Below are 288,358 nucleotides of genomic sequence, written 5' to 3'. Positions count from 1 at the left end.
AGAGGACGATGATCCTACATTCACCAATGACCACCAGGACCGCAGAGGACGAGGATCCTACATTCACCGCTGACCACCAGGACCGCAGAGGACGATGATCCTACATTCACCGCTGACCACCAGGACCGCAGAGGACGATGATCCTACATTCACCACTGACCACCAGGACCGCAGAGGACGATGATCCTACATTCACCACTGACCACCAGGACCGCAGAGGACGAGGATCCTACATTCATCACTGACCACCAGGACCGCAGAGGACGAGGATCCTACATTCACCGCTGACCACCAGGACCGCAGAGGACGATGATCCTACATTCACCGCTGACCACCAGGACCGCAGAGGACGATGATCCTACATTCACCGCTGACCACCAGGACCGCAGAGGACGATGATCCTACATTCACCGCTGACCACCAGGACCGCAGAGGACGATGATCCTACATTCACCACTGACCACCAGGACCGCAGAGGACGATGATCCTACATTCACCACTGACCACCAGGACCGCAGAGGACGATGATCCTACATTCACCACTGACCACCAGGACCGCAGAGGACGATGATCCTACATTCATCACTGACCACCAGGACCGCAGAGGACGAGGATCCTACATTCACCGCTGACCACCAGGACCGCAGAGGACGATGATCCTACATTCACCGCTGACCACCAGGACCGCAGAGGACGAGGATCCTACATTCACCGCTGACCACCAGGACCGCAGAGGACGATGATCCTACATTCACCGCTGACCACCAGGACCGCAGAGGACGATGATCCTACATTCACCGCTGACCACCAGGACCGCAGAGGACGAGGATCCTACATTCATCACTGACCACCAGGACCGCAGAGGACGAGGATCCTACATTCACCGCTGACCACCAGGACCGCAGAGGACGAGGATCCTACATTCACCGCTGACCACCAGGACCGCAGAGGACGATGATCCTACATTCACCACTGACCACCAGGACCGCAGAGGATGAGGATCCTACATTCATCACTGACCACCAGGACCGCAGAGGACGAGGATCCTACATTCACCGCTGACCACCAGGACCGCAGAGGACGATGATCCTACATTCACCGCTGACCACCAGGACCGCAGAGGACGATGATCCTACATTCACCACTGACCACCAGGACCACAGAGGACGAGGATCCTACATTCACCACTGACCACCAGGACCGCAGAGGACGATGATCCTACATTCACCGCTGACCACCAGGACCGCAGAGGACGATGATCCTACATTCACCACTGACCACCAGGACCATGATCCTACATTCACCACTGACCACCAGGACCGCAGAGGACGATGATCCTACATTCACCACTGACCACCAGGACCGCAGAGGACGAGGATCCTACATTCATCACTGACCACGAGGACCCCAGAGGACGAGGATCCTACATTCACCGCTGACCACCAGGACCGCAGAGGAGGATGATCCTACATTCACCGCTGACCACCAGGACCGCAGAGGACGATGATCCTACATTCACCGCTGACCACCAGGACCGCAGAGGACGATGATCCTACATTCACCACTGACCACCAGGACCGCAGAGGACAATGATCCTACATTCACCACTGACCACCAGGACCACAGAGGACGATGATCCTACATTCACCACTGACCACCAGGACCACAGAGGACGATGATCCTACATTCACCACTGACCACCAGGACCGCAGAGGACGATGATCCTACATTCATCACTGACCACCAGGACCGCAGAGGACGATGATCCTACATTCACCACTGACCACCAGGACCGCAGAGGACGATGATCCTACATTAACCGCTGACCACCAGGACCGCAGAGGACGATGATCCTACATTCACCGCTGACCACCAGGACCGCAGAGAACGATGATCCTACATTCACCGCTGACCACCAGGACCGCAGAGGACGATGATCCTACATTCACCGCTGACCACCAGGACCGCAGAGGACGAGGATCCTACATTCACCACTGACCACCAGGACCGCAGAGGACGATGATCCTACATTCACCACTGACCACCAGGACCGCAGAGGACAATGATCCTACATTCTCCACTGACCACCAGGACCGCAGAGGACGATGATCCTACATTCACCGCTGACCACCAGGACTGCAGAGGACGATGATCCTACATTCACCACTGACCACCAGGACCGCAGAGGACGATGATCCTACATTCACCGCTGACCACCAGGACCGCAGAGGACGATGATCCTACATTCACCGCTGACCACCAGGACCGCAGAGGACGATGATCCTACATTCACCGCTGACCACCAGGACCGCAGAGGACGATGATCCTACATTCACCACTGACACCAGGACCGCAGAGGACGAGGATCCTACATTCACCGCTGACCACCAGGACCGCAGAGGACGATGATCCTACATTCACCGCTGACCACCAGGACCGCAGAGGACGATGATCCTACATTCACCGCTGACCACCAGGACCGCAGAGGACGATGATCCTACATTCACCGCTGACCACCAGGACCGCAGAGGACGATGATCCTACATTCACCACTGACACCAGGACAGCAGAGGATGAGGATCCTACATTCACCGCTGACCACCAGGACCGCAGAGGACGATGATCCTACATTCACCGCTGACCACCAGGACCGCAGAGGACGATGATCCTACATTCACCGCTGACCACCAGGACCGCAGAGGACGATGATCCTACATTCACCGCTGACCACCAGGACCGCAGAGGACGATGATCCTACATTCACCACTGACACCAGGACCGCAGAGGACGAGGATCCTACATTCACCGCTGACCACCAGGACCGCAGAGGACGATGATCCTACATTCACCGCTGACCACCAGGACCGCAGAGGACGATGATCCTACATTCACCGCTGACCACCAGGACCGCAGAGGACGATGATCCTACATTCACCACTGACCACCAGGACCGCAGAGGACGATGATCCTACATTCACCACTGACCACCAGGACCGCAGAGGACGAGGATCCTACATTCATCACTGACCACCAGGACCGCAGAGGACGAGGATCCTACATTCACCGCTGACCACCAGGACCGCAGAGGACGATGATCCTACATTCACCGCTGACCACCAGGACCGCAGAGGACGATGATCCTACATTCACCGCTGACCACCAGGACCGCAGAGGACGATGATCCTACATTCACCGCTGACCACCAGGACCGCAGAGGACGATGATCCTACATTCACCGCTGACCACCAGGACCGCAGAGGACGATGATCCTACATTCACCACTGACCACCAGGACCGCAGAGGACGATGATCCTACATTCACCACTGACCACCAGGACCGCAGAGGACGATGATCCTACATTCACCACTGACCACCAGGACCGCAGAGGACGATGATCCTACATTCATCACTGACCACCAGGACCGCAGAGGACGAGGATCCTACATTCACCGCTGACCACCAGGACCGCAGAGGACGATGATCCTACATTCACCGCTGACCACCAGGACCGCAGAGGACGATGATCCTACATTCATCACTGACCACCAGGACCGCAGAGGACGAGGATCCTACATTCACCGCTGACCACCAGGACCGCAGAGGACGAGGATCCTACATTCACCGCTGACCACCAGGACCGCAGAGGACGATGATCCTACATTCACCGCTGACCACCAGGACCGCAGAGGACGATGATCCTACATTCATCACTGACCACCAGGACCGCAGAGGACGAGGATCCTACATTCACCGCTGACCACCAGGACCGCAGAGGACGATGATCCTACATTCACCGCTGACCACCAGGACCGCAGAGGACGATGATCCTACATTCATCACTGACCACCAGGACCGCAGAGGACGAGGATCCTACATTCACCGCTGACCACCAGGACCGCAGAGGACGATGATCCTACATTCACCACTGACACCAGGACCGCAGAGGACGAGGATCCTACATTCACCGCTGACCACCAGGACCGCAGAGGACGATGATCCTACATTCACCGCTGACCACCAGGACCGCAGAGGACGATGATCCTACATTCATCACTGACCACCAGGACCGCAGAGGACGAGGATCCTACATTCACCGCTGACCACCAGGACCGCAGAGGACGATGATCCTACATTCACCACTGACACCAGGACCGCAGAGGACGAGGATCCTACATTCACCGCTGACCACCAGGACCGCAGAGGACGATGATCCTACATTCACCGCTGACCACCAGGACCGCAGAGGACGATGATCCTACATTCACCGCTGACCACCAGGACCGCAGAGGACGATGATCCTACATTCACCGCTGACCACCAGGACCGCAGAGGACGATGATCCTACATTCACCACTGACACCAGGACCGCAGAGGACGAGGATCCTACATTCACCGCTGACCACCAGGACCGCAGAGGACGATGATCCTACATTCACCGCTGACCACCAGGACCGCAGAGGACGATGATCCTACATTCACCGCTGACCACCAGGACCGCAGAGGACGATGATCCTACATTCACCACTGACCACCAGGACCGCAGAGGACGATGATCCTACATTCACCACTGACCACCAGGACCGCAGAGGACGAGGATCCTACATTCATCACTGACCACCAGGACCGCAGAGGACGAGGATCCTACATTCACCGCTGACCACCAGGACCGCAGAGGACGATGATCCTACATTCACCGCTGACCACCAGGACCGCAGAGGACGATGATCCTACATTCACCGCTGACCACCAGGACCGCAGAGGACGATGATCCTACATTCACCGCTGACCACCAGGACCGCAGAGGACGATGATCCTACATTCACCGCTGACCACCAGGACCGCAGAGGACGATGATCCTACATTCACCACTGACCACCAGGACCACAGAGGACGATGATCCTACATTCACCACTGACCACCAGGACCGCAGAGGACGATGATCCTACATTCACCACTGACCACCAGGACCGCAGAGGACGATGATCCTACATTCATCACTGACCACCAGGACCGCAGAGGACGAGGATCCTACATTCACCGCTGACCACCAGGACCGCAGAGGACGATGATCCTACATTCACCGCTGACCACCAGGACCGCAGAGGACGAGGATCCTACATTCACCGCTGACCACCAGGACCGCAGAGGACGATGATCCTACATTCACCGCTGACCACCAGGACCGCAGAGGACGATGATCCTACATTCACCGCTGACCACCAGGACCGCAGAGGACGAGGATCCTACATTCATCACTGACCACCAGGACCGCAGAGGACGAGGATCCTACATTCACCGCTGACCACCAGGACCGCAGAGGACGATGATCCTATATTCACCGCTGACCACCAGGACCGCAGAGGACGATGATCCTACATTCACCACTGACCACCAGGACCGCAGAGGATGAGGATCCTACATTCATCACTGACCACCAGGACCGCAGAGGACGAGGATCCTACATTCACCGCTGACCACCAGGACCGCAGAGGACGATGATCCTACATTCACCGCTGACCACCAGGACCACAGAGGACGAGGATCCTACATTCACCACTGACCACCAGGACCGCAGAGGACGATGATCCTACATTCACCGCTGACCACCAGGACCGCAGAGGACGATGATCCTACATTCACCACTGACCACCAGGACCATGATCCTACATTCACCACTGACCACCAGGACCGCAGAGGACGATGATCCTACATTCACCACTGACCACCAGGACCGCAGAGGACGAGGATCCTACATTCATCACTGACCACGAGGACCCCAGAGGACGAGGATCCTACATTCACCGCTGACCACCAGGACCGCAGAGGAGGATGATCCTACATTCACCGCTGACCACCAGGACCGCAGAGGACGATGATCCTACATTCACCACTGACCACCAGGACCGCAGAGGACGATGATCCTACATTCACCGCTGACCACCAGGACCGCAGAGGACGATGATCCTACATTCACCACTGACCACCAGGACCGCAGAGGACAATGATCCTACATTCACCACTGACCACCAGGACCACAGAGGACGATGATCCTACATTCACCACTGACCACCAGGACCACAGAGGACGATGATCCTACATTCACCACTGACCACCAGGACCGCAGAGGACGATGATCCTACATTCATCACTGACCACCAGGACCGCAGAGGACGATGATCCTACATTCACCACTGACCACCAGGACCGCAGAGGACGATGATCCTACATTCACCGCTGACCACCAGGACCGCAGAGGACGATGATCCTATATTCACCGCTGACCACCAGGACCGCAGAGAACGATGATCCTACATTCACCGCTGACCACCAGGACCGCAGAGGACGATGATCCTACATTCACCGCTGACCACCAGGACCGCAGAGGACGAGGATCCTACATTCACCACTGACCACCAGGACCGCAGAGGACGATGATCCTACATTCACCACTGACCACCAGGACCGCAGAGGACAATGATCCTACATTCTCCACTGACCACCAGGACCGCAGAGGACGATGATCCTACATTCACCGCTGACCACCAGGACTGCAGAGGACGATGATCCTACATTCACCACTGACCACCAGGACCGCAGAGGACGATGATCCTACATTCACCGCTGACCACCAGGACCGCAGAGGACGATGATCCTACATTCACCGCTGACCACCAGGACCGCAGAGGACGATGATCCTACATTCACCGCTGACCACCAGGACCGCAGAGGACGATGATCCTACATTCACCACTGACACCAGGACCGCAGAGGACGAGGATCCTACATTCACCGCTGACCACCAGGACCGCAGAGGACGATGATCCTACATTCACCGCTGACCACCAGGACCGCAGAGGACGATGATCCTACATTCACCGCTGACCACCAGGACCGCAGAGGACGATGATCCTACATTCACCACTGACCACCAGGACTGCAGATCACGATGATCCTATGATGCTAAATGAACTGTGTTGTGTTCAAGTTTTCATCACCTTCCAGTGGTTTCCTATCACCGGCAAAGCTACAATGAAAGCTGGAGAACATTGAAAGGTAATTGTCGGGAAGCGGCCAGCCTGACATATGTCCTGTACATTAAAGACTGAGTACTGGTTATGGTGCTATATAAAGCAGGGAAGTGTCACGTTAACCCCTGCTTTGCTGGCCAAAGACGTCACATCTGTTCCAGAAGTGACACGAGACCAGTGCGGATGACACGGAGGATTCCAGAATCATCCAAAGACAACGTAAGTCCAGGTGACACTGCACAGATATTAAAGCTACATTTCATCTATGGACTTTGTTTTGTTATTAACATTTAATGTATGGACTCTGATTGACACATGATCTTCTAATAAAGAGAACAGTTTATGGACTGAACAATAATGAATACAATTACGAACTGTACAATATCTATACACTATCATTTATTTCAGAGGAGTTTTCATCTAAAGACTGTGTTATAAAAGAACCAAGAAAATGATGGGATGAAGAGCAGATGACAAAAATGATGACGCCTGGACCAGTGATTGCGTTAATTTAGATTCAGGGAAGTATAATTATACATTTTATATGAATATTAGTCACGGCTTACCATAACATGAATCCACATCATTATGCTATTGAATTATTATAACAATAATCCGATATTGATAATATTATTACTATTATTATTATTATGGACATTAAATTATATTGCCAAAGAAGAAGAAAATAAAAAAGATCCTGTTATCCTAATGATGAACCTATCTACTTTGAGGATTCCAATTGATGTCTGTCTCCCTCAAAAGGGGGAATTGTTAAATAGTAATTATATAGTTTAGAATGAATTCTATATACGTATTCATTTTATACTTTTGATTCTATAGATTGCATCAGCCTCGCGGTAGGGTTTAACTGACACGACGTGCTATTCTTATACTTAGCTCAGGGTAAATGGTTAATGCCATATATAGATAACAGATGCTATGAGGGGCCTCTATAACCCATATATAACCCATGTGAGACACAGGCAGGGGGCGCTCTCGTTTGTTACTTCACACTACATCAGACGGAGGATCTACGTGTTGAGGAAACCAGCTGACGATGTAGGCCCAGACGCAGGTCCATCCGGACATGTGCTTGACAAAGACACGAAATACCATTCAGGATCCAGGGAAAGATCGACACTCATGAATCAATCACTTTGTAATTATTTCACCTATTTTATGTACAGTTATATGAAAAAGTTTGGGCACCCCTATTAATCTTAAGCTTATTGTTTTATAAAAATTGGTGTTTTTACAACAGCTATTTCAGTTTGATATATGTAATAACTGTTGGACACAGTAATGTTTCTGCCTTGAAATGAGGTTTATTGTACTAACAGAAAATGTGCAATCTGCATTCAAACAAAATTTGACAGGTGCATAAGTATGGGCACCTAACCAGAAAAGTGACATTAATATTTAGTAGATCCTCCTTTTGCAAAAATAACAGCCTCTAGTCGCTTCCTGTAGCTTTTAATGATTTCCTGGATCCTGGATGAAGGTATTTTTGACCATTCCTCTTTACAAAACAATTCCAGTTCAGTTAAGTTTGATGGTTGCCGAGCATGGACAGCCCTCTTCAAATGATCCCACAGATGTTCAATGATAGTCAGGTCTGGGGACTGGGATGGCCATTCCAGAACATTGTAATTGTTCCTCTGCATGAATGCCTGAGTAGATTTGGAGCGGTGTTTTGGATCATTGTCTTGCTGAAAGATCCATCCCCTGCGTAACTTCAACTTTGTCACTGATTCTTGAACATTATTGTCAAGAATCTGCTGATACTGAGTGGAATCCATGCGTCCCTCAACCTTAACAAGATTCCCGGTGCCGGCATTGGCCACACAGCCCCAAAGCATGATGGATCCTCCACCAAATTTTACTGTGGGTAGCAAGTGTTTTTCTTGGAATGCTGTGTTTTTTTGCCGCCATGCATAACGCCTTTTTGTATGACCAAACAACTCAATCTTGGTTTCATCAGTCCACAGGACCTTCTTCCAAAAAGAAATTGGCTTCTCCAAATGTGCTTTTGCATACCTCAGCCGACTCTGTTTGTGGCGTGCTTGCAGAAACGGCTTCTTTCGCATCACTCTCCCATACAGCTTCTCCTTGTGCAAAGTGCGTTGTATAGTTGACCAATGCACAGTGACACCATCTGCAGCAAGTTGATGCTGCAGCTCTCTGGAGGTGGTCTGAGGATTGTCCTTGACTGATCTCACCATTCTTCTTCTCTGCCTTTCTGATGTTTTTCTTGGCCTGCCACTTCTGGCCTTAACAACAACTGTCCCTGTGTTCTTCCATTTCCTTACTATGTTCCTCACAGTGGAAACTGACAGGTTAAATCTCTGAGACAGCTTTTTGCATCCTTCCCCTGAACAACTATGTTGAATAATCTTTGTTTTCAGATCATTTGACAGTTGTTTTGAGGAGCCCATGATGCCACTCTTCAGAGGAGATTCAAACAGGAGAACAACTTGCAAGTGGCCACTTTAAGTAGCTTTTCTCATGATTGCATACACCTGGCTATGAAGTTCAAAGCTCAATGAGGTTACAAAACCAAAAATAGTGCTTTAGTAAGTCAGTAAAAAGTAGGTAGGAGTATTTAAAACAAGAAAATGATAAGGGTGCCCATACTTATGCACCTGTCAAATTTTGTTTGAATGCAGATTGCACATTTTCTGTTAGTACAATAAACCTCATTTCAAGGCAGAAACATTACTGTGTCCAACAGTTATTACATATATCAAACTGAAATAGCTGTTGCAAAAACACCAATTTTTATAAAACATTAAGCTTAAGATTAATAGGGGTGCCCAAACTTTTTCATATAACTGTAACTGCTGCAATTATTCTTTTTAATGGACAATCCAAGAATAAACCGCTACTTTTTTTTATTAGAATATCGTGATATATTCTTTGAACAGTCGCATCTGGTAAACAGTCCTATATATATAAATATACAAAATAAATATATTTAACATCACGTAACTGAGAAGAGGAGAAGAACAGCGCTGTATACAGGAGAAGACGGCAGTAATGTAGTATATAAACACACTGACACTACAGCTTTATTCCCTGCACCCAGTTTGTTTACCTGCGCCTCTATCAAACTTGATAGCTCCCTGTGCTGTGTTATCTAACCTCACAGCCAGAGCTGGCCTCAGTGTCTAGCACCGCCCTCTGCACACTCATTGGCTGTCAGTATCTGCCCCAGCACCGCCCTCTGCACACTCATTGACTGTCAGTATCTGCCCCAGCACTGCCCTCTGCACACTCATTGGCTGTCAGTATCTGCCCCAGCACTGCCCTCTGCACACTCATTGGCTGTCAGTATCTGCCCCAGCACCGCCCTCTGCACACTCATTGGCTGTCAGTATCTGCCCCAGCACTGCCCTCTGCACACTCATTGGCTGTCAGTATCTGCCCCAGCACCGCCCTCTGCACACTCATTGGCTGTCAGTATCTGCCCCAGCACCGCCCTCTGCACACTCATTGGCTGTCAGTATCTGCCCCAGCACCGCCCTCTGCACACTCATTGGCTGTCAGTATCTGCCCCAGCACCGCCCTCTGCACACTCATTGGCTGTCAGTATCTGCCCCAGCACCGCCCTCTGCACACTCATTGGCTGTCAGTATCTGCCCCAGCACCGCCCTCTGCACACTCATTGGCTGTCAGTATCTGCCCCAGCACCGCCCTCTGCACACTCATTGGCTGTCAGTATCTGCCCCAGCACCGCCCTCTGCACACTCATTGGCTGTCAGTATCTGCCCCAGCACCGCCCTCTGCACACTCATTGGCTGTCAGTATCTGACCCAGCACCGCCCTCTGCACACTCATTGGCTGTCAGTATCTGCCCCAGCACCGCCCTCTGCACACTCATTGGCTGTCAGTATCTGCCCCAGCACCGCCCTCTGCACACTCATTGGCTGTCAGTATCTGCCCCAGCACCGCCCTCTGCACACTCATTGGCTGTCAGTATCTGCCCCAGCACCACCCTCTGCACACTCATTGGCTGTCAGTATCTGCCCCTGCCCCGCCCTCTGTCATTCATCTCAGCATTGGGAATAACAGAGCAATGTCCGGTCATCTGAGGAAAGCAGCACAATCACTGCCCTCCACATCTACAGCGGTGACAGAGCCCCCCGTCTGCACATCACCCCCGACATAGGAATACTGGAGGGGAAAAGCCTATAGGGATGTGTAACGCCATAAACCATTCTCTCTCATTATTCTGGCATTTGGCAAATATTACAAATTATGGTAATTATGGTAATCCTAAGTGACCTAAAACGGAAAGGTTTATTCTGATTTCATGTCAGATATTGAGAAAGACATGCAGATGTGTCTTTTATATAGTGTATGGAAACTTCTGGTTTCTACTGTAGGTGATATCCAGACGTCTACTGATCCTATTCTGAACATTATTGGAGAGTTTGGTGAATGGTCAGGACTGTCCATTAATTGGGATAAGTCGGTTATTCTACCATTTGATGATATCCCTAATTCCAGCATATTAGAACATACACGAACACAAACGGTTGAGAAATTCTAATACCTTGGTATAAATATAACAAAAAGATCTCAGGATTACATTGTACTGATTCTATATCTTCTTCTGGAAAAGTATAAAAACAAAATCGATGCGTGGTGGAGATTACCATTATCAGCGGTAGGAAGAGGGAACTTATTAAAAATTATATTGATGCCCCAACATTCTACATAATGCCCCTATTTGGATCAATAATTCCCATTTTTCAGAAAATTCATAGCAAGTTTCGTTCTCTTATATGAAAAAGAAATCGTCTAGGATAAAATGTGAATATCTACAAAGTGACAAGGAATCTGGTGGATTGCCGATTCCTAATGCACTAATATATTATATTGCAACATTTGGGTGGGTGGCATAGAGCTGCAAACCCAAATAGTATTAAGGGGTTAATTACTTCATGACACCGTGGAATATTCCTATTCATATAGTGGAACTGAATGACCTCGCACACAAGAAATCACTATACCCTACACTTGCTCTACTCTACAAGGTCTGGGATAGGGGTAAAGATATAATGGAAATAGGAGACTGCAATGAATCTACACCTATATGGTTTAATAATAAATATGCAGAGGGCTATAAATTAGAGGGATTCCGGAGTTGGGTGGATAAAGGAATATATACGATATAAAACACATTGTGTGAAGGGAAACTTAAGTCCTTTGATCAATTAAAGGGGGATTTGGGGTGACAAATAAACAATTGTATAAATATCTACAGTTTCGGCATTCATTTAATGCACAATCAAGATGGACGCCCTTTTGGGTAGAAAATAATACTTTTGTTAAGTTGGTATTAGAGAAGGGAAATCCTAAGGGTCGTATTTCTGATATTTACTTCTTGATAATTATTTAAAAATATTTTCTTCTCCAACTAGACAAAAATGGATGGAGATATAGGTCCAATTTCTGAGGATCATTGGAGAGAGGTATTAGAACTGGTACCCCAATTACCTTTATATGAGGCTCAGAGATTTTCCCAGATCATATTAATACATAGGAAATATAAGACGCCTAGATTCCTATGTAACATAGGATACCGGACTGCTGCTGAATGTCCAGGATGTAACATGGATGCTGCGGGCCTATTACATCCGCTATGGGAATGCCGGGAGTTAGGTAAATACTGGAAAGGAGTTCTGTCTATTATAAAGAGGGTATATAAAATAGATATTCAACCAGACCCCAAAAAATGCCTATTAGGTATATTAGAGGCTGATATGGAATTTGACCCAATTTCAATAGGGATTTCACGTATTTTATTTCAAGCTAGGAAACATATTGCATCCAAATGGATTAACCCCTCACCTCCAGAAATGAGTGAACTCAAAAATAGGATAAATAATATTATCAGATTAGAAAAAGGGGTATATAAAAAACTAAACTCAATGAATAAATTTGAGAAATATTGGGCTCATGGTTGGATACACCTGGAATGCCATCAAGGGGGTTATTGCTGGAGAGACAATGACTGGCGAGGTCTAATGTTTCATTGTAATGTATATTGGAATTCCTTAACATGTGGTATGGGTAATATAGCACACCTATATGTGTATAGGATTATAATGTTTATTACAATATTATGGTTATATAAGAGATTTCAAGAATGTTAATTGTAAGATATAGTAACTGCAAGTTATCAGACGGTAATGGGCAAGCTGAAAGGATATATAGGAGAGATGCATGTATGTCATCACTATGGTATGTTATTTTATTATTGTATGTACTGGTTTCTTATTTTGTAAAAAAAAACTAATGAAAAAATCTCAATAAAAATTTATTGGATTTAAAAAAAAAGAATAGTAAAAAGGTTTCTCCTCTGTGTGGGTTCTCTGGTCCTTAACTGGTCCTTAACCAAAGCTGATTTCTAGATAAAACATTTCCTACATTCTGAACATGAAAAAAAATAGGAAAAAGGTTTCTCCCTTGTGTGAGTTGTCTTCTTTTTTGTCCCCCCCCCCCAAAAAAAAATGAAAAAATCTCAAAAATGTATTGGATTAATAAAAAAAAAAAGATTAGGAGAAAGGCTTCTCTCCTGTGTGAGTTCTCTGGTGCTTAACCATAGATTATTTATCGTTAAAACATTTCCCACATTCTGAACATGAAAAAGGCTTCTCCCCTGTGATTTCTCTGGTGCTTAACCATAGATGATTTAAGGTAAAAACATTTCCCGCATTCTGGACATGAAAAAGGCTTCTCCCCTGTGTGGGTTCTCTGATGCCTAATCAAAACTGATTTTTGGTTAAAACATTTCCCACATTCTGAACAGGAAAAAGGCTTCTCCCCTGTGTGGGTTCTCTTGTGGCTATCAAGAATCATTTTACGATTAAAACATTTCCCACATTCTGAACATGAAAAAGGCTTCTCCCCTGTGTCAGTTCTTTGGTGTATAACAAGATCTGATTTCTGGTTAAAACATTTCCCACATTCTGAACAGGAAAAAGGCTTCTCCCCTGTGTGGGTTCTCTGGTGTTTATTAAGATGTACTTTCTGGTTAAAACATTTCTCACATTCTGAACATGAAAAAGGCTTCTCCCCTGTGTGAGTTCTCTGGTGATTAACAAAAACTGATTTCTGGTTAAAACATTTTCCACATTTGGAACAAAAAAATCTATTATCCGCTGTGTGTATTTTTTGATGTTTAAGAATAGACTTTTTGAGGGTAAAACTATTTCCATTTTCTGAACGTGAAAATGGCTTCTTTGCTTTATGTGCAGTTTGTTTTTTAATGCTTATTTTATTTTGATTTTCCTTAGTAGTCGGTAATGAATCAGAAGATAGGACCTGTTTCATAGAATTAGATGATAGATCTTTGCTTTGAAGGGATGATGGTATGTTTGGAGTAATGGTATTCACTTCAATTGTATCCTGTGGGATCTCAAGATCATTCGATTTAAAAATCTCTTGTCCATCTGATCTCCTGGTACAGTCATCTGCCAAGAAAAAAAAACAATTATTAATTTTGAATAAAATATCCTTGAAATTTATATTTTTGAACATTTCTACTTAAAATTTCTAAACAAACACATCCCTGGGCTACATGCTAATCCAGGAAAATGAAGAGATGTATGCTCAAGTTTAAAAATCAATTTTATTAGACACAAATCTAAAAAATAGAGGATTTAAAATATTTTAATAATAATAATCTTTTTATTTATATAGTGCCAACATATTCCGCGGTGCTTTACAATTCAGACAATTTACAGACATTACTGGCACTGTCACCACTGGGGATCACAATCTAGATTCCCTATCAGTATGTCTTTGGAGTGTGGGAGGAAACCGGAGAACCCGGAGGAAACCCACGCAAACACGGGGAGGACATACAAACTCCTTGCAGATGTTGTCCTTGGTCGGATTTGAACCCAGGACCCCGGTGCTGCAAGGCTGCAGTGTTAACCGCTGAGCCACCGTGCTGCCCATATTTTAAATATTCCTCTTTTTTTTAGATTTGTGTCTCATAAAATAGATTTTTAAACTTGAGCATATATCTCTTCATTTTCCTGGACTAGCATGTAGCCCAGGGATGTGTTTGTTTAGATTGATTTAGAAGTGGTATGCAATCTTTATTTATTTTTCTATGGGATTCTTGTGATAATTGTACTTAAAATGTCTGTAGAAATGGCAAGTTATTGACAGAATGAAAGTTCACAGTCTAATAGAAAACCTCATAGGATGAACCAGTGGAGCGTGGTGTCCAACTGTTTGTTCATTCTGCCTCCAAAATATGGAATAAGAAGCCACCAAACAATGTTATGTAGGCAAAAATGATACCAATAAGAACTTCTACTCATCCCACAAAAAAACAAGCCCCCACTCAAGTCAAACAAAGGATTCCACATTATTAGATTCTCAAAGGCTCTTAAGAATCAACATGGCTTCCATAAACCAATTCGAGCAAAATCCGCTTTTCCGAAGTTAAATCTCCCCCCCTCTTCTGAGCCTTGCAGTGTGCCCAAACCACATTTATCATCCATGTATTTGGCATTACTATAGTGAGAAGAACCCACTTAATTTACGGTGTGGGTCTCCTGGAGCAAAATCTGGGCACTATGTGTTGGGTAAAAAAGCGACCAATGTGCAATTTTTACTCTCCAACATCCATTGTGTGATAATTTTCAAAAAGTGCCTGTGGAGTCAAAATAATCACTGCTATGGATTAATTCACTGAGGGTTATAATTTCCAAAATGGAGTCACTTTATGGTGATTTCTACTGCTCTGGTTTTCTGACATTTTGTCATATTAGGGCTTCTCCAAATAGTGGGTCCCATCTCCTCTGGGATCTGCTCCTGCGACGTCTGCTTCTCTCACCAGAAGCCGCCTTATTCATCCTGCAGGTGGCGCTGGTGATGGAGGAGACGTCAGAACCAGAAGCTCTGGGCGGTGCAGGCTCTGTCCAGCCACTAAGATTAGGGTGCCTGGGACCAGTAGTACCATCCAGTCTGGCAGTATGGTGGGTGTGTTGTCCAGCTGAACTAATCTGCTCCCTACTTCAGCCAATTGGAAAGCACCGCACCCTACTAAAGCTGGAAGCATATTGCCGGAAGCTGCCAGATACAGCCTTGTTCGCCTCTGGTTCAGTCCTCTGTACTCAGCTCCCGGCTTGTGTATTTGTTTCCTGTTGTGACCTCGGCCCGTTTACTGACTACTCTTGTGTCTTCTGATTTTGTATTTTCTCTGCCCTCCTGGTTCTGACCCGGCTACCTGACTATTCTTCTTCTCATGTCACACCACAGAACAGCAGGTAACACCATGGCCCAAGCCTAGGGGTCTCTGTGTAAGTCCAGATCCATGTAGAGGTGTTAAATAAGTGATGAGCAAGGCAAACCCTGGGATCTGGAAAATGGAGTAGATAGCGCCAAACCTGTTTGCGGTAGCCATCTTTTGAGCTGCCAGGTGACCATGAACAGTGCTCCCAATACATGGTGTCTGCAAACTATTCCAGCAAATTCTGCATTCTTAATAGCTAAATGGCGCTCCTTCCCTTCTTAACCTGTCATGTGGCCAGACAGTAGTGTACAACCGTATATAGGGGATTGTCAGATTCAAAAGAAGTTGGAAAACAATTTGTAAGGTGTATTTGTTTCCTATTATCCTTTGTGAAGAATTCCAAAGTTATCACCACATAAAGTGACACGTTAGATTAGAAAAATGGGGCCTGATTAGGAACACAAAACTGGCAGCAGGAAGGGGTTAAATCAGAGTATTTTGGGCACTAACTACTGTACTCAAAAACTGTGAGTATAGAGAATAACATCTACTGAAATGATCAAACTCAACAGTCTTTTTCAGTAAAAAATGAGTAACTAGTGGTGAAACCTCTCTGGGGTAATTGGAGTATGGGGCTCGGTGGCTCTTGACAATCTAAACTATCATAAGGGACAATATTTTCTGTCAGATGAGTTTCAAGAAGAAATATTAGACATTTAAAAATAACTTTTTATAGTAGTGCAGAGCTGAGGTGTATTACATTTAGATCTCTGGCATTTGGAAAAAGCAATGGAGACCTATTTTCAAAGACTATCAGGGAGTTAAGAGTCTCACAAAAGTGAGGCAGGCCGATCCCACCACAGCCTGTCAAAAAAAATATTTTTTTATTCTAGGTTAGATCCCCAACAACAACGTATGTTTGGGGGGAGACCTCCAACACTAAACTGGAGTTTAGAGAAAGTATTAGCGCCCCCATTTCAGGAGAGATTGTGCGGTAATCTGAATTCCTTAGGACTGAAAACATAATGGAATTTATGACGTGGAGTGAATCCATGAAACCAGGGCTCGAGCCAACACATCTCCTGCAGGAAGCCAACAGCATCATTACCCTCCGCTTTCTCTTACAGGCCCATCATAATATTTTTCTTCAAGTGATTTTCTAATTTGTCAGCACATTCTATATACGCTGTCATTTGGCTTTGTAGTATACAGACCTGGGTAGGTAATGGTCAGCATCATCTAATCCCAGGGGGTAGGTGGATCCTCCAGGTTGTACATTCTATAGAAAAGGGCTTTCACAATTTACAAAGTCACTTGAACATTTTCAGATGGAGGCGAATGTTATACTCCAGTGGCAAAATGGTGATCACACGATTGTGATACGGCCGGACTACACCACCGATAAAGCAGCCACAGCCGGTGACTCAGAAGAATCTGTGACTTCTCTACATTTAGTGGTTACTACTCACCTGGGTAGTCATATGTAGGAATCTCCTCTTTACACCGCTCATCACCCCTCACATACAGTGCCTACAAGTAGTATTCAACCCCCTGCAGATTTAGCTGGTTTGATAAGATGCAAATAAGTTAGAGCCTTCAAACTGCAAACGAGAGTAGGTTTTATGAACAGAAGCATAAATCTTACAAACCAAAAAGTTATGTTGCTCAGTTGAATTTTATTAAATTTTAAACATAAAAGTGTGGGTCAATTATTATACAACCCCTATGTTTAATATTTTGTGGAATAACCCTTGTTTGCAATTACAGCTAATAATCGTCTTTTATAAGACCTGATCAGGCCGGCGCAGGTCTGTGGAGTTATCTTGGCCCACTCCTCCATGCAGATCTTCTCCAAGTTATCTAGGTTCTTTGGGTGTCTCATGTGGACTTTATTCTTGAGCTCCTTCCACAAGTTTTCAATTGGGTTAAGGTCAGGAGACTGACTAGGCCACTCCAACACCTTGACTTTTTCCCTCTTGAACCAGGCCTTGGTTTTCTTGGCTGTGTGCTTTGGGTCGTTGTCTTGTTGGAAGATGAAATTACGACCCATCTTAAGATCCTTGATGGAGGAGCGGAGGTTCTTGGCCAAAATCTCCAGGTAGGCCGTGCTATCCATCTTCCCATGGATGCGGACCAGATGGCCAGGCCCCTTGGCTGAGAAACAGCCCTACAGCATGATGCTGCCACCACCATGCTTGACTGTAGGGATGGTATTCTTGGGGTCGTATGCAGTGCCATCCAGTCTCCAAACGTCACGTGTGTGGTTGGCACCAAAGATCTCGATCTTGGTCTCATCAGACCATAGAACCTTGAACCAGTCTGTCTCAGAGTCCTCCAAGTGATCATGAGCAAACTGTAGACGAGCCTTGACATGACGCTTTGAAAGTAAAGGTACCTTACGGGCTCGTCTGGAACGGAGACCATTGCGGTGGAGTACGTTACTTATGGTATTGACTGAAACCAATGTCCCCACTGCCATGAGATCTTCCCGGAGCTCCTTCCTTGTTGTCCTTGGGTTAGCCTTGACTCTTCGGACAAGCCTGGCCTCGGCACAGGAGGACACTTGCAAAGGCTGTCCAGACCGTGGAAGGCTAACAGTAGTTCCATAAGCCTTCCACTTACGGATGATGCTCCCTACAGTGGAGACAGGTAGGCCCAACTCCTTGGAAAGGGTTTTGTACCCCTTGCCAGCCTTGTGACCCTCCATGATCTTGTCTCTGATGGCCTTGGAATGCTCCTTTGTCTTTCCCATGTTGACCATGTCTGAGTGCTGTTCACAAGTTTGGGGAGGGTCTTAAATAGTCAGAAAAGGCTGGCAAAAGAGATCTTTAATCCACACATGTGAAGCTCATTATTCTTGGTGCCTGAACTACTTCTTAATACTTTAGGGGGACCAAACAGAATTCTTGTGGTTTGAGGGGTTGAATAATAAATGACACTCTGAATTAACTTTTAACGTTTTAAAAAAACAAACAAACAAACAAAAAAAACAATATTTGCTGCAGTGCATTTCCCACTTTCAGTCTGATCTACAGTACAAATGTCACAATGCCAAGTTAATTCCGCATGTGTCAACCAGCTAAATCTGCAGGGGGTTGAATACTACTTGTAGGCACTGTATGTCTCTGTAGTATTAATATGGGTCAGATCTTCACCCTGAAACAAATATTGTAAAAGTCACAGACAGATGGAGGAGTCACATCTACAACCCCTGGCAAAAATTATGGAATCACCGAGCTCGGAGGATGTTCATTCAGTTGTTTAATGTTGTTGAAAAAAAGCAGATCACAGACATGGCACAAAACTAAAGTTATTTCAAATGGCAACTTTAGGGCTTTAAGAAACACTAAAAGAAATCAAGATTAAAAATGTGGTGCTCAGTAAGGGTAATTTGTTTCAGACCAAGCAGAGGGAAAAAATTATGGAATCACTCAATTCTGAGAAAAATTATGGAATCATGAAAAACAAATACACAAAAGAACACTCCCATACATCACTAGTATTTTGTTGCACCACTTCTGGCTTTAATAACAGCTTACAGTCTCTGAGGCATGAACTTAATGAGTGACAAACAGTACTCTTCATCAATCTGACTTCAACTTTCTCTGATTGCTGTTGCCAGATCAGCTTTGCAGGTTGGAGCCTTGTCATGGACCATTTTCTTCAACTTCCACCAAAGATTTTCAATTGGATTGAGATCCGGACTATTTGCAGGCCATGACATTGACCTTATGTGTTTTATTTCATGGAATGTTTTCACAGTTTTTGCTCTATGGCAGGATGCATTATCATCTTGAAAAATGATGTCATCATCCCCAAACATCCTTTCAAATGATGGGATGAGAAAACTGTCCAAAATATCAATGTAAACTTGGGCATTTATTGAAGATGTAATGACAGCCATCTCCCCAGTGCCTTTACATGACATGCAGCCCCATATCATCAATAACTGTGGAAATTTGAATGTTCTCTTCATGCAGTCATCTTTATAAATCTCATTGGAACGGCACAAAACAAAAGTTCCAGTATCATCACCTTGCCCAATGCAGATTCGCGATTCATCACTGAATATGACTTTCATCCAGTCATCCACAGTCCATGATTGCTTTTCCTTAGCCCATTGTAACCTTGTTTTTTTCTGTTTAGGTGTTAATGATGGCTTTTGTTTAGCTTTTCTGTATGTAAATCCCATTACCTTTAGGCGGTTTCTTACAGTTCGGTCACAGACATTGACTCCAGTTTCCTCCCATTCATTCCTCATTTGTTTTGTTGTGCATTTCCTGTTTTGAAGACATATTGCTTTAAGTTTCCGGTCTTGACGCTTTGATGTCTTCCTTGGTCTACCAGTATGTTTGCTTTTAACAACCTTCCCATGTTATCTGGACCAAATACAAACTTTAGATACAGCTGACTGTGAACAACCAACATCTTTTGCAACATTGCGCGATGATTTACCTCCTTTTAAGAGTTTGATAATCTTCTCCTTTGTTTCAATTGACATCTCTCGTGTTGGAGCCATGATTCATGTCAGTCCACTTGGTTCAACAGCTCTCCAAGGTGTGATCACTCCTTTTTAGATGCAGACTAACGAGCAGATCTAATTTGATGCAGGTGTTAGTTTGGGAAATTAAAATTGACAGGGTGATTCCATAATTTTTTCCTCCGAATTGAGTGATTCCATAATTTTTTCCCTCTGCTTGGTCTAAAAAAAAATGACCCTTACTGAGTACCACATTTTTAATCTTGATTTCCTTTAGTGTTTCTTAAAGCCCTAAAGTTGCCATTTGAAATGACTTTAGTTTTGTGCCATGTCTGTGATCTGCTTTTTTTCAACAACATTAAACAACTGAGTGAACATCCTCTGAGCCCGGTGATTCCATAATTTTTTCCAGGGGTTGTATGATCAGCTCTAATCCTGCCATATCAACCGTTCTCATTACACAAATATAAAACATATAATACTGGTTGATAAAACAAGACTGAACACAAGACCTTCAAAGCCGTCTACACATCATAGGGGAGATCTCATGACACCTTCTCTCCATCTACCTGATGAGCCTGAGGAAAATTGGGATCTTCTTGTTTACAGTCATGTGGAAGATGACGGGGACATCTCTCTGGTGCTGTCCTCTTACTGGATAGATCTGGTGGAAACACATACAGGACTGAATTCATTCTTTACATACAGATAATTATAGGCCATGTGTATTTAGTCCTGTCTATTACCTGGTGATGTGAGGGGCTGGGGAACCTCCATCATGACGTCCTTGTACAGATCTTTGTGTCCTTCTAAATATACCCACTCTTCCATGGAGAAATAGACAGTGAAGTCCTGACACCTTATAGGAACCTGACACATACAATGATACCGTCATCCCCCCGATCCCTTCATAGCATTACTGTATAAGGTCCCAGCATTCCCAGCAGTGTCACCTCTCCAGTCAGCAGCTCAATCATCTTGTAGGTGAGTTCTAGAATCTTCTGGTCATTGATGTCCTCATGTATCAGGGGGTGAGGTGGAGGACCCATGATTGAGCTCAAGGGTCTTCCCCATCCCTCAGACACAGGGGCCTGACAGCGCTCACTAGAGGTCTTCTTCACTACTTTGTAATCCTGGTTATGGAGAGACACATTAATAAATTTCACTACAGACATTTCCAGAGTCCTCACCTCTCCAGTTCTGTCCATCCGTTATTCCCATAGATAATGAGGTAATGTGACGTCATCAGAATCTCGTACCTCTCCAGTAAGCCGGAAGAGGATCTCTAGGGTGAGGTGTAATATCCTCTCCGCCATCTTGTCCCTGTCCATATCAATCCTTGATTGGTAAATGTGGAAAACTCTTTTCTATAGTAGATCTTCACTGAGAGGATCCGATATTGTAGAGACCTTAATGAGAAGAAGATGAGCCTATGTAACATCATAAAAATCCTGTGTAATAATACAATTACTGGAGAAAATAAAGGAAACATATGAGGAGATTTATTATTTTAAAGAATTTAGCTTTCTTCTTTATATATGCTAATAAAACCTATATATTTTAGGCCACAGACAACAAGCAGTTTCTTCCTTGGAGTCTGTAGCTGAATACCTTTCTCATAGACTCATCTTCCGTATTGCCAATTCTCATCTCATTTACCAACACTGGAATCGGCATTAGCAATACTGCAGGAGATATTCATTACACGTGACATGAGAAATAACTACTTCATGATGAGGACGAAATCTTCATCTTCTACTACGGCTCTAGAAACATATTCGGCCAGAGTCCGTCACTGACTACATCTCCACTGGCCGTCTATATGAACGTTTCCCGTCTTCCCCGGACTGTAATCTTATATCATGTTACATCTCATTTCTGATTTACACACAGAAGTTTGAGGATTTTATAAAAGATTTTTTATTTGCACAAACAGGGCAGACAGAAATGATTTGATGCCAAAGTCTCCATGTACAGTGTTTTATGGGGTTTATTTCTGGCCTTATGTTACAAGAAAAACACCAGAAAAAAAAGATCTTAAAATGTTTCAAAAGAAAATTGGCACCATCAGTTCATGTAAAAATAAAAAAAAACATGCAAAACGCATAAGATACATTTTGTTATTTTTTAATACGTTAAACATTTGTTTTTTAAAAAAATAACTCTTTTGAGCATCAGGACATAGATGTACGTTGCAGGGATCGCACAGGTGTGGCTGCACAAAACCCTGGCAGCTTACCCACTTGCTGCTGTCAAAAGCAAACATGGCATCTAAGAGGGTTTGGTAGAATTCAGCTCAATGCCCCTCCCCCCAAGTACTCGATAGCAGGGGGCTGCCTAGCTACTACGATACTTAAATGCCTAATAATGGTGTCTGGGCCTGTAATGTACGAATGTCTATTAGGCCAGGCCAGAGGCAGCGTCCAATAAGTTACCTTTTAATGCCCCCAGACACATTAGCCTAAAGTTGATGAAAGCACTAATTTCGGTGGTTTGTTCAACAATATAATGTATTTGGGGGCCTCCCGACAGATGAGGTCAGGGCAGAGAAGGATTTGGCATACTGAATTTCAGATGCTAATCCGTTTGTTCTTCCTGTAGATAATTCTCCACTAGAGGGGTCTGGAGGCTACCCTCATACAGTTCACAGGAAAGCTGGAATATTTGTGTGTATGGGGGAGTCAGGAGAGATACCTGTCTGCCAAATGACCGCTCAGCCAACACTTATCTCATGTGTATGGGGCCGTTAGTATTACATGACAAGCAGTGATAGTACACAGCACTACAGTAGTACAGTGCATCACCTGACCAATCAGAGGCTTGTATGCTGTATGATCGCACTAAGCAGAGTTGTTTAAAAAAGTAAAAAAAAAAGGTTTAATGTGAAAAAAATAAATAAATCAGTTTTGGCATTTTGGAGTCATATTTCCTGACTCTGCAGACCGCATGCTACCGATGTACTTGACAGGCCAGGTCCAGATGGTATTACTCACTGCACAATGTTAGTTAAGTCACGTCCATAACAACTTCATAATACACTATTATCCTTTACACATCTTGTACACAGTGGTGTAGATAGAAATCACAGGTCCCACAGCAATAGCTGTAATTGGGCCCCTCAACCCCAAAAGGAAAAAAATATATATATGTATTTGGCATATCTCTTGACTCTGCAGATCGCATGCTGTCATTGTACTTGGCAGGCCAGGACCAGATGGTATGGAGATGAATGAGGGAGACCAAAGTCCAAAAATAAAAAAACTTTTCTTTACTTAACAAGAACTTGATGAGAAGCATATACATCAGATAGCAGGCACAACACTTTATGAATGCTTCTTCTACACTATGCAGAGTCAAGATTTTCCGGTTACATGTGGTGGCACATAAGTTTTGTTACAAGCTACAACAGTCCAGAAAATCATTATGGGAAGGCTGTGGGGACTATATAGGGCGAGACGTGTCGCTATGGCCCCTCATAGTTAGGATATGTGCACACGATCAGGAGCCGCTGCGGGTTTGACGCTGCATACTAATGCAGCGTCAAACAAGCAGCGGAGAGATGTTATAGCATAGTGGATGGGATTTGTAGAAATCCCATGTCCACTATGAGTCTCCGTGCACCTGCGGATCACCCGCGGACATGGACATGCGGCGCATCTTTCCAGACCGCAGCATATCAATTTCTCATGTGGAGTCGCTAGTCTCCACATGAGAAATTAGATCACTACAATGTATTGAATGCAGTGAATACACATGGTTCAATGAACACATGCGGATTCACCTGCGTTCATATAACGCAGTGCTTTGGATGCATCATAAAGTTTGCTGCGTCCAAAGTGCTGCCTGTCCGGATCGTGTGCACATTCCTTTACTGTTAGCTCCCTGTTTATTTGTGAGGACCTCACTGGCTGAGGTGCATTGGTACAACTCCTCACTAATACTCTCAAAGTTCATCTGATGAGGGCCACACACTTCTTGTTGAAGCATTGCATCTTCAGCTCTCCGTAGGAGAACTGGTGTCCCAGTTTGGCAACACTGTAGCTTCCTGTCTACTATAGACAATTGTTTCCATAAATTCTATTTGTCTAAGATAAGGAATCCTTCCTTAACTTAATCCCTTTTAATTAGGTCTTCTGCTTCCTCAGTGCAAAGTTCTGTACCGTTTAAGTAGGCCTCCTGGCCTGAGAGAAGGACCTCATCCTGCTGCTCACCTTAGTGAAGTTTTATTCCCTTAATTAGGCCTATTGGTCTTCTGTTCCCACTCGGCAGAGTTCCGAACCGTTTAAGTAGGCCTCCTGGCCAGAGCTATGCCCCCTGCATGTAATTTGGATTCCCACTGCCAATCTTTGCTTTCCTTCAGAAAGTACTATCTGATGTCTTCCTCCTGGCACACAATATGATATCAATTAAAAAAAAAAGACAGAAACAATACACAAATACCCTGAAATAAATAAATAAACCGCAATAGTGCATAAAAGTAATAAAGGGTACTTAGTTAACATAATTTTGATCAAAATAATGCGAAAGCCATCCCGTCTCATCACGGCGACCCTTATGAGACAGTCCTAACTCTAATATTAAAAACCTTACCATTTGTTAAGTGACATACATGTGGATAAGGGCTGAGAGACTGAACCACTAATGGACACAGAGACATGGGAAGCAAGATGAAATAGACTTTCCAGCTCAGGCAAAGGGTGACCACACACTTATATGCACTTGTGCACATTAGACTGAAAAAACCTGAAGGACTGAACTGGAATGTAAATTGGTGTGTATGCAGCATGTAAGAGGATGTTCACACATGGCCACCAAACAGACAAAAACAAAGACAGAAACATGTAAAAGAATGAGAAGTCCTAATATTCTGAACAGCCATGTTAAACCTAGCAGCCATCTTGTTCAGAAGTTTGAGCTAATGAGATGCATTTCCTGTGCGTCCCAGTCACAAGGGAATCATAAAATGATGTCAGTGCCATTAGCAGGTATGGTTAGTATACACAAAGGTTAATAGCAACAGCTGCAGGTCAATGTAAGAGTAAATAAGTGGTGTTATAGGGTAGTAAATAATGTCCTTGTAATTGTGGTATGGAAATTAGGACAATACAGTTGGCAATATGTCGAGAATTATTAGGAAACTGTCATTACTTAAGTAACGACATGAGAATTTATAGATTCTAATGGAGTTTGGTAAAAATACTCATAAATATTGTCATGTTGCATTATCACATTGCTGTTCTAAAATGCACGTCCTCCCTGCAGTATGATGTTATCATGTATAAGCCTTTTGCCGCAATATGTAGTTCCTTTGTTTAAGCTATGCATAAAAAGGCTCTGATACTGTTGCTCAGGGCCATTCTATCGCCAGTCTACAGGCAGTCCATGAAAGTCCATCGCCAAGGCAGTCCACCGCCAAGGCCACACCATCGCCAGACCGAAGCCACACCATGGCCAGACCATCGCCAGATATCCTAATGCTGTGTCGCTCGTCTAGACACCTGCGCGTGTCAAGTATATTCTCCCTGCCTGCTTTCTGAACTGTTCTGCCACGTACCTCTGAATAAACTTCATTCTCTGCTTTGAAGAAATTGTCTACACTGTTTTCTCGGCTCTTCCAGCTCTCAGTAAGGATTTTCTTACAAAACACAAATACCCTGAAATAAATAAATAAACAAACAAACCGCAATAGTGCATGAAAATAATAAAGGGTACTGAGTTAACATAATTTTTGACCAAAATAATGTGAAAGCCATCCCGCCTCGTCGTAGCGACCCTTATGGTACAGTCCTTACTCTAATATTAAAAACCTTACCATTTGTCAAGTGACATACATGTAGATAAGGGCTGAGAGACTGAACCAAAACAGTGGACACAGAGACATGGGAAGCAAGGTGAAATAGACTTTCCAGCTCAGGCAAAGAGTGGCCACACCCTTATATGCACTTGTGCACATTACACATAAGGCTTTCGCATTATTTTGATCAAAATTATGTTAACTAAGTACCCTTTATTATTTTCATGCACTATTGTGGTTTATTTATTTATTTCAGGGTATTTGTGTATTGTGTTTCTGTCTTTTTTTCTGGTTAGTGGCCATGTGTGAACATGCTCTTACATACTGCATGCACACCAATTTACATTCCAGTTCAGTCCTTCAGGTTTTTTCAGTCTAATGTGCACAAGTGCATATAAGGTTGTGGCCACCCTTTGCTTGAGCTGGAAAGTCTATTTCATCTTGCTTCCCATGTCTCTGTGTCCATTAGTGGTTCAGTCTCTCAGCCCTTATCCACATGTATAGCACTTTACTTGGGCTACATCTAGAAAAAGGTCTTAATCACTTTCTGAGTGACTTACCATACTCTGCATCTGGTCCTCTTTTTAATATTTGTGTGAGTCTATTTGTTCTTTGTTGAAATTAATAAAGGTTTACACATTTTATTCTATTGGGCATTGGCGTCCCTGTTTGTAGGTTTTTCCTTCAGAGAGACCAAAGGTCTGTATTTCTCACCTACTTACCCCTATCTGACTCATCACAAGGGAATTGTTCTCCTGTGTGCCCATCTAGCTCAGTATGATGGTCTCACACAGTATGATACTATTATTAGTATCAGACTTGGATACTAATAATAAAAATAATAAACAGTATATTATTATTCTATAGGTGAGTATTGCTGTACTTTATTGGGGCACTTTATTAGCTCCTTCCCAGAGCATAGGTAGTCAGAGATCGTTCCAACTTGTACATTCATCTTCATGGCACATGGAAACATTCCGCATGTATAAATCCCACAGACAATCATCCCTTATTTTTGCACTTTGACCTCAATTCCAGCCCTGAACAACTAGCAATCAGCGAGCGTCAGTCACTATTCATGTGGATGACGAGTTCTTGTTGATCTATTGCTTCTTGCCCCTTCAATACATTTTATTATAAATGTCTATTACCTACAGAGGCTCAAGAATCCCCACAGAAGGGTTAACTCCTAATCTAGCAATTCCTCACACGGCTGATACGTTGTGCTGCTCTCCTTGTAGCTCCCGGTATATTGTCTCTTTGTTACTCAGCCGCTAAGCTGCATCCGCCAATCACAGATACTGAGATGCAGATATCTCCTGCTGAGCTCCAGGTGAGCACTGTGTCCCCCCATATTGTACTACAGTATTCACATTGGGGTATCCGGGGTCTATGTTACTGAGATACAGATATCTCCTGCTGAGCTCCAGGTGAGCACTGTGTCCCCCCATATTGTACTACATTATTCACATTGAGGTATCCGGGGGTCTATGTTACTGAGATGTAGATATCCCCTGCTGAGCTCCAGGTGAGCACTGTGTCCCCCCCATATTGTACTACATTATTCACATTGAGGTATCCGGGGGTCTATGTTACTGAGATGCAGATATCTCCTGCTGAGCTCCAGGTGAGCACTGTGTCCCCCCATATTGTACTACAGTATTCACATTGGGGTATCCGGGGTCTATGTTACTGAGATGCAGATATCTCCTGCTGAGCTCCAGGTGAGCACTGTGTCCCCCCATATTGTACTACAGTATTCACATTGAGGTATCCGGGGGTCTTTATTACTGAGATGCAGATATCTCCTGCTGAGCTCCAGGTGAGCACTGTGTCCCCCCATATTGTACTACATTATTCACATTGAGGTATCCTGGGGTCTATGTTACTGAGATGCAGATATCTCCTGCTGAGCTCCAGGTGATCACTGTGTCCCCCCATATTGTACTACAGTATTCACATGGAGGTATCCAGGGTCTATGTTACTGAGATGCAGATATCTCCTGCTGAGCTCCAGGTGATCACTGTGTCCCCCCATATTGTACTACAGTATTCACATTGGGGTATCCGGGGTCTATGTTACTGAGATGCAGATATCTCCTGCTGAGCTCCAGGTGAGCAGTGTCCCCCCATATTGTACTACAGTATTCACATTGAGGTATCCGGGGGTCTTTATTACTGAGATGCAGATATCTCCTGCTGAGCTCCAGGTGAGCACTGTGTCCCCCCATATTGTACTACATTATTCACATTGAGGTATCCGGGGGTCTATGTTACTGAGATGCAGATATCTCCTGCTGAGCTCCAGGTGATCACTGTGTCCCCCCATATTGTACTACAGTATTCACATGGAGGTATCCAGGGTCTATGTTACTGAGATGCAGATATCTCCTGCTGAGCTCCAGGTGATCACTGTGTCCCCCATATTGTACTACAGTATTCAGATTGAGGTATCTGGGGGTCTATGTTACTGAGATGCAGATATCTCCTGCTGAGCTCCAGGCGATCACTGTGTCCCCCCATATTGTACTACAGTATTCACATTGGGGTATCCGGGGTCTATGTTACTGAGATGCAGATATCTCCTGCTGAGCTCCAGGTGATCACTGTGTCCCCCATATTGTACTACAGTATTCAGATTGAGGTATCTGGGGGTCTATGTTACTGAGATGCAGATATCTCCTGCTGAGCTCCAGGTGATCACTGTGTCCCCCCATATTGTACTACAGTATTCACATTGAGGTATCCGGGGGTCTATGTTACTGAGATGCAGATATCTCCTGCTGAGCTCCAGGTGATCACTGTGTCCCCCATATTGTACTACAGTATTCACATGGAGGTATCCAGGGTCTATGTTACTGAGATGCAGATATCTCCTGCTGAGCTCCAGGTGATCACTGTGACCCCCCATATTGTACTACAGTATTCACATTGAGGTGTCCGGGGGTTTTTATTACTGAGCTCGCTGACCTGTGCTCAGTCTCCTCAGCGTGTTTCACCCATTGTCACATCAGGAGGTTTTTGTTATTACTCAGAAGTCAATAATCTGCTATAACATTATTCATTCAGCACCGAACTCTGACCCCCGGCTACGATGTGAGGGGCGCGGGGGGCACTGACGCCGGACATTTATAGAGAGACCCCCCGCCTCATCTCTGTGAGGAGCATTCACTCCGGCCTCAGGTAACTGCCCTACATCTCCATGGTTTATAGGCTGCGGATTACGGATTCTCCACTGTCCTCTCATCCTGCAGCCATCTGACTGGATCTAATGTGAACGGGAACCAGCTAAGCCGCATTCTGTCCACAGCTGTTACCTCACTGTTCACACCACACAGAGACCCCAAAAGAGTCTCCGTGCTGAAGGGGTTAATGCCCCCTGCGGCCAGTAATGGGGTCTCCACATACCTCCACCTGCAGAGCCGCCACCACATATATGGCTGCTCTGTGCGCACAGGAGCTGTGATGAGGTCACAGGAGGGGAGGAGTCACATGATCAGGGGCCTCAGTGGATGCAGGACTCTGCTGTGCTGGTTGTCATGGTGCTGGATGAGCTGAAGTTTATGTGTGGGGTCAGGAGGGGTTTACAGTGTGGATGTGACGCGCCCCCTGGGACATATTCCTTTTTGAGGGGAATACCCGGCACCGGATCAGATGGGGGGTTGTAGTCTCCGAGCGGCTGTGACCCGGCCCCGTGCCCAGGGCGTCAAGCTCAGTGTTATGTGGCAGTCCTACAAATGTTATTAAGAGTTCTTTTGTGTCGACTACGCCACCCGTTGTGATGCGGTCACTGGGGCCGCCGCTGCAGCAGGTTCCGCTGAGGCTGATGGTGGATGCGCAGCTTGGTGGGATAACCCCCAACGGGAGGGGTATAGCCTCAGAGGGGACAGGCGCAGAGGATGGGGGTTGTGGTGGTGTAGTGCAGACGGCAGTGAAGACAGAGTCGGGTTGTGCAGTTAAGGGTGTTTACTTACTGCAGATGTTGTACTGGTCACTCCAGCTGCTAGTGACCACCCGAGCCGTGCTGCGTCCACCAGGTCCTGGATCCAGCCAACCCCCAAACAAGTCCGGAGCGTGGCCCTGAGCTCTCTTTCTGTCCCGTTCTCTGGCCGTCCCCACCAGTAATCCACCTAGGTCCAGCTCCCTCGGGCCTTCTGTTGGGACACCCTTGGCCCTGGGTTCCCTGACCCTTCATGTGGTGTGCCTTCGGGGTGGATGTGATGGGTGACCGTGGCAGACACTGCCCACGGTCTCCGGTCTCTGGCTGGGGAATGTTTTTACCCCCACCAGCTTGGGTTCCGGTACCCTGATGCCGACTCTTCACCCGGTGCTTTTAGTTGGGATCTCAGAGTCCTTCTTTTCTGTGCTCTGGGTCTCTCTCTTTTCTCCTCTCTCACTCTGGGTCTTTGTCTTTCTTCTCTCCTCTGCTCCTGACTTGTTCTCTGCAGCTGACTGACTCTCTGCATCTGATCCTCTGCATCTGACCCTGATCTTAGTTGGTGCCCACCTTATATACACCCTCTATGTGTGAGCTCAGGTGACCAGCACCCAATGAGCTCCTAACTTTACCCAGGCTGCTCCCCCTATCTGCCCCTACACTACTTGGGATGTACCACCCCCCTCCCACTCCAGCCAGGAACAGACTCGGTCGTACCTGCACATTTCTAAGTGGGAGTACCGTCGGTCTGCTCCTCGGAAATGGGATGTGTGTAGTGCATGCAGCCTACCGAGCTCAGTTCCACACTCCATCCTTGCCCGGGAGTGGAATATCACACCTCTGGGTTGAGGTGCAATACTCCTGTAGCAGCCGAATCCTCAGGGTGCTACATTCCCCCCTGGTAAATCACAGCACGCCCTCGGGCTGTAAGACATAAAACATCACCAAAACATACAAATTTTTTTTTCATATAAACATAATAAAACATATAAAACATTATATATATAAAACTTTTCATATAAACATTCTCGTCGTCTCTTGTTTCAGGTTCCTCCTCCGGACACTGTGCAACGTGTGTCCGGGAAAAGTGCGACAGTCTCTTAGAAAAACTGGTTTTCTATAAAACCGGTAGGGGGCGCTTTAGGACGCGCAACTATATACAAGGGAAGTTGGCCGCTCTCAGTCCTCGGCCAGGTAGAGGGAAGGGAATGGCTGCTCACAGTCCTCAGCCTGTGGGATTAAGGGGTTAACGGGTAAACAGTTCACTCAGCTGGTCCCAACGGGGACTATATATAAGTATCAACAGTTTCTTTGGTACCCGGTCGGGTAACTATTTACATCACTTCTCTGCCGCACTCAACGGCGTCTTCCTCCTGCTCTTTGCTTACAGCTGGTTGTTACCTTTGGCTTCAGACCCGTTCGGGCACGTATGCTGGGCAAACAGGTCCTCTCCCAGATGCGGCACTCTTGGTCTTATGGGCGCGGTGGTGTTAGCGCCCGGGTTGCCCAGGCCTTGCGGCCAGGCCTGGGGCACCTGGAAGGTGAAGGGCACCGTTAATACGGCGGCGCCCTGGGCTACCTGGCCTTGCGACCAGGCCGGAGGCTCCGCAGAGGTAGGGGGCGCTGTTGGTGTTGCGGCGCCCGGGAATTCTAGGCCCTGCGACCAGGCTGGTGGTACTTCCTGCTTGGTCACGCTCGGGGTCGAGGCGTGTGACGTCACAGGGGTCGCGGCGGCGGCTTCCGGTTGGGGCCTAGTCTGCGTCGGTGACATGGCGTTTTCGGGCACAGCAGGGGGACTTTCGGGCTCTGCGACGGGGAGCTGGGGCAGGTAAGCGGTGTCACGGCTTGGGGTATAGGCGTCCCCTTTACCTGCCTCCATGCGTTCGGCTCCCTCCTCGGCGCCGTCTCCGGCCTTGGGTCCTCCCGCGCCATCCTCAGAGGCGGTCTCCTTCCTCATCTCGGCTGGCGTGCTCCGGGTCTTGGTTTCAGCTTGCGTCTTGGTTTCAGCTTGCTGGGCCATCTCCCGGCTCCATTCCGCCAATATCTCGCGCTGTACCCGGGCCATCCTCCGTGCGAGGCCCTCCAGGGCAGTCTGCGCACACTCCCGGTCTCGGGGGAGCTGTGCAAGGACCTCCACTAGGCCTAGTGGGGTCGTGGTGTCCAGCAGGCTCCTGACCAACGGGTCGGTGCTGCTCTGCTCTTCTTCCAGCAGGCTCCTGGCCAGCGGGCCGGTGCTGCTCTGCTCTCTGGACATCTCCGGGTGAGCTCCTCCGATATTCTTCTCCAGGCTACTTGCCTCCGGGTGCACTCGCTCCAGACTGCTCCAGGCGGCACCCATCTTCGCTCTTTTCTTTCGTCTCCTCCCACTTCGAGGGCGGTCCCGGGGCAACTCGGTGACTGTCAGCTCCAGGGGTAGTTCTTTCACGCTGACAGACACCTCCAGCATCACAGTCTCTATTGGTGGGGGCGGTTTCCACTTTTGGCGCCATTTTCTGTCCTGGCCCACGATGGGAGGCGGCCTCTCGCCCTCCTTTGGCACGCCCATAATGGCGTCCGCTGCTCTTCCAAGGCGGGAAATCTGCGGTTTTGGCGGGAAGCGTCGCCCAGTGGCGGGAAACTCTGCAGACGGCGGGAACAAGTTGGAAATGGCGGACAATCGGCGGGAAACGACTGGTGATGGAGTCCGATGGCGTGGACCCTCCGGAACCGGCGGGAGACTTCTTTCTGAGGTAAACTTGCACCTTTCTTCAGGCACGCAGTACCCGGGTGTTGCGGGCACGTAATCCTGCCGACTACGCCAAAGTTGACGCGCCCCCTGGGACATATTCCTTTTTGAGGGGAATATCCGGCACCGGATCAGATGGGGGGTTGTAGTCTCCGAGCGGCTGTGACCCGGCCCCGTGCCCAGGGCGTCAAGCTCAGTGTTATGTGGCAGTCCTACAGATGTTATTAAGAGTTCTTTTGTGTCGACTACGCCACCCGTTGTGATGCGGTCACTGGGGCCGCCGCTGCAGCAGGTTCCGCTGAGGCTGATGGTGGATGCGCAGCTTGGTGGGATAACCCCCAACGGGAGGGGTATAGCCTCAGAGGGGACAGGCGCAGAGGATGGGGGTTGTGGTGGTGTAGTGCAGACGGCAGTGAAGACAGAGTCGGGTTGTGCAGTTAAGGGTGTTTACTTACTGCAGATGTTGTACTGGTCACTCCAGCTGCTAGTGACCACCCGAGCCGTGCTGCGTCCACCAGGTCCTGGATCCAGCCAACCCCCAAACAAGTCCGGAGCGTGGCCCTGAGCTCTCTTTCTGTCCCGTTCTCTGGCCGTCCCCACCAGTAATCCACCTAGGTCCAGCTCCCTCGGGCCTTCTGTTGGGACACCCTTGGCCCTGGGTTCCCTGACCCTTCATGTGGTGTGCCTTCGGGGTGGATGTGATGGGTGACCGTGGCAGACACTGCCCACGGTCTCCGGTCTCTGGCTGGGGAATGTTTTTACCCCCACCAGCTTGGGTTCCGGTACCCTGATGCCGACTCTTCACCCGGTGCTTTTAGTTGGGATCTCAGAGTCCTTCTCTTCTGTGCTCTGGGTCTCTCTCTTTTCTCCTCTCTCACTCTGGGTCTTTGTCTTTCTTCTCTCCTCTGCTCCTGACTTGTTCTCTGCAGCTGACTGACTCTCTGCATCTGATCCTCTGCATCTGACCCTGATCTTAGTTGGTGCCCACCTTATATACACCCTCTATGTGTGAGCTCAGGTGACCAGCACCCAATGAGCTCCTAACTTTACCCAGGCTGCTCCCCCTATCTGCCCCTACACTACTTGGGATGTACCACCCCCCTCCCACTCCAGCCAGGAACAGACTCGGTCGTACCTGCACATTTCTAAGTGGGAGTACCGTCGGTCTGCTCCTCGGAAATGGGATGTGTGTAGTGCATGCAGCCTACCGAGCTCAGTTCCACACTCCATCCTTGCCCGGGAGTGGAATATCACACCTCTGGGTTGAGGTGCAATACTCCTGTAGCAGCCGAATCCTCAGGGTGCTACAGATGTAGCAGAGCCGCGTGTGTACGAGGTGTACGGAGCGGAGCCGTGTGTGTACGAGGTGTACGGAGCAGAGCCGCGTGTGTACGAGGTGTACGGAGCAGAGCCGCGTGTGTACGAGGTGTACGGAGCAGAGCCGCGTGTGTACGAGGTGTACGGAGCAGAGCCGCGCGTGTACGAGGTGTATGGAGCGGAGCTGTGTGTGTACGAGGTGTACGGAGCAGAGCCGCGCGTGTACGAGGTGTAAGGAGCGGAGCCGCGTGTGTACGAGGTGTACGGAGCGGAGCCGTGTGTGTACGAGGTGTACGGAGCAGAGCCGCGTGTGTACGAGGTGTACGGAGCAGAGCCGCGTGTGTACGAGGCGTACGGAGCGGAGCCGCGCGTGTACGAGGCGTACGGAGCGGAGCCGCGCGTGTACGAGGCGTACGGAGCGGAGCCGCGCGTGTACGAGGCGTACGGAGCGGAGCCGCGCGTGTAGGAGGCGTACGGAGCGGAGCCGCGCGTGTAGGAGGCGTACGGAGCGGAGCCGCGCGTGTAGGAGGCGTACGGAGCGGAGCCGCGCGTGTAGGAGGCGTACGGAGCGGAGCCGCGCGTGTAGGAGGCGTACGGAGCGGAGCCGCGCGTGTAGGAGGCGTACGGAGCGGAGCCGCGCGTGTAGGAGACGTACGGAGCGGAGCCGCGCGTGTAGGAGGCGTACGGAGCGGAGCCGCGCGTGTAGGAGGCGTACGGAGCGGAGCCGCGCGTGTAGGAGGCGTACGGAGCGGAGCCGCGCGTGTAGGAGACGTACGGAGCGGAGCCGCGCGTGTAGGAGGCGTACGGAGCGGAGCCGCGCGTGTAGGAGGCGTACGGAGCGGAGCCGCGTGTGGACGGAGCCGCGTGTGGACGAGGCGTACGGAGCGCAGCCGTGTGTACGGAGTGGAGCCAGGCGTGTACGAGGTGTACGGAGCGTAGCCACATGTGTACGGAGCGGAATCGCGTGCGTTTGTACAAGGTGTACGGCGTTCAGCTGTGTGTACAGAGCGGAGTCGGGTGTACGAAGCAGAGCCGTGTGTGTACGAGGTGTACGGAGCGGAGCCGTGTGTGTGTACGAGGTGTACGGAGCGGAGCCGCGTGTGTACAAGGTGTACGGAGCGGAGCCGCGCGTGTACGGAGCAGAGCCGCGCGTGTACGAGGTGTACGGAGTGGAGCCGCGCGTGTACGAGGTGTACGGAGCGGAGCCGCACGTGCACGAGGTGTACGGAGCGAAGCCGCGCGTGTACGAGGTGTACGGAGCGAAGCCGCGCGTGTACGAGGTGTACGGAGCGAAGCCGCGCGTGTACGAAGTGTACGGAGCGGAGCCGTGTGTGTACGAGGTGTACGGAGTTCAGCCGTGTATACAGGGCAGAGCCGTGTGTTCAAGGTGTACCGAGTGCAGCCGTGTGTACAGAGCGGAGTCGGGTGTACGGAGCAGAGCCGTGTGTGTACGAGGTGTACGGAGTGGAGCCGTGTGTGTGTGTACGAGGTGTACGGAGCGGAGCCGCATGTGTGTACGGAGCAGAGCCGTGTGTGTGTACGAGGTGTACGGAGCGGAGACGCGTATGTGCGAGGCGTGCGGAGCGGAGCCGCGCGTGTATGAAGCGTGCGGAGCCGTGTGTGTATACCTCCCAACTTTTGAAGAATAGAAAGAAGGACGGATGTTGAGGCAAATTTTAGCCATGCCATTTACCATTTCTTTCTCCCCTGGCAGGAGGAGTTGTCATAGGGGCGCTGGTAGTGAGGGACATTCAGCAGAGGAGCCGGGTAGAATGACTCGCTGTTCCGGAGCTGCGCTCATTGAGTGGCAGGACACCGCTCCTGAGCGCAGCTCCGTGGCCCGTTGGAGTGGCTCATTCTCCTCGGCTCCTCAGCGTCAGCGGTCAGACGATTACAGCGGGGGACATCTCTGGACAGGTGACTATATGAATTTTATTATTTTAATTTTATTTTTACACTGGTGGACACTGGGGGAGCAGACCCTACTACCCTCATCATTGTCCCTGCTGGTGCTGATCCCAGTGTCGGCAGGAACTATGATGAGGGCAGTGTTCAGCACCCGGCGCTTGGGAACAGCACAAACTGTAGAGTTGATTCCCAGGCGCCGATACGTGTTACACTGATAACACACAGATGTCATCCATGTGGGACGTTTTGCGGACCGTGCATGTGCAAAAAATGGACATGTCAGCTTGTGGAGCACACATCCCATGAAAACACACTGACATGTGCGCAGACCCATAGATTTGAATGGGTCTACGTGTGGAAACTGTCACCACACGTACTAGAAACACGGAAGTGTGAAAGAGGCCTTAGATAGCAAAAAATCCCAAACCAGAAAGAGTACAAATATCAAATGCAAATGCATACAGTATAGACCTGACAGGGATAATGCTAAGTGATTAGGATCAGTGTCCGTGTAGTGAACAAGTGAGGCATAGATGCAACATTGGTATGGGAGCCTAGGGATATGAATGGCAAATGCCTATAGGTATAATCAGAGGGTAATCTAGAGGTGACACTTGTATGTAAGGCTGAGCGTAGTAATCCTGGATGGTGGAACTAGTCACCAGCTGCATCCCCTCACCCCGACGCGCGTTTTACCGCCAGCTTCTTCCGGGGGCGTGTCAGAGTGAGGGATGACTCAAATATTTAAATTCAAAGGTGGCCAATGGGAGTCCCAGAGTGCCCGACTCATGTGAGACTTAATGGATGCATGACGCTGTTGTGCCAGCTTCTCCGAATGGGAATCTTCCTTTCGGCGCCCAATGACCGCAAGCGTGGAACACAAGCGGGTCATGTGATGAGCATCATCAGAAGTCCTGGAGGCATCGAAAGCGGCCCATGCACACTGTCTCTGTGATGCAGATTGATGCGGATTGAAATCAATGGATTACTAAGGGTCGTGTAGATGAAATGATGCAATAATACAAAAAGGAGAACTCAATAGGAAACGATGTAGGTGTATGATGAATTATAGATTATGAAATGATGAGTTATGAATATATTAGAATAATTTAAGGGGGGCCATGTTGCAGGGAAAATGATGCACAATGATACACTGAGGGGATTATATCTAATGAAAAACGTGATGATGTGTAATAAATCACTGTGTAAATATGAAAAATAAAGAATAAATAAAGCTGCCTAGCCTCTCACTGGTGGAAAGTGAATACACTGATGAGTGTGGTGAAAGTGAAGATGCTAATTAAAGTTATATGAATGGGCAGGCACCAGTGCCGGTGGCAGGAAAGAGTAGGAAAGGATAAGAATGAAATTATGAAAATGCCCTTTAAAGTTACAGTTATATGAAAAAGTTTGGGCACCCCTATTAATCTTAAGCTTAATGTTTTATAAAAATTGGTGTTTTTGCAACAGCTATTTCAGTTTGATATATGTAATAACTGTTGGACACAGTAATGTTTCTGCCTTGAAATGAGGTTTATTGTACTAACATTCAAACAAAATTTACAAGATAAAGTGACATGTGCTGGGGAACAGCGTATCAATATAAAATAATCAATATAGGGCAAGTGAGCACATAATTGCGGGTATATATGTATCTAATGGACATCATGATTAAAAATATATAAAAAATCATAGTAAGAGATCTAAGATAAACTAATGTTTACATGTCTAAGTCAGTAATATGTAAAAATTAATCATGCCCCAAAAGGGGCAAGAAGGCCTGATATATTAGGCCTAAGATGTTAACAAGACATAATAAAATCATGATGATTGTAGGACAGAAGGTAGCTACCCGCCTAAAAGCTACCTATAAAATGCCCGTCTAGGTGAATTAATTAAGACAATAAGGAAACAATGAGATCAAATGATATACATAAAGTGGGGCCCAACTTCTGGTTTCAACTGTATCTGTGTGAATAAAGTTCTATGTACAGTTGAAACCAGAAGTTTCTATACACTATATAAAAAGACACATATGATGTTTTTCTCAATATCTGACACGAAATCAGAATAAACCTTTCCCATTTTAAGTCAATTAGGATTACCATAATTTATAATATTTGTCAAATGGCAGAAAAATTAGGAAGCGAGAATGTTTTATCGCATTTTTATTACTGCAAAGTTAATTAGAGACACACTTGTGGATGTATTTTAATGCCCACCTGAAACACACTGCTTCTTTGTGTAGCATCATGGGAAAGTCTAAAGAAATAAGCAAAGATATCAGGAAGGGAATTGTGGACTTGCACAAGTCTGGCTCATCCATGGGTACAATTTCAAGATACCTGAAGGTGCTTCGTTCATCTGTACAAACAATTATACACAAGTACAAACAAGATGGGAATGTCCAGCCATCATACCGCTCAGAAAGGAGATGGGTTCTGTGTCCCAGAGATGAATGTGCTTTGGTCCGACATGTACATATCAACCCAAGGACCAAAGCAAAAGACCTTGTGAAGATGATGGCGGAAGCTGGTAAGATTGTGTCAATATCCAGAGTGAAATGAGTACTGTATCAACATAGGCTGAAAAGCCACTCTGCCACTCTGCCATGTATCAACATGGCCAGGAAGAAGCCATTACTGCAAAAGAAACATAAAAAAGCCAGATTAATGTTTGCAAATCTGCACAGTAACAAAGACCTTAAAGAAGATGTCCAGTACTTTTTACTATGGCCCAAATGTCCCCCAATGTATTTACCCTGTTCAGATAAAAGTTTTTGTAAATACCTTTCTTTGTCCTTCTGGCCGCTCACGTGACGCCCGGCTGCAGCCAGCTCTGACATCCACTGATGTCACGTCAAATTCTGGCTGCAGCCGGGCGTGACTCAGTGCTGCGTTCCACAGTGAGTGATGGGCTGTGGGCGGGGTTACCCCGTGCGTCACACCCAGCATCCACCGCTCTCTTTCCCTCTCCTCATTGGGAAAGCACGCAGTGGATGCTGGGTGTGACCCGCGGGGTAACCCTGCCCATAGGCCCGGCATCCAAAGCGGGGACCGTGTCACTGATGTCTCGCCTCACTTGACGTGACATCAGTAGAAGGAAGAGCTGGCTGAAGTTGGGGGTCACGCGATGCTTGTGAGCGGCCAGCGATAGCGCCGCTCACAGGCCAGAAGGACAACGAAAGGTATTTACAAAAACCCTTATCTTAACAGGGTAAATACATTTGTGCCATAGTAAAAAGTACTGGACAACTCCTTTAATTTTTGGAAACATGTCCTGTGGTCTGAAGAAACTAAAATAGAACTTTTTGGGCTTAATGACCATCGTTACGTTTGGAGGAAAAAGAGAGAAGCTTGGAAGCATAAGAACACCATCCCAACTGTAAAACGGGGGTGGCAGCATCATGTTGTAGATTTTTTTTGCTGCAGGAGGGACTGGTGAACTTCACAAAATAGATGATATCATGAGAAAAGAAGATTATGTGGCAATACTTGTTACGGATCCGGGTGGTGGAACCTCTGTGCCGCGGTGCAAGGAGGGGCGTAACTAAGTATCAACTCAGACCGACCCTGGTCGTACGGCGGCTAACGACTCCGTGACCAGGGAGGGACCGAGCAGAGGGACCAGGTACTACTCTGGGGATGACCTTGTAAGAGAGCAGGTGGCTCCCACGGGTCAGAAGACTGGGGCTGACCGGTATAGCGGATGGACACAACAAGCAGGCAGAAGTCTCTGGATAGTTGACAGGTGGTCACGGCACGTGACGGCAGAGCAGGTTAAAGTCTCTAGGTTAACAGACAGGTAGTCACGGCAAGTGACAGCAGGAGCCTCCAGGTAGGCTACGGCAAGTGACGGCCAAGCAGTCTGAAGTCTCTAGGTTAGCAGGCGGGTGGTCACGGCAAGTGATGGCAGAGCCTCCAGGTAGGCTAGCAGGTAACAGGCCGGTAACAGGCGAGTGCTCCCAGGTAAGCGGGCTAGAAGGCACGGCAGGCAGGTAACTGGCAGGTGCTTCCTGGTAAGCAGGCGTACTTGCCCATAGACAGACTGGCGGGTAGAACGGAAGGCATTGTAAGGATCTGAGTCATGTGTCTGTTCTGTCCGGTTTCTGCCCTTGTCCAAGATGGAGCTGTATGTACCTGTTCTATTTGGTTCTGCCCTTGTCCAAAATGGAATTGACAGCCTCGGGGTCCATCTTGTTTCCTGTCTGATATCTCCTGCTTCCTGTGTGCTATATATATATAAAGAGACTCCGGCCAACTATACTTTGCTTGTGTATCTTGTATCTTACCTGCTGCCAAGCTTGAAGGACTTGCATCTTGCCTGTTGCTTCTCTACACTGGGATTCCCCACCTGTTACCTGCCTGCCGTTTATCTGGACTTTCATCTGTGTGCAAAGACCCGCTCTGCATCCACCTGCAGTTCAGCCTGCTCCCTGCAAGGAGCCTTATCCGGGCTCAGGATCCTGTGGACTGTGCACCTGGGACATCTAACGGTTTGTACTGACATCACAACCGTTTTCCATAGACTGTTTAACTGATCTCCCACCTGTTACCTGCCTGCCGTTTATCTGGACTTTCATCTGTGTGCAAAGACCCACTCTGCATCCACCTGCAGTTCAGCCTGCTCCCTGCAAGGAGCCTGGTCCGGGCACTGGATCCTGTGGACTGTGCACCTGGGACATCTATCGGTTTGTACTGATATTACAACCGTTTTCCATAGACTGGTTACTGATTGCTTATTGCCTATTCCTGCCTGCTATAACATATGCTTGCCTGCTGCAATATACCCTGTTAATACAAAAATATCGTGTTTGTCTTCATTCCGACCCACGCTATCGATCTCCACAAGTATATAGTTGACAGGCAGACTGTCGGGCTGGAGAGTAGTCAGACTGGCGGACTGGAACAGTAGTCAGGCTGGCAACTGGACCTGAGGGCTGAAGCAGAAGTAAGTATGCTGTGCATCAACTTTTGCCCGGGCACCTCCATTTTGGAGGAGGAGCCTTATATATGGGAGGACCCTCGGCTATTGGCCGGGGACTCTTTAGGACGGCGCGCGTGGCCCCTTTAAGAGAGAGGGAGCGCGTGTTTGTCTTCATTCCGACCCACGCTATCGATCTCCACAAGTATTAAGTATATAGTTGACAGAATACACAAGCCTCAAAAGAATGGAGTTCGCTGGGTCAGATACTGTGGACGTGCGTCTAAAGAAAATATGCTCATATATCACAGGACTTCATGGGGACCTGCAGGCTACTAAAACAAAACTTGCAGCAATAGAGACTCAAATAACTCATAATGCTAATGTGGCCGACTCGTCCATCCACGCATTAGCAAATCGCCTGTCAACTCATGAGACTGCAGCTCCGGTTCCAGTAGCAATGCCAACTCCGGCTCCGGCTTTCCCTAAACTCCCGCCATTCAGGTTTGGTGGAGAAAAATTCCGTGGGTTTTTAAATCAGTGTCAACTGTATTTTTCTTCACAGGCAGCTCACTTCCCAACTGAACGAGCGAAAGTATTAACCATGATAATGCTGTTAACTAACAAAGCTCTTGCCTGGGCAAATCCTCTGATTGAAACTGATGATATGTGTTTAAATTCACTGGAAGACTTTATTTCTGCAATGGGTCAAATGTTTGGTGACCCCAATTGGAGTGCCACAGCAGAAGCCGCATTATTGACACTCCAACAGGGAAAGCGCTCTGTCGTAGAATATGCAATGGAGTTTCGGAGGTGGGTGCTGGACACTACGTGGTGCGATTCGGCAAGACATGCAGTGCTTAGGAGGGGTTTATCCGCTGCAATTAAGGATGAGCTGGCATGGGGGGAGTCACCTGTTGCCCTGGGAGACTTTATCAATCATTGCATTCGGATAGATGTTCGTCTCACAGAACGTCGGCAAGAGAGATGGGCGGATGCTAATCGGAAGAACTTACTATCTTTTTCTCCTCCCTCCAGAGAAACTCAGAATAAGTCCTCTCTTCAGGTGGAGTCGGAACCTATGCAGGTGGATGCAATTCAAAGAACTCGTCCTGACGCACGCAAGGAACATCGTTTCAGAGAAAATTTATGCTTCTATTGCGGAAAATCTGGTCACTTTATTTCAAATTGTCCCAGTAAAATTCGCAGGACTACAGCTGCAGTAATCGAATACGATGTCTCAGACGATGCCTCAGTAATTTCTCATCAAAGTCCTCCTCGGGATAAAGAAACCGACCAGGATTACGATTTCTCCGACTGTGCTTCTGAAACCTCTTCACCCGTGAATGCAGCCGTTCTTTCAGTAGGCTCCACTACTTCGGCCTCGGAGAGCTCTAAGAAAAATTCACACTGTTACATTCCTCTCAAGATAAAGATTCAGTCCGGCTGGGTTACTAGTTCTGCTATGGTTGACTCTGGAGCCAGTGGTAATTTCATGGACATCGCATTCGCTAAAAAACACGGTATACGTTCACAGAGGAGAATCGCACCGGTATTAATGGAGACCGTGGATGGGTCCCCGTTAGCATCTGGGCCTGTTGACCATGAAACAGCAGCATTGAAGGTTCGTATGGGGACGGACCATGCGGAAAGACTGTCGTTTTTGCTGATCTCTTCTCCCCACTTTCCTGTAATCTTAGGCTTACCGTGGCTACAATTACAAAACCCTACTATCAACTGGGCAACAAAGGAATTGCAGTTTCCAGAACGGCAGATGTCTTCCAGGAAATCAGCTTTAATTGGGTCAGCATGTGTAAGTGATCTAAAACTACCTATGGAATATCAAGATTTTACAGATGTATGTGATAAAAAAAAAACGCGGACAAGCTGCCACCACACCGGCAGTATGATTGCCCCATAGAACTCTTACCTGGCGCCGCGATTCCGTTCGGTAGCATTTATCCTCTGGCCGGACCTGAACTAAAAGCTCTCAAAGAGTATATCGATGAGAATTTAACTAAGGGGTTTATACGACCATCTTCCTCTCCAGCTGGTGCCCCAATCTTCTTCGTGAAATAGAAGGATGGCTCACTTCGACCATGTATCGATTATCGTGAGCTCAACAAAATTACGGTCAGAAATTCTTAACCACTTCCACTAATTCCTGAATTACTTGAGAGGATACGACATGCCAAAATCTTCACAAAATTAGACCTTCGTGGAGCATACAATATAGTACGGATTCGCCCTGGTGACGAATGGAAAACAGCTTTCCAGTCACGTTACGGACATTTTGAGTACCTTGTTATGCCTTTCGGACTTCGTAATGCACCGGCTACCTTTCAACACTTGGCAAATGATATATTTAGAGACATACTCGATATTTTTGTTGTGGTTTATTTGGATGACATTTTAATTTTTTCCAGCAACTTTGAGGATCATCAGCGGCATGTGAGAATGGTGTTGGATCGTCTACGGCAAAATCAGTTGTGCATCAAGTTGGAGAAATGTGAGTTTCACAAGTCGGAAATTCAATTTTTGGGGTATGTTATTTCTCCTCAGGGTCTCAGCATGGATTCAAGCAAGACTCAAGCCATTCAGGAGTGGCCAATTCCCAATACACTAAAGGAGGTGCAACGATTTATTGGATTCGCCAATTTCTACAGACGGTTCATTAAAATTTTTTCGGAGATTGTCTCACCCATTACCCAACTGACACGGAAAAAGACGCTGTTGGTCTGGTCGCCACAAGCGCAGACAGCATTTGACAGGTTGAAGTCTAAATTCACATCAGCTCCCATTCTCATACATCCGGACCCGGATCGAGCCTTCATAGTGGAAGTAGATGCCTCGGACTGTGCTATAGGGGCTGTACTTTCACAGAGAACAGGTGAGAAAGATCTTTTGCATCCATGTGCTTTTCTTTCACAGAAGTTATCACCTGCAGAGAGAAACTACGACGTTGGAAACAAAGAATTGTTGGCCATTATAACGGCATTTAAAGAATGGAGACATTTGCTACAAGGGGCATCCCAACAAATTGTCGTACTTACGGACCATCGTAACCTTGAATTCATGAGGTCGGCAAGGTGTCTAAAACCCAGACAGGCTCGGTGGAATCTTTTTCTTAATCAGTTTGATTTTATTATTTCCTATAGGCCGGGTTCTCGTAATGGGAAAGCAGATGTATTATCCAGAATTCATTCAGTTGATATAAACCCGGCTGCACCTCCAAGAACCATACTCTCGAAAGACAACTTCATAGGTCTGTTACACAATCAAGATCTATTAACAGCTATCAGGGAGGCGTACGCTGCAGACCCGTTCCTGATTCAACCGTCCAGCCAGGTAAATCTAACCTTGAAAAATAGACTTTGGTTCCAGGGACAACGCCTGTATATTCCGGAAACGGTTACATTAAGGGTGCTAAAATTAATGCATGACTCTAAGATTGCTGGTCATAGAGGAGTTCAGAAGACTCAAGAATTCTTATCTCGCTTCTTCTGGTGGCCAACTTATCGGAAAGACGTTCAGCATTACGTCTCATCTTGCGAGGTATGTGCAAGATCAAAGGTTCCTCGCTCCTCACCTACCGGACTGTTGCAACCCCTTTCTATTCCATCCCGTCCCTGGGGGTCTATTTCAATGGATTTTATTGTTGAGTTGCCTATGTCAAAAGGAAAGAACACTATCCTAGTAGTAGTTGACCGCTTAACCAAGGCTGCTCATTTCATTCCCTGTACCGGCTTATCAACAGCGAAACAGACAGCGGATCTTATTTTGCAAGAGGTTTTTCGCCTACATGGAGTTCCTGATGAAGTGATATCAGATCGAGGAGTCCAATTTACTTCAAGATTTTGGCGAAGCTTTTGTGCAGCTCTGGACATTAAGGTAAATCTGTCATCTGCTTTTCATCCGCAGTCTAACGGTCAAACGGAACGGACAAACCAGACATTGGAGCAGTATCTGCGTTGTTACGTGTGTCATCTGCAGGATGATTGGGTAAACTTACTTCCGATGGCCGAATTCACGTATAATAATTCACAGAGTGCGTCCACCAAACAGTCTCTGTTTTTTGCTAACAAGGGGTATCATCCCAGCATTCTTCCACGGTTTCCAACAGATACAGCCGTACCCGCAGTAGCCGATCGGATTACTCTTCTTCGGCAAAATCTAGAGGTCTTAAAAGAAACGCTGGCTACAGCTCAAGAAAGATATAAGAAGGCAGCAGATAAGTTCCGCAAGTCAGCACCAACATACAAGGTAGGAGACATGGTTTGGCTTTCAACAAAGAACTTAAAACTAAGAACTCCAACGTCTAAATTGGGGCAGAAGTATGTTGGGCCATACAAAATCGGTAAATTGGTAAGCCCTGTAGCCTGTCTACTCAAGTTGCCAAAATCTTTGAAAGTACACCCTGTTTTTCATGTCTCTCTGCTCAAACCGGTAGTACCAAATCCTTTTTCCGGACGCATACCTGTTCCACCCGATCCAGTTGTTATTGACGGACAAGAGGAATTCATCGTGGAGGGGATCATCGATTCTCGCATTTATAGAGGACGGCTCCAGTACCTAGTGAAATGGCAAGGCTATCCATCGGAGGAGAATTCTTGGGAACCTCGGGAGAACATCCACGCTACTCGTTTGATTAAACTGTTCCACAGCAGATATCCCAACAAACCGGCTCCAAGGTTGTCCGGAGGACACCCTTTAAGGGGGGTGTAATGTAAGGATCTGAGTCATGTGTCTGTTCTGTCCGGTTTCTGCCCTTGTCCAAGATGGAGCTGTATGTACATGTTCTGTTTGGTTCTGCCCTTGTCCAAAATGGAATTGACAGCCTCGGGGGCCATCTTGTTTCCTGTCTGATATCTCCTGCTTCCTGTGTGCTATATATATAAAGAGACTCCGGCCAATTATACTTTGCTTGTGTATCTTGTATCTTACCTGCTGCCAAGCTTGAAGGACTTGCATCTTGCCTGTTGCTTCTCTACACTGGGATTCCCCACCTGTTACCTGCCTGCCGTTTATCTGGACTTTCATCTGTGTGCAAAGACCCGCTCTGCATCCACCTGCAGTTCAGCCTGCTCCCTGCAAGGAGCCTGGTCCGGGCTCAGGATCCTGTGGACTGTGCACCTGGGACATCTAACGATTTGTACTGACATCACAACCGTTTTCCATAGACTGTTTAACTGATCTCCCACCTGTTACCTGCCTGCCGTTTATCTGGACTTTCATCTGTGTGCAAAGACCCGCTCTGCATCCACCTGCAGTTCAGCCTGCTCCCTGCAAGGAGCCTGGTCCGGGCACTGGATCCTGTGGACTGTGCACCTGGGACATCTATCGGTTTGTACTGATATTACAACCGTTTTCCATAGACTGGTTACTGATTGCTTATTGCCTATTCCTGCCTGCTATAACATATGCTTGTCTGCTGCAATATACCCTGTTAATACAAAAATATCGTGTTTGTCTTCATTCCGACCCACGCTATCGATCTCCACAAGTATATAGTTGACAGGCAGACTGTCGGGCTGGAGAGTAGTCAGACTGGCGGACTGGAACAGTAGTCAGGCTGGCAACTGGACCTGAGGGCTGAAGCAGAGGTAAGTATGCTGTGCATCAACTTTTGCCTGGGCACCTCCATTTTGGAGGAGGAGCCTTATATATGGGAGGACCCTCGGCTATTGGCCGGGGACTCTTTAGGACGGCGCGCGTGGCCCCTTTAAGAGAGAGGGAGCGCGCGCGCACCCTAAGCACAGTGCCCGGGAAGCTGTGCGCGCCGGCAGCAGCAGGAAGAGGAGCGCAGGAGGATGCCGCGCAGTGAGCGGGGAGGTGAGAGGGACGGCGTCTCTGCCTGGCAGGAGGCTGAGACGCCAATGCTACAATACTGAAGCAACATCTTAAGACATCAGCCAGGAAGTTAAAGCTTGGGCGGAAATGGGTCTTCCAAATGGACAATGACCCGAAGCATACTGCCAGAGAGTGGCTTAAGAATAACAAAGTCAATGTTTTGGAGTGGCCATCACAAAGTCCTGATCTAAATCCTATTGAAAATTTATGGGGAAAGCTGAAAAGGCTGCGAGCAAGGCGACCTACAAACCTGGATCAGTTACACCAGTTATGTCAGGAGGAATGGGCCCAAATTCCAACCAACTATTGAGAGAAGCTTGTGGAAGGATATCCCAAACGCTTGACCCAAGTCATTCAGTTTAAGAGCAATGGTACCAAATACTAATGAAATGTATGGAAACTTTTCACTTTGCAGTAAGTAATAAAAATTCCTTAAAACATTCTCTCTCTCTCTCATTATTCTGGCATTTGGCAAATATTAAAATTTATGGTAATCCTAATTGACCTAAAACCGGAAACTTCTGGTTTCAACTGTACTTGAACTTTATGTCCATATCTATATATAGATATATATGTGTGTGTGTGTGTGTGTATATATATATATATATATATATATATTTATATATATATATATATATATATACTACAGACCAAAAGTTTGGACACACCTTCTCATTTAAAGATTTTTCTTTACTTTCATGACTATGAAAATTGTATATTCGCACTGAAGGCATCAAAACTATGAATTAACACATGTGGAATTATATACTTAACAAAAAAGTGTGAAACAACTGAAAATATGTCTTATATTCTAGGTTCTTCAAAGTAGCCACCTTTTGCTTTGATGACTGCTTTGCACACTCTTGGCATTCTCTTGATGAGCTTCAAGAGGTAGTCACCGGAAATGGTTTTCACTTCACAGGTGTGCCCTGTCAGGTTTAATAAGTGGGATTTCTTGCCTTATAAATGGGGTTGGGACCATCAGTTGTGTTGTGCAGAAGTCTGGTGGATACACAGCTGATAATCCTACTGAATAGACTGTTAGAATTTGTATTATGGCAAGAAAAAAGCAGCTAAGTAAAGAAAAACGAGTGGCCATCATTACTTTAAGAAATGAAGGTCAGTCAGTGCGAAAAATTGGGAAAACTTTGAAAGTGTCCCCAAGTGCAGTTGCAAAAACCATCAAGTGCTACAAAGAAACTGGCTCACATGAGGACCGCCCCAAGAAAGGAAGACCAAGAGTCACCTCTGCTTCTTAAGATGTTTATCCGAGTCACCAGCCTCAGAAATGGCAGGTTAACAGCAGCTCAGATTAGAGACCAGGTCAATGCCACACAGAGTTCTAGCAGCAGACACATCTCTTCAACAACTGTTAAGAGGAGACTTTGTGCAGCAGGCCTTCATGGTAAAATAGCTGCTAGGAAACCACTGCTAAGGACAGGCAACAAGCAGAAGAGACTTGTTTGGGCTAAAGAACACAAGGAATGGACATTAGACCAGTGGAAATCTGTGCTTTGGTCTGATGAGTCCAAATTTGAGATCTTTGGTTCCAACCACCGTGTCTTTGTGCGACGCAGAAAAGGTGAACGGATGGACTCTACATGCCTGGTTCCCACCGTGAAGCATGGAGGAGGAGGTGTGATGGTGTGGGGGTGCTTTGCTGGTGACACTTTTGGAGATTTATTCAAAATTGAAGGCATACTGAACCAGCATGCAAGTATATAATTCCACATGTGTTAATTCATAGTTTTGATGCCTTCAGTGTGAATGTACAATTTTCATAGTCATGAAAATAGAGAAAAATCTTTAAATGAGAAGGTGTGTCCAAACTTTTGGTCTGTACTGTATATAGTTGAATATTTATATATATATATATCTATGTGAGGACACAGCATTTCTTCTTAATTCTGCCAAATGCAGTTAGTAGTGGGCACAGGGACAGGAGCTATTGTCGCTGACTCTAGTTGTAGATGTAAATAATTGTTGGAATCTTGAATGGCTGCTGTGTACAGATTATAGCGCCCCCTACAGCTTATTGTCCTGCTGTCCTCGTGGAACAAAGGCACAGGATAACTGACAGATTGATCATTGTTAGTTTTGCTGTCTACCTGTTGTATTAGTGAGTTCAAGGTTGTTCTGCAAATATTGAAGGTCAAACTATGAACACTTCGACAATGAGAGATGACTTTCTCCCAATCCTGTAGAAAAAAATGCCTGAATACGAGGTGTGACCTAGAAAAGTAGGATCTGCCTCTTTTCCCACACACTCTACAGCAAGCCACCGACCAGCTGGAGGAACACAGATCTGCTCCACTGACCATCACTGAACCCTCAAAGACGCTGGAGAATCCAGGTTGGGACAATCAGGTCACCTGGCCACGTACCTCACTGCACTCACTCAGCTTCCTAAGCTTGCCACTACCTCGTCTCTGGTTGCCGGCCAATAGATGGGGTAGTCAGCCCTGGATGCTCCAAAGTCACAGCCCTGGATGCTCAGAGCCAGTGGAAAGGTGAGACTATGTCATGTGCACCATCTTTTGTACTTGCTGGGGCTGTACTGTATGTGACTGGCTGGTGTTGGTGCAATAAATTATTGCCGCACTGTGTTACCCTCACTCTGTCTGGTCTGAGTAGTGTCTGGCCCACGGGAAAGGAGATCGGGCGTTCAATGGGATGAGCCCTGGTCCATATGATTTTCTAAAGATGAGACCACCCACTGACCCTCGTGTCTCCACTCTATCTATCTATTAGATTTCAAAATGTTTATGAATTTCTCTAGAAAAATATTTAGATTTGAGAGTCCTCAGTGGTTGATACCTTTTAATGGCTAACTGAAAAGATGGTAACAAATTGCAAGCTTTCAAGACTACTCAGCTCTCTTCATCAGGCTAGTATACCACAAAATCTGAAGAGTCACATATTTATACACAATAAGGGTATGTGCACACGATGCAGAAATGAAGCAGAAAATTTCTGCATCATTTCTGCATCTCCCTGGCAGAAAAAACGCATGCGGATTGTACATGTGTTTTTCCTGCGTAATACATGCGGATTCACATGCGTTTCCGCATGCGGATTGACAAGCGCTTTCCAGGCGATTTTAGCATCACTTGGAAAGTGCTTGACAACTTGGTCACACTATATAAATCCATGCAACCGGCATGGATTTATATAGTGTGACCGTATAAGAATGTTTAAAAATAAAAAAATAAAGGTACACTTATCTTCTGATGCCCCGACGTGTGCTGCCTCATTCGTTCCTGGCTTGTTCCTGGCTGCCGGGATATCGCGAGACACTGCACTGAAGGGCCTGCGGTCACATGACTGTGACGTCACCGAAGGTCCTTCAGTCTTGCACGCGAGCAGAGGGAAGGAGACCGGGGGCCGTCAGAAGGTGAATATATCTTTATTTTTTATTTTATTCTTGTTTTTACAGTTTCTATGGTACCTGGGTGTGGAGGAGGGTCTCCTGTCCTCCACACCCGGGTACCATCCGCACATTAGAACGCGCCAATAACGCAAGTACAAATGCAGTCTTGCGGAATTGGCGCGTTATAATGCAAGTCAATGGCGGCAAAAACGCCGCGTTTCCGCAAAATTAATGGACATGCTGCAGATATTTGAGCGCAGCATAAACGCTGCGGAAAAATCCGCAGCATGGGCACAGCACATGCGGATTATCATTGGGGAACATTGTTGCCCTTCTACCATGCGTTTTTAATGCATTTCCGCAGCCGCAGAAACGCTGTGGAAACGCATAAAAAACGCATCGTGTGCACACAGCCTAAGACACACAAATTATGCAATAGGTAAGACAGGTGATGAAAAGCAGAGTTATTATGAAAGAGATAAACAGTTCTGGCTATAAATATTTTTGTAGATAAGGAGTGTGAAGGTTTTATTGTCCTGTGTCCAGTGTTGTGATGACCTCACAGGTCTGAGTCTGAGGAACACATTCCTTAGTTGATGTAGAATGACATAAATCCATGCGACACATTCATTCCTGTTCTGAAAGTGTTAAAGGTCACCATCAGTTTATATTCTGAGATTCTTCTTTTTCTTTGAGATTTGAAGTTACCTTTTAATACCAGTAATTTCATGGCTTTTGTGCTGTGATCAGGGGAACAAAAATGCTTGGCTACAGGCAGATCTATTCTTTTTTCTTTTATTGTGTGGCGATGATGATTTTTGCCCTGTCTCCCCTACATACAGACCCCCAGCTGGACATTTGGTACATATAATTAAGTACACTACATTAGATGTGATACAGCTGAACGTACCTGGGATCTTATAGTCCTGATGTGAATTGGGGATCTTCATCTTGTCTGTGGTCGTTATAAAAGGACAGGTTTTGCATTTTTTCTGGTTGCAAGGAAAGGTTCCTGTAGCTGGTGGAGATGACAGGGAGCTTCTGACATTGTCAGGAAAACTTGGTCAGACCTTGCAGCCCTCTGGCGCCCCCTTATCCTGCTGGTTAAACACAGTATTGACCGAGGATAAGCAACAGGGCGCAGCTGCTCTCATTTATGTCGACTATTGTGGCACGTGATGTGACTGGACGTATATATACCACCAGTTCCTTGAATTTCTCTATAAAATGATCTATGACAATGATTATATAATGTACATTGTGGACCATTCAGCCTCAGATGCAGAGTGTGAACATTGCCAAAAATCTATATTGTACATTTAACTGAAATAAATGATACAATTCATCAGAAATGTTAACCATTTAGACGCTTTTCCAAACTTCCGGATAAATATGAACAAAATGTAAATGTTCATTGATAAGCCGTGAATTCAGCGGGTCAGTCCTGAGGGAATTTACATCCCATGTAGGAATTCAGAGGATCTGGGAAGGGATTTTGCGACAAATGACCAACACCGGATGGAATGGGCCCAGATAACCCGGCACCCAGGCTGGAATAGATCCATAAGCTGGTTTTCTTCGATGCCGATATGAAAGAAATAAAAACAAATATTTTCTAACACTTTTCTATTTTTTTTATAATTATTTGATATTAACCCCTTTACTACCTTGGGTCAGGCCCCTGTGACGTGCCGGGGAGGAGGGGGGATATGGAAATGAAGCTAATAGGCGGGGATTTCTTCGCGTTCCCCAGACGTGAAGCTTGCCAAAACTAATTTAATAAAAAGCTATTACACAGCAAGTAGACCTCTAATATGGGACATACAGGTGAGTATAGATTCACACTTCTATCACCTGTATCCCCATATTAGAGGTCAGATAGGTCCCAGGGGGTGACAGATTCCCTGTAACATGTTAACTGCCATGGGTGGACTCCACCTGTGGCTGTTAGGGGCACATGACAGCTGTACTGATCAGCTGTCATGTCCCTGGAAAGGTGCGGTGTCATCACCGAAGTCCACACACTTCGCACACGCGCAGTTCCACATGCGTCGTACACACGCGGCTCCTCTCCGTGCACCTCGTACACGCTTCTCCGTACACCTCGTACACACGCGGCTCCGCTCCCTACACCTCGTACACACGCGGCTCCGCTCCGTACACCTCGTACACACGCGGCTCCGCTCCCTACACCTCGTACACACGCGGCTCCGCTCCGTACACCTCGTACACACGCGGCTCCGCTCCCTACACCTCGTACACACGCGGCTCCGCTCCCTACACCTCGTACACACGCGGCTCTGCTCCGTACACCTCGTACACACGCGGCTCCGCTCCGTACACCTCGTACACACGCGGCTCCACTCCGTACACACGCGGCTCTGCTCCGTACACCTCGTACACACGCGGCTCCGCTCCGTACACCTCGTACACGCACGGCTCCGCTCCGTACACCTCGTACACACGCGGCTCCGCTCCGTACACCTCGTACACGCACGGCTCCGCTCCGTACACCTCGTACACGCACGGCTCCACTCCGTACACACGCTGCTCTGCTCCGTACACCTCGTACACACGCGGCTCCGCTCCGTACACCTCGTACACGCACGGCTCCGCTCCGTACACCTCGTACACACGCGGCTCCGCTCCGTACACCTCGTACACGCACGGCTCCGCTCCGTACACCTCGTACACACGCGGCTCTGCTCCGTACACCTCGTACACACGCGGCTCCGCTCCGTACACCTCGTACACGCACGGCTCCGCTCCGTACACCTCGTACACACGCGGCTCCGCTCCGTACGCCTCGTACACGCGCGGCTCTGCTACATCCACACTGTAAACCCCTCCTGACCCCACACATAAACTTCAGCTCATCCAGCACCATGACAACCAGCACAGCAGAGTCCTGCATCCACTGAGGCCCCTGATCATGTGACCCCTGACTCCTCCCCTCCTGTGACCTCATCACAGCTCCTGTGCGCACAGAGCAGCCATATATGTGGTGGCGGCTCTGCAGGTGGAGGTATGTGGAGACCCCCATTACTGGGCGCAGGGGGCATTAACCCCTTCTGCACGGAGACTCTTTTGGGGTCTTGTGTTGCCCCTTTATAAGAATCATAAGGTTTTTGTTCTGTCTCCTGTAATAGATACATACGACCCAACTATGGAGACAGGAAGGGAGGAAACGTATTGTTCTCATAGTACAGGACCCCTTTACTGGCCCCACAGTGTAATGCCCCCAATATGCCCCTTATGCAGGATGTATGATGCCCCCACACAGTGTAATGCCCCCATTATGCCCCTTATGCAGGATGTATGATGCCCCCACACAGTGTAATGCCCCCATTATGCCCCTTGTGCAGGATGTATGATGCCCCCACACAGTGTAATGCCCCTATTATGCCCCTTGTGCAAGATGTATGATGCCCCCACACAGTGTAATGCCCCCATTATGCCCCTTATGCTGGATGTATGATGCCCCCCACAGTGTAATGCCCCCATTTTGCCCCTTATGCAGGATGTATGATGCCCCCACACAGTGTAATGCCCCCATTATGCCCCTTATGCAGGATGTATGATGCCTCCACACAGTGTAATGCCCCCATTATGCCCCCTATGCAGGATGTATGATGCCCCCCCACAGTGTAATGCCCCCATTATGCCCCTTATGCAGGATGCTTTGAGCAGGGGGTTGGACCAGATGACCCAGGAGGTCCCTTCCAACTCTACCATTCTATGATTCTATGATTCTATGTATGATGCCCCCCCACAGTGTAATGCCCCCATTTTGCCCCTTATGCAGGATGTATGATGCCCCCACACAGTGTAATGCCCCCATTATGACTCTTATGCAGTATGGATGATGCCCCCACAGTATAATGTTCCCACAGTACCACCTGAGATCCTGCAGTTGGAATAAGTCCTGAGGTTTTACTGTTGGAATAAAACCTCTGGAACATGGTTTTCCCTTTTTCTGCTCCCCTACATAAATACTCTTGATATCGAGGCTTTGTACAGTAATATACCGCATGAGGATGGTATCAGAGGAGTAAGACATTTCTTGAAATGGAGATCAGTAGAGTGTAGCAGACATAATGACTTCATGGAGGATCTTATAAAATTCACTCTTACACATAACTTCTTTCTTTTTGATAGGAAGTACTTCCCCCGAGCTCAGCGGTACTGTGATGGGGAGCCTCTGTGCCCCCTTGTATGCTAACCTTTTTCCTGGGCTGGTGGGAGGAAACCACAATATGCAGAGATGATCATAAGTGGTGACATCCATATATTGGGGTGTGGTATAGATATATTGACAAAATTTTTATCATCTGATCAGGGACGAGTGAACAGTTTCTTGAATTTGTCAGGAAACTCAACATCAATAGAGTGGGCCTGAGATTTACAACGGAGTTTAGTTATAACCCCTTGCCTTTCCTGGATGTACTAATCAAGAAAGAACTGGATGTGACCCTAGGGACATTCATCTACCATAAACCTACAAGCACTAATAAACTATTGAAGTGGGATAGCCACCACCCCATCTCCCTGAAAAAAAGAATACTCAAGGGCAAATTTTTATGGTCGAGAAGGACGTGTTCAAATGTCACATTTTAATATACAGACAATAGACATGAACACAAGATTAATGCAAAAGGTTACCCACAGTACATTTTGGATTTCGCACGATTGTGTACAGAAAAACGGGAGAGACAGACTCTTCTCCATACCTAACCAAGAGACCAAGAAAAAGATGGGATAACACGAGTAATAGGAACTGAGTAACCAAATCTTTAATATCTTAACAAAACACTAGGATGTACTTGTGGCCGACCTGGACCTGAAGGGAGCTGTGGGACCTATTCCCACAATAACTTCCAGAAAGAGTCGGTCAATTAGGGACCATTTAGTGCATAGTGTCTATAAAAAACCTGCACGCAAGGGGACTTGGCTGGATAGAAGAATCTGTAGTTTTTTTTAGATGTGGAGAATGTTGTACATGTAATTGGATGAGTGCATGTAAATCTTTCTCGAGTTCCTCCGCCGGTAAAACCTTTTTCCAGAGGGATTAATCCAACTGTAAAACCTCAGGATGGGTATATATGGCCATATGCACCTGCTCCCTAGATAATGTAGGCAACAAGACCAAGACGGGATCTATGAAGAGGGTGGGGGAGCATTTGACCAATATACGCCATGGTCGGGACACCCCATTATCGAGACACATGAACAGTGTACATGTTACATAGTTACATAGTTTATAAGGCCGAAAAAAGACAAGCGTCCATCCAGTTCAGCCTATTTCTTGTGCACTGCAGCTATTCCGCAGCGTTGATCCAGGGGAAGGCAAAAAAAACCCATGCAGTATAGGCCAATTTACATCATTGAGGAAAAATTCACTTCCCGACTCCAATCTGGCAGTCAGATTAAATCCCTGGATTAATTAACTATCACTAAGCATAAGATGTAATTTTATTGTTCTCAAGAAAGGCGTCCAGGCCTCTCTTGAACTCATTAAGTGAGTTGGACATCACCACTTCCTCTCCCAGAGAGTTCCAGAGTCTCACGGCTCTGACCGTAAAGAATCCCCTTCTATGCTGGTGCAGGAACCTCCTTTCCTCCAGACGCATAGTGTGCCCCCTCGTCTTTGTCACCATCCTTGGTATAAACAGATCATGGGAGAGATCTCTGTACTGCCCCCTGATGTATTTATACATGTTTATGAGGTCTCCCCTAAGCCTTCTCTTTTCCAACGTAAATAGGTCTAATTTTGACAACCTCTCTGGGTATTCTAGTCCCTCCATTCCCTTTATTACCTTAGTCGCCCTCCTTTGTACCCTCTCTAGCTCCAATATGTCTTTCCTGAGCACCGGAGCCAGTGTACAGTGAAACCGAAGACATCTCCAATTGCATCATTGAGGTGGTTAAACCCAATGTAAGAGGAGTTGGTCACAATAGATGTATCCTCAAAAAGGAAAGTGAGTGGGTCTCCTGACTGTATTCACTAGTCCCGAAGGGACTCAATGAGCAAATTTCATATGCCTGTTTTGTGTGAATACAGCCCCATCCTGGATTACATTTTTGGATTTTATACTCTACCCATTGCTACTCAGTTCCCTGTGAATGGGGTTCACATTTTGTTGTACTTTATCGAGATATATTCTACATTTACTATATAGTAATTAACAAGTATGATGATCCTTGTGTATCTCTAATTATGCAATAGGGTTCAAATTTGACCATTTAGGAATATACTGTGGGCCATCATCCAATATTTTTTGTAGTGATGAAGTAGATCTAAAAGCCTATTGCATGATGTGAGGCTGTGCAATATGTGACGCTGAGTCACTTTTCACGGCCAGGCCATGAGAAGGAATAGTCAAGGAGTCCGAAGTCAAAAGCCAGGAGGGTACGTCATAAACCGAGGGAAGAGGCAAAGGCATAGTCAGGTAACAGTCCATTGGTCAGAATACCAGAAGGATAGCGGATCAGAGCAGAAGGGGTCAGGCATCAGAAGATCAATACACAGAACACTAAGGCACAGAGCCACAAACCTCACACTACGTGAATGTACGTCTGGCAGAAAAAGCCCAGTTAAGTAGCCTGGCAGTCACCTGGAATAATGAACACCTGAAGATAGCCGGTGCCTCCCAGTCTCAGATTGGACAGCCGAGCTGTCCATAAACACACTGACTGCTTCAGCACGCCCCTGTACCTGACTGGATGACCGAGCTGTCAATCAAAGTACCGACAGCTTCAGCATGCCCCTGTACATGATTGGACGGCTGAGCTGTCAGTAACTGCATCCCGGACACAGTGAGGGGTGGAACCGTGACCCAATACTTGTTTTTAATCTCCCATGATGCTGATCTCAGAGACAGGACTTTTCTATATTGGTGGAATGCAATACAAATTCATTATGCACTTCGGCGTAGAACATATACTTCTGGACATGGGCAGTCACAGATAGGAGACTGGGATGCTCTTCAGAGTGGAACGCACACATCCAGGCATACGTAATCTCCGACAATGTTCCTAGATACGCTCTGGTGTGTAACACATAACTACGGACATGCGCAGTCACGGATATGAGTGGAGCGGCAGCAATCAGTTTATCTGGCGTTTCAGTGTAAAGCACGTCACTTCCGGACATGTACACTAGGGGATGGACATTATCGAACCTCTAGCGCATGAGAATTAACGCAGGCGCAGTACATTATTGTAGACAGACTCCATTCTATATACACTATGTCAATTCACCTCTAGGAATGGGAATGAGCCTCCTAGTCTGGGGAGGGGTTTTGGATGAAGTTGAATATTTAAACATGGACACCTGGCTATTAGGCACACTCCTGAAGATGATGTGTGTTCAGATGTTTTAGCTGCCTTTGATTCAGCCTGTCTCATCTGTTTCCCTTCAAGCCAGGACTTGCGTTTTTTATTTGTCTCAGCTATCTAATAATTGAATCTACACATATAAAGCATACAGTGTATCACTTCCTCACAGTAAGACTCTTCTAGTTGTCCATAGCAACCAATCAGTGCTCAGCTTTCATTTTACCTCAGCAGCTTCATTGTTGAAAGCTACAATCTGGTTGCTATAGCCAACCAAAAAGATCTTACTGTGAGGCAATTCTCAAAAATGAGGCCCCAGTTACCTCTGCAACAGCCGTTGCTATAATTACAGACTTTAGACCAACTTATCAGGTTTCCCCCCCTTGCGACTATATGGTTGCTGCACCTTTAAGAGTGACTCCTTGGATGCAGTCTCTAACTCTTTGAGACCCTTTGGGCAAAAACTGTGGTTTGGCATTTGTGGCACCCCAGTGGTCCAGTTGCCACTGTGGCCTTGCCTCCCTCACAGGGGGTAATGCCATGCCTGGTTTACCAGCATACAACACTTTCCTGGCTCCAAACCAGAAAGGGGAGCTCCTCCCCTTCAAATTGGAATCTGGAGGCGGGGTTAGAAAGAGTTAGTGGAGAGGAGTTGGAGACAGGAGAGCGACGAGGAAGGACCTGGGGAAGGGAGCTGTGTACAAGCTCGCCCCAGAAGAGAGAAGCGCAAAGGAACCGGACACCGGAGTCCGTGGTTGTGGGGCACTGAAGGCCCAGCAGCCGAATCCGGAGGGCAGGAGACTGCAGGTCTCCTGGCCCCACCAGACGCCCGGCGGCACAGCAGCACCATAGGGCACAGCACCGCCACGTGGGAGCGACACTTAAGGAAGGCCCGAGCTGTCTGCCATACGGGTAAGGAAGAGACGTTTTACTCAGGGACAAGGGCCGCAGCATAGCTTCAAGTAGCAGGGCCAAAGAGAATAGCGCAGAGGGAAGGCCTACAACTCTACATGGCGAGGTGGATCCCCAACTTGCTTCCAGGCCGCCTGGACCTCTACTACCAGCTAGTACCCGTGCCCCGGTCTGCCTAACTACCGCAAGTAAAGATAAAAGGAAACCGCCATTAAGCTGTGGACTGGTCATTATCTGCGGTATCACCTGCATTACACCGTATCAACAACATCCACCTCCACAATTCTACATATACTGCCCTGGAGCTTAGCTCTGCCTGTGGAGAGCTGAACCAACTCTGCTGTGTGACCATCAGCTCCAGAGGATCTGCACCGCAGCGGCGGCCCCATATAGCCGCATACCACAGGTGGCGTCACGAACATTATCTCTAAAAACTTTATTTCCCCTTTTACTTTCCCTTTAATTGACCGCCCTGGGTCACGGACCAGGTCACTGCCACCGTGACATCCCCAGCACCAACCGGCCCGGCTACTGAGTACCCCACGGCCCAGGGGGTGCATCACATTAAACACACAGACACCCATTTTTTTCTTTATTTCTATAGAGCCTAAATTCTGGGGACAAATCTTGTCAAGGTGAACAATTTTTAGGTTTCATGTTTGCAGTATTTTTAGTCTGATGTTAAAGACGGCAGCGCAAAATTTCACTCAAACCAGATGAAAAATGTTTTGTATTCTATGGGCTCCACACACAGATTTACTGCTTTATATATGTAGATATAAAGAAGAAAGCTAAATAGTGTAAAATAATAAATCTCATATGTTTCCCTTATTACCTCCAATAATTGTATTATTACACAGGATTTTTATGATGTTACATCTGCTCATCTTCGTCTCATTAAGGTCTTTACAATATTGGATCCTCTCAGCGAAGATCTCCTATATAAGAGAATTTTCCTTTTTGATCCATCAAAGATGGATATGGACAGAGACAAGATGGCGGAGAGGATATTACACCTCACCCTGGAGATCCTCTTCCGGCTTACTGGAGAGGTGAGAGATTCTGATGACGTCACATTACATCATTCTTATCTATGGGAATAACAGATGGACAGAACTGGAGAGGTGAGGACTCTGGAAATGTCTGGAGGGAGATTTATGAATGTGTCTCTCCATAACCAGGATTACACAGTAGTGAAGAAGACCTCTAGTGAGCGCTGTCAGGACCCTGTGTCTGAGGGATGGAGAAGACCCCTGAGCCCAATCACGAGACCTCCACCTCACCCCCTGATACATGAGGACATCAATGACCAGATGTTCCTAGAACTCACCTACAAGATGATTGAGCTGCTGACTGGAGAGGTGACACTGCTGGGAATGCTGGGACATTATACAGTAACACTATGAAGTGATCGGGGGGTGACGGTATCATTTTATATGTCAGGTTCCAATAAGGTGTCAGGATGTCGCTGTCTATTTCTCCATGGAGGAGTGGGAGTATTTAGAAGGACCCAAAGATCTGTACAAGGATGTCATGGAGGTTCCCCAGCCCCTCACATCATCAGGTAATAGACAGGACAAAATACACACGGCCTATAATTATTTGTATGGAAAGAATGAATTCAGTCCCTGTATGTGTTTCCTCCAGATCTATCCAGTAAGAGGACAACACCAGAGAGATGTCCCCGTTCTCTTCTTCCACAGGACTGTAAACAAGAAGATTCCAATGTTCCTCAGGATCATCAGGTAGATGGAGAGAAGGTGTCATGAGATCTTCCCTATGATGTGTAGACGGCTGTGAAAGTCTTGTTTTATCCACCAGTATTACAGTTATATGAAAAAGTTTGGGCACCCCTATTAATCTTAAGCTTAATGTTTTATAAAAATTAGTGTTTTTGCAACAGCTATTTCAGTTTGATATATGTAATAACTGTTGGACACAGTAATGTTTCTGCCTTGAAATGAGGTTTATTGTACTAACAGAAAATGTGCAATCTGCATTCAAACAAAATTTGACAGGTGCATAAGTATGGGCACCTCACCAGAAAAGTGACATTAATATTTAGTAGATCCTCCTTTTGCAAAAATGACAGCCTCTAGTCGCTTCCTGTAGCTTTTAGTGAGTTCCTGGATCCTGGATAAAGGTATTTTTGAGCATTCCTCTTTACAAAACAATTCCAGTTCAGTTAAGTTTGATGGTCGCCGAGCATGGACAGCCCTCTTCAAATGATCCCACAGATGTTCAATGATATTCAGGTCTGGGGACTGGGATGGCCATTCCAGAACATTGTAATTGTTCCTCTGCATGAATGCCTGAGTAGATTTGGAGCGGTGTTTTGGATCATTGTCTTGCTGAAAGATCCATCCCCTGCATAACTTCAACTTTATCACTGATTCTTGAACATTATTGTCAAGAATCTGCTGATACTGAGTGGAATCCATGCGTCCCTCAACTTTAACAAGATTCCCGGTGCCGGCATTGGCCACACAGCCCCAAAGCATGATGGAACCTCCGCCAAATTTTACTGTGGGTAGCAAGTGTTTTTCTTGGAATGCTGTGTTTTTTTGCCACCATGCATAACGCCTTTTTGTATGACCAAACAACTCAATCTTGGTTTCATCAGTCCACAGGACCTTCTTCCAAAAAGAAATTGGCTTCTCCAAATGTGCTTTTGCATACCTCAGCCGACTCTGTTTGTGGCGTGCTTGCAGAAACGGCTTCTTTCGCATCACTCTCCCATACAGCTTCTCCTTGTGCAAAGTGCGTTGTATAGTTGACCGATGCACAGTGACACCATCTGCAGCAAGTTGATGCTGCAGCTCTCTGGAGGTGGTCTGAGGATTGTCCTTGACTGATCTTACCATTCTTCTTCTCTGCCTTTCTAATGTTTTTCTTGGCCTGCCACTTCTGGCCTTAACAAGAACTGTCCCTGTGTTCTTCCATTTCCTTACTATGTTCCTCACAGTGGAAACTGACAGGTTAAATCTCTGATACAGCTTTTTGTATCCTTCCCCTGAACAACTATGTTGAATAATCTTTGTTTTCAGATCATTTGACAGTTGTTTTGAGGAGCCCATGATGCCACTCTTCAGAGGAGATTCAAACAGGAGAACAGCTTGCAAGTGGCCACTTTAAGTAGCTTTTCTCATGATTGCATACACCTGGCTATGAAGTTCAAAGCTCAATGAGGTTACAAAACCAAAAAAAGTGCTTTAGTAAGTCAGTAAAAAGTAGGTAGGAGTATTTAAAACAAGAAAATGATAAGGGTGCCCATACTTATGCACCTGTCAAATTTTGTTTGAATGCAGATTGCACATTTTCTGTTAGTACAATAAACCTCATTTCAAGGCAGAAACATTACTGTGTCCAACAGTTATTACATATATCAAACTGAAATAGCTGTTGCAAAAAAACCAATTTTAAGAAAACATTAAGCTTAAGATTAATAGGGGTGCCCAAACTTTTTCATATAACTGTATATGCTCTATATTTGTGTCATGAGAATGGTGGAGATGGCAGGATTAGAGCTGATCATAGATATGACTTCTTATCTGTTTGTGACTATTACAATATTTGTTTCAGGGTGAAGATCTGACCCATATTAGTACTACAGAGACATATGTAAGGGGTGATGAGTGGTGTAAAGAGGAGATTCCTACATATGACCATCCAGGTGAGTAGTAACCACTAAATACAGAAAATAACAGATTTATCTCAGTCACCGGCTGTAGCTGTTTTATCGGTTGTGTAGTCCAATCTTATCACAATCATGTGACCACCATTTTGCCTCTAGACCACAACATTCTCTTAGACCCAAAACTGTTCAAATGACTTCAGGCATTGAAAGCCCTCCTGTATAGAACTTACAACCTGAAGGATCCCCTTACCCCTGGGATTGGAAGACGTTGACCGTGACCTGCTCAGATCTGTAAACTACAAAGCCAAATGACAGCGTACGTAGAATGAGCTGAAAAGTTAAAAATCACTTGATAAAAAATTATCATGATGGGCCTTTAAGAGAAAGCGGAGGGTAATGATGCTGTTGGCTTCTTAGAACCCTGATATCTTATTGGATGAATCTACATACTCCATTCTGTGCTGCTGAATAAGCTCATATGGTCCCTACAAGACCAGGTCCAGTCTTTGCGGCCAAACTTGGCTGTAATATACATTTATTCACGCCTGCAGGAGATGTGTTGGCATGGCTTGAGCGCTGGTTTCATGGATTCACTCCACGTCATAAAGTACATTGTTTTCAGTCCCAAGGAATTCGGATTAGCACAATCTCTCCTGAAATGGGGGCACTAATACTTTCTCTACTCTCCTGAACGGAACTTATAGTAGCTCCAATGGTCCATACTACATGAGTGCATCTACGGTTTAGTGTTGTAGTTCTCTGCCGATACATACGTTCTTGATGTGGGTGAAACATGTTTTTTTTTATTCTATGTCTATTTGTTTACAGTTTTTCCTTTTGTATGATTTGTGGTGGGATTTGCCTGCCTCACTTACAGTTAGGTCCATATATATTTGGACAGAGACAACATTTTTCTAATTTTGGTTCTAGACATTACCACATTGAATTTTAAACAAAACAATTCAGATGCAGTTGAAGTTCAGACTTTCAGCTTTCATTTGAGGGTATCCACATCAAAATTGGATGAAGGGTTTAGGAGTTTCAGCTCCTTAACATGTGCCACCCTATTTTTAAAGGGAACAAAAGTAATTGGACAGATTTAATAATTGTAAATAAAATGTTCATTTCTAGTACTTGGTTGAAAACCCTTTGTTGGCAATGACTGCCTGAAGTCTTAAACTCATGGACATCATCAGACGCTGTGTTTCCTCCTTTTTAATGCTCTGCAGGCCTTCACTGCGGTGGTTTTCAGTTGCTGTTTGTTTGTGGGCCTTTCTGTCTGAAGTTTAGTCTTTAACAAGTGAAATGCATGCTAAATTGGGTTGAGATCAGGTGACTGACTTGGCCTTTCAAGAATATTCCACTTCTTTGCTTTAATAAACTCCTGGGTTGCTTTGGCTTTATGTTTTGGGTCATTGGTCGTCGTTTCATACTACAGATGGACAATCAGTTTGGCTGTATTTGGCTGGATCTGAGCACACAGTATGGCTCTGAATACATCAGAATTCATTCGGCTGCTTCTGTCCTGTGTCACATCATCAATAAACACTAGTGACCCAGTGCCACTGGCAGCCATGCATGCCCAAGCCATCACACTGCCTCCGCCGTGTTTTACAGATGATGTGGTATGCTTTGGATCATGAGCTGTACCACGCCTTCGCCATACTTTTCTCTTTCCATCATTCTGGTAGAGGTTGATCTTGGTTTCATCTGTCCAAAGAATGTTCTTCCAGAACTGTGCTGACTTTTTTAGATGTTTTTTAGCAAAGTCCAGTCTAGCCTTTTTATTCTTGATGCTTATGAGTTGCTTGCACCGTGCAGTGAACCCTCTGTATTTACTTTCATGCAGTCTTCTCTTTATGGTAGATTTGGATATTGATATGCCTACCTCCTGGAGAGTGTTGTTCACTTGGTTGGCTGTTGTGAAGGGGTTTCTCTTCACCATGGAATTTTCTGCAATCATCCACCACTCTTGTCTTCCGTGGGCGCCCAGGTCTTTTTGCATTGATGAGTTCACCAGTGCTTTCTGTCTTTCTCAGGATGTACCAAACTGTAGATTTTGCCACTCCTAATATTGTAGCAATTTCTCGGATGGTTTTTTTCTGTTTTTTCAGCTTAAGGATGGCTTGTTTCACCTGCATGGAGAGCTCCTTTGACCACATGTTTACTTCACAGCAAAACCTTCCAAATGCAAGCACCACACCTCAAATCAACTCCAGGCCTTTTATCTGCTTAATTGAGAATGACATAACGAAGGGATTGCCCACACCTGTCCATGAAATAGCCTTGGAGTCAATTGTCCAATTACTTTTGATCCCTTTAAAAACAGGGTGGCACATGTTAAGGAGTTGAAACTCCTAAACCCTTCATCCAGTTTTAATGTGGATACCATCAAATGAAAGCTGAAAGTCTGAACTTCAACTGCATCTGAATTGTTTTGTTTAAAATTCCTTGTGGTAATGTCTAGAACCAAAATTAGAAAAATGTTGTCTCTGTCCAAATATATATGGACCTAACTGTATGTGAGTCTGCAAGTCCCTGATAGTCTTTAAAAAAAGGTCTCCATTGACTCTTCCAAATGCCTGAGATCTAAATTTAAGACACCTCAGCTCTGCACTATTATAAAAAGTTCTATTTAGATGTCTAATATTTCTTCTTGAAACTAATCTGATAGAAAATATTGGCATTTTTTGATAATTTAGATTGCCAAGAGCCCCCGAGCCCCATTACCCCAGAGAGGTTTCACCACTAGTTACTCATCTCAATTTTTTTTTGCTGATGAAGACTGTTGAGTTTTTATTCATTTCAGTAGATGTGTTATTGTCTTTAGTCACAGTTTTGCCCATCAACATTTAATACCTCTACGTGGATATGGACTTACACAGAGACCCCTAGGCTTGGGCCACTGTGTTACCTTCTGTTCTGTGGAGTGAGATGGGAAGAATAGTCAGATAGCCGGGTGAGAATGAGGAGGGCAGAGAAAATACAAAATCAGAAGTCACAAGAGTAGTCATTCAACGTGCCGGGGTCACAACAAGAAACAAATACACAAGCCGGGAGCTGAGCACAGAGGACTGAACCAGAGGAGAACAAGGCTGTATCTGGCAGCTTCCAGCAATATGCTTCCAGCTTTAGTAGGGTGCGGTGCTTTCCAGTTGGCTGAAGCAGGGAGCAGATTACTCCAGCTGGACAGCACACACACCCATACTGCAAGACTGGATGGTACTACTGGTCCCAGGCTCCCAAATCTTAGTGGCTGGACAGATCCTGCGTTGCCCAGAGCTTCTGGTTCTGACGTCTCTTCCATCACCAGCGCCACCTGCAGAATGAATAAGGCGACTCCTGGTGAGAGAAGCAGACGTCGCAGGAGCAGATCCCAGAGGAGATGGGACACACCATTTGCAGAAGCCCTAATATGACAAAATGGTAGTAAATGAGAGCAATAAAAATCCCCATTGTGGAGATTATAACCCTCAATGAATAGTAGTGACTATTATGACTTCACAGCCACTTTACAGAAATTTGTGCACAGTGGATGTTGGAGAGTGAAAATTGCAAATATACCATTTCATTACCCAACACATAGTGCCCAGATTGTGCTCCAGGAGACACACACCGTAAATTAAGTGGGTTCTTCTCACTATAATAATGCCAAATACATGGATGCTAAATGTGGTTTGGGCGCGCTGCAAGGCTCAGAAGTGAGGGGGAGACTATACTTTGGGAGAGTGGATATTTCTGGATTGGTTTATGGGTACATGTTGCTTTTCAAGAGCTTTTGAGCCACTAATAATGGGGAAACCTCTGTTTTTCCATTGACAGATGATGGACCTGAGTGGGGACTTGTTTTTTTTTAGATGAGTAACAGTTTTTATTAGTATTATTTTTGCCTACATAATATTGTTTGGTGGTTTTTTATTCCATGTTTGGGAGGCAGGATGAACAAACAATTGAACACCACGCTCCACTGGTTCATCCTATGATGTTTTCTATTAGGCCGGAGTCACACCAGCGTATGGTATCTGATACAAGAGCATCAGATGTGATATGCTATTGACCTTCGGCTCCTGCTCTTCAGCGATCAGGAGCCGAGTGTCCTGCTACTGTGCTGCGATTTTCTTGCATGAGATGATCGCAGCACAGGTGCAGGAGAGATGGAGAAAGTATTTTCTCCATCTCCTCCATGGTCTGACCCGGCGTATATCGCACTGCACTGGGTTGACATCCGTGTGCAGTCCGTTGTTTCACTTCCACCCATAGACTTGTATGGGTGCGAATGAATCGAGTATCGCTGCTAATCACAGCATACTGCGATTGTCTTCTCATGTCGAATCAGCATGAGTAAATAATCGCTGATCTGAGCTGGCCGATATAATAACACTGGGCCGAGTGCTATGCGATGTTTTATTGCATAGCACTTGGCCATGTTATACAGTAGTGTTACTCCGGCCTTATACTGTGAACTGTCATTGTCTTGGTGAATAATTCAATATTTTTACATAACTTGGCATTTCTACTGACAGTTTAAGTAGAAATGTTCAAAAATATAAAATTCGAGGATATTTTATTCAAAAATAATAATTGGTTTTATTCTTGGCAGATGACTGTACCAGGAGATCAGAGGGACAGCTGACATCTTCAATTTTTAAATTAGTTGAGCTTGAGATCCCACAGGATACAACTAAAGTGAATGCCATTACTCCAGATATACCATCATCCCTTCACAGCAAAGATCTGTCATCTGATCCTATGAAACAGGTCCTGTCTTCTGATTCATTACCGACTACTAAGGAAAATCAAAGTCACAAAATAAGCATTAAAAAACAAACTACTGGTAAAGCTAAGAAGCCATTTTCACAATCAGAATATGGAAATAGTTTTCCCCTCGAAAAGTCTTTTCTTAAACATCCAAAAATTCACACAACGAAGAAAATATTTTCTTGTTCCACGTGTGGAAAATGTTTTAACCACAAATTAGGTCTTGTTAAACACCAGAGAAGTCACACAGAGGAAAAGCCATTTTCATGGTCAGAATGTAGGAAATATTTTAAGCAGAAATGGAATATTGTTATACACCAAAGAATGTACACAGGGGAAAAGCCTTTTTCATGTTCAGAATGTGGTAAATATTTTACATGGAAATCAAATTTGTTTCAGCACCAAAGAATTCACACAGGAGAGAAGCCTTTTTCATGTTCAGAATGTGGGAAATTTTTTACCCGGAAAGCGAATCTTGATATCCACCAGAGAACCCACACAGGGGAGAAGCCATTTTCCTGTTCAGAATGTTTAAAATGTTTTAATTTTAAATCGCTTCTTGATAGACACCAGAGAACCCACACAGGGGAGAAGCCTTTTTCTTGTTCAGAATGTGGAAAATGTTTTAACCAGAAATCAGATCTTGTTATTCACCAGAGAACTCACACAGGGGAGAAGCCATTTTCATGTTCAGAATGTGGGAAATATTTTACATGGAAATCAAATTTGGTTCAGCACCAGAGAACTCACAGAGGAGAGAAGCCTTTTTTCATGTTCAGAATGTGGGAAATGTTTTAACCAAATTTCAACTTTGCTTGACCACCAGAGAACTCACACAAGCAAAAAGCCTTTTTCATGTTCAAAATGTGGGAAATGTTTTATCCATAAATCAGCTTTGGTTAAGCACCAGAGAGCTCATACAGAGGAGACGCCTTTTTCCTGTTCAAAATGTGGAAAATGTTTTACCCGAAAAGCGCATCTTGATATCCACAAAAGAACCCACACAGGAGATAAGCCTTTTTCCTGTTCAGAATGTGGAAAATGTTTTAATTTTAAATCGTTTCTTGATAGACACCAGAGAACCCACACGGGGGCGAGAAACCTTTTTCCTGTTCAGAATGTGGAAAATGTTTTAATCAGAAATCAGATCTTGTTATTCACCATAGGACTCACACAGGGGAGAAGCCTTTTTCATGTTCAGAATGTGGGCAATATTTTACATGGAAATCAAATTTGGTTCAGCACCAGAGAAGTCACACAGGAGAGAAGCCTTTTTCCTGTTCAGAATGTTGGAAATGTTTTGTAAAGAAATCTTCTCTTCTTAGTCACCAAAGAATTCACACAGGGGAGAAGCCTTTTCCATGTTCGTAATGTGGGGAATGTTTTACACAGAATTCATCTCTTAATAAACTTTAAAGAAATCACACAGGGGGAAAGCCTTTTTCATGTTCAGAATGTTGGAACTGTTTTAACTCTTCTGTTCCTAGGGTACATGTGAAGTTGTTACATCACATGAGCCCTGCGCCCAATCAGCTTCATTCGGCTTCACTGTCCCCTTCTTCGGACGTATTGAACATCAACAAGAAGCCAGGGCTGCTGCTGCTTTCTGATTTCCTCTTATTGTTCGATGTGTCCAAAGGTGGGGACAGTGATGCCAGCGTGAATGGCCGCAGAGCTCAGATGACATAAAAATGTCACATAAGCCTCGGAAACGCAAGTGCTCACACCACTGAAACTGCACAGGCATGGGACGTTTGTATAATTGTTTTCATTTTAACAGGACCAAATATGAGGAATGAGAAGGGGTTGTCTAAGAGTAAAGATGTGCGGTTGTGGATGTTAATAATCACCTAGGCAGGTTATCGATGCAATTAGTTTTATTCCTTCCGGCCATGGTGAACAGCAATTCCAGGTAAATGTCCAACAGGCAATTCTCTTAGTCCTAGAGTTCCAACCTGTGATCAGTAGTTCCACTGCCCCGTACCAGGTGATACCCACTGTCCCCCAAGTTTTGGTTGGCCCACAGCTTTTTGTATCTCCCGCCGGTATATTGGCAGTCACAGCATATGCTCCTTTGGATGATGGATATCACAACCGCAGCCCGTGATTCCACCCAGCTCTCCGTCCGACTAGCAATGAATCTTCCCTTTCTCCTGCACAGGGTTCAGCCCCCTGAATCGGCAGAAGAGCTCACCCCTCCCTCCCCCAGCTAATTGTGCCTTAGTGGAGATATTTTCTCAGGTGGAACCCTCCCCTGGTTTTGCATGTGAGACTACCTGTGGTGACGGAGAGAACAATGGCCCAAGGTCTTGGAGCTATGGTCACTGAATGGAATAGATACCGGAGGTTGAACTGATGAGCAAACAAATCACTAACAAAACACAGCAAGCAAATTTCTAACAAAATACAAAATTAAGATTGATGAAAAGGGGTGCTCAGTGCTGGAAAAGTATTTAGAAAGCGGCCAGGTCCTCACACTAAGTACTGGACAACCTCTTTGAAGATCAAAAATTCCACACAGAGAGAAGCCATTATCGTACCTAAAGTGTGAAAAAAGAATTACCGGAACATCGTATTTTGTTGACCATCAAAAATAACTCAGACGAGGAGAAAATATATATGTTATTGACAAATTGTACAAAAACATATAACAGACAAGCATATAATTAGATGAGAAAGGGAAATTACTTTAAAACTTTTTTTTTGACTATAAGACACACTTTTACCAAGAAACAAATCTTGCTAATAAGTGAGTGCATCTTATCGACAGTGTCCTTCCAGATCACTGAGAAAACTGCTCTTCCACCTCCAGCCCCACACTTATCTAACTGATTGGTGCAGACCAGGAGAGGAAAGTAGCGGGATCTGCACAGAGGCTGCATGTCCTGAGTTAGCAGCTGAAGAACCTTCTACTTGACTAGCTCAAGGACCTTCCAGATCATGTAATCAAATCACATCACCTGGAAGAAACTGCAAAACGGGGTAATGTATATACAGTATATGTGTATGCAAATGTGCATATGTAACAGAGGTGTGTGTGTATATAAATGTGCATATATAGCAGAGCTGAGTGTGCATGTACTGTCCATGCAGCAGTGTTATGTGCTTGCCTGACTGTCTATGCAAATGCTGGAGCTCATCCCATTGATTGCCCGTACTCCTTTCCTGTGGGCATAACACTACTCAGACAATGCAGGGTGAGGGTACCACACTCCGGTAAGAATTTATTTGTCACCAATGGTTAACAGCATATGGTATTAGGTATTCAGTGGCGCTGGTAGGTATGCCTCTTTGAACCTGCTGCAAGTAAGACAACTTACCACAAGTGGTCAGGGAATGTTAGAATAATATGCTTATGAACTTGCGCTCAATGGAGGCATATACAAAAGTGGGGTGAAACTCGAGTTAATTAAACATAAGACAATTTATTAAGAAAAAATGATAAAAATAGGTCTTTTTGATAAAATTAGTTAAATAATTTAAAAAGGAGGGATGAGGTGATGCGTCATATGGGGTATAGTTGGATGGGTGGCAGGCGTTCTTCTCTGTTGAGGAAATACTTGGCACGTTGTAGGACGAGTTTGCACCTGGTTAAAAAGCGGATAAGTATTAAGTGAAAGGGAGGGGAGTTTGGTAAACAGTTCTTAGGGAGTGTATTATTGGAAGCTACAAACACGAAACGCGCGTTAGGGGCACTCTGGACCACTTGTCCTGACCTTGGGTAATTATAATTGATTTGATGGTTATTGATGTACTTTAACCAACACATATACTGTTTTGTTAGGTATTTTCTATTCATGTTTATGGCAGGGTTTCCTTTGGTTTAAATCCTATGACAGGATGATAAGCATCTGTTATTAGCATTGGTGATGGTGTGACATTTGTTCACTCTAACACAGTGGAACTATACAGAATTTAGTATTTATATGTGATACATATTTTTTTGATGCCCTGTTGTGTCTACCTGCTGTCTATGCGATATATCAATACTTACCCACTGCAATAAGTATATAGTGTCTGTGATTTCCCAGATATATCTACACTTACCTCTTGTTAAATTTGTCATACAATATATATGCCCCCTAGGTCAGGTTTATATTCTTGGTACAACTTATTTTTCGGTATTTAATATTTTTATTATTTCTGCTCAATACAATTTCTTATATTGTATCTCTATTTGGCTGTATACTCCTAATTTCTTCTATGTAGGATTTATGCTTGATACATAGGAGGGCCTTTGATTTATTGGTCTTATATCGGTACCTTTGCAACCATATTGTTCAAGATATACTGATGGTATTGATTACAGAAAAAATTCCAAACTACTGAAGGTTCCAGTGAGTGCTGTTGCAGCAATAATCTGGTAGTTGAAAGAACATCATTTCACCATAAACCTGCCACAGCCAGATTTCAGACCGAAGAGTGAAACAAATTATCCTAAAAATTGTCCAAGAGCCAACTATTATCTGAGGAAAGCTACAGGAGGACCTGGAATCAGGAGGTAAAATTGTTTCAAAGAAAACTATAAGTGATGCACTCTAGCTCCATTTCTGAACAAAAAGCATGTTCAAGCATGTTTAACCCCTTAAGCCCCGAGGGTGGTTGGCACGTTAATGACCAGGCCAATTTTTACAATTCTGACCACTGTCACTTTATGAGGTAATTACTCTGGAACGCTTCAACAGATCCCCCTGATTCTGAGACTGTTTTTTCGTGACATATTGTACTTCATGATTGTGGAAAAATTTCTTCGATATCACTTGTGTTTATTTGTGAAAAAAACGGAAATTTGGCGAAAATTTTGCAATTTTCAAAATTTGAATTTTTAAGCCCTGAAATCAGAGAGATATGTCACACAAAAGAGTTAATAAATAACATTTCCCACATGTCTACTTTACATCAGCACAATTTTGGAACCAAAATTTTTTTTTGTTAGGGAGCTATAAGGGTTAAAAGTTGAGCAGCGATTTCTCATTTTTCCAACAAAATTTACAAAACCATTTTTTTAGGGACCACGTCACATTTGAAGTCACTTTGAGAGGTCTTTATGACAGAAAATACTCAAAAGTGACACCATTCTAAAAACTGCACCCCTCAAGGTGCTCAAAACCACATTCAAGACCTTTATTAACCCTTCAGGTGCTTCATAGGAATTTTTTGAATGTGGAAGAAAAAAATGAACATTTAACTTTTTTCACAAAAATGTTTCTTTAGACCCAATTTTTTTTATTTTCACAGGGGTAACAAGAAAAAATGGACCCCAAAATTTGTTGTGCAATTTCCCCTGGGCACGCAGATACCCAATATGTGGGGAAAAAACAATGTTTGGGCGCACGGCAGGGCTCGGAAGGGAAGGAGCGCCATTTGACTTTTTGATTGTAAAATTTGCTTGAATAATTAGCGGACGCCATGTTGTGTTTGGAGAGCCCCTGTGTGCCCAAACTTTGGAGCTCCCCCACAAGTGACCCCATTTTGGAAACTAGACCCCCCCAAGGCACCTATCTAGATGCATAGTGAGCACTTGGAACCCCCAGGTGCTTCACAAATTGATTCGAAAAAATGAAAAAAATAACCTTTTTCATTTTTACGAATCAATTTGTGAAGCACCTGGGGGTTCCAAGTGCTCATTATGCATCTAGCTAGGTGCCTTGGGGGGTCTAGTTTCCAAAATGGGGTCACTTGTGGGGGAGCTCCAAAGTTTGGGCACAGAGGGGCTCTCCAAACGCAACATGGTGTCCGCTAACAATTTGAGCCGATTTTCCCTTCAATTTGTTAGCTAGGTGCCTTGGGGGGTCTAGTTTCCAAAATGGGGTCACTTGTGGGGGAGCTCCAATGTTTGAGCACACAGGGACTCTCCAAATGCAACATGGTATCCGCTAACAAAGTGAATGGAAAATCGGCTCAAATTGTTAGCGGACACCATGTTGCGTTTGGATAGCCCCTGTGTGCCCAAACTTTGGAGCTCCCCCACAAGTGACCCCATTTTAGAAACTAGACCCCCCACAGCACCTATCTAGATGCATAGTGAGCACTTGGAACCCCCAGGTGCTTCACAAATTGATTCGTAAAAATGAAAAAGTGAAAAAAAAAAACACTTTTTTATTTTTATGAATCAATTTGTGAAGCACCTGGGGTTCCAAGTGCTCACTATGCATCTAGATAGGTGCCTTGGGGGTCTAGTTTCCAAAATGGGGTCACTTGTGGGGGAGCTCCAATGTTTGGGCACACAGGGACTCTCCAAATGCAACATGATATCCGCTAACAAATTGCCGGCTCAAATTGTTAGCGGACACCATGTTGCGTTTGGAGAGCCCCTGTGTGCCCAAACTTTGAATCTCCCCCACAAGTGACCCCATTTTGGAAACTAGACCCCCCAAGGCACCTATCAGGATGCAAAGTGAGCACTTGGAACCCCCAGGTGCTTCACAAATTGATTCATAAAAATAAAAAAGTGTTTTTTTTTTCACTTTTTCATTTTTACGAATCAATTTGTGAAGCACCTGGGGGTTCCAAGTGCTCACTATGCATCTAGATAGGTGCCGTGGGGGGTCTAGTTTCTAAAATGGGGTCACTTGTGGGGGAGCTCCAAAGTTTGGGCACACAGGGGCTATCCAAATGCAACATGGTGTCCGCTAACAATTTGAGCCGATTTTCCATTCACTTTGTTAGCGGATACCATGTTGCATTTGGAGAGTCCCTGTGTGCTCAAACATTGGAGCTCCCCCACAAGTGACCCCATTTTGGAAACTAGACCCCCCAAGGCACCTATCTAGATGCATAGTGAGCACTTGGAACCCCCAGGTGCTTCACAAATTGATTCATAAAAATGAAAAAGTGTTTTTTTTTTTCACTTTTTCATTTTTATGAATCAATTTGTGAAGCACCTGGGGGTTCCAAGTGCTCACTATGCATCTAGATAGGTGCCTTGGGGGGTCTAGTTTCCAAAATGGGGTCACTTGTGGGGGAGCTCCAATGTTTGGGCGCACAGGGGCTCTCCAAACGCAACATGGCGTGCGCTAACAATTTGAGCCGATTTTCCATTCAATTTGTTAGTGGACACCATGTCGCGTTTGGAGAGCTCGTGATGTGCCTAAACAGTGGAGCTCCCCCACAAGTGACCCCATTTTGGAAACTATACCCCTCAAGGATTTTATTAAGGTGTATAGTGAACATTTTGAACCCAGAGGTACGACACAGAATTTGTTTACATTACGTCATCATATTGAATAAGTTGTCATTAGTCTTGAGCGCAAGTGCTCGCTACTTGAGTTTGCATCGGGTACTCAGGTATGCACCATGTACAGCGTGTGCTCGAGTGACATGCTCGAGTTCCTGCTCCGCATGTTTCACGGTTATTAGACACCCAAAAAAAAAAACATGCGGGGATCGCTCGTGCATGGCAGGCAATCCCCGTAAAGTTTTTTTGGCCGCGAAGCATATGGGGCAGAGACTCGAGCATGTCACTCAAATACCCACAATACTCAATACATACCAGAGCACCCGATGCAAACTCAAGTAGCGAGCACTTGCGCTCAACACTATTCGCCATATCGTCATCTTTTTTTCTTACTTTTGAAAAAAATCCCAACCCCATCACAACCCTAGCCCTAACCCTAGTATAACCCTAACCATAGCACAACCCTAGCCCCAGCACAACCCTAGCCCCAAACCCAGCCCTAACCCTAGCCCAATCCTAACCCAAGAGTTTATTTTTGACGCCGTTCCTTGTGCGGTATAAGTGATTAGATGACTTTATTCTTCGGGTCGGTGTGATTACAGCAATGCCAGAATCATATGGGGTTTTTATGACTGACAGCTGTCACACACTAAAAGACGCATTTTTTGTAAAATCTAGTTTTTGCATCGCCATATTTTGAGAGCTATAATTTTTCCAGATTTTGGCAGACAGTCATGTGACGGCTCGTTTTTTGCGGGATGACTTGACGTTGTTATTGGTGCCATTTTCAGGCACGTGACATTTTTTGATCGCTTTCTATTCCGATTTTTGGGAGGCAGAATAAACAAAAACCAACAATTCAGGAATTGTTTTTTTTTTTTATTTATTCTGTTCCGCGTGTGGTAAAATTGATGAGGTAGCGTTATTCTTCGGGTCAGTACGTTTACAGCGGTACCACATTTATATTGTTTTTTCTATGTTTTGCACTTTTACATAATAAAAGCAATTTTATAGAAAAAAATATTTTTTAGCATCGCTTTATTCTGAGAGCTATAACTTTTTTATTTTTCGGCTGATGGAGCTGTATGTCGGCTTGTTTTTTGCGGGACGAGATGACGTTTTCAGCGGTATCATTTTTATTTACATGCGTCATTTTGATCACCTTTTATTCCACTTTTTGTTTGGCGGTATGGTGATAAAGCATTGTTTTTTGCTTCGTTTTTTTTTTTTTTTTTTTTTTTTTACAGTGTTCACTGAAGGGGTTAACTAGTGGGACATTTTATAGGTCAGGTTGTTCCGGACGCGGCGATACCAAATATGTGTACTTTTATTGTTTTTTTTTTTTTTTTAAATAATAATATTTATTGATGGGTACATTATATTTTTATTTTTGGTGGATTATTTTTTTTTAATATTTTTGCAATTTTTTTTTTTTTTTTTCACTTACAGACAGTTTATACACTTTATTACTTTGTCCCACTCTGGGACTTTCACTTTTTTTTCTCTGATCGCCTGCATGGCACAGGAATGCAGCACCATCCCTGAGCCATGCAGTCTGTCAGCGGTGCACATTGAGAAGATTGTTTGGAGATGCACTGCGCATGTCCAAACAATCTTCCTGCTGTCTGGTGACCCGGATGTTGTCATGACGACATCGGGTCGTCATGGCAACACCCGGGAAGCCTTTGCAGACTGCGCTGGAAGCCGGAAGAGGAGGTGAGTATCGCCGATCACCTCCCCTTGCCCCCGCAATGCCGCGATCGACTTCGATAGACTTCGATCGCAGCATCGCGGGGGTTAATGTGCTGGGAGCGGTGCAGGACCGCTCCCTGCACATAGTATCGGGTGTCAGCTGTGACAATCAGCTGACACCCGGCGGCGATCGCGCCCGCACAGCCTGTGTGCGCGCGTGATCGCCATGACGTACTAATACGGGTCTGGCTCTTAAGTCCCAGGGCACAGACGCGTATTAGTACGTCAGATGTTGTTAAGGGGTTAAAGTTTGTTCAACAACATGTGGACAAGAATGTGAATTACATAGTTTGATCAGATGAGGCCAAAAGTGAACTCTTTGGATGCCATAATACACTCCAAGTTTTGACACTAAAAGGCACTGCATATCACCCCCAAAACAACATACCAACAGTGAAGTTTGGAGGTGGGAGCATCATGGTGTGGGGCAGTTTTTCAGCATACGGCACTAGCAAACTTTGTATAAATGAAGGAAGGATGAATGCACAAATATACAGAAACATTTGTGATAAAAAATCAGCCATCTTCCAGGATGATGAACATGAATCTAGGGTTTACATTTCAGCAAGATAATGATCCCAAACACACAGCCAAGGAAACTCTGAAAAAAAGCTGGTAGAATGACCCCGCCAATCACCTGACCTGAATTCAATAGAAAATGTATGGAAGAAACTAAAGGCCAGAGTTCATAGAAGAAGCCCATGGGACCTTAGGATTTGAAGAGCGTTTGTGTTGAAGAATTGTCCAAAATCACGCTTGAGTAATGCATGCTACTAGTTTCTCCATACAGGAGGCATCTTCAAGCTGTCATCACCAACAAAGGCTTTTGTACGAAGTATTACTTTTATTTTATTTTTCATGATTACACATAATTAAATTTATGGCTATCTATGATTGGATTTCTTTACCTGTGTGGATTAGATGGGTTGTTACCGACAACTGGTGAAAATTTCATGTCAATAGAACGTTTAGATAGTTAGGTCCAAAAAATATTTGGACAGTGACATAAGTTTTGGAATTTTAGCAGTTTACCAAAAGATATTCAAGATAAAATTATATAATCAATCTGGGCTTATAGTGCCAACTTTCAGCTTTAATTTGAAGGTATTAACATCCTAATTGGAGTAAAGGTTTAGAAATTACAGCTCTGTTATATGGAGCCGCCTCTTTTGGTCAATTCTCAAAAGCTCTTTCATTGGCTGTATGGGCTCTTCTCTCATTAATCCATCATCAATGAAGCAAGTAAAAGGTCTTGAGCTGATTCCAGGTGTGGCTTTTGTATTTGGAAGCTGTTGCTATGAACCCATAACACAGAAAGATGCTCTCAATGGAAGTGAAAAGATCAAATCACCAAAGGGATTGCAGAAATGTTAGGAGTGACCAAATCAACAGTTTGATACATTCTGCAAAAAAAAGTGCACTGTTGAGCTTGGAAACTCAAAAAGTTGTGGACGTCCACTGAACAAAAACAGTGGTGGCTGATTGAATAATTCTTTCCATGGTGAAGAAAAGCCCCTTTACAATATCAACCTAAAGCCCCCGTCTCACATAGCGATATCGCTAGCGAGATTGCTGCTGTGTCACGGTTTTGGTGACGCAACAGCGACCTCACCAGCGATGTCGCTATGTGTGACACTTTGCAGCGATCAGGCCCCTGCTGTGAGGTCGCTGATCGCTGCAAAGTATCCTGGACCATTTTTTGGTCGTTGGCCTCCCGCTGGCCAGCACACATCGCTGTGTGTGACCAGCGGGACCAACAATCAGGCTGGTATCCATGGTAAACAGCGGGTTACTAAGTGCGCGCGTGCCCCTAGTAACACGATGTTTACCATGGATACCAGCCTGATCGTTGGTCCCGCTGGTCACACACAGCGATGTGTGCTGGCCAGCGGGACCAACGATCAGGCTGGTATCCATGGTAAACATCGGGTCACTAGGGGCACGCGCGCACTTAGTAACCCGCTGTTTACCATGGATACCACTCTGCTACGGTGCGCGGGAGGTTACCGTTCACCTTAGCAGAGTCGTATCCATGATAAACATCTGGTTACTAAGTGCGCGTGTGCCCCTAGTAACCCGATGTTTACCATAGTTACCAGCCTGCTTCTGCTTCAGCAGCAGGCTGGTAACCGGGAGCAGGACATCGTGGACGATATCGCTGCTTCCCTCATCGCTGGTGAGCCTGCCTGTTTGACAGCTCACCAGCGATGTATTAGCGATGCAGCAACGATCCCTGACAGGTCGTATCGTTGTCGGGATCGCTGCTGCATCGCTTAGTGTGACGGGGCCTTAAGTGATGAACACTGTCCAGGAAGTAGGTGTTTTTTAGTGTCTAGGTCCAACATAAAAGAGAAGACTTCAAGAGAGAGCAAATACAGAGGGTTCACCACAAGGTGCAAAGCATTAATGAGCCTTAAAAATACAAAGGCTAGATTAGACAATATGAGGCGGGTGTGTAGTACCGTGCCACGGCCACTACCAGAAGACAGCTAGCTCCGCAAGTGAGTATTTCTGGACGGCAACAATAAGTGATCGGCAGGGGAGTCGGGTGTTTGACCCCAACTCATCAAACATCGATGACCTATCCTAAGGATAGATCATCAATGAAAAAGTAGTGGACAACCTCTTTTAGTTGCCCCATTACTTTTGAGCCCTCGAAATGAAGAGGCTTTGTAGACCAATGGATGCAATTCCTAAACGTTTCACAGGGTATTTTTGTTCAACCCCTTTTTTTGTATCATTTTAAATCCAAATTAGTGGCTTGCGGAGCTTAAATCACGAATATTCAGTCACATTCCAAATACTTCTGGACCTAACTGTATTCATATATTTTCTAATGATGAGCAAGCATGCTTGCCACTGCTCGATACTTAATAGATCATCGCGGTGCTCGGATTTTCAATCAAATATCTCTGGTGCCATAGTTCCTGCCCCACATGTTTCGCGGATGTTAGACAACCATTAAACACACAGGGATTGCCTGCCTTACACGGTAATGCCGTGTTGCCATGTTGGCTACTTGAATTACTGTGATTGGCCGGCCGCATTCCTTCATCTGGTTTTATACTCGAACAAGTAATGAGCGCACCCCGATGACTGATTAAGTATCGAGCAATGGCGAGCACGCTCGCTCATCACTAATATTTACAATACATGGACAGATATTGCATCTCTCATACACGCGCGGCTCCGCTCCGTACACCTCATACACACGCGGCTCTGCTCTGTACACCACGTACACGTGGCTCCGCTCCGTACACCTCGTACACGCGCGGCTCCGCTCCGTACACCTCATACACACGCGGCTCCGTTCTGTACACCTTGTACACGTGCGGCTCCACTCCGTACATGTGCGGCTCCGCTCCGTATGCCTCGTACACGCGCGGCTCCGCTCCATATACCTCGTACACACGTTGCTCCGCTCCGACACCTCGTACACGCGGCTCCGCTCCGTACACCTCGTACACACGCGGCTCCGCTCCGTACACCTCGTACACACGCGGCTCCGTTCCGTACACCTCGTACACACGCGGCTCTGCTCCGTACACCTCGTACACACGCGGCTCTGCTCCGTACACCTCGTACACACGCGGCTCTGCTCCGTACACCTCGTACACGCGCGGCTCCGCTCCGTACACCTCGTACACGCGCGGCTCCGCTCCGTACACCTCGTACACGCGCGGCTCCGCTCCGTACACCTCGTACACGCGCGGCTCCGCTCCGTACACCTGCTCCGTACACCTCGTACACGCGCGGCTCTGCTCCGTACCCCTCGTACACGCGCGGTTCTGCTCCGTACACCTCGTACACGCGCGGCTCCGCTCCGTACACCTCGTACACGCGCGGCTCCGCTCCGTACACCTCGTACACACGCGGCTCCGCTCCGTACACCTCGTACACGCGCGGCTCCGCTCCGTACACCTCGTACACGCACGGCTCCGCTCCGTACACCTCGTACACGCGCGGCTCCGCTCCGTACACCTCGTACCCGCGCGGCTCTGCTCCGTACACCTCGTACACGCGCGGCTCTGCTCCGTACACGCGCGGCTCTGCTCCGTACACCTCGTACACGCGCGGCTCCGCTCCGTACACCTCGTACACACGCGGCTGCGCTCCGTACACCTCGTACACACGCGGCTCCGCTCCGTACACCTCGTACACACACGGCTCCGCTCCGTACACCTCGTACACACGCGGCTCCGCTCCGTACACCTCGTACACGCGCGGCTCTGCTCTGTACACCTCGTACACGCGCGGCTCTGCTCTGTACACCTCGTACACACGTGGCTCTGCTCTGTACACCTCGTACACACGCGGCTCTGCTCTGTACACCTCGTACACGCGCGGCTCTGCTCTGTACACCTCGTACACACGTGGCTCTGCTCTGTACACACGCGGCTCTGCTCTGTACACCTCGTACACACGCGGCTCTGCTCTGTACACCTCGTACACGCGCGGCTCTGCTCTGTACACCTCGTACACGCGCGGCTCCGCTCCGTACACCTCGTACACGCGCGGCTCCGCTCCGTACACCTCGTACACGCGCGGCTCCGCTCCGTACACCTCGTACACGCGCGGCTCCGCTCCGTACACCTCGTACACGCGCGGCTCCGCTCCGTACACCTCGTACACGCGCGGCTCCGCTCCGTACACCTCGTACACGCGCGGCTCCGCTCCGTACGCCTCGTACACGCGCGGCTCCGCTCCGTACGCCTCGTACACGCGCGGCTCCGCTCCGTACGCCTCGTACACGCGCGGCTCCGCTCCGTACGCCTCGTACCCGCGCGGCTCCTCTCCGTACGCCTCGTACACACGCGGCTCTGCTCCGTACGCCTCGTACACACGCGGCTCTGCTCCATACACCTCGTACACGCGCGGCTCCGCTCCGTACACCTCGTACACGCGCGGCTCCGCTCCGTACGCCTCGTACCCGCGCGGCTCCTCTCCGTACGCCTCGTACACACGCGGCTCTGCTCCGTACACCTCGTACACACGCGGCTCTGCTCCATACACCTCGTACACGCGCGGCTCTGCTCCGTACACCTCGTACACGCGCGGCTCTGCTCCGTACACCTCGTACACACGCGGCTCCGCTCCGTACACCTCGTACACACGCGGCTCTGCTACATCCCCCCTGTAAACCCCTCCTGACCCCACACATAAACTTCAGCTCATCCAGCACCATGACAACCAGCACAGCAGAGTCCTGCATCCACTGAGGCCCCTGATCATGTGACCCCTGACTCCTCCCCTCCTGTGACCTCATCACAGCTCCTGTGCGCACAGAGCAGCCATATATGTGGTGGCGGCTCTGCAGGTGGAGGTATGTGGAGACCCCATTACTGGGCGCAGGGGGCATTAACCCCTTCAGCACGGAGACTCTTTTGGGGTCTTGTGTTGCCCCTTTATAAGAATCATAAGGTTTTTGTTCTGTTTCCTGTAATAGATACATACGACCCAACTATGGAGACAGGAAGGGAGGAAACGTATTGTTCTCATAGTACAGGACCCCTTTACTGCCCCACAGTGTAATGCCCCCATTATGCCCCTTATGCAGGATGTATGATGCCCCCACAGTGTAATGCCCCCATTATGCCCCTTATGTAGTATGTATGATGCCCCACACAGTGTAATGCCCCCATTATGCCCCTTATGCAGGATGTATGATGCCCCCCACACAGTATAATGCCCCCATTGTGCCCCTTATGCAGGATGTATGATGCCCCCACAGTGTAATGCCCCCATTATACCCCTTATGCAGGATGTATGATGCCCCCACACAGTGTAATGCCCCCATTATGCCCCTTATGCAGTATGTATGATGCCCCCACACAGTGTAATGCCCCCATTATGCCCCTTATGCAAGATGTATGATGCCCCCACACAGTGTTATGCCCCCATTGTGCCCCTTATGCAGGATGTATGATGCCCCCACACAGTTTAATGCCCCAATTATGCCCCTTATGCACGATGTATGATGCCCCCCACACAGTTTAATGCCCCAATTATGCCCCTTATTTAGTATGTATGATGCCCCCCACACAATGTAATGTTCCCCCAGTACCGCTTGAGGTTTTACAGTTGGAATAATCCCTCTGGAAAATGGTTTTCCCTCTGCCTGCTCCCCTCCATGTAGACCCTCGAGCATGTATACATGCATGTAGGGGAGCAGGCCTTACTAGATATTGAGGCTTTGTACAGTAATATTCCGCATGAGGATGATATCAGAGGAGTAAGACATTTCTTGAAATCAAGATCAATAGAGTGTAGCAGACATAATGACTTCATCGAGGATCTTCTAAAATTCCCTCTTACTCAAAACTTCTTTCTTTTTGACAGGAAGTACTTCCACCAGCTCAGGGGTACTGCGATGGGGAGCCCCTGTACCTCCTTGTATGCTAACCTATTCCTGGACTGGTGGGAAGAAACCATAATATTCAGGGATGATCATAAAGTGGTGGCATCCATATATTGGGGTACAGTATAGATATATTGACTACATTTTTATCATCTGGTCAGGGACGAGTGAACAGTTTCTTGAATTTGTCAGGGAACTCAACATCAATAGAGTGGGCCTGAGATTTACATCTGATTTTTTTTTTACCAGTTTCCTTTCCAGGATGTATTAATTTAGAAATAACAGGATTGGACCCTAGGGACACTCTACCATAAACCTACAAGCACTAATAAACTATTGAAGTGGGATAGCCACCACCTCATCCCCTAAAAAAAGGAAAACCCAATGGGTCAATTTTTACGGTTGAGAACTAACTGTACTAATGTCACAGATTCTAATATACAGCGAATATACATGAACACCAGATTCAGGGATAAGGGTTACCCACAGTACATTTTGGATTCCACACAATCGTTTGCAGAAAAACGAGAGAGATAGAAACCCCTCCATACCAGACCATGAGACCAAGAAAAAGATGGTGTTTTAAAACCTCACCTTGCCACCCCGCCTGACGTTACTATTACAAATATCAAAGAAGACTGACCGTCACTATCAAAATAGAAAACTGGTGTGTACAGGTGCTTACTAAGAGTAGCCATCTCCATATATAACAATCAAATAAAGTAGTACTCTGTAACGCTAAGTATGCAAATATGAAAAATATGAAATTTGAATTGCATTACTGCTGTAGAAAGTAGAAATAACTGAGAAATCTTAGTGCTTAAATTGGCCAATTCATGTGTACCCGGCAGCCATGATAAGGAGTTTCTCTTTGCCAGGGCCTAAATAGTGTGAATCCTCTCTTGGGCCAGTTTCACATGTCCTTATATTTCCGGGACCGGAAAAACTGGTACCTGAGATATCCGTGTGTCCGTCTGTGGCAACCGTGTGCCGCCTGTGTGCAGCATCAGGATCACACGGACCGGCGCCTGGGAATCAGCGCTACAGTTAGCACTGTCCCCAAGCGCCGGGTGCTGAACACTGACTCATCCTGGTTCCCTGCACAAAGAAGACTGACCGTCCCTGCACCTCCTCATCTTCCATCTCCAAATTGTCGTCCATATCAGTGACAAACTGGAAGCACTGCCTCAGTGAAGCGGCAACAGGTTCTGTTGAAACTCTTTTCTTAAGGTGACAAACAGCACACCACTGCAGAGTTGTTGAAAGGTCTAACAGACCAGGCAGATCTGTGGCTCTCGCCACTGAACCTACAACCAGGTATGGTTGTGTGTGATAATGGTCTTAACCTGGTGGTGGCTCTGAAACTTGGCAAGCTCGTATACGCTCCATGCCTGGCCCACGTGCTCAACTTAATGGTTCAGCGTTTTCTGAAACCTACCCAGATTTGCCTGAGCTACTTGTGACGGTACACCGCATGTGCGCCCATTTCCGCAAGGCAGCCAAAGCTGTTGCCGGACTGGCAGTGCTGCAGCAGCTTTCAAGTTCGAGCTTACAGACTGTTGTGCAACGTGACCACGCACTGGAACTCCATATTACATGTGTTGGCAAAGCTTTGTGAGCAGAAGAAAGTTGTAGTTGAATACCAGCTACATCATGCTCGGCCTCCGCGCATAACAACCGAGAAGTAGGCATGGATGTCTGACATCTGTGAGATTATACCAAACTTTGAGGAATCGACAAAGAGGGTGAGTGGCAAAGATGCCATAATCAGGGTAACCAATCCGCTTCTGTGTCTACTCAAACACTCGCTGCTCACAATTATAGAGGAAGCTTTGCATGTGAACCAGGAGGAGATGGAGGAAGAATGAAGACAGGGTAATACTACCAAGCCCAGCCTCATGTCAACTTCTCTGGATGGGATGATAATGAGGAGGAGGAACAGGAGATGATTGCCTATGCTACAGAGGGTGCTAGCCACACCAGATTCATCCTGTCTGTTTAGCGTGAATGGGGTGAAGAGGAGGAGGAGAGCGAGGAGGAAAAGGAGGAGATGGATAGTAGTCCTCCTGGTGAGGACAGGGAAGTCTGTTGGGAATCTGGCACACATGGCTGACTTTATGTCCCGCTGCTTTCCCGTGACGCTTGCGTTGCACGAAGTTTAGCCAACACTGATTACTGGTTGTTCACTCTTCTTGACCTATTCTACAAGCAGAACTTTCAATCTCTCCTTCCTGCAATGGAGAGGGCTAGTAAAATGGTGCAATACCAGAAGTCCCTAGTTGAACAATTAGTACAAAAATTACCATCTGACAACACTGGCAGCAGAGGTCATAGATCCTTGGACAACCGAGGAGCAGAGATGAAGGAGACTCAAACCAGGTCACACAGAGGCAGGGGGAGACTATCAAAGGTCTGGGACAGTTTCATTAGACCCTCCCAGTGCCCTAATGCACGGGATACTCTAACAAGGAGGGAAACGTTTTGGAACAGCATCCCCCATGATTCCTCTGTGCCATACAACTATAGGATATCCGAACTGGACATGTGGCATCAACTGTTTCTCTACGCCTTGGAGGTGATGGCCTGTCCTGACACTAGGGTTTTGTCAGAGTGGGTTTTTAGTGCCGCTGGGGCATAATAACTGATAGGTGCATCCTTCTGTCAAATGAAAAGGCTGACAGGTTGACTCATATCAAAATGAACAAGATCTAGATTGGCACAGGCTTTTCAACCCCACCGGATGACACTAGCAGAACATAAATCCAATTAAAATGTTCCTTTTTTTCTGGTGCATTCCCATACACCCCTTTTCCACTCAAACAAGTGTATACGGTTCATGGTTTATTATTTTCCGTGTCCTCCTCATCCACCATATCAACAGGGTGATCGTGAGACCCTCGCTCTTATTTTTTTTACAGGGTGTGTATGATGCCCTTCGTCATCATTTTGAGAGGCCTACCTCTAAAAATCTCTTACACGCACACATATCTATGTGTATAATCCCCAGGGGGAAATGTTTTTCAGCCCTTGCACTTAGTGAATATGCTTAACCAATCTAGGAGTCCCACTCCTTTCAACTGGAATACAAATGTTTTCTGAGGCCCTCCTCTACGTCTCTTCTAAGCCATATTGAAATCCCTCCTTCTAATTTTTGGCTGCCCTTGCACTATCTAACAATTTTAACAGAATGTGTATGAGGACCTTTTTATGTCTAATACAGGGTATATCAGAGATCCTTCTCCTTCTTATTTTTGGCAGTTCTTAATAGGGAAAAGAAAATATGTAGCCTGAAAAGGACTTTTGTTTTAGGTTGTTGCAGCAGTAAATATTGTAGTGCGGCAGTGTTCACAATGTGCGGTAATGAGGCAGTGACCCAAGGAAAGTTCAACTTAAATGTCTTTATTTGCAAAAACTCACAATTTAAATGCAAATGATGTCCTCCGGATTGCAGCTGGGTGGTCCAAACGCCCGTGTAAACTGGTTGACGTGGGCGACTGCAGCGCTGTTTTCCTCTGAGGTGCGCCAGTAACATTACCTTCACAGGCCTGTGTTATACCTTCACACAGGTTTGCAGTGCACAGAGTCTCCTGCACTGGAGATAGCAAACAAACCACTGACATTCCCAAACCTTTGCTGCAGGTTTTTAAATGAAAACTGTTGACATGAGCCACTTGTAAGACTCCGGCTGGAGGGAGTGATCCACCCCACTTCCATCCTGTAGATCACTCCAAAAATAAAAGCCCATGTCGGGTTTTCTTAACCCAACTTCTTAAGCTTGACCTAGTCCAAACTTACTTTTATTTTGCACTACAACCATAGCTGTGTCTGTGATTGCAATGCACTCTAGCGGGTTCAATAACCTTCTATGAGAATGCTGGGGGATACATACCATCTCTTGCATATGATCCTCCTCACTGCCTCACAATGGACTTTACCAGTCTAGGAGACACACTCCATACAAATGGGAAAAATTTCAGAAATCTCATGCATACTATTCCTTTTTTTTCCTGACATGGAAGACTGCTGCATTTTTGAAACAAGCAACATGTCAATTCTTTTAGCATTTTTCCAGCGTTTGTGCTGCATTTTTTCAAAATTGAAAGCAATGAGAAAGTGCAAAATGCAGTAAAAATGCTACGGGTGAACATAGCCTAAGGAGTGGAGGAGGCGGTTTTTTTTTCTCTTTTTATTTTTGCCGCTATGGTGCCCATAAATTGAGAAGGCTCGTGCGGCTCAGCACCAGACACCATCTCTTTTCCCATCATCACAATTTCAACGATCTCCACATTCCCACGATAGTGATGCAATTGAAAAAAATAGTAAATCAGGGAGTCGAAAACTCGCTGACACACCAATCAGCCTTTGCCTGTGAGTCTGAGACTCCGTGCACTGCAGGCACAATGACGTCACACCTGTAGGGCCTCAGTACTCACACTGTAAACAGTACTGTGTTGTTTTTTTTAAATATCAGGAATAGTGGGGGCATCATATTACGTGAAGGACTGTGGGGGCTCTCATACTGAGTGGGCGGCTGGTGGGGCTATTATACTGAGTGTGGGTCTGTGGTGGACTGTAAGGGCCTCCATACAGGGTGGGGGTCCTCATTTTGTGTAGCAGGCTGTTGTTGCCATAATACTGTGCGAGGTCCTGTGGGGGCCATCATACTGTGTGGGAGCCCTCATTCTGAGCTACATGGGCACACAGGAGAACAATTTTCTTGGTGATGAGTCAGATAGAGATAAGTAAGTGAGAAATGCAGACCTTTGGTCTATCTGGTTGCAAACTTAAATTTATATGGTGCTGTGGGAGATATCAGATCTGATCCGATCTGAAGGAAAGCAAAGATTTAATGGCAATGTGAATCCAAATTCCAGGCAGGGAGCATAGCCGAGACAAAGAGCAGGGCGAGGTCCTTATCTCAGGCCAGGAGGCCTACTTGAACGGTATGGAAGGTCTAATTAAAGGGGATTAAGTTAAGGAAGGATTCCTTATCTTAGGCCAGGATTTAATCAAGGTCTATACTAGAGAAGAAGCCACAGTGTCTCTAAAGTGGGACGCAAGTTCTCCTACTGAAAGCTGAAGAAGCTGTGCCACTGCAAGGTGTGTGTGGCCCTCATCGAATGGACTTTGAGAGCACAAGTAACGAGTCGTACCAATGCACCTCAACCAATGAGGTCCTCACAAATCAACTGGGAGTTGCTCTGAGGGGCCATAGTGACACATCTCGACCGGTAAGGTCCCCACAGGGTATGAAGTGCCTTCCCACATTTTTTTCTTGCTGGCTGTCATAGCTTGTACAAACAAGTTATGTACCACCACATGTAACTGGAAAGTTCCTGACTCTGCATAATGCAGGAGAAGCATTCATAAAGTGTTGTGCCTGCTATCTGATGTATATAACTCTCATCAGGTTCTTGTTAAAGAAAAGTTTATTTTTAGACTTTGGTCTCCTGCATTCGACTCCACTCCAACTGGTCCGGACCTGCCAAGTACAACAGCAGCATGTGGTCTGTAGAGTCGGGGAATATGACTCGACTAAATATAAATATATATATATATATATATATATATATATATATATATATATATATATATATATATATATATATTATATAAAATGTATATACCGTATATATATAATATATATATTGTAATGCAGCTTCTTGCTGCATTGCTAAAATGTCCAGGGGGTGTGTTCTGGCTGACCATTTACCTCCCCCTCAGGTGACTGATCACATGAGTGTGACATCATCACAGGTCCTGTGTGCACAAAAGGATATATAAATCCTGGTGGTTTTGAAACAGTAGAGAGTGAGAGGCCTGGTGATGCCTGGAAGGCAGAGGCTGTATCCCTGTGTCCCGGATACCAGTAGCCTTGGAAGGCAAGAGGCTTAGTAGGCCTGGAGTGATGCCTGGAAGGCAGAGGCTGTATCCCTGTGTCCCGGATACCAGTAGCCTTGGAAGGCAATCGGCTTGGTAGGCAAGAGGCCTGCAAGGCGGAGGCTGGATCCCTGTGTGTGTGGGGGGGATACCGGTAGCCTTGGAAGGCACGCCACCTGGAGACTACGTCTGGGGAGCCTTAAAGTCACAGCTGTGGCAGAACAGAGCTGATAGAAGCAGCTGAGACCCGGCAAAGGTAAATCGGCGCTATAAATGAATATTGTTGCTGTACCTTGCTGAAGTCTGTATTTGAAGTCAAGCAGGCATAGCTGCCACTGGAAAGGCTCTAGGATACATGTGTAACATTCCTGCGAGCTACTAAGATGGACTGTGTTCTAAGCGGTTTATGATGTGTAATAAACTGCTGAACTTCATATTACCGGAAAATGTTGCATGTGTGCTTTAATTGACCTGGTGAAGTGAGTGCCCCCAGCATGATGAATAGCGCTACCTTACAATATATATACAGTACAGACCAAAAGTTTGGACACACCTTTTCATTTAAAGATTTTTCTTGAAGGAGTTCCCAGAGATGCTTAGAACTTGTTGGCCCTCTTGCCTTCACTCTGCGGTCCAGCTCACCCCTAACCATCTCGATTGGCTTCAGGTCTGGTGACTGTGGAGGCCAGGTCATCTGGCGTAGCACCCCATCACTCTCCTTCTTGGTCAAATAGTCCCCCTTACTCAGCCTGGAGGTGTGTTTGGGGTCATTGTCCTGTTGAAAAATAAATGATGGTCCAACTAAACGCAAACCGGATTGAATAGCAAGCCGCTGCAAGATGCTGTGGTAGCCATTCTGGTTCAGTATGCCTTCAATTTTGAATAAATCCCCAACAGTGTCACCAGCAAAGCACCCCCACACCATCACACCTCCTCCTCCATGCTTCAGATATATATATATATAAATATTCAACTATATACAGTACAGACCAAAAGTTTGGACACACCTTCTCATTTAAAGATTTTTCTCTATTTTCATGACTATGAAAATTGTACATTCACACTGAAGGCATCAAAACTATGAATTAACACATGTGGAATTATATACTTGCATGCTGGTTCAGTATGCCTTCAATTTTGAATAAATCTCCAACAGTGTCACCAGCAAAGCACCCCCACACCATCACACCTCCTTCTCCATGCTTCACGGTGGGAACCAGGCATGTTGAGTCTATCCGTTCACCTTTTCTGCGTCGCACAAAGACACGGTGGTTGGAACCAAAGATCTCAAATTTGGACTCATCAGACCAAAGCACAGATTTCCACTGGTCTAATGTCCATTCCTTGTGTTCTTTAGCCCAAACAAGTCTCTTCTGCTTGTTGCCTGTCCTTAGCAGTGGTTTCCTAGCAGCTATTTTACCATGAAGGCCAGCTGCACAAAGTCTCCTCTTAACAGTTGTTGTAGAGATGTGTCTGCTGCTAGAACTCTGTGTGGCATTGACCTGGTCTCTAATCTGAGCTGCTGTTAACCTGCGATTTCTGAGGCTGGTGACCTTGGATAAACTTATCCTCAGAAGCAGAGGTGACTCTTGGTCTTCCTTTCCTGGGGTGGTCCTCATGTGAGCCAGTTTTGTAGCGCTTGATGGTTTTTGCTGCTGCACTTGGGGACACTTTCAAAGTTTTCCCAATTTTTCGCACTGACTGACCCTCATTTCTTAAAGTAATGATGGCCACTCGTTTTTCCTTACTTAGCTGCTTTTTTTTTGCTGTAATACAAATTCTAACAGTGTATTCAGTGGGACTATCAGCTGTGTATCCACCAGACTTCTGCACAACATAACTGATGGTCCCAACCCAATTTATAAGGCAAGAAATCCCACTTATTAAACCTGACAGGGCACACCTGTGAAGTGAAAACCATTTCCGGTGACTACCTCTTGAAGCTCATCAAGAGAATGCCAAGAGTGTGCAAAGCAGTCATCAAAGCAAAAGGTGGCTACTTTGAAGAACCTAGAATATAAGACATATTTTCAGTTGTTTCACACTTTTTTGTTAAGTATATAATTCCACATGTGTTAATTCATAGTTTTGATGCCTTCATTGTGAATGTACAATTTTCATAGTCATGAAAATACAGAAAAATCTTTAAATGAGAAGGTGTGTCCAAACTTTTGGTCTTTACTGTGTATATATATATATATATATATATATATATATATATATATTTTTTTTTTTTTTTTTTCTCCCTTAGAGGTCGGGGAGCCCAATAACATCTATTGCTGTTTGACCTGTGATTTCTATCTACGCCACTGTGTATAGGATAATAGAGTATATTAAAGTTGTTATGGACGAGACTTAACCACTTCGGACCAGAGCCTGTTTTTGCCTTCGTGACCGGGCCAATTTTTTCAATTCTGACCACTGTCACTTTATGATGTAATTACTCTGGAACGCTTCAACGGATTCCCCTGATTCTGAGATTGTTTTTTCGTGACATCAGGATAGTGGTAAAATGTCTTCGATATCACTTGCGTTTATTTGTGAAAAAATCGGAAATTTGGCGAAAATTTTGAAAATTTTGCAATTTTCAAACTTTGAATTTTCATGCCCTTAAATCAGAGAGATATGTCACACAAAATAGTTAATAAATAACATTTCCCACATGTTTACTTTACATCAGCACAATTTTGGAACCCCAATTTTTTTTTGTTAGGGAGCTATAAGGGTTAAAAGTTGACCAGCGATTTCTCATTTTTCCAACAAAATTTACAAAAACATTTTTTTAGGGACCACATCATATTTGAAGTCACTTTGAGGGGTCTTTATGACAGAAAATACCCAAGTGACACCATTCTAAAAACTGCACCCCTCAAGGTGCTCAAAACCACATTCAAGAACTTTATTAACCCTTCAGGTGCTTCACAGGAATTTTTGGAATGTGGAAGAAAAAAATTAACATTTAACTTTTTTCACAAAAATGTTACTTTAGACCCATTTTTTTTTTTTATTTTCACAGGGGTAACAGGAAAAAATGGACCCCAAAATTTTTGTGCAATTTCTTTTGAGCGCGCTGATACCCCATATGTGGAGGCACACCACTGTTTGGGCGCACGGCAGGGTTTGGAAGGGAAGGAGCGCCATTTGACTTTTTGAATGTAAAATTTGTTTGAATAATTAGCGGACGCCATGTTGCATTTGGGGGGCCCCTAATGTGCCTAAACAGTGGAAACCCCCCACAAGTGACACCATTTTGGAAACTAGACCCCTTAGGGAACTTATCTAGATGTGTGGTGAGCACCTTGCACCCCCAGGTGCTTCACAGAAGTTTATAATATTGAGCCATAAAAATACAATTTTCACATTTTTCCCACAAAAAATGTTTTTCATTCCCTAATTTTGCATTATCATAAGGGTAACAGGAGAAATTGCACCATGAAATTTGTTGTGCAATTTCTCCTGAGTACGCCGATACCCCATATGTGGGGGAAAACCACTGCTTTGGTGTACGGCAGGGTTCGGAAGAGAAAGGAGCGCTATGTTGGCTGGGATAGGTTGCAGACACCATGTCACATTTGAAGAGTCGCTGACATGCCGAAACAGCAGAAACCCCCACAAGTGACCCCATTTTGTAAACTACACCTCTCAAGGAATTCATCTAGGGAAGTAGTGAGTATTTTTTAATTTTTAAATTTATACCATTGGGCAGTGAAAAAAGCATAATTATATTTTTACCGCAAAAAAATGTTTTACCCTCAGATTTTACATTTTCACACAGGGCAATGGGTAAAAATGGTGCCGAAATGTGTCACACAATTTCTTCTAAAAGTGGCAATACCCCATATGTGGCTGTATCGTACCGCTCAGCCATACGGCGAGATCTGGGGGGGACGGAGCGCTATTTGACAATTGGAGAACAAATTATTGTAGAATAGGCATTTGGATTTGGGAGCACAAAATTTTATGAATTTCTTTTGGGGGGCAAGCGCCATTTCGCTTTTCCAGAGCCTTTCTGCTACCAGTAACTTGGAAGTCCCTTATATTTTTAACAGATGACGGACCTGAGTGGGGACTAGCTTTTTTTGAGGACTGAGTTGAAGCTTTTATTGGGAACATTTTACCTAACATTTATCCGGCGCTCTAGGCTGAGCACTTACTTCGGGGTTTCCATCTAAATTTCCAAGTGATCTAATTCAGATGAAACCCCTGCGGGATCCATTCACTGTAATGAGGCAGCAGAGTTACTCTGGACTCCGTCTGGCCTCTGTTTAGCGGTGTCCTTTTTTTCAGAAGTGCACAAAACTGTGGCCAACCACACTTTTATGCACGCCTAAAACAAATGACACCGTGGGATCACAGGCCAGACGGCATTCACAGTGACCTATATCTGCCTCATTACAGGGAATCTTCCGTCATGGGTTCCGTCTGAATCACTTATTTCAGAGATTTACACGGAAACTCTGGCGTAAGTGCTCAGCGCAGAGCACAGGATAAATGTGAGCAGAGCATTACTGCGATCTTTGGGAGACATAATAAACAAATCAGTAGCAGGTGAAGAATTGGTTTTATTTATTTTTTACGCCGTTCCTCGTGTAATATAACTGATTAGATTACTTTATTCTTCGGGTCGGTGCGATTACAGAGATACCAGATTTATATCGGGTTTTTATGACTGACAGCTGTCACACACTAAGAGACACTTTTTTTTTTGCAAAATCTAGTTTTTGCATCGCCATATTTTGAGAGCTATAATTTTTCCATATTTCGGCCGACAGAGTCATGTCACGGCTTGTTTTTTGCGGGACGAGTTGACATTTTTATTGGGTACGTGACATCTTTTGATCGCTTTCTATTCCGTTTTTTGGGAGGTAAAATTAACAAAAGCCAATAATTCAGGAATTGTTCTTTGAGGGTTTTTTTTATGCCGTCCTGCATGTGGTAAAAGTGATCAGGCAGCGTTATTCTTCGGGTCAGTACGTTTACAGCGATACTACACTTACTGTATATTTTTTTTTTATGTTTTAGCGCTTTTACACAATAAAACAATTTTATAGAAAAAATATTTTTTTTGCATTGCTTTATTCTGAGCGCTATAACTTTTTTATTTTTCGGCTGATGGAGGTGTATGGCGGCTTTTTTTTTGCGGAACAAGATGACGTTTTCAGCGGTACCATTTTTATTTCCATTTTGCTTTTTGATCGCATTTTTTTCCACTTTTTGTTTGGCGATATGAGGAAAAAGCATAGTTTTTTGCTCCGTTTATTATTTATTTTTATTACGGTGTGCACAGAAGGAGTTAATTAGTGTGACAGGTTTATAGCTCGGGTTGTTTCGGACGCGGCGATACCAAATATGTATACTTTTTTTATTTTTGCATAAACATACGGATTTATCGGTTTAATATTTTATTTATTTATTTAGTTGTTGTTTTTTTAACAGTTTGAAAACATTTTTTTTTATTTTTTTTACATTTTTACTTAGTCCCTGTATGGGACAATAATTTTTATTTTTCTGATCACTGATCTCATGTAATGTAATAGACATATATTACATTACATGAGATCTTCACTGACTGTTTCACAGTCAGAGTCTCCTGCCTGGCTTCAGAAGCAGGCTGAGCCAGGCAGGACACCATATATGGCAGAGCTGGAGGCGGTCATGTGACCTCCAGCTGCCATAGCAACCCAAGGTCCTGGAAGGTATCAGGGGTCTTCGGAGAGGTAAGTATACCACCCCCTCTCCTCCTGCTGTCTTCTATATGTCTCGATCACTATAGATTGTGGCATATAGAAGACAGCAAAGGGTTAACATCACTGGGACCTGATCCAATCAGGTCCCGATGATGTTCCCTGTCAGAGCTATCGCTCTGCACCGCTCCTGCAGCGCTTGCAGGACCCTGGGGGTCCTGAGCGCTGCGGGACCACCCACCGTTTTTAAACGTCCGTGCTGCACGGGTGGTCGGGAAGCGGTTAACTGACATTGTGCAGTGACTCTGTTTTCCGTATAGTGATGGATATTTTTTGTTGCTAAATCTTTTATATTGTTTTTTCACTTTTAACCTTTTACTAAACTTTTTTAAACAATTCTGATTAGTGCGATCATACAACATACAAGCCTCTGATTGCTCCGGTGATGCACTGTACTACTGTAGTGCTGTGTATCATCACTGCCTGTCAGTGTAATACTAATTACCCCATACACATGAGTTAAGTGTTGGCTGAATGGTCATTTGGCAGATGGCTATCTCTCCTAACTCCCCTATACACACAAATGTTCAAGCTATGGTTGGTATAAGAGAGTCGGCTCCAGACTCCTCTACAGGAAGAGCAAACGGATTAGTCTCTGAAATTCACGATGCCAAATCCTTCTCTGCCCTGACATCATAGGTCAGAAGGCCCCAAATAAATTATATAGTCCACCAAACCTCCCAAAAATCAGTGCTTTCATGCAACTTTAGTCTAATGTGAATAGGGGGCGATAAAAGGTAACTTATTGGAAGCTGTCTCTGGCCCGGCATAGTAGACTTTCATACATTGCAGGCCCAGACACCATTATTAGGCATTTAAGTATTGTAGTAACTAAGTAGCTCCATATAATCGAGTACTTGGGGGAGGAGGGGCATTTAGCCCATCTGTGTCAAACCTTATTAGATGCCATGTTTGCTTTTGACAGCAGCAAGTGGTTAAACTACCAGGGTTTTTATTACAGCCGCACCTGTGCCATCCCTGCGGTGAACATCTATGTTCTGGTGCCCAAAAGAGTTAATTTTTTTTACAACAAATGTTTAACGTGTTAAAAAATAACAAAATATGTTCTTTGGTATTTGCATGTTTTTTTCTTTTTACAAGAATTGTTGGTGCCAATAATATCTACTTTTTTCTGGTGTTTTTCTTGTAATATAGGAAAGCCTAATGCTAGAAATAAACCCCATAATACACTGTACATGGAGACTTTGTTATCAAATCATTTCTGCCCTCGGTGTTTGTGCAAACAAAACAGCTTTATAAATGCCTCAAACTTCTGTGTGTGAATCAGACAGGAGATCTAACGTGATAGAAGATTACAGTCCGGGGAAGACGGGAAACATTCATATAGACGGCCGGTGGAGATGTAGTCAGTGACGGACTGTGGCTAACTATGTTTTAGAGCCGTAGTAGAAGATGTTTTCCTTATTATGAAGTAGTTATTTCCATGTCACGTGTAATAAATATCTCCTGCAGTATTGCTAATGCCGATTCCAGTGTCGGTAAATGAGACGAGATATCGCGTTATGGAAGATGAGTCTATGAGAAACGTGTTCAGCTGCAGACTCCGAGGAAGAAACTGCTTGTTGTCTGTGGCCTAAAATATAAAGGTTTTATTACTAGATGTAAAGAAAAAATGAAATACTGTAAAATAATAAATCTCCTCATATGTTTCCCTTATTATCTCCAGTAATTGTATTATTACACAGGATTTTTATGATGTTCCATCGGCTCATCTTCTTCTCATTCAGGTCTCTACAATATTGAATCCTCTCAATGAAGATCTTCTATATAAGAGAATTTTCCTGATTTACCCATCAAGGATGGGTATGGACAGAGACAAGATGGCGGAGAGGATATTACACCTCACCCTAGAGATCCTCTTCCGTCTTACTGGAGAGGTGAGAGATTCTGATGACGTCACATTACATCATTCTTATCTATGGAAATAACAGATGGACAGAACTGGAGAGGTGAGGACTCTGGAAATGTCTGTAGTGAGATTTATTAATGTGTCTCTCTATAACCAGGATTACACAGTAGTGAAGACCTCTAGTGAGCGCTGTCAGGACCCGGTGTCTGAGGGATGGGGAAGACCCCTGAGCCTAATCACTGGGCCTCCACCTCACCCTCTGATACATGAGGACATTAATGACCAGAAGATCCTAGAACTCACCTACAAGATGATTGAGCTGCTGACTGGAGAGGTGACACTGCTGGGAATGCTGGGACATTATACAGTAACGCTATGAAGGGATCGGGGGAATGACGGTATCATTGTATGTGTCAGGTTCCTATAAGGTGTCAGGATGTTTCCGTCTATTTCTCCATGGAGGAGTGGGTGTATTTAGAAGGACACAAAGATCTGTACAAGGACATCATGATGGAGGTTCCCCAGCCCCTCACATCACCAGGTAATAGACAGGACTAAATACACACAACCTATAATTATCTGTATGTAAAGAATGAATTCAGTCCCTGTATGTGTTTCCTCCAGATCTATCGAGTAAGAGGACAACACCAGAGAGATGTCCCCGTCCTCTTCTTCCACAGGACTGTAAACAAGAAGATCCCAATGTTCCTCAGGATCATCAGGTAGATGGAGAGAAGGTGTCATGAGATCTCCCCTATGATGTGTAGACGGCTGTGAAGGTCTTGTGTTCAGTCTTGTTTTATCTACCAGTATTATATGTTTTATACTTGTGTAATGAGAACGGTGGAGATGGCTGGATTAGAGCTGATCATAGATGGGACTTCTCCTTCTGTCTGTGACTTTTACAATATTTGTTTCAGGGTGAAGATCTGACCCATATTAATACTACAGAGACATATGTGAGGGGTGAAGATCAGTGTACAGAGGAGATTCCTACATATGACTACCCAGGTGAGTAGTAACCACTAAATGCAGAGAAGTCACAGATTCTTCCCAGTCACCGGCTGTGGCTGCTTTATTGGTCGTGTAGTCCGGTCATATCACAATCGTGTGATCACCATTTTGCCGCTAGAGCATAGCATTCTCCCCTAGTTACTCATTTTTCTGATGGAGACTGTTGAGTTTGATCATTTCAGTAGATGTGTTATTGTCTATAGTCACAGTTTTTTACTACAGTAGTTAGTGCCCAAAATACTGATTTAACCCCTTCCTGCAGCCAGATTTGTGTTCCTAATCAGGGCCCATTTTTCAAATCGTGTGTCACTTTATGTGGTGATAACTTTGGAATTCTTCACAAAGGATAATAGGAAACAAATGGACCTTACAAATTATTTTCAAACTTCTCTTGAATCCGACAATCCCCTATATACGGTTGTACACTACTGTCTGGGTACATGGCAGGTTAAGAATGGAAGGAGCGCCATTTAGCTATTTGAATGCAGATCTTGCTGGAATAGTTTACAGACACAATGTATTGGGAGCACTGTTCATGGTCACATGGCAGCTGAAAAGATGGCTACCGTCTACTCCGGAGCTATCTACTCCGTTTTCCAGATCACAGGGATTGTCTTGCTCATCACTTATTTAACCCCTCTACATGGATCTGGAGTTACACAGAGACCCCTAGGCTTGCGCCTCGGTGTTACCTGCTATTCTGTGGAGTGAGATGGAAAGAAGAATAGTCAGGTAGCCGGGTCAGAACCAGGAGGGCAGAGAAAATACAAAATCAGAAGACACAAGAGTAGTCAGTAAACAGGCCGAGGTCACAAGAGGAAACAAATACACAAGCCGGGAGCTGAGCACAGAGGACTGAACCAGAGGAGGACAAGGCTGTATCTGGCAGCTTCCAGCAATATGCTTCCAGCTTTAGTAGGGTGTGGTGCTTTCCAAATGGCTGAAGCAGGGAGCAGATTACTCTAGCTGGACAGCACACACACCCATACTGCCAGACAGGATGGTACTACAGGTCCCAGGCACCCAAATCATAGTGGCTGGACAGAGCCTGTGCCGCCCAGAGCTTCTGGTTCTTACGCCGCCTCCATTACCAGCGCCGCCTGCAGGATGAATAAGTCATTGCCTGATGATAGAAACAGACGTCACAGGAGCAGATCCCAGAGGAGATGGGACCCACCATTTGCAGAAGCCCTTATATGTCACAATGTCAGAAAACCAGGGCTGTAGAAATCCCCATAAAGTGACTCCATTTTGGAAATTATAACCCTCAGTGAATTAATCTATAGGAGTAGTGACTATTTTGACTCCACAGCCAATTTCCTGGAAATTAGCACGCAGTGAATTTTGGTGAGTGAAAATTGCAAATACGAGGGTCAGTCAATAAGTAATGCCTCCTATTTTTTCTCCTTTTAATTGGCAAGAAATTCAAATGCAATTAGATAGGTTGAAAACCACAACATTAACGATTAATTTGTCACTTTTCAATATAAACTCCATCCATTTCCACAGTCTTTGTTTAACAAGGGCAGGTATTCCAGCATGGTAAAAAGCATGGTCTTGCTTCCTAAGCCATTGACGCACGGACTTTTTCACGGCCTCCTCAAACTCAAAGTGAATCCCACGATGAGCTTCTTTTAGCAGCCCGAACAGATGGAAGGTCACCACGAATGATGTCATCGACTCGCTGAATGTTGCTTGGAGTCACTGCAGTTACTGGCCTGCCACTCCGCATTTTGTCAGTCAACGGTGATGGCCCTTCAGCTGTGTTACAGCGACAAACCCATCGTCTAACAGTACTGACATCCACTGTTGCATCACCGTACACATTTTTCAGTCTCTCATGAATTTGAATGAGCGTTTCACCTTCTGCATGCAAGAATTCAATCACAGAACGTTGTCTAATACGAACATCGATGTCAGCCATTTTGCAAGCAGATACAGTCCTGCCACCTGTTGGTGCAGGAAGTTGCAATTGCTGTGGATTGGAGAAGAAGGTTTGAGGAACTGTGCCAAATTCGAATATTTAACATAACTACCTTATTTAAGGAGAAAAAAAATAAGAGGCATTACTTAATGACTGACCCTCGTATATTAATTTATTACCCAACACATAGTGCCCAGATTGTGCTCCAGGAGACACACACCGTAAATTAAGTGGGTTCTTCTCACTATAGTAATGCCAAATACATGGAGGCTAAATGTGGTTTGGGTGCACTGCAAGGCTCAGAAGCTGAGGGGAGATTTGACTTTGGGAGAGTGGATATTGCTGGATTGGTTTATGGAAGCCATGTTGTTTTTCAAGAGCCTTTGAGCCACTAATAATATGAAAACATCTGTTTTTCCACTGATAGATGATGGACCTGAGTGGAGACTTGTTTTTTGTGAAATGAATTGAAGTTTTTATTGGTATTATTATCACTTACATAACATTGGTATGAAATGGAATGTAAAATTCAAGGATATTATATTAAAAAATAATATTTTTTTTATTCTTAGCAGATGACTGTATCAGGAGATCAGAGGGACAGCTGACATCTTCAATTTTTAAATCAAATGATCTTGAGATTACACAGTATACAATTGAAGTAAATACCATTACTCCAGATATACCATCATCCCTTCACAGCAAAGATCTGTCATCTGATCCTTTGAAACAGGTCCTGTCCTCTGATTCATTACCAACTACTAAGGAAAAAAAGAGTCACAAAATAAGCATTAAAAAACGAACTGCTCCTAAAGCAAAAAAGCCATCTTCACATTCAAAACCTGGAAATAGTTTTCCCCTCAAAAAGTCTCTTCTTAAACATCAAAAAATTCACACAGCAGAGACTAGATTTTCTTGTTCCAAGTGTGGGAAATGTTTTAACCATAAATCATATCTTGTTTGTCATGAGAGAACTCACACACAGGAGAAGCCATTTTCATGTTCAGAATGTGGGAAATGTTTTAACCGGAAATCAGATCTTGTTAGGCACCAAAGAATTCACACAGGGGAGAAGCTTTTTTCATGTTCGGAATGTGGGAAATGTATTAACCAGAAATCAGATTTTGTTAAGCACCAAAGAACCCACACAGGAGAGAAGCCTTTTTCATGTTCAGAATGTGGGAAAAGTTTTAACCGGAAAGCAAATCTTACTAGCCACCTCAGAATTCACACAGGGGAGAAGCCTTTTTCATGTTCAAAATGTGGGAAATGTTTTAACCGGAAAGCGAGTCTAGATATCCACAAGACAACCCACACAGGGGTGATGCCTTTTTCATGTTCAGAATGTGAGAAATGTTTTAACCAGAAATCAGATTTTGTTAGTCACCAGAGAACTCACACAGGGGTGATGCCTTTTTCCTGTTCAGAATGTGGGAAATGTTTTGTGAAGAAATCATCTCTTCTTAGTCACCAAAGAATTCACACAGGGGAGAAGCCTTTTTCATGTTTAGAATGTGGGAAATGTTTTGTAGAGAAATCAAATCTTAATAAACATCAGAGAACCCACAAAGGGGAGAAGCCTTTTTCATGTTCAGAATGTGGGAAATGCTTTAACAGGAAAGTGCATCTTGAAAGCCACCAGAGAACCCACATAGGGGATAAGCCTTTTTCATGTTCAGAATGTGGGAAATGTTTTGTTGAGAAATCAAATTTTAATAAACATCAGAGAAGCCACATAGGGGAGAAGCCTTTTTCATGTTCAGAATGTGGGAAATGCTTTAACCGGAAAGGGCATCTTGATAGCCACCAGAGAACTCACAGAGGGGAGAAGCCTTTTTCATGTCCAGAATGTGGGAAATGCTATAACCAGAAAGAGCATCTTGATAGACACCAGAGAACCCACACAGGGGAGAAGCCTTTTTCCTGTCAAAAGTGTGGCAAATGTTTTGTACAGAAATCATCTCTTCTTGGTCACCAAAGAAATCACACAGAGGAGAAGCCTTTATCATGTTCTTAATGTTGAATATGTTGGAAATCAACTCTTAATAAAAATCAGAGAAGTCACACCGGGGGGAAGCCTTTTTCATATTCAAAATGTTGGATATTTTTAACCGAAAATTATATCTCCTTAAAGGGGTTGTCCACTACTAAAGCAACCCCTTGTCATTCTTCATGTTTGGCCTGGCTAAAATAGCACTCATACTCACCGTTCCGGCGCTGTTCCTGCGTTGTCATCACTCGCATTTTCGGGGCTTATGTTAGGTTGTTACATCACTGGAGCCCTGCGCCCAATCAGCGCCGGATTCACTGTCCCCTTTTTCAGACTTATTGAACATCAACAGGAAGCCAGGAGTGCGGCTGCTCTCTGACTTCCTCTTGATGTTCAATTTGTCCAACTGTGGAGACAGTGACGCCAGTGCTGATTGGGCATAGGGCTCACATGAGCCCAGGGAATGCAAGTGCCGACAATGCTGGAATGGCGCCGGCATGGGAGATTAGTTTGTGTTTTCACAGAAGAAAACCTGTATGTGTTTGAAAATGTGCATATTGCTCCCCCATCTTAATTAAACAGACGTGATAGAATTCTAATAATCCTTCTACACTGATTGGGGACAGTTCATCAGCATTTCTTTACGCGCAGACACTAATGTCTTCCTTGCAAATAAACTCCACATGTAATTGATGAGAACCGACTCATATCCATTGCATCCACACATGTCGTCCTCCACACCCTGTGGTTCCTGTGTTAAATCCAATATAGTGTTGGTGGCCTGGTATTCAATCCGTTGAAGCTGGCACAGTTCCTGTAGTTGCCATTTCTTGTTGCGACTATGCATCCACTCTGGTACTCTTCCCAAGGCGTAGCTTCTGGGGTTGGACATGGTAGCATCTGAAACCTGCTATGTATGCCTCACCTATGGTCTCCTGGGTCTGTCTATATTCCTCCCTGGTTGTGGAACCTTTGAACGGTGTCTACAACCACTAGTCCCCTGCAGCTCCCCCGGATCGGCCGGGCTGAGTAGTATCCCACCGCTGCCACCAAATGTGAAGACACGGGGTCTTCCATGGACATAATACTACTCAGACATCATAGAGTCAAGCAATATGGCAATACTTTATTTAACCAAAAACAATAAACATATAGAGCAGTCCCAGCAATGACCCAAGATGGTGCAAAATTACACAGTCTGGCCCCTGCGCTTACCCTTCCAGGACCAACTACCTCAACCCCGCACCCCGCTTTGGTTGGACACCCACAGAAAGGAAGTAGCTGCAAGCTTAGGAAGCTGATAGTCCATTCAAGTAAGTGGCCAGGAAATCCGAGGATCCTACCCTGGCTTCTCCGAACATATCCATGGAACCAGGTGACTGGATGGTACCAACCTGGCTTTCTCCGAGTGTACCATGGGTTCCAGTTGACCAAAGGGTCCCACCTGGCAACCCCAAAAAACATATCTGTAGCATCGGCGTCTCTGCCTCGTACTAGGCAGAGACGCTGTCCCTCTCACCTCCCCACTCCTGGAGCGGCGCCCTCCAGCTCTTCTCTCCCTGCTGCTTCCGGCACACGCTCCTTCCCCGGCAGTGTGCTTAGGGCGCGCGCGCTCCCCCGCTCTTAAAGGGACCGCGCGCGCCGTCCTAAGGAGTCCTCGGCCAATTGCCGGAGGACCTCCCATTTATAAGGCACCTCCTCCAAAATGGAGGTACCCGAGCAATGTTGTTTGCACTGTGTCTCACCTGTGCTTCAGCCCTCAGGTTCCGCTGCTAGCCTGACTTCTCGTCCTGCCTGCCAGCCTGTTACTTACCTGCCTTGTCCGTCAGACCGCTCACCTGGGAGCGTCTCCTACTTACCTGCCTTGTCCGTCAGACCGCTCACCTGGGAGCGTCTCCTACTTACCTGCCTTGTCTGCCAGTCCGCTCACCTGGGAGCGTCCTTCAGTTACCTGCCTGTTACCTGCCTCGTCAGTCAGACCGCTCACCTGGGAGCGTACACCAGTTACTTGCCTGTTACCTGCCTTGTCTGCTGACTGCTCACCTGGGAGCGTCCACCAGTCACCTGCCTGTCTCCTGCCTCGTCTGTCAGACTGCTCACCTGGGAGCGTCCACCAGTTACCTGCCTGTTACCTACTGTCTCCGTCAGCCTGCTCACCTGGGAGTGCCTGCCAGCTACCTGTCAGGTACCCGCCTCGCCTGTCTACCCAGAGACTGTCCCGGTCACTTGCTGTGACCACCTGCCTATCTACCCAGAGACTGCCCCGGTCACTTGCCGTAACCACCTGCCCATCTATCCAGAGACTGCCCCCGTCACTTGCCATGACCAACTGCCTGTCTACCCAGAGACTGCCCCCGTCACTTGCCGTGACCACCTGCCTATCTACCCAGAGATTGCCCCGGTCACTTGCCGTGACCACCTGCCTGTCTTCCCAGAGACTCCCTGTCACCTGCCGTGACCACTTGCCCGCTTACCCAGAGACTGTCCCCGTCACTTGCTGTGACTACCTGCTTGCCCTCCCTGGGAGTCACCCGCTTCCTTACAAGGACTTCCCCCTTGTATTGCAGCTCAGAGGTTCCACCTCCCAGACCCGTTACAGTTTGCTCGGGCCATGGAACCCGGTGGCACCCAAGCTCCCTCGCTCTCGGACCTATGTCATGAACTGTCCCGTCAGAGGTCCCAACAGGAGTCCATCCTGAGTCACCTGCGGAATGTCAACTCTCGCCTGGACACTCTGACTGCTCCACCAGCAACCACCGCTAGTGTCATGACTCGCAACCCGGCAGCGCCGCTGCCCACCAATACCATGGCATCCTGTCCCGGACCCCGGCTGTCTGCACCTCCTCGCTTCGGAGGCGACCCCGCTCAAGCTCGGGGCTTCATAAACCAGTGCACCCTGCACTTTGAACTCTTGACTCACCAGTTTATCTCCAACCGGGACAAAGTGGCATTCATCATGTCCCATCTCACTGGGGAGGCACTGGCATGGCTTAACCCCCTGTGGGAGAGAGGGGATCCCCTGGTGTCCGACCTGTCGTCTTTCCTCATTGCTTTCCAGAGAGTCTTCGATGAACCGGGACGAAAGACCTCATCTGCCTCCTCTTTGCTACGTCTCCGTCAAGGGAGTCTCACCGTGGGTCAATATGCCATACGGTTCCGCACCCTCGCTTCTGAGCTTGCCTGGGATAATGAGGCCCTGGTGTCCGTCTTCTGGGAGGGTCTTTCCGGTCGGATTAAAGATGAGCTCGCCGGTCGGGATATTCCTACCACCCTGGATGACCTGGTGTCGCTGGCTACCCGGATTGACATCCGGTTTCAGGAACGCACCAAAGAGACCACCCGTGAGAGAAGGTTTCCCCGCCTAGCTCCTACTTTCCAGAAACCTGTCTCCTCTTCTGTCACTCACCCGAGCCCATGCAGATCGACCTGACCAAGGTGGTCAAATCTCGCCAAGAGTCTCGCCGAGCCGAGGGGAGCTGCTTCTATTGTGGCAGTAAGGAGCACCTGATTCGTTCCTGCCCGGAGAGGCCGGGAAACTCCAGTGTCTAGGACCGCTCGGAGAGGTCGCCCTAGACAAAAATAAATCCTCTCCAACCCTGACTTTGTCTGTATCTATCTCCTGGGGAGAGAACCGTCACTTTGAACTCGCCCACCTGGATTCTGGATCCGCTGGAAACCTCATCTCCCAGTCTCTGGTTGAGAAATACCGTATTCCCACCAAGTCTCTGGCTGAACCCTTGTCGGTCGCCTCAGTGGATGGAAGACTCCTTCCGGTGACCATCCTGCTCGACACGGAACCCATAACCCTGCAGGTGGAAATGCTACACTCTGAGGTAATCTCCTTCCATGTGTTGCCCGGACTCTCCCACTCCCTATTGCTAGGTCTACCTTGGCTCCAGACACATGAACCCGTGTTGAACTGGCATTCCGGTGAAGTACTCCGGTGGGGGCCGGACTGCCAAAAGACCTGCCTGGTTCCAGTTCGTCCGGTTCGTCCTCCACCTACCCCAGCTAATTTACCCGGTCTTCCGGCTCCTTACTGGACCTATGCTGACGTCTTTGGTAAGAAGGAGGCAGAGACATTGCCACCTCATAGGCCATATGATTGCCCGATCGACCTGGTACCTGGCGCCACTCCACCCCGTGGGCGTATTTATCCGTTGTCTGCGGCCGAAACCCGGGCCATGTCTGAGTACATAGAGGAGAATCTGGCCAGGGGATTCATCCGGAAGTCTACTTCCCCGGCTGGAGCCGGATTCTTCTTTGTCAAGAAAAAGGATGGCTCGCTACGCCCCTGTATTGACTATAGAGGACTCAATCAGATCACGGTTAAAAATAAATACCCCCTTCCGCTCATCTCTGAGTTATTTGATCGCCTTAAAGGCGCCAGGATCTTTTCCAAGCTGGATCTACGTGGAGCGTATAACCTGGTCCGTATCCGTCAGGGAGACGAGTGGAAAACGGCATTTAATACCCGTGACGGACACTATGAGTACCGTGTGATGCCCTTCGGTCTCTGCAATGCTCCCGCCGTCTTCCAGGAACTGGTCAACGACATCTTCCGTGACTTTCTTTACTCCTGCGTGGTGGTATACCTGGACGACATCTTGGTCTTCTCTCCGGATCTTCCCTCACACCGGAGGGATGTTCGTCAGGTCCTGCTGAGGCTCAGGCAGAACCACCTCTATTCTAAATACGAGAAGTGCCTTTTTGAGCAGACCTCTCTTCCATTCCTGGGCTATGTTATCTCCCAGACAGGTTTGCAAATGGATCCCGAGAAGCTCTCTGCTGTTCTAAAGTGGCCCCGTCCGGAGGGCTTGAAGGCGATACAGCGATTCCTGGGCTTCGCTAATTACTATCGTCTCTTCATTCCTCACTTCTCGTCTCGGACTGCGCCCATATCTGCGCTCACCCGTAAGGGAGCAAATCCCAAGGTATGGCCACCCGAAGCTGAGGAGGCCTTCCTTTCCCTGAAGCAAGCCTTCTCCTCTGCCCCTGTGCTGCACCATCCGGACTGCAACAAACAGTTCTACCTGGAGGTTGATGCTTCCTCCTCTGGAGCCGGAGCGGTACTCACCCAAAAGTCTTCTTCCGGGAGAATGGTAACCTGCGGCTTCTTCTCTAAAATCTTCTCCTCCTCTGAGCGCAATTACTCCATTGGAGACCGAGAACTGTTAGCTGTTAAATTGGCACTGGAGGAGTGGCGTTACCTGCTTGAAGGGGCTCTATACCCGGTGATCATCTACACGGATCACAAAAACCTGGCATATCTCCAAAATGCCCAGAGACTTAATCCACGTCAGGCCCGGTGGTCTTTGTTTTTTGCCCGCTTCGATTTCATTCTTCATTTCCGCCCGGCGGACAAGAATGTCAAAGCTGATGCCTTGTCCCGATCCTTCCTGTCCTCCGACCAAGAGGAGGAGCCTATGCACATTATCGACCCCTCCAAGGTAATGAATGTGGCCCCCCTGGATTTGACTCGTCTTCCACCCGGCAAGACGTTCGTGGCGCCTCCTGACCGTGAGAAGGTTCTTCACTGGGGTCATTCTTCTAAACTTGCTGGCCATGCCGGACAAAAAAAGACCTTCCTACTCCTTTCCCGGCATTACTGGTGGCCTACCCTGCGTAAGGATGTGGTAGACTTCGTCTCTGCTTGTTCATCTTGTGGCCGCAACAAGGTTCCCAGACACTTACCAGCTGGTCATCTCCTGCCGCTTCCCATACCTGTTGCCCCGTGGCAACACATCGCTATGGACTTCATTTCCGATCTTCCTGTCTCTGCCGGGTGTACTGTCATTTGGGTGGTCGCGGACTGCTTTTCTAAAATGGCCCACTTCATTCCCCTGCCTGGTCTTCCATCTGCACCTGAGCTGGCTAAGGACTTTATCCGCCATATCTTCCGTCTTCATGGCCTACCCCTCCACATCGTATCGGATCGAGGGGTTCAGTTTACCTCGCGCTTCTGGAGAGCCACATGTAAACTGCTGGACGTCACCCTGGACTTCTCCTCCGCTTACCACCCTCAGTCCAATGGTCAAGTGGAGCGGATCAATCAGATCCTTACCAGCTATCTCCGGCACTTTGTTAATGCCCACCATTCTGATTGGGTGGACCTCCTCCCTTGGGCCGAGTTCTCTTACAATAACCACGAGAGCGAGTCCTCTTCCAAATCCCCGTTCTTTGTTGTCTATGGCCAGCACCCCCGGATTCCGTTTCCCGTCTCCGCCTCTGTGGACAACCCTGCCGCGCAGTCTCTTGTCAGCGAGTTTTCTACCATTTGGGAGAGTACCAGGTCCGCTCTTCTTCTGTCCTCCGAGCGGATGAAGAGATATGCTGATAAGAGACGTCTGGATCCGCCTCAATTCCGTCCGGGAGACAAGGTTTGGCTCTCCTCCAAACATGTACGGCTCAAGATACCCTCCTACAAGTTAGGTCCTCCCCTCATCGGCCCATTCGAAATCCTCAGGCAAATTAATCCAGTGGCCTACAAATTAAAACTCCCGGCCACCTTACGGATTCCTAACTCCTTCCATGTATCTCTCCTCAAACCCGTTGTCTTTAACTCTTTTTCCAATAATCCAGGTGCCCCTCCTGCTCCGGTTTCCGCTGATGACGTCTTTGAGGTAGAGCGTATTCTGGCCTCCAAGAGGGTAAGAGGAAAGACCTTTTTTCTGGTAGATTGGAGGGGGTTTGGTCCTGAGGAGAGAACTTGGGAGCCCAGGGAAAACATCAACGCCCCGCTTCTCCTTGAAAAATTTCTTTCTGGCCAAAAAAATAGGGGGCCTAAAGGGGGGGGGTACTGTAGCATCAGCGTCTCTGCCCCGTACTAGGCAGAGATGCCGTCCCTCTCACCTCCCCACTCCTGGCGCGGCGTCCTCCAGCGCTTCTCTCCCCGCTGCTTCCGGCACACGCTCCTTCCCCGGCAGTGTGCTTAGGGCGCGCGCGCGCTCCCCCGCTCTTAAAGGGACCGCGCGCGCCGTCCTAAGGAGTCCCCGGCCAATTGCCGGAGGACCTCCCATTTATAAGGCACCTCCTCCAAAATGGAGGTGCCCGAGCAATGTTGTTTGCACTGTGTCTCACCTGTGCTTCAGCCCTCAGGTTCCGCTGCTAGCCTGACTTCTCGTCCTGCCTGCCAGCCTGTTACTTACCTGCCTTGTCCGTCAGACCGCTCACCTGGGAGCGTCTCCTACTTACCTGCCTTGTCCGTCAGACCGCTCACCTGGGAGCGTCTCCTACTTACCTGCCTTGTCTGCCTGTCCGCTCACCTGGGAGCGTCCTTCAGTTACCTGCCTGTTACCTGCCTCGTCAGTCAGACCGCTCACCTGGGAGCGTACACCAGTTACTTGCCTGTTACCTGCCTTGTCTGCTGACTGCTCACCTGGGAGCGTCCACCAGTCACCTGCCTGTCTCCTGCCTCGTCTGTCAGACTGCTCACCTGGGAGCGTCCACCAGTTACCTGCCTGTTACCTACTGTCTCCGTCAGCCCGCTCACCTGGGTGCGCCCGCCAGCTACCTGTCAGGTACCCGCCTCGCCTGTCTACCCAGAGACTGTCCCGGTCACTTGCTGTGACCACCTGCCTATCTACCCAGAGACTGCCCCGGTCACTTGCCGTGACCACCTGCCCATCTATCCAGAGACTGCCCCCGTCACTTGCCGTGACCAACTGCCTGTCTACCCAGAGACTGCCCCCGTCACTTGCCGTGACCACCTGCCTATCTACCCAGAGACTGCCCCGGTCACTTGCCGTGACCACCTGCCTGTCTTCCCAGAGACTGTCCCTGTCACCTGCCGTGACCACTTGCCCGCTTACCCAGAGACTGTCCCCGTCACTTGCTGTGACTACCTGCTTGCCCTCCCTGGGAGTCACCCGCTTCCTTACAAGGACTTCCCCCTTGTATTGCAGCTCAGAGGTTCCACCTCCCAGACCCGTTACAATATCCATGGGACCAGGTGACCTCATTGTCCCAACCTGCTTTCCCCAAATGTATCCATGGGTTCTGTGATCGTCAATGGCGCAGATCTGTATCCCTTTCAGCTGAGCCGGGGTCCTCCTAAGCTAACATCCTGTATCCCGCTTGATCGAGCCATGTGTCCTGCATGCTGTCCTAAATAGTCTCTCAATCTACTTGCAGCATGACAGAAATCCCTTTTTATATTTAAATCTGTGGCTCATTCACAGGTATGGGGGGAAGGTGGCAGAGGCTTAGGTTTCATTATTTGAGCATTTAATCGATTTGCATAGTTTGTCCTCTGTTTTGCGAGTCAACAAGCCACAGGGCTCACATAGTTAATCAACATATATAGCAAAATTGTTCAAAGACCATACATCTCTGTCTCACAAAATTATCAGGGAATAAGTTGCAGTAAATATCAACTTAAGTGTCAACATTCAGATAATATGACAAAGTCTCCTGACTTACTGAAAATAGACGTCTGAATAATTAAGATTAAACTCTGTGTTACAGCAAATGTGCATATGTAGCAGAGCTGTGTGTGTATGTAAATGTGCTTATGTAGCAAATCTGTGTGTATGTAAATGTGCATATGTTGCAGAGCTTTGAATGTATGTAAATGTGCATATGTAGCCGAGCTGTTAATGTATGTAAATGTGCTTATGTTGCAGAGCTGTGAATGTATGTAAATTTGTGTATATAGCAGAGCTGAGTGCATGCATTGTCTATTCAGCAGTGTTGCGTGTGTATATATGTGCGCTGTAGAGTGTTCATTAATGTTCTTGCTGTGAACCTATATGTGAATAAAACACATGGTGCAGAGAAACACTAACAATAGATCTACTAGTTCCATATTCTACCCTAGTACATTAAAATGTGTAATATTCACCCCTCCACTTTACACCAGCAAGGAAAATTTAATTAGTAGAAAAAATATTTTTCCTTTTTTCTGCAGTCTTAACCTTGGATGTGTCTTATGATTAGGTGTGTTTTATAGTCGGCAAAGTATAGTATATTAGAATTAAAAATATATGCAGTTACTAATATCTTTAATCCAAAAAGCTATGTTCAATGTGCATTCAATATTTCACATTGTTATACAGTGGGTGAAATAAGTATTGAACACGTTGTCAAGTACACACTTCTCAACATGTGACGTGGGGTGTGCCTGCAAGGGTTAATTCATCTCCTCACACTCAACCCAACACTCAACCTCTGTTCTAGGCTATAAAATGAGCGTAAATAACACCCCGACTTGGTCCGCACACCCCGGTTACAGAACACGATGCCACCACTCATCAAACCCCAGGTGATAAGTCCCCTAAATACAGTGGGTACGGAAAGTATTCAGACCCCTTTAAATTTTTCACTCTTTGTTTCATTGCAGCCATTTGGTAAATTCTAAAAAGTTCATTTTTTTCTCATTAAAGTACACTCTGCACCCCATCTTGACTGAAAAAAAACAGAAATGTAGACATTTTTGCAAATTTATTAAAAAAGAAACACTGAAATATCACATGGTCATAAGTATTCAGACCCTTTGCTCAGACACTCATATTTAAGTAACATGCTGTCCATTTCCTTGTGATCCTCCTTGAGATGGTTCTACTCCTTCATTGGAGTCCAAATGTGTTTAATTAAACTGATAGGACTTGATTTGGAAAGGCACACTCCTGTCTATATAAGACCTCACAGCTCACAGTGCATGTCAGACCAAATGAGAATCATGAGCTCAAAGGAACTGCCCAAGGAGCTCAGAGACAGAATTGTGGCAAGGCACAGATCTGGCCAAGGTTACAAAAGAATTTCTGCATTACTCAAGGTTCCTAAGAGCACACTGGCCTCCATAATCCTTAAATGGAAGAAGTTTGGGACCACCAGAAGTCTTCCTAGACGTGGCCATCCAGCCAAACTGAGCAATCATGGAAGAAGAGCCTTGGTGAGAGAGGTAAAGAAGAACCCCAAGATCACTGTGGCTGAGCTCCAGAGATGCATTGGGGAGATGGGAGAAAGTTCCACAAAGTCAACTATTACTGCAGCCCTCCACCAGTCGGGCCTTTATGGCAGAGTGGCCCGACGGAAGCCTTTCATTAGTGTAAGACATGAAAGCCCGCATAGAGTTTGCTCAAGAACACATGAAGGACTCCCAGACTATGAGAAATAAGATTCTCTGGTCTGATGAGATGAAGATAGAATTATCACCAAAAAGTTCTAAGCGGTATGCGTGGAGAAAACAAGGCACTGCTCATCACCTGCCCAATAAAATCCCAACAGTGTAACATGGTGGTGGCAGCATCATGCTATGGTGGTGTTTTTTAGCTGCACGGACCGGACGACTGGTTGCAATTGAAGGAAACATGAATGCGGCCAAGTACAGAGATATCCTGAATGAAAACCTCTTCCAGAGTGCTCTGGACCTTAGACTTGGCTAAAGGTTCACCTTCCAACAAGACAATGACCCTAAGCACACAGCTAAAATAACAAAGGAGTGGCTTCAGAACAACTTTTTGACCATTCTTGACTGGCCCAGCCAGAGCCCTGACCTAAACCCAATTGAGGATCTCTGGAGACCTGAAAATGGCTGTCCACCAACGTTCACCATCCAACCTGACGGAACTGGAGAGGATCTGCAAGGAAGAATGGCAGAGGATCCCCAAATCCAGGTGTGAAAAACTTGTTGCATCATTCCCAAGAAGAATCATGGCTGTACTAGCTCAAAAGGGGGCTTCTACTCAATACTGAGCAAAGGGTCTGAATACTTATGACCATGTGATATTTCAGTTTTTCTTTTTTAATAAATTTGCAAAAATTTCTACATTTCTGTTTTTTTTTCAGTCAAGATGGGGTGCAGAGTGGACTTTAATGAGAAAAAAATGAACTTTTTAGAATTTACCAAACGGCTGCAATGAAACAAAGAGTGAAAAAATTTAAAGGGGTCTGAATACTTTCCGTACCCACTGTATGTTAGTGTCAGACAATCAAAAAGGCCACACACTCTCTGAAAGGCTATGGATTCTTTAAAGCATACAAGGATCAAACCTATTAAAGATTTTAAGCTTTAATATAAAAATATACAGTGTTTACAAATAAAGGTATAAAAAGGTAAAAATAAAACCACACAAATATGCAAAACAGCTATAAAATAAAAAGGGATAAATAACAGAATGCCTTAATGTTTACATCTACAATTAAGTTCTATTTCCTTGAGGGAAGGGGAATGAATTCTGAATCAGACCGTCACATCAGGCCCTCACATGTGAGCAACTTTCTTTTGTGCAACCCATTTTTTATATGCCTGGTCCTGGGCTCATGTTTCCTGGACGGACTGGATTAGAATATTACAATTGCTGGTCTGTGACTGGATCCTGGGCTAATTTAGGGGCAAGCACTTTGCATTTTAACCCCTTAAGCCCCGCGGGTGGTTTGCACGTTAATGACCGGGCCAATTTTTACAATTCTGACCACTGTCACTTTATGAGGTAATTACTCTGGAACGCTTCAACGGATCCCCCTGATTCTGAGATTGTTTTTCGTGACATATTGTACTTCATGATTGTGGAAAACTTTCTTCGATATCACTTGCGTTTATTTGTGAAAAAAACGGAAATTTGGCGAAAATTTTGAAAATTTTGCAATTTTCAAAATTTGAATTTTTAAGCCCTGAAATCAGAGCGATATGTCACACAAAAGAGTTAATAAATAACATTTCCCACATGTCTACTTTACATCAGCACAATTTTGGAACCAAAATTTTTTTTTGTTAGGGAGCTATAAGGGTTAAAAGTTGACCAGCGATTTCTCATTTTTCCAACAAAATTTACAAAACCATTTTTTTAGGGACCACATCACATTTGAAGTCACTTTGAGAGGTCTTTATGACAGAAAATACCCAAAAGTGACACCATTCTAAAAACTGCACCCCTCAAGGTGCTCAAAACCACATTCAAGAACTTTATTAACCCTTCAGGTGCTTCATAGGAATTTTTTGAATGTGGAAGAAAAAAATGAACATTTAACTTTTTTCACAAAAATGTTACTTTAGACCCAATTTTTTTTATTTTCACAGGGGTAACAAGAAAAAATGGACCGCAAAATTTGTTGTGCAATTTCCCCTGGGCACGCAGATACCCAATATTTGGGGAAAAAACACTGTTTGGGCGCACTGTAGGGCTCGGAAGGGAAGGAGCGCCATTTGACTTTTTGATTGTAAAATTTGCTTGAATAATTAGCGGACACCATGTTGCGTTTAGAGAGCCCCTGTGTGCCCAAACATTGGAGCTCCCCCACAAGTGACCCCATTTTGGAAACTAGACCCCACAAGGCACCTATCTAGATGCATAGTGAGCAGTTGCAACCCCCAGGTGCTTCACAAATTGATTCGTAAAAATGAAAAAGTGAAAAAAAAAACACTTTTTCATTTTTACGAATCAATTTGTGAAGCACCTGGGGGTTCCAACTGCTCACTATGCATCTAGATAGGTGCCTTGGGGGGTCTAGTTTCCAAAATGGGGTCACTTGTGGGGGAGCTCCAATGTTTGGGCACACAGGGACTCTCTAAATGCAACATGGTATCCGCTAACAAATTGAATGGAAAATCGGCTCAAATTGTTAGCGGACACCACATTGCGTTTGGAGAGCCCCTCTGTGCCCAAACTTTGGAGCTCCACACAAGTGACCCCATTTTGGAAACTAGACCCCCCAAGGCACCTTTCTAGATGCATAGTGAGCACTTGGAACCCCCAGGTGCTTCACAAATTGATTCGTAATAATGAAAAAGTGAAAAAAAAACACATTTTCATTTTTACGAATCAATTTGTGAAGCACCTAGGGGTTCCAAGTGCTCACTATGCATCTAGATAGGTGCCTTGGGGGGTCTAGTTTCCAAAATGGGGTCACTTGTGGGGGAGCTCCAATGTTTGGGCACACAGGGACTCTCTAAATGCAACATGGTATCCGCTAACAAATTGAATGGAAAATCGGCTCAAATTGTTAGCGGACACCACATTGCGTTTGGAGAGCCCCTCTGTGCCCAGACTTTGGAGCTCCCCCACAAGTGACCCCATTTTGGAAACTAGACCCCCCAAGGCAGCACCTTTCTAGATGCATATTGGGCACTTGGAACCCCCAGGTGCTTCACAAATTGATTCGTAATAATGAAAAAGTGAAAAAAAAAAAACTTTTTCATTTTTATGAATCAATTTGTGAAGCACCTGGGGTTCCAAGTGCTCACTATGCATCTAGATAGGTGCCTTGGGGGGTCTAGTTTCCAAAATGGGGTCACTTGTGGGGGAGCTCCAATGTTTGGGCACACAGGGACTCTCCAAATGCAACATGATATCCGCTAACAATTTGAGCCGACAATTTGTTAGCGGATATCATGTTGCATTTGGAGAGTCCCTGTGTGCCCAAACATTGGAGCTCCCCCACAAGTGACCCCATTTTGGAAACTAGACCCCCCAAGGCACCTATCTAGATTCATAGTGAGCACTTGGAACCCCAGGTGCTTCACAAATTGATTCATAAAAATGAAAAAGTGTTTTTTTTTTTCACTTTTTCATTATTACGAATCAATTTGTGAAGCACCTGGGGGTTCCAAGTGCTCACTATGCATCTAGATAGGTGCCTTGGGGGGTCTAGTTTCCAAAATGGGGTCACTTGTGGGGGAGCTCCAATGTTCGGGCACACAGGGGCTCTCCAAACGCAACATGGCGTCCGCTAACAATTTGAGCTGATTTTCCATTCAATTTGTTAGCGGACACCATGTCGCGTTTGGAGAGCCCGTGATGTGCCTAAACAGTGGAGCTCCCCCACAAGTGTCCCCATTTTGGAAACTATACCCCTCAAGGATTTTATTAAGGTGTATAGTGAACATTTTGAACCCAGAGGTACGGCACAGAATTTGTTTACATTACGTCATCATATTGAATAAGTTGTCATTATTCTTGAGCGCAAGTGCTCGCTACTTGAGTTTGCATCGGGTACTCAGGTATGCACCATGTACTGCGTGTGCTCGAGTGACATGCTCGAGTCCCTGCTCCGCATGTTTCACGGTTATTAGACACCCAAAAAAAACCATGCGGGGATCGCTCGTGCATGGCAGGCAATCCCCGTAAAGTTTTTTGGCCGCGAAGCATATGGGGCAGAGACTCGAGCATGTCACTCAAATACCCACGATACTCAATGCATACCAGAGCACCCGATGCAAACTCAAGTAGCGAGCACTTGCTCTCAACACTAGTCGCCATATCGTCATCTTTTTTTCTTACTTTTGAAAAAAATCCCAACCCCAGCCCTAACCCTAGCACAACCCTAGCCCCAGCACAACCCTAGCCCCAAACCCAGCCCTAACCCTAGCCCAATCCTAACCCAAGAGTTTATTTTTGACGCCGTTCCTTGTGCGGTATAAGTGATTAGACGACTTTATTCTTCGGGTCGGTGTGATTACAGCAATGCCAGAATCATATGGGGTTTTTATGACTGACAGCTGTCACACACTAAAAGACGCATTTTTTGTAAAATCTAGTTTTTGCATCGCCATATTTTGAGAGCTATAATTTTTCCAGATTTTGGCAGACAGTCATGTGACGGCTCGTTTTTTGCGGGATGACTTGACGTTGTTATTGGTGCCATTTTCAGGCACGTGACATTTTTTGATCGCTTTCTATTCCGATTTTTGGGAGGCAGAATAAACAAAAACCAACAATTCAGGAATTGTTTTTTTTTTTTTTTATTCTGTTCCGCGTGTGGTAAAATTGATGAGGTAGCTTTATTCTTCGGGTCAGTACGTTTACAGCGGTACCACATTTGTATCATTTTTCTATGTTTTGGCGCTTATACACAATAAAAGCTATTTTATAGAAAAAAATATTTTTTAGTATTGCTTTATTCTGAGAGCTATAACTTTTTTATTTTTCGGCTGATGGAGCTGTATGGCAGCTTGTTTTTTGCGGGACGAGATGACGTTTTCAGCGGTATCATTTTTATTTATATGCGTCTTTTTGATCGCGTGTTATTCCACTTTTTATTTGGCGGTATGGTGATAAAGCATTGTTTTTTGCTTCGTTTTTTTTTTTTTTTTTTTTACCGTGTTCACTGAAGGGGTTAACTAGTGGGACAGTTTTATAGGTCAGGTTTTTCCGGACCCGGCGATACCAAATATGTGTACTTTTATTGTTTTTTTTAAATTTTTTTTATAATAATATTTATTGATGGGTACATTATATTTTTATTTTTGGTGTATTATTTTTTTTATTTTTTTATAATATTTTTGCACATTTTTTTTTTTTTTCCACTTTCACACAGTTTATACACTTTATTACTTTGTCCCACTCTGGGACTTTCACTTTTTTTTTTCTGATTACCTGCATGGCACAGGAATGGAGCACCATCCCTATGCCATGAAGGCTGTCAGAAGTGCACAGTGTGAAGATTGCTTGGAGATGCACTGCGCATGTCCAAGCAATCTTCCTGCTCTCTGGTGACCCGGATGTTGTCATGACGACATCGGGTCGTCATGGCAACACCCGGGAAGCCTTTGCAGACTGCGCTGGAAGCCGGAAGAGGAGGTGAGTATCGCCGATCACCTCCCCTTGCCCCCGCAATGCCGCGATCGACTTCGATCGCAGCATCGCGGGGGTTAATGTGCTGGGAGCGGTGCAGGACCGCTCCCTGCACATAGTACCGGGTGTCAGCTGTGACAATCAGCTGACACCCGGCGGCGATCGCGCCCGCACAGCCTGTGTGCGCGCGCGATCGCGATGACGTACTAATACGGGTCTGGCTCTTAAGTCCCAGGGCACAGACGCGTATTAGTACGTCAGATGTTATTAAGGGGTTAAATAGTTTGTGTCTCAGTATTCTTCCAGGAGACTCCACTATGGTTCTGAGTTCCAGCAATAAGAGTAGGCAGACATTGTCTTTGTGTAGAGACGGTCATGTGGATGCTAACTTAACTAGTTATTTTACTGCTGTTCTACATTTCCTTTACAATGATAAGTTTCCTTCACACGCATTTCACCAATTTTGTAACTAAATATATTTCTAAATGTGCTATTGACATGAAATTCTCACCAGAATGTCACACAGGAAAGATCTCATCATGGGTAAAACCAGTGAGCTGTCTCAAGACCTATGCAACTTTATTGTTGCAAAACATACTGATGGCATTGGTTACAGAAGAATTTATAAACTACTGAAGGTCCCAGTGATCACTGTTGCATCAATTATCCGGTAGTTGAAAAAACATAATTTCAGCATAATTGGCCATAACCAGGTTTCAGACAGTTTTAGAAAGAGGAGTGAAAAGAATTATACAAAAATTGTCCAAGAGCCAAGGATTACATGAGGAGAGCTGCAGAAAGACCTGGAATCAGCAGGTACAATTTTTTTCAAAGAAAACTATACTCCTCCTTCATGGCCTGTATGTACGCTGACCACTCAAGACTCCATTGCTCAACAAAAAGTATGTTTAAGCGTGTTTTAAAGTTTGCTGAACAACATTTAGACAAGAATGTGAAATACTGGGAGAAAAAAGTCTGGCCAGATGAGACCAAAATTGAACTCTTTGGATGCCGTATTACACACCATGTTTGGTGACCGAAAGGCACTGCATGTCACCACCAAAACTCCATAGCCACATTGAAGTTTGGAAGTGGGAATATCATGATGTGGGGCTGTTTTTCAGCATACGGCAAACTTTATATCATTGAAGGAAGGATGAATGGACAAATGTACCGAGGCATTCTTGATAAAAATCTGCTGTCATCTACCAACATGATGAAGATGAAATGAGGGTTTACATTTCAGCAAGACACACAGCCAAGTAAACTTTCAATAGGTTTCAGATTAAAAAAAAAAAAGGTGCTACAATGACCATATTAGAGGTCTCAAATCTCCCAGTGGGTGACAGATTCCCTTTAAAGTGGCGAGTCTCAACTTTAATATAAGGGTAGTCACATCCTAATTGGAGTAAAGGTTTAGGAATCACAGCTATTTAAAACCACTTTGCAACCTATGACGTCTTAGTACGTCATAGGCTACCTCCCCCGCTTCAGTGAGGGCTGAGCCCGCACTGAACCGAGCACATGTCAGCTGATTCTTACAGCTGACGTGCCCGCAACAGCCGCGGGTGGAATCGCGATCCACCCGCGGCTGTTAACATGTTAAATGCCGCTGTCAATCTCCAACAGCGGCATTTAACGCGCGCTTCCGGGAAGCGCGTCCTAAGCCCCGCCCATCGGCAACCCCGTCATGTGATCGCGGGTCACCGATGGGTGGGCATGACATCCCAGGGTCTGCAGCAGACGCCTGTGGTTGTCATGCGCTGGTCGCTATGAGCGCCACCTAGTGGTCGGCGCTCATAGCACAGGACCAATTCTGCTATATGCAGGGGATCTGCTGATCCACTGTATGTAGCATAGGCGATCGGATAGTTGCTGCTTCTAGTCTCCTACGGAGACTATAGAAGCATGCATAAAGTGAAAAAAAAAGTTTTTAAAAATATAATTTTTTAAAAAAAAAAAATAAAAGTTTAAATCACCCCCCTTTCGCCCCATTCAAAATAAATTATTAAAAAAAAAAACCTACATACACATATTTGGTATTGCCGCGTTCAGAATCGCCCGATCTATCAATAGAAAAAAAAGAATTAATCCAAACGGTAAACGGCGTAACGAGAAAAAAATTCTAAACGCCAGAATTACGTTTTTTGGTCGCCGCAAAATTGCAATAAAATGCAATAACGGGTGATTAAAACATCGGATCTACCCCAAAATGTTATCAATAAAAACGTCAGCCCGGCGCGCAAAAAATAAGCCCTCATCCGGCCCCAGATCCCGAAAAATGGAGACGCTAAAGGTCTTAGAAAATGGTGCTATTTTTTTTTTTTTACCAAATTTTGGAATTTTTTTTCACCACTTAAATATAAAAGAACCCATACATGTTTGGTGTCTACGAACTCGTAATGACCTGGAGAATAAGAAGGGCAGGTCAGTTTTAGCATTCAGTGAACATGGTAAAAAAAATAAATAAAAAACAACTGTGGTATTGCACTTTTTTTGCAATTTCACCGCACTTGGAATTTTTTCCCGTTTTCCCGTACATGATATGGTAAAACTAGTAACGGCGTTGAAAAGTACAACTCGTCCCGCAAAAAATAAGCCCTCACATGGCCATATTGACCAAAAAATAAAAACACTATGGCTCTGGGAACAAGGGGAGCAAAAAACGAAAACGCAAAAAAGGAAAATGCTCTGGTCCTTAAGGGGTTAATATGGAGCTGCCTCTTTTTCAAGGGACCAAAAGTAATTGGACAATTATCGCAAAAGCTCTTTGACTGGCTGTATGGGCTCTTCCCTCATTAATCCATCATCAATGAAGCAGATAAAAGGTCTGGAGCTGATTCCAGGTGTAGCTTTTGTATTTGTAAGCTGTTGGTGTGAACCCATAACACAGAATGAAAGGTGTGGACTCACTGAAGAAAACAGTGGTGGATGATTGCAGAATCCTTTCCATGGTGAAGAAAATCCCCTTCACAATATCAACCTAAGTGCAGAACACTTTCCGGGAAGTATGTCTTTCAGTGTCTACATCTGCCATAAAAGATGAGACTTTATGAGAGCAAATAAAGAAGATTCACCACAAGGTACAAACCATTAATCAGGCTTAAAAATACAAATACCAGATTAGACTTTGCTAAAAAAAACATCTAAATAAGTCAGTCCAGTTCTGGAAAAGCATTTTTGGGACAGATGAAACCAAGATCAACCTGTACCAGAATGATGGGAAGAAGAAAGTATGAAGAAGGCTTGGAATGTCTCATAATTCAAAGCACAGCACATCCTCTGTAACATATGGTGGAGGCGGTGTGATGGTGCGGGCTTGCATGGCTTCCAATGGTGCTGGGTCACTAGTGTTTATTGATGATGTGATTGAAGACAGAAGCAGCCGGATGAATTCTGAAGTGTACAAGGTGATACTTTCTGCTTAGATTCAACCAAGTGCAGTAAGGTTGATTGGATGGTGCTTCACAGTACAGATGGACAATGACTCAAAACATAGTGCAAAAGCAAAGAAGTAGAATATTCTGCAATGGCCAAGTCAGTCACCAGAGCTGAACCCCATCGAGCTGCATTTACAGGCTTAAAGAAGTTGTCCACTACTTGGACAACTCCTTGTCATACCCTACACTTGGTCCGGATAAAATAAAAAAAGCTAATACTCGCCTCCGTGATGTCGAGACTCGCAGTCCCAGGGCTCTCGTGTGGTTGTTGTGACACGTGAGCCAGGCCCCGAATCATAGCTGGCGTCACTATCCCTGCCTTTGTACGAATTAAACATGAAGAGGAAGTCAGAGATCAGCTGCAGACCGGACTTTCTCTTTATGTTCAGTTCGACAGAAAGCGGGGGGATAGTGACACCAGCGTGTTTGATGACGTCCACGGCTTCCAGACTTCAGGCAGTAATTACAGCAAAGGATTCTCTACAAAGTATTAAACATGAACATTTTATTTATGGTAACGTTCATTTGTCCAATTACTTTTGAGCTCCTGAAATGAGGAGGCTTTGTAGAAAAATGATTGCAGTAACTAAATGTTTAACAAGATATATTTGTTCAACCCCTTTAATTAAACCTGAAAGTCTCCACTTTAATTGCATCTCAGTTGTTTCATTTTAAATCCAGATTAGTGGCCTGCAGAGCTGAAATCACAAAGATTCACTGTCCAAATATTTCTGGACCTAACTGTATTCATATATTTACACTATATGGACAAATATTGCATCTCTTGCCCCCAAAATAAACCCAAAATGTTCTCCTGCCCCTTTTCCTAACTCACAATCCCAAAATAGACAAGGACATTCGGAGTTGCCAATCCTCCCTCTTGTAGACTTCAGGAGATAAAGCATCTTCAGCCTCGGCTCTTTACTTCTCCTACAACCAACATGGGGAGAAAACGAAACACTTTTTTTTAACCAGTTATTTTTTATTCTAGTTTTTTTTTTATGAAGGGGAATTACAAAAAAATGTCCCCAATCCCCTTTCCCTTCTCCCAATCCATAATGCTGGGGTAAGATTATCTCTCCAGAGACCCCTGTACAGGAATATTAGGGCTCCAGCGACATCACATCTATTATACAGAGAATAGCGCTATCTCCATAGCTCTGTACACAAGGACATAGAGATCAGACAAGGTCCTCATATTCAGGCAGCTTCTATTTTACTCCAACCCTCTTTATAAGAACAAGATCAGAGTCTCATTATACCGAGCAGAGAAGCTCCAGGGACAAAGACCCCGTCTGCTCCTAACACGCCGGGGGCCCGGAGTATCCAGCCACGGGGCCCGGATTCTCTCATTTGTGGCCCCAGCGTTTCTTGTAGAATAAATCCCTTTCTCATCCAGTCCTGTAGTAATGACTTTGTTATCAGGTTTTGTAGGAGGGTTCGTCTGACTCCATCTTATGTCATCAATATCTGTGCGAGAAACAAGAGACGTCCGAGCGCAGTTTTACCGAGTGTCCAGTGTCAGTTCTTCTACAGTCTGATAAAGAGCCGCGGTGTCTCGACCGAACCTGGGAGTATACAGCTGTATACAGCATACACACGGCTCCGCTCCGTACACACGGCTCCGTACACACACGGCTCCGTACACACACGGCTCCGCTCCGTACACACACGACTCTGTACACACACGTCTCCACTCTGTACACCTCATACACGTGCAGCTCCGTAAACCTCGTACACACGTGGCTCCGCTCCACACAGGGCTCCGCTCCATACAAAGATGACTCCACTATGTAGATACATGGCTCTGGTCTGTATACAAACCGCTCTGTACACACGGCTCCAATCTCTGTACACGTACGGCTAAGCTCCGTAAACAGTGTACACACGCGGCTCCGCTCCGTACACCTCGTACACGCGCGGCTCCGCTCCGTACACCTAGTACACGCGCGGCTCCGCTCTGTACGCCTCGTACACACGCGGCTCCGCTCCGTACGCCTCGTACACACGCGGCTCCGCTCCGTACGCCTCGTACACGCGAGGCTCCGCTCCGTACACCTCGTACACGCGCGGCTCCGCTCCGTACACCTCGTACACGCGCGGCTCCGCTCCGTACACCTCGTACACGCACGGCTCCCCTCCGTACACCTCGTACACACGCGGCTCCGCTCCGTACACCTCGTACACACGCGGCTCCGCTCCGTACACCTCGTACACACGCGACTCCGCTCCGTACACCTCGTACACACGAGGCTCCGCTCCGTACACCTCGTACACACGCGGCTCTGCTCCGTACACCTCGTACACACGCGGCTCTGCTCCGTACAACTCGTACACACGCGGCTCTGCTCCGTACACCTCGTACACGCGCGGCTCTGCTCCGTACACCTCGTACACGCGCGGCTCTGCTCCGTACACCTCGTACACGCGCGGCTCCGCTCCGTACACCTCGTACACGCGCGGCTCCGTACACCTCGTACACACGAGGCTCTGCTCCGTATACCTCGTACACACGGCTCCGCTCCGTACACCTCGTACACGCGCGGCTCCTCTCCATACACCTCGCACACACGCGGCTCCGCTCCGTACACCTCGTACACACACGGCTCTGCTCCGTACGCCTCGTACACACGCGGCTCTGCTCCGTACACCTCGTACACACGCAGCTCCGCTCCGTACACCTCGTACACACACGGCTCCGCTCCGTACACACGCGGCTCTGCTCCGTACACCTCGTACACACGCGGCTCCGCTCCGTACACCTCGTACACACGCGGCTCTGCTCCGTACACCTCGTACACACGCGGCTCCGCTCCGTACACCTCGTACACACGCGACTCTGCTCCGTACACCTCGTACACGCGGCTCTGCTCCATACACCTCGTACACACGCGCAGGGCCGGCATCAGCACCCGGCGCACCCGGGCAAATGCTGGGGCCCACTGGCGGTCGTGCACCCCGCTGGGCTATGGGCGGAGGAGAGCGGTGTCAGCGCCCGCCCTTCTCCGCCGCTTGCTCAGGGCCCCGGCAGCTGGATACTTACCTCTCCCCGTGCCTCCGCAGATCAGCTGTCTTCCTGCTCTGCGCTCCCTGTGACGTCACAGGGAGCGCTGAGCGGGAAGACGCTGACAACGCTGGAGTTCGGACCCGAGCAGCGGGCAGCGGGCAGCAGGTAGCAGGTGAGGAGAAGGGAGGTGAGTATTTGATTTTTTTTTTTTAATGTATGGAGGCATGGGGCAGTATAAAGAGAAGGGGGGGGCATCCTGCATGAGGCATTATAAAGAGGGGGGGTGACATCCTGCATGGGGCATTATAAAGAGAGGGGGGGGGCATCCTGCATGAGGCATTATAAAGAGGGGGGGGGGACAGCCTGTATGGGGCATTATAAGGTGGGGAACAGCCTGCATAGTGAATTATAAGGGGGGGGGGGCAGCCTGTATGGGGCATTATGTGGGGGGTAACAGCCTGCATGGAGCATTATAAGTGGGGGGACAGCCTGTATGGGGCATTATGTGGGGGGTAACAGCCTGCATGCAGCATTATATGGGGGCCAGTATCCTGTATGGAGCGTTAAAAGGGGACCGGTATCCTGTATGGAGCGTTATAAGGGGACCGGTATCCTGTATGGAGCGTTATATGGGGGCCAGTATCCTGTATGGAGTTTTAAAAGGGGACCAGTATCCTGTATGGAGCGTTATATGGGGACCGGTATCCTGTATGGAGTGTTATATGGGGGCCAGTATCCTGTATGGAGTTTTATAAGGGGACCAGTATCCTGTATGGAGCGTTATATGGGGGCCAGTATCCTGTATGGAGCTTTATAAGGGGACCAGTATCCTGTATGGAGCGTTATATGGGGGCTAGTATTCTGTACGGAGCCTTATATGGGGGCCAGTATTCCGTATGGAGCCTTATATGGGGGCCAGTATTCCGTATGGAGCCTTATATGGGGGCCAGTATTCCATATGGAGCCTTATATGGGGGCCAGTATTCCGCATGGAGCCTTATATGGGGGCCAGTATTCTGCATGGAGCCTTATATGGGGGCCAGTATTCCGCATGGAGCCTTATATGGGGGCCAGTATTCCGCATGGGGCCTTATATGGGGGTCAGTATTCCGCATGGAGCCTTATATGGGGGCCAGTATTCCGTATGGGGCCTTATATGGGGGCCAGTATTCCATATGGAGCCTTATATGGGGGTCAGTATTCCGCATGGAGCCTTATATGGGGGCCAGTATTCCGTATGGGGCCTTATATGGGGGCCAGTATTCCTTATGGGGCCTTATATGGGGGCCAGTATTCCGTAAGGGGCCTTATATGGGGGCCAGTATTCCGTACGGAGCCTTATATGGGGGCCAGTATTCTGTACGGAGCCTTATATGGGGGCCAGTATTCCGTATGGAGCCTTATATGGGGGCCAGTATTCCGCATGGAGCCTTATATGGGGGCCAGTATTCCGCATGGAGCCTTATATGGGGGCCAGTTTTCCGCATGGAGCCTTATATGGGGGCCAGTATTCCGCATGGAGCCTTATATGGGGGCCAGTATTCCTTATGGAGCCTTATATGGGGGTCAGTATTCCGCATGGAGCCTTATATGGGGGCCAGTATTCCGTATGGGGCCTTATATGGGGGCCAGTATTCCTTATGGGGCCTTATATGGGGGCCAGTATTCCGCATGGAGCCTTATATGGGGGTCAGTATTCCGCATGGAGCCTTATATGGGGGCCAGTATTCCGTATGGGGCCTTATATGGGGGCCAGTATTCCGTATGGGGCCTTATATGGGGGCCAGTATTCCGTATGGGGCCTTATATGGGGGCCAGTATTCCGTATGGGGCCTTATATGGGGGCCAGTATTCTGTATGGAGCGTTATATGGGGGACAGTATTCTGTGTGGAGCGATTCACCGGTTTCTGAGCTATTGTGGAATTTACAATAGATATCGCTCATGTAATGTAAGAAGTGAAATCATTGCATTGTACTATATATATATATATTTCTCCGCCGTATCTCTGCATCATGAATCATGGTATGTGTTAAAGGGGCCCACTGAGACTCTTTCGCCCGGGGCCCAGAAAAACCTGGAGCCGGCCCTGCACACGCGGCTCTGCTCCGTACACCTCGTACACACGCGGCTTTGCTCCGTACACCTCGTACACACGCGGCTCCGCTCCGTACACCTCGTACACACGCGGCTCCGCTCCGTACACCTCGTACACACGCGGCTCTGCTCCGTACACCTCGTACACACGCGGCTCTGCTCCGTACACACGCGGCTCCGCTCCGTACACCTCGTACACACGCGGCTCTGCTCCGTACACCTCGTGCACACCCTGCTCCGCTCCGTACACCTCGTACACACGCGGCTCTGCTCCGTACACACGCGGCTCTGCTCCGTACACCTCGTACACACGCGGCTCCGCTCCGTACACGCGCGGCTCTGCTCCGTACGCCTCGTACACACGCGGCTCTGCTCCGTACACGCGCGGCTCTGCTCCGTACGCCTCGTACACATGCGGCTTTGCTCCGTACACCTCGTACACACGCGGCTCCGCTCCGTACACCTCGTACACACGCGGCTCCACTCCGTACACCTCGTACACACGCGGCTCTGCTCCGTACACCTCGTACACACGCGGCTCTGCTCCGTACACACGCGGCTCCGCTCCGTACACCTCGTACACACGCGGCTCTGCTCCGTACACACGCGGCTCCGCTCCGTACACCTCGTACACACGCGGCTCCGCTCCGTACACCTCGTACACACGCGGCTCCGCTCCGTACACCTCGTACACACGCGGCTCCGCTCCGTACACCTCGTACACACGCGGCTCCGCTCCGTACACCTCGTACACACGCGGCTCCGCTCCGTACACCTCGTACACACGCGGCACCGCTCCGTACACCTCGTACACACGCGGCTCCGCTCCGTACACCTCGTACACACGCGGCTCTGCTCCGTACACCTCGTACACACACGGCTCCGCTCCGTACACCTCGTACACACGCGGCTCCGCTCCGTACACCTCGTACACACGCGGCTCCGCTCCGTACACCGGGTACACACGCGGCTCTGCTCCGTACACCTCGTACACACGCGGCTCCGCTCCGTACGCCTCGTACACACGCGGCTCTGCTCCGTACGCCTCGTACACACGCGGCTCCGCTCCGTACGCCTCGTACACACGCGGCTCCGCTCCGTACACCTCGTACACGCGCGGATCCGCTCCGTACACCTCGTACACGCGCGGCTCCGCTCCGCACACCTCGTACACGCGCGGCTCCGCTCCGTACACCTCGTACACGCGCGGCTCCGCTCCGTACACCTCGTACATACGCGGCTCTGCTCCGTACACCTCGTACATACGCGGCTCAGCTCCGTACACCTCGTACACACGCGGCTCCGCTCCGTACACCTCGTACACACGCGGCTCTGCTCCGTACACCTCGTACACACGCGGCTCCGCTCCGCACACCTCGTACACGCGCGGCTCCGCTCCGTACACCTCGTACACGCGCGGCTCCGCTCCGTACACCTCGTACACACGCGGCTCTGCTCCGTACACCTCGTACATACGCGGCTCTGCTCCGTACACCTCGTACACACGCGGCTCCGCTCCGTACACCTCGTACACACGCGGCTCTGCTCCGTACACCTCGTACACACGCGGCTCTGCTCCGTACACCTCGTACACACGCGGCTCTGCTCCGTACACCTCGTACACACACGGCTCTGCTCCGTACACCTCGTACACACGTGGCTCTGCTACATCCACACTGTAAACCCCTCCTGACCCCACACATAAACTTCAGCTCATCCAGCACCATGACAACCAGCACAGCAGAGTCCTGCATCCACTGAGGCCCCTGATCATGTGACCCCTGACTCCTCCCCTCCTGTGACCTCATCACAGCTCCTGTGCGCACAGAGCAGCCATATATGTGGTGGCGGCTCTGCAGGTGGAGGTATGTGGAGACCCCCATTACTGGGCGCAGGGGGCATTAACCCCTTCAGCACGGAGACTCTTTTGGGGTCTTGTGTTGCCCCTTTATAAGAATGATAAGGTTTTTGTTCTGTTTCCTGTAATAGATACATACGACCCAACTATGGAGACAGGAAGGGAGGAAACGTATTGTTCTCATAGTACAGGACCCCTTTACTGCCCCCACAGTGTAATGCCCCCATTATGCCCCTTATGCAGGATGTATGATGCCCCCCACAGTGTAATGCCCCCATTATGCCCCTTATACAGTATGTGTGATGCCCCCACACAGTGTAATGCCCCCATTATGCCCCTTATACAGGATGTATGATGCCCCCACACAGTGTAATGCCCCCATTATGCCCCTTATACAGGATGTATGATGCCCCCCACAGTGTAATGCCCCCATTATGCCCCTTATGCAGGATGTATGATGCCCCCCCCACAGTGTAATGCCCACATTATGCCCCTTATACAGTATGTATGATGCCCCCACACAGTGTAATGCCCCCATTATGCCCCTTATACAGGATGTATGATGCCCCCACACAGTGTAATGCCCCCATTATGCCCCTTATACAGGATGTATGATGCCCCCACACAGTGTAATGCCCCCATTATGCCCCTTATGCCGGATGTATGATGCCCCCCACACAGTGTAATGCCCCCATTATGCCCCTTATACAGGATGTATGATGCCCCCACAGTGTAATGCCCCCATTATGCCCCTTATACAGGATGTATGATGCCCCCACAGTGTAATGCCCCCATTATGCTCCTTATGCAGTATGTATGATGCCCCCCACAGTGTAATGCCCCCATTATGCCCCTTATACAGGATGTATGATGCCCCCACAGTGTAATGCCCCCATTATGCCCCTTATACAGGATGTATGATGCCCCACACAGTGTAATGCCCCCATTATGCCCCTTATGCAGTATGTATGATGCCCCACACAGTGTAATGCCCCCATTATGCCCCTTATGCAGTATGTATGATGCCCCCACAGTGTAATGCCCCTTATGCAGGATGTATGCTGCCCCACACAGTGTAATGCCCCCATTATGCCCCTTATGCAAGATGTATGATGCCCCCACAGTGTAATGCCCCCATTATGCCCCTTATGCAGGATATATGATGCCCCCCACAGTGTAATGCCCCCATTATGCCCCTTATGCAGGATGTATGATGCCCCCACAGTGTAATGCCCCTATTATGCCCCTTATGCAGGATGTATGATGCCCCCCACAGTGTAATGCCCCCATTATGCCCCTTATGCAGGATGTATGATGCCCCCATAGTGTAATGCCCCTTATGCAGGATGTATGATGCCCCACACAGTGTAATGCCCCTTATGCAGGATGTATGATGCCCCCACACAGTGTAATGCCCCCATTATGTCCCTTATGCAGTATGTATGATGCCCCCACACAGTGTAATGCCCCCATTATGCCCCTTATGCAGGATGTATGATGCCCCCACACAGTGTAATGCCCCCATTATGTCCCTTATGCAGTATGTATGATGCCCCCACACAGTGTAATGCCCCCATTATGTCCCTTATGCAGTATGCATGATGGCCCCACAGTGTAATGCCCCTTATGCAGGATGTGTGATGCCCCCACACAGTGTAATGCCCCCATTATGCCCCTTATGCAGGATGTATGATGCCCCACACAGTGTAATGCCCCCATTATGCCCCTTATGCAGGATGTATGATGCCCCCCACACAGTGTAATGCCCCTATTATGCCCCTTATGCAGGATATATGATGCCCAAACACAGTGTAATGCCCCTATTACACCCCTTATGCAGTATGTATGATGCCCCCACACAGTGTAATACCCCCATTATGTCCCTTATGCAGTATGCATGATGCCCTTACACAGTGTAATGCCCCCATTATGCCCCTTATGCAGTAGGTATGATGCCCCCACACAGTGTAATGCCCCCATTATGCTCCCTATGCAGTATGTATGATGCCCCCACACAGTGTAATGCCCCTATTATACCCCTTATGCAGTATGTATGATGCCCCCACACAGTGTAATGCCCCCATTATGTCCCTTATGCAGTATGTATGATGCCCCCACACAGTGTAATGCCCCTATTATACCCCTTATGCAGTATGTATGATGCCCCCACACAGTGTAATGCCCCCATTATGTCCCTTATTCTTTATGCATGATGCCCCCACACAGTGTAATGTTCCCTCAGTACCGCCTGAGGTCCTGCACTTGGAATGATTCCTCTGGAAAATGGTTTTCCCTCTGCCTGCTCCCCTCCATGTAGACCCTCGAGCATGTATACATACATGTAGGGGAGCAGGCCTTACTAGATATTGAGGCTTTGTACAGTAATATACCGCATGAGGATGGTATCAGAGGAGTAAGACGTTTCTTGAAATCAAGATCAATAGAGTGTAGCAGACCTAATGTCTTCATGGAGGATCTTCTAAAATTCACTCTTAGGCTGCGTGCACACGATGCGTTTTTCATGCGTTTATGCTGCGGAATTTCCGCAGCGGAAACGCATCAAAAAAGCATGGTAATCCGCACCCCATGGTCCCCAGTGGCATTCCGCAATGTCAATGCACATGCTGCTGCTTTTTCCGCAGCGTTTCTGCAGCGCAAATAAATCCGCAGCATGTTCATTAATTTTGCGGAAGCGCAGCGGTAGCGCTGCCATTGACTTGCATTGAGACGCATAGAATCCGCGTCTGTACATTTCTACAAGCGAATTCTATGCGTCTCTATGTGCGGATGGTACCCAGGTCTGGAGGAGAGAAGACTCTCATCCAGACCTGGGTACCATTGTACCTGTAAAAAAAGAATAAAATAAAAAATAAAGTTTATATTCACCTGTCCGGCGGCTTCTCTCTGCTTGCCGGCAGCGCTTCTCCTTCCAGGACCTGAGATGACGTCACGGTCATGTGACCGCAGGCTGTCTCGCGATGTGCCGGCAACCTGGAAGAAGCCAGGACGAGCGTGACAGCACACGCCGGGGCATCGGGGGTGAGTATAGCTTTATTTTTTTTATTTTTACGGTCACACTATATAAATCCATGCCTTTTGCATGGATTTATACAGTGTGACCTAGTTGTCAAGCACTTTCCCAGTGATGCTATCGCCTGGAAAGTGCTTGTCAGTCCGCATGCGGAAACACATGCGTTAACGCATGTGAATCCGCATGTATTCTGCAGGAAAAACGCATGCACAATCTGCATGCGTTTTTTCTGCCAGGGAGATGCAGAAATGCTGCAGAAATTTTCTGCTTCATTTCTGCATCGTGGGCACATAGCCTTACTCATAACTTCTTTCTTTTTGACAGGAAATACTTCCACCAGCTCAGGGGTAGTGCGATGTGGAGCCCCTGTGTCCCCTCGTATGATAACCTCTTCCTGGGCTGGTGGGAGGAAACCACAATATTCAGGGATGATCATAAGTGGTGACATCCATATATTTGGGTACAGTATAGATATATTGACCACATTTTTATCATCTGGTCGGGGACGAGTGAACAATTTTTTTTTAATTTTTCAGGGAGCTCTACATCAATAGCGATGGCCTTAGATTTACATCTGAGTTTAATTATTACCAGTTGCCTTTCTTGGATGTACTAATCTAGAAATAACGGGATGGGACCCTAGGGACACTCAACTACCATAAACCTACAAGCACTAATAAACTATTGAAGTGGGATAGCCACCACCCCATCCCACTGAAAAAGGCAATACCCAATGGCCAATTTTTACAGTTGAGAAGGAACTGTTCTAATGTCACAGATTTTAATATACAGACAATAGACATGAACACCAGATTCATGGAAAAAGGTACCCACAGTACATTTTGGATTCCGCACGATCGTTTACAGAAAAACAGGAGAGACAAACATTCCTCCATACCTAACCAAGAGACCAAGAAAAAGATGGGATAACACTGGTAATAGGAACTGAGTAACCGTATCTTTAATATCCTCCGAAAACACTAGGATGTACTTGTGGCCGACCCGGACCTGAGGGTGCTGTGGGATCTACTCCCACAATAACTTTCAGAATTGGTCAGTCAATTAGGGACCATTTAGTGCATAGTGTCTATAAAAAACCAAGGGGACATGGCTAGATAGAAGAATCTTTGGTTTCTTCAGATGTGGAGAATGTTTTTTCTGTAATTGGATGAGACATATAAATCTTGTTCCTCCACTGGTAAAACCATTGTTCAGAGGGATTATTCCAACTGTAAAACCTCGGGACTTGTATATATGGCCACATGCACCTGCCCCTAGATTATGTAGGCAAGGTCAAGAGGGAATCTAGGAGTAAGGTGGGGTAGCATCTGGGCGATATATGCCATGGTCACGACACCCCATTAGCGAGGCACATGAACAGTGTACATCGAGGTGAAGCCGGAGACATCTCCTTTTGTATTATTGAGGTGGTTAAACCCAATGTGAGAGGAGGTGATCACAATAGATGTATCCTCAAAAAGGAAAGTGAGTGGATTTCCAGATTGGATTCACTAGACCCTAAGGGACTGAATGAGCAAATTTCCTATGCTTGTTTGTGTGAATACAACCCCATTTTGGGTTACATTTTTGGATTTTATACTCTATTCATTGCTACTCTCATTGTTCATTCATTGTTCCCTGTAAATAGGGTTCACATATTGTTTTACTTCATGAAGAGATCTGAGCTTCTATATCAGAATTATTTCTTATCAGTTATATCCCATATATACTATTTACACTGTGTGCAGAATTATTAGGCAAATGAGTATTTTGATCACATGATACTTTTTATACATGTTGTCCTACTCCAAGCTGCATAGGCTTGAGAGACAACTACCAATTAAGTAAATCTGGTGATGTGCATCTCTGTAATGAGGAGGGGTGTTGACTAATGACATCAACACCCTATATAAGGTGTGCTTAATTATTAGGCAACTTCCTTTCTTTTGGCAAAATGGGTCAGAAGAGAGATTTGACGGGCTCTGAAAAGTCCAAAATTGTGAGATGTCTTGCAGAGGGATGCAGCAGTCTTGAAATTTCCAAACTTTTGAAGCGTGATCAACGAACAATCAAGCGTTTCATGGCAAATAGCCAACAGGGTCCCAAGAAGCGTGTTGGCCAAGAAAGGCGCAAAATAACTGCCCATGAATTGAGGAAAATCAAGCGTGAAGCTGCCAAGATGCCATTCGCCACCAGTTTTGCCATATTTCAGAGCTGCAACGTTACTGGAGTATCGAAAAGCTCAAGGTATTCGATACTAAGGGACATGGCCAAGGTAAGGAAGGCTGAAAAACGACCACCTTTGAACAAGAAACATAAGATAAAACGTCAAGAATGGGCCAAGAAATATCTTAAGACTGATTTTTCAAAGGTTTTATGAACTGATGAAATGAGAGTGACTCTTGATGGGCCAAATGGATGGGCCAGAGGCTGGATCAGTAAAGGGCAGAGAGCTCCACTCCGACTCAGACCCCAGCAAGGTGTAGGTGGGGTAATGGTATGGGCTGGTATCATCAAAGATGAACTTGTGGGACCTTTTCAGGTTGAGGATGGAGTGAAGCTCAACTCCCAGACCTACTGCCAGTTTCTGGAAGACAACTTCTTCAAGCAGTGGTACAGGAAGAAGTCGGTATCGTTCAAGAAAAACATGATTTTCATGCTGGACAATGCTCCATCACATGCATCCAACTACTCCACAGCGTGGCTGGCCAGTAAAGGTCTAAAAGAAGAAAAAATAATGACATGGCCCCCTTGTTCACCTGATCTGAACCCCATAGAGAACCTGTGGTCCATCATAAAATGTGAGATCTACAGGGAGGGAAAACAGTACACCTCTCGGAACAGTGTCTGGGAGGCTGTGGTGGCTGCTGCACGCAATGTTGATTGAAAACAGATCAAGCAACTGACAGAATCTATGGATGGAAGGCTGTTGAGTGTCATCATAAAGAAAGGTGGCTATATTGATCACTAATTTTTGGGGGTTTTGTTTTTGCATGTCAGAAATGTTTATTTCTAAATTTTGTGCACTGATATTGGTTTCCCTGGTGAAAATAAACAAGTGAGATGGGATTATATTTGGTTTTTATTAAGTTGCCTAATAATTCTGCACAGTAATAGTTAACTGCACAAACAAATATCCTCCTAAGATAGCCAAATCTAAAAAAAAAACACTCCAACTTCCAAAAATATTAAGCTTGGATATTTATAAGTCTTTTGGGTTGATTGAGAACATAGTTGTTGATCAATAATAAAAATAATCCTCGAAAATACAACTTGCCTAATAATTCTGCATGCAGTGTAGTAACTAACAAGTGTGGTGATCCTTGTTTATCTCTAATTATGCAATAGGGGTCAAATTTGACCATTTAGGAATATACTGTGGGCCATCATCCCATATTTTTTGTAGTGACAAAGTAGATCTACATGACTATTGCATGATGGGAGGATGTGCAATACTTGTGTATAATCTCCCATGAAGCTAATCTCAGAGACAGGACTTTTCTATATTGGAATGCAATCCAAATTCATTATGCGCTTCAGCGTGCAACTCATACTTATGGACATTCACAGTCTCAGAATGATCCTAGATGTGCTCCGGCGTGTAACACAACTACGGGCATACGCAGTCCCGGGTACTACTGGCACGGTAGGAATCAGTTTATCTGGCTTTTCAGTGTAAAGCGCGTCACTTCCGGACATGCACACTAGGGGATGGACATTATCGGACCTCTAGCTCATGAGAAGTAGCGCAAGCGCAGTACATTATTGTAGACAGACTCCATTCTATATACAGTGAGTACGGAAAGTATTCAGACCCCTTTAAATTTTTCTCACCCTTTGTTTCATTGCAACCATTTAATAAATTCTAAAAAGTTAATTTTTTTTTTCTCATTAAAGTACACTCTGCACCCCATCTTGACTGAAAAAAAACAGAAATGTAGAACGCTTTGCAAATTTATTAAAGAAAAACTGAAATATCACATGGTCATAAGTATTCAGACCCTTTGCTCAGTATTGAGTAGAAGCACCCTTTTGAGCTAGTACAGCCATGAGTCTTCTTGGGATTGATGCAACAAGTTTTTGACACCTGGATTTGGGGATCCTCTGCAATTCTTCCTTGCAGATCCTCTCCAGTTCCGTCAGGTTGGATGGTGAACATGGGTGGACAGCCATTTTCAGGTCTCTCCAGAGATGCTCAATTGGGTTTAGGTCAGGGCTCTGGCTGGGCCAGTCAAGAATGGTCATAGAGTTGTTATGAAGCCACTCCTTTGTTATTTTAGCTGTGTGCTTAGGGTCATTGTCTTGTTGGAAGGTGAACCTTCGGCCAAGTCTGAGGTCCAGAGCACTCTGGAAGAGGTTTTCATCCAGGATATCTCTGTACTTGGCCGCATTCATGTTTCTTTCAATTGCAACCAGTCGTCCTGTCCCTGCAGCTGATAAACACCCCCATAGCATGATGCTGCCACCACCATGTTTCACTGTTGGGATTGTATTGGGTAGGTGATGAGCAGTGCCTAGTTTTCTCCACACATACCGCTTAGAATTATCACCAGAAAGTTCTATCTTCATCTCATCAGACCAGAGTATCTTATTTCTCATAGTCTGGGAGAACTTCATGTGTTTTAGAGCAAACTCTATGCGGGCTTTCATATGTCTTGCACTGAGGAGAGGCTTCCGTTGGGCCACTCTGCCATAAAGGCCCGACTGGTGGAGAGCTGCAGTGATAGTTGACTTTGTGGAAATTTCTCCCATCTCCCTACTGCATCTCTGGAGCTCAGCCACAGTGATTTTGGGGTTATTCTTTACCTCTCTCACCAAGGCTCTTCTCCAGCGATTGCTCAGTTTGGCTGAACGGCCAGGTCTAGGAAGACTTCTGATGGTCCCAAACTTCTTCCATTTAATGATTATGGAGGCCACTGTAAACCTTGAGTAATGCAGAAATTCTTTTGTAACCTTGGCCGGATCTGTGCCTTGCCACAATTCTGTCTCTGAGCTCCTTGGACAGTTCCTTTGAGCTCATGATTCTCATTTGGTCTGACATGCACTGTGATCTGTGAGGTCTTATATAGACAGGTGTGTGCCTTTCCAAATCAAGTCCTATCAGTTCAATTAAACACAGTTGGACTCCAATGAAGGAGTAGAACCATCTCAAGGAGGATCACAAGGAAATGGACAGCATGTGACTTAAATATGATTGTCTGTGCAAAGGGTCTGAATACTTATGACCATGTGATATTTCAGTTTTTCTTTAATAAATTTAAAAAAAAATCTACATTTGTTTTTTTCAGTCAAGAAGGGGTGCAAAGTGTACATTAATGAGAAAAAAATGAACTTTTTAGAATTTACCAAATGGCTGCAATGAAACAGAGTGAACAATTTAAAGGGGTCTGAATACTTTCCATACCCACTGTAAAGCGGTGCTGCACGTAGTGGCTTAGAGGAATGCGGTGTCCACCGCTAGTTCCTGGTGGTGCTGTGTGCGTTGTTAGGGGCAGGATGGTATCTAAAGGCGGGGGGCGGGAATAGTGAGGGCGGCTGACCAATCGCCGGCAATCCCACAGGGCTGTGTAGTGTGAACTCCGGAAGTGCACGTGTGACGTCACCGGAAGTGACTCGCTGCTCCCAGGAAGCTGTGCGTTCAACAGGCCAGTGTAAATGCGTTTCAGTGAGCCGGAAGTTTGAGGGAGAGAGAACGTGCGTTCCACCAGTATAGAGCATAAGACCCCATGGGCATGAGCCAGAGCCTTTGATGGAGTGGTGAAGGATCCAGGAGAGGGGACAAGAATGTGCCAGAGAGGAATAATCTTCAATAAAGGAGACAATATATGAGTAGGATATGGAGATCAAAACATGTATATTATTGACCTATTCAAATTGAAGACCACATTTCCAAGCGTAAAATACATTTCAACATAGGGTCACATAAGATCCCTGGGTGACAAGTTTCTTTATACCAATTGTCCAATGAGAACCAAACTCCAAATATAAAAAAACCTTATAGAAAGGCAGTAGGTCATAGTCCCTATTAAGGCTTTTCGGTGAAAAGCACCGTGATGGGTACCAATGTGGCCCCCCCATATGCAAATTGCTTCATGTCATCTTTCGAGAATCAGGTGGTCTACTCTAATCCGCTTTTTCAAGAACATTCCATTCTCTGGGAACGTTTCATAGATGACATCTTTTGCATATGAGAGGGTCCCTTAGAATCCTTAGAGGTTTTTCTCCACACTTAACTCCGCATAGCCAGATTTGAGCTTCACCATGACATATGATTCAAGCAGTGTTAGTTTCCAAGGATCAAGGATACACAGGGCCACCTAACAACTGACCTCTATTCCAAGCCCACCGATCGCAATGGCCTATTACACTTTTCTAACAATCATCCAAGGTCGTTGAAGAAATCTATACCTACATCACAATTTCAGAGGGTCAAACAGATAGTGTCCAGTGACACTATCCGCAATCAGAGGTTACAAGAAATGATGACCAAATTCATTGAACGAGGCTATCCACCTAGCTTCTTGCATCCCCAGGCGTTGAATTCCAGAACTGATCGTCCAAACACTAAGGACAGAATCCCCTTCGTTCACACGTTCCACCCCTTCGCCTACATCTTACATAAAACCATTAGGAAACACTAGAACATCTTACAAACCAGCTATCCCACGATCCCTGCGTTCCAACAACCCCCTTCCTACCGTGTTTTAAGAGCGCAACCAATATTAGAGACTCTCTGGTATGTACCGATTTGGGCACAGCGCACCAATGTCCTAAACAACGGTTCTTCCAGAATCCCAAAATGGATTCAAAGCACAAGTCCACAATTCTGTGCAAAAACCTAATGTTACCCATTCCCCAACACTTTATCACGGCAGGACATAGTATTTCTCAATTCAAATACCAGGTATTGGAACAAGTTTTGACACCACGTCGGAGGGGGCGACCAAGTGAGCCTTCTCAAACGTAGAGAAGCCTTCTGGATTCATGAATTACAGTCCTTAGAGCCGAAAGACCTTAATAGGGACTGTGACCTACTGGCTTTTTATATAAGGTTTTTTTATGTTTGGAGTTTGGTTCTCAATGAACAATTGGTATAGAGAAACTTGTCACCCAGGGATCTTATGTGACCCCATGTTGAAATGTATTTTACGTTTTTAAATGTGGTCTTCAATTTGAATAGGTCAATAATATACATGTTTTGATCTCCATATCCTACTCAAATATTGTCTCCTTTATTGCAGATTATTCCTCTCTGGACACTCTTGGCCCCTCTCCTGGATCCTTCTCAACTCCAACAAAGGCTCTGGCTCATGCCCATTGGGGGCTCTATATTGGTGTAACGCACGTTCTCTCTCCCTGGCACTCAAACTTCCAGCTCACTGGAACGCGTTTACACCGGCCTGTGGAACGCACAGCTTCCTGGGAGCAGCGTGTCACTTCCGGTGACGTCACACGTGCACTTCCGGAGTTCACACTACACAGCACTGCGGGATTGGCCGCGATTGGTCAGCCGCCCTCACTATTCCCGCCCCCCACCTTTAGAAACCATCCTGCCCCTGAAAACGCGCACAGTACCAGGAACTAGCGGTGGACACCGCGTTCCTCTAAGCCACTACGTGCAGTACCAACTTATAACCAGGAACTAGGGGTCACAGGTATGCTACATCCAGCTCTATTCTGTCTATCTCTGCCTCCACAGTCCCTCTCAGCTGATAACTCTGAGTCTGCCACTTTCTGCTCTTTTCTGCAGACCCAAGCAACCAGTGTCACTATATCTCCACACTTTTGAATTCCTACCTTTGAATACCATCCAGCAGTCTAGTAGGTGTCAGCTCGCTTCAATTTTTATATATACTTGCTCTATACTATGATGTTGTATCCGTATTAATGAGGTTTGATGAAATATTATACACTGTTTGACAGCATGTTTATTGTTCAGGTTAAGCAAGAGATATTATCATGTTATTGCGCAATGATCCATTTGTATATGCTTTTTTAATTTTATTATTTATTATTATTCTTCTATTTATTGTTTTGTTCTTTGTGCTATTTCCAACAGTTACTGATGAAGGTCAGATCGACCTAAACGCTAACTTTTGTTTTTGGACTGCATTAAAAAAATTGAACCATTGAATGCCGAGGTTATTCTCCATTCCAGTGTCAGAAAATGCGACGAGAATTAGCTTTATGGAAGATGAGTCTATGAGAAACGTATTCGGCTGCGTGCCCACGTTGCGTATTACAGGCGTATATGCTGCGGAATTTCCGCAGCGTAACCGCTTGTAAAACGCATGTATATCCGCACCCCATGGTCCCCAATGGCATTCCGCAATGTCAATGCCCATGCTGCGGATTTTTCCGCAGCGTATATGCTGCGGTCAAAAATCCGCAGCATGTTCGTTAATTTTGCGGAAGCGCAGCGGAATCAATGTGCGGATGGTACCCAAGTCTGGATGAGAGGAGACTCTCATCCAGACCTGGGTACCAAAGAACCTGTAAAAAAAAGAAAAAATAAAGTTTATACTTATCTTCTGATGTCTTCCCGGTGTTTTCCCGCCGTCGCGCTGTTGTGTGAAGGACCTGCCACGTCATTGAGTCATGTGACCCATCACATGACTCAATGACGTCACCGCAGGTCCTGCACACAACAGCATGAGCCGCTCAAGACTCCGGACGGGGCAGAGAATGCATCGGAAAGTGAGTATAAACTTTATTTTTTTTATTTTTTACCATTCTGATTCTTTTTTTTTTAACTATTACTTGGTCACACTATATAAATCCATGCCGGTTGCATGGATTTATATAGTGTGAACAAGTTGTCAAGCACTTTTCCAAGTGATGCTTAAATCACTTGGAGAAGTGCTTGATAACCCGCATGCGGAAATGCATGCAAAGACACTGCAAAGACGCCTCACAAACGCTTCTACCTGGCGGGAAAACCGCATGTAAAATCCGCATGCGATTTTCCCGCCTGGGAGAAGCGTAAAAAATATGCTTCAGTTCCGCAACGTGGGCACTTAGCCTTCAGCTGCCTACTCCGAGGAAGAAACTGCTTGTTGTCTGTGGCCTAAAATATAAAGGTTTTATTACTAGATGTAAAGTAAAAAACTAAATGATGTGAAATAATAAATCTCCTTATATGTTTCCTCTCATTATCTCCAATAGATGTATTATTACACAGGATTTTTATGATGTTCCATCAACTTATCTTCTTCTCATTCAGGTCTCTACAATATCGGATCCTCTCAGTGAAGATCTTCTATATATGAACATTTTCCTGATTTACTCATCAAAGATGGATATGGATAGAGACAAGATGGCGGAGAGGATATTACACCTCACCCTAGAGATCCTCTTCCGGCTTACTGGAGAGGTGAGAGATTCTGATGACGTCACATTACATCATTCTTATCTATGGGAATAACAGATGGACAGAACTGGAGAGGTGAGGACTCTGGAAATGTCTGTAGTGAGATTTATTAATGTGTCTCTCCATAACCAGAGATTAATCACGGGGCCTCCACCTCACCCCCTGATACATGAGGACATCAATGACCAGAAGATCCTAGAACTCACCTACAAGATGATTGAGCTGCTGACTGGAGAGGTGACACTGCTGGGAATGCTGGGACATTATACAGTAACGCTATGGAGGGATCGAGGGGATGATGGTATCATTGTATGTGTCAGGTTCCTATAAGGTGTCAGGATGTCGCCGTCTATTTTTCCATGGAGGAGTGGGAGTATTTAGAAGGACACAAAGATCTGTACAGGGACTTCATGATGGAGGTTCCCCAGCCCCTCACATCACCAGGTAATAGACAGGACTAAATACACATGGCCTATAATTGTCTATATGTAAAGAATGAATTCAGACCCTGTATGTGTTTCCTCCAGATCTATCCAGTAAGAAGACAACACCAGAGAGATGTCTCCGTCCTCTTCTTCCACAGGACTGTAAACAAGAAGATCCCAATGTTCCTCAGGATCATCAGGTAGATGAAGAGAAGGTGTCATGAGATCTCCCCTATGATGTGTAGACGGCTGTGACGGTTTTGTATTCAGTCTTGTTTTATCCACCATTATTATGTTTTATATTTGTGTAATGAGAACGGTGGAGATGGCAGGATTAGAGCTGATCATAGATGTGACTTCTCCATCTGTCTTTGACTTTTATAATATTTGTTTCAGGGTGAAGATCTGACCAATAGTAATATTACAGAGACATATGTGAGGGGTGATGAGCGGTGTAAAGAGGAGATTCCTACATATGACTACCCAGGTGAGTAGTAACCACTAAATGCACAGAAGTCACAGATTCTTCTCAGTCACCGGCTGTGGCTGCTTTATCAGTGGTGTAGTCCGGCTGTATCACAATTTTGTGAGCACCATTTTGCCTCTAGACCACAACATTCTCCTCCATCTGAAAATGTTCAGATTACTTTGGGAAATTATGAAAGCCCTTTTCTATAGAATTTACAACCCGGAGGATCCACCTACCCCCTGAGATTAGATGATGCTGACCGTTACTTGCCCAGATCTGTAAACTACAAAGCCAAATGACAGCTTAAGTAGAATGTGCTGACAAGTTAGAAAATCACTTGAAGAAAAATATTATGATGGGCCTGTAAGAGAAAGCGGAGGGTAATGATGCTGTTGGCTTCCTAGAACCCTGATATCTTAATGGATGAATCTACCTTCTCTCCCTTCTGTGCTGCTGAATGTGCTCATATGGTCCCTACAAGACCAGGTCCAGTCTTTCTGGCCAAACTTCACTTTTATGATCGACATTAAATTTGCAGTGAGGGCCAAGTGTGAATTTCTGTACAATAACAGCAGAGTTTCCCTTTATCCTGACTGTTCAATTTATTTTAAAACCGACTAACTTCAAACAGGATTGTGATAAACTATACAGAAAACATTACACCTGTGCCATGATATATCTCTAAGCTGTGCGTGGCTGATGGCTGTAATATACATTTATTCACGCCTGCAGGAGATGTGTTGGCTCCAGCCCTGGTTTCATGGATTCACTCCACGTCATAAATTCCATTATGTTTTCATCCTAAGAAATTCAGATTACTGCACAATCTCTCCTGAAATGGGGGCGCTAATACTTTCTCTACTCTTCTGGTCAGGATTCATAGTAGCTCCAATGGTCCACCATAAATGAGTGTGACTCCAGTTTAGTGTTGGATTTCTCCCTTCATACATACGTTGTTGTTGGGGATGTTACATGTTTTTATATTCTTTCTTTTTTTTTACAGGTTCATTCTCTATGATAGTTTCATTGTGGTGGGATCGGCTGGCCTCACTTATGTGACTCTGTAACTCCCTGGTAGTCTTTCAAAAAGGTCTCCATTACCTCTTCCAAATGCCCGAGATCTAAATTTAAGACACCTCATCTCTGCAGTATTATAAAAAGTTCTCTTTGAATGTCTAATATTTCTTCTTGAAACTAATCTGACAGAAAATATTGTCCCTTACTATAGTTTAGATTGCCAAGAGCCCCCGAGCCCCATACTTTAATTACTCCCATTACCAGCGCTGCCTGCAGAATGAATAAGGCATCTCCTGGTGACAGAAACAGATTCACAGGATCAGATCCCAGAGGAGATGGGACAAACCATTTGCAGAAGCCGTAATATGACAAAATGTCAGAAAACCAGGGCAGTAGAATTCCCCATAAAGTGACTTCATTTTGGAAATTACAACTCTCAGTGAATTAATCTATAGGAGTAGTGACTATTTTGACTACACAGGCACTTTCCGAAAATTAGTCCTGGATGTTGGAGAGTAAAAATTACAGATTGGCCATTTTATTATCCAACACATAGTGCCCAGATTGTGCTCCAGGAGACACACACCTTAAATTAAGTGGGCTCTTCTCACTATAGTAATGCCAAATACATAGATGCTAAATGTGTTTTGGACGCACTGCAAGGCTCAGAAGCGAGGGGGAGATTTGACTTCGGAAAAGCAGATATTGCTGGATTGGTTTATGGAAGCCATGCTGATTATCAAGAGCCTTTGAGCCACTAATAATGTGGGAACCTCTGTTTTTCCATTGACAGATGATGGACCTGAGTGGGGGCTTGTTTTTTGTGGGATGAGTAGAAGTTTTTATTTGTATCATTTTTGCCTACATAACATTGTTTGATGGCTTCTTATTCCATATTTTGGAGGCAGAATGAACAGTTGGACACCACGCTCTACTGGTTAATCCTATGAGGTTTTCTATTAGACTGTGAACTGTCATTCTGTCAATAACTTCCCATTTCTACAGACATTTTAAGCACAATTAACACAAGAATCCCATAGAAAAATAAATAAAGATTGCATACCACTTCTTAATCAATCTAAACAAACACAAATCTAAAAAATAGAGGAATATTTAAAATATTTTTAATCCTCTATTTTTTAGATTTGTGTCTCATAAAATAGATTTTTAAACTTGAGCATATATTTCTTCATTTCCCTGGATTAGCATGTAGCCCAGTGATCTGTTTGTTTAGACATTTTAAGTAGAAATGTTCAAAAATACAAATTTCAAGGATATTTTATTCAAAATTAATAATTGTTTTTTTTTCTTGGCAGATGATTGTGCCAGAAGATCAGAGGGACAGGAGATTTTTAAATCTGATGATCTTGAGATCCCACAGGATACAATTGAAGTGAATGCCATTACTCCAGATATACCATCATCCCTTCACAGCAAAGATCTGTCATCTGATCCTATGAAACAGGTCCTATCTTCTGATTCATTACCAACTACTAAGGAAAATCAAAGTCACAAAATAAGCATTAAAAAACGAACTGCTCCTAAAGCAAAGAAGACATTTTCAGGTTCAGAATATGGAAATATTTTTACCCTCTCAAAGTCTATTCTTAAACATCAAAAATTACACACAGCGGACAATAGATTTTCTTGTTCCATATGTGGGAGATGTTTTAACCAGAAATCAGATTTTAATATACACCAGAGAACTCACACAGGGGAGAAGCCTTTTTCATGTTCAGAATGTGGGAAATGTTTCAACCGGAAAGCACGTCTTAATATCCACCAGAGAACCCACACAGGAGAGAAGCCTTTTTCATGTTCAGAATGTGGGTTATGTTTCAACCAGAAAGCACATCTTAATAACCACCAGAGAACCCACACAGGGGAGAAGCCTTTTTCCTGTTCAGAATGTGGGAAATGTTTTAACCAGAGATCAGATTTGATTAATCACCAGAGAATTCACACAGGGGTGAAGCCTTTTTCATGTTCAGAATGTGGGAAATGTTTTAACCAGAAATCACATCTTGTTAAACACCAGAGAACTCACACAGGGGAGAAGCCTTTTTCATGTTCAGAATGTGGGAAATGTTTTAAACAGAAATCGCATCTTATCCTACACCAGAGAAGTCACACAGGGGATAAGCCTTTTTCATGCTCAGAATGTGGGAAATGTTTTAACCAGAGATCAGGTTTGATTAATCACCAGAGAATTCACACAGGGGAGAAGCCTTTTTCATGTTCAGAATGTGGGAAATGTTTTAACCATAAATCACATCTTGTTAAACACCAGAGAACTCACACAGGGGAGAAGCCTTTTTCATGTTCAGAATGTGGGAAATGTTTTATACAGCAATCAAATCTTATCAACCATCACAGAACTCACACAGGGGAGAAGCCTTTTTCATGTTCAGAATGTGGGAAACGTTTTAACTATAAATCAACTTTGGTTAAGCACCAGAGAACCCACACAGAGTAGAAGCCTTTTTCCTATTCTTTTTTTTTTCAATTCAATAAATTTGAGATTTTTTTCATTGGTTTCTTTTTGACAAATCAAGAAACCAGTACATACAATAATAAAATAACATACCATAAGGATGACATACATGCATCTCTCCTGTATATCCTTTCAGCTTGCCCATTACCATCTGATAACTTGCAGTTACTATATCTTACAATTAACATTCCACATTCTTGAAATTTCTTATATAACCATAATATTGTAATAAACATTATAATCCTATACACATATAGGTGTGCTATATTACCAATGTCACATGTTAAGGAATTCCAATACACATTACAATGAAACATTAGACCTCGCCAATACCACCTTCCCCCATAAGTCATTGTCTCTCCAACAATAACCCCCTTGATGGCATTCCAGGTGTATCCAACCAAAAGCCCCATATTTTCTCAAATGTATTCATTGAATTTAATTTTTACATAACACTTTTTCTAATCTGATAATATTATTTATCCTATTTTTGAGTTCACTCATTTCTGGAGGTGAGGGGTTAATCCATTTGGATGCAATATGTTTCCTAGCTTGAAATAAAATATGTGAAATCCCTTTTGAAATTGGGTCAAATTTCATATCATCCTCTAATATACCTAATAGGCATTTTTTGGGTCTGGTTGAATATCTATTTTATATACCCTCTGTATAATAAACAGAACTCCTTTCCAGTATTTACCTAACTCCCGGCATTCCCATAGCGTATGTAATAGGCCCGCATCATCCATTTTACGTCTTGGACATTCAGCAGCAGTCCGGTATCCTATGTTACATAGGAAATATCAGACACCTAGATTCCTATGTATTAATTAGTGTTGAGCCACCCCCCTAGTGTTCGGGTTCGGTTCGTCGAACACCGGGATGTTTGTGGAACTGTTCGTCGAACACTGTCGAGCACCGTTAAAACCAATGGCAGGCAAATAAACATACATAGAAAACACCTTCAAAGGTGTCCAAAAGCTGACAAACTGCTCAGAAGACACTCTCTTTAAAAAAGCCGGCCGGCAATTCAGCATCGGTACCCGACAATTTAGAACAGAAAGAATAGAGCATCACACATAGATTAGATAGATAGAAACATGTCAGTCACATATATAAGAAGTACAGTGATAGTGTTGATTACTGTACTTGTCATTTAGTGTTAAAATAAAGTCTCTAGTGGAGGTTAAGCAGACGGTTGGGGCAGATGTTTGAAGCCTGGGAAGGGGGTAATACACACGGAGCTTCCCAGGCTACTAATATCAGCCCCCAGCTGAATACCTAGCCTTTACTAGCTATTAAAATGGGGGACCCCCAAAAAAATGACGTGGGGTCCCCCCTATTTTAATAGCTAACAAAGGCTAGGCAGACAGCTGGGGGCTGATATTAATAGCCCAGGAAGGGTGCCATGAATATTGGCCCCCTCCCAGGCTAGAAACACCAGCCGTCAGCCGCCCCAGAAATGGCGCATCCATAGGCAGCTGGTGGTTGGGGGCAGCCCGTTCCTGCCTGCTGTACCTGGCTGGACACAAAAATAGGGCGAAGCCCCACGTCAATTTTTTTTTTTTATTATTTCATGAAATTGACGTGGGGCTTCGCCCTATTTTTGTATGCAGCAGGTAGGAACGGGCTGCCCCCAACCACCAGCTGCCTATTTTTACCTGGCCGGACACAACAATATAGGGAAGCCCTTTTTTTATAATTATTTCATGAAATAATTTAAAAAAAAAAAAAAAAAAATACGTGGGGCTTCGCCCTATTTTTGTGTCCAGCCAGGTAGAACTAAGCAGCTGGGGGCTGGAATCTGCAGCGCAGGGAGGCCCAAGCTTTCTGCCCCCCCCGCTGCAAATTGCAGTCCGCAGCCACCCCAGAAAATGGCGCGTTCATAGAAGCGCCATCTTCTGGCCCTGTACCCAACTCATCCAGGGCCCTGGTGCGGTGGCTCACTGGGTAATAAAGGGGTTAGGGCCAGCTTGGTATTATCAGCTGGCCCTAAGCCCGAAATTCATGGGGTCACGCCAATATTAGACATGACCGCCTTGAATTTCTAGTAAAGTATTTAAAAAAAACACAACACCCAGAAAAAAAGTCCTTTAATTGAAATAAACACTTAATTTTTTAATGTTCTAAATTAAACCATACTTACCATCACGCCCATTCCAGCTGAAGCCAACGATCTCCTGCAATAAAAGAAAAATAATAAAGCAACATCATCCTTTTTTTAAATCAAATAGGTTTTTATTGAACATATTTCAAATATACAATAATTTCAAAAGCATCGCATTTTTTAAACAAAAAGGTAATGTAAATGGGAAACACAAACCCCTTTATAATCCCTCCCCCCCCACACCCTTTTCCGACAGCAACCCTTCCCTTATGTTGTATTATATTGAAAGGTAAAGTGAAATATAATGAAGTCCCATGCCACTAAAGAACTCTCCTATTAGACCGTTATGATAAAAAAGACAAAACCCGAAGGTGTATTCCTGAAATGTCCGTTTATACTTCCTTATTCATGTTTGGACTCTGTATTCTTAGATTCCTTTGTATTGTATCCAAGGTTCCCATACTTTTTCAAATGTTTTTTGCTTTCCTCTTTTCCCATATATTCTTCTTTCCATTTGTATGGTGAATTCTATTTGTCTAAAAAATTCTTCCTCGGAGGGAGGATCAGCCCCAATCCAGTTTCTCACTATATCTTTCCTAGCACAATAAAGTATTCTAGCAATAGCTATTTTTATATTTTTGTCAGCTAATATTTCTTCTACATAACCCAGCAAGCATGTTATAGGGTCTCCTGGGACTTCGCAACTATACGTTTCATCAATTGCAGCAAGGACCCCAGACCAAAACCTTAATAGTCTAGGTCATTCCCGCATCATGTGGAATATGCCCGTCTCCCCTCCCCCACATCTTGGGCATTTTGAGTCGCCCCTTAGTCCCATTTTATGCATAATTAGCAGAGATCTATAGACTCTGTGGATTCCATAAATATGAGACAATCTTGCAGGTTCGCTCATTGAGAGTATAGGTATGTATTCCAGTATGTTTTCCCAAATGTCGTCCCTTATTAGACCAATCTCTTCTTCCCATTTACTTTTAGATCTTATTGGAAACTCCAGTAAATAGGTATGCATCAAGTCCCTATACGTGTTCGAAATTACTCCCCTAGTTGTTCCCTCCTGACAAATATATTCCAAAACTAGATCTGTTTCCACTATCATACGTTTTTTAGTTCCTTGGGACTTGATTGCATGATTAATCTGTCTATAATGATACCATTCTGAGTTTGGCAGCGAAAACTCACTCTGTAGCTGCGAGAAGGGTTTGACACTTTTCCCCTCCATAATTTGATACATGTATTTAATTCCTTTATCTATCCATTCTCTCATGACATCAATCTTTTGCATTTCTGGGAGGTTATTATTATTCCATATAGGGGTAAATTTAGTTAGGCCCTTTATTCCTCTGACTCTCTGTACCATATTCCAGATTTTATATATAAGTTCCACTGTAGGCTCCCCCCCCCCTCTATTCATGTCTCCTCCCTCCAAACCCTCTAGTATTTGTCTTTCTCCCATGGAATATTCCAAGATTCTTTTTGTAGATCCGCCAGATCCAAGACATGACCATCCCCTAAAGTGTTGACTCTGTGCTGCTAGATAATAAATCTCTGGGTTCGGCAGCGCCAGTCCACCCTCCTCCTTAGGTCGTTGGAGAGTTTCCAATTTTATTCTTGCCTGCTTCTTTCCCCATACCAGAGCTCTAATCATTACATTTAGGGATTTAAATCTCTTTTTAGATATCCAGACGGGGGCATTATGCAGGATATATAACAACTTAGGCATCAAAATCATCTTAAATAAATTTATTCTCCCCACCACCGTTAAATGTAATTTATTCTATATATCTATTTTGGTTTTCAATTTTTGAAGCAGTGGCGATAAATTAATGTTGAGATAATCTGATATCGGTATAGATATTTGTATTCCTAAGTATTTAAACTCTTTTTTTTTTTAACCTGAAAATTATCAACTTTCCTTTTCCCATTTGTCAGATCCGCTTCTTGATCTACTTTAAACAATACTGATTTGGACCAGTTAATCTTCAGCCCCGATATCTTCCCAAACCTTTCAATTATCTGCATGGCGTGGCTCAATGAGTCATCTGAATCGCTCAAAAATAGCAAAATATCATCTGCATACACAGCAATTTTTTCATCCAGCACTCCATACTTGAATCCCAGGACTTCCCTCGTCTCCCTGATAAGTGCAGCCAAAGGTTCAATTGCCATGGCAAAAAGAAGCGGCGACAGTGGACACCCCTGTCTGGTTCCTCTATCCAAATGGAATGTAGGCGATACTGCTCCGTTAACTCTTATCCTGGCAACAGGTTGGGAATATAATAATTGTACCCATTCAATAAACCTTGGTCCGAGGCCAAATTTTTGCATAACTGTCCACAGATATTCCAATTGTACACTATCAAACGCCTTTTGGGCGTCCAGTGAGGTGATTATTCTACGACCTGGATTATCGGGTTTTAATTGGAGGTTAAGATATAATCTTCTTATGTTAGCAGTGGATCTGAGAAAAAAGATTGTTACATCTTTAAAGGGAATGAGGTGTGCAGAGTTCCTCTTTCTCCTTTCTTGGTAATTTTTGTGTACATTTGGAAACAGTTTTATTAAAAGACAACTAGGTGTATCTCTTGTCCTTTGAGTGAAGTTTAGACCATAAAGATATATGAGGGATTTTCTTCTCTCTTTTTTTTTTCCTTTTCCTTTTTTTTTCTGATTATGTTAATCAACTGTGTATTGCAATCCAGAATGGAAACGGAGGAAGAAAGAGAAAAGGAAAAAAAGAAACAAAAAAAACAACTTGTTTTACAGATTCACTTTCACTGCTCAGGGGGATATAAAGAGAGTCAGATCAAGGCGGGAACCCCCTGCAATACCAACCACTCACTGGACTAAGTGGGAGCAAAGTTGTCTCAGTCAAGTAACAGTATTCTTTGGGGACAGATTGTTCTTGTTGGCTGATATGAGGGGGTAGTGGTGTAGCAGAGACAGCCTGCAGTGTCAGGGAAAGGAAAAAAATGGCTGCTGCGTACTCAGCAGTATCCTTCCGCCAAGTTTATACTGGGTCACTCAGCCCCCACTTACGTCCACCTCTCCGGTCCCGGACTCAGATCTCCCACTCCACGGCCCGCTGAGCTCCCTCCTCTCACCGGTGATCTGGGGTAGAGCTGGACATCAAATTGCTGAGGGAAGGAAGGCTGGATGACGAGCTGCCGCCGCGTCTAGATCCCTCCGCCGAGCCTCCACATGTGCGCCTGGCACCCACCGGGGAGTCTCTGGTCTCGACCAACTCACCGGTCCTCGTCAGGCTTCAGATGCCCCCTTGCTCCGGGCCCTCTTCTGAATCCCGAGGTGAGTCGATCGGGGAAGTCTGATGAGGACTTGGAAGCAGGCCGGAGCTAGAGGGAGAGGGAGGGAGGAAAAAAGTCCGCAGCTCCTGTCAGCTCTGGATCTCAGGCCTTCCTCAGGGAATAAAAAGATTTCTCCAGCCTCTGGGCAGTTGGATCTTCCGGGGGAGCGATCAATACGATCTGAGGGGCTTGGGTTTGGCAGATGGGGTATTTTTCTGTGGCAATGAGCACCTACACCTAAAGCCTTAGAAGTAAGGCTATTTCCCAGGAGCTTGTGAGACGTGCGTCCTTTCAGCTCAGGGATCAGGCCATGCCCCCCTAAACACCTCATTGAACGTGCTATCAACAACACGAAAAATAGTGACCAAGAAACCATAATTAATAAAAACATGGAGAATAATTAGAGTGCCAATTTTGAATTTCATTTTATCACCACCTTTAATAACCATCATAAAAACAATGGTGAAATCATCCAAAATCACTGGCACATTTTGCTGAACAACCCAATACTGGGAAAATCATTGCTTAGAAATCCAGCATTTCAGAAACTTTTTATCATCCAAAAAATTAAAGAACAGAGTAAAGATCAATTAAAGAACCATGTTGTCCCAACAGAATCACAAATGTAATGTGAGAAATTGTGTTGCCAGACGATTTGCCATGGTCTCTACTCATTTACCCTCAACCCCACAGGAGAAATATTCCCTATTAAAAGCCCCATGTCATGTTCCACTAGTTTATTTATGTAATCATATGCTCATGTCATAAATTATATGTGGGTAGGATGACCCAACCTCTACACAAAAGACTCAACTCAAACCAATCCAATATCCAAAAAGGTTTTCTTAAACATGGGCTATCACGTCACTGCACCTTTCAACATAATAAAGAATTTAAACATTTTCGGATCTTTCCCATAGAGCAAATTCCTCCATATATTCAAAACTGCATTGAACAATTAAATTGGAAAGAAATGTTTTGGATCTACAAACTTAACACCTTCACCCCTAATGGTCTTAATGAAATCACAGATGTGTTCCTTTAATAATTTTTATTCCGACTTAACAGTTAACTAATTCATCGAGATTTTAACATGATTAATAATATTCCAGGATCAACGAATGACAGATTCTCTTTTAATCAATTATCTAATTTTCATAATTCATATATACAAAAAGCTCATATTCGATTGGCTGCATATTCAACACAATGTTTTGGTATAATTGTATATATTTTAAATATAGATTAAAGATTAGCACATAGCCCTTCACTTAGTACAGTTTGTCGCAAACATGTGACCATAATCTATTACTAACATCTCAGCACACATGAAATGCTTTCCAATACACATTGTAAGCGTTTGATCCATTCTCCTTAGTTTAATGCATCTTATTATATGACGCCGCTCACTCATTTTCCCTTCATTTCTTCTTGTTTTCTCACATCCACCATCCTGTTTTACCTGACAACCTTCTTTGTACTGCTGCTTGCCTCTGACCCGGAGCGCTTGTCGACCGGAATCCTCTGGTGCGGCTTGGGGAGATCAGCCGACGTTCCTGTGTGTTATACTATTCATCTTATTTAAACCGAAGTGTGTATCAACTTACTTTAGAGTCCACCTTCTCCCCCTCACTCATCTAATCATCAGGCGTATCTGACATTTCCTTTTGTCAGATATGCCATTCAGCTACCACACTAGAAGCTCTCCTTTGGTAATGATCACAAGCTCTATTTGGAGCACCAGAAAAGCCACACTCGAAAACCACTAAGCACACACTGATTATTTCTCCCCACCTACTGGTTAACTGTAATGGGTCTGGGAGGCGGAACCTCTGAGCTACTATACAAGGGGGCGGTCCTTGTAAGGGAGCGGGTGGCGACCAGGGAAGACGGGCAGGCAGTCACAGCAGGTGACCGGGACAGTCTCTGAATGAACGGGCAGGAGGTCACGGCAAGTGACCGGGACAGTCTCTGGGTGAACGGGCAGATGGTCACGGCAAATGACCGGGGCAGTCTCTGGGTAAAGGGTTGGTACGATCTGTGGCGGCTGATGGTAGACGTGAGCTCCCAGGTGAGCAGGCGAGAGTCTCTGGATAAACGGGTGGTCACAGCATGTGACGGCGGAGCCTCCAGGAAGACCAACAGACAGGCGGCAGATGAGCGCTCCCAGGTGAGCGGGCAGAAGTCTCTGGACAGGCGGGTGGTCACAGCACGTGACGGCAGAGCCTCCAGGTAGGCTAGCAGACAGGCAGCAGATGAGCGCTCCCAGGTGAGCGGGCAGGAGTCACTGGACAGGCAGGTGGTCACAGCACGTGACGGCAGAGCCTCCAGGTAGGCTAGCAGGCAGGTAGCAGATGTGCGCTCCCAGGTGAGCGGGCAAGCTGGTCCATAGACAGACTGACAGGAGTAGTAAGGCAGACCGTCGGACCTCAGGCAATCAGGCAGGTAGTTGATGTGCGCTCCCAGGTGAGCGGGCAAGCTGGTCCTTAGACAGACTGACAGGAGTAGTAAGGCAGACCGTCGGACCTCAGGCTAGCAGGCAGGTAGCAGGAAAATCAGGCAGGAAACAGACAGCAAACTGGCAGGACTCTGGCAGGAATCAGGCAGGTAACTGGCAACGGGACCTGAGGGCTGAAGCAGAGTAGAACAGTGCAACAACATTGCTCGGGCGCCTCCATTTTGGAGGAGGTGCCTTTTATATGGGAGGTCCTCCGGCAATTGGCCGGGGACTCCTTAGGACGGCGCGCGCGGTCCCTTTAAGAGAGGGGGAGCGCGCGCGCGCGCGCCCTAAGCACACTGCCGGGGAAGGAGCGCGTGCCGGAAGCAGCGGGGAGAGCAGCGCTGGAGGACGCCGCGCCAGGAGCGGGGAGGTGAGAGGGACGGCGTCTCTGCCTAGAACGGCCGATGCTACATTAACATTATATTCTCTTTTTTAAGAATTATTTTTCTAATGTCATATAGAATAATTGTGCCAAATATTGTTAGAGACTAAGTACAAACCATTGGGATATCATTCCCCTTTTTCCCCCTTTCATAATGAACCAATTTTGCAGCTCTATGCTGATCATTGAAACTCTTGGGTGGCCTTCAGCACTGTTAAACCACATTCATACTCCAATAAATCAATTGAGCACCAGTTCCCACCCCATTTATGAATACACTCATAACAATTTTTTTTTTTTTACACTAATGGTATGAAATTAATTTTTTAGTTGTTTTTATTAATACACGATATTATGTTTTAATGCAATTAATATATTCAATATTTTTCTGTCTTTAATACTTCAACCAACCTCTTTTTCATGGACTTACATATGAAATTGACACATCATGTGTCCCTGTTTGGTGTTTTTTTTTCTCCAAAAAGACCGCATATAAAACTGCTCAAGTTACACATGGTACCTATTAAGTTATGTCCTGAGGAAGTTGTGTTTGACTTTGAAAAGCGTTGACTTTTAACTAGTGATGAGCGAACGCGTTCGCCACTACTCGGTACTCGCCCGAGCATCATGGTGCTCGACTAGCTCGGCTCAGGCGGGAACTCGAGGCCTCTCCCTGCATGTTTGGCGCTCTTTAGAGAGCCAATGAACATGCAGGGATTGCCTGCCATGCACTGTAATGCCGTAGCCATGTTGGTTGTGGGCATTACAGTGATTGGCTGGCCGCACAGCGTCATCAGGTGTATATCAGACCTGGCGCCGCCATCATAGTCACTCCGGATCAGACAGTGTAGGGAGCTGCTACTGTGTCAGGGAGAGATTTGCTTGTGTATTAGGTAGTGTAGGGATAAACAACGTACATTACACATATCCATCTCAACAAACAGTCCTCCTGAGGACTAATCCATCTGCAGAGATATCAGGCAGGCAGTGTATACAGGCAGGCAGGCAGTGTATATAGCAGACTGCAGTGCATATAGCACAAGAGGCTCCATTCCAATTCTGCCTTCTGCTGCTGTTAGATTTTTCTATACAGAGGCCCAGGTCTCAGGGGCCAGGAATAATTTTTTTTGCATCCTAATCCTCATTATTTCTTAAAAACCAATCCAGAGAACATGTTTTATCTGCGCCATTTGCTTGTTGGCACTGCAGAATACAGCCAGGTCCTTTCCAAATTACAGCGCTAAAAATCCATCTATTTAAAACTGTGTTTTCTCCGTCACACGGATCACATATACGTTGTCAGAAAATACTGCCATTTCTGGCCTCCATTAAAAAAAAATTTCAGTGTGTCAGTGAAGCAATTGACACCAGATTTCTGTTTAAAATAGTTACCGTATTTTTCAGACTATAAGACGCACCGGACCATAAGACGCACCTAGGTTTTAGAGGAGGAAAAAAAAAAAATGTAAGCAAAAAATGTGGTCATGATGCACTTTTAAGGGGGAGGGGGTCTTCTGCTGACACTGGTATAGGGGTAATGTCCCTAAATTCTGACAATATCCCCCATCCTGGTATATATGCCCCCCCTTCCTTTAATACGTGGTCCCCATCCCCATCCTGGTATGCCTGGCACCCCTCCATCCTGGTATGCATTGCACCCCTTATCCCCAATCCTGGTATGCATGGCACCCCTCATCCCCAATCCTGGTATGCATGGCTCCCTCATCCTTATCCTGGTATGCATGGCACCCCTCATCCCAAATCCTGGTATGCATGGCACAGTAATCCCCATCCTGGTATGCATGGCACCCCTCATCCCTGTCCTGGTATGCATGGCACCCCTCATCCCCAATCCTGGTATGCATGGCACCCCTCATCCCTATCCTGGTATGCATGGCACCCCTCATCCCTGTCCTGGTATGCATGGCACCCCTCATCCCTGTCCTGGTATGCATGGCACCCCTCATCCCTGTCCTGGTATGCATGGTCCCCTCATCTTTATCATGTTATGCATGGCACCCCTCATCCCTGTCCTGATATGCATGGTACCCCTCATCCCTATCCTGGTATACATGGCACCCTCATCCCTGTCCTGGTGTGCATGGCCCCTCAGCTTTATCCTAGTATGCATGGTCCCCCTAATCCCCATGAAGCTGCACATAAAAAAAAACACTCATACTTACCTTTCCTCTCTCCTCCAGCGCTGCGTCCTGTCTGCCTGCACTGATCTCTCCATGTGAGTAGCGCATGACGTCACTGCCATGGGCGGCTCACAAGGAGAGATCAGCTGCCGAAAGTCAGTGCTCCCCACACCGGGACTGTGTGCACGGGGAGCAGTGACTTCATGCTGCTTAATAGCCGGCACACAGCGGAGTGCAGCGCGGCTCCTGCTGCCGGGCGAACGCGTGTGCCCGCTTATTAAAGGGCATGAATATTCACCCCTCTCCACTCCCATGGGCGTGGAGAGAGGTTGAATATTCATGCCCTTTAACAGCGGGCACAGGCGATTCCGGCAGCAGCAGGAGCCGCAGCGCGGCTACACTGTGTGCCGCTATTAAAGAGCATGAATATCCACTGCTCCCCATGCCCATTGGGTGAATATTCATTTTCTTAAGCAGCGGGGACAGCGTAGGCTGCAGCGGGTAGCTGCTGCCTCCTGTGCCCCGCTCCTCCACCGATACCGCTCACCCCACACCCCGTATATATATACACCACCCCAACATTCGGACTATAAGACGCACCCCCCATTTTCCTCCAAAATTTTGGAGAAAAAGTGCGTCTTATAGTCCGAAAAATACGGTACCTACAGGCCAGGTATTTAAATCTGTGTTTTCTCCGTCACACGGCTCACATATACCTTGTCAGAAAATACTGCCATTTCTGGCCTCCATTAAAAATTTCCTTTAGTGTGTCATTGAAGCAATTCACCGCAGTTTGCTGTTCAAACTACTTACCTACAGGCCAGGTATTTAAAACTCTGTTTTTTCTATCACACGGATCACATTTAAGTTTGCTCCAAACTCCGTCATATGTAGTGAGCGTGGAAGATACTGTCCTCCATTTAAAATGGGCAAGGCACGTGGCAAGGGACGGGGAACTGGACGTGATGGTAATGGTGCATGCAGAGGCAGAGGACAAGGCCGTGGGCAAGCCGAAATTGTGCCACAACAAACACCCACATCTTCTCGTCTGACCTTCCTGTCCCAATTTCTAGGGGACCGCAGCACACCACTATTGAACCCAGAGCAGTGTCAAAAGGTTGTTGGTTGGATAGCGGATAATGCTTCCAGTCAATTAGCCACCACCACCACCCTGTCTTCCACACGGTCAAGTCTCAGTAGCCGTGAGCCTGGACGGCATATTCCTCACCCTGATCCTCCTTCCTCCCACCATGCCGAGTACCCAGAGACAACTGATCCCACACTTGGACACTCTGAAGAGCTGTTCACTTTTCCATTTATAGATTTGGGCCTCTCGCCCGATCCACTTGAAGCGGGGCAAGAAGAGATCGCGTGTAGCGATGCCCAAATATTTGAGCAGCCACGGTCACACGAAGGCAACAGTGGGAAACTGTCACAAGAGATGGACAATGATGAGACACAATTGCCAGAAAGTCAGGAGGACCAGGGTGCGGAAGTGAAAGACGAGGTGGTGGATGATATAGTAACTGACCCAACTTGGCAGGATGACATGCAGAGCGAGAATAGCAGCACACAGGGGGAGGGAGGCAGAGCACCCCAACAGGCAGGAAGAAGTAGTGTGGTGGCCGCAGACAGAAGGCAGGCAACCGTTCCCCGTAACACCAAAACGAAGGAAGTTGTCAGTACAGCTGTTAGGTCTTCCCGAGTCTGGTTGTTTTTTAAAGACTCTGCCGATAACCCCAAAAAGGCCATTTGCACCACCTCCCAAGCCAGCATCAGCATGGGTGGCAAAACGACCAGCCTGACCTCCACCAGCATGATCAGGCACATGGCAGCAAAGCACCCAACTTTGTGGGCCGAACCCCAGGGTCCAGGAACAGTGTCTGCGGGTGGCACCATTGCTTCTTCCGCTGTTGTGCATGCAAGCCAATCCCCTGTCCGTGGTGCATGCGAAGACGCCTCCTGCCCTGCACCTGTCGTTGCACACTCTCAAGTAGAAGCATCAGGAAACATGTCCATGTCCTTGTCCCAGCGCAGAGTTCAGTTGTCCATACCCCAGTCCTTGGAACGCAAGCGCAAATATGCAGCCAACGCCCCACAGGCCACACTACTAAATTCTCACATTTCACGACTGCTTGCGCTCGAAATGTTGCCTTTTAGGCTGGTGGACACGGAAGCATTCCGCAACCTGATGGCGGCGGCCGTCCCTCGGTACTCGGTCCCCAGCTGCCACCATTTCTCCCGGTGTGCGGTCCCCACATTACACAAGCACGTGTTCCAAAATATTAGCCGTGCTCTCAACAATGCAGTTACCGGTAAAGTCCACCTAACCACGGACACATGGACAAGTGCTTGTGGGCAGGGATGGCATATCTCACTGACGGCATACTGGGTTAACATAGTGGAAGCCGGGACCCAGTCAGACCTTGTGACGGAACACGTCCTCCCGACGCCAAGGATTGCGGGCCCTAGGTCAATCAGGGTTTCCCCCATGGTCTACAGCTCCTGCACCTCATCCTCCTCCTCCTCTTCAGCCTCCATCTCCGAAATTACCACATCAGTCACAAGCTGGAAACACTGCTGCACTGCCTCGGCCAAGCGGCAACAGGCTGTGCTGAAGATAATATGCTTAGGTGAAAAACCGCACAATGCTGAATAGTTGTGGAGAGCTCTGAAAGAGCAGGCAGATCTGGGGCTCACACCGCTGAACCTACAGCCAGGCATGGTCGTGTGTGACAATGGCCGGAACCTGGTGGCGGCTCTGAGGGGAGGCGAGCTCACACACGTACCATGCCTGGCCCATGCGCTTAACCTCGTGGTTCAGCGGTTTCTCAAATCCTACCCGGAGCTGCCGGATCTGCTTGTTAAAGTACGCCGCCTGTGTGCCTATTTTAGAAAGTCAGCTACAGCTTCCGCCGCCCTTGCAGTGTTTCAGCAGCGCTTGCAGCTTCCGGCTCACAGACTGGTGTGTGATGTCCCCACGTGTAGGAACTCTACACTGCAGATGTTGGGAAGGATTTGTGAGCAGAAGAGGGCAGTTGTTGAGTACCAGCATCAACAAGGCCATCGGTATTCAGTTCAGACTCTACACATAAGACCTCAGGAGTGGATATGGATGTCATACATATGTACCATCCTCCAAAACTTTGAGGACTCCACCAAGATGGTGAGTGGCGATGACGCCATAATTAGCATCACCATCCCTCTTCTCTGTCTTCTGAAATGCTCTCTGCTCACAATCAAAGAGGATGCATTGCAGGCGGAGCACGATGAGATGGAGCAAGGAACCATACAGGGTGATTACACACAGCCAAGCCTCATCTCATCCCAACGTGGATTGGGTGACAATGAGGAACAGGAGGAGGAGGAGGAAGGACAGGAGCTAGTTTCATGCACTATAGACGCTACTACTTGCACAGCTGTCATACCTTCTGTTCAGCGTGGATGGCCAGAGGACAGAGAGGAGGAGGAGGAGGAGAGCATGGTCAGTCATCCTCTTGGTGAGGACACGGAAGTCTTGCCTGTTAGTAGTCTGGCACATATGGCTGAGTTTATGTTACGCTGCCTTTCCCATGACCCTCACGTTCTCAAAATTTTGGGTGACAGTCATTACTGGTTGGTGACACTTATAGACCCACGCTACAAGGAGAACTTTCTCCTCTCTTATTCCTGAGGCGGACAGGTGTACAAAAATGGGGCACTAACAGAAGGCCCTTGTTGCGGAACTATTAAAAAAATGCCCATCTGAAAACGCTGGCGGCAGAGGGCACACTTAGTTGGACAACCAAGGAGTACAGGCGAGAGAGACACAACTTCAATCCAGCAGAGGCAGGGGAACACTGTCAAAGTTCTGGGCGAGTTTTCTCAGACCCTCCCATTGGACAGCCCCTGAGGCACGGGGTACTCTCACAAGGAGTACAAAGTTTGGGAAGATGGTGAGGGAGTACCTTGCCGACCATACCAACGTCCTCCGTTATTCCGCTGTGCCTTATAATTATTGGGTATCCAAGCTGGATACGTGGAATGAACTGGCTCTCTAAGCGTAGGAGGTCCTGGCCTGCCCTGCCGCCAGCAATTTATCAGAGCGGGTTTTTAGTGCTGCTGGTGGAATTATAACTGATAAGCGCATCCGCCTGTCAACTGAAAATGCTGACAGGCTGACTCTTATAAAAATGAACAAGAGCTGGATTGGGCCAGACTTCTCAACACCACCGAATGATAGCAGCGTAACATAAACTCAAATCCAGTGTCTTTTCTTGGGAGGTGTATTCCCATGCACCTTTTCACACCCACTCATGGGTATACGCTTCCTGATTTTGGCTATTTGCTCTTGTCCTCCTCCTTCTCCTCATCCTCCACCACCATATCACCAGGGTGACCGTGGTCTGTGATGCAACACCCACATAATTTTTTTAAAGGGTTTTTATGATGCCCGTAAATTTTTTTTATATACAGTATGTTCATGTATACCCCCCCCAGGGGTAAATGTTTGTCAGCCCATACACTTAGTGCATGGGCATTACAAGTATAGGAGGCCCGCTCCTTTCTAATGGGAACATTTTTTTATGAGGCCCTCCTCCATGTCTCTTCCAAGGTGCATTGAAGTGCCTCAAAATTTTTGGCAGCCCTTGCATTCACTGCATAGGCCAACACTATAGGAGGCTCTCTCCTTTCTAATGGGAATTTGTCATTACTGTGGCCCTGCTATATGTGTCTTTAAATTCTTAGTGGGGTTTTTCCTGAAATTGGTCAGCCGTTGGACTCACTGCATACCCTATAACTGTATAGCAGACTCTCTCCTTTCTAATGGGAAAATGTCGTACCTTGTTACTGTGGCCCTGCTCTGTGTGTCTTTAAATTCTTAGTGGGGTTTTTCCTAAAATTGGTCAGCCGTTGGACTCACTGCATACCCTATAACTGTATAGCAGACCCTCTCCTTTGTAATGGGAACATGTCGTACCTTGTTACTGTGGCCTTGCTCCATGTGTCTTTAAATTCTTAGTGGGGTTTTTCCTAAAATTGGTCAGCCGTTGGACACACTGCATACCCTATAACTGTATAGCAGACTCTCTCCTTTCTAATGGGAACATGTCGTACTTGTTACTGTGGCCCTGCTCCTTGTGTCTTTAAATTCTTAGTGGGGTTTTTCCTAAAATTGGTCAGCCGTTGGACTCACTGCATACCCTATAACTGTATAGCAGACTATCTCCTTTCTAATGGGAATTTGTCATCACTGTGGCCCTGCTCCATGTGTCTTTAAATTCTTAGTGGTGTTTTTACTAAAATTGGTCAGACGGACTCACTGCATACCGTATTACTGTATAGCAGACTATCTCCTTTCTAATGGGAATTTGTCATCACTGTGGTCCTGCTCCATGTGTCTTTAAATTCTTAGTGAGGTTTTTCCCAAATTTTGGCAGCCCTTGCAGTCACAGCATGGGCATTACCACTATAGGAGACCCGCTCCTTTATAATGAGAACATTTTTTTTACTGAGACCCTCCTCTATGTCTCTTCAAAGGGGTATTGGGTTGCGTCCAAATTTTTAGCAGCCCTTGCAGTCACTGGATACGCAATAGCAGTATATTAGACCCACTTGTTAATAATGGGAACAACAAAGCATAGCCGGCTGATGTCTCTCTAACAATAGCTAGGGCCGACTGCTGGCCTTTTAAGAATAGTAAGGGCCGTCTGATGTCCCTATAAAAATAGGCTTTATGACTTTCAGAGTCCCTCTATCATAAATAAAACAGGATGTGTCTGATGATGTGTCACACACCACATTGCCAGATAAGGTTGTAAAATGTTAAAATGACATTTCCCGGTGAATAAATTGTCTTAAAAAAAAACGTAAAAAAAACAAAACAATAGGATCTTTCTTTAGTATAAAAAACAGCGTCACCAATTTAACAACAATGTAATCACATTGTTCAGCTCATGCACCTCTTCCTCCATCTCCGAAATGACCACATCCGTCACAAGCTGACAGCACTGCCTTGGCCAAGCGGCAACAAGCTGTGCTGAAGCTAACATGCTTAATTGAGAAACTGCCCAGCGCTGCAGAGTTGTTGAAAGCTGTAACACAGCAGCCTGATCTGTGGCTATCACCGCTGAACATACAGCCAGGCATGGTCGTGTGTGACAATGGGCGGAACCTGGTGACGGAGAAATGACAGCCGGGGTAGATACGGTTTCCCTCTATGCTAGTCCTTTCACCGAGCTAAAGAATATGGCTGTGGTGAAATACAACTCCCACTGAGAAGCTGTTTTAGATTGAAAAACATTGTGCCCACCAGAGGATTTGATTCTGAGGGCTAACCTTTCTCCCCCGCTCAAGAGCCCCATAGCAGCTGCAAAGTTAGCGCTATCATGAACTCTCCTGAGGTAGAAGCCAAAGCATACCAGAGGATTCTCTGGTGGGACCGTCCAACCCAGCCAAGAAGCAGTCCTGGCTTAGAAAAGTGTGTGGAAAGGTTCCTGGACACTCTATGGCTGCTTTTTTACTGAGGAGAAAACACACACAAACACGGGAGAGCATACAAAGTCCTTGCAGATGTTGTCCTTGCTGGGATTTGAACCCATGATCCCAGTGCTGCAAGTCTTCACTGCTAACCACTGATCCAATGTGCTGCCGTTCACCCTCTAATATCTAACAGGCTGGAGAAACTTGAACCTACTGCCACTCTATCTTCAGCTCCTTTGTGAGAAAATGTATTTGGGCAGCCACTCAGTCTACCAAATAAAATTCCTGAAAAGGAAATTGGAGATGGCTTCGCTACTGGTACTGGGGGCAGTGCTAATACCACAGTGTCGTACCATAGTTTGCTGGAAATATTCCAGGCTGGTAGGAGGCAAGCAAATTACCACAGAAAAGTACCAGCAGTAATGTTCAGGGACCAGCGCTTGTAGAAGACGAAGACAACACCGGGAGAAATAGTGACGGCTGGGGACCGAGTATGGACACGAGGCATGTGGTTGTGAAAAGCTTCCGCCTAAAAGGCCACATTTCAAGTGAAAGCAGCTTTACAGGACTTCCTGTGAGAAATGACACGCAGGGTAGATAGGGTTTCCCTCTATGCCAGTCCTTTCACCAAGCTAAATACAACTGTCAGCAAAAAAAGTTGTGGACTGGCTCCGTACCGTCCCTGGCCACATTCACCTGTCCACTTGTTTGTGGTTAGGCGGTCCTTCCTATAAGTGCACTGGGGAGGGCACGGGTAATGTTGTGGGACCCGTGCTAGTGGAAGGCGGAGTCAATACCGGGAAATATAGGGCGGCTGGGGACAGAGTATGGACACCCGGCTGTCGCCAGCATGAGGTTATGAAAAGCTTCCGCCTCCACGAGCCTAAAAGGCCACATTTCAAGTGCCAGCAGCTGTCAAAAATTTGGCAGTATAGTATTGCAGCCTGTGGGTGGGTGGCTGCCTGCATACTTGCACTTGCATTCCAAGGAATGGGGTAGGGACAACTGAACGCTGCAGTGGGACAAGGACGTGGACGGTGATTGTTGCAAGTCCGCAATGACAGGTTCGCATGCGCCAAGGATCACTTATTATGGACACACTTTTAGGCAGTGACCTGGGAGTCAGAGATGCTTCCAGAGATGCTTCCCCATGGTGTTCCCATGTCTTTTCAGCACTGTATGCATGTGTGTGATGATGTGTCACACACCACATGGCCACATAAGGTTGCAAAATGTTAAAATGAAATTTCCTGGTGAATGCATTTGTCTTGGTTGAAAGCAAAAAAGCATCAAAAACGCTACGTGTGAGCATAGCCCAAGGTGTGGAGGAGTATTTTTGTTTTTGGTTATTTATTTTGCCTTCTATACAAGTCATTACCCTGGAAAGGATGTTCCTTAACATATTTCCCAGGAAAATCCATTTTGGTTTTGTTTTTGTATGTTTTATGGTGAGTCCGTAAAAGTGCCTTAATACTCTGACAACGATGTTGACAGCAGTTATCTGGGAGTCAGAAATGCTTCCAGGGGTCTTCCCCATGCTGTCCCCATGTCATTTGAGCACTGTTCCCATCGATTTGGGCAATTTTTAGGCCCTCTGCAGACCGCCGGGGGTAGCAGCCTGAAAAATGCTCGAGTTTCCCATAGACTTACATTGGGCTCATTGCTCGGGAAGAGCACCCGAGTATTCCAATTTGCTCGACCCGAGCAACGAGTACCCGAGCATTTTAGTGCTCGCTCATCACTACCCAACACCCCTGCTTTCCTCACAACGGCCTCTCTTACGTTGAAAAAAATGTATGTGACAGATAATGTCCCTTGGACGCTCAGGATCTGGGCCATGATTGCCTAATGTACGGTGCGCCCTGTCAGTCTTCAGCTCCTTATCAATAGGGTCACCAAGGATATTATTGAATAATGTCTATAGTGTTGGCATGATCGCTTGTGCATTGATGCTTTCAGGTATACCCCTTATCCGGATATTATTGTGATTTTCTTGGTCATCAACCATATTAATCAGATCGTTTATTTGCTGCCTGTGAAGATCGAGTGTTTGTTTCTGAGCATTTTGATGGCCCACAACTTGCACGACATCATCCTCTAATCTCTGTACCTTGTCAGTAAGCTGTGACAGGCTAGAAGTGAGGGGACGTATTTCAGTTTTTTATGTGGTCTCCAGCGTTTGTATATATTGCTCTATCTATTGTTTAGTAGGGATAGACGCACAATATGAAATAAAAAATCAATTATAGCGTTCTCCATATCAGAATCCCCTGTGGCTCAGGGTGGGGAGTAAATTTCCCTGTGAAGCAAGCACTGCTCAGTATGTGGGCTTTGGTGAGAGTACAGGGAGATTTGTGGAGCTGTTTTCCTGTGAGGCCTACATTGAGAGAAGTTGGCGCAGGACTTACAGGCCTGAGCTGTCTGGCATCATGAGGGTTAAGACTGCTTCCTTTTCTAAGCTGAGATGAGGCAGTAATAGCTCCAGAGCAGAATGATAAGACTTTCAATAAGAAACACTGCATACGAGACATGCTGACGGAGGTGGAGGACCTCAGACTAACCTCGGATCTCTTCCTCCTTTCCCATATCGTAAGTCATGTTTGAGGCTGTAAATTGCTTATAATTCCCCCAGGAACACAGTCTGAAGAGAGTGCTCTCAGTGTGTGCATTCTCTCAGTGCTATGTCCATGCCATGGCCTTCCTGTTGATGTTCAATACGTCCAACGGCGGCGTTGATTGGGAGCAGGATTGTGTGATGTAACAACCTTATGTGAGCCCCGGGAACGCGAGTTGTGACACCAATGGAACGGCACCAGAACGGGAGGTGCGTATGAGTGTTTTTATTTTAACAATGCCAAACATGAGGAATGAGAAGGAGTTGTCCTAGTAGTGGACAACCTCTTTATGAAGATACAATTTTCAGTTAAAAATGAAAAAGGCTTCTCCCCTGTGTGACTTCTCTGAAGTTTATTAAGAGTTGATTTCCATGTAAAACATTTCCCACATTAAGAACATGAAAATGGCTTCTCGTCTGTGTGAGCACTTTGGTGACTAAGAAGTGATGATTTCTTCACAAAACATTTCCCACATTCTGAACAGAAAAAAGACTTCTCCCCTGTGTGAGTTCTCTGGTGCTTAATAAAATCTGAATTATCGTTAAAACATTTCCCACATTCTTAACAGGAAAAAGGCTTCTCCCCTGTGTGAGTTCTCTGGTGCTTAATCAAAGCTGATTTCTGGCTAAAACTTTTCCCACATTCTGAACAGGAAAAAGGTTTCTCCCCTGTGTGAGTTCTCTGGTGCTTATCCAAATCTGATTTCTGGCTAAAACATTTTCCACATTCTGAACAGGAAAAAGGCTTCTTCCCTGTGTGAGTTATATAATGTCTGATAAAACTTGACTTCAATGTGAAATATTTTCCACAATCTGAACAAGAAAATGGCTTCTCTCCTGTGTGAATTGTCTGATGGTTATCAAGATGCACTTTCTGTTTAAAACATTTCCCACATTCTGAACAGGAAAAAGGCTTCTCCTCTGTGTGAGTTCGGTGATGTCTGATTAAACTTGAATTATTTGTAAAACATTTTCCACATTCTGAACAAGTAAATGGCTTCTTCTGCTTGTGACTTCTCTGGTGATTAACAAGATTTGATTTCTGGTTAAAACATTTCCCACACTTAAAACAAAAAAATCTATTCTCTGCTGTGTGAATTCTTTGATGTTTAAGAAAAGACTTTTCAAGGAAAAAACTATTTCCACATTCTGAACATGAAAATGGCTTCTTAGCTTTAGGAGCAGCTGGCTTTTTAATGCTTATTTTGTGACTTTGATTTTCCTTAGTAGTCGGTAATGAATCAGAAGACAGGACCTGTTTCATAGGATCAGATGACAGATCTTTGCTGTGAAGGGATGATGGTATATCTGTGTCGGGGAAAAAGAGAATATATATATTTGTAACTTTTATACTTTTGTAACTTTTATACGATTTTTTGCTAATGTACTAACCACCATTTTGTGTCATATAACAATAAGCTTTCCTTGCTACGTAATACTCAAATCGAAACTTAAACTAAGACATTTCCAGCGTTGCCAAGATTTATTTCAGAGAAACGAAACAAGATTATAAGCTGACGGCTGCAATATCTGCCCAGACACTGAGATAAGGAGATGTGGACCAATCAGGAGTGGCCAGACATTGGACTTTCATGGCTTACCCCGCCCCGGACAACCCCTTTCCCCTCCCATTATGTAGTGTATTTAGATTTGTGCATGTAAAAAATAAATTCAGAACATTGCTGAGGATGTTGACTGTAGTAGTCTTCTGAGCATGCTCTGAGCTTGAACCAGCTTGTTGTCTGACTCATTCTTTGAATGGTTGACCCATGCTCATAGTTTGAATTTGGAGTGACTGGAGGACGAGTGGAATGTCATCACGACCCCCACATCTGGAGTAATGGCATTCACTTCAATTGTATCCTGTGGGATCTCAAGATCAACAGATTTAAAAATTTAAGATGTCAGCTGTCCCTCTGATCTCCTGGTACAGTCATCTGCCAAGAATAAAACCAATTATTATTTATGAATAAAATATCCTTAAAATTTATATTGTTGAATATTTCTACTTAAACTCTCCGTAAAAATTTACTTTATGTAAAAGTATCATTATTTACCAAGAAAACATATCACAGAAAAAATCAGCCTTAGGGTGTGTGCACACGATGCAGAAATGCTCAGGATTTTTTCCTGAGCATTTCTGCATCTCCCTGGCAGGAAAAAACGCATGCGGATTGTACATGCGGTTTCCTGCCAGGGACATGCGGAAATGAAGCGGTCTTCACTTTCATTTCCGCATGCGGGTTGACAAGCGCTTCCCAAGCGATTTTAGCATCACTTGGAAAGTGCTTGTCAACTTCACACTATATAAATCCATGCAGCCGGCATGGATTTATATAGTGTGTGAATGTCAAAAAATAAAAAATAAATATATACTTTACCCTCTGATGGCCCCCGGTGTGCTGCTTCGCTCGGTCCCGGCTACCGGCAGTGAAGACTGAAGGACCTGCCGACGTCAGCGTCACGTGACCTGTCACATGACTCTGACGTCAGCGAAGGTCCTTCTTCATTCAACCGCGAAGTGCGGGGAACCAAGCAGGAGTGCTGCGCGGGCCGTCAGAAGGTAAGTATATATATATTTTTTATTTTATTCTTTTTTTTTTTAATGGTACCTGAGTCTGGATGAGAGTCCTCTCATCCACACCCGGGTACCATCCGCACATTAGACCGCATGAAAAGCACATCAACATATACAGTGATGCGGATTCCATGCGGTCTAATGCAAGTCAATGGCGCCAAAAAAGCAGCTTTTCCGCAAAATTAATTGACATGCTGCGGATTTTTGAGCGCAGCGTTTATGCTGCGGAAAAATCCTCATCATGGGCACAGCACATGCGGATTTCAATTGGGGAACATTGCTGCCCTTCTACCATGCGTTTTTCATGCGTTTCCGCGGCGTTTACGCAACTGCAAAAACGCCGCGGAAACGTATGAAAAACGCATCGTGTGAACTCAGCATCACTTAGCATCACTTGGAAAGTGCTTGTGACAACTAGGTCACACTATATAAATCCATGCAAACTGCATGGATTTATATAGTGTGACCCGAGAGAGTGGTTAAAAATAAAAAAATAAATATATACTTACCCTCCGATGGCCCGCGCTGGCTTGCTTTGCTCGGTGCCGGCAGCGATGGATTGAAAGACCTGCCGACGTCAGCGTCGCGTGACCCGTCACATAACTCTGACGTCAGAGCAGGTCCTTCAATCCACTGCAAAGTGCCGGGAAGCAAGTAGGAGCGCAGCGCGGGCCGCCAGAAGGTAAATATACATTTATTTTTTATTTTACTCTTTTTTTACAGATTTTTTAATGGTACCTGGGTGTGGATGAGACTCTCCTCTCCTCTACACCCGGGTACCATCCGCACATTAGAACGCGCCAATTACGCAAGTACAGATGCAGTCTTGCGGAATTGGCGCGTTCTAATGCAAGTAAATGGCGGCGAAAACGCAGCATTTCCGCAAAATAATTGGTAGTGCTGCGTTTTTTTCCGCAATGATAATCCGCAGCGGAAATTTCCGTAGCATGTGTACAGCACATGTGGATTATCATTGGGGAACATTGCTGCCCTTCTACCATGCGTTTTTAATGCGTTTCCGCAGCTGCAAAAACGCTGCAGAAACGCATTAAAAATGCATCGTGGGCACACAGCCTTACTAACACCAAATCAGATAACAAATGCATTAGCATTTTAGTGTTGGTTGGGTGTGCTGGGGTGTCTGTCCATGTGGGGTGCACTTATATAGTGCTGGGCAGCTCTCCTGATCTAATAGTATGAGCATCATCAATAGGCTACGCCAGACACTGTGCATCACACCTACCTGTGTGACTGGCGTCCTAAACAAGCTTCATCTGTGTGCATCTTTAATACTAGGCAACCACCCCCTCCATGAATTGGTAGGTTTGTGAGTGGTTGCTCCACCAGTATTTTGCACCAGCGCTGCCCCCCCCCCCTTTATCATGGGGGTCTGCGGCATCCTGCTAGTGCATTTGTTATATGATTTGGTGTTAGTAAGGCTGTATCTTTTTCTGTGATTTTTTTTTTGTCCTATGTTAGCCGTCATTATTCACCAGGACAATAACAGTTCACAGTCTAATAGAAAACCTCATAGGATGAACCAGTGGATCGTAGTGTTCAACTGTTTGTTACTTCTGTCTCCTAAATATGGAATAAAAAGCCACCAAACAATGTTATGTAGGTGAAAATAATATCAATAAAACTTCTACTAATCTCACAAAAAACAAGTCCCCACTCAGGTCCATCATCTGTCAATGGAAAACCAGAGGCTTCCACATTATTAGTGGCTCAAAGGCTCTTGAAAAGCAACATGGCTTCCATAAACCAATCCAGCAATATCCACTCTCCCAAAGTCAGATCTCCCCCTCACTTCTGAGCCTTGCAGTGCGCCCAAACCACACTCAGCCTCCATGTATTTGACATTACTATAGTGAGAAGAACCCACTTAATTGATGGTGTGTGTCTCCTGGAGCACAATCTGGGCACTATGTGTTGGGTAATGAAATTATATATTTGCAATTTTCACTCTCCAACATCCACTGTGTGCTAATTTCCGGAAAGTGCCTGTGGAGTCAAAATAGTCACTATTCCTATAGATTATATCACTGAGGGTTATAATTTCCAAAATGGAGTCACTTTATGGGGTTTTCTACTGCTCTGGTTTTCTGCAATTTGGTCACATTAGGGCTTCTGCAAAAGGTGTGTCCCAACTCCTCTGGGATCTGCTCCTGCAACGTCAGCTTCTCTCGCCAGGAGCCGCCTTATTCATCCTGCAGGCGGCGCTGGTGATGGAGGAGACATAGGAGCCAGAAGCTCTGGGCGGCACAGGCTCTGTCCAGCCACTAAGATTAGGTTGCCTGGGACCTGTAGTACCATCCAGTCTGGCAGTATGGGGGTGTGTGCTGGCCAGCTGGAGTAATCTGCTCCCTACTTCAGCCATTTGGAAAGCACCACACCCTACTAAAGCTGGAAGCATATTGCCGGAAGCTGCCAGATCCAGCCTTGTTCTCCTCTGGTTCAGTCCTCTGTGCTCAGCTCCCGGCTTGTGTATTTGTTTCCTGTTGTGACCTCGGCCCGTTTACTGACTACTCTTGTGTCTTCTGATTTTGTATTTTCTCTGCCCTCCTGGTTCTGACCCGGCTACCTGACTATTCTTCTTCCCATCTCACTCCACAGAACACCAGGTAACACCATGTTCCAAGCTTAGGGGGTCTCTGTCTATGTCCAGATCCATGTAGAGGGGTTAAAGAATGATGAGCCAAGAAATCCTTGGGATCTGGAAAATGGAGTACCGTATATTCCGGCGTATAAGACGACCTGGTGTATAAGACGACCCCCCTACTTTCCTGTTAAAATATAGAGTTTAGGATATATTCACCGTATAAGACTACCCCTTTTCCAACGCATACCAAACACCGGTAAAAATGAAAAAAAAACAGATTTGAATTTAACATGGTCCTTTTTTTAATTTAAATTCTTATGACATGCAGGTATATAGCAGGAAAACTGTCACTCATAAACATATTAAAATAGGGGGGACCCCACGTCATTTTTTGGGGGGGTCCCCCATTCTAATAGCTAGTAAAGGCTAGGTATTCAGCTGGGGGCTGATATTAGTAGCCTGGGAAGCTCCGTGGGTATTACCCCCTTCCCAGACTTCAAACATCTGCCCCAGCCGTCTGCTTAACCTCCGCTAGAGACTATAATGATGGTGGATCCCACGCCAATTTTCTTTTTAAAAAATCCTTTATTTTAACACTAAATGACAATTGAGGGGTTAATAAAGATGCAGTCCCTAAATTATTATTAATTTTGTAATTAATTTTTCCCAAAAATGTTGACGTGGGCTTCGCCATATTTTTGTGTCCAGCCAGGTACAGCAGGCAGGAACGGGCTGCCCCCAACCACCAGCTGCCTATTTGTACCTGGCCGGACACAACAATATAGGGAAGCCCTTTTTTTTTAAATTATTTCATGAAATAATTAAAAAAAAAAAGACGTGGGGCTTCGCCCTATTTTTGTGTCCAGCCAGGTACAACTAAGCAGCTGGGGGCTGGAATCTGCAGCGCAGGGAGGCCCAAGCTTTCTGGCCCCCCCCCGCTGCAAATTGCAGTCCGCAGCCACCCCGGAAAATGGCGCGTTCATAGAAGCGCCATCTTCTGGCGCTGTACCCAACTCATCCAGGGCCCTGGTGCGGTGGCTCACTGGGTAATAAAGGGGTTAGGGCCAGCTTGGCATTATCAGCTGGCCCTAAGCCCGAAATTCATGGGGTCACGCCAATATTAGACATGACCGCCATGAATTTCTAGTAAAGTAATTAAAAAAAACACAAACACCCAGAATAAAGTCCTTTAATTGAAATAAAGACACAATTTTTTAATGTTCTAAATTAAACCATACTTACCATCACGCCCATTCCAGCTGAAGCCAACGATCTCCTGCAATAAAAGTAAAATAATAAAGCAACCTCATCCTTACTTCTCCATGGTTCCCAGGACCGGTCCAGCTCTGCTACATTCACATGACAGGCTGCACCGCAGCAGAACGCTGCCGTTCAGCTTGCCATGCGGCAGACACTGAGAAGCGCAGGCATGCTTGTGCTCCTCAGTGTCTGACTGTGACGGCATCCAGATGAGCCGAGATCATGTCCAATGAACTCGGCTCACCTCATGCACGTCCCTTACAGCGTGGGAAAATTCTCCTGCTCCCCGCATGCGCAGTAGAAGTTTCCCACGCTGTCAGTGACGGACGTCCAGGAGGTGAGCTGAGTTCATTGTCGGCTCATCTGGATGCCGTCACAGCCAGACACTGCAGAGCGCAAGCATGCCTGCGCTTCTCAGTGTCTGCGGGATGACAGGCTGGATGGCAGCGTTCTGCTGCGGTCCAGCCTGTCATGTGAATGTAGCAGAGCTGGATCGGTCCTGGGAACCATGGAGAGGTAAGGATGAGGTTGCTTTATTATTTTACTTTTATTGCAGGAGATCGTTTGCTTCAGCTGGAATGGGCGTGATGGTAAGTATGGTTTAATTTAGAACAATAAAGAATTGTGTGTTTATTTCAATTAAAGGACTTTATTCTGGGTGTTTGTGTTTTTTTTAACTTTGACTATGGGGTTAGTAATGGGGGTGTCTTATAGACGCCTCTCCATTACTAACCTGGGCTTGATGTCAGCTGGCATTATAAGCTGACATCAACCCCAGCCCTATTACCCCCTGCCACCGCACCAGGGCAGCGTGGAAGAGCGAGGCTAAGTGCCAGAATTGGCGCATCCTATGGATGCGCCATTTCTGGGGCGGCTGACGGCTGGTGTTTCTAGCCTGGGAGGGGGCCAATATTCATGGCTCCCTTCCTGGGCTATTAATATCAGCCCCCAGCTGTCTGCCTAGCCTTTGCTAGCTATTAAATTAGGGGGGACCCCACGTCATTTTTTTGGGGGGGTCCCCCATTTTAATAGCTAGTAAAGGCTAAGTATTCAGCTGGGGGCTGATATTAGTAGCCTGGGAAGCTCCGTGGGTATTACCCCCTTCCCAGGCTTCAAACATCTGCCCCAGCTGTCTGCTTAACCTCCGCTAGAGACTAAAATTAAGGGGAACCCCACGCCAATTTTTTTTTAAATAAATCCGTTATTTTAACACTAGATGACAAGTACAGTAACCAGCACTGTCACTGTACTTCTTATATATGTGACTGACATGTTTCTATCTATCTAATCTATGTGTGATGCTCTATCTTTCTGTTATAAATTGTCGGGTACAGATGCTGAATTGCCGGCCGGCTTTTTTAAAGAGACGGTGCATGAAAACACTAATATTTGTTTTAATAAATCCTTTACACTAAATGACAAGTACAGTAAGCAATACTGTCACTGTACTTCATATATATGTGACTGACATTTTTCTATCTATCTAATCTATGTGTGATGCTCTATTCTTTCTATTCTAAATTGTCGGGTGCCGGCTTATGCCGCTGCTGAGTTGCCGGCTTTTCATATATTGTCACAGAAGCGATGCGAACTTCCCTGCTCCGGACACAGCGCACCGCTTCTGTGACAAGTGAAAACTGTCGGCACAGAAGTCCTGCGCTGTGTCCGGAGCTGGGAATACGCAGCGATGTGTCAGTTTCAGCACAGAAGCGCTGACTGTCTGGACCTACCGCCGCCGTATTTTAACTCCCTCCACCTTATATTAACTCCGACATGGCAGGGATACGGCCACGGCAGCTTATTAACACCCCCAGAGTATCCCCGCATGTCAATTTCTGAAAGTTCAAAAGCATTACCGGCGTATAAGACGACCCCAGACTAGACAGAAGATTTTTCAGTCTTCAAAAGTCGTCTTATACGCCGGAATATACGGTAGATAGCTACTAGTGTTGAGCCACCCCCGTAGTGTTCGAGTTCGGTTCGTCGAACACCCGTGTGTTCGCCGAACTGTTCGTCGAACTGTTCGTCGAACACCTTCGAACACCGTTAAAACCAATGGCAGGCAAACAAAAACACATAGAAACACATAGAAAACACCTTCAAAGGTGTCCAAAAGCTGACAAACTGCTCAGAAGACACAACTAACACATGGAAAAGTGACAAGTACATATAGTCATGCGAAAAGAAAAGAGGTGGAGGAGTAAAAGGAGGGGGAGACACAGATATAGGCATGTCATGCCCTTCTAAAATCCAAAAAGTGAGAAGCCGACACGTTCAGTCCGCTCCTGCCCGTGCCACCTCCGTGTCGCCGGGTTTGTGCCAGAGCCGCGGTGAACCCTGACGGCCAGCCCCCCTCTCCCAATACTGGTGCCTGTCCGCTGGTGGGTCGAGCGAGCCCCCCTGTGGTGGAGGCAGCTCTAAGCTTTTTAATTTAAATTGTCTCTCTAATTTGAATAAATACACTTTAAATCCATTTACAAGGATCTATTGGAGGGCAAGTCTCATGCCAGCAGCCGTGTAATTCCAGCTCCAGTAGCGTCCACTAAAGCTGCTGCAGTTAAAAAGCTTTTATAAGGATCGAGCTCGACTGTCCACCGCAAGGCATCCTACTGCCAGTCCGAGCCCCTATGCCTTGGGGTGCCTCCTGATGCTCTTCACTGAGTATCCCGTGGTCCCGAAGCATTTCCTTTGAAAAAATGAAGTGTCCAAACTACAGGTGGTGTAGCTTGCTTAACAGCCGGGATAATCTGCTGACTAGCAGACCCTGCTACTAGGCACAAAGTATTTCCTGGGCTAGATGCAGTTAAAAATTTGTAATTAGATACTCTCGTTGGATGCTGAGAAAGCATTCCATAGAGTCTCCTGGCACGCCATATATGATTCTCTTAAAAAGCTTGGGGTAGGGGTCTAGGGGACCCTTTTATAGCCAAAATCACGGCCCTGTATCGCAATACGTCACCTAGGCTGAAGATAAATGGAACTGTAGCACCCTGAGGGCTCGGTTGCTACAGAGGTATTGCACCTCACCCAGAGGTGTGATATCTCACTCTCAGGTAAGGATGTAGTGTGGATCAGGACCCGACACCTGCATGCATTACACCACATTGCCGTGGGGCAGGGCGACCAATATGCCCCTGAGATGGGCACGACAGTCCCTGTCCCTGGCTGGAGTGGGGGGAGGGAACACCGAGGAAGGGGAACCCTGTAGTGCAGGAGCAGGGAGGAAGCAGTTCCTGGGTGCATTGAGAAGGGAGTATAAAAGGTGGGCACCATCTTAGTTCAGTGCAGAGAAGTCTGAGCAGAAGTGGCAGGGAGCAGGGGCTCTGCATGAGCTCTGCTCCGGAGGCGGGCCTAGTAACAGAGGCCCAGGCCTGGAAGAGGGAGAAGGAAGGAAGAGGAGCGGAGAAGGCTCCAGGAACGAGGAACGAAGGGATCTCAGGGGTGCGGACGGGCGAGTCGCCACCGCACGCCCGAATCCACCTGCGTGGAGGGGTCAGGCCAAAGGGGAAGACCGGTCCCTGAAACTAGTGGAGGCAGGAAACGACCCTCAGCTAGAAACAGGAGGCTGTGACATTTTATGTGGCGCAGCCCCTCGCTACACCCGCTAGGAAGGCACCACATAGGGTCAGGGAAACTGGCGCCAAGTTTACCAAGAGGAGGCCCGAGGCAGCCGGACAGAAGGGTTGGTAAGAAAGGCCAGACAAAGGACACACAAAGGGGGTCCTGTGAAGCACTCCAAAGTTATCTGGGAGTTGTCTGAGCCCCTCACCTGGTGAGCACAGTACGACGTGGGCAGCCGTTACCTGCAGACGTGGTCTGGATAATAAGAACTGTGAGTAAAGGCCCTGGACTGCATCACTGACTCCGTGTCATTACTGCTGCTGCCCTGCATCATCAACCCCATCCTCCGCATACACTGCCCTGAGGCTATACTCCTCCCGTGGGGAGTTATGCTGCGCTCTGCTGCACCCACAACACCAGCCTCAGCGGTCTGCCCTGGAGCGGCGGTTCACTCTGACCGCAATCCACGGGTGGCGTAGTCGGACATTTAAACATCAAAACCACATAAATAGTTCCGCCACTGGTTTGACCGCCCTGAGCCACGGAACCGGGTTGCCGCCACGGAGACTACAACCACCAGCATCCACCAAAAAGGGTCCGGCTCCGGGTGTCCCAAGGCCCAGGGGGCGCGTCAGAACATTTTCATCACCTTTCACAATCACCAATGGGACAAGGCAGGGATGTTCTCTGTCCCCTCTCTTATACATCCTAGTGACGGAGCACCTGCTCTCATCAATTCGCCATAACCCCAATATTAGGTGGATTGAGGTGGGAGGCACCGAGTACAAGTGCTCTCTATTTGCTGATGATGTCCTAGTATATATCACTCAATCACATATATCCATCCATGCTGTTATGGCTGAAATAGATCACTTTGTTACATGGTCAAATTTTAAAATCAATGCAGCGAAGTCTGAGGCCCTCGATGTCTCCCTCCCCAAATCCATATAGGATTCCATCCAGTCCAACTTTCCCTTTGCCTGGCCCTCACAGGGTATCAAATACTTAGGAATTCCTATTCATAGAGACCTCTCCCATCTATGTTATCTTAATTTTGGGCCCTTTATTGAACAACTCCATACAGACCACGGTTGGCAAGTTAGAACTGTAAGATTCACTACGTGAACCACTGGTGTTTTGTGGAAAAGCACATGTACACTGTGTTCCAAATTATTATGCAAAAAGTGTTTAGGAGTGATAAGGGAAGAATTTGTTTGTTTGTCAGTTAAACTCATTGATGGTGATGTGTGTCAGGGCTCTTTATATCACTGTAAGCAATTGCAGACACCTGTGCTAATTAGTTTGGCAGGTGTGTCCAATGAAAGGCAAGACTACTTAAGAAGGCTGTCTCACATTATTAAGCAGCCTACATTTTCTGCCAAAATGGGAAAGAAAAAGGATGTGTCGGCTGCTGAGAAGCAACAAATTGTGGAGTGTTTAGGTCAAGGCATGGCTACAATCAACATTGTGCGATGATCAGGATGAAGTGTCTTGGCAATCAAGAAGTATGTAGCTGATTCACAGTACACACGTGTGCGTGCTGATAAGGGCAAATTGAGGACTCTTTCCTACAGGCAATTACGTCAGGCTGAAAGAGCAGCGGCAAAAAAGCCTTGTCATAGCAGCAGACAAGTTTTTGAAGCTGCTTGTGCCTCCAACGTCCCCCGAACAACAAGATGCAGGGTCCTTCAGAGGTTTGCAGCTGTGCATACGCCATCCTGTCGACCTCCTCTATCCACTTCACACAAGCAGAAACGGCTCCAGTGGGCCAAACATTACATGAAGACTGATTTCAAAACTGTTTTGTTCACGGATGAGTGCCGTGCAGCGCTCGATGGTCCAGATGGATGGAGTGGAGGATGGCTGGTTGATGGACACCCCACGCAAACACGGCTACAGCGCCAACAAGGAGGAGGTGGAGTAATGTTTTGGGCTGGAATCATGGGGAGAGAGATTGTCGGCCCCTTTAGGATCCCTGAAGGCGCTAAAGATGAACTCCATAATGTATGTGGATTTTCTCAAACAGCACTTCCTGCCATGGTTCAAGAAGAAGAACCGTGTATTTCACAGCAAGATCATTTTTCTGCATGATAATGCACCATCTCATGCTGCACATAAAACATCTGCATCTCTGGCTGATATGGGCATAAAAGGGGACAAACTTATGGTGTGACCCCCATGCTCCCCTGACCTCTACCCCATTCAGAACCTTTGGAGCATCATTAAAAGGAGTGTCTATGATGGCGGGAGGCAGTTCACATCTAAGCAACAGCTCTGGGAGGGTATTCTGTCCTAATGCAAAACAATTGAAGCAGAAACCATCCAAAACCTGACAAATTCAATGGACGAGAGAGTTCAGAAGCTCCTTTCGAACAAGGGGTCCTATGTGAAAATGTAACATCACCTAGAATAAAGTTTTGAGTTGAAAACTGTTTGATTTCAGTTTCTAACAACCTGCTAATGCTTATAATTTCAAAAATGACCATTTTTTTGGTCTTTATTAAAATGAAAAGGTTGATCGAAAAGTTTGGGGGATCTAAGAGTGTGGCAACCCAGTAGTCATGATTACTTCGAATTCTGACAATATGAGGGTCATGCTGCAGGTAGTGCAGCAAGAAGGCACTTATGTGTCTTGCGCATCTCGGAGCCCCAAAATTATTTTCCGGGCTAGATGCAGCTAAAAATTATTATTAATTTTAAATCTGGTGAAGCTTTAGTATAGATGGCCTAATAGGATCAGTGCTGCACACTGCTACAAAGCCCAAATTATTTTCCAGTCAAGATACAGATAAACATGATTAGTAATTTTAAATCTGGTGGAGCTTATTATAGATGGCCTAATAGAATCAGTGCTGCACACTGCTACAAAGCCCAAATTATTTTCCAGCCAAGATACAGATAAACATGATTAGTAATTTGAAAGCTTAAAACGGTTGGTAGGGTGATTTTAACCAATCATCAAGCTTTTACTCTCCCCAGGATGACACAGGGGTAGAAAAGTCGTTTCGGATCCATGATTTGTTCATCTTTATGAACGTGAGTCTGTCTACATTATCAGTGGAGAGCCGCGTGCGCTTATCTGTCAGCACACCACCAGCAGCGCTGAACACACGTTCAGACAGAACGCTGGCTGCGGGGCATGACAAGATCTCCGAGGCGTAAGTGGCTAGCTCCGGCCATTTATCCAGATTGGAAGCCCAAAAAGAGCAAGGGTCCAGTGACACAGTCATGGCTTCAATGTTTACTTGGAGATACTCCTGTACCATCGTCTCTAGGCGTTGACTATGTGTCAGACTTCTTGTCTCCTGTGGCCTTGCAAAGGATGGGCTAAAAAAGTGGTGAAATTATTCCGCAAAATTGATGTTACCAGCAGATACTGTGGTTCTGTTACGGTTTGAGTGCTGAACACTTGACGGTCCCACGGTTGGCAAGTTGGAACTGTGAGATTCACTACGTGCACCACTGGTATTTTGTGGAAAAGCACATGTAAGATTCTGCAACAGTCTCTGCTGATACTCCTGCATGCGTGCATCCCTTTCTATGGCAGGAATAATTTCTGCAAATTTACTTTTGTACCGGGGATCTAACAGTGTGGCAACCCAGTAGTCAGGATTATTTCTAATTCTCACAATTCGAGGGTCATGTTGCAGGTAGTGCAGCAAGAAGGCACTCATGTGTGTTGCGCATCCAGGAGCACCAAGTCCCTGTTGTGTTGGTGGCGAGGTAACAATCATGCTTCCTTCCTCTGTCCTCTCCCCCCAACCTCGCACAACAGAAATGTGATCAAGGTCTCCCTCATCTGATGAGTCTTCCATCAGTTCGTCCTCCACTTCTTCCTGGGCTCCTGCACCTTCCTCACTAGTTTGGCTGCTACCATGCGCCCTGGTAAAACCATCTCCCCCACCCTCACATGCCTGCCGCCTTGGTGCTGCCGACCGTCTGGACCTTGCAGATGTTAGCCCTTCCGCATACAACTCCTCCTCCTCTACTTCCTCCACCTCCTCTTGTGCCACCACCTGACTCCGAATTCTGTTTAACATGTGCTCCAGCATGTAAATCACCGGAATAGTCATACTGATAATGGCATCGTCAGCACTAAACATCTTCGTCGCCATTTCAAAACTGTGCAGAAGGGTGCATAGGTCTCTGATCTGAGACCACTCCTCCAGCGTGATTTGCCCCACCTCTGGATCTCGTTGGCCCAGGCTATACGTCAGAACGTATTGCACCAGGGCTTGTCGGTGCTGCCACAGTCGCTGCAACATGTGCAGAGTTGAATTCCACCGGGTAGGCACATCGCATTTTAGCCGGTGAAGTGGCAGGCCCAATGACTTCTGTAGAGATGTAAGTCGCTGAGCTGCGGGATGCGAACGGCGGAAGTGAGCACACAGCGACCGTGCCCTCTGCAGAAGGCCATCTAGTCTGGGATAGTGGGCTAAAAATTGCTGGACAACCAGGTTCAACACGTGAGCCATACAAGGCACGTGTGTGACATTGCCCCGGCGAAGGGCCGCACCCAGGTTTGCAGCATTGTCGCACACGGCCTTCCCTGGTTTCAGGTCCAGTGGAGACAGCCATTCATGAAATTGGTTCTCCAGAGCTGACCACAACTCCTCAGCTGTGTGACTCACATTTCCCAGACATTTCAATGTAAAAACCGCCTGATGACGTTGAGCCCTACTGCCAGCATAGTAAGGAGGTGTGCAGGATCCCTTCTGCGCAGTTAGAAAGCTTGTGGCATGACCAGACAGGCTTTGGGTGCAGGTGGAAGACCGAGAGGAGGTTGAGGAGGCAGAAGCAGTGGAGGAACTTTGAGATAAAGAGGATTGACGCACAACTCGTGGGGGCGGCAAGACTTGGACAGCAGCCCCTTGTCCTGCTGTCACCATAGTTACCCAGTGCCCAGTCAGCGACATGTAACGCCCCTGTCCATGCCTACTCGTCCAAGTGTCTGTGGTGAAATGCACCCTGTCACACACAGAGTTTCTCAAAGAAGCGGTGATGTTGTGTGCGACATGCTGGTGGAGCGCAGGCACACCTTTCTTTGAGAAGTAGTGCCGACTGGGCATCTGGTACTGGGGCACTGCGACGGACATAAGGTCTCGAAAATCCTCTGTGTCCACCAGGCGGAAAGGCAGCATTTCTGTAGCCAAGAGCTTGCAGATGGTGAAATTCAACCTCTTAGCTTTCTCATGGCTAGGAGGAAATGGTCTTTTACTTGTCCACATCTGAGGGACCGAGGGCTGGCTATTGTGCTTAGACGGGGTTGATAAGGGTGTCCCCGGCAAACTGCCGGTCTGTGAGGAAGATGCAGGCGGACATGTTAGGTTGCCTTGATCCAAAGGTGGTGCTATCGATGTCGGACAGCGCTCAACACCAGCTGGTGTTACCACCTCCAAAGAAAATGATGACCTGCCAATCACGCTGGCTGTTGCGGGTAAAGAGGTGGCAGGTCTGCGCCCCAAAACAGGTGTGACTGCTGTCCCCCCAGTCACAGAGGATGAAGAGGCCGCGGATGCACAAGATATGGCAGACGGTGGTTGGCCCGGCCGGCTAGGCCGCATTGTAGCACACTGAGCTTCCCACTGCAACTTATGCTTCATGTCCATGTGCCAGTTCATGCATGAAGTACTCAAACTATGTATTTTTTGGCCTCTACTTAGCTTTTGCTGACAAATGTTACAGATAACACGAGTTGGGTCATCTTTATCGATCTGAAAAAATGCCCAGGCTATGCAAGGCTTAGCACCCATGCGACCTGAAGAGCCACCACGACTTGTGGTGAGAGGCAGAGTTGTGTTTGAGGATGCAGTTGTTGACGTGCTTCCAGTACTACGTCTCTGTCCAGGAAGGCGCAACCTGACCTCGTCGTCACTAGCATCTTCCTCCACCTCCTCTGCTGACCTCATCTCTTGGCTGACTGTGGGTTGACAGTAAGTGGGATCTCCAACCTCATCATCATCACCCTGTGCGTTATCACACCCATCGTCCTCAGAGCCAACCTGTTCCTGCCCTGACAAAAAACTAAAGTTGTCGCTCCAATCAGGTATTTGAGTCTTATCATCGTCTTCCTCATTGTCTCCACCAACAGGAGTTACAGTTTGGGAATGAGGGTCTACATTATGGTCAGAACCTTCTGCGTCTGGTCCTGGATCTGACTCATAAAGATTCTGGGCATCAGTGCAGATCATTTCCTCGTCTGGATTCACAGAAGCGCTGGAGTCGACCTCTGATTCCCAGGCTATAGTATGAGTAAACAGCTCTGCAGACTCAACCATCTGTTCTACCTTATACTCAGACGGGCAGCTGGAGATTTGGGAGCTGTGAGGAAGCAAGTGCGATTGGGGTGACACCTTTGAGGACTGGAGTATTTGTGATGTTGAAGTTGATGTGGAGGAGAGCCCACTTAAAGGAGCACTTGATATCCGTTGAAGCACCTGCTGTTTTTGTGCCTCATCTGGAATTTGTAGCGATTGGCGTGGCCGTAAGAAAGGGATCTTATCACATTGTCCGCTAAAAGAAGTAGACATTTTAGTGTGGCTGGAAGATGGTCTTTCTTCTGCAGATGTTACTGTTGCTTTAACACCTACCCCACGGACACAACCTTTTTTCCCCTTCCCAACACGCCTATTCCCCTTTCCACCAGCAGCAGACCTTTTTCCACTCATTTTGGTGGTTAACTAATTAACAACTCTGGAGTTGTTTGCACAAAAAAACAATGGATGGGAACCGAGCAGAGCTGAGTGGCCAAACTGTGGTATTAGGCCAAAACTATTGGCTGGGTTAGATGCAGAAAAAAATTATATTCAATTTGCAACCTGATGGAGGTCAGTATAGATGGACTAATAGAGAAAGTCCCACACACTGCTAGAAGGCCAAATATTTTTTCAGAGCTAGATGCAGATAAAAATTATTTTTAATTTGCAACCTGATGGAGGTCAGTATAGATGGACTAATAGAGAAAGTCCCACACACTGCTAGAAGGCCAAATATTTTTTCAGAGCTAGATGCAGATAAAAATTATTTTTAATTTGCAACCTGATGGAGGTCAGTATAGATGGACTAATAGAGAAAGTCCCACACACTGCTAGAAGGCCAAATATTTTTTCAGAGGTAGATGCAGAAAAAAATATATTCAGTTTGCAACCTGATGGAGGTCAGTATAGATGGACTAATACAACAAGTCCCACACACAGCTAGAAGCCCAATATTTTTTCAGAGGTAGATGCAGAAAAAAATATATTCAGTTTGCAACCTGATGGAGGTCTGTATAGATGGATTAATAGAACAAGTCCCACACACAGCTAGAAGCCCCATAATTTTTCAGAGGTAGATGCAGAAAAAAATATATTCAGTTTGCAACCTGATGGAGGTCAGTATAGATGGACTAATACAACAAGTCCCACACACAGCTAGAAGCCCAATATTTTTTCAGAGGTAGATGCAGAAAAAAATATATTCAGTTTGCAACCTGATGGAGGTCTGTATAGATGGATTAATAGAACAAGTCCCACACACAGCTAGAAGCCCAATATCTTTTCAGAGGTAGATGCAGAAAAAAATATATTCAGTTTGCAACCTGATGGAGGTCTGTATAGATGGATTAATAGAACAAGTCCCACACACAGCTAGAAGCCCAATATTTTTTCAGAGGTAGATGCAGAAAAAAATATATTCAGTTTGCAACCTGATGGAGGTCTGTATAGATGGATTAATAGAACAAGTCCCACACACAGCTAGAAGCCCAATATTTTTTCAGAGGTAGATGCAGAAAAAAATATATTCAGTTTGCAACCTGATGGAGGTCAGTATAGATGGACTAATACAACAAGTCCCACACACAGCTAGAAGCCCAATATTTTTTCAGAGGTAGATGCAGAAAAAAATATATTCAGTTTGCAACCTGATGGAGGTCTGTATAGATGGACTAATACAACAAGTCCCACACACAGCTAGAAGCCCAATATTTTTTCAGAGGTAGATGCAGAAAAAAATATATTCAGTTTGCAACCTGATGGAGGTCAGTATAGATGGACTAATACAACAAGTCCCACACACAGCTAGAAGCCCAATATTTTTTCAGAGGTAGATGCAGAAAAAAATATATTCAGTTTGCAACCTGATGGAGGTCAGTATAGATGGATTAATACAACAAGTCCCACACACAGCTAGAAGCCCAATATTTTTTCAGAGGTAGATGCAGAAAAAAATATATTCAGTTTGCAACCTGATGGAGGTCTGTATAGATGGATTAATAGAACAAGTCCCACACACAGCTAGAAGCCCAATATTTTTTCAGAGGTAGATGCAGAAAAAAATATATGCAGTTTGCAACCTGATGGAGGTCAGTATAGATGGACTAATACAACAAGTCCCACACACAGCTAGAAGCCCAATATTTTTTCAGAGCTAGATGCAGAAAAAAATTATATTCAATTTGCAACCTGATGGAGGTCAGTATAGATGGACTAATAGAATGATGCTATGCCCAAAAGATTTTACTTCACTAGGTGCAGTAAAAAAATTGGTATTCTATACACAGGTGGTATATCTTGCAACACAGATAGGCTACTCCACTGACTAACACACTCTGCAATAGGCCAAAAAGGATTAGCTTTGCTAGATTCAGCCAAATGCTGTGAAAAAAACTTGCACAGCACTGGCACAGACCTGCCTGGCAAAAACTGATAGGAACTGATGTAACCTAGTCCTGAAAAGGACTCCAATTACAATTAGTCTTTACTCCCACAATCTATCTATTTAAGAGCACAGACCTGCCTGATAAAAGTCGTAGGAAATGCTGTAACCTAGTCCTTAAAAGGACTGCAATCACAACTATTCCCTACTCCCAAGCTATCTGTAGATTTGTGCGAAAATTGGCTTGAAATTAACAAGGTATAGCGCACACAGCAACAGCAGTGCCGTCTAACACGCAGCTGCAGCAGTGAGAAAATGGTGGCGACGGGGAAAATGGCTTGGTCTTATAGGGCAAGGACATGTGACATACACTGCCAATAACACATGCCCTTGCTTGCGTGAAAAAAAGCACTTCGCTCCGTGTGTGCGCTGCTGATAGGCTGACAGACTGCACCTCCCCACTGTAAATGCGGGAAAGAGAAAAAAAAAATGGAGATCTTCATTGTTCCTGCAGAGATCCATCCCCTGCCCCTCCCCCCACCCCGCTGTACACTCAAACTGCGTATTAACTAGAGATGAGCGTTGTTCTACTCGAACTGTTCGCCAATCTCAAATTCGAGCTGTTTTGGGCGGTGTTCGAGCCGTTCGGCGAACACGAACAATTTGAGAAAAATTCGGCTGTTCGAGGTTATGTTCGATAACTGTTCGTGCACCAAAATCATAACTGGATTTTTTCTCAGTAATGATGAAAATTAATGTTAATACGCAGTTTGAGTTTTTTCAGAGGTACAAAAGTAAATTTGCCGAAATTATTCCTGCCATAGAAAGGGATGCACGCATGCAGGAGTATCAGCAGAGACTGTTGCAGAATCTTACATGTGCTTTTCCACAAAACACCAGTGGTGCACGTAGTGAATCTCACAGTTCCAACTTGCCAACCGTGGGACCGTCAAGTGTTCAGCACTCAAACCGTAACAGAACCACAGTATCTGCTGGTAACATCAATTTTGCGGAATCATTTCACCACTTTTTTAGCCCATCCTTTGCAAGGCCACAGGAGACAAGAAGTCTGACACATAGTCAACGCCTAGAGACGATGGTACAGGAGTATCTCCAAGTAAACATTGAAGCCACGACTGTGTCACTGGAGCCTTGCTCTTTTTGGGCTTCCAATCTGGATAAATGGCCGGAGCTAGCCACTTACGCCTTGGAGATCTTATCATGCCCCGCAGCCAGCGTTCTGTCTGAACGTGTGTTCAGCGATGCTGGTGGTGTGCTGTCAGATAAGCGCACGCGGCTCTCCACTGATAATGTAGACAGACTCACGTTCATAAAGATGAACAAATCATGGATCCGAAACGACTTTTCTACCCCTGTGTCATCCTGGGGAGAGTAAAAGCTTGATGATTGGTTAAAATCACCCTACCAACCGTTTTAAGCTTTCAAATTACTAATCATGTTTATCTGTATCTTGACTGGAAAATAATTTGGGCTTTGTAGCAGTGTGCAGCACTGATCCTATTAGGCCATCTATAATAAGCTCCACCAGATTTAAAATTAAAAATAATTTTTAGCTGCATCTAGCCCGGAAAATAATTTTGGGGCTCCGAGATGCGCAAGACACATAAGTGCCTACTTGCTGCACTACCTGCAGCATGACCCTCATATTGTCAGAATTCGAAGTAATCATGACTACTGGGTTGCCACACTCTTAGATCCCCCAAACTTTTCGATCAACCTTTTCATTTTAATAAAGACCAAAAAAATGGTCATTTTTGAAATTATAAGCATTAGCAGGTTGTTAGAAACTGAAATCAAACAGTTTTAAACTCAAAACTTTATTCTAGGTGATGTTACATTTTCACATAGGACCCCTTGTTCGAAAGGAGCTTCTGAACTCTCTCGTCCATTGAATTTGTCAGGTTTTGGATGGTTTCTGCTTCAATTGTTTTGCATGAGGACAGAATACCCTCCCAGAGCTGTTGCTTAGATGTGAACTGCCTCCCGCCATCATAGACACTCCTTTTAATGATGCTCCAAAGGTTCTGAATGGGGTAGAGGTCAGGGGAGCATGGGGGTCACACCATAAGTTTGTCCCCTTTTATGCCCATATCAGCCAGAGATGCAGATGTTTTATGTGCAGCATGAGATGGTGCATTATCATGCAGAAAAATGATCTTGCTGTGAAATACACGGTTCTTCTTCTTGAACCATGGCAGGAAGTGCTGTTTGAGAAAATCCACATACATTATGGAGTTCATCTTTATCGCCTTCAGGGATCCTAAAGTGGCCGACAATCTCTCTCCCCATGATTCCAGCCCAAAACATTACTCCACCTCCTCCTTGTTGGCGCTGTAGCCGTGTTTGCGTGGGGTGTCCATCAACCAGCCATCCTCCACTCCATCCATCTGGACCATCGAGCGCTGCACGGCACTCATCCATGAACAAAACAGTTTTGAAATCAGTCTTCATGTAATGTTTGGCCCACTGGAGCCGTTTCTGCTTGTGTGAAGTGGATAGAGGAGGTCGACAGGATGGCGTATGCACAGCTGCAAACCTCTGAAGGACCCTGCATCTTGTTGTTCGGGGGACGTTGGAGGCACAAGCAGCTTCAAAAACTTGTCTGCTGCTATGACAAGGCTTTTTTGCCGCTGCTCTTTCAACCTGACGTAATTGCCTGTAGGAAAGAGTCCTCAATTTGCCCTTATCAGCACGCACACGTGTGTACTGTGAATCAGCTACATACTTCTTGATTGCCAAGACACTTCATCCTGATCATCGCACAATGTTGATTGTAGTCATACCTTGACCTAAACACTCCACAATTTGTTGCTTCTCAGCAGCCGACACATCCTTTTTCTTTCCCATTTTGGCAGAAAATGTAGGCTGCTTAATAATGTGAGAGAGCCTTCTTAAGTAGTCTTGCCTTTCATTGGACACACCTGCCAAACTAATTAGCACAGGTGTCTGCAATTGCTTACAGTGATATAAAGAGCCCTGACACACATCACCATCAATGAGTTTAACTGACAAACAAACAAATTCTTCCCTTATCACTCCTAAACACTTTTTGCATAATAATTTGGAACGCAGTGTACATGTGCTTTTCCACAAAACACCAGTGGTTCACGTAGTGAATCTTACAGTTCTAACTTGCCAACCGTGGTCTGTATGGAGTTGTTCAATAAAGGGCCCAAAATTAAGATAACATAGATGGGAGAGGTCTCTATGAATAGGAATTCCTAAGTATTTGATACCCTGTGAGGGCCAGGCAAAGGGAAAGTTGGACTGGATGGAATCGAGACATCGAGGGCCTCAGACTTCGCTGCATTGATTTTAAAATTTTACCATGTAACAAAGTGATCTATTTCAGCCATAACAGCAGGGATGGATATATGTGATTGAGTGATATATACTAGGACATCATCAGCAAATAGAGAGCACTTGTACTCGGTGCCTCCCACCACAATCCACCTAATATTGGGGTTATGGCGAATTGATGAGAGCAGGTGCTCCGTCACTAGGATGTATAAGAGAGGGGACAGAGGACATCCCTGCCTTGTCCCATTGGTGATTGTGAAAGGTGATGAAAATGTTCTGACGCACCCCCTGGGCCTTGGGACACCCGGAGCCGGACCCTTTTTGGTGGATGCTGGTGGTTGTAGTCTTCGTGGCGGCGACCCGGTTCCGTGGCTCAGGGCGGTCAAACCAGTGGCGGAACTATTTATGTGGTTTTGATGTTTAAATGTCCGACTACGCCACCCGTGGATTGCGGTCAGAGTGAACCGCCGCTACAGGGCAGACCGCTGAGGCTGGTGTTGTGGGTGCAGCAGAGCGTAGCATAACTCCCCACGGGAGGAGTATAGCCTCAGGGCAGTGTATGCGGAGGATGGGGGTGATGGTGCAGGGCAGCAGCAGTAACGACACGGAGTCAGTGATGCAGTCCAGGGCCTTTACTCACAGTTCTTATTATCCAGACCACGTCTGCAGGTAACGGCTGCCCACGTCGTACTGTGCTCACCAGGTGAGGGGCTCAGACAACTCCCAGATAACTTTGGAGCACTTCACAGGACCCCCTTTGTGTGTCCTTTGTCTGGCCTTTCTTACCAACCCTTCTGTCCGGCTGCCTCGGGCCTCCTCTTGGTAAACTTGGCGCCAGTTTCCCTGACCCTATGTGGTGCCTTCCTAGCGGGTATAGCGAGGGGCTGCGCCACATAAAATGTCAGAGCCTCCGGTTTCTAGCTGAGGGTCGTTTCCTGCCTCCACTAGTTCGGGGACCGGTCTCCCCCTTTGGCCTGACCCCTCCACGCAGGTGGATTCGGGCGTGCGGTGGCGACTCGCCCGTCCGCACCCCTGGGATCCCTTCATTCCTCGTTCCTGGAGCCTTCTCCGCTCCTCTTCCTTCCTTCTCCCTCTTCCAGGCCTGGGCCTCTGTTACTAGGCCCGCCTCCGGAGCAGAGCTCATGCAGAGCCCCTGCTCCCTGCCACTTCTGCTCAGACTTCTCTGCACTGAACTAAGATGGTGCCCACCTTTTATACTCCCTTCTCAATGCACCCAGGAACTGCTTCCTCCCTGCTCCTGCACTACAGGGTTCCCCTTCCTCAGTGTTCCCTCCCCCCACTCCAGCCAGGGACAGGGACTGTCGTGCCCATCTCAGGGGCATATTGGTCGCCCTGCCCCACGGCAATGTGGTGTAATGCATGCAGGTGTCGGGTCCTGATCCACACTCCATCCTTACCTGAGAGTGAGATATCACACCTCTGGGTGAGGTGCAATACGTCTGTAGCAACCGAGCCCTCAGGGTGCTACAGTTCCATTTATCTTCAGCCTAGGTGACGTATTGCGATACAGGGCCGTGATTTTGGCTATAAAAGGGTCCCCTAGACCCCTACCCCAAGCTTTTTAAGAGAATCATATATGGCGTGCCAGGAGACTCTATGGAATGCTTTCTCAGCATCCAATGAGAGTATCTAATTACAAATTTTTAACTGCATCTAGCCCAGGAAATACTTTGTGCCTAGTAGCAGTGTCTGCTAGTCAGCGGATTATCCCGGCTGTTAAGCAAGCTACACCACCTGTAGTTTAGACACTTCATTTTTTCAAAGGAAATGCTTCGGGACCATGGGATACTTAGTGAAGAGCATCAGGAGGCACCCCAAGGCATAGGGGCTGGGACTGGCAGTAGGATGCCTTGCGGTGGACAGCCGAGCTCGATCCTTATAAAAGCTTTTTAACTGCAGCAGCTTTAGTGGACGCTACTGGAGCTGGAATTACCGCGGCTGCTGGCATGAGACTTGCCCTCCAATAGATCCTTGTAAATGGATTTAAAGTGTATTCATTCAAATTAGAGAGACAATTTAAATTAAAAAGCTTAGAGCTGCCTCCACCACAGGGGGGCTCGCTCGACCCACCAGCGGACAGGCACCAGTATTGGGAGAGGGGGGCTGGCCGTCAGGGTTCACCGCGGCTCTGGCACAAACCCGGCGACACGGAGGTGGCACGGGCAGGAGCGGACTGGCCGTGTCGGCTTCTCACTTTTTGGATTTTAGAAGGGCATGACATGCCTATATCTGTGTCTCCCCCTCCTTTTACTCCTCCACCTCTTTTATTTTCGCATGACTATATGTACTTGTCACTTTTCCATGTGTTAGTTATGTCTTCTGAGCAGTTTGTCAGCTTTTGGACACCTTTGAAGGTGTTTTCTATGTGTTTCTATGTGTTTTTGTTTGCCTGCCATTGGTTTTAACGGTGTTCGAAGGTGTTCGACGAACAGTTCGACGAACAGTTCGGCGAACACACGGGTGTTCGACGAACCGAACCGAACTCGAACACTACGGGGGTGGCTCAACACTAGTATTAACATTAATTTTCATCATTACTGAGAAAAAATCCAGTTATGATTTTGGTGCACGAACAGTTATCGAACATAACCTCGAACAGCCGAATTTTTCTCAAATTGTTCGTGCTCGCCGAACGGCTCGAACACCGCCCAAAACAGCTCGAATTTGAGATTAGCGAACAGTTCGAGTAGAACAACGCTCATCTCTAATAGCTACCACGAACAGGCTTGGCGCTATCTTTTGAGCTGCCAGGTGACCACGAAGAGCGCCCCCAATGCATTGTGTCTGCAAACTATTCTAGCAAGATCTGCATTCAAATATCTAAATGTCGCTCCTTCCCTTCTTAACCTGCCATGTGCCCAGACAGTAGTGTACAACCGTATATAGGGTATTGTCGGATTCAAGAGAAGTTGGAAAATAATTTGTAAGGTCCATTTGTTTCCTATTATCCTTTGTGAAGAATTCCAAAGTTATCGCCACATAAAGTGACACACGTCAGATTTGAAAAATGGGGTCTGGTTTAGGAACAGAAAACTGGCTGCAGGAAGTGGTTAAATTAGAGTATTTTGGGCACTAACTACTATAGTCAAAAACTGTGAGTATAGACAATAACTCATCTACTGAAATGACCAAAGTCGACTGTCTTCATCAGCAAAAAATGAGTAACTAGTGAAGAAAGTTATGCTCTAGCAGCAAAATGCTGATCACACCATTGTGATACGGCTGGACTACCCCACCGATAAAGCAGCCACAGCCGGTGATTGAAAAGAATCTGTGACTTCACTGCATTTAGTGGTTACTACTCACCTGGGTAGTCATATGTAGGAATCTCCTCTTTACACCGCTCATCACCCCTCACATATGTCTCTGTAGTATTAATATGGGTCAGATCTTCACCCTGAAACAAATATTGTACAAGTCACAGACAGATGGAGAAGTCCCATCTATGATCAGCTCTAATCCTGCCATCTCCACCGTTCTCATTACACAAGTATAAAACATATAATACTGGTGGATAAAACAAGACTGAGCACAAGACCTTCACAGACATCTACACATCATAGGGGAGATCTCATGACACCTTCTCTCCATCTACCTGATGATCCTGAGGAACATTGGGATCTTCTTGTTTACAGTCCTGTGGAAAAAGAGGACGGGGACATCTCTCTGGTGTTGTCCTCTTACTGGATAGATCTGGAGGAAACACATACAGGGACTGAATTCATTCTTGACATACAGATAATTATAGGCCGTGTGTATTTAGTCCTGTCTATTATCTGGTGATGTGAGGGGCTGGGGAACCTCCATCATGACGTCCCTGTACAGATCTTTGTGTCCTTCTAAATACTCCCACTCCTCCATGGAGAAATAGACAGTGACATCCTGACACCTTATAGGAACCTGACACATACAATGATATCGTCATCCCCCCGATCCTTTCATAGCGTTACTGTATAATGTTCAAGAATTCCCAGCAGTGTCACCTCTCCAGTCAGCAGCTCAATCATTTTGAAGATGAGTTCTAGGATCTTCTGGTCATTGATGTCCTCATGTATCAGGGGGTGAGGTGGGGGACCCGTGATTGGGTCCTGACAGCACTCTCTAGAGGTCTTCTTCACTACTGTGTAATCCTGGTTATGGAGAGACACATTAATACATCTCACTACAGACATTTCCACTGTCCTCACCTCTCCAGTTCTGTTCATCTGTTATTCCCATAGATATGAACGATGTAATGAGACGTCATCAGAATCTCTCACCTCTCCAGTAAGCCGGAAGAGTATTTCAAGGGTGAGGTGTAATATCCTCTCCGCCATCTTGTCTCTGTCCATATCCATCTTTGATGGGTAAATTTGGGTAAAAATGGGTAAACTTAGAGAATTCGATATTGTAGAGACCTGAATGAGAAGATGAGTCGATGTAACATCATAAAAATCCGGTGTAATAATACAATTACTGGAGATAATTAGGGGAAACATATGAGGAGATATATTATTTTACAGTATTTAGTTTTCTACTTTACATCTAGTAATAAAACATATATTTTAGGCCACACACAACAAGCAGTTTCTTCCTTGGAGTCTGTAGCTTAAGACTCTTCTCATAGAGTGCACAGGAGAGTTAATCCGGATTTAGGCTTAAATTTCACTACCGACATATTCACCAAAGTCCTCTTGATGCTAGAAGAAAGATGCAAGTGTATCAATAGTAAAACTCTAATAGAATTTGGTTTTCCAGCACTATTTCGACCATCCTTTGATGTTATGGACAAAGATATTCTGCGAAACAAAAGTTGAAAGAATTTGTCACATTAAATAAGCCTCTTTTGGTTGATAACCAAAGATCGGCGTATTTGGCAATAACGGATCAGATTTTACGTGGAAATGGGAGACTGTTTTTCCTTGATGGACCAGGAGGTATCGGTAAAATATTCTTAATTAATTTGCTGCTCACAGAAATTTGTTCAAATAACATTGCTGTGGCCGATGCCTCGTCTGGGATTGCGACCACTCGTCTAGATGGAGGACGCACGGCTCATTCAGCACTAGGATTGCCCTTGAATCTAGCGCTCTTGGAAACTCTTGTCTGTAATAACACTAAGGGCTCAGGGAAAGCTAAAGAATTACAGACTTGCAAATTAATTGTTTGGGAGGAATGTACCATGGCGCACAAGAAAGCTGTTGAGGCCCTCGATCGCACCTTGAAAGATCTGCAGGGATCCAATCTCTTAATGGGGGAAATTGTACTTTTTACAGGTGACTTCTGCCAAACGTTACCTTTTCTTAAGGGAGCAACGCCAGCAGACGAGCTGAATGCCTGTTTAATATCTTCTCATCTATGGAGACATATGCAAAACCTACAAGAAACAAAGTGATCATAAACCCTGCTGTAACTAAATAAGTAAAAAAGCTAAAGTGCATTTAAATAACATAGAGTTCTTAGTGAACACAGTTTTTGATCAAAAAAGCATAACAGCCATCCCACCATGGCAAGGTGACCCTTTTCAGGATGGAGACATATTAAGAAGCTACTCCGACTACTAATATACGGGTTCTCTTGATGGGAAATTCTACTGTGGACAAATTTACACCCCACCTACTATGCCTCAGAAACGACAGGTTCCCTACAGATTCCACTACCGGCTTAATCTCCTTCCCGGAAAACTTTTACAAAATGGCGTCCTCAGTACTGGAGGTTATTAACCAAGTTTTCTCCGATATTTGTAACAATTTTAACAACCATCAGTCGCTTTGTGAATGCGCAATTCACCAGCCCAGGGGAATGGGGATAACTCGGTACCCGGGCCTTTAGCCTGGCCTTTAGGGATGTCGCGGTGGTCGGCTCCCGGGCCCGTACCCTGGGGTCACTCCTTAAAAAGGGGTTGATTTTATAAAAGAATGAGTTCGTGACGCCACCTGTGGCTTCTGGTGAAGATCACCAGCGCTGCACAGTCCACTGAGGCTGATGATAAGGCAGCTTGATGGTATAGCTCCCCACAGGTGGAGCTGGGCCTCAGGGCAGTATAGGAACGGGGATGCAGGACAAAGAGACTCTGCCGGGCCGGAACAAGAACAGGGACGGACATGATAGTCACTTTAGTACCTTTTACTGGTGGAATTTCAGGCACTCACCGGAGCACTGTAGGGTGAAGGGTGTATGTCCAGATCCTCCCCAATGAGCAGGTTTTGGGCCTCCTGGTTCTGGCTTCTGCGTAGTAAGTTTCTGACCTGCCTGGAGCTAGGCCTAACTTTGTCTCTGTCCTGCGCTGGCTGACCTTGTGGTAGGGCCTTCTCTTGGAGTGCATGCTCCCAACTTACGGGGCCTATGTGTCTCCTGGCTCTTGTACGTATCAGCACTTTAGCGATCCTGGGACTTGTAGTCCTCCAGGGATTCTGGTTTATCTTACTGGGTCGTGGAGATCCCGGCAAGCTTCGGACCCGGTGTCCGGTAACTACTTCTTCTTTGGGGTGAGCTAGTTAAGCTCCTCTGCCCCCTATGAACTAACTCTCTACTCTTCGCCTTCGGCCTACTCGGACCCTCAATAGGCTACTCACACTAACGGCAGCGTGCCACGTTTCACCGATCTTATGGCGCCGGCACACCTAAAGCTCACTATTCTGAGCTACGACTCAACCGGGCTCAACTCTGTATTCAGACTTGCACAAACTGAACTCTCCAGAGGAATTGCTGAGTCACTGAGCTCCACTGCAGACTGACCTGTTTCTGTGTCTCGCTCTGCAGGTACTCATCAACAGACTGAGCTGCCTGGCTCCACCTTCCCTTATATATCTCCCTAACGGGCTCCCTCTGGTGGTCTGAGGTGGAAGGTGGAGATGGGTGAATGGTTATGGGGGCCTCTTGTGGAGGACTCCTTCAATACACCCTTCTAGGATCTGTGATACCAAGCACAGCTGGGCTTCACATTCCCCCCTAGTTAAACTCAGCACTCCCGGACTGAAGTACATTTTATAAAACAGTAACAATAGGAACATAAGCAATACTAGAACATTCTTCCCTTTATGGGAGGCACGAATCTTAAACGTTACATAACCAAAATAAATACAGAGTGTCCTCAGAATCCAAGGCTCCTGTGGTGAGGTTCCCATACAGGATGTCCATCCCACAAGGTAGAGTACTTTGGTAGTTTTTGAGGGACCTGTCCTAAACCCTCTACGTAGGCCCTGGGATGGCTGCAGGGCATGAAGATCCTGAATTGGACCTCCAAACGATCCACTCCAGACAGGTTTTCCTTCTGAGGTCACCTAATGGGCACTCCAGGGAGCGCAATTATATACAATAAGAGTTTTTATGGGCTGCACACAGTCCTCAGCCACGCAGATCATTATGCAAATAAAGAATTAATGAGAAAAAAGCACAAATTGATAAGCATGCATGAAATTATACAACTATGCAATACATCACAATTTAATACTCAATACCCCAGGGGTAACTATCTACACTCTCTGAAATTTTGCTACTTTACTCAGTGTACCTAGCAGGAGGTTTACCTCTTGTGCTGCGCACTGATCTGCGTAGTGCAGTAGGTGGTGGGGTGTCAGTGTCTATATCCTCAGTTACTCTACCAGTTCTATGCGTGACCATGTTGTAAAACTGTCTTAACCTCTCTACCTTAACTGCCTTAATCAAGTCTACCATTGGCTGGGCCCTCTTGCTCCGCTCCTGCCGGGGATCCTTCATCCGGGGATACTTCTTGAGCTGGCTCTTCTACAGCACTTACAGGTTCAACTTGCTGTGGAGGGTTTTCTGGCTGTTCATAGAATTCATAGAATTGGAGTACTGGAATAATTACTGCACCTCCTATTTGAGGCCAATCAGCAGGGAAGTCTCCTAGGTCAGTGTGGATCACTGTTTCTTTAGGTTCTTCCTTGGTTGTGAGAGGCACTTCATCTTGGGGTTTCAGTACGTCTGGACACAACTTTAAGTGGTCCCTGGACACTGTAGCAGTTGTTTTTCCTCCATCACGACTGATTATGCATGTCTTTTAGCTGTCAAATCTTGACGGTAGCACAGTGTAAGGGTCGTTTTCCCACTGGTCACAAGTTTGTGGTTGCGTCTTTTCCTTTTTAGCACTGTTTCACCAGGTGTGCAAGGTTCTGCTGGTGCGTCTTTGTTGTAGTGCATTTCCTGCTTTTCTCTCACCCGAGTAAGACTGTCCTTGACACAAGCTTGTACCCTTCTGTACTGCTTTTGTCTGGTGGTGTCCCAGTCCTCAGTGGTCATATCAGCTTCAGGTTCAACAACACCAAGCTCCAAATCCATGAGCAGCTTTCCTGGCCTTGCCCACATGAGATATGCCGGAGTGCAGTTGGTGGAACTGACTGGTATATGATTAAACAGATCCACTAAATCAGGTAGTAGGTCTGGCCACTGGTTTCACTCCTCAAGTGGTATGGTCTTTAGCAGGTCGATGATGATGTTGTTCATCTTTTCGCAGAAACCGTTGGTTTGTGGGTGGTAAGGTGTAGTTCTTATCTTTTTACACCCGTACAGATGGCAGAACTCTTTGAACAATTCAGCCTCAAAGGCCAGGCCTTGGTCAGTCAATACTTGCTCAGGATATCCATGGGGTCTGCAGAAGTACACTTGGAACGTCTTTGCTGCTGTCTCTGCTGTCAGGTCTTTGACAGGGGTGACCACCAGGAAACGTGAGTAATGATCCACCATAGTCAAAGCATAGGAGTACCCTGACCTGCTGGGGGAGAGCTTGAGATGGTCAAGGGCCACGATCTCCAGAGGTCGAGTCGTCTTAATCGGTTGCAGGGGTGCTTTCTGGCTGCTGAAGTCTTTTCTTCTTAGGCTACAGGGTCCACAGTCCCGGCACCACCTTTCAATGGAGCTGCGCATTCCTACCCAGTAAAATCGACATTTCAGCAGGGTCTCTAGCTTTTTCCAGCCAAAGTGCCCCGCCTGATCATGGTAGGCCTCTAATACCATCTGGATGTCTGTCTTCGGGACCACTATCTGCCATACCATCTCATGGGTTCTTGGATTAACGTACCTCCGGCACAGCTTCTCACGGTAGATAAACAGCCGGCTTCTCTCGTTCCACAGCTGCTTTGCTTGCAGAGACGCATCTTTCTCCAGGGAGGCACCTTCTTGGGTTATCAGCTGTTTAATGTGGCTGACAACTGGGTCGCTGTCCTGGGTCTCTTTCCAGCTGTGATGAGGCAGGGGGTTTAACGTCTTTTCACGCGGCTTCCTGGAGGCTCGTTGCTCATGGATCATCCCATTCTGGTGAAAGGCAGGTAGCTCTATCTCTTCCAGGTCATCCACTTCTTCTGTGTCTGACTGGTGAGGCATCCTAGACAGGGCATCGGCGTTGGCGTTCTTGCGGTCTGCCCGGTATTTAATTGTAAATTGGTAGTTTGACAGCCGAGCCATCCATCGTTGTTCCAGAGCCCCCAACTTAGCTGTTTCAAGATGGGTCAAGGGGTTGTTATCAGTAAAGGCAGTGAACTTGCTGGAAGCCAGATAGTGCTTGAATCTTTCAGTGATGGCCCAAACCAAGGCCAGGAACTCCAACTTGAAGCTGCTATAGTTCTCTGGGTTCCTCTCAGTCGGACGGAGCTTCCTGCTTGCATATGTGATGACTTTCTCTTGGCCATTCTGTTTCTGATTTAGCACAGCTCCCAGACCTTTGTTGCTGGCATCTGTATACAGCAGGAACGGTTGACTGTAGTCAGGGTAGGCTAGGATCTTATCACCTGTCAGGATCTCCTTCATTTCTTGAAATTACTCCGCTTGCTCCTTACCCCAGTGGAATGGGGGATTTTTGCCTTTAGGGGACTGCCCTACCAGGAGGTCTTGCAGAGGAGCTGCTTTCTTTTTGTAGTCCCTTACGAACCTCCGGTAGTATCCGACTAGTCCCAAGAACTGACGCACCTCCTTGAGGTTCTTTGGCTCCGGCTACTTCTGGATGGCTGTGACTTTCTCCGGGTCTGGTGCTACCCCTTCTGGACTGACAATGTGCCCCAGGTACTGTACCTTCCTCTTGAGCAGATGGCACTTTGAGGGCTTCAAATTCATCCTGTACCGGGACAGTGACCCAAATACCTCTGCCAGGTGTTTCAAGTGGTCCTCGTACGTTCTGGAGTACACAATTACGTCCTCCAGGTAAAGTAACACAGTCTCGAAATTGCGGTGTCCCAGGCAGCACTCCATCAATCTCTGGAACGTTCCGGGGGCATTGCAGAGTCCAAATGGCATACTGTTGAACTCGCAGATTCCCTTCGGGGTGGTGAAGGCCGTCTTCTCCCGATCCTCCTCAGCCACAGTGACTTGGCAGTACCCACTAGTGAGGTCAAGGGTAGAAAAGTAATTTGCAGACTTCAAGGCAGCTAGGGACTCCTCTATGCGTGGCAAAGGGTATGCATCTTTATGTGTAATGCGATTTACTTGACGGTAATCTACACACATTTTCGTGCTCCCGTCCTTTTTCCTAACCAGCACTAGGGGAGCCGCCCAGGAACTACAACTATCCCTAATTACTCCCGCCTTCCTCATGTCATGCAGCATTTCTTTTGCCTTCTGGTAGTGAGCTGGGGGTATAGGCCTATAGCGCTCTTTGATTGGGGAATGGTTGCCTGTGGGGATATGATGTTGAACCCCCTTAATCCTCCCGAAGTCTAGTGGATGTTTACTGAACACCTGCGAGTATTCTTGAACCACCCGGTGTACACCCTGTTTTTGATGGGCAGGAGTGGTGTCTGTCCCAATGTGGAGCTGTTGACACAAATCCTCCACCTGGGTTGCAGGGTCATTATCCTCTACTTCATCTGGTGAGGTTAAGGACTCCGCCTCATGGATGCAGTTATTATTGACAGCATGTAATTTGGCAACAGTGGCATAACGTGGCAGTTTGACCTCATCTTCCCCTAGGTTAAGAAGACGGACAGGCACCCTCCCATTACATACATCTACCACTCCCCTGGCAGTTAAGAGCGTGGGTCTATGCTCAGAGCAAAGGGGTTCTACTACCGCCTGGTAGCTCTGTCCTCTAAGACCTATGGCAGCTCTACACCAGATGAGCATCTCACTCATTGGGGGAACGACAATGGGCATTGGGTCTGTTACCCTCACGTTACCAATTTCACCATCTGTTAACTTTACTTGCTGTTGATACGTCAGGACGCGGATCTCTCTCTGCAGTGCCCTCCTCTGTCTCGGTCTGGCAGTGTCAGCGATCTGTTGGAGCAAGAACACAACCTCTCCCAAACAGTTACCAACAACATTAGTGCCTAGTACCATATATGGGTTGCTGTCATCAGGGTTAGTCTCCACTACAATAAGTCCCTGGTCCTTCAGCTCCACTCTCCCCACCTTTACAGTCACATTCTTAACCCCGAGTAGGTTAAGGGGGAGTCCATTTGAAGCATATACTGACAAATTTGGAGCTGACGGACGTAGATCGTCCATGGACCAGAACCTCTTGTAGAGGACTTCAGGCATGATGGTTACCTGAGATCCTGTGTGCAGCAGGGCATGCATCGGGATCCCGTCCAACACAATGGACAGGAAAGGTCTTCCTCCGACGAACCCGTTATACCAGTCTGATGGGCCTGGTGAGTCTACTCCTCGGTGGCGGCCCTCGGACCCAGGGTTTTCCCATTTAAAGGACAATTCTGAGCGATGTGTCCGGTCTTACGGCATCGGTAGCAGATTGGTTCCCTCGGCGGGCGGCGCTGGTCACTGGTCCTTGGCGAGGGTGGTGTTGGCCTCCTCCTTCTCCGCATCCAGGGGACATCCTCAGGGCTGTCGGCTAGTAGGTGTCACGCTGTCTCAGCGTACAGGGGGGTCAGGGACCAGATCTGACCCTAGACGGGGGCCCTGACTAATCCCTCAACCTGTAGGTACTGTTAATGGTACAGAGGTCCAGGCCGCCAGCGTAACCCTAAACTCCTGAATATCCCTGAACCTAAGTAATCTAGTCCTGAGAAGGACCCCAATCACAACAATGGGGAACAGGATAGAAAATGCCCAAAACACAGTACTAGACAAACGAGACAGTACAAGGGGAAAACCAAAAACCACCTTGCATACAAAAACTAACACCACAATTACAGAGGGAACAACAACAGGTTAGGAGATAAATGATAAAGGGAGGAAGGGAACAAACCACACCGCATGCTCCTCGCTCCGAACTCCACCAAACAACGATCCACTCTGAAGGTCTGCAAGAAATGCTTTCACCGACAACTTCCCTATCAGACCAGCAGGTATTTGAAGGAATCCCAATACTGCAGCATTAACTGCAGCTGGGCGAGGCTGAGCCTCGTCAAGCACAGAGAGAGAGAATTAACTCCCTCACAACCAAAAAACACAAAGCACCAAAAACTCAGCTGCGAGAAGTCAGGCTGTGTAGTCTCGACGATCTTCGTGGCGACACACCCATGACAGCAGGATCTTCCCTCCTTCCTCGGGCTCCGTCCGCAGCTGCAGAGCACTCAGCACAGTGGTCAGGGTTTTGCTCAACTGACTGTCCAGTTCTTTAGGGGACGTTGCAGGGACTTTAGCTTCAGCAGTCACTGGGGAAAAGGTGGGTGTTGCAGGCACTGGAGTAGCCCCACCCTGGTAACGTTGGATGGCATTTGTTTCCAGGGGCTGCAGTCCCTTTATAGCCATGTCCTTTAGATTGTCAAAGGTGGCATCTGGATGATCCAGGGACCACCAACGCACAGTCCTGCTTTCATCTGGAGACTTCAGTCCCCGGACAAACTGTTCCTTCAGAATTCTGTTCTCATTCTCAATGCTGGTTGGACTAACCTGGTTCAGAGCCCGCAGGGCCCCCTGAAGACGCCAGGCGTAGTCCCGAACATTGTCCTCTGGTTGTTGGGAACAGCTGTAGAACCTCATCCGGAGGTCCGCCTCAGTAAGGTCCTCAAATACAGTCTGTAGTTTTTGGAATATGGCGAACACTGTCTCCCGGTCTGTGGCTGACCATGTTTCCACTTCCCGTTCCGCAGCACCGGTCAGTTGTCCTAATACAACGGCAGCTCTTTGTTTGCCGGTCATAGAGTACATGTCCAAAATACCACATATCTTCCGTTTGAATCCAGACAGGGTATCTGGTTTGCCGTTGTACTGTGGGAGCCACTTTGCTCCAGGAATGTACGGTAAAGTCATAGGAATTACAGGTGTTACAGGCGCTGCTGGTGGAGCGGCGGATTCGGCCTGCCCATTATCGGGCGCGGGCTGAACTTCAGGGACGTTGACCGGTAGGTCGGCGTTCTGCTGTTCGACGGACATCTTAGCACCCCCTAGTTAACCGTGGCCTACCTTCTGGTTTTTCTTCCGGTAGGCCGCAGCTTCGCAGGTGACGGTTGCCTTCAGGACCTTGCGTCGCTTGCGTCCTACGTCATTCAGCGACGCTCCGTACAGGACCTGGCGCTTCCTGATTTGACGTCGAGGCGTGGGGCGTGTCCGGGACTTCGCGCTCTTTTGCAGGTACGCCCCTTACTTTCCCGCGGTTACGCCCTTCTTCTCGCTCAACGGCCCAACAATGGCGGCTATCTTCACCACAACTTTACGTACACCGTTCAAAATAAAGGCGCACAGTACCCGGTGGCAATGGGCAAAACACGGCGTCGTTGCAGCGGGCACGCAATCCTGTTCGTGACGCCATGAGGAGATGACAAGCCCAGGGGAATGGGGATAACTCGGTACCCGGGCCTTTAGCCTGGCCTTTAGGGATGTCGCGGTGGTCGGTTCCCGGGCCCGTACCCTGGGGTCACTCCTTAAAAAGGGGTTGATTTTATAAAAGAATGAGTTCGTGACGCCACCTGTGGCTTCTGGTGAAGATCACCAGTGCTGCGCAGTCCACTGAGGCTGATGATAAGGCAGCTTGATGGTATAGCTCCCCACAGGTGGAGCTGGGCCTCAGGGCAGTATAAGAACGGGGATGCAGGACAAAGTCTCCGCCGGGCCAAAGCAAGAACAGGGACGGACATGATAGTCACTTCAGTACCTTTTACTGGTGGAATTTCAGGCACTCCCCGGAGCACTGAAGGGTGAAGGGTGTATGTCCGGATCCTCCCCAATGAGCAGGTTTTGGGCCTCCTGGTTCTGGCTTCTGCGTAGTAAGTTTCTGACCTGCCTGGAGCTAGGCCTAACTTTGTCTCTGTCCTGCACTGGCTGACCTTGTGGTAGGGCCTTCTCTTGGAGTGCACGCTCCCGACTTACGGGGCCTATGTGTCTCCTGGCTCTTGTATGTATCAGCACTTTAGCGATCCTGGGACTTGTAGTCCTCCAGGGATTCCGGTTTATCTTACTGGGTCGTGGAGATCCCGGTAAGCTTCGGACCCGGTGTCCGGTAACTACTGCTTCTTCGGGGTGAACTAGTTAAGCTCCTCTGCCCCCTATGAACTAACTTTCTACTCTTCGCCTTCGGCCTACTCGGACCCTCAATAGGCTACTCACACTAACGGCAGCGTGCCGCGTTTCACCGATCTTATGGCGCCGGCACACCTAAAGCTCACTATTCTGAGCTACGACTCAACCGGGCTCAACTCTGTATTCAGGCTTGCACTAACTGAACTCTCCAGAGGAATTGCTGAGTCACTGAGCTCCACTGCAGACTGACCTGTTTCTGTGTCTCGATCTGCAGGAACTCATCAACAGACTGAGCTGCCTGTCTCCACCTTCGCTTATATATCTCCCTAACGGGCTCCCTCTGGTGGTCTGAGGTGGAAGGTGGAGATGTGTGAATGGTTATGGGGGCCTCTTGTGGAGGAATCCTTCAATACACCCTTCTAGGATCTGTGATACCTAGCACAGCTGGGCTTCACACAATCCTAGGCCGTAAACGGAGGGGAGCCGCGTGTGTATGAGGCGTACCGAGCGGAGTCGCCTGTGTACGAGGCGTACCGAGCGGAGCAGCGTGTGTACGAGGCGTACCGAGCGGAGCCGCGTTTCACTTCAGGAAAGCCGTGGACACTCCAGGAAAGCCGTGGACACTCCAGGAAAGCCGTGGACCCTTCAGGAAAGCTGTGGACTGCTCTTGTAAGGGCAGGAGTCATGGGGCATGTAGGGTTACGGTACTGACCTATATGGCAGAATAGAGCTAATTGCTCCGGTCTCTACCCTTCCCAGTCCTGAGGAGGATTCTGTCCTTTGTTTGCCTTGGATGAGGAGGAACTTCCTATTCACTCAGTGGATCTTCCATCCTGATTTGTTGACTGTAAAAAAATACTTCTTTCTGTATTTTTTCCTATCGAGGACTTCTTATCAGATGTGATTAATCAAAGACTATATTCTTATGAAAAAAATGTATAGATTTATTCTTGGATTGTCCATTAAAAAGAATGATTGCAGTAATTATATATAATAGTAAATGGTTACAGAGTGATTGTCCATTTGTCCATAATTAGCTTAATAGTTGAGATTCACCCATCTTCCCCTGGGATCCTGGATGGTAGATTGCGTCTATCTGTGTCCAGCACGTGTGTCAGTATGACACCATGTGTCCGTTGGACCTACATCAGCTGTTTCACACACAGATCCTCGTTCAGTGTCCTGTGGAATGGCCAGCGCCCCCCTGTCTCTAACATGGGCTTTTATAGGCCCCCCCATAACACCTGTTCTTCTGTATATGGCACTGAACTAAAAATACACAAATATCACGTCATCTAGAAACCCTAGCATGATGGCTGATTCAATCTTATGCAATGTATGATACAGATTTCAGAATAAAATGAATATCCGTAATTAGAATTTAACATTGACATTTCCTCCTATACTTCATATGCATTATATGTGACCACTGTCATTTTCAGGCATTTGTATGACGTTTTTCTTCCAGGTCTATCTCCATTTACAGATATATTGTCCACCACTATAGCGCTCTGTTCATTTAAATCTATATTTATGAGAAACAGAGGTGTTCTTATTTTTATACTACTGTAGTAGTTTTTATACACTTTAATCAAAAGTTATGTTTTATTATTGTTCTCACCTTGCTGCTATATACCTCAAGCAAGTTATTGGTAGATTTGGAAAGAACAAAGGATGTGGGTGTGGGGCACGTAAGGCCATTGATGTAGGCAAGTCCTTCTATAACAAAGCCACGGAAGAAAAATATGTCATCAGATCATTCATAAATTGCAGAAGTAAAGGGGTCATCTATAAAGCCACATGCGTCTGTGATTTGGAATATGAAAGACTTTTTTTATAGAAGGACTTGCTCGTGTGCGTGCTGTTATTTTGAGTCATGCGTTCCGGCAGTATGCAGATCGTTGACGCACCGGAAGTGACGCGTCGTGATGTCACACTGCAGAATAATGCGTTCCAATAAGAGGAAATGACGTTGTGGTGTTCAGAAATGAAGGGTTTTGCTTGGTACTTTTGAATTATTTAAGGGGGACCGGGCAACAGGCCGCTATTACACAGGAGGAGACTTGAAGACCTACACAATGGAATGGTTTAATTCCCTGGTGAATCCCTCACAGGGAAGAAAAGTTTCATGAAAATAAGGACACCCTTACCTGGTTCCTTAACAGGATGATGGTTAGACATTTGTCTTTGCTCCCATTCATGTGGATCTGAAAAGGATCTGATGCCTGAGAATTAACTACTAGAACTGGGGGAGACCGTTCCTTTTTTCTCACGTATATGATGGCATGTGGGACACGTTGTTTGGATCGGTATATCTACCCATTGTGTTCAGAGGCATTGCTTGAGATTTGTTAATGTATATGTAATACCTCTCTGTGCTGTGACATTCACACCTGCCCACCTGTGGTTTATATCTATATATATCTATATATATATCTTGTTTGTGTCTCTATTTTAATTCTGATATTTTAATGAATTAAATTAAATGCTATCTTCTAATTTATGTCCTTTGTATAAACCTATATTATATTCATCTGGGAAAGTACCTTTTCTGTTTGCTACCTTTACAAACTGATTACGCTATTGCCTGATCACAGATATAAGTGACCTGCTTTATCTCCCTCTTCACAATATTGCATCTTGTGAAACCGCTTCTTCCTTCCTGCAGCTGCAATGTTCCCTGATTCCTCATGTCCTGAGCGGCTTTCAGCCTGTTTTGCGCAGCCGGCGTTGGATCTGTAATCATCTCACTCTCCGCATCTCCCAATTCCTGAAACACCAATGGATCCTGCTGCTTAGTCCGGGATTCAGCTGCTGAGATTTCTGTTATATATATTCCTCTAAGGTCGGCCTTCATGGCTTCCCATACATAGAAAATAGAAGCTGTATTTTTATTAATCACAAGATTCTCCTTTAGTTTCCCATCAATTTTCCCCTTAAGGTCTATAACTTGCAACCAAAAGGGGTTAATTTCCCTGTGGGTCTGTACTGCATTGGGGGATTAAGCTTAGGGAGACACAGAGGAGAATGATGGGATAGCGCTCTGGGCAGGAGCTGATGTCAGATATAAGACCCTGCATCCGTTCATTTCCAAGAGACAAATCCATTCTCCACAAAGAGGAGAATGTGGACGAGAAGCAGGAGTATTGGTATACATTAGGATGACCGGCTCTCCAAAGAGCAATTACAGCTGTCTCCTTAAGTGACCAAAAGGGATACAATTGCCTTTTACCCTCTTAGCTTCATGTCTCCCTCTATCCCAGAGAGAGTCCGGTATATTATTAATGTCCCCTATTATAATATAGGGGGGTGTGCGAGAAACCATCAATAATAGAGAGAATTTTGTGTATGATTCTACTGGAATATGGTGGTGGTATGTAGATAGAGATTAGTAATAGAGACTTAGTAATAACTTACAGAACAAACATCCGTACTGACCCTCTGTATCTATTTATCACTATAAGACCCTCACATTGTGCACTAGGGTGTACTAATATACTGACTCCCCGAGAGTATGGAGAGCGCGTGGAGTGATAGTCGCCTGTAACCACTTCTTGTTTAGCAGATGAAGTTTCTCAGAGGTAAGATGTGCTTCTTGCAGGAAAATCAGAGCAAGTTTTTCCATCTGAAGATACTGAAAGATCACCTGTCTTTTAAAACTAGAAGAAAGACCCCTTACATTCCCGCTATTGCCACGGACCCCGCCATATATAATCAAATAGATAAACGGAGGCTCAGTCACTGTTGAATGTATGGGAGAATCCCACCTACAACTTAAGTCTCCTTGGAGGATGATTCAACCCCACTTAGACATAAAACAGTGATATAATCATAATAGAACCTGAGGAAAACAACATTTGTAAAGAACTGTCCAACAAGCAGGGACACACTTCTTCCCATACACTCGCGGATCACTGTGTTTCTGAAGAATTGGGGTTTGTACCACAGGATCTTCAACTTGTAACATCCCGAATTTGATCCCGGTGTATTTGCCTCTCATTCATATCCAGCCAGTGAAGGACTTCTTTTGAATCTTGAATAAAGCGCACAGAACCTCCGGCTACCACCCTTAATTTGGCAGGGAATATCATTGACTATAGAACATGCAAATCTCTCAGATGTTTTTTGATATCAAGGAATCTGTCTCTTTGTTTCTGTACTTCTATAGAGTAATCTGGAAAGATTGAGATTTTGGATCCATTAATTATTAGATCTGGGTGATCCCTTGCCTGCCGCAGGATAATATCTCTGTTCTGATAGTGTAACGTTTTAGCCAGCGCAGGTCTTTGTGGAAGCCCAGGAGGAAGAGGACGGGTTGGCGCCCTATGAGCTCATTCTACAGCCTATAGGGGGTTAAGGTTTCAGGCCCAATTTTTAATTTCCTCCAGTTTTCAAAGAATTCAGTAGGAGAGGAGCCTTCTATTTTTTTTCAGGCACATCAATAAGTGGTATATTATTGCATCTTGATCTATTTTCAGGGTCATCTGCTTTGCCAGCAGTGCAGATATTTGCTGTTCTACAAGCCTGTTCTCCTTGCTCATATCAGCTATCTGATCCTCAGGGGCGCTGACTCTGCCTTCCACTGACCCTGCTGTTTTGTATTCTCTGCAGTTTGCGACGTATATCTGCTATCTCATCTTTAAGACCACCAAACTGTACATTCAAAACAGAGAGGATTTACATGTATGTCATCTTGGTGAAGATTAGGCTGTGGGGCAGTGAGTACTGTGCCACATGCAGTTTCGCTGACTTTTCACCCCTTCAGTAATGCAGCTGCTTCTCCCATCTCCTCTTCACCCCACTCCTCTGCTCCAGAGCCCATGGACAACTACGGGGTAGCTGCTATAAGAAGGTCACCGTCACCTGCTGAGACCTGTGTTTCTGTGCAGGCAAATCACTCCAGCCTGACCAGCACTATCCTCCTCCTTGTCTCCCCTGCTCAATCTGTCCCCTGCGTGACAACCGTGGTGTCATCTTGGAGCTGAGAGCCGCTTCTCCTGCAGTCTTTCTGTGGCTTTCCCTGGTCATTTTTTTCTCCTGGAGCAAAGTACCTCCACACTCAGCAAGATATGACACAGTTCTCTATATTTTCCATCTCTTGGGAGGGCACTATATGGAGATTGCTTATTATATATAAATACGAAAAAAAACTACAAAAAACTAAGTCTCTTTATTACTCACAGGATACTAAGGCTGGAACGCTATTAGCCAATAGAGTAAAAACCCAAGCGATTAAAGCTAAAATTCCCTTTCTCAAGAAAAGCCTGAATCAATCATAACTGTTCATAACTCCATTCCCATAGGTGGAGAAGAGTGAATATTCATTCTCTTTAGTAGCAGGCACACGTGTTCAACGAGCAGCAGCAGCCAGCTACAGCTACTGCCTGTGCCCCGCTCCTCCGCCGCCGTCCCCCCCTCCACAGTCAAAATGTATTATCCGAGCTATAAGATACACCCCCCACTTTCCTCCAAAACTTTGGAGGAAAAAAGTGTGTCTTGTAGTCCAAAAAATATGGTACCTTTTAGGTACAGTGCAAAGGTCAGAAGGGAAGAAGCACCATATTGAAGTTCAGATTTTGTTGTACTGGTTTGAGGGTACCATGTCACTTTGGCAGAGCCGCTGAAGTGCCAGAACAGCAGACCCATCCCCATAAGAGACCCCATTTTACAAACTAAACTTATTAATGAATTCCTCTAGGGGTGCAATGATCAAATTGACACCACAGGTGGGTCACAGAATTTATACCATTGGGCAGTGAAAAAAAATAAATTAAATTTTTACCACCAAAATTTAGTGTTAGCTCCAGATTTTACATTTTCACAAGGGGAAATGACAAAAATGGCACCAAAATTTGTCCCACAATTTCTGGTGAATGTAAAAATACCCCATATGTGGCTGTACAGTACTGCTTAGCCATACCGAGACTTGGGAGAGGCGGACCGCTATTTTTCTACTGGAACGCAGATTTTCCTAGAATAGTTTGTGGACTCCATATACAGAGCCCCTTACTGCTAGAAAAGCAGAATCCCCCCTCAAATGACCCTATTTTGGAAATGATACCCCTTTTGGGAATTTATCTACAGGTGTAGTGACGATTTTGACTCAATGGGTGTTTTCCAGAAACAGGCAGCAGTGGATATTGCTGAGTGAAAACTGCAAACTGCCATTGTATTCCCCAGCACGTTGTAGTGCCCAGTACTTTGTATTGCCCATACATTGTGCCCAGCTCGTGCTGCTGGAGACATGCACCCTTAAATTAAGCGGGTTGTCATCACTACAGAAATGACAAACATATGGGAGCTAAATGTGATTTAGGCACACTGGGGCTCAGAAGGGAGGTGGGTACTTGGATTTGAGAGCGCAGAATTTGCTGAACTTCTTTTGCGGGGAGTGAGGAGCCATAGTCCTCTTCCAGAGCCTTTGTACTACCAATAACGTGGAAGCCACCTATATTTCCATTGACAGATGACGGACCTCAGTGGGCACTTGCTTTTTTGTGGATTGATTTGAAGCTTTTTTTGGGAACATTTTACATAACATTTGGGATCACATTTATCCTGCGCTCTACACTGAGCACTTATATCGGGGTTTCCATGTAAATCTCCAAGAGGTGTGATTCAAATGAAACCCAGAGGGACCCATTTACTAAAAGGAGGCAACAGAGTTACTCTGGCCTCTGCTCAGTGGTGTCCTTCTTTTCAGAAGTGCATAAAACTGTGGCAGACTTCGCTTTTATGCACACCTAAAAAGACGGACACCGCCGGATCACAGGCCAGACGGTGTCCTCAATGCCTCCATCTGCCTCATTGTAGGGAATCTTCTGCCAGGGGTTCTGTTTGAATCACGTATTTCAGAGATTTACACAGAAACCCCGGGTGTAAGCCCTTAGCGCTGAGTGCAGGATAGATGTGTGTGGAGCCTTACTAAGATCTTTGGGAGGCAAAATGAACAAATCAGCAGCAGCAGTGTGCTGTCACACACTAAAAGACGCTTTTTATTGTAAAAATTACGTTTTGCATTGCCATATTTTGAGAACTATAATTTTTCCATATTTCTGCCGACAGAGTAATGTAAGGGCTTGTTTTTTGCAGGACAAGTTGACATTTTTATTGTACCATTTTCGTACACATGACATTTTTTGATCGCTTACTATTCTGACTTTTGGGAGGCAGAATGAACAAAAAACAGCAATTAAGTAGTTGTTTTTTTTATGCCGTTCAGGTCGTGGTAAAATTAATACGGCAGCTTTGTTCTTCGAGTCGGTACGATTACAGTGATACAACATTTATATCTTTTTTTTATGTTTTGACTCTTTTACACAATACAAACTATTTTATAGATAAAATATATTTTTGCATCACTTTATTCTGAGAGCTGTAACTGTTTTATTTTTAGGCTAAGGGAGCTATATCACGACTTATTTTGCCGGACAAGATGATGTTTTCAGCGATACCATTTTTCTTTACATTCGTCTTTTTGATGGCGTTTTACTCCACTTTTTCTTGATCGCAGCATTTAGGGGTTAAAGTACTGGGAGTGGTGTGGGCACTGCTCCTGTCACTGAGTGCCAGGTGTCAGCTGTCAGAATTAGTTGACACCCAGAGGCAATCATGCGTGCACAGTACCTACCGACCTGAACGTATGGATACATCCAAGGTCGTAAAGGGTTAAGAACCATCTGAGATAGACTTAGACACTAACAAAAAAAGAAGAATATCAGTTACACTAACTAAAACCACAGATAGACTAAACAAAAAAAGGAAAAACAACCTTAAAGACAAGGAAGACAAATAAGAGGTCAATTATGTGACCTACTCAATCTGAGAGGCAGAAAACAGGATCTCAGTGGAGAGTATTTTGTCAATGCCGAGGTAGGCCAAATACATGCCTAGGTCACCTCAGCCGTCTTTTCCTTTTTTCTGGAAGGGACAGTTTGCCAGTCATTCTCCCTGCAACGTGGGTTCAAATTTTGCTCTTGAGGATGATCTGGGATGTTGAGGTCCCTTCGTCTCAGTAAGTCTCTACCCTCTTCGTATGTTGTGATGGAGTGCCAGGCATTGCTGTGGTTAATGGGGAGATATAAGGGGAAGCCCCATCTGTAAATGATCAAGTTCTCCCTGAGACTAGAGGTAATGGGGACAGATTCCTGCAAAAGCGAAGGCTAGTAGAGGACACATCAGAGAAAATCTTCATTTGGTTGAAGGTTTTGGGGAGTTACACTTTCTTTCTTGAGCAGAAGAGCAGGTACTCTTTAACATGAAAGAAGTGGATTCTGGTTAGGACATCACGTGGAGCAGTCTCTGGAAGGTGTTTAGGGCACGGGACCCTAAGGCTTTGTCAATAATCATATCATGGCTGGAGCAGTCTGGTTATCATACCTGGGTAATGGAACAGTGCTGGAGCTATATTAATAGGACAGGTACTGAGGTAGTTGCTAAATATGGGCACGGGCTGCCAGTGCACTGCAGTCAAGGGGCAATCTTCTTCAGCTTCCAAGTCATGCCCCCCTCACTGTCAAATTTTAATTCAGAAGGTCAAAATCATTAAGAAATGGCTCATTTCATAACTAAACCTGACAACTTTTGAAAATATGTAAAACAATGTTACATGATCTGAAAGATCCTTGAGCTAGTCGAGTGGAAGGTCCTTCAGCTGCTCACTCAGGACATGCAACCTCTGATGGTCCCGCTTCCTTCCTTTCCTGCACTGCACCAATCAGTTACATAAGTGTTGGGGCTAGAGGAGAGAGAGCAGTTCTCTCAGTGATCAGAAAGGACAATGTCTCAGCATTCTCCACTATCACAGGAAGCTGCCTCCAGTCTATAACACCCAATCACTTATTAGCAAGATTTGTTTCTTGCTAAAAGTGTATTTTATAGGCCAAAAACTACGGTAAGTTCTAAGGTAATTTCCCTTTCTCATTTAATTATAAGATTGTGCAAAAACATATAACAATTTGTCAATAACATACATAGTTTCTTCCCATTTGAGTTAATTTTTGATGGTCAACAAAATCCGATTTTCCAGTAATTAATTTTTCACACTCTAGGTATGATAATGACTTATTTCTCTGTGGGATTTTTGATGTTTAAAAGGTTTGAACAACCCCTTCTCATTCCTCTTGTTTGGTCCCATAAAAATAAAAACACTTATACAAATCTCCCATGTCAGTGCTGACAGCGGTGTCGGTACTTGCGTTCTCAGTGCCCATGTGAGGTTGTTACGTCATGTAAGCCCTGCGCCCAATCAGCGCTGGCGTCACTGTCCCCACTTTCAGACAAATCAAACCTCATGACGAAGTCAGATAGCAGCCGTAGCTCTGGCTTCATGTTGATGTTTAATACGTCCGAAGGTGGTGACAGTGAAGCCGGCACTGATTCGTGTGAGTCCCAGGAACGTGAGTCCCGACACTGCTGGAACAGCGACAGCACGGGATCTGAGTATTAGTGTTTTTATTTAATCAAGGCAAACATGAGGAATGACAAGGGGTTGTTGTCGTAGTGGATAACCCCTTTAAGAAGATACAATTTTCAGTTAAAACATTCCAACATTCTGAACATTAAAAAATATTCTCCCCTGTGTGACTTCTCTGAAGTTTATTAAGAATTGTTTTCCCAAGTAAAAAATTTCTCAAATTAAGAAAATAAAAATGGTTTTTACCCTGTGTGACTTCTCTGGTGACTAAGAAGAGATTTATTCACAAAACATTTTACACATTCTGAACAGGAGAAAGGCTTTTACCCTGTGTGAGTTCTCTGGTGCCTAACAAAATTTGATTTCTGTGTAAAACATTTCCCACATTTTGAACATGAAAAACATTTCTCCCCTGTGTGAATTCTCTGATGTTTGATAAGACTTGATTTATCTGCAAAATATTTCCCACATTCTGAGCATGAAAAAGGCTTCTCCCCTGTGTGAGTTCTCTGATGTTGAATAAGACATGATTTCTCTGTAAAACATTTCCCACATTCTGAACATGAAAAACGCTTCTCCCCTGTGTGAGTTCTCTGATGTCTGGTAAGACTTGGCTTCTCTGTAAAACATTTCCCACATTCTGAACATAAAAAAGGCTTCTCCCCTGTGTGAGTTCTCTGATGTTTGATAAGACTTGATTTATCTACAAAACATTTCCCACATTCTGAACATGAAAAACGCTTCTCCCCTGTGTGAATTTTCTGATGGCCAAGAAGATGCGCTTTCCGGTTAAAACATTTCCCACATTCGGAACATGAAAACGGCTTCTCCCCTGTGTGACTTCTCTTGTGAGTAACAAGATATGATTTCCAAAAAAAACATTTCCCACATTCTGAACATGAAAATGGCTTTTCCCCTTTGTGAGTTCTCTGGTGACTAACAAGGTCTGATTTCTCTTTAAAACATTTCTCACACTTGGAACAAGAAAATATATTCTCCGCTGTGTGAAAATGTTGATGTTTTAGAAAAGACTTTTGGAGGGGAAAACTATTTCCATATTTTGAACATGAAAATGGCTCATTTGCTTTAGGAGCAATTTGTTTTTTATTGCTTATTTTGTGACTTCGGTTTTCCTTAGTAGTCGGTAATGAATCAGAAGACAGGACCTGTTTCAAAAGATCAGATGACAGATCTTTGCTATCAAGGGATGATGGTATATCTAGAGTAATGGCATTCACTTCAATTGTATCTTGTGGGATCTCAAGATCATCCGATTTGAAAATTGAAGATGTCAGCGGTCTCTCTGAACTCCAGGTACAGTCATCTGCCAAGAATAAAACCAATTATTATTTTTGAATAAAAAAGGCTTGAATTTTATATTTTTGAACATTTCTACTTAAATTATCCATATCCTGTGCTGGGCTGATTGCAAGCACTACAAGTCAAAAAACAACCAGCGAGGCTGCCGAGCATGAAGAGGCTGGATTGAGCGTCCCAGAGGCTGCAGTTAAGTACAAAGGCGGCAGTAAAGTACATAGTTAAACGCAATAATATAGTTTAACACCAGAGCATAGTTTGGTGTTTTCCTTACTAACCTTCTATTTGTTTTTCTGCTTTTACTTGTATTGTTTATCCCCATATAGTATGTGCTCCATGGGCAATGCTACCAGGTGTGTGTCTTGTGAGATGTATGCATGCTTTGAACAGCTGTTTGAGGGTGAAAATGTCTGCGCTCGATGTCAACGAGTTACATGTTTGGAAGCCCAGATACCGGATCTAAATGTGCAGCTAGCGACACTCAGGAGCATTGCAAACCTGGACAGGAGTTTAGAGTTCACTGAGCTTGTACTGATTGGGGCCAGTGATATGGAGGAGGGTGGAGGTGGGGAAGATCAGGATAGAGAAGTACGTAGCTGGGTAAATGTTACAAGAAGGGGTAGGGGGAAAAGTGCCAGGGAGCCCAGTCCTGATCTGGCACAACCTAGTAAATATGCCTGTTTGGCTGATATTAGGATTGCTATCCCAGGACTGGGATCACTGCAGCAGGACGCTCCTAGCAACCAGGAAGACGTCTGTCGTACAGTGCTGGCCAAAAGTATTGGCACACCTGCAATTCTGTCAGATAATACTCAGTTTCTTCCTGAAAATGATTGCAATCACAAATTCTTTGGTATTATTCTCTTCATTTAATTTGCTTGCAAGGAAAAAACACAAAAGAGAATGAAACAAAAATCAAATCATTGATAATTTCACACAAAATCCCAAAAAAGGGCCGGACAAAAGTATTGGCACCCTCAGCCTAATACTTGGTTGCACAACCTTTAGCCAAAATAACTGCGAACAACCGCTTCCGGTAACCATCAATGAGTTTCTTACAATGCTCTGCTGGAATTGTAGACCATTCTTCTTTGGCAAACTGCTCCAGGTCCCTGATATTTGAAGGGTGCCTTCTCCAAATTGCCATTCTGAGATCTCTCCACAGGTGTTCTATGGGATTTAGGTCTGGACTCATTGCTGGCCACCTTAGAAGTCTCCAGTGCTTTCTCTAAAACCATTTTATAGTGCTTTTGGAAGTGTGTTTTGGGTCATTGTCCTGCTGGAAGACCCATGACCTCTGAGGGAGACCCAGCTTTCTCACACTGGGCCCTACATTATGCTGCAAAATTTGTTGGTAGTCTTCAGACTTCATAATGCCATGCACACGGTCAAGCAGTCCAGTGCCAGAGGCAGCAAAGCAACCCCAAAACATCAGGAAACCTCCGCCATGTTTGACTGTAGGGACCGTGTTCTTTTCTTTGAATGCCTCTTTTTTTTTCCTGTACACTCTATGTTCATGCTTTTTCCCAAAAAGCTCTACTTTTGTCTCATCTGACCAGAGAACATTCTTCCAAAACGTTTTAGGCTTTCTCAGGTAAGTTTTGGCAAACTCCAGCCTGGATTTTTTATGTCTCGGGGTAAGAAGTGGGGTCTTCCTGGGTATCCTACCATACAGTCCCTTTTCATTCAGACGTCGACGGATAGTACGGGCTGACACTGTTTTACCCTCGGACTGCAGGGCAGCTTGAACTTGTTTGGATGTTAGTCGAGGTTCTTTATCCACCATCTGCACAATCTTGCATTGAAATCTCTCGTCAATTTTTCTTTTCCGTCCACATCTAGGGAGGTTAGCCACAGTGCCATGGGCTTTAAACTTCTTGATGACACTGCGCATGGAAGACACAGGAACATTCAGGTCTTTGGAGATGGACTTGTAGCCTTGAGATTGCTCATGCTTCCTCACAATTTGGTTTCTCAAGTCCTCAGACAGTTCTTTGGTCTTCTTTCTTTTCTCCATGCTCAATGTGGTACACACAAGGACACAGGACAGAGGTTGAGTCAATTTTAATCCATGTTAACTGGCTGCAAGTGTGATTTAGTTATTGCCAACACCTGTTAGATGCCACAGGTAAGTTACAGGTGCTGTTAATTACACGAATTAGAGGAGCATCACATGATTTTTCAAAGGGTGCCAATACTTTTGTCCACCCCCTTTTTTAGGTTTGGTGTGGAATTATATCCAATTTGGCTTTAGGACAATTCTTTTTGTGTTTTTTTCATTGAAGACAAATTAAATGAAGAGAATAATACCAAAGAATTTGTGATTGCAATCATTTCCAGGAAGAAACTGAGTATTATCTGACAGAATTGCAGGGGTGCCAATACTTTTGGCCAGCACTGTAGGAAGGAGGGTAATAGGAATGCAGCAAAGACCAGACAGATGTTGGTGGTAGGAGACTCTATAATTAGGCGGACAGACGGAGTCATCTGCCGCCGAGACCGTGAATGCCGAACAGTGTGTTGTCTGCTGGTTGCTCGGGTTCAACATATTGCGGATCGGATACACAGATTGCTGGGTGGGTTTGGGCAAAACCCAGCAGTCATGGTACATATCGGTACTAATGACAAAGTTAGAGGGAGGTGGAAGGTCCTTTAAAATTATTACAGGGAACTAGGAGAGAAGCTGAAGGCCAGGACCTCCAAGGTGGTGTTTTCAGAAATACTGTCGGTGTCACGAGCGTCACTAGACAGACATCGGGAGCTTAGGGAGATAAATAAGTGGCTTAGACATTGGTGCAGGAAGGAAGGGATTGGTTTCATGGAGACCTGGGCCGACCTTCTCACCAGTCCGGTGAGAGGGGGCAGGTGGATGCTGGTTGACTTCAGTAATAATGTCTTTTACAATTAGATTTTTGCCCTAGTTTTTACTCAATATTTATTCCTGTACAAAGGACCTTTTTGAATGAATTAAATTTAATGTAATTGACTCCTGGATGAAATGTAATCATGTTATTTTGAAAAAGAGGTGATGTTTTGATTAAAAATGACTATGAATTATATATAATCATATGAAATAATCATGTTCAAAAGGGGATACTTAAAGGGACTATGAACTATATGTAATCATCAGACTAATCATTCATTAGTTACTAAATATTTTAGTGACATGTCTGCACATCCTGTATATGTTAATTCTGATAGATATATATCACTTGCACTTTATATTTATATAATTATATACATATTCCCTTTATTATATCCCATTATGGCTAATAAGTAATACATCATACATACTCCCCTGTATGCGTTACCCCCTGATCCCCTCATTTGAGCTTCATTTTTATCTTATTTGTATTGTTGTATGTTTTTTGTCTATGTCTGTGCCCTTTTGTGTTTTTATTACATTAATTGCTATCAAATAAAAAATATTTTTATATGACTTTTTTGTCCAGTGAATATCGTTTTGTTGGTTTATTGATCTTGTGTTTAGATATTGTGAATTTATTTTCTTGGTAACTCTGAGAAACTCCTTCTGTTTTGTAGGATTTATTCTACTGTAGGGAAGGGCCGCATCTCAATGGGGTGGGAGCAGCTATGCTGGGGGAAAAAATGGTCAGACGGATGGAGGAGCTTTTAAACTAGGATCTGGGGGGAGGGAGGGTATGCGTGCTTATAAGGGGATAGATAGACTAGACCAGGGATCTCAAACTCAGCTGGGCATATGGGCCGCACATGGAAAAACATTTAATTTGGGGGGCTGCATTATTTGCATGACAAAGTGACATTTTTAGTGATATCATTTTATTTTATATACACCTTTTGAACTGGTCCTCATCTTGCAGACATGGTCTCCCATCCAGGTTCCCCATATTGCAGACATGGTCTCCCATCCAGGTCCCCCATATTGCAGACATGGTCTCCCATCCAGGTCCCCCGTATTGCAGACATGGTCTCCCATCCAGGTCCCCCATATTGCAGACATGGTCTCCCATCCAGGTCCCCCATATTGCAGACGTGGTCTCCCATCCAGGTTCCCCATATTGCAGACGTGGTCTCCCATCCAGGTCCCCCATATTGCAGACGTGGTCTCCCATCCAGGTCCCCCATATTGCAGACATGGTCCTCATATTGCAGACATGGTCTCCCATCCAAGTCCCCCATATTGCATCCAGGTCCCCCCCATACTGCGCACAGGGTCCATCCGTCCCCCATACTGCGCTAAGGGTCCCCATCCCCCCATACTGCGCTAAGGGTCCCCATCCCCCCATACTGCGCTAAGGTTCCCGTCCCCCCATACTGCGCTCAGGGTCCCCGTCCCCCCATACTGCGCTCAGGGTCCCCGTCCCCCCATACTGCGCTCAAGGTCCCAGTCCCCCCATACTGCGCTCAGGGTCCCAGTCCCCCCATACTGCGCACAGGGTCCCGTCCCCCCATACTGCGCACAGGGTCCCCGCCCCCCCAGCCGTGATCGTTACGGGGTCTATGTGCCTGCAGCCCGCAAGAAGCAGCCGGAGGGGCAACATGCGGCCCGTGTGTTTGAGACCCCGGGACTAGACAGAGAGAGTGGGACAGCAGGGGCAATAGAGCATCTAGGGTGGGGCTAGGATATGCAAGGCATGTAGGGAGCTGAGTAGGAGTAGCAAATGTGCTAATTGTATTAAATGTCTGCTGGCAAATGCAAGAAGTCTCGCAAACAAAATGGCTGAACTGGAGACTCTTATGTCGGTCATGGAATATGATGTGGTGGGCATTACGGAAACTTGGCTGGATGAAAGCCATGACTGGGTGACAAACATGGAGGGATACATTACATTTAGAAAGGACAGGAAAGACAAAAAAGGTGGAGGGGTGTGTATTTTCGTAAGATCCAACTTAAAACGTGTTCAATGATAACATGGATGGAAGCTGCGACAATGTAGAGTCAATTTGGGTAAATGTACATGGGGATGGCAATAATGGAAAGCTGCTAAGTGGAGTTTGTTACAAGCCTCCTAATATAGCTGAACTGGTAGAGGACAAAATGATGGAACAAATTAAAAATGCAGCAAATAATAATAGGGTCCTTAATATGGGGGATTTTAACTATCCAGACATTCAATGGGACACAGAATCTTCCAGATGTGTTAAAAGCTGAAAATTCTTATCCACAGTCCAGGACAATTACCTCTCTCAGCTGGTAGATGAACCAACCAGGGGAGGTAATCTGCTGGATCTGGTGCTGTCATATAGACCAGATACCATTTCAGATCTACAGGTCCGGGAGCATTTGGGATAAGTTTCAATGTAATATTCAATAAAACATTTCTAAAAGGAAATGCAAAAACCTGAAACTTTAGGAAAGCTGATTTCAACAAATTAAGGGAAGAGCTTAATTGTGTAGACTGGGACCATATCATGGTAACTGGGGATAGATACCGAACGTAAATGGGGCATGTTTAAGGAAATACTTTGGACTTTGCAAAGGCATTCAATACTGTATCACATAACAGCCTTATACTGAAGCTACAGAAGAAAGGACTTAGATGGGTAAGGAATTGGCTAAATGATAGGAAACAAAGGGTCGTCATAAATGGCACATTCTCTAAATGGGATATAGTCAGCAGTGGGGTGCCGCAGGGATCTGTGCTAGGACCAATTCTCTTTAACCTCTTTATTAATGACCTGGGGGATGGGATTGTGAGTAAAACATCAGTTTTTGCTGACGATATCAAACTATGTAGGATATTGAAATCTGATCTTGACATTACGATATTGCAGAATGATCTGGATAAGATGACTGAATGGACAAACACTTGGCAAATGAGGTTTAATGTAGATAAATGTAGTGTAATGCACACAGGATGGAGTAATCCTATGGCTACATATACATTAAATGGGAGTATACTCGGGACTACAGAACAGGAGAAGGATTTGGGTATTCTGGTTACAAGTACTCAATGTCAAGCAGCTGCCGCAAAAGCAAACAACATTTTAGGGTGTATAAAAAGAGAAATAAAATCCTGCGATCCCAACATATTGTTACCCCTTTATAAATCACTGGTGAGGCCACATCTGGAATATGGAATCCAGTTTTGGGCTTCACATTTTAAAAGGGATATTCAGAAGTTAGAGTCAGTTCAAAGGTGGTAACTAGATTATTACAAGGGATGGAGGCCTCTCATATGATGAGAGGTTGGAAAAGTTGAGCTTGTTTAGCTTAGAAAAACGACGGATCTCATTGACATGTATAAATATATGTGTGGTCAGTACAAAGATCTAGCACATGACTTATTCCTTCCAAAGACTAAGGACCAGGGGGCAATCATTACTGGTGGAAGAAAGGCGATTCCGGCACCTAAACAGAAAAGGGTTCTTTACAGTCAGAGCAGTCAGACTGAGGAATGCCCTACTACAGGAGGTAGTAATGGCCGACACTATAACAGCTTTCAAAAAAGGGCTGGATGATTTCCTTGATACACATAACATTGTGGGCTAGAGTTAAATTAGACAAAATGTTACACCTATAAAAGTACATTTGATGCAGGGTTCTTGTACTGATCGCCTTTCTCGGCGTCAAGAAGAAGGAATTTTTCCCCATGATGCAAATTGGCTGAATGTATCCTGGGTTTTTTGCCTTCTTCTGGATCAAAAGATTTAGGTACAGGGATTTTAGTAATACCATAACAGTAATACAAAAAATAAAACTAATTAAAAATTATTTATGGTTATTTGTAATTGTAATAGTGCAGTAATAATAAAAATGGTAATTCATTTGTGAAGCCTAGTTCCAGTAAGTTAGTATAGTGTTGGTATGGGGAGTACAATTGGGGGAGAAAGGTTGAACTTGATGGATCTAGGTCTTTATTCAACCTACGTTACTACGTTACTATGTTACACTATCTGACTTCCAAACAAGAACCCATCTATCTAGCCAATATCTCTCAGTACACGGGCGCACACTCAGCAGCGTCTGTGTCCTTCAGTAACATGGATAAAATGGCGCTGAGGGAACTTGGCCGGTTTTTATATCGAGAGGAAATGTGATTTCAGCAGCGAATTGCAGAAGCCCTTGTATCTGGACACTGTGGATGCTTCCTGCGCTCTGACTGGCTAGCCGCGCATTCCTGACTTAAAGTTACCGGCTACAGGAAAAAATAAATAAATAAAAAAATTACAAGCGCACTACTGATCTGACCTGATTTGAGCTATCACCAGCCCCCCCCACTCATCTGCCACGTCCCCCCGCTCATCATAAACAAGCACTATGCTAGCTAAACTGATCAAAACGCTGTAGTTGCCCCGCAATCACGTTCCCGCATTTATTCCCTGATTTTGCCGATTATTTCCAAATTTAAGAAATTTTGCTTGCACTTCCGATCATGAATCCGAATGTGCCATATTCGTGTCGAATTGAGGCTGTGTGCCCACAATGCGTTTTTCAAGCGTTTTCGCTGCGGAATTTCTGCTGCGGAAACGCTTGAAAAACGCTTGGTAATACGTGCCCCATGGTCCCCAATGACAATCCGCATGTTCTGTGCCCATGCTGCGGAATTTTCCGCAGCGGATTTTATGCGCGGAAAAATCCGCAGCATGCCCATTATTTTTGCGTTTACGCATGCGGAATTGCCTACTCAATGCATTAGAAAAACGCATGGCAATTCCGCATGTCAAAAACACTTCAAAACCGCGTGTTAAATTCCCCACACGTTTTTTCTGACAAGGAGATGCAGAAATTAAGCAGAAATTTTCCGCTTCATTTCTGCATCGTGGGCATATAGCCTTAAGTCGTAAGATCTGATTTCGAATAAATTCGCTATTCACTACTTACCATGCTGCTAGCCTATTGTCCTGTAGCTGATCCCAGCCTTGTGCAGGTCTACAATTTTGTCCCTGGTGTCCTTAGACATCTCTTTGGTCTTGGCCATGGGGGAGAGATTGGAGTGTGATTGATTGAGTGTGTGGACAGGTGTCTTTTATACAGGTAATGAGTTCAAACAGGTGCATTTAATACAGGTAATGAGTGCAGAGTAGGAGGGCTTCTTAAAGAAAAACTAACATGTCTGTGAGAGAACAGAATTCTTGCTGGTTGGTAGGTGATCAAATATTTATTTAATGCAATAAAATACAATTTAATTATTTAAAAATCATACAATGTGATTTTCTGTTTTTTTTTTTAAGAAACGGTCTCTCACAGGTGAAGTGTAGCTACGATAAACTTGCAAAATCAGCAGTGTATCAAATACTTATTTTCCCCACAGTAGCAGCAGCTATGGACGTCCATCACGATAGCTTCATCCTCATCGCAAATGCTATAATATGAGAAGTTCAGCTAACAGGCTCTAATGATTGGCATTATCTAGGAGACTGTCTATTGTACTATATGATTGTTGACAAGATTAGGGATAAAGCAAGAGAATCTCTCAATATCCTATAACTGCTGCTACAAGCACAAGATAAGAGAAACTGACAATGTGTCGGCTTCATGAATTTTAAAGCTTACCACGGTGAATTTATTCACAGTTCTCCTGAATAAATTGTGCTGTTAGATACGGTAGGAAGATCTGTTGTCCTGATTAAATAAATATAATTGATATATATTGCAATAATCTTGAGTGACAAACTCTTTACTGCTAATATCCTAGCTGACTTTCAGTTCAGGTACAATTGAGTCAATAATTTTTACATTTTGTTACTATATTTCTAGTTTTAATCGTGAAAAAATAAAAGTTAATTTTTACCCTTTACTCCAATTGGATTAGTCTGTGAAATTTGGAAATATAAGTTTTAGAGATATATAATAATTTGTCAGAGCAGTGAATTGACTTACAGATCTGGGCAGGTAATGGTCAGCATCTCCTAATCCCAGGGGGGAGGTGGATCCTCCAGGTTGTAAGTTCTATAGAAAAGGGCTTTCATAATTTCACAAAGTCATTTGAACAGTTTTAGGTGGAGGAGAATGTTGTACTTTAACGGCAAAATGGTGATCACACGACCAATAAAGCAGCCACAGCCGGTGACTGAGAAGAATCTGTGACTTCTCTGCATTTAGTGGTTACTACTCACCTCGGTAGTCATATGTAGGAATCTCCTCTTTACACCACTCATCACCCCTCACATATGTCTCTGTAGTATTAATATGGGTCAGATCTTCACCCTGAAACAAATATTGTAAAAGTCACAGACAGATGGAGAAGTCACATCAATGATCACCTCTAATCCTGCCATCTCCACCGTTCTCATTACACAAGTATAAAACATATAATACTGGTGGATAAAACAAGACTGAGCACAAGACCTTCACAGCCGTCTACACATCATAGAGATCTCATGACACCTTCTCTCCATCTACCTGATGATCCTGAGGAACATTGGGATCTTCTTGTTTACAGTCATGTGGAAGAAGAGGATGGGGACATCTCTCTGGTGTTGTCCTCTTACTGGATAGAGCTGGAGGAAACACATACAGGGACTGAATTTATTCTTTACATACAGATAATTATAGGCCGTGTGTATTTAGTCCTGTCTATTACCTGGTGATGTGAGGGGCTGGGGAACCTCCATCATGACATCCTTGTACAGATCGTTGTGTCCTTCTAAATACTCCCACTCCTCCATGGAGAAATAGACGGCGACATCCTGACACCTTATAGGAACCTGACACATACAATGATACCGTCATCTCCACGATCCCTTCATAGCGTTACTGTATAATGTTCCATCATTCCCAGCAGTGTCACCTCTCCAGTCAGCAGCTCAATCATCTTGTAGGTGAGTTCTAGGATCTTCTGGTCATTGATGTCCTCATGTATCAGGGGGTGAGGTGGAGGTCCTGTGATTGGGCTCAGGGGTCTTCCCCATCCCTCAGACACAGGGTCCTGACAGCGCTCACTAGAGGTCTTCTTCACTACTGTGTAATCCTGGTTATGGAGAGACATTAATAAATCTCACTACAGACATTTCCAGAGTCCTCACCTCTCCAGTTCTGTCCATCTGTTATTCCCATAGATAAGAATGATGTAATGTGACGTCATCAGAATCTCTCACCTCTCCAGTAAGCCGGAAGAGGATCTCTAGGGTGAGGTGTAATATCCTCTCCGCCATCTTGTCTGTGTCCATAACCATCCTTGATGGGTAAATCAGGAAAATTCTCTTATATAGAAGATCTTCACTGAGAGGATCTGTTATTGTAGAGAACTGAATGAGAAGAAGATGAGCCAATGTAACATCATAAAAATCCTGTGTAATAATACAATTACTGGAGATAATAAGGGAAACATATGAGGAGATTTATTATTTTACAGTATTTAGTTTTCTTCTTTACATCTAGTAATAAAACCTATATATTTTAGGCCACAGACAACAAGCAGTTTCTTCCTTGGAGTCTGCAGCTGAACACGTTTCTCATAGACTCATCTTCCATAACGCGATATCTCGTCTCATTTACCGACTCTGGAATCGGCATTAGCAATACTGCAGGAGATACAGTTGTGCTCAAAAGTTTACATACCCCGGCAGAATTTTTCCTTTCTTGGCCTTGTTTCAGAGAATATGAATGATAACAAAAAACTTTTTCTCCACTCATGGTTATTGGTTGTGTGAAGCCATTTATTGTCAAACTACTGTGTTTTCTCTTTTTAAATCTTAATGACAACCAAAAACATCCAAATGACCCTGATCAAAAGTTCACATACCCTGGTGATTTTGGGCTGATAACATGAACAGAATTTGACACAAATGGGTTTGAATGGCTACTAAAGGTAACGTCCTCACCTGTGACCTGTGTGCTTGTAATCAGTGTGTGTGCATAAAAGCTGAGTGAGTTTCTGGGATCCAGACAGACTCTTGCATCTTTCATCCAGCCACTGATGTTTCTGGATTGTGAGTCAAAAGAATTGTCAACGGATCTACGAGAAAAGGTAGTTGAACTATATAACACGGGAAAAGGATACAAAAAAATAGCCAAGGAATTGATAATGCCAGTCAGCAGCGTTCAAACTGTGATTAACAAATGGAAAATCAGGGGCTCTGTAAAAACCAAACCACGGTCAGGTAGACCAAGAAAAATTTCAGCCACAACTGCCAGGAAAATTGTTTGGGATGCAAAGAAAAACCCACAAATAACATCAGCTGAAATTCTGGACTCTCTGAAAACTAGCGGTGTGGCTGTTTCAAGATGCTCAATAAGGAGGCACTTGAAGAAAAATGGGCTGCCTGGTCGAGTCGCCAGAAGAAAGCCATTACTACGCAAATGCCACAAAGTATCTCGCCTACAATACGCCAAACAGCACCGAGACAAGCCTCAAAACTTCTGGAACAAGGTAATTTGGAGTGATGACACCAAAATTGAACTTTTTGGCCATAAACATAAATGTTACATTTGGAGAGAGGTCAACAAGGCCTATGATGAAAGGAACACCATTCCAACAGTAAAGCACGGAGGTGGATTGCTGATGTTTTGGGGACGTGTGAGCTACAAAGGCACAGGAAACTTGGTAAAAGTTGAAGGAAAGATTAATGCAGGACATTATCAGCAAATACTGGAGGCAAATTTGCACTCATCAGTCTGGAAGCTGCGCATGGGATGTACTTGGACGTTCCAACATGACAACGATCCAAAATACAAGGCCAAGTCGACCTGTCATTGGCTACAGCAGAACAAAGTGAAGGTTCTGGAGTGCCCATCTCAGTCTCCTGACCTCAATATCATTGAGCCACTCTGGGGAGATCTCAAGCGTGCAGTTCATGCTAGAAAGCCCAGGAATTTGCAGGAACTGGAAGCTTTTTGCCAAGAAGAATGGGCAGCTTTACAATCTGAGATAATAACCTCATCCACAACTACTACAAAAGACTTCAAGCTATCATTGATGTTAGAGGGGGGCAATACATGGTATTAACAACTGGGGTATGTGAACTTTTGATCAGAATCATTTAGATGTTTTTGTCATTAAGATTTAAAAAGATAAAACACAGTAGTTTGACAATAAATGGCTTCACCTGACCAATAACCATGAGTGGAGAAAAAGTTATTTTGTTATCATTCATATTCTCTGAAACAAGTGCAACAAAGGAAAAATTCTGACGGGGTATGTAAACTTTTCAGCACAACTGTATTCATTACACATGACATGAGAAATTAACCCCTTAAGCCCCGCGGGTGGTTTGCACGTTAATGACCGGGCCAATTTTTACAATTCTGACCACTGTCACTTTATGAGGTAATTACTCTCGAACGCTTCAACGGATCCCCCTGATTCTGAGATTGTTTTTTCGTGACATATTGTACTTCATGATTGTGGAAAAATTTCTTCGATATCACTTGCGTTTATTTGTGAAAAAAACGGAAATTTGGCGAAAATTTTGAAAATTTTGCAATTTTCAAAATTTGAATTTTTAAGCCCTGAAATCAGAGCGATATGTCACACAAAAGAGTTAATAAATAACATTTCCCACATGTCTACTTTACATCAGCACAATTTTGGAACCAAAATTTTTTTTTGTTAGGGAGCTATAAGGGTTAAAAGTTGACCAGCGATTTCTCATTTTTCCAACAAAATTTACAAAACCATTTTTTTAGGGACCACATCACATTTGAAGTCACTTTGAGAGGTCTTTATGACAGAAAATACCCAAAAGTGACACCATTCTAAAAACTGCACCCCTCAAGGTGCTCAAAACCACATTCAAGAACTTTATTAACCCTTCAGGTGCTTCACAGGAATTTTTTGAATGTGGAAGAAAAAAATGAACATTTAACTTTTTTCACAAAAATGTTAATTTAGACCCAATTTTTTTTATTTTCACAGGGGTAACAAGAAAAAATGGACCCCAAAATTTGTTGTGCAATTTCCCCTGGGCACGCAGATACCCAATATTTGGGGAAAAAATACTGTTTGCGCGCACGGCAGGGCTCGGAAGGGAAGGAGCGCTATTTGACTTTTTGATTGTAAAATTTGCTTGAATAATTAGCGGACGCCATGTTGTGTTTGGAGAGCCCATGTGTGCCCAAACTTTGGAGCTCCCCCACAAGTGACCACATTTTGGAAACTAGACCCCCCAAGGCACCTTTCTAGATGCATAGTGAGCACTTGGAACCCCCAGGTGCTTCACAAATTGATTCGTAACAATGAAAAAGTGAAAAAAAAAACACTTTTTCATTTTTATGAATCAATTTGTGAAGCACCTGAGTGTTCCAAGTGCTCACAATGCATCTAGATAGGTGCCTTGGGGGGTCTAGTTTCCAAAATGGGGTCACTTGTGGGGGAGCTCCAATGTTTGGGCACACAGCGGCTCTCCAAACGCAACATGGTGTCGCTAACAATTTGAGCCGATTTTCCGTTAAATTTGTTAGAGGACACCATGTTGCATTTAGAGAGTCCCTGTGTGCCCAAACATTGGAGCTCCCCCACAAGTGACCCCATTTTGGAAACTAGACCCCCCAAGGCACCTATCTAGATGCATAGTGAGCACTTGGAACCCCCAGGTGCTTCACAAATTGATTCGTAACAATGAAAAAGTGAAAAAAAAAACACTTTTTCATTTTTATGAATCAATTTGTGAAGCACCTGGGGGTTCCAACTGCTCACTATGCATCTAGATAGGTGCCTTGGGGGGTCTAGTTTCCAAAATGGGGTCACTTGTGGGAGAGCTCCAATGTTTGGGCACACAGGGACTCTCTAAATGCAACATGGTATCCGCTAACAAATTGAATGGAAAATCGGCTCAAATTGTTAGCGGACACCACATTGCGTTTGGAGAGCTTCTCTGTGCCCAAACTTTGGAGCTCCCCCACAAGTGACCCCATTTTGGAAACTAGACCCCCCAAGGCACCTTTCTAGATGCATAGTGAGCACTTGGAACCCCCAGGTGCTTCACAAATTGATTCGTAACAATGAAAAAGTGAAAAAAAAAACACTTTTTCATTTTTATGAATCAATTTGTGAAGCACCTGGGGGTTCCAACTGCTCACTATGCATCTAGATAGGTGCCTTGGGGGGTCTAGTTTCCAAAATGGGGTCACTTGTGGGAGAGCTCCAATGTTTGGGCACACAGGGACTCTCTAAATGCAACATGGTATCCGCTAACAAATTGAATGGAAAATCGGCTCAAATTGTTAGCGGACGCCACATTGCGTTTGGAGAGCCCCTCTGTGCCCAAACTTTGGAGCTCCCCCACAAGTGACCCCATTTTGGAAACTAGACCCCCCAAGGCACCTTTCTAGATGCATAGTGAGCACTTGGATCCCCCAGGTGCTTCACAAATTGATTCGTAATAATGAAAAAGTGAAAAAAAAAACACTTTTTCATTTTTACGAATTAATTTGTGAAGCACCTAGGGGTTCCAAGTGCTCACTATGTATCTAGATAGGTGCCTTGGGGGGTCTAGTTTCCAAAATGGGGTCACTTGTGGAGGAGCTCCAATGTTTGGGCACACAGGGACTCTCCAAATGCAACATGATATCCGCTAACAATTTGAGCCGACAATTTGTTAGCGGATATCATGTTGCATTTGGAGAGTCCCTGTGTGCCCAAACATTGGAGCTCCCCCACAAGTGACCCCATTTTGGAAACTAGACCCCCCAAGGCACCTATCTAGATTCATAGTGAGCACTTGGAACCCCAGGTGCTTCACAAATTGATTCATAAAAATGAAAAAGTGTTTTTTTTTTCACTTTTTCATTTTTACGAATCAATTTGTGAAGCACCTGGGGGTTCCAAGTGCTCACTATGCATCTAGAAAGGTGCCTTGGGGGGTCTAGTTTCCAAAATGGGGTCACTTGTGGGGGAGCTCCAAAGTTTGGGCACAGAGGGGCTCTCCAAACGCAATGTGGTGTCCGCTAACAATTTGAGCCGATTTTCCATTCAATTTGTTAGCGGATACCATGTTGCATTTAGAGAGTCCCTGTGTGCCCAAACATTGGAGCTCCCCCACAAGTGACCCCATTTTGGAAACTAGACCCCCCAAGGCACCTATCTAGATTCATAGTGAGCACTTGGAACCCCAGGTGCTTCACAAATTGATTCATAAAAATGAAAAAGTGTTTTTTTTTTCACTTTTTCATTTTTACGAATCAATTTGTGAAGCACCTGGGGGTTCCAAGTGCTCACTATGCATCTAGAAAGGTGCCTTGGGGGGTCTAGTTTCCAAAATGGGGTCACTTGTGGGGGAGCTCCAAAGTTTGGGCACAGAGGGGCTCTCCAAACGCAATGTGGTGTCCGCTAACAATTTGAGCCGATTTTCCATTCAATTTGTTAGCGGATACCATGTTGCATTTAGAGAGTCCCTGTGTGCCCAAACATTGGAGCTCCCCCACAAGTGACCCCATTTTGGAAACTAGACCCCCCAAGGCACCTATCTAGATTCATAGTGAGCACTTGGAACCCCAGGTGCTTCACAAATTGATTCATAAAAATGAAAAAGTGTTTTATTTTCACTTTTTCATTTTTACGAATCAATTTGTGAAGCACCTGGGGGTTCTAAGTGCTCACTATGCATCTAGATAGGTGCCTTGGGGGGTCTAGTTTCCAAAATGGGGTCACTTGTGGGGGAGCTCCAATGTTTGGACACACAGGGGCTCTCCAAACGCAACATGGCGTCCGCTAACAATTTGAGCCGATTTTCCATTCAATTTGTTAGCGGACACCATGTCGCGTTTGGAGAGCCCGTGATGTGCCTAAACAGTGGAGCTCCCCCACAAGTGTCCCTATTTTGGAAACTATACCCCTCAAAGATTTTATTAAGGTGTATAGTGAACATTTTGAACCCAGAGGTACGGCACATTATTTGTTTACATTAGGTCATCATATTGAATAAGTTTTCATTATTCTTGAGCGCAAGTGCTCGCTACTTGAGTTTGCTCAAGTGCTCGAGTGACATGCTCGAGTCCCTGCTCCGCATGTTTCACGGTTATTAGACACCCAAAAAAAAACATGCGGGGATCGCTCGTGCATGGCAGGCAATCCCCATAAAGTTTTTTGGCCGCGAAGCATATGGGGCAGAGACTCGAGCATGTCACTCAAATACCCACGATACTAAATGCATACCAGAGCACCCGATGCAAACTCAAGTAGCGAGCACTTGCTCTCAACACTAGTCGCCATATCGTCATCTTTTTTTCTTACTTTTGAAAAAAATCCCAACCCCAGCCCTAACCCTAGCACAACCCTAGCCCCAGCACAACCCTAGCCCCAGCACAACCCTAGCCCCAGCACAACCCTAGCCCCAGCACAACCCTAGCCCCAGCACAACCCTAGCCCCAAACCCAGCCCTAACCCTAGCCCAATCCTAACTCAAGAGTTTATTTTTGACGCCGTTCCTTGTGCGGTATAAGTGATTAGACGACTTTATTCTTCGGGTCGGTGTGATTACAGCAATGCCAGAATCATATGGGGTTTTTATGACTGACAGCTGTCACACACTAAAAGACGCATTTTTTGTAAAATCTAGTTTTTGCATCGCCATATTTTGAGAGCTATAATTTTTCCAGATTTTGGCAGACAGTCATGTGACGGCTCGTTTTTTGCGGGATGACTTGACGTTGTTATTGGTGCCATTTTCAGGCACGTGACATTTTTTGATCGCTTTCTATTCCGATTTTTGGGAGGCAGAATAAACAAAAACCAACAATTCAGGAATTGTTTTTTTTTTTTTTTTTTATTCTGTTCCGCGTGTGGTAAAATTGATGAGGCAGCTTTACTCTTCGGGTCAGTACGTTTACAGCGGTACCACATTTGTATCATTTTTCTATGTTTTGGCGCTTATACACAATAAAAGCTATTTTATAGAAAAAAATATTTTTTAGTATTGCTTTATTCTGAGAGCTATAACTTTTTTATTTTTCGGCTGATGGAGCTATATGGCGGCTTGTTTTTTGCGGGACGAGATGACGTTTTCAGCGGTATCATTTTTATTTATATGCGTCTTTTTGATCGCGTGTTATTCCACTTTTTGTTTGGCGGTATGGTGATAAAGCATTGTTTTTTGCTTGGTTTTTTTTTTTTTTTTTTTACCGTGTTCACTGAAGGGGTTAACTAGTGGGACAGTTTTATAGGTCAGGTTGTTCCGGACGCGGCGATACCAAATATGTGTACTTTTATTGTTTTTTTTTTATTTTTTTTATAATAATATTTATTGATGGGTACATTATATTTTTATTTTTGGTGTATTATTTTTTTTTTTTTTTTATAATATTTTTGCACATTTTTTTTTTTTTTTTTTTTCCACTTTCACACAGTTTATACACTTTATTACTTTGTCCCACTCTGGGACTTTCACTTTTTTTTTCTGATCGCCTGCATGGCACAGGAATGGAGCACCATCCCTATGCCATGAAGGCTGTCAGAAATGCACAGTGTGAAGATTGCTTGGAGATGCACTGCGCATGTCCAAGCAATCTTCCTGCTCTCTGGTGACCCGGATGTTGTCATGACGACATCGGGTCGTCATGGCAACACCCGGGAAGCCTTTGCAGACTGCGCTGGAAGCCGGAAGAGGAGGTGAGTATCGGCGATCACCTCCCCTTGCCCCCGCAATGCCGCGATCGACTTCGATCGACTTCGATCGCAGCATCGCGGGGGTTAATGTGCTGGGAGCGGTGCGTGACCGCTCCCTGCACATAGTACCGGGTGTCAGCTGTGACAATCAGCTGACACCCGGCGGCGATCGCGCCCGCACAGCCTGTGTGCGGGCGCGATCGCGATGACGTACTAATACGGGTCTGGCTCTTAAGTCCCAGGGCACAGACGCGTATTAGTACGTCAGATGTTATTAAGGGGTTAAGCACCTACGATCTCAATCTTTATAGTAAGGCTTATATTCATCATATCAACAATAACCTAATTTTTTTTTTAAAATGGAAGCCAAAATATATTAAAAACATATCATTTATTTATAAAATATAAAAGTAAAACAAAAAATAACACGATAATAATGAGACAACACAGGTAGGAAAAAGGGGGCACACGTGGCATCTATAATATAACCGGAGATGTGTCCTTCTGTCCGAAGCCTAGTAGTACAGTATGGCGCCGGCGTCAGAGCATGTGCACACTGTACTGCGGTGCCCTTTTATTGGAGGAGGGGGCACCTGGGACCGCTGGCTCTGACAACGCTCACTCTTATTAGGACCCCACACAACAAAGCTCTAGCTCTATAGTTTAGCCTGAGCGAAAGCGTTACGAATTGTCTTTTCTAACGATTATTTCCCGGCGACACCCTCCCTGCTGCAGGTACAGGTGGACACGGTACCCAGCCGGCAGGCTGTCACGCCGAACTGTGTATTATAAATACCACCCGGAGAAAGACGAGAGTAGGCCAAACCCACCGGACACATCACAGCGACTCCTGACGTGCCGGTAATGTTTGCGGGCACCAGATTTGAAAGATAAATGAGAGACGGCAATAACTTAGGACTTCTACCATTATGTGCGGGTCATACACTGCCCGGGCTGTAGGCGAGAGGGCAGCACTCAGCGGAGGTTCTGTGTACATAGGTATATAGCAGTGGTGTGTGTACGTTTGTATACAGTGCAGGCCAAAAGTATTGGCACCCCTGCAATTCTGTCAGATAATACTCAGTTTCTTCCTGAAAATGATTGCAATCACAAATTCTTTGGTATTATTCTCTTCATTTAATTTGTCTTCAATGAAAAAATCACAAAAAGAATTGTCCTAAAGCCAAATTGGATATAATTCCACACCAAACCTAAAAAAGGGGGTGGACAAAAGTATTGGCACCCTTTGAAAAATCACGTGATGCTTCTCTAATTCGTGTAATTAACAGCACCTGTAACTTACCTGTGGCACCTAACAGGTGTTGGCAATAACTAAATCACACTTGCAGCCAGTTAACATGGATTAAAGTTGACTCAACCTCTCTCCTGTGTCCTTGTGTGTACCACATTGAGCATGGAGAAAAGAAAGAAGACCAAAGAACTGTCTGAGGACTTGAGAAACCAAATTGTGAGGAAGCATGAGCAATCTCAAGGCTACAAGTCCATCTCCAAAGACCTGAATGTTCCTGTGTCTTCCGTGCGCAGTGTCATCAAGAAGTTTAAAGCCCATAGCACTGTGGCTAACCTCCCTAGATGTGGACGGAAAAGAAAAATTGACCAGAGATTTCAACGCAAGATTGTGCGGATGGTGGATAAAGAACCTCGACTAACATCCAAACAAGTTCAAGCTGCCCTGCAGTCCGAGGGTACAACAGTGTCAACCCGTACTATCTGTCGACGTCTGAATGAAAAGGGACTGTATGGTAGGATACCCAGGAAGACCCCACTTCTTATCCCGAGACATAAAAAAGCCAGGCTGGAGTTTGCCAAAACTTACCTGAGAAAGCCTAAAACGTTTTGGAAGAATATTCTCTGTTCAAATGAGACAATAGTAGGACTTTTTGGGAAAAAGCATCAACATAGAGTATACAGGAAAAAAAAGAGGCATTCAAAGAAAAGAACACGGTCCCTACAGTCAAACATGGCGGAGGTTCCCTGATGTTTTGGGGTTGCTTTGCTGCCTCTGGCACTGGACTGATTGACCGTGTGCATGGCATTATGACGTCTGAAGACTACCAACAAATTTTGCAGCATAATGTAGGGCCCAGTGTGAGAAAGCTGGGTCTCCCTCAGAGGTCATGGGTCTTCCAGCAGGACAATGACCCAAAACACACTTCCAAAAGCACTATAAAATGGTTTTAGAGAAAGCACTGGAGACTTCTAAGGTGGCCAGCAATGAGTCCAGACCTAAATCCCATAGAACACCTGTGGAGAGATCTCAAAATGGCAGTTTGGAGAAGGCACCCTTCAAATATCAGGGACCTGGAGCAATTTGCCAAAGAAGAATGGTCTACAATTCCAGCCGAGCATTGTAAGAAACTCATTGATGGTTACCGGAAGCGGTTGTTCGCAGCTATTTTCGCTAAAGGTTGTGCAACCAAGTATTAGGCTGAGGGTGCCAATACTTTTGTCCGGCCCTTTTTTGGAGTTTTGTGTGAAATGATCAATGATTTGATTTTTGCTTCATTCTCTTTTGTGTTTTTTCCTTGCAAGAAAATTAAATGAAGAGAATAATACCAAAGAATTTGTGATTGCAATCATTTTCAGGAAGAAACTGAGTATTATCTGACAGAATTGCAGGGGTGCCAATACTTTTGGCCAGCACTGTACATGTGTGTGTTTATATATACATACACTCAGGAATGAGGCGTGTATATAGCACTGGTGTGTGTATACAGGAATGCCTGTGTACGTATGTATAAAGCACTTATGTGTGCATATGAATAAAGGAAATGGCTGTGTACACAGTTATGTGGCTGTATACATGTGTGTATAATATTAGTATCTTATATATAATGGTGATTGTGTTCTTCTGTCCGAATCTTGGTGCCGGAGTCAGCATGTGCGCATACCGCATTATGGCGCTGTTTTATTGAAGATATTGTGTGTGCGAATTCGCAGACAGTGTCTTCAATAAAATGACACCGGAGGGTATTGCAGAGCACAAACTTGCCGGGTCCATGTGCCACAATACACGCTGCCAGCCAATCAAGGGCCAGCAGCTGACGGTGGCGTGCATGTGACTGGGAAAATGGCAGTGACATCATTCACCCCCGTTGCTTGGACGCTGAAGTCAGCAGCTGTCTTCAGAAGACGACGATGCCCTGTAGGGGAGCGAGGGAAAGGTGAGTTTTTTAGTTCTAACTATTGAAGAACACCGGCGTGGGCAGGATGAGGGGCATATACCAGGATGGAGGGACATATGCCAGGATAGAGGGACATACGCCAGGATGGAGGGACATACGCCAGGATGGAGGGAGTATATACCAGGATAGAGGGACATAAGCCAGAATGGAGGGACATATGTCAGGATGGAGGGACATACGCCAGGATGGAGGGACATACGCCAGGATGGAGGGAGTATATACCAGGATGGAGGGACATATGCCAGGATGGAGGGACACACGCCAGGATGGAGGGAGTATATACCAGGCTGAATGGACATATGCCAGGATGGAGGAACATATGACAGGATGGAGGAACATATGCCAGGATGGAGGGACATACGCCAGGATGGAGGGAGTATATACCAGGATAGAGGGAGTATATACCAGGCTGAATGGACATATGCCAGGATGGAGGAACATATGCCAGGATGGAGGAACATACGCCAGGATGGAGAGAGTATATACCAGGATAGAGGGAGTATATGCCAGGATGGAGAGAGTATATGACAGGATGGAGGAACATATGACAGGATGGAGGAACAATATTTTCTTCTATTTAGCTCTTTGTCATATAACAGGACTGTGTAAGTTGCAGCCGACAGAAAGGGACAGACAGAAATCATAACCCATGGGAGCTAATGCGGGCGTAATTATACAGCATGAGAGCTTATGTGGGGGCCATTATACAGCATGAGAACTAATGTGGGGGCCATTATACAGTGAGGTAGCTATTGTGGGGACCATTATACAGTTTGAAGGCTACTGGGGGACCATCGTACAGTATTGGGTCCTATACACAGTGTGGGAGTTACTGTGGGGGCCTTTATACAGTGTGGGAGCTACTGTAGGAACCATTAAAGAGTGTGGAAGCTACTGTGAAGGCACAAAGACACATATTTCTATGTAAGGAGCACAGTGGTGGCATTAGTATGTGGGGCAGTGAGAGGATCTCTGCTTTTATACCACACAGTAGGTGCAGTAATAGGGACACATACGGCAGCGGCGGCTCAGCATTGGGGTATCGTCAGGATGAGGAGTTTGTGCAGGTTGGGAATAGATGGGGACGGGGGGTGAGGAGTCAGATATGTCTGTGCTGTAATCTCCGCAGACGAGTCCTGGCTGGAGAAGTCACAATGTCTTTCTGAGAAAGATGGAAAAGTGAACGAGTCCATCAGAAAGAAAGTCAGCTGTGATTATCTGCAACTGTGCTGTGCCTTCTGTGTGTCCTGCAGGACTGGGATCTACCACTAGATGTCACCATATGGCGGGAATAGTGTGGGGCTTTGTGGAGATTTTTCTTTCAGTTACACTGCAGTCATCTGCTGAGGTTCTCCTATACCCACTAATAGGCTGCACCAGCATAGTGTGATCAGGGGTTACCAGTAAGGGGCCACTTAGATACTGCGCCCCCCGGAGCTGAATACCTAGCTACACCTCTGCAAGTGTTACGTCACTGTTCACACCACACAGAGACCCCAAAAGAGTCTCCGTGCTGCAGGGGTTAATGCCCCCTGCGCCCAGTAATGGGGGATCTCCACATACCTCCACCTGCAGAGCCGCCACCACATATATGGCTGCTCTGTGCACACAGGACCTGTGATGAGGTCACGGGAGGGGAGGAGTCAGGGGTCACATGATCAGGGGCCTCAGTGGATGCAGGACTCTGCTGTGCTGGCTCAGTTGTTCTCACTGACTTCTATTTATACCTCTCATCTCTCTGTAGCTCCTCCTCCTTAGGGGGCAGGGGCCACTCAATAGTCAGTGAATAAATGAAATTATAGTACACTCACCTCTTCCTTCTCCTGTGATCACATCTGCCAGGACTTGAACTGGGAGCTCAGTGTTCAGAGGCTGCAGCTCTAACCACTGAGCTACAGCTCTCAATAGTGAACAGAGGAGGATTTGGTTAACTTGACTCTAGAATGCAGGCAATGCATTGTAGAGTCAAGAAGCACAGACAGTACAGAAGCAGAGTATACATCTTCATAGAAATATGACGCGCCCCCTGGGCCGTGGGGTACTCGGTAGCCGGGCCGGTCGATGCTGGGGGATGTCACAGTGGCAGTGACCCGCTCCGTGACCCAAGGCGGTCAATCAAAAGGGGTTTAAAGAAAAGGGGAATTAAAGTTTTTTTTAATGTTCGTGACGACACCTGTGGTATGCAGCTATATGGAGCCGCCGCTGCGGAGCAGGTCTTCTGGAGCTGTTGTTAATGCAGCAGAGTTGATTCAGCTCTCCACAGGTAGAGCTCCAGGGCGGTGCTGTGATGGTAAATGATGAGGTAGCTGTTGTTGGGCAGTGTAGTGCAGGTGATGGCACACCAATAATTCACCGAGACAGTGGGGTGCAGTCTTCAAGGTTTACTCACGATTATCATGTTGCTCCTGGTTACAATGGCCAAATTATCACCACCCAAGTTGTTCTGCGTTCACCGAGGCTGGGGTTCAGCAAACTCCCAGGTATCTCTGGAGTATTTGACGGGACCCTGTGTTGTGAGCCTTTCACGGCCATCTTCCTGCGCTGGCTTTTCACCTCCTGCCCTGCGCCTCACAACCAGTGTCCCAAGCCAGTAACCTGAGATCTTGACGGGCAACCTGGAGTTCCCTGGATCCTGTGCGGCTACCTTTTTAGTGATTAGTTGCGGCTGTGTGAAACTACACCTTGAAAGTACAGTAGCCTCCGGTTATCTAGCTGAGCCTTGTAGTTTTCCACTAGTTAGGGGCCGGTCCCCTCTGCGGCCTGATCCCTCCAAGTCCGTTTAGATTCGGGCGCACGGGTGGCTTCCTGCACTCATCGTGCCCCTGGGATCCCCTCTGTTCCTGGAGCCTTCCCTCTGCTCCCGTCCTCTCTCAGTCTGTCCTCCTGGGCCTCTCTTACTAGGCCCGCTCCTCCTGAGCAGAGCTCCTACAGAGCCCCTGCTCCCAACTCTCTCCCTCTCCTCTGACTCTCTCCTCAGACTGATCTCCTTCTAGATGGTTCCCCTCCTTTTTATACTCCTACTGAAGTGCTCCCCTGAACTTCTTCCTCCACCCACACCCACTACATGGTTCCACCCTCCAGCCAGGGACCAGGGACTGTGCTCTCCCTTAGGAGCAATCTCGCCCTTCCCTCTTGAAGTATAATGGATGCAAGTGTGTGGGTCCCAGGTAGTACTCCATCCTTACCTGAGAGTGAGATACCACACCTCTGCGTGAGATGCAGTACCTCTGTGGCGACTGAGCCCGCAGTGGCGCCGCATACCCCCCTGGTAAAACACAGCACGTCCATGGGGTGGAACAGAGTAAAAACAAACATGCACATTTTTAGAATGCATTCACATAGAAGTATTATGACATTACTTTTTCTTCCCTTTATGGGAGGCACATTTTTTTGAACGTTACATGTTACTGTATCAGCTTATAAAACATTATCAAACTTTCTTGAATAAAACTTTCTTCATATATATATAAAACATTTTTTCATATCAAACATTTTCAATAACTACAGTGAAATCTATAGCTGCGTGTCCATTTCACTGAACAAGGTGCAATTTGAGGGACCCGTCTGAAAACCCTCAATGTAGGCCCTGGGCGTGGCTGCAGGGCATAGGTGGTCCAGCTGTTGGAACACGTCTTCGGCCACGCCAAACGGGTTTTTGTTCAGAGGTCTTTATATATAAAACCAATAAGAAGCACCTTAAGAAGTGCCAACTATATACAGTTAAAAGTTTTTGGCTGCTCACAGTCCTCAGCTCTTCAGTTCTTGTACCCTTACCGGGTAGCTAAGTAAACACAAGACTTTTTCAGTTCACTCAAACACGGATGTACCCTTCCGGGTAACTATAATAACTATATACAGTTCCTTCAAATGAATAGTTCCATAGTGGTGCTCCTTCCCTGGAGACACCTGTTCTCTGTAGGCTGGCCCATCCGGGTCGTCAGTCTCGAACTGCAGGGGCATGTCCTCTTCCTCCTCCACTACTCTATGTACATGGAGGGCATACCAGCCCCGCTCTCCTCTGTGCCGGGAATAGGTGACTCGGTCACCAGGGTACAGATCCCGCTCTGGATGTCCATGCTGTAAATGGGACTCTACGTCCCGCCGGTTAACAAAGAGGTCGGTGCCAAGTTGGGGCTCTCGGATAAAGCCCCATCCTCCATCCAGGTCAAACTTGACCACGACCCCTTCCACCTGTGGATCGGGCGTGGCCGGCTTGGCTTTGTGGGCCCGGGCCTTCTCCTCCTTGTTGCGAGCCTCCATTGTCTCCCAGCGCACCCGCCGGGTGCGCGGTTCCTTCTCCAGCTGAAGGAGTTCCCGCCAACAATACTCCTCTCGGCGTGCGGCCTCCTTTTGGGTCTCCGGGGGAAAACCCATCAGGTCACCCGCCGGGTTATCCCATTGGAATTGGTCCCCATCTTCCCTGTGGGCAACCAAGGGCACGGGAGCGGGCAGTAAAGGGAGGCTCTGATCTTCAACCTACTCGGACCAGTCCCATACCGGCGGCCGTACACCCATTCGGGTGTGGGGGCAGGTGGCTCCTGCAGGTGGCCTAGGAGCAGGTTGGCATCGTGAGCGCCGGGGACGGAGGTTCCTGCAGGGGGACCAGGAACGGATCAGCGCCAGCGGCGTCCGGGACAGGGATATCGCTCCTACCTGCTCCCGCGATCGCTTCAGCTCGGCCTGACGCCTCCTGGTCCAGGAGCAGCTCCTCCGGGGCTAGGGCGCTGCCGGTCGCATGCATCGCAGACTGCTGCCGGGTCTGCATCTTCTCCAGGAGCTCGGCTCTCCAGACGGCGACAGCTAAGGCCGTGTTCACACCTAGCGTAAATGCTGCTTTCTTTTTGCTTCTTTTTTTCTGCAGGTGTTCGCACCACACGACGCAGTAACAATCTTCTCTGATTATTGTGTGTTGGCTGCGTTTCTTTTATGTGTTTTCCCGATTATTTGATGCGATTTTGGGGCAGATATGAAGCAGAGTTTTTAACGCTTTCTAATAGTACAGAAAAGCTTTGATTCTGCACTTAAAAATGCAGCGGCGTTTTTTTTTTCTTCATGCGTTTTTTTTCAGAAGAAGCCGAGGAGAAAATGCTCCAAAATCACAGAGTAGTGATGAGCGAGCGTGGATTGTTAACCCTTTCGGTGCGCCCGCGTGCTCGCAGAGTATTTTCGGCGTGCTCGGCATCTACAGCTGTGACATGTGCAGGATGCCATGACACATGCAGCTACGGCGGCACTAACATAAATGCTGAGCATGCTTTCCGAAAGGGTTAACAACACATGCTCACTCATCACTACCGCAGAGTTCAGCAGCGTCTTCAGACGCTTCTATGTGGAGCCTAAAAAAAATGCAAATACTTCATTAAGTGCAAAATCAAAGCTTTTCTGTACTATAAAAAGCACCTTAAAAACGCGGCTTCACATCTGCACCAGAAACGCATCAAATAAGGGGGAAGAGACTGTTATTGTGGAGTTTGGTGCGGACATCTGCAGAAAACAAAGAACACAGCATTTCTGCAATGTGTGAACACGGCCTTACAGACACAAGAAAGACGGATGTCGTATAGTGAAGCTACATAATAATTAGAAAGTTCTTGCGGCTCCGACTATGAATGAGGGAACAAAAAATAATCCTCAGGTCCCAACGAGAGATGAGCAGGACGCACAGATGACGTTGCGCTGCCCTGAAAGATAAGAGATTCACAGTGTCCCGTCCAGCCGCCAGGTAGCACTGATTTGGACACTGGACCAGAGACTCAGGAATCCATCCGCTCATCTCTAGTCCCAACTGTCCGGGATACAGCGGACAGTCCTGGATTTGGTTCTACACACTGCAGTCTCGGCCTTCTGCTGAATTTCTCTCACTACCAGCGCCCTTCTGACAACTGCTCCTGCCAGGGGAGAAAGATAATGGTAAATGGGCGTCGATTGGGTTGAGGCCAGAGGCATGGACAAGTTTTGCCTCTTTCTGTTCTTCAAGAGTTGGGAGGTATGCCTGTACGAGGTGTTCGGAGTGGAGCCGTGAGTGTACGAGGTGTACGGAGCGGAGCCGCATGTGTACAAGGTGTACGGACCGAAGCCAGGAAGAAGCCATTACTCCAAAGGAAACATAAAAAGGCCACATTAATGTTTGCAAATGCACACAGGAACAAAGACCTTAAAGAAGTTGTCCAGTACTTTGTCGCGCCTCACTTGATGTGACATCAGCGGAAGGAAAAGCCGGATGCAGCCGGGGGTCACGTGTTGCCTGTAAGCAAAACCCTTACAAAAACCCTTATCTGAACAGGGTAAATACATTGGGGGATATTTGGTCTACAGTAAAAAGTGCTGGACAACTCCTTTAATTTTTGGAGACATGTTCTGTGGTCTGATGAAACTAAAATAGAACTTTTTGGGCAAAATGACCATCGTTACGCTTGGAGGAAAAAGGGAGAAGCTTGGAAGCCTAAGAACACCATCCCAACTGTTGTGCGGTTATTTTGCTGCAGGAGGGTCTGGTGCACTTCACAAAATAGATGGTAGCATAAGAAAAGAAAATTATGTGGCAATACTGAATCAACATCTCAAGACATCAGCCAGGAAGTTAAAGCTTGAGCGGAAATGGGTCTTCCAAGTAGACAATGACCCAGAGCCCTGATCTCAATCCTATTGAAAATTTATGGGCAAAGCTGAAAAGGTAGGTGCAAGCAAGGTGACCTACAAACCTGGATCAGTTACACCAGTTTTGTCAGGAAGAATGGGCCCAAATTCCAACCAACTATTGTGAGAAGCTTGTGGAAGGATATCCCCAACATTTGACCCAAGTCATTCAGTTTAAGGGCAATGGTACCAAATGCTAATGAAATGTATGTAAACTTTTGTCTTTGCAGTAAGTAATAAAATGCCTTAAAACAGTCTCTCATTTTTACAGGGATTTACATAGCAAACAACAAATACAATAATTTGAATAAAAACAAGTCAGTGACTGGTACAGGAGGAGAGGGGACCCGGCCCACGAGAGCTCACAATCTACAAGGGATGGGTGAGGATACAGTAGGTGAGGGTAGAGCTGGTTGTGCAGCAGCATGGTGGAGAGAGGGTTAATGCAGGTTGCAGACTTGTCGGAAGAGGGGGTCTTCAGGTTTCTTTTGAAGGTTTCCACGGTAGGCAAGAGTCTGATATGTTAGGGTATGTGCACACGATGCAGAAATGCTCAGGATTTTTTCCTGAGCGTTTCTGCATCTCTCTGGCAGGAAAAAACGCATGCGGATTGTACATGCGGTTTCCTGCCAGGGACATGCGGAAATGAAGCGGTCTTCACTTTCATTTCCGCATGCGGGTTGACAAGCGCTTCCCAAGCGATTTTAGCATCACTTGGAAAGTGCTTGTCAACTTCACACTATATAAATCCATGCAACCGGCATGGATTTATATAGTGTGTGAATGTCAAGAAATAAAAACTAAATCTATACTTTACCCTCTGATGGCCCCCGGTGTCCTGCTTCATCGGTCCCGGCTGCCGGCAGTGAAGACTTTAGGACCTTCCGACGTCAGCGTCACGTGACCCGTCACATGACTCTGAAGTCAGCGAAGGTCCTTCATTCAACCGCGAAGTGCCCGGGAAGCCGGCAGGACGCAGCGCGGGCCGTCAGAAGGTGAGAATATATATATTTTTTATTTTATTCTTTTTTTTTTAATGGTACCTGGGTCTGGATGAGAGTCCTCTCATCCAGACCCGGGTACCATCCGCACATTAGACCGCATGAAAAGCTCATCAACATATACAGTGATGCGGATTCCATGCGGTCTAATGCAAGTCAATGGCGGCAAAAGAGCAGCGTTTCCGCAAAATGAATTGACATGCTGCGGATTTTTGACCGCAGCGTTTACGCTGCGGAAAAATCCGCATCATGGGCACAGCACATGCGGATTTCCATTGGGTAACATTGCTGCCCTTCTACCATGCGTTTTTCATGCGTTTCCGCGGCGTTTCCGCAACTGCAAAAACGCTGCGGAAACGCATGAAAAACGCATCGTGTGAACTCAGCCTTAGGGTAGAGAGTTCCAGAGTATGGGTGATGCACGGGAGAAATCTTGCATGCGATTGTTTGGAAGAGGAGATAAGAGGGGAGTAGAGAAGGAGATCTTGTGAGGATCGGAGGTTGCGTGCAGGTAAGTACCGGGAGACTAGGTCACAGATGATTGGAGGAGACAGGTTGTGGGTGGCTTTATATGCCATGGTTAGGGTTTTGGAGTCTCTGGGCAATGGAGAGCCAGTGAAGCGATTAACACAGGGTTGAAGAATGTGCGAATCTGGGAAATATTTTTGAGCTGGAGTCAGCAGGAAGTGGAAAGGGCTTGGATATGAGGTTTGAAGGAGAGATCAGAGTCAGGGGTTAACCCAAGGCAGCGAGCTTGCGAGACTGGGGAGAGTGGACAGCCATTGACTTTGATGGACAGGTCAGATGGGGGGGTTGAGCGAGATGGTGGAAAGATGATGAATTCAGTTTTATTCATATTAAGTTTTAGGAGTCTAACAGAGAAGAAAGATGAAATAGCGGACATCACATACCCTTGTGATTTTGGCCTGATAACATGCACAGAATTTGACACAAATGGGTTTGAATGACTACTAAAGGTAACATCCTCACCTGTGACCTGTTTGCTTGTAATCAGTGTGTGTGCATAAAAGCTGAGTAAGTATCTGGGATATCTCAATGTTAAAATTAACCTACCCTTAAAATTATAGACTGTTCATGTCTTTATCAGTGGGAAAACTTACAAAAACAGCAAGGGATCAAATACTTATTCCCCCACTGTATATATCTAAATGTTTATGAATGTCTCTATAAAATGCTATAAGACAATGATTATATACTGTACATTGTGGACCATTCAGACTCAGATGCAGAGTGTGAACATTGCCAAAAATCTTTATTGTACATTTAACTAAAGTAAATGATACAATTCATCAGAAATGTTAACCATTTAAACGGTTTTCCGACATAGTAAAACCAAAGTTCTGGATAAATATGAACAAAATGTAAATGTTCATTGATAAGCCGTGAATTCAGCGGGTCGGTCCTGAGGGAATTTACATCCCATGTAGGAATTCAGAGGATCTGGGAAGGGATTTCGCACCAAATGAACAAAACCGGATGGAATGGGCCAGATAACCCGGGACCCAGGCTGGAAAAGATCCATACGCTGGTTTTCTTACATTACTTATATTTTCTAACTTTTTTCTATTTTTTTTTTTTTTAGAAATATTTGATATTAACCCCTTTACCCCTTTTTGAGTTTCTCAATTTTTGCGTTTTCGTTTCTCGCTCCCCTTCTTCCCATAACTTTTTTATTTTCCCGTCAATATGGCCATGTGAGGGCTTGTTTTTTGCAGGATGAGTTGTACTTTTAAACGACACCATTGGTTTTACCAAACGTGTGCTGGAAAATGGGAAAAAATTCAGTGCGGTGAAATTGCAAAAATAGTGCAATTTCACAATTATTATATTTTTTTACCATGTTCACTATATGATAAAACTGACCTGCCATTATTATTCTCCAGGTCATTAGGAGTTAGTAGATACCAAACATGTATAGGTTCTTTTTTATATAAACATAGTGCGAAAGCAACCCAGGAATCTTTTACTGTAAAGAAGTGGAAAATTCTGCAATGGCCGAGTCAGTCACCAGATCTCAACCCCATCATGGCTTCCAGACTTCAGGCTGTCATTGCTGCAAAGGATTCTCTACAAATCGTACACGCGCGGCTCCGCTCCGTACACCTCGTACACGCACGGCTCCGCTCCGTACACCTCGTACACGCGTGGCTCCGCTCCGTACGCCTCGTACACGCGCGGCTCCGCACGCCTCGTACACGCGCGGCTCCGCTCCGTACGCCTCGTACACGCGCGGCTACGCTCCGTACGCCTCGTACACGCGCGGCTACAATCCGTACGCCTCGTACACGCGCGGCTCTGCTCCGTACACCTCGTACAAACACGGCTCTTCTCCGTACACCTCGTACACACACGGCTACAATCCGTACACCTCGTACACACGCGGCTCCGCTCCGTACACCTCGTACACGCGCGGCTCCGCTCCGTACACCTCGTACACACGCTGCTCCGCACACCTCGTACACACGCTGCTCCGCTCCGTACACCTCGTACACACGCGGCTCCGCTCCGTACACCTCGTACACACGCGGCTCCGCTCCGTACACCTCGTACACACGCGGCTCCGCTCCGTACACCTCGTACAAAAGCGGCTCTGCTCCGTACACCTCGTATACACGCGGCTCCGCTCCGTACACCTCGTACACACGCGGCTCTGCTACATCCACACTGTAAACCCCTCCTGACCCCACACATAAACTTCACCTCATCCAGCACCATGACAACCAGCACAGCAGAGTCCTGCATCCACTGAGGCCCCTGATCATGTGACCCCTGACTCCTCCCCTCCTGTGACCTCATCACAGGTCCTGTGCGCACAGAGCAGTCATATATGTGGTGGCGGCTCTGCAGGTGGAGGTATGTGGAGACTCCATTACTGGGCGCAGGGGGCATTAACCCCTTCAGCACGGAGACTCTTTTGGGGTCTTGTGTTGCCCCTTTATAAGAATCATAAGGTTTTTGTTCTGTTTCCTGTAATAGATACATACGACCCAACTATGGAGACAGGAAGGGAGGAAACGTATTGTTCTCATAGTACAGTACCCCTTTACTGGCCCCACAGTGTAATGCCCCCATTATGCCCCTTATGCAGGATGTATGATGCCCCCACACAGTGTAATGCCCCATTATGCCCCTTATGCAGGATGTATGATGCCCCATTATGCCCCTTATGCAGGATGTATGATGCCCCCACACAGTGTAATGCCCCCATTATGCCCCTTATGCAGGATGTATGATGCCCCCACACAGTGTAATGCCCCCATTATGCCCCTTATGCAGGATATATGATGCCCCCACACAGTGTAATGCCCCCATTATGCCCCTTATGCAGGATGTATGATGCCCCACACAGTGTAATGCCCCCATTATGCCCCTTATGCAGGATGTATGATGCCCCCACACAGTGTAATGCCCCCATTATGCCCCTTATGCAGGATATATGATGCCCCCACACAGTGTAATGCCCCCATTATGCCCCTTATGCAGTATGTATGATGCCCCCACACAGTGTAATGCCCCCATTATGCCCCTTATGAAGGATGTATGATGCCCCACACAGTGTAATGCCCCCATTATGCCCCTTATGCAGTATGTATGATTGCCCCCATTATGCCCCTTATGCGTATGTATGATACCCCCACAGTATAATGTTCCCCCAGTACCACCTGAGGTCTTGCAGTTGGAATAATCCCTCTGGAGTTGGTTTTCCCTTTGCTTGCTCCCCTACATGTAGACTCTCGAGCATGTATACACTCATGTAGGGGAGCAGGCCTTACTAGATATCGAGGCTTTGTACAGTAATATACCGCATGATGATGGTATCAGAGGAGTAAGACGTTTATTGAAATCGAGATCAATAGAGTGTAGCAGACATAATGACTTCATGGAGGATCTTCTAAAATTCGCTATTACTCATAACTTCTTTCTTTTTGACAGGAAGTACTTCCTCCAGCTCAGGGGTACTGCGATGGGAAGCCTCTGTGCCCCTCATATGCTATCCTATCCCTGGCTGGACTGGTGGGAGGAAACCACAATATTCAGGGATGATCATAAGTGATGGCATCCATATATTGGGGTATGGTACAAATATATTGACTACTTTTTTATCATCTGGTCAGGGACGAGTGAACAATCTTTTGAATTTGTCAGGGAATTCCACATCAATAGAGTGGGCCTAAGATTTATATCAGAGATTAATTATTACCAGTTTCCTTTCCTGGATGTACTAATCAAGAAAGATTGCAATGGGACCCTATGGACACTCAACTGCCATAAACCTTCAAGCACTAATAAACTATTGAAGTGGGATAGCCACCACCCCATCCCCATAAAAAGAGTTATACCCAAGGGCCAATTTTTATGGTTGAGAGGGTACTGCTGTAATGTCACAGATTTTAATATACAGGCAATAGACCTGAACATCAGATTCAGGGAAAAGGGTACTCATGGTACATTTTGGATTCCGCATCATCGTTTGCAGAAAAATGGGAGAGACAGACACTCCTCCATACCTAACCAAGAGACCAAGAAAAACTTATGACAATCAGAGTCACTGTATCTTTCATATCTTCAGAAAACACTGGGATATACTTGTGGCTGACCCGGACCTGAGGGTGCTGTGGGATCTACTCCCACAATAACTTTCAGAAAGGGTGGGTCAATTAGGGACCATTTAGTGCATAGTTTCTATCAAGGAAATATTGAGAAAGTATTAACAATTTCTCTCTGTCCCTGAAACCCCTCTTCATCCCTCCCTTATCCACCATTTGTCACCAGAGGAGAGCTGACACTCCAGGCAGCTGTTGGTATGCAAATAATAGTACAAGAAGCTCTTCTACTTAACATACGAATGCATCTCCTCTTAGCACAGACCTGGGATAGATTGACAACTTCCAGCATAGGGGCAGAGATGGAAGGAAAGAGGAAATGGCTTCTTTTAGGCTCAAAAGGGGTTTAACAAAGACTGCAGGATTTTCGGAGTCGAAACGAAATATGGAATAACTAAAGTTCCATAATTCTGATAATCATGGGACCTATATTTTTAGTGACAGGGTCAGCTAGGGAACGATATGGATATTTTCCTGTCTCTGTAGGTCCCTCTGGGGGCTGTGGCGCAAAGTCCCAAAATAACAGATCGCAGCTATACCGTGTGAGGTCTCTGGACAAAGGTAAAATCACAACGGAAATTTTTTTTATCACTTTCGTGCCTCTTCGATCAAGCCACGATAAGTTATCACGAAAAAAACTGATATCTAATAAAGATATGAAGGCTGGAGACCAGGCCCCGTTTTGTCATCCCAGGGGGTGTGTGTGTCTTTCCCTTCAGCAGCATAAAAGAATCTGCTGAGGTTGGAGTAGTATTCATTGCGGGAGTATATATTTATTATAGCAACGGATCCTGAATCATCTCAGCGATCATTATAGTAAGTCTTCTTTAATCCTGTTTATTATGTGTAACTGCTTATGTATTGTATTGTCCCCTTTTGTAAAATCTTGTATATTTTTCATAACACTGCCTCCCTTTTGGATTAAATTATAAAATTTAATAGTTCTGTTTCTTTTGTGCTGTAATTGTTCCCTCCCACGAAGCCATACGCTACCAGAAAGCAGGCGTCCGCCCAGGCCTGTATTATATTTCAAATCTGGATGGTGGTGGAAGTGAATAATATTAATTGGGCTATTGTGAAGCTGACAGTGACCGTGCGGGGGCATGTTCCATGCGTTGGAATCCAGAGGTGTGATGCCATACGCTCACTGGTCGCTTGCCGATACCTACGTAGTGGGTAGTCGGGATCGTGAGCTCGCCACTCCCTGACGAAATCCAGACAGAGTGACGGCAACGGTGAGATATTGTGTGATCTCCCCGGTGTTGTTTCTGCGGAACCCTGACAAATTGGAGGCAAGCGGTGGGATATTACAGAACATCAATGGCTGGATTGAGCAATCATTCCTGTCACTGAAAACTTACACGGTTCTTGCAAGAATACTGTGCAGATTTTTAAGAAATCAGAGTCAGTGTTTTAATATTTTTTTTATTTGGGACATTACTGTACGTATACGCTGTTGCATCCCCTCCCCTTCTCTTGTTTTTCTGTCCTATCTTTTATTTGGCAATGATGGCTGCAGGTGAAGAGCCCAGGTATCACCAACAGTCAAAGGACACTCTCACTGCTCTCTATGAGCTGAGACAGATTGACCCCACAGACAAGACCAGGCAGCAAATGATTGCTGAACTGTTGCAAGGTGCTGCCGAGTCCGTCTGACAGCAGAGCTCGGATTATGGGGCGACCAGCCAAGGCCCGGATGGTGCTGCTGCAGGGGTCCCACCTATGATTGCCAGCCAGACCCGCAGCCAGGCTAGTGTGGACCCCCACCTGCAGATGGCCTTGGAGCCGGCCAAAGCTGACCGAGAGGCTGCTGAGCAACAGGCCCAAGCTGACCGAGAGGCTGCTGAGCGACAGGCCGAGGCTGAGAGAGCTGAGCAACAGGCCCAAGCTGATCGAGAAGCTGCTGAGCGAAAGTGGCAAGTTGAGAAGCGGTACCAGCTGGAGTTAGCCCAAATCCAGCTGCCGAAATCCACCGCATCGGGCAATGAGCCCGGCAACACCAACTGCTTTTAACCCCTTCCGGAGCATTTTCCTGCAATGGAAGACTATTAGGCCGTCAAGCAGGCCAGGATAAAAAAAGTACCAGCTGACTCCTGAAGTTTACCGGAAAAAGTTCAGAGCCCTCCAACGTTGACCACATGACAGCTACAGTGATGTGGTGGATGGGCTCAGGACCAATTTTGAGCAGTGGGTCCAAGGACTGTCACCACCTTCGAGGACCTGAAGGATCTCTGATGATGAAGGACCAATTTCTTCGTCTTTGCCCAGTGGAAGTTCGACAGTTTGTGCTTGACCGGGAGCCAAAGGAGGCTGCCAAAGCAGCCCAGATCGCAGATGCCTATGAGGCCAACCACACACCAGAGGTGCGGAAGTCAGCCGCCGCCAGCTGGAAAGGGGGTAAGCCCACAGCCACCCCCCAGTGTTCCAGCCAGCGGGCCCTCAGCGGGTTCTGCCCCATCTTCTAGCACCTGGCCTGCATTTGACTCCCTTAAGTGTTATGTTTGTGACCAAACGGGTCACACAAGCCTTGTCTGCCTGGAGAGGCAGAAGATGAACACCACACCTGAGGCCCCAGGACCTACTGCAGCCATTCTTTTTGTGGGTGGGGCGGTTGGCAGGGCCCGGGAAAATGTACAACCTGTTACTGTGGGCAACACCGTTACTGTTGGTCTTAAGAACACTGGCGCAGAATGTACCCTCATCCGCCCTGAGTTTGTGTTACCAGAGGAACTCATTCCTGGGAAGACCCTGACTGTCACTGGGTTTGGGGGTGTTTGCTGTCCCATACCGATGGCCCAAGTTTTTCTGGACTGGGGTGCGGGGAGGGGGTTAAGAGAAGTGGGGGTGTTGGAGATTCTCCCCACTAATGTGCTATTGGGAACTGATCTGGGACGGTTGGTTGCCCGATACATCCCTGACCACCCTCCCAGATCTGATATGTCATGTAATGCCACTGTCAATAATGTCAGTCATGCATAATAAAAATGTATGTTGTGTTAAAGGGAATTCAGCCACCTCACCCTGTGGGGTGATGCTGCTGAGGATCCCCTAAAGCGAGCCAGCATAAGTGCTATGGGCAAGGGGAGCAGGCATGGACACCAGGAAGCAGGTTGTTCCATGCGGGTGACCTGTGTCACGCCAGATAGTGACATGGTCAATGGTAGCTGCCCATGACTAGCACAGCTCCAGAGGTGATGAACAGGGATGGGGAGAAACATGGGGATCATAGGGAAAGTGATTCCGTGCCGCTGACCAGTGTCATGACGGACTGTGACATGGCCGGTCGTAGCTCCCCCCTAGTGAGCATGGCTCCTAAGGTAAAAATAATGACAGGAAGGGTAGGCCCCACAACCGGGCAAGGTAAAAGAAAGGTGTGTCCCCCTGTCTGTCAGGAGTATGGGAGGAAGGTACCCATAGCCTGTTAGAGGTGTGGGGAAAATGTTCCCCGAACCGGTCAGGGTGATCGGAAAGCTAGATCTCCATTCAGTCAGAGTGGGGGGCAAGTTGGGTCAACGGCTTGTCGGATCAGCTGTAAAGGTGGGCCAGGAGGTGGGCTTAAAGGGGCGATCTGTAAATCAGCCCCTACACCACCTCAAAGAGACAGAGAGGTCAGGAAAATATTGATAAAGTATTAACAATTTCTCTCTGTCTCTGAAACCCCTTTTCACCCCTCCCTTATCCATCATTTGTCACCAGAGGACAGCTGACACTCCACGCAGCTGTCGGTATGCAAATAACAGTACAAGAAGCTCAATAGTCTATTCTACTTAACATACAAATGCATCTCCTCTTAGCACAGACCTGGGATAGATTGACACCTTCCAGCATAGGGGCAGAGATGGAAGGAAAGAAGAAATGGCTCGTTTAGGCTCAAAAGGGGTTTAACAAAGACTGCAGGATCTTCGGAGCCAAAACGAAATATGGAATAGCTAAAGTTCCATAATTCTGATAATGATGGGACCCATATTTTTAGTGACAGGGTAAGCTAGGGAACGATATGAATATTTTCCTGTCACTATAGGCCCCTCTGGGGGGCTCTGGCGCAAAAGTCCCAAAATAAATGTGGTCTCTGGAGAAAGGTAAAATCATAACGGAAAAAATGGTATCGCATTCGGGCCTCTATGATCAACCCATAATAAGTTATCACAAAAACCAGATATCTAATAAAGATATGAAGGCTGGAGACCAGCCCCGTGATGTCATCCCAGGGGGTGTGTGGGCTGGTCTCTCCCTTCAGCATAAAAGGATCTGCTGAAGTTGGAGTAGTAATCATTGTGGGAATATATATTTTTTCTAGCAACGGATCCTGCTCTATAACAGTCAAATCAAGCGGAGTGTCTCTCCTCAACCTATATTGAATCATCTCAGCGATCGTTATAGTAAGTCTTCTTTAATCCTGTTTATTTTGTGTAACTGCTTATGTATTGTATTGTCCACTTTTGTAAAATCTTGTATATTTTTCTTAATTCTGCCTCCCTTTTGGATTAAATATAAAATGTAATAATTCTGTTTCTTTTGTGCTGCAATTGTTCCCTCCCCCTAAGCCATACACTACCAGAAAGCAGGCGTCCGCCCAGGCCTGTATTATATTTCAAATCTGGATGGTGGTGGCTGCGAATAATATTAATTGGGCTATTGTGAAGCTGACGGTGACCGTACGGGGACGTAGACACACATTCTATGCGTTGGAATCTGGAGTTGTGACGCCATACGCTCACTGGTCGCTTGCCGATACCTACGTAGTGGGTAGTCGGGATCGTGTGCTCGCCACTCCCTGACTATATCCGGACAGAGTGACGGCAATGGTGAGATATTGTGTGATCTCCACGGTGTCGTCACTGCGGAACCCTGACAGTTTCTATAAAAAACCTGCACCCAAGGGGACTTGGCTAGATAGAGGAATCTATGGTTTCTTTAGATTTGGAGAACATTGTCCATTTAATTGGATGAGACAATATAAATTTTTTTTTGGTTAAAATCTTTTTCCAGTGGGATTATTCCAACTGTTAGTCCTCAGGACTAGTATATATGGTCACATGCACCTGCCCCCTAGATTATGTAGGCAAGATCAATAGGGAGTCTAGGAGGAGGGTGGGGGACCATTTGGGCAGTGTACGCCATGGTTGGGACACCCTATTAGCGAGACACATGAACAGTGTACATTGAGATCAAACTGGAGACATCTCCTTTTGTATCATTGAGATGGTTAAACCCAATGTGAGAGGAGGGGATCACAATAGATATCTCCTCAAAAAAGAAAGTGAGTGGATTGTTAGACTGGATTCACTGGCCCCTAAGGGACTCAATGAGCAAATTTCTTATGCCTGTTTTGTGTGAATGCAGCCCCATTCTGGATTATATTTTTGGATTGTATACTCTAACCATTGCTACTCAGTTCCCTGTGAATGGGGTTCACATATTGTTGTACTTCATCGAGATATCTGAGCTTCTATATCAGAATTATTACTTATCAATTATTCCACTATTTTGTAATTAACAAGTGTGGTGATCCGTGTGTATCTCTAATTGTGCAATAGAGGTCAAATTTGACCATTTAGGAAAATACTGTGGGCCATCATCCCATATCTTATGTAGTGATAAAGTATATCTTCATGCTTATTGCATGATGGGATGTGCAATACTTGTTTTTAGTCTCCCATGACGCTGATCTCAGAGATAGAAAAATCCTATGTTGGTGGAATGCAATCCAAAACCATTATACGCTCTGGTGTGGAACGCATGCTTCCGGACATGCGCATTCGCAGATAGGAGACCGTGATGCACTCCGGCGTGGAACGCACATGTCCGGGCACGTGTGTGCTTTCTGCCCGCCTGTGTCCGTTGTTTTGTGCTGAATTGTGGGGAGTATTTGAGAATTTATTTTTGTTCCATCTGTCTTTAGTTGATCTCACTCATACATCAGATAAGTCCTCAGAGAATTATAATTAGAGGAACCCATGGACACATTAGGATTTGTGAAGCTGACCTCCGCTCTCCTCTATTTCCTTTGAATTTATTGTGTGATCTGTATTTCAGAACAGTAGCTCTTGGATTGTTTCATTTCCATGTGTAAATTGAATTTGACTCGTAGTCTTTGATATCTCTTTCAAACTTAGTTTTTTTGATCTGAGATCCATCCTCCAGACTTTGTAAATTCTTTTGCATATTTTGAGTTTTGTATCCAAAAAGGCTTCTAAACTAGGCGGAAAACTTTCACCTATTTTTTTTCAAGAAACAAATATCAAACGCAATGTAACTTGGTTATCCGTGGTTAGGTTTTTTTTTTATTTAGATTGTGAGCCCTATCCTGGTATGCATGGCACCCCTCATCCCTATCCTGGTATGCATGGCACCCCTCATCCCTATCCTGGTATGCATGGCACCCCTCATCCCTATCCTGGTATGCATGGCACCCCTCATCCCTATCCTGGTATGCATGGCACCCCTCATCCCTATCCTGGTATGCATGGCACCCCTCATCCCTATCCTGGCATGCATGGCACCCCTCATCCCTATCCTGGCATGCATGGCACCCCTCATCCCTATCCTGGTATGCATGGCACCCCTCATCCTTATCCTGGTATGCATGGCACCCCTCATCCTTATCCTGCTATGCATGGCACCCCTCATCCTTACCCTGGTATGCATGGCACCACTCATCCTTACCCTGGTATGTATTGCCCCCTCATTCTTATCCTAGTATGCATGGTCCCCCTAATCCCCATCAGGCTGCACATAAAAAAATAAATAGTCCTACTCACCTTTCTTCTCTCTCCTCCAGTGCTGCATCTGTCTGCCCGCACTGATCTCTACATATGAGCCGCCCATGACGTCACTGCCATGCGCGGCTCACAAGGAGAGATCAGCTGCCGGAAGTCACTGCTCCCCACGCTGGGACTGTGTGCATGGGGAGCAGTGACTTCATGCTCCTTAATAGCCGGCACACAGCATAGCCGCAGTGCGGCTCCTGCTGCTGCCGGGCTATCGCGTGTGCCCGCTGTTAAAGGGCATGAATATTCACCCCCTCCCAACGCCCATGGGCGTAGAGAGGGGGTGAATATTCATACCCTTTAATAACGGGCGCACAGGAGCCGCGCTGCTGATTCACTGTGTACCGCTTCCCCCAGCACAGTATATACACATATATATATATATATATATATATATATATATATATATATATATATATATATATATATAATATATATACACCCCCCCAGCAACATTTGGACTAGAAGACGAAACCCCCATTTTCCTCCAATTTTGGAGGAAAAAAGTGCGTCTTATAGTCCGAAAAATACGGTATATATATAATATATGTGTGTGTGTATATACAGTACAGACCAAAAGTTTGGACACGCCTTGTCATTTAAAGATTTTTCTGTATTTTCATTACTATGAAAATTGTACATTCACACTAAAGACATCAAAACTATGAATTAACACATGTGGAATTATATACTTAACAAAAAAGTGTGAAACAACTGAAAATATGTCTTATATTCTAGGTTCTTCAAAGTAGCCACCTTTTGCTTTGATGACTGCTTTGCACACTCTTGGCATTCTCTTGATGAGCTTCAAGAGGTAGTCACCGGAAATGGTTTTCACTTCACAGGTGTGCCCTGTCAGGTTTAATAAGTGGGATTTCTTGCCTTATTAATGGGGTTGGGACCATCAGTTGTGTTGTGCAGAAGTCTGGTGGATACACAGCTGATAGTCCTACTGAATAGACTGTTAGAATTTGTATTATGGCAAGAAAAAACCAGCTAAGTAAAGAAAAACGAGTGGCCATCATTACTTTAAGAAATGAAGGTCAGTCAGTCCAAAAAATTTGGAAAACTTTGAAAGTGTTCCCAAGTGCAGTTGCAAAAACCATCAAGCCCTACAAAGAAACTGGCTCACATGAGTACCGCCCCAGGAAAGGAAGACCGAGAGTAACCTCTGCTTCTCAGGATAAGTTTATCCGAGTCACCAGCCTCAGAAATTGCAGGTTAACAGCTGCTCAGGTTAGAGACCAGGTCAATGCCACGCAGAGTTCTAGCAGCAGACACATCTCTTCAACAACTGTTAAGAGGAGACTTTGTGCAGCAGGCCTTCATGGTAAAATAGCTGCTAGGAAATCACTGCTAAGGACAGGCAACAAGCAGAAGAGACTTTTTTTGGGCTAAAGAACACAAGGAATGGACATTAGACCAGTGGAAATCTGTGCTTTGGTCTGATGAGTCCAAATTTGAGATCTTTGGTTCCAACCACCGTGTTGTTGTGCGACGCCGAAAAGGTGAACGGATGGACTCTACATGCCTGGTTCCCACCGTGAAGCATGGAGTAGGAGGTGTGATAGTGTGGGGGTGCTTTGCTGGTGACACTGTTGGGGATTTATTCAAAATTGAAGGCATACTGAACCAGCATGGCTACCACAGCATCTTGCAGCGGCATGCTATTCCATCTGGTTTGCATTTAGTTGAACCATCATTTATTTTTCAACAGGACAGTGACCCCAAACACACCTTCAGGCTGTGTAAGGGCTATTTGACCAAGAGGGAGAGTGATGGGGTGCTACGCCAGATGACCTGGCCTCCATAGTCACCAGACCTGGACCCAATCGAGATGGTCTGGGGTGAGCTGGACCGCAGAGTGAAGGCAAAAGGGCCAACAAGTGCTAAGCATTTCTGGGAACTCCTTCAAGATTGTTGGAAGACCATTTCCAGTGACTACCTCTTGAAGCTCATCAAGAGAATGCCAAGAGTGTGCAAAGCAGTCATCAAAGCAAAAGGTGACTACTTTGAAGAACCTAGAATATAAGACATATTTTCAGTTGTTTCACGCTTTTTGTTAAGTATATAATTCCACATGTGTTAATTCATAGTTTTGATGCCTTCAGTGTGAATGTACAATTTTCATAGTCAAGAAAATACAGAAAAATCTTTAAATGAGAAGGTGTGTCCAAACTTTTGGTCTGTACTGTAGGTTTCCATATGTTACATGAAATACGCCCCCAAAAAATAAAATTGGGGATGGAGGTACTGTGGGAACATTATACAGAGTGTGGGTGGATGGCGGTACTAGGGGAACAGTATACTGTGTGTGGGGGCCAAGAAAGGGGCACTGTACTATGAGATCAATACATGATTCCTTCACAAAAACACCCTAAATATAACATTTTTAAAACAACCCTACAATTTGTGAATCTTCAGGGTAAATCGCTATATAACCATTTGATTAGAGCTGATACTATTACGCTAAAGTGTCTAAACAGACTTTCTTTCAAATCCATAAAGGGGCACTTTTCCGTGTCTGTCATGCCAGAACTGTTGGAGCATTATTAGAGGTGATAGTTTTCCCACCAATTAGAAGGGACACCTGTGGATATTGGTGGTTTTTACCTGCTACATTTCTGGTGTGATTTACTCAGTAAAGTTCCCTTGTGTTACAGGGGTTGTCCATTACTTTATATGATCCCCCAATGTATTCCCCCAGGGCCCAAAAGTGTTTCTCTAAATACCTTGTGGTGCCTTTTCTGCCTGTGAGCGGCGCTATCACTGGCCGCTCACAGGCATCACGTGACCCCCGGCTGCAGCCGGCTCGGACATCCGCTGATGTCACGTCAAGTTCCGGCTGCAGCCGCTGTTACTCACTTCTGCGTTCCACGGTGGATGCTTGGCTGTGGGCGGGGTTACCCAGCACGTCACACCCAGCATCCACCGCGCGGTCTCCCTCTCCTCATTCACTGGGAAAGCGCGCGGTGGATGCTGGGTGTGACGCGCGGGGTAACTTTGCCCACAGCCTAGCATCCACCGTGGGGAGTGCGTCACTGATGTCACGCCTCACTTGACGTGACATCAGTGACGGGCCACGTGATGCCTCTGAGCGGCCAGCGATAGCGCCGCTCAGAGGCAGAAAAGGCACAGCAAGGTATTTGCAAAAACATTTCTGGGCCCCGGGGGGATACTTTGGGGGGGTCCATATAAAGTAGTGGACAAATTCTTTAAAGTGGACATTGGACAAACGTCACGTTCAATTACAATCAGACTGAAGAAACATCACTCCTCTATTCTTCTCTATGAGTCTAGGATGAAATCCACTGCAAGAAAAAGAATGAAGAAGAGCAGAAGTTTGGTGAGACCACCGTGGCCAGACATTTCTCGGAGATGGTGATAAAAGTTCTGATCTCCGATGGTCGGTGTTAGAAGAAACCCCCGCAGCGGATTCACAATCACAACGCTGTAAACTTCTACAGAGACGTGTTCTGGATTTACTCCCTGGAATCACTTTCTCCCAAAGGGTTAAATGACGTCTGTAACTTCATGGTCTTTCTATGAAGCTTCTTCTCTGAACTTTATTCCTCTGTTGTCTGTCGGGGAGTTGTTTTCTAAAAAAATATTTTTGGGCGTTTTCTTTCTTTTAGTTTACTGGGTTAGTAATGGGGGTGCCTGATAGACGCTTCTCTATTACTAACTCTAGGGATTGATGCCAGCTGAGAATACACAGCTGACATAAACCCCAAAAATATTACCCCAGTTGCCAACATACCAGGGCAATTAGGAAGAGGCGGGAAAAGTGTCAAAATTTGTCGCATCTAATGTGATTTGCCAATTCTGGGGCTGCTGTGGACTGGTATTTTTAGGCTGGAAGGGGCCAATATTCATGGACCTTCCCAGCAGGATAATATCAGCCCCAAGCTGTCTGCTTTACCTTAGCCGGTTATCAAAAATAGGGGGGGGGGTACTCCACGTCATTTTTTTAAATTCATTATTTATTTAATAGGTTTAACCCCTTCATGACCGGAGCATTTTACGTTTTTGAGTTTTCGTTTTTTGCTCCCCTTCTTCCCAGAGCCTTAGCCTTTTTATTTTTCAGTCAATATGGCCATGTGAGGGCTTATTTTTTGCGGGACGAGTTGTACATTTAAATACCATTACTAGTTTTACCATATTGTGTACTGGAAAATGGGAAAAAAATTCCAAGTGCGGTGAAATTGCATAAAAAAATGCAATTCCACAGTTGTTTTTTTTTTTTTTTTCTTTCCACGTTCACTGGATGCTAAAACTGACCTGCCATTACTATTCTCCAGGTCATTACGAGTTCGTAGACACCAAACATAGGTTCTTTTTTATTTAAGTGGTGAAAAAAATTCCAAAGTTTGCTAAAAAAAAAAAAAAAAAGGAGCCATTTTCCGAGACCCGTAGCGTCTCCATTTATCGGGATCTGGGGCTGGGTGAGGGCTTATTTTTTGCGCGCCGAACTGATGTTTTTATTGATAGCATTTTGGGGTAGATCCAATGTTTTGATCCTCCTTTATTGCATTTTATTGCAATGTTGCGGCGACCAAAAAAATGTAATTCTGGTGTTTGGAATTTTTTTCTCTTTACGCCATTTACCGATAGGATTAATTCTTTTTTTATATTGATAGATCGGGCGATTCTGAATGCGGTGATACTAAATATGTGTATGTGGGGTTTAGTTTTTATTATTTTATTTTGAATGAGGCAAAAGGGGGGTGATTTAAACTTTTATATTTTTTAAAAAAAATTATATTTTTTAAAACATTTTTTTTCACTTTTTGCATGCTTCTTCAGTCTCTATAGGAGACTAGAAGCAGCAACTGTCCGATCGCCTCTGCTACATAGAGGTGATGAGCAGATCACCTCTATGTAGCAGAAATGCTCCTGTGCTATGAGCGCCGACCACTAGGTGGGGCTCATAGCGATTAGCACATGACAACCACTGGGGTCTGCTGCAGACCCAGGGTTGTCATGCCCACCCATCAGTGACCTGCGATCTTGCGACGGGGTCACCGATGGGCGGGGTAAGTGATGTGCTTCCGGCGCGACGCTGTTAATGAGATTGACAGCAGTATTTAACTAGTTAACAGTCGTGGGTGGATCGCGATTCCACCCGCGGCTGTTGCGGGCACATGTCAGCTGTAATAATCAGCTGACATGTGCCCGGTCCAGTGCCCCCGCTGAACCCGGCCTTTCCGATGTGGTGAGTACTATTACTGACCATGTCGGAAAGGGGTTAAAAAAGGTGAAATACACCCTTTAGTGCCCATTGGAAGGCAACTATGTTAATAAAACCAAAACATTTGAAGAAAACCTAACAGGACAACAATTTGCAATACACAATGTCATCAATTGTAACACTATAGGGGTCACCTACTTAATAGAGTGTATAGAGAGTTAACTACAATATGTGGGATGGACGTCAGATCCGCTATAAACATGTATTAGAAGACATTTATCTGACGCAATCAATCCCACAACATTAAACCTGTCTGTGGTTTCAAGACACTTTTCACAAAAACATAAAGGGGATATCAGATCCTTCAGATATCAAGAATAGAAAAGATTTATAAACCATTAAGAGGTGGAGATGTGAAAAGAAAAATCTTAAATAGAAAGTCATATTGGATATTTAAATTACACACTAGAGCCCCACAGGGAATGAACATCAGACAGGATTAATATTACAGTACAATTAATTGTATTTGTCTTTGATTTCCAGTGATTTTATTGAATGTCTCATGCTTGAGTTGTATTTGTGTATTCTCTTTTACTTCCATACAATACAGGGTTAAATTGTCTGAGAAGTACTCAGTAATCAATGGACACCCAGGAAAGGGAAGGATATAAAAGTATCACAGAGACTCGCATGTTGTAAATCAGGAATAAGCATTGGTTGGGTATGTGGGCACTTGGTGGTATGCCATCACAACAGTTTGTATTAATTCACAATAATTCAGTTTTAAACAACTCTCCTTTGTGCGATCATACAACACAGAAGCCTCTGATCGCTCCGGTGATGCACTGTACTACTGTAGTGGCGTGTATTATCACTGCCTGTCAGTGTAATACTAACTGCCCCATAAACATGAGATAAGTGTTGGCTGAACGGTCATTTGGCAGACGGTTATCTCTCCAGACTCCCCCATACACACAAATATTCCAGCTTTCCTGTGATCTGTATGAGAGCCGCCTCCAGACTCCTCTAGACTCTGCCCTGACATTATCTGTTGGGAGGCCCCCAAATACATTATATAGTTTACCAAACCCCTCGAAATCAGTGATATCATGCAGCTTTAGTCTAATATGTGTCTGGGGGCGTTAAAAGGTAACTTATGGAACGTTGCCTCTGGCCCGGCCTAATAGACTTTCGTACATTGCAGGCCCAGACACCATTATTAGGCATTTAAGTATAGTAGGAACTAGGCAGCCACATCCTATTAAGCACTTGGGGGAGGAAGGGCATTCAGCCGAACTCTGTCAAACCTTCTTAGATGCCATGTTTGCTTTTTGCAGGAGCAAGTGGTTAAACTGCCAGGGATTTATTGCAGCCGCAACTGTGCCAGCCTTGCGGTGTACATCTATGTTCTGGTGCCCAAAAGAATTCATATAAGAACAAAAACAAATGTTTAACTTGTTAAAAAATGACAATGTGTCTTCTGCTTTTTCATGTTATTTTTTTTTACAAGAATTGTTGGTGCCAATTTTCTTTTGAAACATTTTAATATCTGCTTTTTTCAGTTTTTTTTGTAATATAGGAAAGTCTAAGGCCAGAAGTAAACCCCATAATACACTATACATGTAGACTTCAGTATCAAATCATTTCTGTTCGAGGTGTTTGTGCAAACAAAACAGCTTTTATAAAAGCCTCACACTTCTGTGTGTGAATCAGACATGAGATCTAACTTGATAGAAGATTACAGTCCGGGGAAGAAGGGAAACATTCATATAGACGGCCAGTGGTGCAGTAGTCAGTGACTGTCTCTTGCCAAATATGGTTTTTGAGCCATAGTAGTACATGTTGCCTCATCATGAAGTAGTTATTTCTCATGTTACTTGTCATGAATATCTCCTGCAGTATTGTTAATGCCAATTCCAGTGTCGGAAAATGAGACGAGAATTAGCGTTATGGAAGGTGAGTGTCAGGAACTCACAAAGAGACGACACTGGGGAGATCACACAATCTCTCACCTGTGCCGTCACTCTGTCAAGATATGTGTATATGCCCCCGTACGGTCACTGTCAGCTTCACGATAACCCAATTATTATTATTCGCTGCCACCACCGTCCAGATTTTAAATATAATACAGGCCTGGTCGGACGCCTGCGTTCTGGTATATGGCTTCAGGGGAGGGAACGATTACAGAAAAAAAGAAACAGAACTATTACATTTTATATTTAATCCAAAAGGAAGGCCGTGTTATGAAAAATATACAAGAATTTTACAAGGTGGACAATACAGTACAGAATATACAGTTACACAATATAAACAGGATTAAAGAAGACTTGTGTACTAGACAGATCGCAGACACAATTCTGTTTAGCTGGAGGGGGCACCCCACTTATTGATTTGACTGTTATCGAACAAGATCCATTTATTATAGTCTCTATACCCCCTGGCAATGAATACTCATCCATCCTCCGTGGATTCTTTTATGCCTAAGTGGAGACCTGCCCACACAGCACCTGGGATGACATTAGGTGGGCTGGTCTCCAGTCTCCATATTTTTATTAGAATATCTGGCTTTTGCGATAACTTATCGTTGGTTGATCGCAGAAACCCGTAAGTAATACCATTTTTTCCGTTATGAATTTACCTTCCTTTAGAGACCACACATGACATAGTTGCTTTCTGTTATTTTGTTACTTTTGCACCCCAGCTACCAATAGGGGCTCACAGCTGCGAAAAAATAAGCATATTGTTCCTTGGCTGACTCTACCACTAAAAATATGGTTCCCATTATTAGCAGAGCTATGGAACTTCCAACATTCCATATTTCATATCAGCTCCGGACATCCTGGAGTTTGTGTTAAACACCTTTGAAGCCTAAATGAGTTTTCCTTCAAACTGCCCCTGCTGGAAGGTGTCCGTCTATCCCATGTCTGTGCTAAGAGGAGATGCATTTGTATGTTAAGTGGGTCAGTAGCACCTTTTGTGCTGCATTTGTCTACAAGTGACTTCTGCTGTGTGTGTTAAATTGCATGGAAACAGTTGGCCCAAATGGTGGATAAAGGAGGGGTGAGAGGGAAATGGGGTTTGGGAGAAATTGTTAATATCTTCTCAATATTTCCCTGACTGTGGGTCTATGAGAAACTTATTCCGCTGCAGACTCCGAGAAAGAAATTGCTTGTTGTCTGTGGCCTAAAATATATAGGTTTTATTACTAGGTGTAAAGAAAAAACTAAATACTGTAAAATAATAAATCTCCTCATATGTTTCCCCTCGTTATCTCCAATAGTTGTATTATTACACAGGATTTTTATAATGTTCCATCGGCTTATCTTCTTCTCATTCAGGTCTCTACAATACCGAATCCTCTCAGTGAAGATCTTCTATATAACAAAATTTTCCTGATTTACCCATCAAAGATGGATATGGACAGGGACAAGATGGAGAAGGTGGAGAGGATATTACACCTCACCCTGGAGATCCTCTTCCGGCTTACTGGAGAGGTGAGAGTTTCTGATGACGTCACATTATATCATTTTTATCTATGGGAAAAACAGATGAACAGAACTGGAGAGGTGAGGACTCTGGAAATGTCTGTAGTGAGATTTATTAATGTGTCTCTCCATAACCAGGATTACACAGTAGTGAAGAAGACCTCTAGTGAGCGCTGTCAGGACCCTGTGTCTGAGGGATGGGGAAGACCCCTGAGCCCAATCAAAGGGCCTCCACTTCATCCTCTCATACATAAGGACATCAATGACCAGAAGATCCTAGAACTCACCTACAAGATGATTGAGCTGCTGACTGGAGAGGTGACACTGCTGGGAATGCTGGGATATTATACAGTAACGCTATGAAGGGATCGGGGAGATGACGATATCATTGTATTTGTTAGGTTCCTATAAGGTGTCAGGATTTCGCTGTCTATTTCTCCATGGAGGAGTGGGAGTATTTAGAAAGACACAAAGATCTGTACAAGGACATCATGATGGAGGTTCCCCAGCCCCTCACATCACCAGGTAATAGACAGGACTAAATACACACGGCCTATAATTATCTGTATGTAAAGAATGAATTCAGTCCCTGTATGTGTTTCCTCCAGATCTATCCAGTAAGAGGACAACACCAGAGAGATGTCCCCGTCCTCTTCTTCCACAGGACTGTAAACAAGAAGATCCCAATGTTCCTCAGGATCATCAGGTAGATGAAGAGAAGGTGTCATGAGATTTCCCCTATGATGTGTAGACGGCTGTGAAGGTCTTGTGTTCAGTCTTGTTTTATCCACCAGTATTATGTTTTATACTTGTGTAATGAGAACGGTGGAGATGACAGGATTAGAGCTGATCATAGATGTGACTTCTCCATCTGTCTTTGACTTTTATAATATTTGTTTCAGGGTGAAGATCTGATCCATATTAATACTACAGAGACATATGTGAGGGGTGATGAGCGGTGTAAAGCGGAGATTCCTACATATGACTACCCAGGTGAGTAGTAACCACTGAATACAGAGAAGTCACAGATTCTTCTCAGTCACCGGCTGTGGCTGCTTTATCGGTGGTGTAGTCCGGCAATATCACAATCGTGTGATCACCATTTTGCCGCTCTACCACAACATTCTCCTCCGTTCAAAAATATTCAATTTACTTTGGGAAATTGTAAAAGCCATTTTCTATAGAATTTACAATCTGGAGGATCCACCTACCCCCTGGGATTACAAGACGCTGACTGTTACCTGCCCAGATCTGTAAACTATAAAGCCAAATGACAGCGTACGTAGAATGTGCTGACAAGTGAGAAAATCACTTGAAGAAAAATATTATGATGGGCCTGTAAGAGAAAGCGGAGGGTAATGATGCTGTTGGCTTCCTAGATCCCTGATATCTTATTGGATGAATCTACCTTCTCTCCCTTCCGTGCTGCTGAATGTTCTCATATGGTCCCTACAAGACCAGGTCCAGTCTTTCTGGCCAAACTTTACTTTTATGATCTACAACATTAAATGTGCAGTGAGGGCCAAGTGTGAATTTCTGTACAATAACAGCAGAGTTTCCCTTTATCTAAACTTTAACATTTATTTTAAATCTAACTTCAAACAGGATTGTGATAACCTAGACAAAAAAACTACACCTGTGCCATGATATATCTCTAAGCTGTGCGTGGCTGATGGCTGTAATATACATTTATTCACGCCTGCAGGAGATGTGTTGGCTCCAGCCCTGGTTTCATGGATTCACTCCACGTCATAAATTCCATTATGTTTTCAATCCTAAGGAATTCAGATTACTGCACAATCTCTCCTGAAATGGGGGCATTAATACTTTCTCTACTCTTCTGGTCAGGACTCATAGTTGCTCCAATAGTCCACCATAAATGAGTGTAACTCCAGTTTAGTGCTGGATTTCTCCCCTCATACATACTTTGTTGTTGGGGATGTTACATGTTTATATATTCTTTTTTTTTTACAAGTTCATTCTGTACGATAGTTTCATTATGGTGGGATCGGCCGGCCTCACTTATGTGACTCTGTAACTCCCTGGTAGTCTTTCAAAAAGATCTCCATTGCCTCTTCCAGATGCCCGAGATCTAAATTTAAGACACCTCAGCTCTGCAGTATTATAAAAAGTTCTCTTTCAATGTGTAATATTTCTTCTTGACACTCATCTGACAGAAAATATTGTCCCTTACGATAGTTTAGATTGCCAAGAGCCCCCGAGCCCCATACTGTAATTACCACAGAGAGGTTTCACCACTAGTTACTCATTTTTTCTCTAATTTTCCTCTTTATTGTCTAATCACAGTTTTTGACTTCAGTAGTTAGTGCCCAAAATACCCTGATGTAACCTCTTCCCGCAGCCAGTTTTGTGTTCCTATCTGGACCCATTTTTCAAATCTGACGTGTGTCACTTTATATGGTGATAACTCTGGAATTCTTCACAAAAGATAATAGAAAACAAATGGACCTTACAAATTATTTTCCAACTTCTCTTGAATCTGACAATGCCCTATATACGGTTGTACACTACTGTCTGGGCACATGGCAGGTTAAGAAGGTAAGGAGCGCCATTTGGCTATTAGGAATGTAGATGTTGCTGGAATAGTTTGCAGACACAATGTATTGGGGGCACTGTTCATGTTCACCTGGAAGATCAAAAGATGGCCACCACGAACAGGCTTGGCACTATCTACCCCATTTACAGATTTCATAAATTACTTTGCTCATCGCCGTTTAACCCCTCTACATAGATCTAGACTTACACAGAGACCCCTAGGCTTGGACCATGGTGTTACCTGCTGTTCTGTGGAGTGAGATGGGAAGAAGAATAGTCAGATAGCCGGGTCAGATCCAAGAGGGCTGAGAAAATACAAAATTAGAAGACACGAGTAGTCAGTAAACGGGCCGAGGTCACAACAGGAAACAAATACACAAGCCGGGAGCTGAGCACAGAGGACTGAACCAGAGGAGAACAAGGCTGTATCTGGCAGCTTCCGGCAATATGCTTCCAGCTTTAGTAGGGTGCGGTGCTTTCCAGTTGGCTGAAGCAGGGAGCAGATTACTTCAGCTGGATAACACACATACCCATACTGCCAGACTGGATGGTACTACAGGTCCCAGCAATCCTAATCTTAGTGGCTGGACAGAGCCTGCGCCGCCCAGAGCTTCTGGTTCTGATGTCTCTTTCATCACCAGCGTCGCCTGCAGAATGAATAAGGCGGCTCCTGGTGACAGAAGCAGACATTGCAGGAGCAGATCCCAGAGGAGATGGGACCCACCATTTATAGAAGCCCTAATATGACAAAATGTCAGAAAACCAGAGCAGTAAAAATCCCCATAAAGTGACTTCATTTTGGAAATTATAACCCTCAGTGAATTAATCTATAGGAGTAGGGACTATTTTGATTCCACATCCACTTTCCGAAAATTAGCACACAGTGGATGTTGGAGAGTGAAAATTACAAATATATAATTTCATTACCCAACACATAGTGCCCAGATTGTGCTCCAGGAGACACACACCGTAAATGAAGTGGGTTCTTCTCACTATAGTAATGCCAAATACATGGAGGCTAAATATGGTTTGGACACACTGCAAGGCTCAGAAGTGAGGGGGAGATCTGACTTTGGGAGAGCTGATATTGCTGGATTGGTTTATGAAAGCCATGTTGCTTTTCAAGAGCCTATGAGCCACTAATAATGTGGAAACCTCTGTTTTTCCACTGACAGATGATGGACCTGAGTGGGGACTTGTTTTTTTGTGAGATGAGTAGAAGTTTTTATTGGTATTATTTTCGCCTACATAACATTGGTGGCTTTTTATTCCATATTTGGGAGGGAGAATGAAAAAACAGTTGAACACCACGCTCTACTGGTTCATCCTATGAGGTTTTCTATTAGACAGTCATTGTCCTGGTGAATAATTACATTTTTTTTATATAACTTGCCTTTTTTACAGACAGTTTAAGTAGAAATGTTCAAAAATATAAAATTCAAGGATTTTTTATTAAAAAATAATTGGTTTTCTTCTTGGCAGATGACTGTACCAGGAGATCAGAGGGACAGCTGACATCTTCAATTTTTAAATCAGATGATTTTGAGATCCCACAGGATACAATTGAAGTGAATGCCATTACTCCAGATATACCATCATCCCTTCACAGCAAAGATCTGTCATCTGATCCTTTGAAACACGTCCTGTCTTCTGATTCATTACTGACTACTAAGGAAAATCAAAGTCACAAAATAAGCATTAAAAAACAATCTGCTCCTAAAGCAAAGAAGCCATTTTCACATTCAGAATATACAAATAGTTTTCCCCTCAAAAAGTCTTTTCTTAAACATCAAAAAATTCACACAGCGGAGAATAGACTTTCTTGTTCCAAGTGTGGGAGATGTTTCAATCAGAAATCAGATCTTGTAAGGCACCAGAGAACTCACACAGGAGAGAAGCCATTTTCCTGTTCAGAATGTGGAAAATGTTTTACAGAGAAATCAACTCTTATCGCACATCAGAGAACTCACACAGGGGAGAAGCCTTTTTCATGTCCAGATTGTGGGAAATGTTTTGTTCAGAAATCACATCTTAATATACATCAGAGAACTCACACAGGGGAGAAACATTTTTCATGTTCAGAATGTGGGAAATATTTTACAAAGAAATCAACTCTTATCGCACATCAGAGAACTCACACAGGGGAGAAGCCTTTTTCATGTTCAGAATGTGGGAAATGTTTTACAGAAAAATCAACTCTTATCACACATCAGAGAACTCACACAGGGGAGAAGCCATTTTCATGTTCAGAATGTGGGAAATGTTTTGCAAAAAAATCAAATCTTATCAAACATCAGAGAACTCACACAGGGGAGAAGCCTTTTTCATGTTCAGATTGTGGGAAATGTTTTGCACAGAAATCACATCTTAATATGCATCAGAGAACGCACACAGGAGAGAAGCCATTTTCCTGTTCAGAATGTGGGAAATGTTTTACAGAGAAATCAAATCTTATCGCACATCAGAGAACTCACATAATGGAGAAGCCATTTTCCTGTTCAGAATGAGGGAAATAGTTTACAGAGAAATAAAATCTTATCGCACATCAGAGAACTCACACAAGGGAGAAACCTTTTTCATGTTCAGAATGTGGGAAATATTTTACAGTGAAATCAACTCTTATCGCACATCAGAGAACTCACACAGGGGAAAAGCCTTTTTCATGTTCAGAATGTGGAAAATGTTTTAACCAGAAATCAGATTTTGTTAAGAACCAGAGAGCCCACACAGGGAAGAAGCCTTTTTTATGTTCAGATTGTGGGAAATGTTTTGTACAGAAATCACATTTTAATATGCATCAGAGAACTCACACAGGGGAGAAGCCTTTTTCATGTTCAAAATGTGGGAAATGTTTTAACCAGAAAGCGTATCTTGATAACCACCGGAGAACCCACATAGGGGAGAATGCCGCAACTACACCCAACAAGTCTCTGTACTGACTAAAAAGGCCCTAGCTGCACAACTAAAAATGCCACCACGGACCTACCGTATTTTTCGGACTATAAGACGCACCCAGGTTTTAGAGGTGGAAAATAAGGAAAAAAACTAGAATGTCCTTCAGCTTCTATGGCATGCTGAGAGTTATATGAACCAGAGAGACCATAGGTATTTTCAAAACCCCAAAGTAACATAATCAAAACACCATATGTTAGACTAAATAAGATCAATGCTTTATTTATATATTTTTTTAAAAAATATAACACATAGGTATAAATAACATGTGTGAAAGGACATAACATGGGCATGTGAGGCAGCAGGGGGTAGATAGAGACACAGCTGGTATCAAATTCACATTGGACCTATTATAGGTCACATAGTCCACCCCATACAATCCATAAGTCACAAACAATGTGTGCAGAAAAAATTATAGAAAAAGTTATAATGACATAGATCAAGTGACCTGTAACAAGTCACAGTATAGACAACCATCAGAAGTTTTTTCAGCAACACATAAAAAGTACAAGCATCACATGGAAAGGGTTAAGTAAGGCATACTTAGTGAAAGTAAACAGATAACCAGCAGTGTCAGGGGAGGCCCCGACACGTGTTTCCGTACTTCCTCAGGGGGCGTGGTGGGATGTGTGTGGATACAGGGCCTCTTATATATACATGGGTCCCATGTGAAGCAATCAGTTACTGACCAATAACGGCGTATGTCGCCGCATAGCAGCAGATATTGGTGGCAGCGGCGCGGTCTCAAGCGGCGCCCAGGAAGAGGGGAACTCCCCCACTGACGTCATATATTCTGGGGCGCCGCCCACTCGAGACCGCGTCGCGGCCACATGACCGCTGCATCCGGCGCATGCGCAGAAGGTCGGACGACAGGAATCGATCGTGATCATATAAGGAATAAATATGGAGCAGGACAGACTACTTAACAACAAAGGAAGAGATACATCATATCGGTGGAGTGACAAGTGTCACCCCATTCACCCTGCACCAAAAGGTCATCCATGTAATACATAACAGATGATATTGCAGTAAATGTCCATATGAAACAGGTGTCCATGTCCGCTCCTTATCCTTAAAGGGAAAGAGTTCTATTTAGATCCAACCAATTTGTCATCAAAAACAATCAGGTTCTCTTCCAATGGTCTGATGAAGCCCCAAACACAGAGAGAGGCCGGGGGAAATAGAAGTGACCTAAAAAAATAAGATAAAAACACACACTTACTAAAAGACAGACTGAAAAGAGAGAAATATAGGGCAGAGATGCAGAGATAAATCAACAAAAAAAAATATTATTTGATTAATACTATACCAGTATATATAGGGAGTGGGGGGAGGGGGTGGGGATTTTTTAATTGCCCCCCTCAAAGTACACCAGGGGGAGGCATCTAGGTAGGAGGACTTATAAAAATCATGTCGAGGGCAATCACAAGAGGAGTCAAAGAACATGCTAAATCTAATAGGTAAAACCCATAGATAATAAAGTAGCCAAGAGAGCATGGATCTTACCCCGAGGTCGCTCACGTCGAAGGAAGAGGAGACACGGAGGGGGCAAACAACCACCAATGGCTAGAGGAAGGGGGAAAAACTCAATCGTTCATTTAGGCCTGCTGGTGACATAGTTCCCAGTCTATAGATCCAGAGGCATTCTAATTTGACCAATGCCTTCTTTACATCACCACCTCTTAGGCCCAAATGGACCTGATCAATGCCGCAGATCTGCAGACTCTTAGGGTCGCAATGATGATATTGCTTAAAATGTCTTGGCTGGGTCCGAAGTGATGATACATCCTCCACCTCCCCAGCCCCCAAAATATCCAAAACGTGCTCCCTCACGCGTCTCCTCAATTCCCTAGACGTGAGCTCCACGTAGATGAGCCCACATCCACAGGTGGCATGATCAATGACGCCAACGCTGCTACAAGAGATATATTGCCTGATGTCAAAAACTCTCGTGCCATCTACATTAGAAAATGTTTTAGTCCTAACCATGTTTCTGCAGGAGAGGCGAGAGCCACAGGGATAGCAGCCCCATTTAGGGTTGCCAACTTTGAAAGGCAGGACACTGGCGTACATAGTGACTATGCACCAGAGTATCCCTGAGACTCCTGCCCCTCCTTGCTGTCATAAGAGGACGATCCGGCAAAAACTCCCGGAGACTTGGGTGAGTTTTTAGGACCCGCCAGTGTCTATCAAGGATGTCTCCGATGGCGTGCCACTGATTATTAAATGTAGATATGAACCTCACCACGGGTTGGCCGGTGGACCCCAAAGGCGGCTTAGGTGCAAGCAGCTCTTGTCTGGAGGCTCTGTATCCACACACATCCCACCACGCCCCCTGAGGAAGTACGGAAACACGTATCGGGGCCTCCCCTGACACTGCTGATTATCTGTTTACTTTCACTAAGTATGTCTTACTTAACCCTTTCCATGTGATCTTGTACTTTGTGTTGCTGAAAAAACCTCTGATGGTTGTCTATACTGTGACTTGTTACAGGTCACTTGATCTATGTCATTATAACTTTTTCTATAACTTTTTCTGCACACATTGTTTGTGACTTATGGATTGTATGGGTTGGACTATGTGACCTATTATAGGTCCAATGTGAATTTGATACCAGCTGTGTCTCTATCTACCCCCTGCTGCCTCACATGCCCATGTTATGTCCTTTCACACATGTTATTTATACCTATGTGCTATCTTTTTTTAAAAAAATATATAAATAAAGCATTGATCTTTTTTAGTCTAACATATGGTGTTTTGATTATGTTACTTTGGGGTTTTGAAAATACCTATGGTCTCTCTGGTTCATATAATGTTTAGTGGTATGCCCCTTATTACATTCAAAGTCCTATTGGTCATTGTTATTTTGTTGTATTATGCTGGGAGTTATAGTTCACCCTACATTTATTTCATGTGATTTCCCTGAGAACTATAACTCCCAGCATGTCCTGCAGCTTCTATGGCATGCTAGGAGTTATAGTTCATCACAGTGGTAGTGTTTTGCTGTATGTGCTTTAATGCTTGCCTCACTGTTTCTTGTTTGGAGGGAGCGGGGTCGCACTGCAGGGAGAGGATCATCAGGGATCAACGGCGCAGCATGTGATCTGGCCCGGGACCGCCCACTAACTCCTGTCTAACACTGCCATAGTGAATTCATAACAGCGCCGTTGGATTCACTATGACAGCTCCATCGGGCTAAGCAGTGAGAGGTATCACACACAGCAAAATCAGCGGTGCTGCCATTAATGCACTTACACTGCATTACACAGGAGAAAGTGGGTGGTCCCGGGCCAGATCACATGCTGCAGTGATGATACAAAAGAGGCAGGGCCGAGACAACACATAACAGCTCAGCGTGCAGTCCCCCCGGCCCTGCCTCTTTCGTATCGTCACTGCAGCATGTGATCTGGCCCGGGACCACCCACTTTCTCCTGTGTAGTGAAGCGTAAGTGCATTAATGGCGGCGCCCCTGATTTTGTGGTGTGTGATACCTCTCCCTGCCCTGCCACCCGCTACCTGCAGTACGACCACACTCAATCACCACCGCTGCCGCCTCCGCCCCACACCACCACAGTAAGCACCATAATATCTATATTTTGACTAGATTCGGACCATAAGACGCAACCCCTTTTCCCCCCAAAATTTTGGGGAAAAAAAGTGTGTCTTATGGTACGAAAAATACGGTAACTCCCTAATAGGCCATTGAGGAGTTTCTCGTACCTCCGGAGGAACCAGAGGGGAGGCCGCAACACACTGTCAACAAGGAGAAAGGAAAGTATGAAGGAAAATATGAAAACCCTGAATGAGAAACAAAAACACATTCATATAGGGCAATGTAGGCAAGCTAAGGAGAACCAAAAATAAAAGAAACAAGTATAATCTCCCAGAAACCTAACATTGTTAGAATGAAAAGGTACTGGGAAGGAAAGCAAACTGACCGGGAGAATAGTTTCACCTTTGTGGTGAAACTTATAAAATTCATCCTCACCAACTGTAAATGTAAAACCTGTCCATTTATAATGACCACGGACAAGATAAAGGTTCCCAACTCACATCAGGACCACAAAATCCCAGGTACTTTCAGCTGCATCACATCCAATGTAGTGTACTTAATTATATGTACCAAATGTCCAACTGGGGGTCTGTATGTAGGGGAGACAGGGCAGAAACTTAGAACAAGGATGAATTCTCATCGCCATACAATAAAAGAAAAAAAGAATCGATCTACTTGTGGCCTAACATTTTTGTATGCTTGATCACAGCATCATGGACATGAAATTACTTGTATTAAAAGGTAACTTCAAATCTGAGAGAGACAAAGTTATGACAACCTTTGACACACTCAGAGCAGGAATGAATGTGTCTCATGGATTTATGTCTGTTTACATCAACTAAGGAATGTGCTCCTCAGACCGTTTGGGGGCATCACAATCAAGGACCGGACCTCAATCACAGGACAATAAAACTTTCATACTCCTTATCTTTGAACTTTTCCAATATTTACGGCCACAACTGCTTCTCCCTCTCCCATACTGATAGTTCTGCTTCACATCACTTGTCTTATCTATTGCATTATTCCTGTGCCCTGTTGTGTATAAATATGTGACTCTTCAGATTTTGTGTTATACTATGCTTGATGAACAGACTTGAGTAGTCTCGAAAGCTTGAAATTTCTTACCTTTTAATGGCTAACTGAAAGGATGGTATCAACCACTGAGGACTCTCAAATTTTAATACTTTTCCCCCAACAGCAATTTTAAGATCTCTCCACAGGTGTTCAATGGGATTTAGATCCAGACTCATTGCTGGTCAGAACTCTCCAGCACTTTGTTTCCGTCCATTTCTAGGTGCTTTTTGAAGTATGTTTGGGGTCATTGTCATGCTGGAAGACCGAAGACCTAGGACGCAAACCCAGCTTTTTGATACTAGGCACTACATTGTGACCCAAAATCCTTTGCTAATCTTCAGATTTCATGATGCCTTGCACACAGTCAAGGCACCTAGTGCCAGAGGCAGCAAAAGAATCCCAGAACATCTTTGAACCTCCACCATATTTGACTGTATAGGTAGTAAATTTATTAATTATGTTGCTCACCATGGACAAAGGAACATCCGGATCTCTGAAGATGGACCTTGAAATTCTTGATATTTTTCAACAAGTTTGGTTCTTAACTCCTCAGACAGTTCTCTTCTTCTTTTTCTGTTTTCTCTATGCTTAGTGTGGCACACATATGCACACAATGCAAAGATTGAATCCACTTCTCCCTTTTTTATCTGGTTTTAGGTGTAATTTTCATATTGCCCATTCCTGTTACTTGCCACAATTGCATTTGAAGAAGCTTCACATGCTTGAAACTAAGTTGTTTACCCACAAGTTTGGCAAGGTGTCAACAATTGTGTCCGGCCTATTTTATGTGGTTTTGTGTGAAATTATGTTCAATTTGCCTTTTTTCTCTATTTTATTGTGTTGTTCCAATACACACAAAGGAAATAAACAAATATAACAAAATGTGTAATTGCAATAATTTTCTGGGAGAATTACTTCATTTCTGGGACAATTTCAAGGGATCCAACACTTTTGACCATGACTTGTTTTTGTTGCCTTTTTAATTTGTTGCAGCATATCATCCTCTTCATGTTCAGCTATATTAGGAGGCTTGTGGCAAACTCCAATTAGCAGCTTTCCATTATTGCCATTTCCATGCACATTTACCCAGACTGACTCTCTACATCAGGGATATAAAACTCAAAACATGCAGAGGGCCAAAATGAAAAACGTGGACAAAGTCGTCGGACAACCAGTTTACAGGATAATGGGCCCTACATAGTCCTCCATACAGAATAATGGGCCCCACATAGTCCTCCATACAGTATAATAGGCCCCACATAGCTTTCCATACAGTATAATGGGCCCCACAAAGTCCTCCATGCAGAATAATTGCCCCTCATAGGTGTGGTGGTTCTGGTGTCGCGGATTTTCCCTCTCTGCTTTCGTTGGTAAAGCACGCAGTGGATGCTGAGCTGTGACGTGCGGTGAAATCCCGTCCACAGCCCATCAATCAAGGGGTAGTGTGTCACTTGCTCACTCCCGAATGCAGCCGGAACTTGACGTGACATCAGCGGATGTCGGAGCCGGCTGCAGCCGGGGTCACGTGATGCCTGGTGATAGCGCCGCCCACAGGCAAATAAAGAACAAGCAATGTATTTACAAAAAGACTTGTTGCCACTATATAAATCCATAGGGGCAATGTTAATAGTAGTGGACAACCTCTTTAATTAATTGGGAACAAAATCTCTCCTCCTCTGGCATGGAGGACTGTAATCCTGGAAAATTCCCAAGCACTGGATGAAAACTACCGCAGCTAAAAAAAAAAGAAAAGTCCCGATAACCTTAGAGGAATGATTATTTAGAGCACACTCGGTAAGGGGCAGAAATTCCACCCGGTCTTCCTGATTAGAGGAGACAAAAGATCCCTAATACTCTGCTCTATTTCCTGGTTCATTCTTTCCGTTTGACCATTAGACTCGGCATGATAGACAGAGAAAAGACAATGGATAGGGAAGGAGGGGAGGTGGAGGCTTACCATGTTGAGAGAAGGAATGACTTCAGCTGGAGAAATCCTGTGGGTGCCGCACCCATCGGTGATTACAGACCATGAAGGAGAAAAAAAAAGTAGAACCGGCACATCCAACCAGGACATATTAAAGGGAAAAAAAATTATTTGAAGAAAAAAGTTAAATCATGGAAATAAATTCAGAAACCTCAGGAAATCCTGATGCGTTTCAGGTGCAGAACGCACCCTTAGTCATAGGATGTCAGAGGTAACACATAAATGCTGCTATATATCTTAAAGAGCAATGTCCATTGACTGGATAATGAAATAATTAATCAATACTGAGGCATCAGGTGTTTGCATACACATAATGTGAGTACATGGCGTTATAAGCTGACATGAATGACATAGATATATTAAATAAAAACAAAAAGACTACCGCAGGGAAACACAGCACCATCTAACACCAGCCCAAAAACCACACAACTGGATACCAAAGAAAACCAGACACCCTGCCACACTCAAAAATGGACTAAAGAAACCAGCGATCTTGGGAAAGAAAAAGGGCAGATTGTATGAACATCAGGAGTATGGATCCTAGCTGACTAACTCACAACTACCAAGAGAAGCAGTGCGGCTCAAAGAGGCACATACCACCACACACGAAACCACCGATATCCCGCCGGAAACACCAAGGACCAACATGTCCCAGCAATCCCGGAAAGACGTCTACAAATACGAACACAGCAGACACGGTCAACACTGCAACACAAGTGGCAAACGCCATGTATCACTCAAAGAATGAACTAGAAGAACCAGCAGTCTTAGAAGAAAAGACTACATGGTATTGACATCAGCGGTATAGATCAGGGTAACTAACTGGAAGCCAACGAGGAATAAAGTGCGGTTTATAGGGGCGCATGATGCTACATCCAAATACAGCGACTCTGCCATGGAAACACTAAAGGACAACATGTCCCAGCAGTCCCAGAACAACGTCCACCAATGCGGACACGGCGAGCATGGCCAGCGATGCAACTCATACCATAACGTCACCACCAGTAAGTAAAATGATTATAGCAATATATACCGGCGGCCTGGATGAACGGATCTGCCGGCACCATACTGGAACCTCTGAGGAACAACTGGTCCCAGGAGTCCTGACTGACGAACCATTGCTACCAATGCAGCAGACATGGCTGACAATGCACCTGAATGCTGCAACTTGTCCGCGGGTGAGTGGAATGAATGTGAACCGTTGTAAAACAACAAAAGCCAACGATCCAATGGACCGGCCGTCTACACTACTGCGATAGACACAGATGGAAATATATACAAAGTCCATAAGGGAGTTTTATCGTCTCTTACTAAACGCATTGCCAGATAATTATTAGGAGAAAATACAAGTGTGAATGGTGAATCAGATAGTGATTCACAGGAAGCAGATACATCATTTACAAAAGAAAACTGAACGTGTGCACAGGGTCCGACTGTAGAATACATATAGTGAATCACAGCTGATCATTAGACATTATATAGATTAAATGTCCACATTCCTGAATAAGGAAACACTTTGTTTTGATGTAAAATTGAAATTAAATATACATCGCCGAGCCGAAAAACGAGGAAAATGTTCGTAGATGAAAAACAAATCATTTTTGAAGTCCACACCATGGTGGTACTTTGTGTTTAAAGTCAAGATCCAATACGCTTCCCTCAGGGCCGGCTGCTTTTTCCAGCTGCCACCACGGGCTGCAAAATTGACCTTTTCGAGTCTGAAAAATGATGAACACGAGGAGTCCCCTTTATGTATTATGGTAAAATGTTTGGCGGCACCAGAATACCCCGAGTTGTTGGTGATCTTGTTGATGTGTTCGGCGATCCTCCTCTTCTTCAGTTTACGTGTGGTATAGCCATTATACTGAAGCTGACGCTACTGCAGAATATACCGTATACCATGTGGCTGGACTCACAATTTATAAAGGATTTGATTGGATAGGATAAATGAGATGAAGTGCGCATAGAGGGGAATTCCTGTTCTCTATTGTCAGTAAAGCCACATACGCTGCATCTATTTAATGCACAACCGGAAGCCGAGAGCCATGTAGAAGGTGTTCTGGTATTACGCAGCATACTGGGGGACAACATATTCCCAAGGGTTCGTCCTCTTTTAGCAATTACTTGACACCCCCCTTCCAAAATAGTTCTGAGACATTTGTCCTGGTTAATAACCGGCAAGTATTTCAGAATAATATTCGTTATCGTGTTAAACTGTCTACTGTTCGGAGTGGAAAATACAATAATCTGAGGAGAGGACTGTTTCAAATTATTATTGGTGCATTATAATAAATCCCTGCGTGGAGTGTTCCTCACCTGTTCAAATGCATGACGGATGTTAGATTTATGATCGCCTCTATCTAATAACCTGTCAGTTATGATTTTTCCTTCACTGGTAAAAGTGTCATCATTGGAGCAGATTCTCCTGGCCCTGGTATATTCTCCTCTGGGGATAGCATTGGTCGTGTGCCTGGGTTGAGAACTGGATGCCAACAGAATGGTGTTACCGGCAGTGTCTTTACGGTGTAAAGAAGTATCAACCCTACCGGTGACTGTATTACCATGCAATTCAATATCCAAGAACGGGACATGGATGGAGAGCTGGCTAGAAGGGAAACAGATGTTACAATTGTTTGAATTGATGTAAGAAACAAACTCAGAATATGTGGATGTGTCTCCCTGCCAGACAAGGAGTACATCATCCACATATCTGGAAAACCAAACCAACTGAGTAGAGAATGGATTATTAATAGAAAAAAAATGTAAATTTCTTCCCACCAGGCCATAAAAAGTATTGCTAAAGATGGGGAGAACTTGGGACCCATCGGTGCCCCCAATCTCTGTAAATAAAATTTAGTACCAAACATGAAAAAATTATGTTTTAACAGATAATCCAATGATAATAAAATAAAATGTTTGAGGACTGGCGAATAGGCACTATACCTCTCCCAATGGTATGCAATAGCCACCATGGCTGTATTGTGAGGTATGGATAAGTATCAGTTGACCATATCACATGTAGCAAAAGAATAGTTAGGATGCCATTTGAAATTATTGAAAACCTTAAGGACAGTAGAAGTGTCCTTCAAAAAAACTGGAGTTCTAATAATGAGTAGTTGGAGATGACCATCCATCCACTAACTAAGGTTCTCGTTCAGGGATCCAATACCAGAAATTATTGGTCTGAGCGGAGGGTGGAAAACCCTTTTGTAAACCTTTGGGAGCCAGTGGAAAATAGGAATGGGGGTATTCAGGAATCAACCGTTTTCGTAATTTAGGGTTCAAAATACCAAGTCTGCTATATCCAGACTGTCAGGAAATATTAAAAATCTCTCAAATCTCTCCCTCCAAACTCTTCAGCCCCCCCCTCCCCTATCCCATTTGGAGTGAGAAGAGCTAGCAATCTAAAAAGCTGCTTCTATGAAAAATAGTAGTGTACAAAAGAAGTGACAAACTTAATTATCCAGGCTAATTGCCATACAAAATGGAGCTCCTGGTAAAGGAGACATGTGTGACAAATAGGCACCTTTGAACATATGGGTCAGAGACTGAATGAGTTGTGCACTTCATCAGAAATAACAAGTATGACACCTGAAAGAGATAGTAAACATCTTGTTAAGGCTTCAAAGGGAATCTATCACACTCCTTAAAATAGCCGGGACATTCCCAGCTGCACATGAGTTCGATCTCCAGACTCTGAGGCACCGAAATGAAATATGGAATAGCGGCATTTCTATATTTCCAATTGTGATAGGACATATATTTTTAGTGGCGGGGCTAAATAAGAAAAAGTATGCATATTTTTCCGTATCTGTGAGCCCAGCCGGTGAGCTATAATGCAACAGTGCAGAGATAACCGACAGCATCATGTTTGATCTCTAAGGAAAGGTAAAATCGCAATAAAAATATGGCATCATTTGCTAACTTCTGCGATCGAGTGATGAGATATCACAGAAATTAGAGATTTAATAAAACAATGAAGGGCGGCGACCAGTCCACGTGAGGTCATCACAGGGGAGTGTGTGGGCAGGGCCCACTTCGGCATAAAAGATCAAGCTGAATACTGATCTATGCACATGCTGGGAGATACATATTTTCATGTAAGCAGGGGTCACGTTCACTGAAACGACCAAATCAATCGAAGAGCTCTCCTTCGGCTAAACTGAATCATCTCTGTGATTAGTGTACACCGCATGCAGAATTATTAGGCAAATGCATATTTTGATCACATGATACTTTTTATACATGTTGTCCTACTCCAAGCTGCATAGGCTTGAGAGCCAACTACCAATTAAATAAGTCTGGTGATGTGCATCTCGGTAATGAGGAGGGGTGTTGACTAATGACATTAACACCCTATATAAGGTGTGCTTAATTATTAGGCAACTTCCTTTCCTTTGGCAAAATGGGTCAGAAGAGAGATTTGACGGGCTCTGAAAAGTCCAAAATTGTGAGATGTCTTGCAGAGGGATGCAGCAGTCTTGAAATTTCCAAACTTTTGAAGCATGATCACCGAACAATCAAGCATTTCATGGCAAATAGCCAACAGGGTCGCAAGAAGCGTGTTGGCCAAAAAAGGTGCAAAATAACTGCCCATGAATTGAGGAAAATCAAGCGTGAAGCTGCCAAGATGCCATTCGCCACCAGTTTTGCCATATATCAGAGTTGCAACGTTACTGGAGTATCAAAAAGCACTCAGGGACATGGCCAAGGTAAGGAAGGCTGAAAAACTACCACCTTTGAACAAGAACAAGAAACATAAGATAAAACGTCAAGAATGGGCCAAGAAATATCTTAAGACTGATTTTTCAAAGGTTTTATGGGCTGATGAAATGAGAGTGGCTCTTGATGGGCCAGATGGATGGGCCAGAGGCTGGATCAATAAAGGCCAGAGAGCTCCACTCCGACTCAGACGCCAGCAAGGTGGAGGTGGGGTACTGGTATGGGCTAGTATCCTCACAGATGAACTTGTGAGACCTTTTCGGGTTGAGGATGGAGTGAAGCTCAACTTCCAGACCTACTGCCAGTTTCTGGAAGACAACTTCTTCAAGCAGTGGTACAGGAAGAAGTCGGTATCGTTCAAGAAAAACATGATTTTCATGCAGGACAATGCTCCATCACATGCATCCAACTACTCCACAGCGTGGCTGGCCAGTAAAGGTCTAAAAGAAGAAAAAATAATAACATGGCCCCCTTGTTCACCTAATCTGAACCCCATAGAGAACCTGTGGTCCATCATAAAATGTGAGATCTACAGGGAGGGAAAACAGTACACCTCTCGGAACAGTGTTTGGGAGGCTGTGGTGGCTGCTGCACGCAATGTTGATCGAAAACAGATCAAGCAACTTACAGAATCTATGGATGGAAGGCTGCTGAGTGTCATCATAAAAAAAGGTGGCTATACTGATCACTAATTTTTTTGGTTTTTGTTTTTGAATGTCAGAAATGTTTATTTCTAAATTTTGTGGACTGATATTGGTTTACCTGGCGAAAATAAACAAGTGAGATGGGATTATATTTGGTTTTTATTAAGTTGCCTAATAATTCTGCACAGTAATAGTTACCTGCACAAACAGATATCCTCCTAAAATAGCCAAATCTAAAAAAAAAAACACTCCAACTTCCAAAAATATTAAGCTTGCATATTTATGAGTCTTTTGGGTTGATTGAGAACATAGTTGTTGATCAATAATAAAAACAAATACAACTTGCCTAATAATTCTGCACACAGTGTAGTAAGTTCTTCTATTAATCCCTTTTATTTTGTGTAACTGTATATGCTGTATGGTTTTGTCCCCCTTTGTAAAATCTTTTGTAGATTTTTTTCATAAACATTGCCTCCCTTTGGATTAAAGGAGTTGTCCACTACTTTCACATTGATGCCCTATCCTTAGAATAGGGCATCAATGAATGATCAGCCGGGATCCCGCACCCGACACACCTGCCAATCAGCAGTGATCGATGGCGGCGGCCGACGGCAGGAAGTGCACATCGGCATCCTATTCAATTCAATGGAAAGCGGATGTGCAGTACCCTGCGGCGGCCACCACAGATGGACGGCCAAGCATCGCAGGCAAGCAGATCGGAGGGGATGCCGGGTGCGGGACCCCGGCCGATCATACATTGATGCCCTATCCTGTGGACAACTTCTTTAAATATAAAATTTTTATATTTGCTTCTTTTGCTCTGTATTAGTTCCTCCTCCGAAGCCACACAATACCTATAAGGCATCCAATCGGCCGGAAAAACAGATTGGTGGTGGCAAAGAATAATCTTTCTTGGGTTATTGTGAAGTGACAGTGATCGTACAAGGGTGTATATGTATATTCCATGCGTTGGAAGGTGGTGTGTACGCCGTACGCTCACTGCTAGCTTGCCGATACCTATATAGTGAGAACAGCCTGCAGCCGCCTATATTGATTGTCGGCCAATCGTGCAATTGTCCGGACAATAGGGGGCAGCAGAGAGCTGTTCACTCCAGAGATCACAGTGGGTGGTCTCTATGAGTAATCAGGATCCTGAGGAATCCTTGACACAGACATTCTGGTAACTCAGATGTAAATGCATTAGTAGGATCAGACCTTAAGGTGGTGTAGGTGTTTGTGTCGCTGAGGATGGAAAGAGCCATGTTACAATACAATTCAGTGTCTAATACCACAACACATCCACCTTTGTCTGATTGCTGTATGGTTATACATGGTTATAACATTTTGTTGAAGTTCTCTAACCACTGGAGCATATCAAAATTACTATTACACTTCATATTACAGATACCACCATGTAATTTTTTAAGGTTGTTTTCAGCTAGAGATTGAAATAAAACTAGAGATGGAACCCTGGATTGCAGAGGATAGTATGCAGGGATGATGTTAATTCCTCGATCTTGTAGTTTATTTAAAGAAAATCTGGATCCTGTAACGAAGACAAAGTTAGTAAGGCAGTCTGTTCAATGACTGTAAGGCTGCGTGCCCACTATGCGTTTTTCAAGCATTTTTGCCGGGAATTTCCGCAGCGAAAACTCTTAAAAAACGCTTGGTGATAGGTCTGCAGTGGTCCCCAATGATAATCTGCATGTGCCATGCACATGCTGCGGAAATTTCCGCTGCGGATTATCATTGCGGAAAAATCCGCAGCATGTCCATTAATTTTGCGGACATACAGCGTAATTGCCGCCATTGACTTGCATTGAATCGCTTAATATCCGCATCACTACATGTGCACATGCGGATATTAAGCGATTCAAAGTGCGGATGGTACCCGGGTCTGGAGAAGAGGAGACTCTCATCCAGACCCAGGTACCATAGTACCTGTTAAAAAAAAGAATTTAAAATAAAAAATATACATTATACTCACCTTTTGATGGCCGCCGGTCTCCTGTACGGTGCGTCCTGGCTCCCCAGCGGCTCACGGTGGTGTTAAAGGACCTTCCATGACGTCATTTAGTCATGTGACAAGTCACGCGACCGCTAAATGACATCATGGAAGGTCCTTTCACACCACCGCGAGCCGTAGAAGAGACCGGACGCACCAGAGAGAAGATTGCGGGCCATCAGAAGGTGAGTATAAGGTGTTGGTTTTTGTTTTTTTTTTTACCATTTTTATTCTTTTTTTTAACTATTAACTTGGTCACACTATATAAATCCATGCCGGTTGCATGGATTTATATAGTGTGACCAAATTGTCAAGCACTTTCCAGGTGATGCTAAAATCGCCTGCAAAAACGCTTGATAAACGCTTCTACCTGGCAGGAAAAACGCATGTAAAATGCGCATGCGTTTTTCCTGCCAGGGAGATGCAGAAAAAATCTGCAGCATTTCTGCATCGTGGGCACTTAGCCTAAGTGTAGCATCATTATGCTCCATAATCTCTGCCATCATGTCATTAGGAGTGGAAGACTCTTCAGACTCATTGAAGAAATGTTTTGTAACTGTTAATAACCGTGTAAAGCGATTTACATCTCTTATTGTTTGAAAAAGGTCAAAATCTTGCGAGGGGACATAAATTGTGAGACCAGCCACGAGGTATACGGTATATTCTGCAGTAGTCGTTTTCAGTATATTGGCTATACCACACGTAAACTGAAGAAGAGGATCGCTGAACACATCAACAAGATCATCAACCACAACTCCGGGTATTCTGGTGCGGCCAAACATGTTACCATAATACATAAACAGGATACTTCATGTTAATCATTTTTCAAACTCGAAAAGATCAATCTTGCGGCCCGTGGTGACAGCTGGCAAAAGCAGCCGGCCCTGAGGGAAGCGTATTGGATCCTGACTCTAAATACAAAGTACAACCATGGCATGAACTTCAAAAATGATTTGTTTTTCATCTACTAATATTTCCTTGTTTTTCGGCTTGGCGATGCATGTTTAATAGTGTTGAGCGAACATGCTCGACACTGCTCGGTACTCGCCCGAGCATCACGCTACTCGGGATGCTCGGCGAGCACCGAGCATTTCCGGGTTACTCGGGCGGGAGCTCGGGTCTCCGCCCTGCATGTTTGGCGCTCTTTACAGAGCCAATGAACATGCAGGGATTGCCAGCCAGTCACTGTAATGCTGCAGCCATGTTGGTTGTGGGAATTACAGTGATTGGCTGGCCGCACAGCGTCACCTCGAGTATTTAAAACTGGGCGCCGCCATCTTGGACACAGTCGCTCCGGATTAGACAGTGTAGGGACAGCGCTGCTGATTTAGGGAGAGATATAAACTGCGATATAGTTAGTGTAGGGTCTGTAAAGGCTGCCAGAACAAACAAACAGTCCTTTTCAGGACTAATATCCATCCCAGATACCAGGCAGGCAGGCTGTATAGGAGACACAGTGGTTATACCAGCAAACGCTGCATTACAGTCCTGTGTGCTCCTGTTGCTCAAATTGCTGGACTTAGCACCAGGTGTCGGGGGCCAGGAAAAATCCTTTTTTTTCCATCTAAATCCTCCTTTTTTTTTCCTCCTTCACACTGTACAAATACCCGTCTTATTAACCTTTTGGTGTGTCCCCCCCCCCCCCCCCAAAAAAAAGCGTGTCTCTGATTTTTCAGACACAAATATAACTGTTGAAAATAGTCTGGTGTAGGCTAGAGAAACAGAAGTGTTGGTTTGCACTTCCACGGTTCAAACCTCTGTATTATACATTTTGGGCCATTTGTATCTAAAAAAAAAAAACAGTTTGAGTGTGTCGCTCACTGTTCAGCCGCAAATATCTCTATTTAAAAAAGTGTGGTATACCCCAGTAAACAATAACTGTGGTTTTGCCATCCCACGGTAAAAAATCTCTATTATTCAGGTTTTGGTAGTTTTTTCCGTAAAGAAAAACAGTAGTGTCTCCTGACTGTTGTGACACAAAAATATATCTGTTGAAAATAGTCTTGTGTAGGCCCGACATCCCAGTGTGGTTTCGCAGTTCCACGGGTCAAATCGCTGTACTATCCAGTTTTGGGCCTTTGGTATCTTAAAAAAAAAGCAGTTTGAGTGTGTCGCTCACTGTTCAGCCGCAAATATCTCTATTTAAAAAAGTGTGGTATACCCCAGTAAACAATAACTGTTGTTTTGCCATCCCACGGTAAAAAAATCTCTATTATTCAGCTTTTGGTAGTTTTTTCCGTAAAGAAAAACAGTAGTGTCTCCTGACTGTTGTGACACAAAAATATATCTGTTGAAAATAGTCTTGTGTAGGCCCGACATCCCAGTGTGGTTTCGCGGTTCCACGGGTCAAATCGCTGTACTATCCAGTTTTGGGCCTTTGGTATCTAAAAAAAAAGCAGTTTGAGTGTGTCGCTCACTGTTCAGCCGCAAATATCTCTATTTAAAAAAGTGTGGTATACCCCAGTAAACAATAACTGTGGTTTTGCCATCCCACGGTAAAAAATCTCTATTATTCAGGTTTTGGTAGTTTTTTCCGTAAAGAAAAACAGTAGTGTCTCCTGACTGTTGTGACACAAAAATATATCTGTTGAAAATAGTCTTGTGTAGGCCCGACATCCCAGTGTGGTTTCGCAGTTCCACAGGTCAAATCGCTGTACTATCCAGTTTTGGGCCTTTGGTATCTAAAAAAAAAGCAGTTTGAGTGTGTCGCTCACTGTTCAGCCGCAAATATCTCTATTTAAAAAAGTGTGGTATACCCCAGTAAACAATAACTGTGGTTTTGCCATCCCACGGTAAAAAATCTCTATTATTCAGGTTTTGGTAGTTTTTTCCGTATAGAAAAACAGTAGTGTCTCCTGACTGTTGTGACACAAAAATATATCTGTTGAAAATAGTCTTGTGTAGGCCCGACATCCCAGTGTGGTTTCGCAGTTCCACAGGTCAAATCGCTGTACTATCCAGTTTTGGGCCTTTGGTATCTAAAAAAAAAAGCAGTTTGAGTGTGTCGCTCACTGTTCAGCCGCAAATATCTCTATTTAAAAAAGTGTGGTATACCCCAGTAAACAATAACTGTGGTTTTGCCATCCCACGGTAAAAAATCTCTATTATTTAGGTTTTGGTAGCTTTTTCCGTAAAGAAAAACAGTAGTGTCTCCTGACTGTTGTGACACAAAAATATATCTGTTGAAAATAGTCTTGTGTAGGCCCGACATCCCAGTGTGGTTTCGCAGTTCCACGGGTCAAATCGCTGTACTATCCAGTTTTGGGCCTTTGGTATCTAAAAAAAAAGCAGTTTGAGTGTGTCGCTCACTGTTCAGCCGCAAATATCTCTATTTAAAAAAGTGTGGTATACCCCAGTAAACAATAACTGTGGTTTTGCCATCCCACGGTAAAAAATCTCTATTATTCAGGTTTTGGTTGTTTTTTCCGTAAAGAAAAACAGTAGTGTCTCCTGACTGTTGTGACACAAAAATATATCTGTTGAAAATAGTCTTGTGTAGGCCCGACATCCCAGAGTGGTTTCGCAGTTCCACGGGTCAAATCGCTGTACTATCCAGTTTTGGGCCTTTGGTATCTAAAAAAAAAGCAGTTTGAGTGTGTCGCTCACTGTTCAGCCGCAAATATCTCTATTTAAAAAAGTGTGGTATACCCCAGTAAACAATAACTGTGGTTTTGCCATCCCACGGTAAAAAATCTCTATTATTCAGGTTTTGGTAGTTTTTTCCGTAAAGAAAAACAGTAGTGTCTCCTGACTGTTGTGACACAAAAATATATCTGTTGAAAATAGTCTTGTGTAGGCCCGACATCCCAGTGTGGTTTCGCAGTTCCACAGGTCAAATCGCTGTACTATCCAGTTTTGGGCCTTTGATATCTAAAAAAAAAGCAGTTTGAGTGTGTCGCTCACTGTTCAGCCGCAAATATCTCTATTTAAAAAAGTGTGGTATACCCCAGTAAACAATAACTGTGGTTTTGCCATCCCACGGTAAAAAATCTCTATTATTCAGGTTTTGGTAGTTTTTTCCGTATAGAAAAACAGTAGTGTCTCCTGACTGTTGTGACACAAAAATATATCTGTTGAAAATAGTCTTGTGTAGGCCCGACATCCCAGTGTGGTTTCGCAGTTCCACAGGTCAAATCGCTGTACTATCCAGTTTTGGGCCTTTGGTATCTAAAAAAAAAAGCAGTTTGAGTGTGTCGCTCACTGTTCAGCCGCAAATATCTCTATTTAAAAAAGTGTGGTATACCCCAGTAAACAATAACTGTGGTTTTGCCATCCCACGGTAAAAAATCTCTATTATTTAGGTTTTGGTAGCTTTTTCCGTAAAGAAAAACAGTAGTGTCTCCTGACTGTTGTGACACAAAAATATATCTGTTGAAAATAGTCTTGTGTAGGCCCGACATCCCAGTGTGGTTTCGCAGTTCCACGGGTCAAATCGCTGTACTATCCAGTTTTGGGCCTTTGGTATCTAAAAAAAAAGCAGTTTGAGTGTGTCGCTCACTGTTCAGCCGCAAATATCTCTATTTAAAAAAGTGTGGTATACCCCAGTAAACAATAACTGTGGTTTTGCCATCCCACGGTAAAAAATCTCTATTATTCAGGTTTTGGTTGTTTTTTCCGTAAAGAAAAACAGTAGTGTCTCCTGACTGTTGTGACACAAAAATATATCTGTTGAAAATAGTCTTGTGTAGGCCCGACATCCCAGAGTGGTTTCGCAGTTCCACGGGTCAAATCGCTGTACTATCCAGTTTTGGGCCTTTGGTATCTAAAAAAAAAGCAGTTTGAGTGTGTCGCTCACTGTTCAGCTGCAAATTTCTCTATTTAAAAAAGTGTGGTATACCCCAGTAAACAATAACTGTGGTATTTCCATCCCACGGTACAAAATCTCTATTATTCAGGTTTTGGTAGTTTTTTCCGTAAAGAAAAATATTAGTGTCTCCTGACTGTTGTGACACAAAAATATATCTGTTGAAAATAGTCTTGTGTAGGCCCGACATCCCAGTGTGGTTTCGCAGTTCCACGGGTCAAATCGCTGTACTATCCAGTTTTGGGCCTTTGGTATCTAAAAAAAAAGCAGTTTGAGTGTGTCGCTCACTGTTCAGCCGCAAATATCTCTATTTAAAAAAGTGTGGTATACCCCAGTAAACAATAACTGTTGTTTTGCCATCCCACGGTAAAAAATCTCTATTATTCAGGTTTTGGTAGTTTTTTCCGTAAAGAAAAACAGTAGTGTCTCCTAACTGTTGTGACACAAAAATATATCTGTTGAAAATAGTCTTGTGTAGGCCCGACATCCCAGTGTGGTTTCGCAGTTCCACGGGTCAAATCGCTGTACTATCCAGTTTTGGGCCTTTGGTATCTAAAAAAAAAAGCAGTTTGAGTGTGTCGCTCACTGTTCAGCCGCAAATATCTCTATTTAAAAAAGTGTGGTATACCCCAGTAAACAATAACTGTTGTTTTGCCATCCCACGGTAAAAAAATCTCTATTATTCAGCTTTTGGTAGTTTTTTCCGTAAAGAAAAACAGTAGTGTCTCCTGACTGTTGTGACACAAAAATATATCTGTTGAAAATAGTCTTGTGTAGGCCCGACATCCCAGTGTGGTTTCGCAGTTCCACAGGTCAAATCGCTGTACTATCCAGTTTTGGGCCTTTGGTATCTGAAAAAAAAGCAGTTTGAGTGTGTCGCTCACTGTTCAGCCGCAAATATCTCTATTTAAAAAAGTGTGGTATACCCCAGTAAACAATAACTGTGGTTTTGCCATCCCACGGTAAAAAATCTCTATTATTCAGGTTTTGGTAGTTTTTTCCGTAAAGAAAAACAGTAGTGTCTCCTGACTGTTGTGACACAAAAATATATCTGTTGAAAATAGTCTTGTGTAGGCCCGACATCCCAGTGTGGTTTCGCAGTTCCACGGGTCAAATCGCTGTACTATCCAGTTTTGGGCCTTTGGTATCTAAAAAAAAAAGCAGTTTGAGTGTGTCGCTCACTGTTCAGCCGCAAATATCTCTATTTAAAAAAGTGTGGTATACCACAGTAAACAATAACTGTGGTTTTGCCATCCCACGGTAAAAAATCTCTATTATTCAGGTTTTGGTAGCTTTTTCCGTAAAGAAAAACAGTAGTGTCTCCTGACTGTTGTGACACAAAAATATATCTGTTGAAAATAGTCTTGTGTAGGCCCGACATCCCAGTGTGGTTTCGCAGTTCCACGGGTCAAATCGCTGTACTATCCAGTTTTGGGCCTTTGGTATCTAAAAAAAAAGCAGTTTGAGTGTGTCGCTCACTGTTCAGCCGCAAATATCTCTATTTAAAAAAGTGTGGTATACCCCAGTAAACAATAACTGTGGTTTTGCCATCCCACGGTAAAAAATCTCTATTATTCAGGTTTTGGTTGTTTTTTCCGTAAAGAAAAACAGTAGTGTCTCCTGACTGTTGTGACACAAAAATATATCTGTTGAAAATAGTCTTGTGTAGGCCCGACATCCCAGAGTGGTTTCGCAGTTCCACGGGTCAAATCGCTGTACTATCCAGTTTTGGGCCTTTGGTATCTAAAAAAAAAGCAGTTTGAGTGTGTCGCTCACTGTTCAGCTGCAAATTTCTCTATTTAAAAAAGTGTGGTATACCCCAGTAAACAATAACTGTGGTATTTCCATCCCACGGTACAAAATCTCTATTATTCAGGTTTTGGTAGTTTTTTCCGTAAAGAAAAACAGTAGTGTCTCCTGACTGTTGTGACACAAAAATATATCTGTTGAAAATAGTCTTGTGTAGGGCCGACATCCCAGTGTGGTTTCGCAGTTCCACGGGTCAAATCGCTGTACTATCCAGTTTTGGGCCTTTGGTATCTAAAAAAAAAGCAGTTTGAGTGTGTCGCTCACTGTTCAGCCGCAAATATCTCTATTTAAAAAATTGTGGTATACCCCAGTAAACAATAACTGTTGTTTTGCCATCCCACGGTACAAAATCTCTATTATTCAGGTTTTGGTAGTTTTTTCCGTAAAGAAAAACAGTAGTGTCTCCTGACTGTTGTGACACAAAAATATATCTGTTGAAAATAGTCTTGTGTAGGCCCGACATCCCAGTGTGGTTTCGCAGTTCCACGGGTCAAATCGCTGTAATATCCAGTTTTGGGCCTTTGGTATCTAAAAAAAAAGCAGTTTGAATGTGTCGCTCACTGTTCAGCCGCAAATATCTCTATTTAAAAAAGTGTGGTATACCCCAGTAAACAATAACTGTTGTTTTGCCATCCCACGGTAAAAAAATCTCTATTATTCAGCTTTTGGTAGTTTTTTCCGTAAAGAAAAACAGTAGTGTCTCCTGACTGTTGTGACACAAAAATATATCTGTTGAAAATAGTCTTGTGTAGGCCCGACATCCCAGTGTGGTTTCGCAGTTCCACTGGTCAAATCGCTGTACTATCCAGTTTTGGGCCTTTGGTATCTAAAAAAAAAGCAGTTTGAGTGTGTCGCTCACTGTTCAGCCGCAAATATCTCTATTTAAAAAAGTGTGGTATACCCCAGTAAACAATAACTGTGGTTTTGCCATCCCACGGTAAAAAATCTCTATTATTCAGCTTTTGGTAGTTTTTTCCGTAAAGAAAAACAGTAGTGTCTCCTAACTGTTGTGACACAAAAATATATCTGTTGAAAATAGTCTTGTGTAGGCCCGACATCCCAGTGTGATTTCGCAGTTCCACGGGTCAAATGGCTGTACTATCCAGTTTTGGGCCTTTGGTATCTAGAAAAAAAGCAGTTTGAGTGTGTCGCTCACTGTTCAGCCGCAAATATCTCTATTTAAAAAAGTGTGGTATACCCCAGTAAACAATAACTGTGGTTTTGCCATCCCACGGTACAAAATCTCTATTATTCAGGTTTTGGTAGTTTTTTCCATAAAGAAAAACAGCAGTGTCTCCTGACTGTTGTGACACAAAAATGTATCTGTTGAAAATAGTCTTGTGTAGGCCCGACATCCCAGTGTGGTTTCGCAGTTCCACGGGTCAAATCGCTGTAATATCCAGTTTTGGGCCTTTGGTATCTAAAAAAAAAGCAGTTTGAGTGTGTTGCTCACTGTTCAGCAGCAAATATCTCTATTTAAAAAAGTGTGGTATACCCCAGTAAACAATAACTGTGGTTTTGCCATCCCACGGTAAAAAATCTCTATTATTCAGCTTTTGGTAGTTTTTTCCGTAAAGAAAAACAGTAGTGTCTCCTGACTGTTGTGACACAAAAATATATCTGTTGAAAATAGTCTTGTGTAGCCCCGACATCCCAGTGTGGTTTCGCAGTTCCACGGGTCAAATCGCTGTACTATCCAGTTTTGGGCCTTTGGTATCTAAAAAAAAAGCAGTTTGAGTGTGTCGCTCACTGTTCAGCCGCAAATATCTCTATTTAAAAAAGTGTGGTATACCCCAGTAAACAATAACTGTGGTTTTGCCATCCCACGGTAAAAAATCTCTATTATTCAGCTTTTGGTAGTTTTTTCCGTAAAGAAAAACAGTAGTGTCTCCTAACTGTTGTGACACAAAAATATATCTGTTGAAAATAGTCTTGTGTAGGCCCGACATCCCAGTGTGATTTCGCAGTTCCACGGGTCAAATCGCTGTACTATCCAGTTTTGGGCCTTTGGTATCTAGAAAAAAAGCAGCTTGAGTGTGTCGCTCACTGTTCAGCCGCAAATATCTCTATTTAAAAAAGTGTGGTATACCCCAGTAAACAATAACTGTGGTTTTGCCATCCCACGGTACAAAATCTCTATTATTCAGGTTTTGGTAGTTTTTTCCATAAAGAAAAACAGCAGTGTCTCCTGACTGTTGTGACACAAAAATATATCTGTTGAAAATAGTCTTGTGTAGGCCCGACATCCCAGTGTGGTTTCGCAGTTCCACGGGTCAAATCGCTGTAATATCCAGTTTTGGGCCTTTGGTATCTAAAAAAAAAGCAGTTTGAGTGTGTCGCTCACTGTTCAGCAGCAAATATCTCTATTTAAAAAAGTGTGGTATACCCCAGTAAACAATAACTGTGGTTTTGCCATCCCACGGTAAAAAATCTCTATTATTCAGCTTTTGGTAGTTTTTTCCGTAAAGAAAAACAGTAGTGTCTCCTGACTGTTGTGACACAAAAATATATCTGTTGAAAATAGTCTTGTGTAGCCCCGACATCCCAGTGTGGTTTCGCAGTTCCACGGGTCAAATCGCTGTACTATCCAGTTTTGGGCCTTTGATATCTAAAAAAAAAAGCAATTTGAGTGTGTCGCTCACTGTTCAGCCACAAATATCTCTATTTAAAAAAGTGTGGTATACCCCAGTAAACAATAACTGTGGTTTTGCCATCCCACGGTAAAAAATCTCTATTATTCAGGTTTTGGTAGTTTTTTCCGTAAAGAAAAACAGTAGTGTCTCCTGACTGTTGTGACACAAAAATATATCTGTTGAAAATAGTCTTGTGTAGGCCCGACATCCCAGAGTGGTTTCGCAGTTCCACGGGTCAAATCGCTGTACTATCCAGTTTTGGGCCTTTGGTATCTAAAAAAAAAGCAGTTTGAGTGTGTCGCTCACTGTTCAGCCGCAAATATCTCTATTTAAAAAAGTGTGGTATACCCCAGTAAACAATAACTGTTGTTTTGCCATCCCACGGTAAAAAATCTCTATTATTCAGCTTTTGGTAGTTTTTTCCGTAAAGAAAAACAGTAGTGTCTCCTGACTGTTGTGACACAAAAATATATCTGTTGAAAATAGTCTTGTGTAGGCCCGACATCCCAGTGTGGTTTCGCAGTTCCACGGGTCAAATCGCTGTACTATCCAGTTTTGGGCCTTTGGTATCTAAAAAAAAAGCAGTTTGAGTGTGTCGCTCACTGTTCAGCCGCAAATATCTCTATTTAAAAAAGTGTGGTATACCCCAGTAAACAATAACTGTGGTTTTGCCATCCCACGGTAAAAAATCTCTAGTATTCAGGTTTTGGTAGTTTTTTCCGTAAAGAAAAACAGTAGTGTCTCCTGACTGTTGTGACACAAAAATATATCTGTTGAAAATAGTCTTGTGTAGGCCCGACATCCCAGTGTAGTTTCGCAGTTCCACGGGTCAAATCGCTGTACTATCCAGTTTTGGGCCTTTGGTATCTAAAAAAAAAGCAGATTGAGTGTGTCCCTCACTGTTCAGCCGCAAATATCTCTATTTAAAAAAGTGTGGTATACCCCAGTAAACAATAACTGTGGTTTTGCCATCCCACGGTAAAAAAT

At 45.3% G+C, this 288,358-nt stretch overlaps 3 protein-coding genes and 2 long non-coding RNA genes across 6 annotated transcripts; 4 read left to right on the top strand and 1 right to left on the bottom strand.

Moving 5' to 3' along the window:
- Window positions 1-25,099: 25,099 nt before the first annotated feature.
- On the bottom strand, window positions 25,100-30,037 carry LOC141219372 (uncharacterized). Its single transcript, XR_012287888.1, has 3 exons — window positions 29,971-30,037; window positions 26,323-26,422; window positions 25,100-25,152 (listed from the first exon to the last, which is right to left on the bottom strand). It is a non-coding gene; the product is annotated as an uncharacterized lncRNA (long non-coding RNA).
- Window positions 30,038-50,556: 20,519 nt separating this feature from the next.
- Window positions 50,557-60,153, top strand: LOC141219373 (uncharacterized). Of its 2 annotated transcripts, none has more exons than XR_012287889.1 (3): window positions 50,557-50,616; window positions 59,742-59,891; window positions 60,021-60,153. It is a non-coding gene; the product is annotated as an uncharacterized lncRNA (long non-coding RNA). The 2 variants fall into 2 exon arrangements; XR_012287890.1 differs by lacking the exon at window positions 50,557-50,616 and adding an exon at window positions 53,551-53,617.
- A 2,189-nt stretch (window positions 60,154-62,342) lies between these two features.
- LOC141219378 (uncharacterized) lies at window positions 62,343-68,064 on the top strand. Its single transcript, XM_073666102.1, has 3 exons — window positions 62,343-62,354; window positions 62,422-62,512; window positions 67,077-68,064. Exons 1-3 carry the CDS (start codon window positions 62,343-62,345, stop codon window positions 68,030-68,032), a joined length of 1,059 nt encoding a protein of 352 aa, XP_073522203.1. The 3' UTR covers window positions 68,033-68,064.
- Window positions 68,065-96,611: 28,547 nt separating this feature from the next.
- LOC141219377 (uncharacterized) lies at window positions 96,612-144,083 on the top strand (the record flags this gene model as incomplete). The annotated part of the gene is made up of 4 exons (XM_073666100.1): window positions 96,612-96,737; window positions 96,936-97,026; window positions 99,526-100,923; window positions 142,854-144,083. Coding segments are annotated over 4 exons (2,406 nt in total), but the record flags the coding sequence as incomplete, so codon positions are not given.
- Window positions 126,797-265,404, top strand: LOC141219384 (uncharacterized). The gene is made up of 8 exons (XM_073666107.1): window positions 126,797-126,863; window positions 242,518-242,656; window positions 258,488-258,643; window positions 258,773-258,952; window positions 259,036-259,159; window positions 259,243-259,340; window positions 259,537-259,627; window positions 262,673-265,404. The coding sequence occupies exons 3-8, from the start codon at window positions 258,560-258,562 to the stop codon at window positions 263,695-263,697; spliced, it is 1,602 nt and encodes a 533-aa protein (XP_073522208.1). The 5' UTR covers window positions 126,797-126,863; window positions 242,518-242,656; window positions 258,488-258,559; the 3' UTR covers window positions 263,698-265,404.
- Window positions 265,405-288,358: the final 22,954 nt, after the last annotated feature.

This window comes from Phyllobates terribilis, unplaced genomic scaffold, assembly GCF_046119375.1.
Source record: "Phyllobates terribilis strain yellow unplaced genomic scaffold, ASM4611937v1 Scaffold_265__1_contigs__length_2625494, whole genome shotgun sequence".
In the NCBI taxonomy this organism is placed as follows: domain Eukaryota; kingdom Metazoa; phylum Chordata; class Amphibia; order Anura; family Dendrobatidae; genus Phyllobates; species Phyllobates terribilis.
This window is presented reverse-complemented; position numbering and strand designations above follow the sequence as displayed.

Excerpts from the sequence above, each read along its gene's own strand:
- LOC141219384 (XM_073666107.1), top strand. The coding sequence starts at position 258,560 with ATGGATATGGACAGGGACAAGATGGAGAAGGTGGAGAGGATATTACAC. Across the intron at positions 259,160-259,242 it reads CCAGCCCCTCACATCACCAG|ATCTATCCAGTAAGAGGACA; the intron begins GTAATAGACAGG and ends TGTTTCCTCCAG. Across the intron at positions 259,628-262,672 it reads TCCTACATATGACTACCCAG|ATGACTGTACCAGGAGATCA; the intron begins GTGAGTAGTAAC and ends TCTTCTTGGCAG.
- LOC141219378 (XM_073666102.1), top strand. Across the intron at positions 62,513-67,076 it reads TCCTACATATGACCATCCAG|ATGACTGTACCAGGAGATCA; the intron begins GTGAGTAGTAAC and ends TATTCTTGGCAG.